General features: G+C 44.2%; 8 protein-coding genes, 1 long non-coding RNA gene, 2 other non-coding genes and 4 pseudogenes across 35 annotated transcripts in view; 7 read left to right on the top strand and 8 right to left on the bottom strand.

Annotated features, from left to right (window-relative positions):
* Positions 1–13,355, top strand: part of Gpsm2 (G-protein signaling modulator 2) — a 48,539-nt gene extending 35,184 nt beyond the window's left edge. For 4 of the 5 annotated variants that reach the window (XM_008761411.3, XM_008761409.3, XM_039102710.2 and 1 more), the window contains 4 exons: positions 434–613; positions 10,212–10,362; positions 11,140–11,357; positions 12,652–13,350. In XM_008761411.3, the coding sequence (XP_008759633.1) occupies positions 434–613; positions 10,212–10,362; positions 11,140–11,357; positions 12,652–12,876 (774 nt within the window). In that variant the 3' untranslated portion in view covers positions 12,877–13,350. Of the gene's footprint in view, positions 1–433; positions 614–10,211; positions 10,363–11,139; positions 11,358–12,651 lie in introns of all 5 variants that reach the window. The other variant, NM_001191962.1, reaches the window with a different exon arrangement.
* A 234-nt stretch (positions 13,356–13,589) lies between these two features.
* Positions 13,590–44,150, bottom strand: Clcc1 (chloride channel CLIC-like 1). 4 transcript variants are annotated; one of them, XM_063281217.1, is made up of 12 exons: positions 44,063–44,150; positions 34,068–34,207; positions 27,175–27,276; positions 25,448–25,555; positions 23,613–23,834; positions 23,051–23,191; positions 21,333–21,426; positions 19,384–19,481; positions 18,880–19,026; positions 17,133–17,474; positions 15,433–15,717; positions 13,590–13,906 (listed from the first exon to the last, which is right to left on the bottom strand). In XM_063281217.1, exons 2-11 carry the CDS (start codon positions 34,194–34,196, stop codon positions 15,475–15,477), a joined length of 1,626 nt encoding a protein of 541 aa, XP_063137287.1. In that variant the 5' UTR covers positions 34,197–34,207; positions 44,063–44,150; the 3' UTR covers positions 13,590–13,906; positions 15,433–15,474. The 4 variants fall into 4 exon arrangements, with proteins under 4 accessions (XP_063137287.1, XP_006233190.1, XP_017446086.1 ...); XM_006233128.5 differs by having other exon boundaries at positions 43,992–44,116; XM_017590597.3 differs by having other exon boundaries at positions 13,590–15,717; positions 17,336–17,474; positions 43,992–44,116.
* Positions 44,151–52,760: 8,610 nt separating this feature from the next.
* Positions 52,761–113,628, bottom strand: Wdr47 (WD repeat domain 47). Of its 11 annotated transcripts, none has more exons than XM_006233155.5 (15): positions 113,428–113,515; positions 100,526–100,692; positions 97,857–97,940; positions 88,045–88,150; positions 83,911–84,713; positions 78,729–78,858; positions 77,050–77,228; positions 72,582–72,839; positions 70,333–70,408; positions 67,185–67,342; positions 62,710–62,879; positions 61,793–61,963; positions 61,025–61,156; positions 56,512–56,730; positions 52,761–54,031 (listed from the first exon to the last, which is right to left on the bottom strand). In XM_006233155.5, the coding sequence occupies exons 2-15, from the start codon at positions 100,681–100,683 to the stop codon at positions 53,889–53,891; spliced, it is 2,787 nt and encodes a 928-aa protein (XP_006233217.1). In that variant the 5' UTR covers positions 100,684–100,692; positions 113,428–113,515; the 3' UTR covers positions 52,761–53,888. The 11 variants fall into 11 exon arrangements, with proteins under 11 accessions (XP_006233217.1, XP_063138001.1, XP_063137998.1 ...); XM_063281931.1 differs by having other exon boundaries at positions 78,729–78,855; XM_063281928.1 differs by lacking the exon at positions 113,428–113,515 and adding an exon at positions 112,974–113,258.
* Positions 79,543–80,817, top strand: LOC134485673 (glyceraldehyde-3-phosphate dehydrogenase-like; annotated as a pseudogene).
* Positions 113,629–124,610: 10,982 nt separating the features above from the next.
* On the bottom strand, positions 124,611–135,273 carry Taf13 (TATA-box binding protein associated factor 13). Of its 2 annotated transcripts, NM_001303616.1 has the most exons (4): positions 135,204–135,273; positions 133,983–134,061; positions 128,645–128,742; positions 124,611–125,726 (listed from the first exon to the last, which is right to left on the bottom strand). In NM_001303616.1, exons 1-4 carry the CDS (start codon positions 135,228–135,230, stop codon positions 125,556–125,558), a joined length of 375 nt encoding a protein of 124 aa, NP_001290545.1. In that variant the 5' UTR covers positions 135,231–135,273; the 3' UTR covers positions 124,611–125,555. The 2 variants fall into 2 exon arrangements, 1 of the variants encoding a protein (NP_001290545.1); NR_130639.1 differs by lacking the exon at positions 128,645–128,742.
* Positions 135,274–142,355: 7,082 nt separating this feature from the next.
* Tmem167b (transmembrane protein 167B) lies at positions 142,356–146,134 on the top strand. Its single transcript, NM_001135260.1, has 3 exons — positions 142,356–142,551; positions 144,556–144,687; positions 145,819–146,134. The coding sequence occupies exons 1-3, from the start codon at positions 142,542–142,544 to the stop codon at positions 145,899–145,901; spliced, it is 225 nt and encodes a 74-aa protein (NP_001128732.1). The 5' UTR covers positions 142,356–142,541; the 3' UTR covers positions 145,902–146,134.
* A 4,329-nt stretch (positions 146,135–150,463) lies between these two features.
* Positions 150,464–150,879, top strand: Scarna2 (small Cajal body-specific RNA 2). Its single transcript, XR_005501723.1, has one exon. It is a non-coding gene; the product is annotated as a small Cajal body-specific RNA 2 (non-coding RNA).
* Positions 157,199–174,476, bottom strand: Cfap276 (cilia and flagella associated protein 276). Of its 2 annotated transcripts, NM_001134578.2 has the most exons (6): positions 174,374–174,476; positions 170,965–171,355; positions 165,983–166,099; positions 165,080–165,195; positions 164,518–164,642; positions 162,569–164,113 (listed from the first exon to the last, which is right to left on the bottom strand). In NM_001134578.2, the coding sequence occupies exons 2-6, from the start codon at positions 171,043–171,045 to the stop codon at positions 164,043–164,045; spliced, it is 510 nt and encodes a 169-aa protein (NP_001128050.1). In that variant the 5' UTR covers positions 171,046–171,355; positions 174,374–174,476; the 3' UTR covers positions 162,569–164,042. The 2 variants fall into 2 exon arrangements, with proteins under 2 accessions (XP_008759630.1, NP_001128050.1); XM_008761408.4 differs by lacking the exon at positions 174,374–174,476 and having other exon boundaries at positions 157,199–164,113; positions 170,965–171,887.
* Cox6b1-ps1 (cytochrome c oxidase subunit VIb polypeptide 1, pseudogene 1) lies at positions 157,228–157,635 on the bottom strand (annotated as a pseudogene).
* Elapor1 (endosome-lysosome associated apoptosis and autophagy regulator 1) lies at positions 172,108–251,282 on the top strand. 3 transcript variants are annotated; one of them, NM_001427831.1, is made up of 22 exons: positions 172,108–172,329; positions 211,199–211,319; positions 214,646–214,838; positions 222,779–222,926; positions 223,409–223,489; positions 223,850–223,955; positions 224,095–224,244; positions 230,996–231,084; positions 233,428–233,605; positions 234,255–234,383; positions 234,917–235,007; positions 236,309–236,414; positions 236,651–236,788; positions 238,695–238,958; positions 240,679–240,852; positions 242,413–242,593; positions 243,640–243,736; positions 244,131–244,232; positions 245,976–246,102; positions 246,181–246,359; positions 247,215–247,380; positions 248,544–251,282. In NM_001427831.1, exons 1-22 carry the CDS (start codon positions 172,177–172,179, stop codon positions 248,610–248,612), a joined length of 3,042 nt encoding a protein of 1,013 aa, NP_001414760.1. In that variant the 5' UTR covers positions 172,108–172,176; the 3' UTR covers positions 248,613–251,282. The 3 variants fall into 3 exon arrangements, with proteins under 3 accessions (NP_001414760.1, NP_001414761.1, XP_056841255.1); NM_001427832.1 differs by having other exon boundaries at positions 248,513–251,282; XM_056985275.2 differs by lacking the exons at positions 172,108–172,329; positions 211,199–211,319; positions 214,646–214,838; ... (2 more) ...; positions 223,850–223,955; positions 224,095–224,244 and adding an exon at positions 226,372–226,598.
* Positions 205,031–205,156, bottom strand: LOC120101367 (U6atac minor spliceosomal RNA). Its single transcript, XR_005501717.1, has one exon. It is a non-coding gene; the product is annotated as a U6atac minor spliceosomal RNA (small nuclear RNA).
* On the top strand, positions 250,317–254,483 carry LOC134485803 (cytochrome b5 type B-like; annotated as a pseudogene).
* Positions 254,484–259,193: 4,710 nt separating this feature from the next.
* On the top strand, positions 259,194–274,932 carry Sars1 (seryl-tRNA synthetase 1). 2 transcript variants are annotated; one of them, XM_006233136.4, is made up of 12 exons: positions 259,194–259,433; positions 264,014–264,084; positions 265,575–265,655; positions 267,375–267,533; positions 268,433–268,576; positions 269,981–270,136; positions 272,038–272,259; positions 272,774–272,903; positions 273,185–273,342; positions 273,579–273,650; positions 274,150–274,279; positions 274,519–274,932. In XM_006233136.4, the coding sequence occupies exons 1-12, from the start codon at positions 259,298–259,300 to the stop codon at positions 274,668–274,670; spliced, it is 1,611 nt and encodes a 536-aa protein (XP_006233198.1). In that variant the 5' UTR covers positions 259,194–259,297; the 3' UTR covers positions 274,671–274,932. The 2 variants fall into 2 exon arrangements, with proteins under 2 accessions (XP_006233198.1, NP_001007607.1); NM_001007606.1 differs by lacking the exon at positions 273,579–273,650 and having other exon boundaries at positions 259,240–259,433.
* On the bottom strand, positions 261,384–261,513 carry LOC120101229 (small nucleolar RNA SNORA70; annotated as a pseudogene).
* Positions 268,244–283,824, bottom strand: LOC108350091 (uncharacterized). Of its 3 annotated transcripts, XR_005501215.2 has the most exons (5): positions 283,688–283,760; positions 283,288–283,378; positions 276,165–276,283; positions 269,418–269,563; positions 268,244–268,600 (listed from the first exon to the last, which is right to left on the bottom strand). It is a non-coding gene; the product is annotated as an uncharacterized LOC108350091 (long non-coding RNA). The 3 variants fall into 3 exon arrangements; XR_005501212.2 differs by lacking the exon at positions 283,288–283,378 and having other exon boundaries at positions 283,688–283,824; XR_005501214.2 differs by lacking the exons at positions 269,418–269,563; positions 283,288–283,378 and having other exon boundaries at positions 283,688–283,824.
* Positions 283,825–286,625: the final 2,801 nt, after the last annotated feature.

Here is a 286,625-nt window from a genome sequence, read left to right as displayed (position 1 = left end):
CCTGACCATTCAAAATATATAGTTTAAAGGATGTGGGTAAACGTTGTTTTTCTGTTTGTATCACATATGCCTATGATGCACAATGTTGAATATGTTGAATGGAATCATTAAGGTTGTGAGGCTAGCCAGGCATGGTGGTGCACGTCTTTAGTCCTGGCTGTAGGGAGGTAGAGGCAGGCAGATCTCTGAGATCGAGGTCAGCTCGGTCTACACATTGAACTCCAGGACAGCCAGGGCAGTTACACTGAGAAAGGAGCTGAGGCTGAAGGGTCGCAGGGCCAGATGAGTCCAGTCAGGCTGCCTAAACACCAAACACACGATAACGGCAGCAACACACAGCCTCTCCAGGGGTCGTGGCTGTCCCGTCCCAGTAGTCAGTGAGCACTGGGAAGGTGGCTTTTTTAATGTCTTGCTTTCCATTTTCAATCTATAGGTCCCGAATTGGAACAGTGAAATTCTCGCTAAACAGAAACCTTGCATTGCCAAATCGTCTGCAAAGCTCCTATTTGTCAACAGACTGAAGGGGAAAAAGTCCAAAAGCGGCAGCGCCTCCACTAAGGCTCTCCACCACGCCAGCAACCCCATCGACCACCGCGCTCCACATGCCCAGAAGGTAGGCTTCGGTCTGGAGCCTGTGAGGGCCAGGCATCGTACTTCAGTTCCTCGTATTCGCTCAGTTGTCGGTGAGCAAATAGCGTGTACTCGTCAAAGAATGTGTCTCTCTGATTCCCCTGCTCCTCAGCTAGGCCTCTTCTGTTCATAGAGAAGGTGTTCTTGTTCTGGACAGTAATTAGAACTGTGTTCAGTCACTGCAGAAGTACTATTTATTTTACTGTTGTTTCCTAGTAAGACTAACTCATGTTTGAAGCCAGAAAAAACTGACTTCAGATTCAAGGATTTATTTTTAATGACCAGGGCAATGCTCCAGCGCCGTTTCACCCTGTGAAAGCAGAAGCCAGGGGATCTTTTTTTTTATCGTCATGGATTTTTAAGCAGACACTATCTTGGAGGAAAAAAATATTGGTAGCATCAGCTTTTTTTTTTTTAATTACCTTTATTTTTTTTTTTTTCTTTTTTTCAGAGCTGGGGACCGAACCCAGGGCCTTGCGCTTGCTAGGCAAGCGCTCTACCACTGAGCTAAATCCCCAACCCACCTTTATTTTTTTATAGTCCAGTCATTATCCACCTCCTGGTCCACCTTCCCCCAGCTCCTCCCGTCTCCAAGAGGATGTCCCCCCACCCCACCAGGCTTCCCCGATCCTCAAGGGTTAGGTGGGTCTTCTCCCACTGAGGCCAGACCAGACAGTCCTCTGCTGTATATGTGTCAACGGCCTTGGTCCAGCTGGTGTGTGCTTGGCCTGGTGGGTGGCTTGGTGTCTGAGGGATCTCCGGGGTCCAGGTTAGTTGAGGCTGCTGGTCTTCTGATGGGGTTGCCCTCCTCCTCAGCTTCTTCCAGCCTTTCCCTTCTTCAACCACAGGGGTCCCCAGCTTCAGTTCAGTGGTTGGGTGTAAACATCTGCATCTGACTCTTTCCGCTGTTGGGCCTCTCAGAGGACAGCCATGGTAGCTTTTATTTCATCGTATTATTGAAACCTTCACACACACACACCCATTCCCACCCCTCAAGTCAGTTTGTGTGGCCTTGGCTGTCCTGGAACTCGCTCTAGACCAGGCTGGCCTCGGACTCAAAGCTTCACCTGCTTCTGCCTCCCCAGTGCTGGGATTAAAGGGGTGCACCACTACTGCCTGGCCATAACCACTTTTATATTAAGAAATTTATCTCAGGGTTTCTATTGCTGTGAATAGATGCCGTGACCCTGGCAACTCTTCAAAGGAAAACATTTAGTTGTGGCTGGCCTACAGGTCCATCATCATCATGGTGGGAGCATGGCCGCACGCAGGCAGACTTGGTGCTGGAGGAGGAGCTGAGAGATCTGCATCTGGATGGGTGGTCAGCAGGAAAACCGTGAGCCACTGGCCTGACTTGAGCACCTGAGACCTCACAGCCCACACAGTGACAGTCGTTCTCCAACAAGCCACGCCTCCTACTAGTGCCACTCTCTGTGGCCTGTGGGGGATATTTTTTATTCAGCTTATCACAAAAATACACCACCAGTTTATTTTTTTATTTTTTTATTTTTTACATTTTATTATTTTTTTTTTTATTAACTTGAGTATTTCTTATATACATTTCGAGTGTTATTCCCTTTCCCGGTATCCGGGCAAACATCCCCCTCCCCCCTCCCCTTCCTAATGGGTGTTCCCCTCCCAACCCTCCCCCCATTGCCGCCCTCCCCCCACCAGTCTAGTTCACTGGGGGTTCAGTCTTAGCAGGACCCAGGGCTTCCCCTTCCACTGGTGCTCTTACTAGGATATTCATTGCTACCTATGGGGTCAGAGTCCAGGGTCAGTCCATGTATAGTCTTTAGGTAGTGGCTTAGTCCCTGGAAGCTCTGGTTGCTTGGCATTGTTGTACACATGGGGTCTCGAGCCCCTTCAAGCTCTTCCAGTTCTTTCTCTGATTCCTTCAACGGGGGTCCTATTCTCAGTTCAGTGGTTTGCTGCTGGCATTCGCCTCTGTATTTGCTGTAACCTGGCTGTGTCTCTCAGGAGCGATCTACATCCGGCTCCTGTCGGTCTGCACTTCTTTGCTTCATCCATCTTGTCTAATTGGGTGGCTGTATATGTATGGGCCACATGTGGGGCAGGCTCTGAATGGGTGTTCCTTCAGTCTCTGTTTTAATCTTTGCCTCTCTCTTCCCTGCCAAGGGTATTCTTGTTCCCCTTTTAAAGAAGGAGTGAAGCATTCACATTTTGATCATCCGTCTTGAGTTTCATTTGTTCTAGGCATCTAGGGTAATTCAAGCATTTGGGCTAATAGCCACTTATCAATGAGTGCATACCATGTATGTCTTTCTGTGATTGGGTTAGCTCACTCAGGATGGTATTTTCCAGTTCCAACCATTTGCCTACGAATTTCATAAAGCCGTTGTTTTTGATAGCTGAGTAATATTCCATTGTGTAGATGTACCACATTTTCTGTATCCATTCCTCTGTTGAAGGGCATCTGGGTTCTTTCCAGCTTCTGGCTATTATAAATAAGGCTGCAATGAACATAGTGGAGCACGTGTCTTTTTTATATGTTGGGGCATCTTTTGGGTATATGCCCAAGAGAGGTATAACTGGATCCTCAGGCAGTTCAATGTCCAATTTTCTGAGGATCCTCCAGACTGATTTCCAGAATGGTTGTACCAGTATGCAATCCCACCAACAATGGAGGAGTGTTCCTCTTTCTCCACATCCTCGCCAGCATCTGTTGTCCCCTGAGTTTTTGATCTTAGCCATTCTCACTGGTGTGAGGTGAAATCTCAGGGTTGTTTTGATTTGCATTTCCCTTATGACTAAAGATGTTGAACATTTCTTTAGGTGTTTCTTAGCCATTCGGCATTCCTCAGCTGTGAATTCTTTGTTTAGCTCTGAACCCCATTTTTTAACAGGGTTATTTGTTTCCCTGCGGTCTAACTTCTTGAGTTCTTTGTATATTTTGGATATAAGGCCTCTAGCTGTTGTAGGATTGGTAAAGATCTTTTCCCAATCTGTTGGTTACCGTTTGTCCTAACCACAGTGTCCTTTGCCTTACAGAAGCTTTGCAGTTTTATGAGATCCCATTTGTCGATTCTTGATCTTAGAGCGTAAGCCATTGGTGTTTTCTTTAGGAAATTTTTTCCAGTGCCCATGTGTTCCAGATGCTTCCCTAGTTTTTCTTCTATTAGTTTGAGTGTGTCTGGTTTGATGTGGAGGTCCTTGATCCACTTGGACTTAAGCTTTGTACAGGGTGATAAGCATGGATCGATCTGCATTCTTCTACATGTTGCCCTCCAGTTGAACCAGCACCATTTGCTGAAAATGCTATCTTTTTTCCATTGGATGGTTTTGGCTCCTTTGTCAAAAATCAAGTGACCATAGGTGTGTGGGTTCATTTCTGGGTCTTCAATTCTATTCCATTGGTCTATCTGTCTGTCTCTGTACCAATACCATGCAGTTTTTATCACTATTGCTCTGTAATACTGCTTGAGTTCAGGGATAGTGATTCCCCCTGAAGTCCTTTTATTGTTGAGGATAGCTTTAGCTATCCTGGGTTTTTTGTTATTCCAGATGAATTTGCAAATTGTTCTGTCTAACTCTTTGAAGAATTGGATTGGTATTTTGATGGGGATTGCATTGAATCTGTAGATTGCTTTTGGTAAAATGGCCATTTTTACTATATTAATCCTGCCAATCCATGAGCATGGGAGATCTTTCCATCTTCTGAGGTCTTCTTCAATTTCCTTCTTCAGTGTCTTGAAGTTCTTATTGTACAGATCTTTTACTTGCTTGGTTAAAGTCACACCGAGGTACTTTATATTATTTGGGTCTATTATGAAGGGTGTCGTTTCCCTAATTTCTTTCTCGGCTTGTTTCTCTTTTGTATAGAGGAAGGCAACTGATTTATTTGAGTTTATTTTATACCCAGCCACTTTGCTGAAGTTGTTTATCAGCTTTAGTAGTTCTCTGGTGGAACTTTTGGGATCACTTAAATATACTATCATATCATCTGCAAATAGTGATATTTTGACTTCTTCTTTTCCGATCTGTATCCCCTTGACCTCCTTTTGTTGTCTGATTGCTCTGGCTAGAACTTCAAGAACTATATTGAATAAGTAGGGAGAGAGTGGGCAGCCTTGTCTAGTCCCTGATTTTAGTGGGATTGCTTCAAGTTTCTCTCCATTTAGTTTAATGTTAGCAACTGGTTTGCTGTATATGGCTTTTACTATGTTCAGGTATGGGCCTTGAATTCCTATTCTTTCCAGGACTTTTATCATGAAGGGGTGTTGAATTTTGTCAAATGCTTTCTCAGCGTCTAATGAAATGATCATGTGGTTTTGTTCTTTCAGTTTGTTTATATAATGGATCACGTTGATGGTTTTGCGTATATTAAACCATCCCTGCATGCCTGGGATGAAGATTACTTGATCATGTTGGATGATGGTTTTGATGTGCTCTTGGATTCGGTTTGCCAGAATTTTATTGAGTATTTTTGCGTCGACATTCATAAGGGAAATTGGTCTGAAGTTCTCTTTCTTTGTTGTGTCTTTGTGTGGTTTAGGTATAAGAGTAATTGTGGCTTCGTAGAAGGTATTGGGTAGTGATCCATCTGTTTCAATTTTGTGGAATAGTTTGGATAATATTGGTATGAGGTCTTCTATGAAGGTTTGATAGAATTCTGCACTAAACCCGTCTGGACCTGGGCTCTTTTTGGTTGGGAGACCTTTAATGACTGCTTCTATTTCCTTAGGAGTTATGGGGTTGTTTAAATGGTTTATTTGTTCCTGATTTAACTTCGGTACCTGGTATCTGTCTAGGAAATTGTCCATTTCCTGAAGATTTTCAAGTTTTGTTGAATATAGGTTTTTATAGTAAGATCTGATGATTTTTTGAATTTCCTCTGAATCTGTAGTTATGTCTCCCTTTTCATTTCTGATTTTGTTAATTTGGACGCACTCTCTGTGTCCTCTCGTTAGTCTGGCTAAGGGTTTATCTATCTTGTTGATTTTCTCAAAGAACCAACTTTTGGTTCTGTTGATTCTTTCTATGGTCCTTTTTGTTTCTACTTGGTTGATTTCCGCTCTGAGTTTGATTATTTCCTGCCTTCTACTCCTCCTGGGTGTATTTGCTTCTTTTTGCTCTAGAGCTTTTAGGTGTGCTGTCAAGCTGCTGACATATGCTCTTTCCTGTTTCTTTCTGCAGGCACTCAGCGCTATGAGTTTTCCTCTTAGCACAGCTTTCATTGTGTCCCATAAGTTTGGGTATGTTGTACCTTCATTTTCATTAAATTCTAAAAAGTTTTTAATTTCTTTCTTTATTTCTTCCTTGACCAGGTTATCATTGAGTAGAGCATTGTTCAATTTCCAAGTATATGTGGGCATTCTTCCTTGATTGTTATTGAAGACCAGTTTTAGGCCGTGGTGGTCCGATAGCACGCATGGGATTATTTCTATCTTTCTGTACCTGTTGAGGCCCGTTTTTTGACCAATTATATGGTCAATTTTGGAGAAAGTACCATGAGGAGCTGAGAAGAAGGTATATCCTTTTGCTTTAGGATAGAATGTTCTATAAATATCCGTTAAGTCCATTTGGCTCATGACTTCTCTTAGTCTGTCTACATCTCTGTTTAATTTCTCTTTCCATGATCTGTCCATTGATGAGAGTGGGGTGTTGAAATCTCCCACTATTATTGTGTGAGGTGCAATGTGTGTTTTGAGCTTTAGTAAGGTTTCTTTTACATATGTAGGTGCCCTTGTATTTGGGGCATAGATATTTAGGATTGAGAGTTCATCTTGGTTGATTTTTCCTTTGATGAATATGAAGTGTCCTTCCTTATCTTTTTTGATGACTTTTAGTTGAAAATTGATTTTATTTGATATTAGAATGGCTACTCCAGCTTGCTTCTTCTGACCATTTGCTTGGAAAATTGTTTTCCAGCCTTTCACTCTGAGGTAATGTCTGTCTTTGTCTTTGAGGTGTGTTTCCTGTAGGCAGCAGAATGCAGGGTCCTCATTGCGTATCCAGTTTGTTAATCTATGTCTTTTTATTGGGGAGTTGAGGCCATTGATGTTGAGAGATATTAAGGAATAGCGATTATTGCTTCCCGTTATATTCATATTTGGATATGAGGTTATGTTTGTGTGCTTTCATTCTCTTTGTTTTGTTGCCAAGATGATTAGTTTCTTGCTTCTTCTAGGGTATAGCTTGCCTCCTTATGTTGGGCTTTACCATTTATTATCCTTTGTAGTGCTGGATTTGTAGAAAGATATTGTGTAAATTTGGTTTTGTCATGGAATATCTTGGTTTCTCCATCTATGTTAATTGAGAGTTTTGCAGGATACAGTAACCTGGGCTGGCATTTGTGTTCTCTTAGGGTCTGTATGACATCAGTCCAGGATCTTCTGGCCTTCATAGTTTCTGGCGAGAAGTCTGGTGTGATTCTGATAGGTCTGCCTTTATATGTTACTTGACCTTTTTCCCTTACTGCTTTTAATATTCTTTCTTTATTTTGTGCGTTTGGTGTTTTGACTATTATGTGACGGGAGGTGTTTCTTTTCTGGTCCAATCTATTTGGAGTTCTGTAGGCTTCTTGTATGTCTATGGGTATCTCTTTTTTTTAGGTTAGGGAAGTTTTCTTCTATGATTTTGCTGAAGATATTTACTGGTCCTTTGAGCTGGGAGTCTTCACTCTCTTCTATACCTATTATCCTTAGGTTCGATCTTCTCATTGAGTCCTGGATTTCCTGTATGTTTTGGACCAGTAGCTTTTTCTGCTTTACATTATCTTTGACAGTTGAGTCAATGATTTCTATGGAATCTTCTGCTCCTGAGATTCTCTCTTCCATCTCTTGTATTCTGTTGGTGAAGCTTGTATCTACAGCTCCTTGTCTCTTCTTTTGGTTTTCTATATCCAGGGTTGTTTCCATGTGTTCTTTCTTGATTGCTTCTATTTCCATTTTTAATTCCTTCAACTGTTTGATTGTGTTTTCCTGGAATTCTTTCAGGGATTTTTGTGACTCCTCTCTATGGGCTTCTACTTGTTTATTTATGATTTCCTGATATTCTTTCAGGGATTTTTGTGTCTCCTCTCTATGGGCTTCTACTTGTTTATTTATGTTTTCCTGGAATTCTTTCAGGCATTTTTGCGATTCCTCTCTGTAGGCTTCTACTTGTTCTCTAAGGGAGTTCTTTATGTCTTTCTTGAAGTCCTCCAGCGTCATGATCAAATATGATTTTGAAACTAGATCTTGCTTTTCTGGTGTGTTTGGACATTCCATGTTTGTTTTGGTGGGAGAATTGGGCTCCGATGATGCCATGTAGTCTTGGTTTCTGTTGCTTGGGTTCCTGCGCTTGCCTCTCGCCATCAGATTATCTCTAGTGTTACTTTGTTCTGCTATTTCTGACAGTGGCTAGACTGTCCCTATAAGCCTGTGTGTCAGGAGTGCTGTAGACCTGTTTTCCTGTTTTCTTTCAGCCAGTTATGGGGACAGAGTGTTCTGCTTTCGGGCGTGTAGTTTTTCCTCTGTACAGGTCTTCAGCTGTTCCTGTGGGCCTGTGTCTTGAGTTCACCAGGCAGGTCACTTGCAGCAGACAAGTTGGTCTTACCTGTGGTCCCGAGGCTCAAGTTTGCTCCACGGGCTCTCTGCGGCGGCAGCAACCAGGAAGACCTGTGCCGCCCCTTCCGGGAGCTTCAGTGCACCAGGGTTCCAGATGGCCTTTGGTGTTTTCCTCTGGCGTCCGAGATGTATGTACAGAGAGCAGTCTCTTCTGGTTTCCCAGGCTTGTCTGCCTCTCTGAAGGTTTAGCTCTCCCTCCCACGGGATTTGGGTGCAGAGAACTGTTTATCCGGTCTCACCACCAGTTTATTGAATTTAACTTACTCAGAAATAAAAACACCATTGACTTTTTGATTAAAAAGACAAAACAGAAGGTCTTTGTTTTTTTGAAAGGCCTTCTTTGACTGAAAATGGTACTTGGTGAAGAATGTTCTTTTCCACTTACTTTGATCCTGTTTATCAGTACAGAGAAGAGCTAGGTAACCTTAAAGAGTTCTGTAATCATGATCAATATTTCACTAATGACCATATACCCCTTGACATGTCTTTTCAATGCTTTTTGGCTAATAAAACAGCTGGGTATAGATGGTCCGGGATGCAGAACTGGGGCTCAAAGCTGTCTACTCATGAAACCTCCTGTGGGTTTGTCATTTGGGGGCTGTTTTGAGACAAGGTCTTACTGCGGACCAGGCTGGAGCACAGGTAGGGTCATCATGGCATCGCACTGTGCTTTTGATGTTCAGAATTGTACATTACAGGCTTTTTGTACCAAAAACCAGGTCTTGGTGATACCGTGTTTGACTATAGCTTACACACTTCATTTCCAGCATCAGGTTCAGCTTAAATCTGCAGTCAGCTTCTCTCCCCCTGTCTCATTTGTGGGATGCCCTGCCCTGTCTCCACCTAGAAAGCTAGGTGTCACTAGATTGTCCTTCCTGTGTTAGCCACAGTTGATCGTTTTGTTCTTTAGATTTGAATTTCTCACATTCTCTCTACCAAGTCTTCATCTAATACCTAATCCCTCATCTAGACCTGTGCATTAGAGGCTTGAATTGACCTCCTCTTTTGTTTCTCTTTCTCGGATCCACTGGAGGGGCCAGCAGTGTTTAGAACTAGTTGTACGGCCACCAGAGTTCAAAAAGATCATCGGTATTTTGCCTGTAAAGACTGATGCTTTCTTTTTTGTTGTTTTTATTTTTGGTTTTGTTGGGTTTTTTGTTTGGTTTTTTGAAACAGTTTCTCTGTGTAGCCTTGGCTGTTCTGGAACTCACTCTGTTGACCATATTGGCCTCAAACTCAGAAATCCACCTGGCTCTAGCCCCCCAAGTACTGGGATATTAAATGCACACCACCATTAGGCTTTTTTTTTTTTAAAGATGTTTATTTCATGTATATGAATACACTGCAGCTGTCTTCAGACACACCAGAAGAGGGCATCGGATCCCTGTTACAGATGGTTGTGAGCCACCATGTGGTTGCTGGGATTTGAACTCAGGACCTCTGGAAGAGCAGTCTGTGCTCTTAACCGCTGAGCCATCTCTCCAGCCCCACCATTAGGCTTTTAAGATTTATTGATTTATTTATTATGTATATGGGCGTTATGCCTGCGTGTACATTTGCACACTAGAAGAGGTCATCGGATCACATGGGCTACAGTTAGACAGTTGTGAGCCACCATGTAGGTGCTGGGAATTGAACTCAGGACCTCTTGAGAAACAGCCACTGCTCTTAACTATTGAGCCATCTCTCCAGCCCTGCAATTCTCCATTTTTCACTCTAGAAGCTGAGGTATACTTACGAGCATCCCAGCCATGCCTCACATATATTTCTTTGGCCTAAAAAATACAGAAATTAACAGTTAAATAAATAAAAGTGGCTTTCATGGAGTCGACATGGGAGCATTTTATTACCAATATTGCCACTTAAATTCTTTCTTAAAATAAAAAGCCAATGTTTTAAATCCGTATCCTTTGCCTTTTATTACCTCGTGTGCTGATCACGTCGTGGAGGTCACTGATGTCCTAAGGACAAAGGGGAACAGCTCAGCTCACTAGGCTTCCTTTGTTGTAGAAAGTCGGCTCGGACGCGGTCGGAGATGAGGGATTCTTTGACTTACTGAGGCGACTTCAGAGCAGCAGGATGGAGGACCAGAGGTGCCACTTACAGGAGAACCGGACAGCGTCCGTGGCCGCTTCCTCTGCTACCCCCAAGATGGTGAAAGGTAAGCAGCCGTCCCTGCTCTCCTTCAACGTTGGTTCACCTCAGTATCTGAGGCATAGCCCAGTCTAGCTCATTAGGTAGCCAAAGCTGGCGTAGACCTCCTGATCCTCTTGCTTCCCCTCCCAGGTGCAGGGATAACAGACACCGCTGTGAGATTTCCCCAATTCTAATATTCTCTCTAGTGCTGTAGTGTCTTATAGTTCCCGTTATAGGAAATGCAGTGAAAGGCCCCATAAACCTAGCATGGCACAGAGACAGGGGTACTAAAGTGAATTCGAGACCAGCCTGGCCTGTCCGTGAAACCCTGACTGAAGGAGAGGCTGCTGCCAACTGGTAGAACTTTTGTCTAGCAAGCAGCAGGCCCTCATCCGCAGCCCCACACCCAAAGACATGGTCGCTGTCTGTATCCTATAATCAAATCATAAGACATTTCATATCTGAGACTTAAAGTCTAGAGCATCTTACTGTATTGTTACATCTCTACCGTAAGACGATTTCTACCACAGATTAAGGGCAGTCTTTTTACTTCACTAAGTGATTCCCATCCAGCATGGAAGGAAAAACAACCGTTTACTCACGTTCTGAAATCCAGCCCGATACCTCAGAGAGTACTAGACAAAGGCAAAGAGGTCTAAATAAATCTGAAGCACTCTGCTGGGGAGACCACAAAGCAGCAGTCCCCTGCAGGAGAGGGAAGCAAGGTGCAAATAGGTTATGTGCAAACAGGCGTCCTTTCGGCATCTTAGTAACACTTAGGCGCTACTCTTTCCTGTCCTAGCACCGTCGGCTTCTGTGGTATCCCCCAACACCGATGAGTTTTTAGATCTCCTTGCTAGCTCGCAGAGCCGCCGTCTGGATGACCAGAGGGCCAGCTTCAGTAATTTGCCAGGGCTCCGTCTGACAGAAGGCAACAATCAGTCCGTACTTGAGCGCCTGATGACAAATGACAAGAAAGAGCCTGATGAGGACTTCTTTGACATCCTTGTAAAGTGTCAGGTAAGTGCACATTCAGTCCATCCTGTAGACTAGCCCTGCGCTGCTGACAGGCGCTGGGCTTCAGGGAAGTGCTGAGACGCCACTCAAGGGGAGGGAAACACAGCTGAGAATGCAGGAGGCTGAAGCTTGGGTTCCCTGAGCATCTGGTCACTGCTGGGAAATGAAGTGTCAGGGTCCTTAGGCCTTGAAGAGGCCGGCTGGGACCCAGTGCTCCCAAACTCCTGGACATCCAGGTGCTGCTGGATCAAGAATTGGGCACAGAATTGGAAGCCTTTGGGCTGAGGGTGATGAGAGTCGGCCCAGTAAATGGGAGCTCTAGCTTATTTCATTGGTGAAAGTCCTGAGCTTAGCAGTGGTTGGCTGGGAGCAGAGAGGCCTTCTGCAGGAGACTTGGGCTGTGGCTTGGTAGTCAAAGGATTTCTCCATGCTCCCCACAGCAGATCTTGATGAAAGAGACGGTTTATCCATATATTTATTGACTGTTCATTGTAGAAAATGGGTCCACCTTCTCAAAGTGGATCAGAGATTAAATGCCTCTTTCAGGGAAGGGAAGCTTATTGGCTAAGCCCTCAGGTTCTCTAGGTACCTCATTAGCATGGAGAACTGTTTTGGTCTATGTGACATGACCACAGGTCACATCTCCTGTGTGAGAGGTGTGGCACGTGTCCTAGGCCAGCAATCTAGTAGGGAGGAGGGACACACTTACCATGTCTGGGTGCTGGGGACCAGTCAACCGTACCAAGATTCCTGGCATGGTCTACTGTCCCACAGGGCTCACTTGTGGATCAGGCATTATTTTCTTGTCTGTCATTCAGAACACCATTAAACGCCTTTGTTACAGGGAGTTTGGGGTATTGGGGTATCAGGATGCTCTTGATTTTGTAGGGCCGTGCATCTTGGTGGACAGAGGCAAGTGTGTAAGCAAGAGACAGATGAAAATAAAGGTTGAAGGGGTAGTGGGTGATCAGGATGGTAGTGACTTGGAGAACATCTGTTTTGTATAGTTAGAAAAACCCTTCTGGTTGCCATTTGAATCATTTGTCCAAACAGCTTCAAACGTAGGCAGTAGATTATAATTTGTTGGCCCCTGGCTTAGGCCATTCTAGAAACATGTTATATAAGTAAGATTCAGTGTCGGATTATTTGTGACCAATCGTGGTAGTGTAATATACTTAGGAAGCCCATTTTACATAATATTTACTGTATTTTCATTCTTTCAAGTTTCAGGTCTGACAGATGAGAGCTTGGCATTTTCCTTTCTGACCATTACGTTTCAATTTCTCTCCATCTCTAGGGGTCCAGGTTAGATGATCAGAGATGTGCTCCACCACCTGCTGCCACAAAGGGGCCGACTGTCCCCGACGAAGACTTTTTTAGCCTCATTTTACGCTCTCAAGCTAAAAGGATGGATGAACAAAGAGTTCTGCTACAGAGAGATCCAAACAGGGACAGTGAGTTTGGACTAAAGGAACTTTTGCAAAATAATGCTCTGTTGGAATTTAAGCATTCAGGGAAATAACTAGCAAACCACAAGATGGTGTGGTATTTCCTACTAAAGAAAAGGAGGTTCCCTCGGGACACTGCAGGGAAACTCATCTTACACAGCACCGTAGTAGTCACCAAGTTTTCCGGGTGTAAATGTTGAAGTACTAAGGGACTGAAAGGTGCTTCTTCAACCTACCCGACCTTGAGACTCTGCTTGGGTGACTTAAGATTCCTTGGCTAGGGTTTGTGTACTAGGAATTTAAACGAATCCTACACTAGAATTCAGTCCTTTCTTACTGAGGTCATTTTTTAAGGATCTAGTTAACAATGACTTTTTTATATACCCGCCCAAGAATATAGTGGATTGCATTGTTTACTGAAAATAATGTAAATTTCCTATGTAAAAAAGGTGAAAATAGTCATAAAATTCTAGCTTAAGAAAACTATATTCAATATATTTTTAGGCAAAGCCAGTGAAGGAGATGAGAAATAAACTACTTTTAGCATGCCTTGGCTTATGTCTCCTTTATTACCTAACACAGCTATAAAACCGCGGAAGACCTACTGTTAGGAAAACTACAGAAGCAGAAAACAGGTGAAAATTCACAGAAAGTATGCAAGGCGTAATTAATGTTAGACTGTCAGCCTTAGATAGTGAGTTTACAAGACAGTGATCTTCTGGCCTGCATTTGGTGCAGACACTTGGAAGAAAATTCATTAAGAAAAAGACTATGCACCAGGCCAAAATAATGTAAAAATAAGTGTTTATTTGGTGTTTACAGTGGTTAAGACCATGTAAGCATTCAACATTTATTCCATTTTAAAAAGTGCTTTTCACAACTACCCACCCTGTTCCTAACAGCCAGTTACAGTGGGCTTTAACCTCCAAGACAAACGCTCGCTCCTCTCGCTAGTCACTCGAGACAAGCTGCCTCTCGGTTCTGCAATACACTGGCCTTGGTAGTTTCACCTTGTTTTAATCAAGTCTCCCCTGAATTGCTGTCATCAAGAACAGCGTGTCACTTTGCTAGCTGTCAAAGCAGATTCCATCCCCAAATGGGCATCTGTAATGAAAAATACGAAGACGAGACTGTAAGTTTTTAAGGGTTCACTTCTGGATTAAAAGCAATCAGTGTGCCAACAGAACTTCCTGTCCTCTCAGGTGCATCTGTTAAAGAAGGCGTTTGTTTCCCTCACAATTGTACCGGAGCTCAAAGGACACTTCCCACCTTGGGAGTGCATTTACCAGTCAGGGTGAACGGGTCCAGCCCACTGAAATAACTGCCTTATACACAGATGATTAGAGTGAACGAACTGCTCATTCCCCTCATCCACTCATTACATGTCTGCAATACTGCTGTCTTAATGCAAAATCCTTTTGGTTTTTGGGGAAATTTTTACTTTCCTGATAAAATACGAAAGGCATTTTCTCTTCTCCTCTTCCTTCCTATGTTCAGGCCCTTTCTCCCCCCCCACCCTTCCCAATGGCCTCAATTTCCAATAAACCTACCTTTTATAGGATCTAATCTTTAAAATAAAAAAAAGGCATTTACAAAGTTATATGGAAATACAAAATTAGTTTTTCAGATACCAAGGTAGAGAAAAAAGGAGCATCATACGTTTGTATAAAGAAATCAAAAGCCAAGTGTTCAGAATGCCCTTGTTGAAGCAGCCTGCCTGATAATTTCAAGATTCAATTCTTGAGTGGTATCATTTTTGGAAAGCAGCTGAATAAAAGGTGCAATATAGATATGGTTGCAACAACAAAGGACACCTGCATGCACAGGAAGTGCTAACTGGGACTTGTAACAAAATATATAAATTGCTTTTTTTTAAGTATAAAATGGAGACTGCACTTTAAAAATCACAAACAAAATGTTGACTTAAGAAGTTAATATATCTTGTCCTCTATCTACAGCTCTCTGAAAACCAGAACTACATTTAGCCAGGACAATATAGTAAACTGAACGGCATCAAAGCAACTGCTAAGTTCTAAATATGAAAATGGATCTTTATACATCTGACTCTGCGTTAGAGAATAAAGCCACTCTCACAGTCACTGACGAAGTGGGAAACTCAAGTACTGAGAGAACCAGGTCGTCCTCAGGCTTGTCTTAGTGAGACCTAATGTAAAATGTATGACCAGGAGACAGGCCTGGTGACCAGAAAGTCACGCTGCTCTGCAGGTGGCCACCTAGAAACACAGATGATTGACACAGGTGATGTGTACTCTGTGACAGCCACAGCAGACACTCATTAGATACCCTGTTAGTAAACGAGGGCTCAGAGCCTCCATCAGCTAAGACTTGCTGTGGTCGCTGGGATCTTGTGGCATTGCTAGCTATCATGTGGCAATGTAACCATAGCAACATTTAACATTAGAAGCCTGTTAATATCACCTCAATTAGTAGTGTCTGTCTGTTACAGCACCAACCTAAAAATGTAAATTTTACAAAACCCTGTTCTAAAATACAAGATATGTCCTAACAGCTAAGAGATACTCTGATGGTCTGTAAAACCATTAATTTAAAGTTAGCAGTTTTGTAGTAAGTTTCAACGTATCTGTAAGGAAAGAAGAGTCAATACAGACTTCAAAGATGACTCTAGCCGTGGTCGGTCTGCCCCTTGGTCTTTAGCCACATGGGCTGCTGACAGGATCAGTCCCACGTGCTGCTGCTGCTGCAGCTTCTGTGCTGTGTGGGCGGCACTCAGAGTCTGTCTTCAGCTGGGCCTTCTCCACGATGGGTGAGCTTTCAGCAGTGCTGGGGACTTGGCCAGAGCCATCCTTGGCACACTGGCTGCATTCTGCCAGGGTGCTTTCTCTTGGGAGTTCACTAGTCTCTTTGAGGCTTGTATTCACAATGGATGGTTTATGCTTTAAAATATAGAATTATATTAACTATTTAGTAAAATGTAAAGTTTCATTGCCAATTCTTATCCAAATCTATTGTAGCTTGCTCCAAACATTTTAAAATCCTGGTTCTTGAGTTGCATAATTAAAGCACTAAGTGTCACAAAGTGAAGGAATGGTGACACTTGAGGTGTACAGATGGTCTGCTGACCCTGCTTGGGAAAGGTCAAGAGGTTTGGCTACCAATAGTGTGTCTCTTCCTGCCTGGTGAGAATAATTATTTCACAAATGCTTATTGACCCCATTTTAAGTTCTAGGTGCTAGGAATAAAGAAAGAGCAAAGCACACAGCCTATTCCCATAGGAACCTACATTTAGCTCTGGGAATGAATCAGACAGGATAGGAGTATTACATTTGAAGTACAGGCTACAGAGGAGAAAATGTGGAAGGTGATAGACAGACTGTGTTCAAACTGCAGTTTATGATGTGAGAAAAGGCGGAAGACTCTGTGTGTGTGTGTGTGTGTGTGTGTGTGTGTGTGTGTGTGTGTGTGTGTGTACACAGTGAACGACACAGACAGACACCCAGTCAAAGGCAGAACGAGCACACAAGACAGCAGATTATCAGTGAGTTGGTGGATGTGGGACATGGACATGGGGAAGCAGGGAGTCCCCCAGGGCCACTGTGGTAGGTAGATGGCTTTTGGAAGTGACACCAGGGAGGTTTGGAATGAGTGACGGGTAGTCAACAGCTATAAAAGCTGGAAGAACATTCTCGGGTTATCTGGATACATTAATATCCACAAAAGCATCCAGAGCCAGATTTCTGTCATTTCTACAGTCTTATGGACTTACAGCTTTCTCAGAGGTTTCTAGTGCAACTCAAACATTGCAAATAATTCCTTTTTAAGGCAGAAATGGAAATGCCCCTTTTAAAAAACAATAGTGGTGCTACGGAAATGTACAGTGTCCTAGCATGTGGAGAGACCCCAGGTTCAATCCCTAGAACTGCTAATAAATCAATAATGAAGAACAGGTGGGAGCCCCGTGCAGCCAACTGGCCTATTATGTTCTTCTAGCCTCTAGAATCTATAGGGCTTCCGACCCCTCGCCAACCCTCTCTTCCATCCAGGCTGGGCCACCAAACTCTACAGCTAATCCCCCTCACACTCTTAGGCCCTCAGTGAGGCCTCCCATCTTGTCAAAAGCAGAAGCTTCAGTCCCATGTTGGCTTCCTGTGAGTTTCCAAATACAGTAGAATGGTATTTGACATACAAAGTAAATCTCACTTTCTGAGCAAACTGGACTGGTGCCAATGAGAGGAGAAGATGACTAATCGTGTCACCAGTGACTTAACTGACAGTGTTCAGAACAAAAGCAATCAAAGCTCTGTAAAAAGCACTTGGCCCTAGAGTAAAAAATAGACAGTTGCCGACTTACGCTGGGAACCACTTCTGGATGTTCTTGTGCCTCTGTGTCAGGTAAATCAAATGCCCGGAGCACTTCAGGGCTCTTGTTGCCAGAGGGAAATCTCATGTTAACTTGTCTCTGTCTCAAAACATCTCTCTCACACGCATGCATTTTGTCATAAGGGCCTTGTTCAATGGAGCCAGCTGGGCCCCTGTAAGAGAAATCTGCATCACCTGCTCCACCATGGAATCTATAGTCAAGTTCCTTCTGTCGTCTTCTGTCATCTGGCTCAAGTGCTCGGGGAGGTTCTCTTTCAGGACCACGGAAGTGTCTCAGCATAGGAACTGACTGTCCAGCACCATAGCAGAAGCCCTGTGGAGAAGACGTAGACTGTGAGGACTCAGTAACTGACAGGTAATAAAGTAGGAACTATGTGATTCAGGCCTTATGTCTAATGGATTTACGTGTGTGTGTGTGTGTGTGTGTGTGTGTGTGTGTGTGTGTGTAAATATATGTGTATTAATTTCACTCTTTAATTAAAAACTTCAAAGTAGAGGTCAAAGTAGCCAATAAAATGTACTAAGCGATATTAAATATTTCAATCAGCTTGACATCCTTTGAATATGTAACAGTCATTAAAACCTAAAAATTTAAATTACAAAATTCTAGAAATTTAAATCTAAAACCCCAGTCAATGCTCACGTTTCTGTTCACACTCATGTATGATGATGAGAATTAAGAGCTGGGTCTCAGGGCTGGGAATTTAGCTCAGTGGTAGAGCACTTACCTAGGAAGCGCAAGGCCCTGGGTTCGGTCCCCAGCTCCGGAAAAAAAGAACCAAAAAAAAAAAGAAAAAAAAAAAAAAGAAAAAAAAGAAAGAGCTGGGTCTCATAATCAGTCACACCCAAGACAGAACTGAGAAGGGACAATTCAGTCAGTGCCCATAGCACTATTATCGCAAGCCCCAGGGCATCTCTCTTTTATTTAAAGGTTTATTTATATGAGTGCTGTGTCTTCAGACACACCAGAAGAGGGCATCGGATCCCATTACAGATGGCTGTGAGCCACCATGTGGTTGCTGGAGATGGAATTCAGGAGCTCTGGAAGAGCCGTCCCTCCAGTTCCTGGGAGTCTTGTGTTTGATTCTAACAGCGTGTGCTTTGGAGAGGTCATGGCTACAAACGACAAGATGCTGAACTGGGACATTACACCGGACAAAATGCATGCGTGTGAGAGACATGTTGTGAGACAGAGACACGTTGACACCAGATTTCACTCTGGCAACAGGAGCCCTGAAGTGCTCCAGGCATTTGATTTACCTGAGGTACAAACACAGAACCATGGGGGAACTAAGAACAATCTCTGTAGTAGGTATCTTCTCATGGACCTATAAGGATGACCCATGCCATGTACTATGAGCTCTTAATCGTCTAAGACGTATTATGAGCTCTAAACTGCTCCTCAGTATGCACGCCCACTCCTCACCCCGTTGTGTTCTGTTAAGCCCTATTCCTCCATGGAGGAAGCAGTCAACGACTCCCTGTGTGTTCACAGTAAATTTAAAGAGAAATTACTGCAAACCACTGCTACGACGCGTACAAACCAAGAACCACTGATTACAGGGATACATGAGATCCCAACTCATTACAAACCACCTCATACCTGGGAGCACAGTATTATTACTCCAATTTGGTTTACAGCAAAGAAGTCTAACAATTTGGGAGTTGCTTTCCTTTTTATAAATCTTACTCGTGTTCAGCAATGCTAATGTACTAACCAGGACAGCCAAGGCTAGAATCACAAGCACCGGGATCTGAAGTAACACCGGAATCTCCTTCATGAGTGCTTTAATGAATTCACCAGTTCCTTTTCCAATGTACTTTAATGGTTCCGTTACAAAGTTAGTGAATGTAACTGCCAGAGCCTAAAACCAAAGATCATAGCAATGTAACTTCAAGACTGAGACACTTATATGCAAAACCTCACTGTGCACTGAGGCTCGAATTACACTAATTAACATTTTTGTGTATGTGTATGTATGTTCTGAGAGCGAGTCTCTCATAGAGCTCAAACTAGAACCCAACCAGGCCTTGAACGCTATCCTCCCACCTCCCTCCCAAGTGCTAGGATCATAGCTACACCACCAGGCTCACCTAAATTTGAAAGCCAATGTTTTATGGAACTATTTTTTTTCTAGGACAAAGGTTTATTATTAGCTGTATTCTTTATAAAGGCAAAGAATTTGTGACATGCTGTAATTATTACAAAATATATTCTATACCTTTGTTGGCGGAACCAACCAAATAGGGTTGACGATTAAGAGCTCATAGTACTTTTGGCATGGGTCATCCTTATAGGTCCATGAAATTCTAAACCATTCTATATGGAGAAACAGAACGGTCAAGGAAAACATGGTTGCATTTCTTTCACAAGTAAGATTCTTTTGGCTTTGACTCTGTGCCCACCCACTAGTAAATTTTGAGTTGTTTTACATTTTAAATAGACTCTCTATAATGTTAATTATTTCATCTCAAGTCCAAAATCATATTTTCAAAATCCATTCAAATTTAGCAAATCTTAAGTACATAAGAAAATAAATGTCTGCTTTATAGATTTTCAAAGGGTAAATGATTAGTTTTTTATACACACAATTAAACATAGTAAAGCTGAGAAGTGGCAGTAAGACCAGTCCGTTAATATCCTGGCTCGACAACATAGTGCTGTAGCTGTGTAAAATGTTATAACAGGGAAGAGACCTATAAACCTTTAATTATCTCAGCAAAATTCACTTTAAAAAGTGAGTGCTAACACACTTTTTCATTAATTAATTTACTTACTTTATACCCCAATCGCAGCACCACCCCCCCTACTCTCCTTCCCTAACAAACTTTTAAAGTAGAATACTCTCTGACTTTTCCTAGAGCAGCTTCACGCATGCTTGGAATCTGGTCTGCACTAGAGGAAGCATGCTGCCTCCTAAAGCCAGGAGCCCAAGCTGAACTGGGCTAAACTCACAACTTAAAAAGGGGGACAGTGGGTTGGGGATTTAGCTCAGTGGTAGAGCGCTTGCCTAGGAAGCACAAGGCCCTGGGTTCGGTCCCCAGCTCTGGAAAAAAAAAAAGAAAAAAAAAAAAAAGAAAAAAAAAAGGGGGGGGACAGCAGATACGGAGATGGCTCAGCGGCTCAGCTACTTGTTGCTCTAGTAAAACACCCAGATTCAGTTGCCAGCACCCAGCCCAGGGCTCACAACCGTTAACTCCATTTTCAGGGAATCTGATGCCTTTCTCTGACCTCCTTGGGCACTAGGCACACATGTGGTGCACAAACATACATGCAAGCCAAACACTCAAACATGTTTTTTAAAAAAGATCTAAGAAGGGATTGAGGATTTAGCTCAGTGGTAGAGCGCTTGCCTAGCAACCGCAAGGCCCTGGGTTCGGTCCCCAGCTCCGAAAAAAGAAAAAAAAAAAAAAAAAGATCTAAGAAAAAAATTTTAAGTTAATTTTGGGACCCATTTGTAGAATCTATTCTGTCAGTTATTACAGACTGGTATTTATAAAGTGTCTTCGAATATTAAACTGTTCCAGTCTCGATTTTGACAGTTAGTGGTTAATATTAGAGGGAATTTTTACAAAATATGGAGGATTTAAAAAAAAAAACTTCTCACTTAGTTTTAAAAAAAGCTGTAAGAAAGCTGTAAAGTAATCCTTTATGTCACTCTAAGGAGATTAAAGGTAAAATATTACTTTATATACATTCACTTTTAGTAAGTTTCTGCTCAAGACCTAGATGCTGCGATGGGCTGGGTGATGAGAAGGAGCCTAGAGCCCTTCCGCCTAACACAGCAGACTGAAAACACCAAAGCATGCGCGCCACTGCTGTCTCCTGTGAGTCCAGTCGATACTTTTTAAGTTTAAGGAAGTAGGTTTTATCTGCAGTTGTTTTGTTTATTCTTTGGGGAGGGATCAAAACTAGGGTATTTGATAAGGTGTGCAAGCACTCTAACACTGAGCTACACCCCATCCCTTTTAACCTTCAAACAGGGTCTTGCTAACTTGGGGAGGCTTGGCCGGAGCCTGTGAGCCTCTGGAGTAGCTGAATTACAGCAGTTCCTCCCCCACCTACTGCGCGCGACCTGTACACATTCTCATATTAAAGGCTCAGTCATGGGCAGTTTCCTGTAGCATTTCATTTTGTTACTGGTCATTGTGTAGTTGGTTTTCACCTTACCCCAGAGGTTTTCAGTCCAATCCATCTTCTTAGCACACACATCGTTTAACGGCGCCATCTTGGCAACATTAGCCTGATGCTGAGCAAAAGCTACCTGGGTAAGCGCAAAGGAAGCACAAAAGAAACTGACAACGGGGGCGGGGGCTGGGAATGCAAATCCAACAAAACTTATTTTATCATTTTCTATATAATTTAGCCAAATAAGACTTTAATTTCTCTTCTGTAATTTTTTTCAAACAGGGTCTCACTGGCTGGCCTGAAACTTGCTATGTAGACCAGGATGTCCTCAAACCCAAACTCATGGAGACTCCCTGCCTCACAAGTGCTGGAATGAAAGACTTGTGCCACTATTATCATGTCTAATAATAGGTTTTGTTTGTTTTTCGAGACAGGATTTCTCTACATAACCTTGGCTGTCCCGGAACTTATTCTGTAGACTTAGGCTGGCCTCAAACCTAGAGATCCACCTGCCTCTGCCTCCTGAGTGCTGGTATTAATTAAGAAAAACAAATTTAAAGACTGTTTATTTTCAGCTCATGGAAACCCACTTTTTTCTTCTTTTTGAGACAAGGTCTTGGATAGCCCAGGTTTGCCTTCCTATGGTACCTAAAGATAACCTTGAACTCCTGGCCCTCCTGCTTCCCTCACCCAAGCACTTCGATTACAGATGTGTACTGTAACACCCAGCTACAAAAGCAGTCTTAATGCAATAAAAAGGGTTAAAAAACTTAACTACGATGCTTCATACCATCTTTGGCAACCTCTATGTGGGGAGGAGATTCCGGACCCAAGCCTTGTCGTCCACCACAGACAGGTGTATAGCTTTCATCAAACCACATTCCTAGAGGAACTCACTGAAGTCATTAACACTCCACCAAGCCAAGTTTTCTTCCACCAACAACCTATGTGCTTAATGTGTAAGTGATTTGTTTCCGGGTCACCGAAACCAGAGAGAGGGGAAATGAGGTGTAACACTGACATCACGAATCACTGACGATCCTGACTCACACTTGTCAGCAAGACTAAAGTTAAGTTTTCCCATCCCTGATTATACTATTCTGCTACAAACAGTAATCTTTTTACATTCCTACAAGCTTATGCTTATTTTGAAAGATAATTAAAATGTAAAAAAAAATCTGGAAAAAATAACCCTCAAAAATCAATGGGCTAGAGATCTGGTGACTTATGCCTTTAATCCGAGCACCTGGGAGGTAGGCAGAGCTCTCTTCCAGGCTAGCCTGGTCTACACAGGGAGACTGTCTCACAAAAAAATAAAAATAAATAAAAATTCAACAATAATTACCCATCAGTAATATGATTATTAACATTTTGAAAATGAGTTGATCTGTATCTTTGTTTTCTAATCTCTCTATGGTGACTATAGCTAACTTTTATAATCAAAAAGCCAAACTTACAGTTAACATTTTTAATCATGACTGTGGCATCGCCTCTAAATAGAGAATAAAAGCTCATTTTCCAAATCATGAGTTTCTAAAATGTGTCCATTTTGCTCTGTGCTCGGCAACAGCAAGCCGCAGTAGAGCAGAACTGTGTGTTGGCTAAGATCTCAGATCACCTGTGCTGACAGTCACTGACTTCCCCTGCTGAGGATCCAACTGCTGTCTTCAGCCAAATCTGCGCAGGACTGCTCTCAGAATAGACGGTAGTCTCCAGTTACTATGAATTTATATTTAATTAAGAAAAACCTTATTTAATACCTTATATAGATAAATCCAATTCCATCCTAAACTGACGAGAAAACTGATGATACAAACGCGTTTCAACTGCGTATGCCAGCGAACATATGTCCATAGCTCCGTAGCCACCAACGCCACAATGCAGAGCAGACACAAGAGTACCTTAGAAACAGAACTGGGAGTCAGAGTCATTGCTAAGTGATCTTCCCCACCAAATATCAGTCTAAAAACAAACGAACAAAAAGGTTAGACATGCCAGGAAGATGACAGACAGCTCAGGAAGTTAATGAACTTGTCATCAAGCCTAACGAGCTGAGTCCGTCCCGGGACCCACACAGGAGAGAAACCAAGTCCAGCAAGTTGTCCTCTGACATCTGCACATACACACACAGACTATGCACACAAAAGAAATGAATATAGCATTTGAACAGCCTTACAAAACTGGATTCAAACGAAATTAGTGTATATTTTCAGTGCTCGTTCATCCCCACATTAAAGACCTAAGTACAGGTTCTTATTTATGTTAATTAATTTTGGAAGTCCTTTTTCGAAGGAAACTTCCTCCCCCGTCATGTCGTCTTACCATAAACACATTGTATGGATCTACTCCAAAATAGTCTTCAAATTGCCACTTCCATGCTTCTGAGTCATGAGACTTAAAATTGGTTAAAATATCACTTAGTGCATCATCCAAGGCTCCTGGCTTCCATTCCTCTCCACTGAGGAACTTCTGTATCTCCAACAGTGTCTGTCTTGTAAGGAGGATCTCAGCATCATAACGCACATCCACTCTGTCTTCATCAGGCTGCATCAACGGAGAAAGAATTGTACTATTACATTATACAATGAAGCACTGAGTTTTGGGCCCAATATGGGCATTCCTAGCTCTCAGGAGGAGGATGTAAAGAACTCTAAGTTCAAGGTTAGCCTTGACCTTATCTCAAAAGATAAAAACACCTTGGAACTCGATATGACTCGGTGTAAACAGTTCTAGGTGCCCGCACCACAGAAGTATGTTCTTCTCCTCAAAGGTTAGCACGAAACCCAAATGAGTGTAAAGAGCATTGAAAACGCTGCAGACGCGTCACTGGGCACGGCTGGCCTCGCTGTGTGACGCACACAGGCTCTACAAAGCCACCGACGAGTGTTGTGCCACAGTTCCACGAGAAGCACAGGGCTGTGCATCCCTGTGCTTGTCAACTGATCAACAGATCCTTGTTTCTGTTGTTGACACCTAAGTCATAAATATGAGTGACTCATTACCACGGACACACTGCCAACCCTCCTATAATTTGTGCCTTTGTTTTGGCTTTTCCTGTAGGGCACACATAGACTTCTTGCCTGTAGGGACAGTAGGTGGCACTTCACATTTCAAATGATTGAACTTTAAACAATGAAATTATGCCCTACCTGGAAGTGTGGCGACCACGGCACTAAAGAGACGCAGTAAATGGCAGGAATAAAGACAATGGCTTCAGTGCCAGACTGAGACGGGCGGCAGCTGTGTTGCCTTGTTCCGCCTTACATGAGACCCACAGTATCAACACCTCAAACTTGCTCAGAATCTCTCCGGGACTTCTAAGGCTGGAACGCATGGCCAGACCAAACAAAAGTCTGCCTCCAACCCCACACCAATTCTGGTAACATAAACAATAGGGAAAAACCTTCTACACTCACAAATGTTTTATTACGTATGATGTCTTTAGAAGGTCATGTCTTGATTCCCTAAACTGAAATGGTAAATCTTAAGAAAATAGGGAATGAATGAATGACATATAAGAGCTAGGGTTAGTGCCCAGTGGTAACACTATTGCCTAGCATGTGTAAGGCCCTGGGTTTGCTCTGCATCACTACAAAATAAAAGGTACTCTCACCATTATAAGTAAGCCATGAGGGAGACACATAGTTCCACAAAGAAGAACCCACCACAAGAAGGAACAAGGAGGCAGACCACTAAAACACATTTTTCTTGTCCTCAAATGATGATTTTACATTCTATGGCTACGACAGTATGGGAACAGGACAATGATAGAAAGGTTAGGACACGATTATTTCCCATCACCTCAGTTCTATCAGTGGCCTGACAGTGGAGTTGACTGAGCAAATCCTTAGGAAAATCCAGAGTGCCCTGTACTGTTTCCCTCCACCAAGCAACACCGATGCCCGGTGCTCCTAACATCTGTATGAACAGCCTTTGGGAAAGCATAAAGCACTGTTAAAGCGCATGAGGTTCTATGATTTCACTCTTTTGGTGGGGGGCACAGGCTGGGCTGGAACTGCTGATCCTCCTGCCTCAGCATCCCAAGTACTAAGACAACAGGTGTGTTTCATCACACGCGGCAGACGACCTCTCACACTCTATGAGACATAATGAAAGCATCTACTACAGTGATAAGGATCGTGTCATCAAATACTCACAAGTCCAAGCTTGCCCGCTTCAATTAAAATCTTATTTAGATATCTCCTAAAAACAGGATTACTTTGACTTTCATAGTCTTTCATTTTCTTCTTTTCACAATCATCAACCTGTAATCATACAATAAAGTCAACAGTATCAAAGGCTACTGAGAAGCTCAAGTTCTAGATTAAGAAGTTGGTTGTTATTTTTTTGTTTGACAAGTGTGGTGGTTTGAATATGCCTGGCCTAGGGAGTGGCAGTACTGGGAGGTGTGGCCTTGGTGGAGTGGGTGTGACCTTGTTGAAGGAAGTGTGTCACTGTGGGGGTGGGCTTTCAGACACTTCCAGGGCTGCCTGGAAGACAGTCTTCTGGTTTCTTTTGGAACAAGATGTAGAACTCAGCTCATGCCTGCCTGGATGCTGCCATGCTTCCTGCCTTGATGATAATGGCCTGAACCTCTCAACCTAAGCCAGCCCTAATTAACTGTTGTCCTTGTAACAGTTGCCTTGGTCGTCGTGTCTGTTCACAGCAGTGGAACCCTGAGCCAACAAGGCTAGGATTTACTGGTAAATATGAGTAAAGAAAGCTTGACCAGGACACATGTGGACCTCACTGCCTCCCAAGATAGACACACACTTGTCCACCCTATCTGCTCAGTCTCTTATTGGCACTTATGAAAGTGTTACATTTCTTGCTTCTCTTTACCACTGTCACTGTGTTTTGAACCATCAGCACCTGCACCTGTTGGCCCACCCTACCCCCCCCAAACTCCCCCTACCACACACCCCCCAAACCCCCCCCCCAGTGTTTGCCCCCTGTTGAGCCTTGCTGATGCATGTGGAAGACTTTTGTTCCTAAGGTAGGAACATCCAGACCTTTCTGTTTGGCCTGGGCCGTAACACTGTTAAATCAGTTCCTGTTTTTTGTTCCTGTTTTTCTCTTGAGTGTATAAACCTGTTTTTTCACTATGCTTCTTGGAATTTTCCACCCAGTGGACTTGGGATATATATTCTGTGAACCTCAGTAAAGTATTGGGCATTATCGTAACACAATGTGTTTTTTTTTTTTTCTTAAATCTGGCAGGTCTAAGCCCGGCTCTCGGTACCATGGCGGTGTGGGCGCTGTCAAGCACTGCTGCACCTCAGTGACCACGGGATAACCTCCTTCCCCATTCCAGAGCCTTTCCATGGCACAACCATCACACATGGACCTCTGCATGCATGCGCATATTTATATCTGTACCCACCCTTTATTACAAAAATACTAAGTACTATTTGAAAAAACAAGATGCAACTAAAAATTATACCAATAGAATATATAATTGTATGGTACATAGAAACATTACAAATACAAAAAATTAGCAAAGACAAGTAAACAAGTAGCTATCTTAGGGTTTCCACTGGTGTGCTGACAAACCATGACCAGGAAAGAGATTTTTGGTTCCACATTGCTGTTCATCACTGAGGAAGTCTGGATAGAACTCACACAAGGCAGGAGCCTGGAGGCCATGGAGGGTGCGGCTCACTTGTTTGCTCAGCCCACTTTCTGATAGAACCAACCAGGGGTGGCACCATCTACAAAGTGCTGGGTCCTCTCCCGTCGCCTGCAGCCTGATCTGATGGAGACATTTCCTCAGTTGAGGTTCCCTCCTCTCAGATGACTTCAGCTTAGCTCAAGTTGACATAAAACTACATAATAACTTAACTAAATAATATCTAATTTGTGAATGAAAAAAAAAAAATTGAACCTTGTGCGTTAAAGAATCCAGTCTCTGCAAACAGTCTGACAACTCCTGGGCATCTGACAAGTCAGGGTTCACTTCCTTCTTCTCTGAGGTACCATATTTTGCCTAAATCAAAGCAGAGATTTTATTCTTTATGCTTTAGTTGTAAAAGCGAGTCCCAGTGAATAAAGACTACAAGTCTATCCTTTTATGACTTGGCTTCTTAAAACTTTTCACTTGCACTAAAGACCAAAGAGTAAGTCTTAGCGACACATTCTAAGAACCAGAACTAAACTGGCTTGCTCCTTGATGGGCTTCACAACCAAAGTCAAACCAGATACCAGACGGATGTGAGTGCTGGTCTAGCATCTTAAGCATGGAAGAAAAGGAGAAAAGTTCTTTGCATGACAGCCAATCATTTATGACTCTCTTAGCTCTGTATAAAACAGCAAAACTGCACTATTCCCATCATGACAGATAAAGTCTTATCAGTGCATTTTAAAAAAACAAATACCGCCCAGACCCGGTGAGAGAGAGACCAAACCGCCTGGTCAGGTGGGCACTCCTGAGGCTGCAGAGCGGAAGAGACCACCAACACTGCTCACCCCTGCCCACATCCCTGGCCCAAGAGGAAACTGTATAAGGCCTCTGGGCTCCCGTGGGGGAGGGCCCAGGAGCGGCAGGACCCCTGCCTGAGACACAGCCGGAACCTGAAAGAAACAGACCAGATAAACAGTTCTCTGCACCCAAATCCCGTGGGAGGGAGAGCTAAACCTTCAGAGAGGCAGACAAGCCTGGGAAACCAGAAGAGACTGCTCCCTGCACACACATCTCGGACGCCAGAGGAAAAAGCCAAAGACCATCTGGAACCCTGGTGCACTGAAGCTCCCGGAAGGGGTGGCACAGGTCTTCCTGGTTGCTGCCGCTGCAGAGAGCCCCTGGGCAGCACCCCACAAGCGAACCTGAGCCTCGGGACCACAGGTAAGACCAAATTTTCTGCTGCAAGAAAGCTGCCTGGTGAACTCAAGACACAGGCCCACAGGAACAGCTGAAGACCTGTAGAGAGGAAAAACTACACGCCCGAAAGCAGAACACTCTGTCCCCAGAACTGACTGAAAGAGAGGAAAACAGGTCTACAGCACTCCTGACACACAGGCTTATGGGACAGTCTAGCCACTGTCAGAAATAGCAGAACAAAGTAACACTAGAGATAATCTGATGGCGAGAGGCAAGCGCAGGAACCCAAGCAACAGAAACCAAGACTACATGCCATCATCGGAGCCCAATTCTCCCACCAAAACAAACATGGAATATCCAAACACACCAGAAAAGCAAGATCTAGTTTCAAAATCATATTTGATCATGATGCTGGAGGACTTCAAGAAAGACATGAACACACTTAGGGAAACACAGGAAAACATTAATAAACAAGTAGAAGCCTACAGAGAGGAATCGCAAAAATCCCTGAAAGAATTCCAGGAAAACACAATCAAACAGTTGAAGGAATTAAAAATGGAAATAGAAGCAATCAAGAAAGAACACATGGAAACAACCCTGGACATAGAAAACCAAAAGAAGAGACAAGGAGCTGTAGATACAAGCTTCACCAACAGAATACAAGAGATGGAAGAGAGAATCTCAGGAGCAGAAGATTCCATAGAAATCATTGACTCAACTGTCAAAGATAATGTAAAGCAGAAAAAGCTACTGGTCCAAAACATACAGGAAATCCAGGACTCAATGAGAAGATCAAACCTAAGGATAATAGGTATAGAAGAGAGTGAAGACTCCCAGCCCAAAGGACCAGTAAATATCTTCAGCAAAATCATAGAAGAAAACTTCCCTAACCTAAAAAAAGAAATACCCATAGACATACAAGAAGCCTACAGAACTCCAAATAGATTGGACCAGAAAAGAAACACCTCCCGTCACATAATTGTCACAAAACACCAAACGCACAAAATAAAGAAAGAATATTAAAAGCAGTAAGGGAAAAAGGTCAAGTAACATATAAAGGGAGACCTATCAGAATCACACCAGACTTCTCGCCAGAAACTATGAAGGCCAGAAGATCCTGGACTGATGTCATACAGACCCTAAGAGAACACAAATGCCAGCCCAGGTTACTGTATCCTGCAAAACTCTCAATTAACATTGATGGAGAGACCAAGATATTCCATGACAAAACCAAATTTACACAATATGTTTCTACAAATCCAGCACTACAAAGAATAATAAATGGTAAAGCCCAACATAAGGAGGCAAGCTATAGCCTAGAAGAAGCAAGAAACTAATCGTCTTGGCAACAAAACAAAGAGAATGAAAGCACACAAACATAACCTCACATCCAAATATGAATATAACGGGAAGCAATAATCACTATTCCTTAATATCTCTCAATATCAATGGCCTCAACTCCCCAATAAAAAGACATAGATTAACAAACTGGATACGCAACGAGGACCCTGCATTCTGCTGCCTACAGGAAACACACCTCACAGACAAAGACAGACACTACCTCAGAGTGAAAGGCTGGAAAACAATTTTCCAAGCAAATGGTCAGAAGAAGCAAGCTGGAGTAGCCATTCTAATATCAAATAAAATCAATTTTCAATTAAAAGTCATCAAAAAAGATAAGGAAGGACACTTCATATTCATCAAAGGAAAAATCAACCAAGATGAACTCTCAATCCTAAATATCTATGCCCCAAATACAAGGGCACCTACATACGTAAAAGAAACCTTACTAAAGCTCAAAACACACATTGCACCTCACACAATAATAGTGGGAGATTTCAACACCCCACTCTCATCAATGGACAGATCATGGGAACAGAAATTAAACAGAGATGTCGACAGACTAAGAGAAGTCATGAGCCAAATGGACTTAACGGATATTTATAGAACATTCTATCCTAAAGCAAAAGGATATACCTTCTTCTCAGCTCCTCATGGTACTTTCTCCAAAATTGACCATATAATTGGTCAAAAAACGGGCCTCAACAGGTACAGAAAGATAGAAATAATCCCATGCGTGCTATCGGACCACCACGGCCTAAAACTGGTCTTCAATAACAATAAGGGAAGAATGCCCACATATACGTGGAATTTGAACAATGCTCTACTCAATGATAACCTGGTCAAGGAAGAAATAAAGAAAGAAATTAAAAACTTTTTAGAATTTAATGAAAATGAAGATACAACATACTCAAACTTATGGGACACAATGAAAGCTGTGCTAAGAGGAAAACTCATAGCGCTGAGTGCCTGCAGAAAGAAACAGGAAAGAGCATATGTCAGCAGCTTGACAGCACACCTAAAAGCTCTAGAACAAAAAGAAGCAAATACACCCAGGAGGAGTAGAAGGCAGGAAATAATCAAACTCAGAGCTGAAATCAACCAAGTAGAAACAAAAAGGACCATAGAAAGAATCAACAGAACCAAAAGTTGGTTCTTTGAGAAAATCAACAAGATAGATAAACCCTTAGCCAGACTAACGAGAGGACACAGAGAGTGTGTCCAAATTAACAAAATCAGAAATGAAAAGGGAGACATAACTACAGATTCGGAGGAAATTCAAAAAATCATCAGATCTTACTATAAAAACCTATATTCAACAAAATTTGAAAATCTTCAGGAAATGGACAATTTCCTAGACAGATACCAGGTATCGAAGTTAAATCAGGAACAGATAAACCAGTTAAACAACCCCATAACTCCTAAGGAAATAGAAGCAGTCATTAAAGGTCTCCCAACCAAAAAGAGCCCAGGTCCAGACGGGTTTAGTGCAGAATTCTATCAAACCTTCATAGAAGACCTCATACCAATATTATCCAAACTATTCCACAAAATTGAAACAGATGGAGCCCTACCGAATTCCTTCTACGAAGCCACAATTACTCTTATACCTAAACCACACAAAGACACAACAAAGAAAGAGAACTTCAGACCAATTTCCCTTATGAATGTCGACGCAAAAATACTCAATAAAATTCTGGCAAACCGAATTCAAGAGCACATCAAAACAATCATCCACCATGATCAAGTAGGCTTCATCCCAGCCATGCAGGGATGGTTTAATATACGGAAAACCATCAACGTGATCCATTATATAAACAAACTGAAAGAACAGAACCACATGATCATTTCATTAGATGCTGAGAAAGCATTTGACAAAATTCAACACCCCTTCATGATAAAAGTCCTGGAAAGAATAGGAATTCAAGGCCCATACCTGAACATAGTAAAAGCCATATACAGCAAACCAGTTGCTAACATTAAACTAAATGGAGAGAAACTTGAAGCAATCCCACTAAAATCAGGGACTAGACAAGGCTGCCCACTCTCTCCCTACTTATTCAATATAGTTCTTGAAGTTCTAGCCAGAGCAATCAGACAACAAAAGGAGATCAAAGGGATACAGATCGGAAAAGAAGAGGTCAAAATATCACTATTTGCAGATGACATGATAGTATATTTAAGTGATCCCAAAAGTTCCACCAGAGAACTACTAAAGCTGATAAACAACTTCAGCAAAGTGGCTGGGTATAAAATTAACTCAAATAAATCAGTTGCCTTCCTCTATACAAAAGAGAAACAAGCCGAGAAAGAAATTAGGGAAACGACACCCTTCATAATAGACCCAAATAATATAAAGTACCTCGGTGTGACTTTAACCAAGCAAGTAAAAGATCTGTACAATAAGAACTTCAAGACACTGAGGAAAGAAATTGAAGAAGACCTCAGAAGATGGAAAGATCTCCCATGCTCATGGATTGGCAGGATTAATATAGTAAAAATGGCCATTTTACCAAAAGCGATCTACAGATTCAATGCAATCCCCATCAAAATACCAATGCAATTCTTCAAAGAGTTAGACAGAACAATTTGCAAATTCATCTGGAATAACAAAAAACCCAGGATAGCTAAAGCTATCCTCAACAATAAAAGGACTTCAGGGGGAATCACTACCCCTGAACTCAAGCAGTATTACAGAGCAATAGTGATAAAAACTGCATGGTATTGGTACAGAGACAGACAGATAGACCAATGGAATAGAATTGAAGACCCAGAAATGAACCCACACACCTATGGTCACTTGATTTTTGACAAAGGAGCCAAAACCATCAAATGGAAAAAAGATAGCATTTTCAGCAAATGGTGCTGGTTCAACTGGAGGGCAACATGTAGAAGAATGCAGATCGATCCATGCTTATCACCCTGTACAAAGCTTAAGTCCAAGTGGATCAAGGACCTCCACATCAAACCAGACACACTCAAACTAATAGAAGAAAAACTAGGGAAGCATCTGGAACACATGGGCACTGGAAAAAATTTCCTGAACAAAACACCAATGGCTTATGCTCTAAGATCAAGAATCGACAAATGGGATCTCATAAAACTGCAAAGCTTCTGTAAGGCAAAGGACACTGTGGTTAGGACAAAACGGCAACCAACAGATTGGGAAAAGATCTTTACCAATCCTACAACAGATAGAGGCCTTATATCCAAAATATACAAAGAACTCAAGACGTTAGACTGCAGGGAAACAAATAACCCTATTAAAAAATGGGGTTCAGAGCTAAACAAAGAATTCACAGCTGAGGAATGCCGAATGGCTGAGAAACACCTAAAGAAATGTTCAACATCTTTAGTCATAAGGGAAATGCAAATCAAAACAACCCTGAGATTTCACCTCACACCAGTGCGATTGGCTAAGATCAAAAACTCAGGTGACAGCAGATGCTGGCGAGGATGTGGAGAAAGAGGAACACTCCTCCATTGTTGGTGGGGTTGCAGACTGGTAAAACCATTCTGGAAATCAGTCTGGAGGTTCCTCAGAAAATTGGACATTGAACTGCCTGAGGATCCAGCTATACCTCTCTTGGGCATATACCCAAAAGATGCCTCAACATATAAAAGAGACACGTGCTCCACTATGTTCATCGCAGCCTTATTTATAATAGCCAGAAAATGGAAAGAACCCAGATGCCCCTCAACAGAGGAATGGATACAGAAAATGTGGTACATCTACACAATGGAATATTACTCAGCTATCAAAAACAACGAGTTTATGAAATTCGTAGGCAAATGGTTGGAACTGGAAAATATCATCCTGAGTGAGCTAACCCAATCACAGAAAGACATACATGGTATGCACTCATTGATAAGTGGCTATTAGCCCAAATGCTTGAATTACCCTAGATCCCTAGAACAAACGAAACTCAAGACGGATGATCAAAATGTGAATGCTTCACTCCTTCTTTAAATGAGGAAAAAGAATACCCTTGGCAGGGAAGGGAGAGGCAAAGATTAAAACAGAGACTGAAGGAACACCCATTCAGAGCCTGCCCCACATGTGGCCCATACATATACAGCCACCCAATTAGACAAGATGGATGAAGCAAAGAAGTGCAGACCGACAGGAGCCGGATGTAGATCGCTCCTGAGAGACACAGCCAGAATACAGCAAATACAGAGGCGAATGCCAGCAGCAAACCACTGAACTGAGAATAGGTCCCCTATTGAAGGAATCAGAGAAAGAACTGGAAGAGCTTGAAGGGGCTCGAGACCCCAAAAGTACAACAATGCCAAGCAACCAGAGCTTCCAGAGACTAAGCCACTACCTAAAGACTATACATGGACTGACCCTGGACTCTGACCCCATAGGTAGCAATGAATATCCTAGTAAGAGCACCAGTGGAAGGGGAAGCCCTGGGTCCTGCTAAGACTGAACCCCCAGTGAACTAGTCTATGGGGGGAGGGCGGCAATGGGGGGAGGGTTGGGAGGGGAACACCCATAAGGAAGGGGAGGGGGGAGGGGGATGTTTGCCCGGAAACCGGGAAAGGGAATAACACTCGAAATGTATATAAGAAATACTCAAGTTAATAAAAAAAAAAAAAAAAAAAAAAAATACCTGCGATTTTCTCATGGTTCCCGAAGCAGCGTCATAATTAAGCATATCTGTTGGGTCAATCCAGTCATCGTCATGAGCATAACCAGTGATCAGTAACAGACATCCACAAAGGAGCAGTGAACACAGCATCCTGAGCAAGGCTTAAAAACAAAAGGTATAAAATACTGGTTTTTTAGTAATTGTTCTTATTATTGTTGTAATCCTTCTAGAGTTAACACTTTCTGAATAAGGGCTGGAGAGATGGCTCAGAGGTTAAGAGCACCAGCTGCTCCTCCAGAGGTCCTAACTTCAAATCCCAGTAACCGCATAGGATCTGATGACCTCTTCTGGTCTGCAAGCATACATGCAGGCAGAATGCTGTATACATAAGTAAATCTTAAAAAAGAATAGACCTAAAATTCAAACAAAACAACCCAGTAAAATGGCTCCAGGTATAGCTCAATTAAAAGAGAACTTCACCAACAAGTACACAACTCTAGGTTCAATTCCAGGACCTCTACAAGCAGGCATTATTGTGCCCACCTGTAATCCTCACACTGGGAAAGCAGATAGAGAAGATCAGAAGTTTAAGGTCAGCCTTAGCTACATACTGGCTTTGAGGCTGCCCTAGGATACACAATACAATCTTTTTAAAAAATACAATAAAATGGTGTGGTGGTTTGAATAGGTTTGGACCCCATAGACTCATGTGTTTGAATTTGGCCCATGGAGAGTGGTACTATTAGGAGGCAAGGCCTTTCTGAAGGACGTGTATCACTGTGGGGTTGGGCTTTGAGGGTTCTATGTTCAAAGCTCTGTTCAGGGTGGAAAGAGTCCTCCTCCTGGCTGCCTTTAGATCAAGGTATAGAACTCTCAGCTCCTCCAGCATCATGTCTGCCTGGATGCTGCCATGCTTCCCACCATGATGATAACAGACTAATCCTCTAAAACTGTAAGCCAGCCCCAATTAAATGTTGTCCTTTATAAAAGCTGCTTGGTCACTGTGTCTCTTCACAGCGATGGAAACCTAGACAAATGGAACGCACATCTAAATGTGTGTGTGTGACTATATATATGTACACACACACACAAAGTTGTCTCATAAAATATAGGCATTTTTAATATGTCTGTCATTTGATTCCTATCTCTTCTATATTTAAAAGATATATAGTCACATAAAAACTTGTGTGTGAATGATGGGCACACAATTCAAACTATAGAAATAGCCCAAAAGTCCATCAACTACAAAATGGGTAAATAAAATATGACATAAGATACCATAACCATAGATTTAGCTGCTTTACTGGGTTCTTCACTGTTGGGCCCTACCTTGGTGTTTCCCTCCCCCCTGGCTGAGCCTTTTAGCCTGCTATAGCAAGAAATTGTTTACACCCTTGGCAGCTGCTCTTAGCCCCTAATTTGGGGCTGGGATTCTCCATGGCACTCTTCCTCCCCACTGAGCCTTCCTGCTTGTTGTTGTTAAGAAGTTGTTTATGTCCCTGATTGGGCCGCAACTTTCACCACACAGACTTTTCCTGTTTTCCTGGTTGGGGATTTTTCACCTGCCTTGTTGTTTTTCCACAGCTTTTGCCTCCAGTATATAAGGAGATCTCAGTAAAGCCTTGGTGGCACTCGCTGAAAACTGGTGATCCGTGTACGTGTTTTCTTTCAATCCCGCAGACCTACGCCCCATGTTCATACACTGGCGGCGCAGGCGCCGACACTTCACCCTTCTCCACCCTTACCCCCCCTTCCTCTTCCTCCACCGTCACCACCACCACCACCACCACCACCACCACCACCACCACCACCACCACCACCACCACCACCACCACCACCACCACCACCACCACCACGCCCAGCTAGGTAGGAGAGAAAGGTTAGAGCAGAAAGGAGAAAGGAGGTGTTAGACTACTTCCTGCTGAGTAGGGAGGGGCATTGAGTTCCCTGGGGCAATATTGATCTTCGTTGTCAGGATTTCGAATTTCTTCTTTTTATCTCTCATAACCACTGGACAAACCACAACAACAGAAGAGGGGGCAGCAGCCCCCTCATGTCTAAGGGCTCTGGCATTTATATACCCTCTCCAGAGTCACCACAGTTAAACTATCTGCAGCTGGCAAAATCACGTCCCTGCTAGAGCATAAGGCAAATCACAGTCGGCTGCTGTGGACAAGCTTAAGCAGCTCCATATCCCACACCTGGGATTAAAACAAAAAACATTCCCATAACATTTCTATACTTTCAAAGAAACCAACATTCTAACTACATATAGCCATACTCAAGAATATTTAGGCATAAAAGCAATTAAGTGCTGATACCATTCTACAACATAAATGAAACTTTTAAAAATGGTCTCCAAAAAACCAGTCTGAAAAGACATAATAATTGCACTCATATGAACGTCCAGATACACAAACATATAATGATGGAAAGTCAATTCATGTGGGCTTAAGGCTGAGTTTTGGTTTTATGTAGGAATTGTCCCTGAAGGGTTCGAGTAGTGAACAACACTTTAAACTGTGATAATGATTAGACACGTCTGTGAGTATATTAAAGTACAACAAACCATGCCTTGTTTTTCTCTTTGTTTTAAGGTATTGAGGTCTATGCTACCCAGACTAACCTCAAACTACTGGGCTCAAACTATCCTACCTCAGTCTCATTAGCTGACGCGGCAGGTGCTTCTGAACTTATCTTGGGGGTCTGATCTTGCCTTTCACCTTGCAGCATCTGTCTACCCTGGACTTGTAGCCAGTTCTGTCTCTGTTGCTATAGCACTGGGATTACAGATGTATGTCACAGCACCCAGCTCTTTACATAGGTTCTAGGCACCAAACTCAAGTCTTCAGGCTTGCCAGCAAGCACTTTTACCTGTCTCCCTAAGCCCTGAATTCCTTAAATTGTAATTTCAAAAGAATGGAGAACACTTATTCCTTCTCATGGAAAAGGTCCCATGCAAGCCTAGCAACTGGAGACCAACTCCAAGAATCCATGTAAAGATGAAGGAGAGATTCCAGGGGTCCTGAGTTCAATTCCCAGCAACCACATGGTGGCTCACAACCATCTGTAATGGGATCTGATGCCCTCTTCTGGTGTGTCTGAAGACAGCCACAGTGTACCTATATTTAATAAATAAATGTTTAAAAAAAAAAAAAAAGATGAAGGAGAGTACTATGGTGGGGCTTTCAGGAGTCCCACTTGCGGTTTAATGAAGATGTAGACACATCTGTATAGTATAAAGCTATTGGCCTGTTAGCCTGGGCAGTCTCTCAGCTAGCCTTCTAGCTAAGAGACTTCTCTGCCTTTGCTTCTCTCCAGGTGGCTCTCACTGCCCTACCTCCTACTCTGTTCCCCTTCATGTTTCTGTCCTGCCTGGCTTCTCTCTTCCTCCTGTCTACCTGGCCATTCTACCCCAGGCACTAGCTCTTTAATTCTACAAATACTCCTTATTCATTCAGTCTGAACCAATCAGCAGCAGAACAATGCATTGTCCATCTCTTTCCCTTATCTTTTGGCAGGGAAGGCTAAACGATCTTTACCATGGCTGCTTGCTTTTAACATGATAATTGGGCAGTGAGAAACAAGCATTTACATATAGAAGGCAGGTAATGGGCCACAGAAATGACAAAACCAAATATCCTGCCAACACCAGGCTCTGCCAGCACAGCAATTAGCAAAGGAAAATACAGGGGCATAACTACACAGCCATTTGAGATAATTGGGGAGGTGGCCCAATCCTGAACAAAGCTGTCTTCAGTGCCCACATGCACATCACAGACGCCCTTACAAAATAATAAAACAAAATGTTAAGTCAAAGAAATGGGACATATATATATATATGTATACACACACACACACACACACACACACACACACACATACAGTGCTGTGCCTTAGAGCACAAAACAATTTGCTAGAAAACATATTGTATATGTATATAGTGTATATATATTGTATATGTATATTGTATTGTATATGTATATATGTAAACTTATTGTATATGTTTGTACGGTATGTGTTGAGGTCAGAGGTCTTATCAGGCATCCTTTACCGCCTTCCCACTTCATTACTTGAAATGGGATCTCTCACTGAACCCAGAGCACATCAGTTCAGTCTCTAGCCAATGAGCTCCAGGAATCCTCTTGCCTCCAGCCCTCTGACCCAGTGTTTGAGTTATAGGCATGTGCCATCAAGCCTGGCTTTAAGTGGACTCTGGAAGATCTAAACTCACATCCTTCTGCTTGACCAACTGAACCACCTTCCCAGCTACTTCAATCAACCTACCTCACCAATTTAAAGAAATCATTTATGGGCCAGAGGGGCCCACATATTTGCCACCACACACATGTGGAGGTCCCAGGACAACCTACAGCAGTTGGCATCCTCCTTCATCATGTGGGCTCTGAGATCTGAAATCATCTTTCTTAAGCTTACCAGCAAGGACATTTACCAGCTGAGCCATCTTGCCAACCCTTCCCTAATTTTTGAAATTTTAAAAGATATGAAATTAATGCTAAACTAGATGTCTAAAGGAATGTCTCCCTGGGTAGGAACACTTGCTACTCTTCCAGAGGACCTGAGTCCAGGTCTCAACATACACACTGGTGGCTCAGAAGTGCAACTTCAGGGATCCAAACTTCTCTTTTAGATTCTGTAGGCACTCACATACACATGCACATACCCCACATAAACAGATACATGGAAAAAATAATAAAATATTTTAAAAGACTCAAATGAGGCGAGTGAACTCCAAATCATTCAGAGAACACCCTGCTTAAGCAGCTTACTGTCCAATTTAGTAACTATTAGCCACAGGAGGATATTGAGCACTTGAAATACAGCTAATGTAAAAAACTGAATATTTTAACTGCCACATGATCTTTTTTTTTTTAAGATTTATTTATTATATATAAGTACACTGTAGTTGTTTGTCTTCAGACACACCAGAAGAGGGTGTCAGATCTCATTACAGATGGTTGTGAGCCACCATGTGGTTGCTGGGATTTGAACTCAGGACCTCTGGAAGAGCAGGCAGTGCTCTTAACCACTGAGCCATCTCTCCAGCCCTCCCCCCACCTTTTTAAAAGATTTATTTATTTCGTGTATATGAGTATACTGTCACTGTCTTCAGACACACCAGAAGAGGGCCTCAGATCCCATTATAGATGGTTGTGAGCCACCATGTGGTTGCTGGGTATTGAACTCAGGACCTCTGGAAGAGCAGTCAGTGCTCTTAACCACTGAGCCATCTCTTAAAAGATTTATTTATTTCGTGTATATGAGTACACTGTCGCTATCTTCAGATACACCAGAAGAGGGCCTCAGATCCCATTACAGATGGTTGTGAGCCACCATGTGGTTGCTGGGAACTGAACTCAGGACCTCTGGAAGAGCAGTCAGTGCTCTTAACCTCTGAGCCATCCCTCCAGCCCCACTACCACATGATCTTACAACACTGAAAACAGAATATTTCCACCAGCACAAAGTCTACAGGATGGTAACCACAGATGAGCATGGTAAACAGCTTATATTTTGCTTGTGAAGGTAAGCCTTCCATGATACTTTATTATGATAGCGAAACACAGAACTGAGCCCCATACTTGTCTGTCTCTACCATCAGCAAAGGGTCTCTCAGTTGTGGCTAAATACTATTCATCCAGAGAGCTCTAAAACACCCACAGCTCTGGCCACTTTCCAGACCACTAAATCAGCCTCTCCAGAATTGAAGCAGATTCATAAAGCTCCGTGGGTGACTTCACTGTGCAGCCCAGGTAGAAAATCTCAGTGCCGTGTGAACACTTCTGTGGAAGGGAGTGTCTTACCGTCCCACTTACACATCCATATCCCCAGAGCGCAGCACTGGCCTTGTAGCTAGCAATCCAAGCTCACTAAGAGACAGGAAGCAAACGCAGGTGACTCAAGCCTTAGCAAGGACTCAAAGGATTTTAGTTCAGAAATGAAGGAGGCTTATCTGGTTATGACAGGCCTGGAAGAGTTCACAGAGGAGCAGCAAGCAAGGCTAGTGACAGCTGAAGTACGGGGAACCTGCTGCAGTAACTGTGAGCTGAGGATGAGTATGGTGGGAGAGAGAGGAAGAGCCTGGCAGTGGTGACCATTCCACTGTGAGAATTTAAAAATTCCACCTGGGCACGAGCGTGTTCAAGAATTAAGAGAAACTACATCATTAAAGTATCCACTATTGGGCCTGGCGTGGTGGTGCACACCTTTGATTCCAGCACTCAGAAGGCAGAGACAGGTGATCCCTGTATGAGACTAGTCTGGTCTACAGAGGGAATTCCAGGAGAGCCAGAGAGAAATTTAGATACAGACAAATCACAGTGAGGCAATGTGAACATACAGGCCATTTACAAATCAACCTGCAAGCTGCCTCCTCTCCATCAAAACGTTCTCTTCCGGGAAGCCAGGAAGGCCCACAAGCCTGACGAGTCCCCACTCTAAAGCTATGAAAGTGGTAAACAATTGCTGAGGGGAGAGACTCTTCAGAGACATAGCTTCCTCCAAATGCCTCACCCATGGTACAGTGAGCCTTTTCCTTCTACAGATAGATACGGTTGCCCCAGTCAGTCACCCATGCACCATAAATCCACTGTCCATTGAGTTAGACTTGGATAGAATTGGTTCTTTGGTCTGTCATTTACCTCTTTATCTGAAGTGAATAAAAATAGTCTTGTCAAGGGGTTGAAGAGATAGATGGCTTAGCGGTTAAGAGCAATGACTGCTCTTCCAAAGGTCTTGAGTTCAATTCCCAGCAACCGCAGGGTGGCTCAGAAGCATGAGATCTGACGCCCTATTCTGGCATGCAGTCATACATGCAGCCAGAGCACTCATACATACAAAACATACATAAATAAAAATTAAAAAGTACTGTCTTGCCAGGAGAATCATTCAACAAAAGCCTCAGAAGAAACCAACCAGGCCACACCTTCCTCTAGGTCTTCTTAGCCTATAGAGCTGTCAGAAGACTGATTTGTTATTTACACTGCCCAGTTTAAAATGCTTTGTTATGGCAGTCCTAGAAAAATAATACAGATTTCTTTAGACACAAAAAAACTACAAGTCTATAACCCATAGTCTCCTATATACAAACCCCTATGTGAAACACAATTACACAAAAGTGGCTAAAACAGTGACCAATCATGGGACTGGATCGAATATAGTAATATACTGACTAATTGATATTTTAACGTTTATGCTTGAAAATAGAAAATCTAAATACTGACATCATCTCGTACTCTGGAGACAGACGTAAAGATATGAGTTGGAGCTTTAGAAGAACTACATACAGAAGAAAGTGGAGGCCTAACTGCAACAAGCAAGAAACAAAAAAGAAAAAACAAAAACAACAAAGTGAACACACCAAGGAAGGGGCTAGCTCAGGGGCTAGCACCGGGGTTAGCCCCAGTCGCTCTTCCAAAGGACCCAGGTTCTATTCCCAGCACCCATGTGGCAGCTCAGAACCCATTATGACTCCAGTTCCAGGGGATCTGACTCCCTTTTCTGGCCTCTGTAGGCCCAGCATACACATGGTGCACAGACATACATGCAAGCACAATACCTATACATTTTTTTAAGGGAAAAAAGTTGTTAAGAAAAAAAAACACGGGCTGGAGACATGGCTCAGTGGTTAAGAGCACTGACTGCTCTTCCAGAGGACCTGAGTTCAATTCCCAGCAACCACATGGTGGCTCACAACCATCTGTAATGGTCTGCCCTCTTCTGGTGTATCTGAAGACAGCTAGTGTGTACTCAAATAAATAAAAATTTAAAAAAAAAAAAGAAAAAAAAAAACACACACAAAGGAGGGGCTTAGCTGAAAGAAAGAAATATTGATCATATTCAGTATTTCAAAGAAATTCAGTAAAGCCCTAGAAAAGGTCATTTGATGAGCTAATTCATTAACCACTTACTAAAAGAGTAATAGGACAAGGACCAATGGTAAAGAGTTAAGAAAAAAGTAGATAAGGGCATATAAACTGAGCTCAAAGATACAGAAAAGCTATCCTGTATCCCTTTCAGGGGCACAGCAACTTCTTCATTAATAGAACGAGTGAGAAGGAAGACAAATTTTCTCAGATAAAAAATGGGAGTTTGGGTAAAGGTAGTGGATATTTAGAAAACAAAAGCAGAGGGCATTACTTAAAGGTGACTGACAGCCTGCCAAGCATCACTCACAAAACAAAGTCACACCACTGGCAACCATGTTACTTTCTCCAATAATGACCACCAGGTGCAGAGTTAACCAAGACTATGGAATGATTAAACTGACAAACAAACAAAGGATAAGACCAAAAGAAAAGAAGAAAAAATATGGAAGACAGAGTCAGATTCCACAGAATGAGCTGGGAAATCAAAAGACAGGGGGAGGGGTATGGAAGAAAACAAAAACAAAATCAATTGGAAATTCAAGCCCTCCAAGTCCCATTGTCATTAAGACTAGAACTCTTTGAAAACAACAACAAAACTTAGAACTGACCCCACACTTCCTCTAAAGCTGCAATCTAGACTTGCTTTGAGTTTAACAAGTTTCTGAGCTAGGGCCAGCCTGTGCTACATAGACTAGCTCGAAAAAAACAAAAACATCACAAAAACTTCCTATGCTGCCTTATGGAAAAACCTGTGTTACTCTATGTCTTGTCAGTGGACACGTTAGTTTGTAACATTTTCTCATCGCCTCAACTACTACACATGTACTACAGCACCCGCAATACCAGTATATTAAAAAAACATACTTTCATACAATAATCGAGAACATTTTGTTACTGAAACACACTCTCCTTTAATCCTTACAAAGACTCTTGGAAAAGGTACAACTGTCTCAATCCCTTCAACAAGAAAAACTTGGGGGTTGGGGATTTAGCTCAGTGGTTCGGTCCTCAGCTCCGGGAAAAAAAAGAAAAACTTGCCCCTGGCCTCAGCTTGGAGAGGTTCCTTAGAGGTTAAGGTTCAAGAGGTTGGGGTGAGGAAACACTGCTGGGTCTATCACCACAGGTGGGAAAACCAGAAGAGGGGGTTCTCCCGGGGCGGCACGGGCATAGCTCTTAAGCACAGGCTGATGGAAATCCTTAAGAAAGTCACTGATTTCAATGAAACAGGCGGATAACCAGACAAGCAGGACTAACCGGGATAAGAGTTATTAACATACAAATTATTCTGTGTCATCTTAGAAGCCGAGAGTCGTTATTTAGCTCACGCGTGTTGGTGTTATTTCCTGGCGCTTGAGGTTTTTTTTTTTTTGTTTGTTTGTTTGGTTGGTTTGGTTTTTTTGTTTTGTTTTGTTCTGTTTGTGTGTGACAGGGTTTCTCTGTATATCTGTAGCTGACCTAGAACTCTGTAAACCAGCCTGGCCTCGAACTCAAAGATCCGCCTGTCTTTGCCTTTGGAGTGATGGGATTAAAGGCGTGCACCACCACCGCCCACCTGACAATATTCATTTCCAATGTGTGCCCAGACAACACTAAGAAGAGCACTTTTATAATCAGTGTCATGGAGGGAACCTGACGTGTTTGCACCCAAGCATAAACACACGGACTTACCTCATCTCCTAACTTTATATATTCAAATAGAATGTCGAGTTTCATACCACTACCATAACAAATCTAATGTGTGTGTGTGTGTGTGTGTGTGTGTGTGTGTGTGTGTGTGTGTGTGTGTGTATAAGTTTTTTGGCCGTCAGTATTTGTTGCAGAATATGTCTAGGTTTCAGAAACACAAGCAAGGATGCTCTTGCCCTAGGCTGGGCTGCTCAGTATTCGCAGGGAAACGAAAAGATGAGGCAAGGGAATGACTGGCGGCCGCTATCGGCTCGCATAGCACAGAACAGGAGATCGCCATAGGCACAGGCCCCGACGCCTCCCGCCCTACCGCGCTGCCGCCCTTACAGCCCCGCGGGCCGCCCCGCCACACCGAAGAGCGCCCACTCACGTCGAGGGTCCTGCCTGCTCTTCCAGAGCGACCGGGGCCAGCCCAGACGCAGAAGACGCCCAGCCGCCTACCTCAGACAACGTGCGCTCGCGCAGAAGTCCTGAGCCCACTCATCGACTCACTCGGACCGCAGCTGTGCGGCCTTCCCGCGTGCGTCGCTGATTGGCTGCACCGCGGGGGTGGGGCCAGGCCTCGCTCCTCTGCTCTGAAAGGCTTTTCAATTAATCAACCACCAGTTCAGTTCAGAGGAGCTTGACTGAAGGGCCCCACATATGTAAAACCCAAGTATGTTTATATATAGAGAGAGACACACAAATATATACATATAGACACATACATATATGTGTTTATATATATGATAAATATATAGTATATTTTCTTACTCTAAGCTTGTTTTTATATGTTCTACTGTATAGCGATTGCAATAAAACCAAATATACTTCGAGCATAACTTTCTAAGTGGAAGGAAGGTAATGATTAACTAGTACTATAATGAGGCAGGCAAATGGGAGTTTGCACCCTATAGAGCCTTTGGATGTAAAGTTTGTTTTGTGTTTATCTTTAACTTCTGGCTTTGTAGTATCAAGAAACTGTCCAAAAAGGAACTCCACCCCAGAAATGAATACAAATATTAACTGGTAATGAGATACTGTTGGTATTTAATTCTGTATTCTTGGGTACACATATGTTGTTTACAACTTTTTAAAATTTATTTTTAGTAGTTTTTAGATTTATTTATTTTATATGTATGAGTGCTTTGCCTCATGACGTATTATGTGTACCGCGTGTGAACCTAGTACCCACGGAAGCCAGAAGAGGGTGTCCTCCTAGGTAGGAAGTCACAGATAATTGTGAATCACCATGTGGGTACTGGACTAGAAGCCAGTCCTCTGCAAAAGCAACATGTGACCTAAACCACTGAGCCATCCCTAGCCCCAAAATTTATTTTTAATTCTGAATGCGTGTCTGCATATGAATGCAGTTGCCAACAGAGGCTAGAAATATCTCATCAGGTACCTTGGAGACATTGTTATAGGTGCTTGTGAGCCACAACTCAGGTGTTGGAAATCAAACTTGAGTTCTTTTAACAACTAGGCCACCTCTCCAGTCTCATTGCTACTGTTGCTGGCCCTCCAGATGTAGATGATAAGATCCTAGTGCTATAAAAACCATGTATGTGCTTAAGTTAAGCTGGAACTGGACTGGATGCCTAGGGAAGAAGTCACCAACAGTCTTGCCCCGCTGTGACCTTGTGTGTTACCCAGTTGCACTCCCAGGCAAGATGTACCCACTTTTGCAATAGTGGCAAACTGTTAAGTGGAAAGCCATCCTCTTTCCTTCTTGATTTGAGGCCCACTCCATAGGAGAGGATTCATGCCTGGACCAGAAGACCTGCTCAAGTCTGTGTCTGCGGAGATCATATGCCCTAGTGGAGAAGCTACTGTTGTTTTGCTGAGTAGATGTGTTGTGCATATCAAACAGCCTTCCAAATATTTATGTTTATACCCAAAAATTAGTACTGCTTTCAGCTTTGGGGGAAAAAATAAGCTTAATTTTGCAGTAGTAGTTAATACAGAGACTCATAACTGCTCAAAGTGCTGAGATTAAGTGGCTTGAGTGCTCAGCCCTAAATGGAACATCTAACTTGCTCCTTCCAAGACTCAAGGAACATCACTTGGTGGGGTGGGCGGTGGGGTGGGAGCAGTAATGGTAGAATCTGAAAGCCAGAAGAAGGGTAGAAAGGCAGGCGTGTTGTGGAATGTTGTCTACCTGGCATGACATGAACTCACCAGTAGCCAAGAACTGTTCCAAGACAGTACCTGTCTTGACCTTGTGAACGTCAGAGAGGGCTCATGAGACCCCACCCTTCCCTGAGGAGCTATGGGCAGTTAATGATTGCTTGAGGAGAGGAGGTATTTTTGTTTCAGTGGAATAGCAATGGATTAAGTTGCCCATCTATGCTTCTATAAATAACCCCTCACCTTTGCTCACATAAGCAACCCTAATTAAATGTAAATAGCTGTGCCCCTGCTCTTCTTTTTAATAGCATGCATTAGTTATAATTAATGATTCACTGTATTTTTGTAAGTGTTTATAGTGTATTTTGATCAAGCCCACTTACTAGAACCCTCTTTTGTCCCCTTCTCCCTCCTTTTCAATATTGACCCATTTTCCACATCAGTCCTTGTACTTTCATGTTTTATGTGTGTGACTTAATAGGTTTAATTGTGGATGCTCACACGTGATTGTGGATGAGGAGGGGAGATTATAAATTCAAGGTTAGCCTTGGATATAGGGATTTGGGGCCACCAAACTCCTTATCCATCTTTATCAGTTAGTTTTCCTGATCAAAACTTCTGACATAAGCATCTTAGGAGTGAAAGACCCCCAAAGTGGGGAGACCCTCACTCAAGTCTCGGGATAACTCGACCCCCCAAGAACTCACACAAAGACTGTCCTTGCTATAATCACATAAGGTTTATTGATAGGAACCAGTGCACTGGAGTATCCCACGCAGGGGCAGTGGAGTTCGACCCCGAGAGGCTGGGAGAAAGGGTATTTAAAGGGAGAAACCACAACCCGAGGAGGCAGAGATGGCGTCATTGGAAAGTGTGGAGAATACCAGTGAAAAATCACAAGGAGAAACTCTCTGTTTCTCAAGATTGTTTAACTTTATGGTCTGCTAGTTCTTGGAAGAAGCTGCTTCCTGCTTCTCAAGATTGTTCTCTAAGATGCTAATCTAACTTCATGGTCAGCTAGTGAAGAGTTAAATTTCAAAGAGTTAGTCACAAACAAAGTTCGGACATGCCTGAGGGAATTTGAGATAGGGCTCACTGGCTGGAACCGCCCCCTCCCCTTCCTTCACTCCCTGAGGATGGGTCTAGATAGCACGTACTCTTTGCTGATGTAATCCGGCGCCAAAAGTAACGGTGAGTCCTTTGAATTAGCCAATCCTGTGCAACCACACGAAATCCCCTGGCTTTCCCTATATAAACCCCTGCCTGAAGAGGCTCGTGGTCGGCCCTCTATCTCCTGCGTGAGAGGCGTGGCGTGTCGGCCTGAGACCTCGGTGTCGGCCTGAGATCTCGTTAATAAAGCTGCCTCTTGTTATCATATCATGAACAGCTTCTCAAGCTTCCTGGGGCATGCCGCCATCCCAAGACTGGAGCGAGAGTCCCAATTTGGGGTTCTTTCATTTGTTCATTCACTAGTTCCTGGGAGAAAGCTGTTGAACCGGCAGATGTTATTACTTACCCATTCTATAGCCCTAGGTGGGGTTTCCTGGAACATACAATTCTTGGGCCTAACCCGTTTCTTTCTTCTGCTCTAGGGGGGCAACTTTAAAACTTTTACCTTTCAGGAGAGAGGGACTTATTTGAGCTCACAGGTCAGGGGAGAGCCTAGCAAGACAGGAAAAGTAGAGTGATCAAGGAACACTAGTGCTCAACTTGCTTTCTCCTTTGTACTCAGTCCAGGACACCAGCCCGTGGAGTAGGGCTGCCTACAGTTAAGGTGGGTCTTCCTACCTCTGTTCATCTAATTTCAAGGTATGCCCAAGGACTGATTGTCAAGTAGACAGTATTAGCTGCTGTTGGGCCCTACCTTGGGGTGTTTCCCTTTCCCCTCGCTGAGCCTTTTAGCCTGCTATGGCAAGAAGTTGTTTACACCCTTGGCAGCTGCTCTTGGTCCCTGATTTGGGCCCTGGACTTTCCATGACACCCTTCCCCCTTGCTGAACCTTTCAGCTTGTTGTTGTTGTTAAGAAGTTATTTACACCCGTTTTGGGGCGGGACTTTCCACCACACAGATTTTTCCTGTTTCCCTGGTTGGGGATTTTCACCTGCTTTATTGTTTTTCCACGGCTTTTGCCTCTAGTATATAAGGAGATCTCAGTAAAGCCAGGATGGCATTCTTTTAATACGAATGACCCAGGTCTCATAGTCAAGTTGATTATCCTGTCCTTTGTCATCTTTGAAACATTAGGATAGGTAGTTGAGCCTGGCACATCAGGACTTGGAGACAGGACTCTGGCCCTAAACGCAAGCAGTACATATTTAAATGTTTTTGAAGATTTTTATGTGAATGAATGTTTTGCCTGCATGTACGTGCATCACATGTGTGCCTATTAGCTTCCCCTGGAACCGAATTTATGGAAGGTTGTTGTGGTTTGAAAGAAAATGGCCCCTGTAGGCCCTAGGCAATGGAGGCATTAGGAGGCATGACTTTGTTAGAGTGGGTGTGGCTGCTGGAGAAAGTGTGTCACCAGTGGATGGGCTTTGAGATCTCAGAAGCTCAAGCCAGGCCTAGTGACTCAGTCTTCCTTTCTGCTGCCTCCTATACATACAGAACTCTCAGCTTCTCTAACACCATGCCTGCCTGCATGCTACCACTGTCCCCACCATGACGATACTGGACTAAATCTCTGAACCTGTAAGCCAAGCCCAACTAAATGTTTTTCTTTTTAAGAGTTGATGTGGTCACAGTTTCTCTTCACAGTAATAAAGCCCTAAGACAGTTGTGAACCACCATTGAACCTAGTTATCTGAAAGAACAAGTGCTTTTAATCACAGAGCCATATCTCCACCTCCAGTAATATATATTTGAATGTGGGACTGATGAGTGGCATTTTGGTTTTTTTTTTTTTGTTTTTTCTTTTTTTCAGAGCTGAGGACCGAACCCAGGGCCTTGCGCTTGTTAGGCAAGCGCTCTACCACTGAGCTAAATCTCCAACCTGCATTTTTTTTTTTTTTTTTTTTTTGTATTCCTCTATTTTGTAACAGGGTCTTATTATGTAGCCCACACAGCTTCCAGCTCCTGATTGTCCTCCTCAGCCTCTCAGTTCTAGTAATGCAGGCAGGTGCCACCACAGCTGGCTCATTTTAACTTGGTAGGACTGCTTACATCTCTGTAGATCAGTGGTTCTCAACCTTAATTCTGTGACCTTTTAATAAGAGTTCATGTTGAGATGATCCCCTGACCACAAAATATTTCGTTGCTCCTTCATGACTGTAATTTAGCTGTTATGAATCATAATGTAAATACATGTCATAATGTCTAATACATAGAACATCTGATATGTGACTCCTGTGTTGAGAACCACTGCAGTAGAAAATAATTATGTAATCACAAGTGTGTCCAAAAAAAATATCCTGAATCCTCAACTGTTTCAGTCTTTTTTTTGGGGGGGGGGTGTTTCTTTTTTTGTTGCCCAGGCTGACCTCAAACCTCAAACTCTTGTACTGTCTTCCAAGTCCAGCAGAGAATCTTTTCGTGCTCTTCTTTGGAGAATGACTATTTAAATCCTTTACTTTTTGGTTAGTACTCAGTTTTGAATGTTGTTACATTTTAGTAACTCTCTCTCTCTCTCTCTCTGTGTGTGTGTGTGTGTGTGTGTGTGTGTGTGTGTGTGTGTGTTGGACAGGAGTGGCATAACCCAGGAGGGCCTGAGATTTACTATGTAGCCCGGGGTTGGCCTTAATCTCTTGGCAATTCTCCTACCTCAGCCTTCCAACTGCCATGCCCAGATAATTATATATTCTTTTTTTTTTTTTTTCCGGAGCTGGGGACCGAACCCAGGGCCTTGCGCTTGCTAGGCAAGCGCTCTACCACTGAGCTAAATCCCCAACCCCTAATTATATATTCTTATACTTTGGGTTGTAAGCCTAGCCTTTAATGGCAGAGCCATATCTCCAGCTGATAATTATATATTAATTAAAAGATTTGTGGTTTTTGCTCTCTTGCTCTTCCCCTCTTTCTCCTTTGTCCCTTCCCCTACCCCTTTCCTCCATGTACTCATGGCTGGCCTTTACTCCTCTCCTCTTCTACTCTTCTTCTCTCTCATCCCTTTCCCTTGTCTTGTCCTCTCATTAAGCCTTTCCATGCTGGGGAAAAAAAAAAAAGATTTGTGAATGCTTTCTCACATTTCATGGGCTTCCTTTCACTGTTAACTGTATCTTTTGGTTTATAACTTTTGATCAGAGCTAAATATCTTTGATTTAAAAAAGAAAAACAAAGAGAAGGGGGAAACTAATTAGACTATGAAATTTTTTTTTCTTTTTTTTTTCTTTTTTTCTTTTTTTTTTTTTTTCGGAGCTGGGGACCGAACCCAGGACCTTGCGCTTGCTAGGCAAGCGCTCTACCACTGTAGACTATGAAATTTAAATTAGACCTGGGGAGTCCAGCACCTCCTTTTATTCAAACGCCTTTGTCACATGCTGAGAGCAGCTGGAAGCACAGAAGCTTTGGTCTTGGCATTTCCTGTGTATAAAGTTCAGAATCTACTCAACTGGTGGGGGAAGAGTGTAGAGACACAGAAAATAAGGGTATGTATCTGAGTAGTTGCTAAAATAATTTCTGGTGCTGTAAGACAATGCAATACAAGAAATGAAATCGAAGCCAATGCGGCCCAGCAGGAAAGGTGCCTGGCCCTGAGCCTGACAACTTAAGCTTGATCCCTGGGATCGATACCTTTGACCTTCATTCACAAGCTACAGTGTATATACAGAAACACATTCACTTACCCTACATGTATGTAAAAAATTTAAAGGTGAACTTCATACCTCATCTGAAGGTCCTGAAAGCTTTCTGTCTCACAATTTAAGTAGGATTATTATTTTTATGAACTTGGGGGAGGTGTTGTAGGGAATGTTGAAAATCACACACATCAGAGACTCACACACATCAATAAGAACTTTACACAGAGCTACGCCCCTAAACCTTTATTTTTAATTGTTTGTTTATATATGAATTTTTTTTGAGGCAGGGTCTCAGGACCTCCAACATGCTATACAGGAATGTAACAGCATGCATATCTGCTGTCATCGAATTTAACAGGACTGTATTGGTAAAGTTCTGGTATTTTATTATGTATTAAGGTAACAACACATAGTGAATCACTTCAAAAAGCAGGAAGAAAAAATATACAAAGGAGTTGAAAAACCTCACAGTATCCTATAAATACAATTTTAATGGGAAAGGAGGCAGTGGGAGGGAAGGGGAAAGGGAAGGCAAATGAAGAGGAAGGCAGGAAGAACCCAGATGCTGCCCAGGGAAGCTCCTTGCCTCTTCCTAACTTTCATAATATCGCTTATGATAAATGAGTAATTTTGCCTTCAGAAAAGCAGCCCACAGGAACTGTGACATCTGCTCCTGAACTGTGGAGAGCTCAGAGCAGAACTAAGGGAGGTCTGCGGCTATGGAGGGGTCCCACTCAGACCTCCAACATCGGGGCCTGCTGAGGACAGCAAGGTGACCCAGGTGACTCCTGGTAGATAATGCATTCTTGCTAAGCAACACCTCTGGGCTGTGAGACCACAGCAGGGCAGAACACCACCCATCAGTGAGCAGAGAGGCTGCCTTTAGACTACAACTTCTGCTCAGGATTTCCCTCCACAGAAAAAACAGGAACAACAAACTGCACACCCAGCCAGGTGGACAGAGGCCTCACTGACATGCCTCACACCATCTACACACCATGCAGAGAAAGCCGAGGATTCTTTAAATGTTCTAATTTCCTGAAAGGAAAACAAAGTCACTTTCACTTGGTCAAAACTATTTGTTGTCCAAGGAAAAGGAAACTAAGTTTGATCTGGGAAGTAAGGCCAGCATCATTACCTTCTTAGCTTGATTTCACAAGAGTAAAATGAGATCACGTTGGCCTTTCTAAATGCCTTCCCCACCCTGGTTTTTTTTTTTTTTTTTAAAGATTTATTTATTTTATGCACATGTGTTCACTGTAGCTGTCTTCAGACACACCAGAAGAAGGTTTTGGATCTGGATCCCATTACAGATGGTTGTGAGCCACCATGTGGTTGCTGGGATTTGAACTCAGGACCTCTGGACAAGCAGTCAGTTCCCCCAACCACTGAGCCATCTCTCCAGCCCCCCCACCCTGGTTTTAAACTTAACAAAAATGACCGACCTTTCAAAATTCCTAAAATGAACAGGACAGTGATGACACCCACCTTTGGTCTCAGCACTTAGGAGGCAGAGGCAGGTGAATCTGAGTTTAAGGCCAGCCTGCTATACAGAGTGAGTTCCAGGACAGCCAGGACTACACAGGTAACCCTGTCTTGAATGAATGAATGAATGAATGAATGAATGAATGAATGAATCCATCCTAAAATGGGGCCTACATTTTTAATCCCAGCACTTGGGAGGCAAAAAGGATCTCTGAGCTCCAGACTAGCCAGGGCTAAGAGTGAGATCCTGCTCAAAACAAAACAAAAAGACCTAAAATGTGTGAAACTGCATATTAAACCAAACTAAGGAGACTTAATTTCAAGATGACACTGGTGTTGGTAGCATTCCCTCCTGGTGTGTGAGTGAAAATCTGTAGGTGTTAAACATTCCAAAGCTTCCGAACCTTGCTGGTGCACTGGTTAGAGTGTGGGCTTTAACAGGCACACTTTATTAGCCTGACCTGTTTATGAGTTTTATAATTCTGGGGATGGAATCCAGGGCTTCTGTGTGCTTAGACAAGTGCTGTACCATGCAGCTGGATTCCAGCCCCTGCTGAGCCAGGCTTAACCAAAAACCACACAAAAAAGTAGCATCCCTGCTTAGCTCGGGTAGTCTTGGGTAAAGGGAGGAAGGCAGGAACCGAAGGAGGGAAGAGAAGTGCTCTGTGTTGCCTGGGACTTCAACAAACAGTAAGAAACAGAGCTAGGGTCCACATCCAGGAAGTATTTCTTTCCTTATACCTACCCTCTCTAAGCGAACTGGAAACAGCACTCTGACTAGAATGCCACAGACTGTGAGAAAAGGACAGTTTTGGGTGTCAAGATGTCTTTATTGAAATAAAAAGCACAGTTACACTTCTACCCTCCCACTTGTGTACTATAGATTTAAAATGCTTGCTACATATAGTGCACAGACAGTCAATACCACTGCAGCTGAAATAAATAAAGTAGCCTATTTAATAACTTAAAGTAAAATACTGAACAATATGAAAATAAAGATACATAAAATGTTAGGATATATAGTACTGTACAAATAAAATCATTATTCCTCATTACACAAAACTGTGCAAGAAAAACCCAAATAAGCTTATGGAGTGCAAAGTTTCAGTTTTCCATTTTAAATTATCATGCAAACATAGCTTTTCAAGCCATGCTAGGGTCATGGCAAAGTCTTTAATTTTTAAGAGGAAAATGTTACCCGGTAAGTTAACCCTACCATGGAATATGGTTCCATGTAACTGCTGCCGCTCTGCTTCTACAGTTTGGAAGGGAGGTATCTTGTGCATTCAAAAAATTGAAGTCAACAAGTTCTCAAAGCAAAATAGTTATTACCTTTTAGCCTGAAACAAAATGATGTGACAAATTAGCAAGTGCACCCCTGGGTTAAGAGAAAGCAGTTCTCCTTTCACCTGGAGACTCTGTGGTGAGCCCTATGCAAAGATGATCATGTAAAATTGGAGACTTACCAAACCCTGACGACTAGAAGACACGTGATACAGTATGGATTGTGACAAGAGCAAAGTCATTCCTGAATACCTATGTCTCATCTGGGGGAAAATCTGGTTCTCTTATGTGTAACAATTACTTAAATTATAATTCCATTTCAGTGTGAGTATAAAACTGTTATCTGGGTTAACACCCAAGGAGTGCACTTAATAATAAACCACAAACCCATCCTGAACCATGACTTGGCGTGCACACCAACAACGTAAGAGCTCTTCTGCAGACTTTGGCAAGGAAACAACACAGCAGCATGAGCACACATGGAAGACTGAAAACCACCACCCAACACCTTCTGTTCATAGGACATGGTAATAAGGGGCTTCCTCGGGTTAAACTCTCTCCGGGGCAGTATACGTTCTTCAAGCCTGTAATCCTAACAGTTCAGTAGTCTCGAGTCTCTGTGCTTTCACTGCATAGACAATGCAGGATGGCCTCTAGCCACTGTAAGTCCAGAGGGTCACAGTTCTGTCTGCAGAGGACGAAAGGAAGGAAAGATCCTGGGTGTGCCATCTGCACTGAATCACCTTGTCCTTGTGCTCCCCCACCACCATGAGAGGAAGCTGCTTGGTGAGGTCTCCTAAATTGAGAAAGAAGAGATATTATAAGGAAAAACCAAGTGGATACTCAAATTATACAGACCTCCTGCTACTCTGAGTGTCAGGATTTGGTAAAATACCAAACATCTGCCACAGCTGCCACTCTCCTCACCTCCTTCTCCAATATGGCTCCACCGCAGGCGAATCAAGGCCCTTCCCTGATTTTCCTTCCTTTCCCAATTTAAACTTCGATGGGTTCCTGGAGTCAGCTCGAAGATTTCTTCTGCCCACCCCCAACATCCCCCCCCCCATATCTTAATTCCTCTGAAATTCTATCTCATATCTTGGGTGTTTCTATACCTACGATTCATACTCATATTATCTCCAAATTTAAAGTTCAAGTTAGTAACCAATAATTTTTGGGTTTTTTTTTTTTTTCCGGAGCTGGGGACCGAACCCAGGGCCTTGCGTTTCCTAGGCAAGCACTCTACCACTGAGCTAAATCCCCAACCCCTTGTTTTTTTTTCAAAACTGGGTCTCACTATGTATCTCTGGCTGTCCTGTAGACCAGGCTAACCTCAAACTCACTGAGATCCACTTGCCTCTGCCTCTCAAGTGCTCAGAGTAAAGGTGAACAACACCAGATCCAACCTTTAAATAATTATTTTATTCCTCACCTGATTCAGCCAAATTTTTATTTTCTGGCTGAAATTCGTCCTGCCTGACTCACCCACCTCACCTGGCTAGTGGCACAGCAGAACCTGGGGAGTGCCCTGTGCTTTGTTCTCTTCCTCCCTAGTCTAGCCTCAGGGAGGATTACCCTCACCCTACTGCCCAGACCCCACCCTCATCAGGCAGTGTCCTCTCTGCATTTCCATTCCTGTCCTAACAGTGCACACATAAGAACTAAAACTAGTTAATGTAATTTTATTACACTGCTTCTTGATTTAAAACCATTCAGAGAATTCATGTTGTAACTTTTTTTAAAAATAAGATTTACTAATTTTATTTATATGAGGACACTGTAGCTGTCTTCAGACACACCAGAAGAGGGCATCTGATCCCATTACAGATGGTTGTGAGCCACCATGTAGTTGCTGGGACTTGAACTCAGGACCTCTGGAGGAACAGTCAGTGCTCTTAACCACTGAGCCACCTCTCCAGCCCTTGAGTTTTCTATTAACCTAAAACTTTTTTTTAAAAACAGACCTCTTTTTTATGCCAATAAACTCTGCCTCAGACTTAGACTGTTGTATTTCTGAGAGACCAAATTTTGGGTTCAGATTCTATCTTATTTGACTTAAGTTTCAACTCAAGGCCGGTACCTAGCATTAGTTTCTAAGTTAACCCCCAACAAAACTCTAGCCCTGTTCCTAGGCTAACCCCAACAAGACCTACCTTTCAGGCTAATCTCTCCACTACAAACCTGCATCTAGCATGTCTCCAGATTATTTCCCCCCACAAATCTACACCTCTAGGTTACAAACCTGACCCGGCCTAACAACTACCTCTTAGGAAAAAAAATCAGAAGTTTCTGGTTTGGCTCCCAGCACCAGCCAATTATGCTAAACGCCACAGTAGCTCTCCAATTAGATGCTTGCCAGGTTAGGAACACTCACCCCTTGCTTGCTTGCTGCTTTCTATAAAACCTTGCCTCCACCAGAACCATCTTGCAGAGCTACGGTGAGGTAAGTCTGAGCTAGCCTGAATAAAGACCCTGGTGTGATTGCATCCAATTGGCTCCTGACTGGTCTTCCAGAGTTCACAAACACATCCTTGGTACTATATCTCTTTCCTGGGTTGAAGTTCCAACACTTCAACTTCCTGCAGTGTCATGTCATTCCAGGTCTGCCCTGCCTCAGCACTCTATATCAGTTATGCTCTTCACTGAGGGTCTTGGTAAAGCTTGTTCCTCCTCAGTCAGGTCTCTGTGCAAATGACATCCCTGCAGAGAACTACACTTACCATCCCATCTGAAACAGCCATCCCAACTACAGTCACTATTTCCTAGCAGCTAATTTATAATCACACTGGAATACCTAAAATGACATCAATTGTTAGTTTATTTTTCACTGGCCTCTAAAATGTAAGCTCCATTAAGACAGGAGTTAAGGGGTTGGGGATTTAGCTCAGTGGTAGAGCGCTTGCCTAGGTCCTCAGCTCCAAAAAAAAAAAAAAAAAGACAGGAGTTAATTCATCTGTTCCCAGTTACTATTTAAAAAACACTTAGCTAACGAATGTTTAAGGATAAAACTAGACATTGAAGGACTAACTATGCAAATTGTACAATATTATTTTAAGATGCTAAAGTATATATAAACCCATCACTTTTTAACACACAATAAGTTACTGTAGTAAATCAAATTAATAAAATGTATTTTATTAAATAAAATTTCACTCTATATACTTAAACAACTATAGAATTAAAACTTAAAAATGGTAGTCAATCATATCAGACTAGAAAACAAGACCCCACATAAAATAGGAAATTAAAGCAAAGGAGCCAGCCGGTCTCCATCACCTTGCAGGTCTGTCACCTTTATCTTCATGTCATAAGAGCCCGTCAGCAAATAGTGAGCTCCAGGAGAGAACCGAACAGAGCGAACGTCACTGGAGTGAGGGTGGTAACTCTGGACCATTCTGCCTCCTCTTATGTCATACAGCATGCAACTGGAGTCCTCCTGACCTGTAGCTAAGAGACGGCCACTGGGATCCACAGCCACAGATGCCACTGCACTGCCTATAGTGGGGAGATGAACACAGGAAATTAATACTTACGCCACAATGTAGCTATTCACGTTCACTGGACCACACACTAATGACTGACATAGGTCACTGATACTGTTATATTTCTCTTATAAGGAAAGATCAAAACTAACCACTGTCTTTTTCAAAAGGGGGGGGGGAGTGAGTTCTGGAAGAAATGAAACACTATTTCCTGTGCATTGAAGAACCGCCAGTATAACATTGTGAAACAGTGCTAGAAAAACCTCTTCTCCCTCAGTGCATTCACTACTAGGGCAAGTCATAAAAACTCCCCTATGCTCAGCTTAGAGTATCAAGCAGAGAGAACAAGAAAAATCACAAACGAGGTGTACTTTAAAGCAACAATATAGGAAACATCCTAAGGCAGCCCAAGATTACTAAGAACAGAAATTAAGCTCTGGATCTGAAGGATATGGCCCCAACTTTACCATGTATTCTCAATGGGAACAATCATATCCCCAAGCAAACAGAAAAGATCGCGGTTAAAAAGAACGCTAACAATACTTTGTGGACATGCCAAAACGCAACTGTAACTAAGAAAATTTTATTACTTAGCATTTAGTTTTTCTTGTTAAATAAAGATTTGACTTTTCTTCTTAAAGAAGATCAATCATGACTCCTCTTCCAGAGGTCCTGAGTTCAATTCTCAGCAACCACATGGTGGCTCATAACCATCTGTAACAGGATCTGGCAATGCCCTCTTCTGATGTGTGTGAAGAGAGCAACAGTGTACTCACATGAAGTAATAAATAAATCTTTAAAAAAAAAAAAGATCAATCATAAAAATGAGAGTGAAGAGTTGTGCTCAATACCCTAGAAGTTCAAGTAGTCTCTGGAAATTACACAGGAAAAAAGGGATATGAATTAAATCTTGAAAAATAGTATAAATAATGGTATCATGGACTCCCAGATGTAAACACATCTATGTAAACTAAGATGATCTTTTCTTGAAACTTTGGCAAGAAAAAAGAAAACATTATGGGCTGGAAGAGTTAGATAAGAAAACATTTAAAAGAAAACCATGTAAGAGCTGAGAGGCTTGAGTAGTAAAGGAAGACAGCATTGGAGCTGAGACAGGCCAGGCAGGCCGGGGCCAGACTGCGGAGTACTTTGTGCTGCAAGCCACAGGGTTGGAAATGGGGATGCATCTCTGCAAGTGTCTAAGCAAGACAACTGCATGATACAAGATTAATCTAAGCAAAATGCATGAATAATTCAAATAGATCATTATAAAAGGAAGACAAGGCAAATAATGAGGGAATCAGGGCTGAATAAAAAAATAAAGGATAAACAATATTACAAGATTGCTGCTTGACTAGGTCTTTAAAAAGTACAAATGAGTATTAGAAGTCAAATAAAACAACTCTCCCAGACTAGTGTCCAGTCTTTTAACAATTCACTTGAATGCCTGATCTCAGCTGCATAAGGAAAAAAATTAGCAGAATGAGCCATTGTAGTAAATAAATGATCAAAATCAGAAAAGTTGGTCCCAGCAAAGCACAGCAGGTAGAAGTACTTGCTATGAAGCCAAATGACCTGAGTTTGATTCCTGAAACCCACATGGTGGCAGGAGAGAACTGGCTCTCTAAACTTGTCCTCTGAGCTCCAGGAGAAGATCATAACACATTCAGCACCCACCCTCATACAAACACACACACACACACACACACACACACACACACACACACACACAAAGTAAATGTAATTAATTTACTACTATTTTTTATTAGAGAAGCTGAGGACTGAGGCTATGACTTAGTGGGAAAGTGAAAGACCTGAGTTCAGATCCCTGGTGCCCATGGGAATTTGAGGTCAGGCATGCACATCTGGAGCTGATGATAAAGGCAGGCTCCCTGGCAGGCCAGGCTGGCAGACATGGCAAACTCCAGAGTCAGTGAGAGAGCCTCAAACAAATCACAGTCATAAGGTGGCAAGAAATAGATGAAGTCTCCTGATCTAACTGACCTTTGGACTCCACATGCATACACAGTGCAAGTGCACCTGCACACACATGTGAACATACATATACTACATATATAAAATTGCACAAAACAAAGAGAAAATGAGAAGAGCTAACACATAGGAAAACTACAAAAAGTTGAGTTTAAACAAAAATTATTGTGCCAAGAGAAATTCACTTCATTTCTTAAAGCTGATTATTAATTCAGTTGTCCCTTGAGCCAGGCACTTACAGAGGGTGGTTCATCTACTCTGAAACATGAAACAGGTATGATCACTAAGTATGTATTATAAGAGGCAAACAATTAATAAGAATAAACATTACTTTAAACAGATAGTAACAGTTCTGTGATAGAACACAGTGATGAGTTCAGAATTAGGGCAGTCAAAGGCTTCTTACCACGGTGGTGAGGAAATGTTGAACTAAAACCTAGAGATAAGAAAAGCCGGGTAAAGAGGAGACAAGAGGAAGAGCACCTCGGATGACAGAAGCAAATAAATTCATGGAAAATCTTGGAATGTTACAAAAGGGGAAAATGTTTGAACTAAGACTAAGGGTGTGTAATGCCAGGTCAGGCTGGAACCTGCAATTACCCCTAGAGCTTCATGTTTTGAATACTTTTCCCCCAGTGTAGGAAGGGACTCAGGGGAGGCTATGACATATTTAGGAGGTGGGACCTGGCAAGCAGATGTTCACTAGCATCAGGTCACTAGCATCAGGTGTTGGAAGGTGAAGAGAAATAAGGAAGGCCTCTACATATTTAAAAAGGGAACAATCCACCAGAAGATATACACCAAAATTTCACACAAATACCAGTATTTTTTTTTAGATTTGGATTAAGTTTTGATGCAATAATAGTGGGTGACTTCAGTACCTTACTCATTTCATCATCCAAATGAGAACCCAAAAAGAATATTAGAGTTAAACTATCCCATACAGTAAATGGACTTAATAGATATCTACAGAATACTCCATTTAACCAAAACAGCCCCCTGACCCCACACTAGATAAGCATACTTTTACATAAAAAACATAGCTGGTCCATCGAAAGGAGCTGCACGTGAATGTTCTTCAGGAAGTAATGAGGTTTTTAAGAAGAAAGGGCTAGAGGCCAGGACCTGGCCTTCAGGTTAGAAAGCATTAGATAGCAGAGGTACAATGGACTAGAAACAGCAGAGCAGAGCTTTAAAGGAAAGCTGGAGCTTCAAGCCTGAAGCGTGAATTTCATTAACAGAGTCTGAAGAGGCTGCAGAGGTGGCTCAGTGGTTAAGAGCGCTTGATGCTCTTACAGAAAATGAGGGTTTGCTCCCCAGCACCCACAAGGTGGCTTCACAACCTTCTGTAACTGTAACGTCAGTTCCAGGGGATTGATTATCTCTACAGACAATGCATGCACATGTGCACAGACAAAAGGCAGGCAAAGCACCCATGTACATAAAATGAAAATAAATCTTTAAAAATAAGTTTAAAGATCTGGAGTCCTAGGCCAATAAGACGGTCCAAAAAAGTGCCAAACAGCACTTGCTGCCACGCTAATGACCTAGGGTCAATCCTCATGATACAGACTGTAAAGACAGAGGAACTCCAGAAGTTAGCTATTGGCCTTCAAGTGAACATATGTCTCACATAAATAAAGAAGGTCATTAAAAATGTTAAGTATCGGGGCTGGGGATTTAGCTCAGTGGTAGAGCGCTTACCTAGGAAGCGCAAGGCCCTGGGTTCGGTCCCCAGCTCCGAAAAAAAAAAAAAAATGTTAAGTATCTAGACCTGGGCAGGGGATGGCTCCAAAGTTAAGGAGATTGCATCCATGTTTGGACTTGGCTAATCCCCAGAGCCCACATGAGGAGAACGGACTCCCACAAGTTGTCTTCTGACTTCCACATATACAGTGTAGGGGTGTATACACTCATATATGTCACTTATAATAAACAAATGGATATACATTAAAATTGCCAATTTGGAACACAATAGTTAATCTAATATCAGTTTACAAATATGGTAACATATGAAAGAATTCTAAAAGAACTGAATCTAAGCAATAAAATTCAAAGTCGGTCTTCCCTCTAATGCCCATCCCACCATCATTTTCTTTTCTTTAAAGCCCTTTTCTCTTGTAGCCCAGGCTGACCAGGTTCAGCACTTGTAATTAAACTCAGGGCTTCCTATAAACTGGCCCAGCAGCCTATCAGCAAGCTACATTCCTAGTCTACTGCTTTTGAACATGAAGATGGGGGCAGGGAAGCAGACACTAGAGTCTTTATAAAGTTCCTGTCTCACAGAATTTCATTCGAATCCACGGAAAACTTACCAGTTCCGTGAAATGTTGTGCCAACCACACGAACACAGCTTGGTACACGAAGATCCCAGAATCTAACAGTCTTATCCTGGGAACCAGATGCAATCATCCATCCACTCCAGGTATAAAGTGCTAAAATATGCCCTAAAAAAGACCAGTAGTAACATGCAGTCAGTCATCGGTGTGGGAGAGGTCTTTCCACAGATGTGCAAAAGTAAGTTCTCATCGCTGGTTAACCAAATATGCCATATCACAGAGATTGCATATACTATAAAATAGATTTAGGAATTTTCTAAATTAATCAAAACCACTCTGAACAAATTTAGTCCTTCTTTGGTGACTCTACTAGAAGACTAAGTTCTTTCTGTATTTCAAGATACAGTAAGTGGTACAGACAAAGATTTGTCACTTAAAACAATGGCAACTCTTTCATGAAGAGACTACAAGCAGCGATTCTGTGAGGTTAGGGCTTGGACGAAGTGATCTAGAGTCATTTCTGACCTGTCATTTACCAGATTCACCCCTGTGCCTCCCTTTCTTCAAATACAAACAGGGATAAAACTTCCTACATCATATAATGGCTGTGAAGTTGGAGTAAAGGAGTCCTGTGGTGAATAAATGGGTCATAATGCCATTAATATTACTCTGATATCTAACACTCACAATGCAAGTTTTTTAAATAAAAATCTGCCTCAAAAAGATCCATTACGAAGAGACCTATGCCACTAATAAAACAGCACCCAGCACAAATTGAGAAAAGGAAGACTGATCATCACATACCAGTGTGTCCACTCAAAGCATGAAGACCCTGTCCTCTCTGACAGTCTGTTGTATAAATGTTGCAATCTCCTGCTCCAGCACTTATTAAAATAGCTCCACCACTTTCTGGGCCTTCCATAAAGGCCAGATCTCGAATTGTCCCATCATGCATGCTAAATTCCAGGTCTGGTCCTGAAACAGCAGTAAGAATTAAAAGCAAAAACAATGCTGCTCAACTCTGTGTGTGAAGAGGACGCTGAACTGCCTAAGCACTGCCAAGGAGAGCACACAGGGTTAGATCACAGCATTTTGACAAGTATGTAGGAAATACCATAATGAAGCCCACTGTCTTGTATGCTAACATACTTAATTTAAAAAATTGTAAAGTATGATTTATATTAAGGAATTGACATAATCAACTCACTTACTGAACATAAAACTTCAAGACATTAAAATACTGATTCAGTTATTACTGCCCTTAAAACAGAACTACAAAAAAATTCATTGCCTCCCTGTCTTTCATTTCAAACAAAAAAGGAAAGGTACACTATAGAAATATCCATTAATTCAATTATGGTAGTTAAATTTAAAAGACTCTCTCAGTCTCTCTCTCCCTCAATCTCTCTGTCTCTCTTACATGCGTGTATGTGTCTATGCATGCCTACTCACATGTTTATGCACACTATGCATGTGATCTATCAGTCAGCCCTATCCCTAGTCCTTAAAAATTATTTTTACCTTATGTTTTTCTAAAATTCACATACTACTTGACTACCTTAAGATTATTTTAAAAGAATGATGCCTCACTGGAACAGAGTAATCAGAACGAAAAATAAATTCTTTAAGACAATGTTCTCGGATTTCATTAGTGACAGCAGAAAGACAGGGCAAGCATACATGCACACTGGCATGTCAGCCACTGCTGTGCCGGGCCCTACCTGTTGCATTACAAGTCTCTGCATTGAAGGGCAGCACTTTCACATATTTGTCGTTTGATCCTGTTGCTAGTAACTGTCCACACGGGCTCCAAGCCACACAATAAATAGACCCTTTATGATGTTTGTTTCTTTTAAATCGTACCACTGGCTGCTTAGGACCGTCATGTGCACTGGAAAAGAAAAGTACATAAAAATATTTCAGTTTCCTGCTTTTGAAGATGAGTTAACATGAAATTACTGTAAAGGAAGGAGGAAAAAGAATATCCAGCAACAGGCTTTATTTGAGGAGAGGCTGGATTCCTTGGCTTCTTAAGATACATCCTACAAAGCCTACCTCTGAACTCAGTAATCTCTGGTCTCAGCCTCCAGAATGCAGATGTTAAATGTGGGCACCACATACCTAACTGACAGCAAATGATTAGATTTCCAAAAGCATAAAAGAAAATACTATAAATCAAACCAAATCAGTAAAACTATAACTATTATATGAATCTTCCATTTCAGATCACATAATAAATAGGACATATGGTTTATTTTTTAAATCTCCATTTATCTTATTTTCTGGGGGGCAGAAACTAGGAAAGTGAAATAAATATTTATTAACAATTACAAACAATGTGTCTGGGTTTAAGAAAAGGTGAGACGTGGATAAGAATTAAAAAGACAAGGCCTCTTTCAAGGATTTAACAGTCTAGCTGGTGATGTCATGAATGCTACATGTAAGTAGTTATGATGAAGTGTGAAGTTCTGAGCTCTAATAGACAGGAAGGTTTGTTTCCAAGAAGGTGAAAGTCAGAGAGAGCTGCAGGGAAACGTACATAGAGATATGAAAGTGCTTGCCATGGATCCCACGGTCAAGGCCAGCTTCAAACAAAACCCTGATCTAAAATTCTGCTGTCTCGTTTTAACGCATTTCTACTTAGTAATACAGAGCTGGAGAGATGGTTCAATGGTTAGAAGTATTTACTGCTCATGTGGAGGACCTGTGTTCAGCTCCCAGTACCCATATGACTGCTAAAAACTGTCTGTACTCCAGGATCTGACACCTTCTTCTGACCTCTGTGCATACTGCATCTTGTACTTAAAAACATGTAAGAACACTCATACACTTAAATATAAACAAATAAATCTACTTACTAATAAAAAGAGCAACAAGAAATTTAACACTGAATTAACAGGGTCTCATTATTCCTTTTCCTAGTTTTTCATTTTTATTATGTGTATATGTGTATGTCTGCATGTATGTATGGTTATGTGCATTGAGGTGACCTTGGAAGCAAGAACAGGATATTAGAATCCCTGGAACTGCATGCAGTTAACAGATGGTTGTGAATCACTTGATGTGAGTACCAGAAAATGAACACTGGTCTTCTGCAAGAGTGACAAGTGTTCTCAACTACTGAACTATCTCTACAGCCTATTAACTAACTCTTTAAATGCTTTAGCGGGACAAAAGTAAAAAAATATATACACATACATACATACATACATATATATACACACATACATACATATACACACATACATATATATACACACATACACACACATACATACATACATATATATACACATAATACATACATATATACACACATACATACATATATATACACATACATACACACATACATACATATACACACATACATACACATATATATATACACACACACACACATACATACACACATACATACATATATATAATGAAAACTCCATCAATTCTTTTTTTTTTTCTTTATTTTTTTTCGGAGCTGGGGACCAAACCCAGGGCCTTGCAAGCGCTCTACCACTGAGCTAAATCCCTAACCCCCAACTCCATCAATTCTAATCTATGGGTTATAATAAGCCTTAAAGTGCACTTTAAAAATTGGTATTGTTACACTAGTAAAAAGCCAGATAAGGGGAACATAGCCCTCGGGGGTAACCCACTATTGCTGTTTTGCTAAACTGTCACACTGTCAAACTGTCCTCTAAATATTTATGTTGATACTTACAGGTCTGTGCTAGTCTCAACTTTGGTGAAAGAAGCTTTTCTTTTTTGGCAGCAGCAACAGTTAATACAGAGATGCATAACTAATCAAATATGATTAAGACAGCTACATCAGCACAGCATGACAGAAAGGGAGGAGTGCTGTGAAATGCTGTCTGTTGTCTATACATGGCATGTCCACTGCACTCATGAACTCACAGCAGCTGTGTTACCTACACTAGACCTGCAAAGGCCAAGCCAGTCAAAAGTGCAGCAGTGGACCAGACAGGGGCTTGAGACAGCCCACGGCAAGGTGAGGACCTATTGTCAGTTGACTGCTGTTAGCGGGGGGGGGGGGGGGGGGGGGGGGGGGGGGGACGGGGGGGACGGGGACGACAGTCAGTTCTCTTAGGGATGGATACTAATAGGTTAACCGTGTACCAGTGGATGGCTTCATACTCATGTATATGGGAAACACCAACTAGATTCAGTGTATATTTAACTTTTTTAAAAAGTGTATAAAGTTGGGGGTGAGTGGGATGTATATTTGGGAGAGACCCAGGAGGAATTAAGGGGGGGGGAGGAGTGAATATGATCAAAATACATATATACATGTATGAAATTCCCAAACGAAGTAGTACATTAAAAAAGACAAAATAATATGCTGCATGGTTCTTGTAATAATTAAAACTTTTAAAGCTTTATATAGGTTATTTGCTTGGGTATCTTTCTTTTGGTATGAAAACGAATTTTTTTCTACATAGGCACATACTCTCAGACTTTTGTTTTATTTGAACCAACAGTATATAAGCTACCATTTGGCTAAAAAGCAACTGTTCTAACAGCCCCTATGTCTTCTAGAATATTAATACAAACAGTTTTATTTTTCTAACTACAAAAATTTACCAAATAGCTCATAATCTTTTTTATTTTTTGGTTTTTTTATTTGATTTTCTGTATATCAGTATTTTATCTGCATGTACACCTGCATGCCAGAAGAGGACATCAGACCTTAGTACAGATGGTTGTGACCACCATGTGGCTGCTAGGAATTGAACTCGGGACCTCTGGAAGAGTAGTCTGTGCTCTTAACTACTGAGCCATCTCTCCAGCTTAATTTTTGGTTTTTTGAGCATGGTTTCTCTGTGTAACATTGTCCTGAACTCCCTTTACAGACCAGGCCGGCCTCAAACACAGAATCCACCTATATCTGCCATCTCAGTACTGGAATTAAAGGTGTGCACCACCACATCCAGTACTCATAATCTTTGTTTGTTTGTTTGTTTTGTTTTTTGTTCTTGTTTTTTTGTTTTCCCCTCAGAGCTGAGGACCGAACCCAGGACCTTGCGCTTGCTAGGCAAGCGCTCTACCACTGAGCTAAGTCTCCAACCCACTCGTAATCTTTATAATGCTCTTTTTTTAACTTTTATTTCATGTGTATGAGTGTTCTGACTGTATGTATGTCTGTGTCTGGTGGAGCTCAGAAGGTTATAAGCTGCCACACGGGTACTGGGATTCATACCCTGGTCCTCTGGAAGAGAAATCTTTGCTCTAACTGCTGAGCCATCTCTCCAGTCCTATAATGCAGACATTTTAATAATAAACAACAAAAACACAAAAACAGTACCTTATCATGAAGTTCCTATCTAGATTCCTGTGAGTTATATCTAAAACAAAAAATATATTTTTTGCCGTGCTGGGGACTGAACCTAGTCTAGTGTCTTATGCATCATAGGCAAATGCTCTACCAGCACTGAACTATAAATAATGCACATATAAATAATTTCCATGACATGTTGAGGTTTGTTCTGTTGCTATGTACTGTAATGCAGTTTTCACATTTACCAGCTTTAAAACATATATCTTGTTTTCAAATCCTATAATTTGCTAGAACAAGATAGTAAAACCAAACAAGATTGTTAAGTTAACCAAATAAAATTATTAATTTTTATAGGTTTAAAATGCCCAATATCAGTTAAATTATAGTAATAATTTAACTGAAACTCTTCAGAAACTACAGGAGATGTGTTCATGGTATGGTGGCGTGTACCTGCAAAGGAGAAACTACAGGAGATGTGTTCACGGTACGGTGGCATGTACCTGCAAAGGAGAAAGAGGCAGAAGAGCCTAGGACCTAAGGCCAACCCCATCCTACAAGTGAAATGCTGCCTCGAAAGAAAATAATGTGTATTTTCTCAATTTGTAATGAGCCATAATCTAGTTTTTGTCTTGCATCATTTAGATGGACTTTAAGAACTCTGCAGATATAAATATGTCTTGGAAATAAGGAAGGCTTTCTGATATAAAATGCCATACTCAGAAATATTTTATGGGGAAATAGATAAATTAATAATGATGGATATTTTCCTAGGCACTGATTCATGAAGCTTCACAGGAAGAAAGGAAAAACTGAAACATTAGTAAATGGCAACTATGAAGAGCAGCCAACAGAGCTACCTGTCCAACAGTGCCGCAGAACAATGCAAACAGCTGCTCTCACCTTGTGTCCAATTTTTCTGGATAGGCACACACTCTCAGAGTTTTTGAATTTGAACCAACGGCATATAAACTACCACTTGGGTGAAACGCCACTGCTCTAACAGCCTGTGTGTCTTCTAGAGTATTAATACAAACAAACTGCTTCTTTGACTTGTCATCCTATGGAGAGAACAAATATAAAAGTCAATATATGGAAAAAACAAGCTAGAGTTACCTTTATCCCACTTTAAATTAATTTCTACCATAGTATAGCTGTTTGATCATTTCATAGTAGCTACTAATAATCTTTTAAGTGACAAGTCCAAATTAACCATAATGTTATTAATTTTTGCTAATCATTACTAAATCAAAGTCATATAAAAACAAAATATGAAAAAAAAACAAAAAATAAATTAAAAAAACAAACAAAAAAAAATATGGAGCCTGGAGAGATAGCTCAGTAGTTAAGAGTATTTTTGCTCTTGTAGAGGACTTAGGTTGAGTTCATCCACATAGAAGTTCAACATCATGCATATAATTCCAGCTCAGGGGGAACTGATGCTGTCTGACCTCCTCAGATACCAGACATATATGTGATTATATACATACAGAGCATGAAATACTACCTTGAAAGAAAAAAAAATGTGTGTGTGTGTGTGTGTGTGTGTCTTACTATTTTTGCTGTGCATCATTTAACTGGAACATTATAGATAAAATATATAAATGTGATAGAAATAAGATTTGGGGTCGGGGTGGGTGGCTGGAGAATGGTCCAGCAGTTAAGAACATTGGCTGCACTTCTAGAGGTTCAATTTCCAGCAACTACATGGTAGCTCACAGAAATAAGATTGTACTGAATGCAAAACACTCAATATACTAACAAATAAATCTTTTAAAAAATAAAAAAGGGGTCTAGAGAGATGGCGCAACAGTTAAGAGCACTGGCTGCTCTCCCAGAGGACCTCCATTCAATTCCAATCAGCCACACATTTATAAATCCAGTTTCCCTATTGGGCTCCGTCCTGGCACACACATGGTGCACATATATATATGCAAGCAAAACAAAACACCCATGCATATAAATAAACACTGAAATTAAAATAACTATAACATTAGAATGTATATTCCCATATTAAACTTTCTTTAACTTTCATATATATAGTTCTAACAAATACAACAGAACTTCATTTGTGTTCTAATAGGAAATTCATGGGCTGCTAGTTGAAACTGAGGTAAGAGAAGTAGTTCTAGATGAGAGCCGGCAACACAGTCAGACTGCTCTCTTGGGAAGAAAAGAAGAAATTTAAAAGGCTATTATTAATTTGATACACTTAAAGAGTTAAAATCAGACAGCCTATGGCAATTACTATTTCAGTATTTCACAGTGAAATTGTAGAATAGCCTTTTAAAATTATGAAAGTGATTTCAATAAAAATATTTGAAAATATTTGTTTACTTAAAGTGTCAGCCTCTGTCCACACATTCTCCCAGAGAAGTGAGTTGAAGTAATTCCTGCTTGACGTCCTTTAGAAGAACACTGCTACCTTGAGCAGGACTGCCTGGACTTGGAACAGGCACCTCCAGACAGCATGACTGACAGCCTTAACATAATCTTTTTCTTTGGTGAAGATTAATGTCAAGTACGCAAAAATGCAAACCATTTCAGCTCTGGACATAGCCTAAGAACTGGAGACTCACAATGACCAGTGAAGGGACTTTCCCTCTTACTACCCAAGCTTTTATGAATACCAACAACCAATGGATCCTCCTTAGGGAAGCAATGTATGTATGTATAATATATATATACACATTATATATACACATTATATATACACAATATATATTATGAAATATATGTTTAATATGTATTTTTCTTACCTAATTGAATTCTTATTCATATGAGTTCTAAATCCATGTATAGGAAAGAGACACATAAATGAACAGTATGGGGAAGATAAAAGGATGGATGGTTGATTAAACACCCTCTGAACACTAAGAGGGTTTTCTTAATAGCACAAGTAACATAAGTTGGTTTTATTTGTACTGCAATGTATTAATACTTTTTAAAAACTGTAGCCATGGGGTTGGGGATTTAGCTCAGTGGTAGAGCGCTTGCCTAGCGAGCGCAAGGCCCTGGGTTCGGTCCCCAGCTCCGGAAAAAAAAAAAAAAAAAGAAAAAAAAATATGTGATTCCAGAGCACACAACATATTGAGATGAAAAGCCCAGTAGAAATACCACTATAATCTCAACAAAGCCACCATAAAGTTCAGAAAGTAGCACAGTCTCAGCTTGAACATTCAAGGTCACCACTAGGTCATGAATATGAATATCTATAAATGTGTTTTCATTTAATTAATTATTGGGGGTGGGGCATATGCACATGGAAGTCAGAAAACAACATCTGGCAATCAGTTCTTTATTTCCACCACGTGGACTGAGTTCAGTTTATCAGGTTTGGTGTGAGCACTGGCACTGACTGACCCAGCTATCTGGATTGATCCCAAAATGTGTTTTCTTTTTTTTTTTTTTTTTTTTTTCGTGGTTCTTTTTTTTCGGAGCTGGGGACCGAACCCAGGGCCTTGCGCTTCCTAGGCAAGCGCTCTACCACTGAGCTAAATCCCCAACCCCCCAAAATGTGTTTTCAAAGACAAGTTATAAGGCCAAGTCCTACAAGTACACAGGTGTCAAAAGGAAACTATACATTTCTAAATTAGCCACACCTGAGAAGTACTTTATGGTAATGCAAGTAAATATCCCTTGATTCTTCTCACTGCATAAATTAACCCGTTTACTAGTGACAGAAAGATAAAAATGTTCTAACTAGTGAAAACATGAATATGCAAAGTCTTTAGTTACCATAATGTTTTTCACGGTTGCCAAAATTGTCTTCCTATAATCACTCTAACATGTAGTTCCGTGAAACCTATCCAACTATTTTGAGATCAACAATGACCATTTCTATAGTTTTCTTTGAAGAAAGAATTTTTGCAGCAGGGTGGTAGTGGCATGCACCTTTAACCCTAGTGTTGGGGGCAGAGGCAGGCTGATCTCTGTGGGTTTGAGGCCAGGTTCCATGTCAGCCAGAGCTACACAGTGAGAGAGACCCTGTCTCACAAAATATTTTTTTTCTTTGCAACACATACACACAGAAACTTCTCAAAAACATTACCTCTTCCCCTTTTGACCTTGATAGACTCCCTGATGAATCTCCAGGTGATGGCTTAACAACAGAATGTTCTGATGAGCTGTGGGAATAGATGTTCAAATAAAATTTACTCTGAAACTCCAAATAGAAACTAAGTTAACTTAGTCTTTCAATATTTTTTTTTTTTTGGTTCTTTTTTTCGGAGCTGGGGACCGAACCCAGGGCCTTGCGCTTCCTAGGTAAGCGCTCTACCACTGAGCTAAATCCCCAGCCCCTATTTTTTTTTCTCTTAGCAAATGATCTTCAATAACTTTATTCAAGGCTACTACAGTTAGGGGCTATGGGTTTGATGATACCAAGGAGAGTTGTAGAGAAGTGAGAAAGAGGGTCAAGTCTTTACATTGCCCAGGAAGGATGGAGAACCTTTCCTCTGTTTGCCCCACAGCCATGTCTATTAATCCTGCCCCAAGCACCAGCTTAGAAACTGTTCTTTAGGAAAATTATCTGGACTTGGAGAAAAGAACAACTGAAGCTGCCAGGTGTCCCTTCCTAGAAGAGTGCACCGGTTCACCCCTTGTTTGGTAAGGCCAAGGACAGACAAATTGCCAGCATGCGCATCTATTTTCTAATAACTTAAGAAAGCTCCACAGGACTCACAGGCAGCCAGAGGCTTCCAAATGCACAAAGAAGCAAAAGCTCTCCTCAGAGAAAGGAGACACCAAAGGAAATGAGGAAGGAGCAGCACTTCACAGAACAAAGTCCCAAATCTAAAACCATATACTCTGTATAGACAAGAGGATTTAATCTCAGGGAAAAAAAAAAAGGAGTGCTTTTTTAAAGTAAATTTTTAGAAAATGGGAACACTTAAACTAAAACATCACATCAGGAGAAAAAAAATTAATAGAAAATAGAGGTGAAGAAATCACTAACCATCTTTTCTAATTTCTTAAAACTTAAGTTTCTGGTTTCAGAATGTCCATGGAGGATTTGACAGAATGAAGTTACAGAACATCAGGACAGAAAATGACCTAAAAATTTTAGAGTGGAAAAAGCAACAGGCCTTACATAAAGGATCAAAAATCAAAATGGCCCTGGCTTTCTTCCTAAGAGCTCTGAAACTGGAATATCATGTTGCAGGGCTTTAAATACTGAGACATGGTTACCATCCCAAATCTATTCCAACACTATGAAATACAGCACCACAAGCAGATACACAGGGTCTGAGAAACCACTTCTGATACACATCCCTTTTCAAAGAACTACGTGAGAGCCTACAGACAGAGACCCAACACAGGAAAGGAAGATCCCAGGAAGATGAGAAAAGTCCCAGAATTTTCTAGGCTTGTTTTGTTGTTGTTTGTTTGTTTTTTAAAATGGCTTAAAGCCAGTAAATAAATGCAAGAATGATGCTGGAGTCCTGTGACATAGAAAAAAACAGCAGCAAATCATTGGTGCTTTTTAACATAGCATGACAGACAGCTTTGCTTTTTACATTTCTCTCTGTGTGTGCATGCATGGGTGTATGCAATGCTGTGCATGTGGGGGTCAGGGCATTAACTTGGTCTCAGATCACAGGCCCTCTGAATAAAGCATAACTTTAAAATTTAGCTCCTATCTCTACTCACAGACATTTGTGTAACAGCCTGGGATCCAGTATCCTAGTTTCAAAAGTAGAATACAACATTAATTACAATGCTAAGTCCTACAAGCACACAGGTGTCAAAAGGAAACTATACATTTCTAAATCAGCCACACCTGAGAAGTACTTTATGGTAATACAAGAAAATACCTCTTGACTCTTCTCACTGCATAAATTAACCCGTTTACTAATGACAGAAAGATAAAAATGTTCTAACTAGTGAAAAATATGAATATGCAAAGTCTTTAGCTGCTATAATGTATTTTACGGTTGCCAAAATTGTCTTCCTATAATCACTCTAACATGGTGTAAAAACACCCTCTTGTTCCCTAAAAGTCTGTGAAAATATCTGTTGCATGTCAGAGGCAGGGGGTAAAATCAAGATAAAGTCTAACACTAAAGATTCAGTAAGATGGTTTGTACAAATGCAACTGTCCTGGTGCTGATGAGGAAGCAAAAAAGACAACAGACAGGGAAGATGACTACAAAGAGATTAAAATAGACAAACGAAGGCAGGTCAGAGAGAAATTGGAAGAGGCCCTCAATTCCGTAAGGCTCCAAAGCGAAGTTGAGGTTTATGTTCCTATCACTGCATAAGAAGTTAATATTTCAGGTTTTATACTCAAGTACTTACTTCTGGCTTCCACAAGGTGATTCTTCAAGGAAAGGGATGTGATTTGTTGATCCAGGATTACGAGGAGTACTTGTGTGAATATTAGAAGTATCATGTGTTAACCTCTGACTGGAATCTTGGGGTGGTGAACTGAAACTAGTGACAGAGGAATTATTTGACCCACTGTTTTTGCTCCCGAGGCATTGTTGGTTGAGTACTGGCACCTCATTGCCAAGACTGTCCATTCCAATATTTAGTTCGCCAAGCTTTTGAATAGACCTATAGAAGCAAACAACACAAGTAGTTTTTTTTTTAAATGTAGTTTAAAACATTCATAATATATCCAAGGCTAAAAGCTTGAAAAGTCAAAGTTGGGAATATATATAATCAAGGGGAAATTTTTTTATAAAATATGCTCACCATCAACTGAAAACATAACCAAGATAATTCAAATTTTCCCATAGTACCACACTGTAAAGGAAATAGGCTTGGTGCTTGGTGCTTAGCATATGTAAATTCAAAGCTTGATGCTTTGAATTTAAAAAAATCATAATTTCCAAATATTGTCAATAATAATACCAAGGTACCAATTTTTCCTCTAACAAAATAAGCTGTCTTCATTTATCTCTAGGAACATCCTGTCAACATGCTGTCAAGACACGGATGATGATAAGAGTAGACACAAATGTCAAGTAGTACCCTAGTATTCAGATCTGTGTTCATTCACTCACCCTTTATCGTTTGCTAGACTCTGATGGAGCACCGGAGACGTAACATACTAAAAAATGGGCCTTCACTATTTCTCTCTAAGCAATCCTTCCATCTGCACAGCCTGACTCCTTGGAAGCTCAGGCTTATGGAAGGCACAAAGAAGATGGTACCAGGCTCTCTTAGATCTAGGACGCCTTCATGGTGTATATCTGCAATCCTGCAGGAGGTGTGCTAAGGTAGGAGGATAAGATCAGCCTAGCCTACACAGTGAGACCATCAAAAACTGCACAGGTCTACCACTGACCAAGGATCACCCTTCAGCCAAGAGTCAACATAAGAGAAGACTAACACAATAGGCATGATGACTGAAGTATGATAGTCTATTGCTTTCTCCTTTCCCTTTACTAACCATAGGCAGGCTAACAAATGCCGATAATTATCCCGTTACTTGCGAAGCTGAGGCTAACTGAAGTACACAGAGACTCCCTCAACTTAAAAATGAAAACAAAAATCAGGGGGAAAGTACAAACTTATTAAAAAGAATTTCCAAAATTATGTTTTTATGAATACTAATCCTCTGATATGCTCCCCCACCCAAAAAGACCTAAGTAAATTTGAATATTAAGTGTAAAGAGACTTCAAAATGCTCACATCAGTCTGATTGTCATTTTAGAGTCAGTCAGTCAATGCCTCCCTCTCTGTCTCTCTGTCTCTCTGTGCCTCTCTCTCCGTTCCCACCCCCCTCCCCGAGTCTCGGTCTCATTCTATAGCCCAGTCTTTTAAAGTAGGGTAGGATGAAGGTGGACAGAATAGACCTTTAAGTGACCAATCACTGATGCCAAGTATAATGCAAACAATCAAGAATATAAAATGTTGGGGTTGGGGATTTAGCTCAGTGGTAGAGCACTTGCCTAGCAAGCGCAAGGCCCTGGGTTCGGTCCCCAGCTCTGAAAAAAAGAATAAAAAAAAAGAAGAATATAAAATGTTGGTATAGCACTATTAAGAGAATAAGAAAAATTGATGTATAAGTCATTTGCACACAGGATAAGCACACACTATTATAGACCTTACTATCCTGTGGACTTAGAACTTAATCATTCTGGGTGGTAATGGCACATGCCTTTAGTCCCAACACTCAGGGGGCAGAGGCAGGTGGATCTCTGAGTTCAAGTTCAAGTTCACCCTGGTCTATAGAGTGAGTTCCAAAACAGCCAGGACTCTACAGAGAAACCCTGTCTTAAAAAAGAAAGCAAACCCAGAATTAATTAATTACTAACTAATAATTAGGCTATGTGCATGTGCTTAGCATGCTTGTAGAGGCAAAGGACAATACAGAGGAGTCGGCCTTCTACTTCTGCCATGTGGGTCCTGGGGACTGAAGTGAGGTGTCAGTTGGCAGCATGGCTTTCTCCCCCTGAGCCACCTCAATGGGCCAATATCCCAAGGATTTCTAAAGCATACATTGCCTTTGATGTAATTTTAAGCTCCTATTACCAAGGAAAACAACTGTTTAATAACAGATAACTCTAGCCAGGCCTGATGGTGCAAGCCTGGTGGTGATTCTAGCAGTTGATAGACAAAAACAGACTGCTGTGAATTTAATGTTAGTCTGGTATAGCAAGTTCTAGGCCAGCCAGGTTACAGGCCAGCTCTGTCTCAAAAAGTTAAAACCACAAAAAAACAAACACTTTAACAACAACAAAAAATGCTCCAAAATGAAACTAAATTATTTTCTTTCTATTTCTGATTATGTTTAAAGGACAAATACTCCTGAATAATATATTTCTAAAGGAGTACATTTCAACCACAACTGGAGACCACAGATCCTTTTGATACTCTGTCCTCTTACTCACTGCAGGGAGTCTTCTTTGGGAGGTCAAATAGCAAGCATAACTTCTAGGAGACATGGAGAAGGCATTCTAAACCAACAAGTTGCAATTCATTAGATTAGGATCATTCTGAGAGGCAGTAGCTTGAGCCAGGATAGGGAGAAAACACTCCCTGGGGCTGGAGAGGTAGCTCAACAGTTAAGAGCACTGACTGCTCTTCCAAGTTTAATTCCCAGCACCCACATAACAGCTCCCAACTATCTAAGCTTTAGCTCCAAGGGTTCCTATGACCTCTTCTAACCTTCTTGGGCACCAGGCATGTATGTAGTACACATATATACACATGAATGTGGCAAAGGATTCATACACATAAAAAAATAAATGTTTAAACTAATAATAGAAATAAATTAAAAAGACAAAGAAAAATTTCCCAATGTGAATATTCAGAGGCCTACACAGATTGTGAGATCATCATCACGAACATTCCCTGTGTAAAGATTTGATGACAGGTTCAATTTCAGACTCCAATAATGTATACAACACTTAGAAAGCCAAACACATTACTTCTAACATTAATGAGCATGAAGAACTGAGAGACATCATTGTAGCTGCCTAACCATAATTATGCTAACCAACAGCTAAAGCGGCCATGGCTGGTCTAATACATATTCATACATATTAGATATAAACCCACAATCTTCCAACAACCTCTGCTCATTTAATTACATATATTCTGGTTTCTGAATTTTGAGAAACACACACACACGCGCGCACACACACACACACACACACACACACACACACACACACACATATACACACATAAATATTTAACCAATAAAGACAATACAGTTAATGGTTTAAGAAGAAATGCTGAGAAGAAATCATTTTAATATCCTGAATCCAAATGGATCTACAGATGGTAACTTTTTTAAAAGATAGTCTCATTTTGTTGGCCAGTCTGTTCCAACCTTAAATCCTTGGCTCAAATGAATATTCTACCTTAGCCTCTCAAATAGCTAGACCCACAAATACTTGTGCCTGGCTGTATCTGAAGGTTTAATCACTGATAACTATAAATTACAGCTATGGCCTGTGCTCACAGCATGCAGGTACTGTTTTAAGCACATGAACTCATTTATGCTCAAGGCACCCAGGGAAAGTGGATGAGCAAACAGAAACTAAGTAGAGAACTGGAGATTAAGAACACTCTCTTGACTGTCCTTCCAGAAGGTCTGGGATCAATTCCCAGACCCTATATGTATCACACAACAGTCTTTAGCTCCAGTTCCAGGGGATCCGATGACTCCTAGTCCATATGATGACCAGTCATGCTCAGGTGCACAGACAGGCACAGAGACAAAACACTAGCACATAAAACGTTAGAATTTAAAAAAAAAAAAAAAAGAAAGAAAGAAAGAAAGAAACAAAGTAACTTCTCCTATATCCTTATCTACCTTGGGTAAAAATGGGACCCAGCTAGCCCACAAACTTCCAGCCCTTGAACTGAACCACCACACTGCAGCTATAGTTACTCAGGGAAGAAAAATCCTGAAAATTCCAAACTACATGAAAAGTAGCAGTTACTGCATGTTTTTAAAAGATTTACTTGGGGCTGGGGATTTAGCTCAGTGGTAGAGCGCTTACCTAGGAAGCGCAAGGCCCTGGGTTCGTCCCCAGCTCCGAAAAAAAGAACCAAAAAAAAAAAAAAAAAAAAAAAAAGATTTACTTCATGTGCATGAATGTTTTCCTGCATGTACATATGTGCAGCGCATGTTTACTTGGTGCTCATAGAGGCCAGAAGAGGATGTGGATGGTGGGAACTAAACCTGGAACTTCTCTAAGAAACATCATGTGGTATTAATTGTGAGCCACCTCTCCAGCCCTAGCCTTCACCGTGAGCACTGAACAGCTTTAAACAAATCTATTTACAGAGGCAGAAAACAAACCTATTAAGGAATTGCTCAGTAAGATTCTGCTGCTGATCAGGACCGTCCTCTTGGTTCACACCTCCTTCAAGTAACATCTGCTGGTATATCTGCCGCTGTTGCTCCTTCTGTTCGAGATGCTGCTGATAGCGCAATCTTTGCCTATAATATTCTTGAAATTGTTCAGTAGAATCTCGAAGCTTAAAAATATTAGAAAAACAATACATATTGTTGAACAGACCATTACTGAATTATGTTTTTTCGACATCATCTATGAATGCTGAATAAAATTGCAATTAAAACAATTTAAAAAATCACATTACTCTACGAAAAAATAACATAGCATCAGTGTCTTTTTTTTTTTTTTAAAGATTTATTTATTTCATTTACATGTATACACCGTAGCTGTCTTCAGACATTCCAGAAGAGGGCATCAGATCCCATTACAGATGGTTGTGAGCCACCATGTAGTTGCTGGGATTTGAACTCAGGTCCTCTAGAAGAGCAGTCAGTGCTCTTAACCACTGAGCCATCTCTCCAGCCCTGCATCAGTGTCTTAATCGTCACTAATTACTGGCCCTTTTGCTTTATAACAGACTGAAATGACTGGTGACTGCCTGTTCCTGACTAGCCCGAAGTAAACAACATGCAATAATAATCAGCACACCAAGAGGGAAAATGCACGTAGATAACGATAAATTTGGCACTACTTAAATTACATACCTTTTTAAAGACTGTATTACTAATCAGTAAAACTATTAACCGTATCAAACATATTTAATACTGAGCATATGATAGTTTTCTATAGATAGAAGCATATTTGCCTAAAAGCTGAGCTCAAAATATGCTTTTATGATGCTTTCATCATCCGTCTCAGTTTTTCCCATTCATCCAAACTGTTTAGAGGCTGGAAAGATGGGCAAGAGGATAAAGGTGCCTCCCAGGTAAGCCTAACAGCCTGAGCTTGATTCTGGAGAGAACTATCTCCCTCAAACTCTCCTCTCGCCTACGCACATGCACTGTGGCATGTGCACTTGCATACATCACACACACACACACACACACACACACACACACACACACACACACACCCCAATATTTTTTAAAAGGAAAAACCACATTTAACACCTCTTCAGGGTTGGGGATTTAGCTCAGTGGTAGAGCGCTTGCCTAGGAAGCACAAGGCCCTGGGTTCGGTCCCCAGCTCCGAAAAAAAGAAAAAGGAAAAAAAAAAAAAAACAAAAAAAAACACCTCTTCAAGTGGAATAGCACATAAAATTTATAATTTGTCATAATACAATTACCTGTCAGACACATAAAATGGAACCTTAGGTTCAGATGAAAATACTGTAAATAATAAAAAATTTCTTGTTTATTAAGTACAGTAAGTAAAATATACAGTATATGCCTTTAAATGAAAATTAGCCACATTTGATGCAAATTCAATTACTTATGTCATGCAATGCCAATATATGGCATTGTGGGTTTCTTTTTTATAAATTCCTCTACTTCAAAGTTATAAAATACTCGAATACAACTAAACATTCTATAAATTCTTTGGGGATAAGCCAGAAAATGAGTCAATAAGAATATCTAAAATCTTTGTACTACTCCCAGACATTAAAAATCTTTTAAAACTTTATCTATTAATTTTTACAAAGAGTATAACTTTGAAACATATGGCATTCAATAAATATTACCTCGTTTTTTTCTTGTTGTTTAGCTGGAACTGGGTTCTGTGCTCCATTTGCAGGCTCTTTCTCTAACCCCGAACCCTGGCACATGGGTTCAATGCTCACAGGCTGCTGGGTCTCAACAGGGGTATCACTTCTTCCAAAAGAGTAGAAAAAAACAGATGGGAGTGAAAAAAATAAATTTAGAAGAATTTTTACTGCATTAAAAAAGAATATTAAAGATTAAGTGTTTATCAATTATTAAAAAAATAGATGTCTTTATTATTTTCTTTAACTACTGAAAAAAGTTTCAAAGTATAGAGCATGCTCAGAGAAGAGGTGTTTGCTTTGTCACGGGGTCTTGCTCCTGAGCTCAAGAGAGCCTTAGCCCTGCTCAACTGCAGCTGTGTGTACTGCAGTGCCCAGGTAGAGCACACATTTACTCAGGATGCAGGGTCTCTAATTTAATATCAGTAGTCTGTACTTTCAGGAAATTAACTTCCATTCTTTGTGGCCCAGAATCATCTACAAACTGAATAGGCTGGAAAATTTAATACCCATGGTCTCTCTCTCTCTCTCTTTTTTTTTTTTTTTTTTTTGGTTCTTTTTTTCAGAGCTGGGGACCGAACCCAGGGCCTTGCGCTTCCTAGGCAAGCGCTCTACCACTGAGCTAAATCCCCAACCCCTTACCCATGGTCTCTTTATGCAATATGAATTGTGATTTTGGTATTCAAATATTTATTTTTCCCTCTCATATGTTTCTACAGAGTCTTAAGACTTTTTAAATTTTATCAAGAGTCTTTACTTGGCTTATTTATACTGAAGATAAAAGTAAAACATATCCGCTCTCCGCTCCTCTGTTCCAGAGACAACGCATCTTCTCTTACAGGGCTAGCCTCATCTGGCGGATAAGATGGTGAAGACCAGTGTGAATGGAATTGGCCATATTGGGTGCCTGGTTACCAGGGCTGCCACTTCATCTGGCAAAGTATCTGTTGCTATCAACGATCCCTTCACTGACCTCAACTACATGGTCTACATGCTCCAGTATCTCTATCCATGGCAAATTCAACGGCTCAGTCAAGGCTGAGAATGGGAAGCTTGTCATCAATGGTAAGTCCATCTGCATCTTCCAGGAGTGAGATCCTGCTAACATCAAATGGAGTGGTGCTGGTGCTGAGTATGTCATGGAGTCTACTGGCATCTTCACCACCATGGAGAAGGCCCGGGCCCACTTGAAGGGTGGGGCCAAAAGGATCATCATCTCTGTCCCTTTGGCCAATGCCCCCATGTTTGTGGTGGGTGTGAACCACAAGAAATATGACAACCCACTCAAGATTGTCAGCAATGCATCCTGCACTACCAACTGCTTAGCCCCTCTGGCCAAGGTCATCATGACAACTTGGGCATCATGGAAGGGCTCATAACCACAGTCCATGCCATCACTCCCACTCAGAAGACTGTAGATGGCCTTCTGAAAAGCTGTGGTATGACAGCCATGGGGCAGTCCAGAACATCATCCCTGCATCTACTGGTGCTGCCAAGGCTGTGGGCAAGGTCATCCCAGAGCTGAACAGGAAGCTCACTGGCATGGCCTTCTGGTGTATCCACTGTGGATCTGACATGCCACCTAGAGAAACCTGACATTAAGACGGTAGTGAAGCAGGTATCCGAGGGCCCACTAAAGGGTATCCTGGGCTACATGGAGGACCAGGTTGTCTCCTGCGACTTCAACAGCAACTCCCACTCTTCCACCTTTGATGCTGGGCTGGCACTGCTCTCAATGACAACTTTGTCAAGCTCATTTCCTGGTACGACAATGAGTACGACTACAGCAACAGGGTGGTGGACCTCATGGCCTACATGGCCTCCAAGAAGTAAGAAATCTTCTCCAAGGAGAAAGTTTGCCGCACCCCTCCTCCAAAAGTAAAACATATCTTTCTACTTTTTTAAATTACTCAAGATTATTTTTTATTTATTTTAATTTTTTTGAGACAGTGTTTCTCTATATAGCTCTGGCTGTCCTGAAACTTACTATGTAGACTAGGCTGGCCTTGAATTCAGAGATCCACCTGCCTCTGCCTCCCAAGTGCTGGGATTAAAGATGTATACAATCATGCCTGGCCTAACTTCCAACATTTTTAATAAATGATCTTTTTAATGGCATAATCAGTGGGGGATTTTGTCAAATTGTTCCTAATATACTTTTAAAATACTAATAATTTATGCTTTTCATAAATCTCAAGAGTGTTAACAGTGACCCAGGTGTGGTGATGTGCACCTCTAATCCCAGCACTTAAGGGGCAGGCAGAGGCAGGCTAGTCTCTGTGAGTTTAAGGGCAGCCTGCTCCACACAGTGAGCTCCAGGCCAGCCAAGACTACATACCTTGTCTCAAAAAATTTGTTTAAATTAAAATAATAATAATAAACTGTTATCTGATGATGAATACCAGACATTTACACAGATTTACCTATTTCTACAAAACACCAACTACAGAAGTTAAATGACATTTCACTTTAAAGAATCTAGCTTTTTAGTACTCGCCTCTCCTGGCAGAGTATATAAGGATACAGGGATCAGAGAGGCAAGTTAGACAGTCATTGTCCCAACAGCACCCTTTACTTAGGAGCTTGTCCTTTTGACTACCTAAGTGTGTGTGTGTGTGTGTGTGTGTGTGTGTGTGTGTGTGTGTGTGTGTGTAAGAATGTTCATTATCAGACTGTTGTGAGTTACTAAGAACTATGATAACCTTGTCCACAAAGAACCATATACAGAAGCAGAGACTTTCTGATAGGACTCTAAAAGCACAGAAAATAATTCCAAGAACTGGAAGAATGAAAGTAAAAGACTTCTGCAGAGCATACGCCTGGGAAAAGCTCTGTCAGCCATACATCAAACAATACGTAGCCTGGACAAAGAAATACAGAAATTGAACACCAAAGAGAAAAACCCACAAAAATCAATAAATGAGCTAATGACTGAACTGAACAGATGATTCTCAAAACAAGAAATACAAATAGCCAATAAATATTATACAAAATGTTCAACATCCTTAGTTATCAGGAAAATAAAAATTAAAACTGCTTTGAAATTTCACCTCACAGCCAGTTAGAATGGTTATCAACAGGAGAACATACGATAGATAGGTAGAGCTGGCATGGGTGTGGAGAAAGAAGAACCCATACTCAGGGGGAATCTGAACTTGTGTGGCCTCTATGGCAATCAACCCAGTCAGACTACTCTCCTGAGTACGTACCAAAGGCTGCAAGTCAACACATCGCAGAGATCCTTGCACAGCCATGTTTCTAAACAGCGGTGCAATTCACAGCAGTGAGAAAATGGAACAAACCTGGATGACCACCAATAAACAGAAAAAAAAATGTAGGACACACACAGCGGGATGCTTTATGGACATCTTATTTATTCTTGTATATTGTAAAATATGCTTTTCACCATTTGCACTTTACTTCTAATAGTGTAAAAATAAATGTCTGTGATCAGTCTCACCCCCATCACCTTTCTGCTCCCTTTCCCTCTCTTGAAGACTTCCTTCTACTCCCACATCTTTCTTTCTTTCTGTACAGCTAGTCACAGCTGCGGTGAGCTGGTGGTTGGGAAGCCCATGCCACTTCCAGAAAACAGTGTTTCGAGGCACTCCTCTCTATCTTCTGGCACTCAACAACTTCCACACCTTTGGTGATGTTTCCTGGGCTTTGAAGCAGGTACAGATGTTCCTTTAAGGACTAAGCTCTTGACAAACATTTATTCTCAGTACTTTGACCATTTGTGGGTCTCTACATTAACTTTCAACCTCTGCTAAAAGAAAAGTTTCTGACCCAGGCTAAGAACAGCATTGTTCTGTCAGTATAAATACAAATATTTAGAAGGCACTTTGACTAGATGTCCTGTACTGGCTGGTTTTGTGTGTCAACTTGACACAAGCTGGAGTTATCACAGAAAAAGGAGCCTCAGTTGTGGAAATGTCTTCATGAGATCCGCCTGTAAGGCATTTTCTCAATTAGTGATTAAGGATGGAGGGCCCAGCCCATTGTGGGTGGTACTGTCCCTGGGCTGGTGGTCTGGGTTCTATAAGAAAGCAAGCTGAGCAAGTGAGGGGAACCAAGGCAGTAAGACCCATCCCTCCATGGCCTCTGCATCATCTCCTGTTCCTGACCTGCTTGAGTTCCAATCCTGACTTCCTTTGGTGATGAGACAGCAGCATGAAGTGTAAGCTGAATAAACCCTTTCCTCCTCAACTTGCTTCTTGGTCATGATGTTTGTGCAGGAATAGAAACCCTTACTAAGACGTGTCCATTTAGCAAAACACCTGCAATATGTTCTCCACTGGGGCCTATAATCATCCCAGCCACAGGCTCAGTACCAGGCATGCATTCCCTCCAATGGAGAGGGACTTAGAATCCAGTCTGAAAGCAGTTGGTTGTCACCAAAATAGTCTTGCCATTAGTGTACTAGTGGGCACATCCTGACTGGCAGGTCAGAGTACACAATGGGATTATAATAAGCCATTAAGAAAAATGAAATCATGACATCCACAAGAAAATTGACACACCTAGAAATGCTTGTGTTAAATGAAATAAACCAGACTTGCTGGGCAGTGGTGGTGCCTTTAATCCCAGCACTGGGAAGGCAAAGGCAGGCTGGTCTTTATGAGTTCAAGGTCAGCCTGGTCTACAGAGTATGCTCCAGAACATCCAAGACTATACAGAGGAACCCTGTCTTGAAAAAAATAAACAAACAAAAGCAACAAAAACAGAAATAAGCCAAATTCAGACTACATTTTCTCTATGGAAGACCTATATTTAGAATTATATTTATGTATATGGTGTATATATAGGTCATCACACTAGAAAGGGGATTATGACAGGGAAGAAAGATATCTTAAGGAAGGGGAGAAAAAGGAAAATGGAACACATGTGCATGAAAACATTTGAGGGAAGGAGGAGATACGGTCACAAGCAGGCAGGAGCATGGGGGAGCACAGTGAAGGAGATAAATCGGAACACAGTAATAACAACACATGTATAAAAATGTGTGCCATTATGAAACCCATTACTTGATAAGCTAACTTTAAAAACAAACTTAAAATTCTCGAAACTACAATGTACTGAACACCAAGAGCATCTGCATGCACACACTACAGATTACCTGGAACTGACAATGTCCTAATTTTTAGGAGTAAATGCTTACCGCTCAGGAGATTCTTCATAGATACTATGACACTCTGTATTCTCAAGCAGAAGACTTCTGCTGAGGTTCTGTACCCCTGGGTAATGGAAGTTAGCAAAGGAGTGTGACATTGGAGAAGTTTTGTTCCCAAGATCTGAGATCCTCTTATCATGACTGGTTAATCCACATGTGAGGCCATCCAAAGCAGGATTGAGAGAGCGAGTCATATAGGCATCAGCTGACTGAGGTCTTCTCATTGGAGATGAAGGGTAGGGAGACAGTTTGCTGATAAGAGGAGTCAGCAGATCAGCATATGCAGCCTTAGTAGGCTTCAGGAGCTTGTCAACATGAATATTAAGCATTTTCTGTTCAAATGCACAAGAAAAGACAGAGGAAGGGAGATTCTGAAGCCAAGACAATAAACTTAGATCTAAATCATCACAACCGTTGCCACATAAGAGGTCGATGCCGAGAAGGACTTCACTTTCTGTAATTTCTTCACCAGTTGCTTTACTCTGACAAAATTCTACGCAGCATTCATAAAGTAGGCCCTTCATTACGAGCTGGAATAAGCGGTTGTTACTTGCTTTAAAACCAGCCTCGCTTAGCTTCCTGTCAGCAGGGATGAACTCTGCGACCATGACACAGACCTCTTCAAAGCAGTGGACCCGGGCAGTGCTGGGATTCCAGTCCTTAAATTCAGCATGGTTGGTCAGACGAGGCAGGGTGAGGAGCAGGCAGAGCTTGCTGTAATCGTCTTTAGAAGGGCAGTACTCCTCGAGAGCGTGTAGACACTGGACAGCTTCCTGCATGGTAAATTCCAACTGAAAAACAAAGGATAGCTAGAAAGCAGTGCAAGGCAAATGCTCACCTTAAGATGGAATATGAAAGCTGAGAGTATAAAAGGTAAGATATTGGTGCCAGAGAACACACATATAACCTGTACAGTGTGTAGTAATTTTTAACTGGTGATGTTTTCACAACTCAAAAATGAAAAAATTGGTTAATTACCAAATTAAAATTTTACCTCCAGAAAAATAGCATTCTAATTCAATTCACACTTAAAATTCTTTGAAAATGTTTGTTCTTTAATTTACTTTCACTTTGTCAGTGTGGTTAGATACAGGGTCTATATGTAGCTCAAGCTGGTCTTGAACTCAAGCTCCTCCTGTCTCTGTCTCCTCAGTCTTATGAATACTGGAATTAGAGTGGACAGTCTCCATGCACAGCTCAAGGAAAGTGAAAACCGAAGGATGGCAATAGTTTGTTTTAAAAATGTGATTATTTGGTTTAGCACAAATGCAAAGGAGCCATTTTCTTAGTCTCAACTTGTCTTAGAATAAATTCTAAGGGAAATAGGGATAAAGTGCAAAATTCACAACAGGGAACATTTATACTACAAAACAGCAGAAAGCAGGGAGAAGCTTAGATGACTGACAACAATGTGTATACTAAATATTATCAGATAGCCAGAGGGCATGTCTGACCTGTGGCCTATGAGTAGTATGTGCCCCAGGTTAGCTATGAATATGGCTCAACCCCAAAATGTAAACTCACTTAAACATTAAGGTGGCTTTCCCCCTGCTCAGTTGTGTGGTTCTTGAGTGTAAGCACTGTACATGATATTATCACCTTCCAGTGTCGGAAGTCTGGACACAGCTGATGGAATTTAAGCACATGGGCCTATCTTACATGTGGGAGTAACAGGGATACAGACTGAATCGGTTAATGACAAACTCAAAATAACAAGTTGAGTTTTTAAAACTTGTTCCATTGTTTTTTCTACCTGTGACATCATCTGGTAAAAATTTCTTCATCATGAAAAAAATGCCATTATATTATTGGTTGGGTTTTGCTATGCTCTGAATTCCCCATAATTCATCTGTTGTGGGTGGGGTTCAGTGGATAAAAACATTTGCTGCACAGACATAAGGACTAGAACTGGGCCAGTAAGATGGTTCAGTGGGTAAGGTACGCACTGCCAAACCTGACAATACAGAGTCTAATCCCCAGGATCCACATGGTGGAAAGGAGAGAACTGTCCTTTAATTCCTACACTTGTGAATGGTAACAAGTGAGTGTGTGTGTGTGTGTGTGTGTGTGTGTGTGTGTGTGTGTGTGTGTGTAATTCTTGGGGGGTTAAAAATCTATTTTAGAATAGCTTTAAAAATCTCAACTCTGCTTCAAAAATTTCAATTCAAAGTTTATGTTTGAGTTGCTTACTTGAGTTTCATTTTAAAACTTTTGATTAATTCTGGTTTGAGATTAAAACAAAATTTCCAATGATTTCTAAAATGGTCCTAATCATACTTCTGCCATTTTGAATTATGTATGTATGCAATGTATTGTCATCATTAACACTTTTAAAATCAAAATATTGACCAAGGGCTGGAAAGACAGTTGAGAGGAAAGAGTTGCCTGCCAACTCTGAGGACCTTGGTTTGATCCTGGGACCTTGATGGCAGAAGGAGAGAACCAACTCCTGGAAGCTTTCTGCCAACCTCCACATACTTTCACTATGAAGTGTGTGATATACCCCCGTGAAATAAATAAATGATAAAATTTTAAAAGATGATCCAAAACTGAGTTTAAATTTGCTATATCCTTAATATAAAGTATTTAGCCAATATTTCCTCCATTATATAACATTGAGCAAGCATCAGGAGGCAGAGGCAGGAAGGTATTACAGAAGTTCAGTATCATCATGTTAGAAGCCAGCTAAAAGCCAACCCAAGCTACATGGGAGCCTGTTTCCCCACAGCAGCCCCTTTCTTCCTTTTAGGTACAGGAGTGTTTTGCCTGCACACATATATGTGACCGTATGTGTACCCAGTACCCTGGGACGCCAGAAGATGGTGTTGAATTACCTGGAACCCGAATTACAGATGGTCATGAGCCATCATGTAGATGTTAGGAACCAAACTCAGAAACCTTTTCTTTAAATGAGAAGAGAGTGACATGAGAGATGGTTCAGTAGGTAAAGTACTTGCTGTGCAATAGAATAAATTGGGTTCGAATCCCTAGAACCTACTGAAGCCCTAGAACACACTAAAGGTTTGCAAAATGTTCATAATTCCAGGGCTGGTACAGAAAGATGGGAAGTGGGCACAGGAGAATCTAAGGAAGCTCACAGATCAGCTAGTGTGGCATATACAGAAGCAAACAACAGAGAAACTTTGTCTCAACAAGCTAGAAAGTGAGAAAAGACACCCAAGATTGTCCTCTGATCTCTATACACATACCATAGCATGTATGCATGCATATATATTCTCTCTCTCTCTCTCTCTCTCTCTCTCTCTCTCATACACACACATATACAAATCATACATAGATACAATTTTTTAAATTTCAATAAATATATAGACGCCAAGGCTAGAGAGAGTTCAACTGATAAGAACATTTGTTCAGCTTGTAAGATGATCAAGATTCTAGCACCCATGTAAAAACCAAGCACAGTTCACACATGCCTATAACCCCAGTGTGAAGTAGGTGGATATAGGATCACTGAGGCTTGTTGGCTGCCAGCCTTGCTTAAAAACAAACAAACAAACTGTGGCTCAAAGGAAGAAGGCAGATAGTAACTGAGGAAGACATCCTATAAGGACACTCTGGACTCCATATACACGTGTACACACACACACACACACACACACACACACACATTGGGGTGTATACCTCACATATATACATATACAAATAAATGAATATACATAAATATTAAGTAAATATACACTTCCACCTCATTAACATGTAAATTTGCTTTAATCTTTAATAATGGTATGGTAAAACAATATGCATAACATTTTAAAATAAAATTCCTTAGATTTGTGATCACTAAATTCTGTATTTTAATACCAATAAATCCAGGGTCATATAAATTTTTCTAGGCTAAAAAGAATCAAAAGAGGAAAAAGTCTAACAGGCCATGGTCTAACTTACCTTAAAGGAGAATATACATATATACCTTTGGGGTATTCATATAGCTCTTTGGTTTAATCAGAGAGTTAAGTTTAGAAGGATTATAGATTACAAGTACTAAGTCTGCAAAACTACAGATCTTGCCTCATCATAGCTCACAAAAATCTTAGGAAACCTGTAACAACAATCTTCTGATTTAATAAATAAAAGAGCTGAAAACAAGACTAGGGCGCAAACCTTCAGGAATAAAAACCTTACATGCTGGGGCTCATCTTCTGCAGACATTGCATTGTTAACACACAAAGCTTCTAGAAACTTCTGCTTCAGGATTATATAACGAAACCTGTGAAAGAAGAAACATCAAAATGATTAAAAAGTTGAATGATACCAGGCATGGAAGCATACATCTGTAAATCTAGACTCAGGAGGTTAGATAAGGACAACCATGAGCTAACCTGAACTACATGGCAAGAATGAAAACAAAGCCAAAGCCTAGAGAAGGAACCAAAGCTTCTGAAGCACAGGTTTGCTCCACACAGGCTAAACCAGAACTCTGCACATGCCAGGCACATTCTGTCACTGGGCTAAAGCACCACTCCAGCCATTTTGATCAAATTGCAGCAGCAAAACCAGTCCTCAGATAAAGGTGCTTGCTATCACACCTGAAGATCCAACACCCTCTTCTGGCCTCATATGCACATATGCCCACATAGACACACATGCATGAGCATAATTGAAAATAAAAATAAATTTTTAGGAAAAAGTTTCCATCACCCTAGTTTGATACCGCTAAAATAGACAGAAAATGAGTGAAGAAACAAGACAAAAACAAAAACAAAGGGAAAAGAAAAAGAAAACAAGGGAATCACGGTAAGAGATGCATTAAAATGTACTATATAAATTCAAGTGCCCAAACTTATGGCTATTCCCAAAATGGTTATGATAAAAAGGAAATACCAAGGGACACTAAGAAAACAACAGAAAAAAAGGATAAAAAAAAAAAACCAGTTAATTACTTGCTTAAATGATCAACACTTTTAGGAAAGACGGCTCCACAGTTGAGAATGCTTACTGCTCTAGCAGAAGGCCCAAGTTCAGTTCCCAGTAACCACATAGAGCAGCTCACAGCCACCTCTAACTCCAGTTCCAGGGATTCCACACCTCCAGTGTCTTCAGACACACACACACACACACACACACACACACACACACACACACACACACATATGAAGTCAACACTTTCACAAGACAATGACAGAATGCACAAGCTGGAAATACAGCTCAGTTGTACAGTAATTGCCCAGCATGTATGTGCAGGCTACTCGTTTCTGTCCCTAGCATTTGGGCTGGAAGAATCTTCAGGGGCAGAAAATATATAAAAAATAAGTACTTTTTAAAAGTGAATTAAAATTAGGGAAAAAAGATAATCATTAAAATCTGAACCTGAAATCACCAGAACTCAAACTTAGAAACAATACACAAGCTATAAGCAACTATTTAAGTTCAAAAACTCAGAGAAAAATACCACAGGAAAGGAACAGATAAGAATATCTCTGAAAGGCCAGGCAGTAGTGTCCCACACCTTTATTTCTAGCACTCGAAAGGCAGAAGCCGACAGATCTCTGAGTTCAAGGTCAGCCTGGTCTACAGAGTGAGTTTCAGAACAGCCAGGACTACACAGAGAAACCTTATCTTGGAAGCAGGACACAAAGACACAAACACACACACACACACACACACACACACACACACACACACACACCAACCAAAAAAAGGGTATCTCAGAGAAAAATTATACAAGACAAAAGCTTCTGAGTTAGGCTGATACAAAACTCCTTATTAAGCACAGGAAACCTCCAACTCACGATCTTCCTACCTCAGCCTTTTAAGTACCAGGATTACCAGTATATACCACCATGCCTAATAAAAAATTTGAAATTGAAATGTTTGCTATCTTAGAACATAAGTCATTTGTGTTCTGTTCAGGAAAATTTCCCCTGCGTCTGTGTTTGAGGTGAAAGCGGGGAACACTTTCACTTCTATTAGTTTGATGTGGAGGTCCTTGATCCACTTGGACTTAAGCTTTGTACAGGGCAATAAGAATGGATTGATTTGCATTCTTCTACATGCTGACCTCCAGTTGAACCATCATCATTTGTTGAAAATGTCTTTTTTTCCACTGGATGGTTTTTGTTCCTTTGTCAAAGATCAAGTACTGATAAGTGTGTGGGTTCATTTCTGGGTCTTCAATTCTGTGCCATTGATCTACGGCCTCTCTTTGTACCAATACCATACAGTTTTTATCAGGATTGCTCTGTAATACAGCTTGAGGTTAAGGATGGTGATTCCCCCAGAAGTTCTTTTACTGTTGAGAATTGTTTTCACTATCCTGGGCTTTTTGTTAGTCCAAATGAATTTGCAAATTGCTCTTTCTAACTCTGAGAAGAATTGAGTAGAAATTTTGATAGGGATTGCATTGAGGGGATATAGCTCAGTGGTAGAGCACTTGCCTGGCAAGCCAAGGCCCTGGGTTCGGTCCTCAGCTCCGGAAAAAAAAAAAAAAAGACAAAAATAAAAAGGGATTGCATTGAATCTGTAGATTGCTTTCAGCAAGATGGTCTTTTTTACTATATTAATCCTGTCAATCCCTGGGCATGGAAGATCTTTCCATCTTTTGAGATGTCCTTTGATTTATTTCTTCAGAGACTTGAAGTTCTTGTCATACAGATCTTTCACTTGCTTGGTTAGAGTCGCACCAAGGTATTTTATATTATTTGTGACTATTGTGAAGGGTGTCATTTCCCTAATTTCTTTCACCGTGTTTATCCTTTGAGTAAAGGAGGGCTACTGATTTATTTGAGTTAATATTATATCCCGGCAGCAGCTCTCTGCTCCCAAACCCCGTGGGAGAGAGACCTCACCGCCTGATCAGGTGGGCACTCCTGAGGCTGCAGAGCGGAGGAGACCACCAACACTGCCCACCCCTGCCCACATCCCTGGCCCAAGAGGCAACTGTATAAGGCCTCTGGGTTCCCGTAGGGGAGGGCCCAGGAGCGGCAGGATCCCTGCGCCTGAGACACCGCCGGAACCTGAAGGAAACAGACCAGATAAACAGTTCTCTGCACCCAAATCCCGTGGGAGGGAGAGCTAAACCCTCAGAGAGGCAGACACGCCTGGGAAACCAGAAGAGACTGCACTCTGTGCACATCCAGACGCCAGAGGAAAACACCAAACATCATCTGGAACCCTGGTGCACGGAGGCTCCCGGAAAGAGCGGCGCAGATCTTCCCGGTTGCTGCCGCCGCGGAGAGGACTTAGGCAGTACCCCACGAGCAAACTTGAGCCTTGGAACCACAGGTAGGACCAACTTTTCCCCTGCAAGAAACCTGCCTGGTGAACTCAAGACACAGGCCCACAGGAACAGCTGAAGACCTGTAGAGAGGAAAAACTACATGCCCGAAAGCAGAACACTCTGTCCCCATAACTGACTGAAAGAGAGGAAAACAGGTCTACAGCACTCCTGACACACAGGCTTATAGGTCAGTCTAGCCACTGTCAGAAATAGCAGAACAAAGAAACACTAGAGATAATTTGATGGCAAGAGGCAAGCACAGGAACCCAAGTAACAGAAACCAAGACTACATGGCATCATCGGAGCCCAATTCTCCCACCAAAACCAACATGGAATATCCAAACACACCAGAAAAGCAAGATCTAGTTTCAAAATCATATTTGATCATGATGCTGGAGGACTTCAAGAAAGACGTGAAGAACTCCCTTAGGGAAACACAGGAAAACATTAATAAACAAGTAGAAGCCTACAGAGAGGAATTGCAAAAATCCCTGAAAGAATCGCAAAAATCCCTGAAAGAATTCCAGGAAAACACAATCAAACAGTAGAAGGAATTAAAAATGGAAATAGAAGCAATCAAGAAAGAACACATGGAAACAACCCTGGACATAGAAAATCAAAAGAAAAGACAAGGAGCTGTAGATACAAGCTTCACCAACAGAATACAAGAGATGGAAGAGAGAATCTCGGGAGCAGAAGATTCCATAGAAATCATTGACTCAACTGTCAAAGATAATGTAAAGCAGAAAAAGCTACTGGTCCAAAACATACAGGAAATCCAGGACTCAATGAGAAGATCAAACCTAAGGATAATAGGTATAGAAGAGAGTGAAGACTCCCAGCTCAAAGGACCAGTAAATATCTTCAACAAAATCATAGAAGAAAACTTCCCTAACCTAAAAAAAGAGATACCCATAGGCATACAAGAAGCCTACAGAACTCCAAATAGATTGGACCAGAAAAGAAACACCTCCCGTCACATAATAGTCAAAACACCAAACGCACAAAATAAAGAAAGAATATTAAAAGCAGTAAGGGAAAAAGGTCAAGTAACATATAAAGGCAGACCTATCAGAATCACACCAGACTTTTCGCCAGAAACTATGAAGGCCAGAAGATCCTGGACAGATGTCATACAGACCCTAAGAGAACACAAATGCCAGCCCAGGTTACTGTATCCTGCAAAACTCTCAATTAACATAGATGGAGAAACCAAGATATTCCATGACAAAACCAAATTTACACAATATCTTTCTACAAATCCAGCACTACAAAGGATAATAAAGGGTAAAGCCCAACATAAGGAGGCAAGCTATACCCTAGAAGAAGCAAGAAACTAATCATCTTGGCAACAAAACAAAGAGAAGAAAAGCACACAAACATAACCTCACATCCAAATATGAATATAACAGGAAGCAATAATCACTATTCCTTAATATCTCTCAACATCAATGGCCTCAACTCCCCAATAAAAAGACATAGATTAACAAACTGGATACGCAATGAGGACCCTGCATTCTGCTGCCTACAGGAAACACACCTCAGAGACAAAGACAGACACTACCTCAGAGTGAAAGGCTGGAAAACAACTTTCCAAGCAAATGGTCAGAAGAAGCAAGCTGGAGTAGTCATTCTAATATCAAATAAAATCAATTTTCAATTAAAAGTCATCAAAAAAGATAAGGAAGGACACTTCATATTCATCAAAGGAAAAATCCACCAAGATGAACTCTCAATCCTCATCTTCGGTTGGTTTATATACAAGTGTGCAATTTCTAGGCTTGAAAGTAAAATGATGCTATCTGGTGCTGGATAGAGGAGCCTTATTTCTTATTATGGCAGCTTGCTATTTTTGTAACATGGTGATTTGGTTGAACACAATAAAGTACAGTAGTAACTGATCTCCCCTTCTTCCTGGATGAGTGAGGAGAGGATTAAATGTTGATGTCAGCATCCTTGAGCATATTCAGATGAGCTTCTGCTTCTGTTGAAAAGGATGCTGTGTTTGATTGTGGTCCGAAGCTTTGAAGCACTACTTGGCATCTCCTTCCTTGGAGGTCTCACTGTTTAAACATAACAGATTTGATAGCTTGTTGGTAAGGTGAGGTCCAGCTTGTCTCCACTAGGTCATCGTCATGTGAATCCGGTGGTTATACAGTTTTGTTCTAGGGATATTTCATTTTTTTAATAACGGTTTTAGCTGACATTCATGGAGAGAATGAATCCTTAGAACTGTGCCACTAGTGAAAGGAAATCCTGTCTAGAGTATGTTTCTTTACAAAGCTGTGTCACACCATCCTTTGGGCCCTCTGCTGGAAAAGTAGAATCAAGTCTCAAATAATGCCTTTTAAATTGTATCCTCTAGTATTATAGATGTAGGACAGTACTGTATCATACCTCTGTGGATGTAAAATAGCTTGTACCTGCTTTATGATACGTAGTAGTGACCGCGCTTTATCAGAACTGTTTTTAATGATGTTGCACAGAATGTTTTCTTTCCAGATGATGATTGAGAAGCTAATTTAAAAAAAAAAAATGGTGCCAGATACCACAAGAGTAACAAACTGTGCTGTTTTCTCGGGTTTTGTTTTTTTACTTTTTTTTTTTTTTTAATGGAGTGTGCTGGATGTCTCTACAGTTTTGTTCAGATGACTGCAGAACCTGGAAAAGCTGTTGCTGCTGTTGATGCATAACACACTGCTATTATTGGTCTTGTTATATAAATATAAATATATATATACAGATATATAATTTGAATTTTTTGAAACTTTAGCTGTGCTGTCAACTTTGGAAAAAAGTATCCCCGTTTACTGTGTTGAGTTGGCACTGTACAGAAATTAACAGCCACATTGGTCTAGAAATGTTGAACTTAAGTTTTTTCCATTTGTACAGGGGTAACACACTGTATTAAATATGTAAGGTCTTATCTACGTGGGTTTGATTACAAAAACTAATAAAGTATTCTCTAAATTTAAAAAAATATATTATATCCCAACACTTTGCTAAAGTTGTATATCAGGCTTAGTAGTTCTCTGGTGGAATTTTTGGGGTCACTTAAGTATACTATCATATCATCTGCAAATAGTAATATTTTTTTACTTCTTCCTTTCCAATTTTTATCCCTTTGGCCTCATTTTGTTGTCTGATTGCTCTGGCTAGGACTTCTAGTACTATATTGAATAGTACTTCTAGTACTATATTGAATTAGTAGCCTTGTCTGTCCCTAATTTTAGTGGGATTGCTTCAAGTTTCTCTCCATTTAGTTTGATGTTGGCTACTGGTTTGCTGTATATTGCTTTTACTATGTTTAGGTATGGGCCTTGAATTCCTAATATTTCCAAGACTTTTATCATAAAGGGGTGCTGAATTTTGTCAAATGCTTTCTCAGCATGTAATGAGATGATCATATAGTTCTCTTTGGGTTTGTTTATACAGTGGATTTCCATATATTGAACCATTCCTGCATCCCTGGGATGAAGCCTATTTGATTATAATGGATGATCATTTTGGCGTGTTTTTGGATTTGGCTTGTGAGAATTTTATTGAGTATTTTTGCATCAATATTCATAAGGGAAACTGGTCTGAAGTTCTCATTGTTGGGTCATTGTGCGGTTTAGGTATAAGTGCAATTGTGGCTTCACAGAATGAATTGGGTATGTTTCTTCTGTTTCTATTTTGTGAAATAGTTTGAAGAGTATTGGTATTCGGTCTTCTTTGAAAGTCTGATAGAATTCTGCAATAAACTCATCTGATCCTGGGCTGTTTTTGGTTGGGAGACTTTTAATGACTGCTTCTATTTCTTTAGGGGTTATGGGATTGTTTAGATAGTTTATCTGATCCTGATTTAACTTTGGTACCTGGTATCTGTCTAGAAAATTGTGCGTTTCATCCAGATTTTCCAGTTTTGTTGAGTATAGGCTTCAACAGCAGAGGATGGTGAGGATGTGGGGAAAGAGGAACACTCCTCCATTGTTGGTGGGATTGCAAGCTGATACAACCACTGTGGAAATCAGTCTGGCGGTTCCTCAGAAAATTAGACATTGTATTACCTGAGGACCCAACTATACCACTCCTGGGTATCAATCCAAAGGATGTTCCAACATATAACAACGACATATGCTCCACTATGTTCATAGCAGCCTTATTTATAATAGCCAGAAGCTGGAAACAACCCAGATGCCTTCAACAGAAAAATGGATACAGAAAATGGGGTACATTTATATAATGTAGTACTACTCAGCTAACAAAACCAATGACTTCATGACATTCTTAGGCAAATGGGTGGAAATAGAAAATATCATCCTGAGCTCTAAGGTAACCTAATCACAAAAGAACACACATGATATGCATTGATAAGTGGATACTAGCCCAAAAGCTTGGAATACCCAAGACACAATTTATAGACCATATGAAGCTCAAGAAAAAGTAAGACCAAAGTGTGGATGCTTCAATCCTTCTTAGAAGGGAGAACAAAATACTCATGGGAAGAAATCAGAGACAAAGTGTGGAGCAGAGACTGAAGGAAAGGCCATCCAGAGACTGTCACACCTGGGGATCCAGCCCATATACATACAGTCACCAAACCCAGTCACTATTGAGGATAACAAGAGGTGCATGCTGACAGGAGCCTGATATAGCTGTCTCCTGAAAGGCTCTGCCAGAGCCTAACAAATACAGAAGTGGATACTGGCAGCCAAACACTGGACTGAGACATTGGTGTCCAATGGAGGAATTAGAGAAAGGACTGAAGGAGCTGAAGGGATTTGCAACCCCACAGGAAGAGCAACAATATCAATCAACCAGACACCCAAGTGCTCCCAGGGACTAAACCACCAACCAAAGAGTACACATGGAGCAACCCATTGCTCCAGTCACATATGTAGCAGAGGATGGCATTGCTGGGCATCACTGGGAGGAAAGGCCCTTGGTCCCGTGAAGGCTCAATGCCCCAGTGTGGGGGAATGCCAGGGAGGGGAAGTGGGAGGGGGTGGGTGGGTGGGTAGGTAAGTACCCTCAGAGAAGCAGGGGGAGGGGGGATGGGATAGGGGGTTTCTGGAGGGGAAACCAGGAAAGGGGATAACATTTGAAATGTAAATAATGAAAAGATCCAATAAACATAATAAATAAAAAATAATAAATAAAAAATAAAGTGAATAAATAAAGTATGCTATCTGAAATTTAAAATTCCATGCTTATCATTATAGTAGAAAAGTCAGTGAAGAGTAAAAAAAAAAAATCCAACAAAGAAGAAATGTGCTTTTAAAAAGATTAAGGTGTGGTAGCAAATGCTGTAACCCCAGTATTTGGAATATGGAAGCCAGAAGATTACAAGTCCAGTCCATTCTGAGCTGTAGAGCAAAACACTGTCTCTGAACAAGTTTTTTTCAGGTTGGGAGTATTAGGCTGGGTAGCTCTGTTGATGCAGTGTGTGCTCAGCATGTACAAAGTCCTGGGTTCAAACCCCAACACTTTATTAACTGTGTCTGGTGAGACACACCTATATAAATCCAAATATCTAATAGGTGGAGGTGGGAGGATAAAGGTCATGCCCTAGTATCAAGTTTTGAGGCCAATCTGAGACTAATGAGACCCTGTCTCAAGAGAAAAGAAAGAAGAGGGGAGGAGGGTCTTGATGATATAGTTTACTCAAGAGCATTTGTTAAGCATGCACCAGACCCTATGTTCAACCCCTAGAACTACAAACAAAAAAACTAAACAAAAAAAGTCCTCGGTGCTGTGGACATAATTCAACTTTATATTTTATCTCAGAAGGAAAATACAAAGTGTGATATATTTTTGAAGAAGTATGGCCAAAGATTTACCAAATTAGAAGAATAAACATATAGCTACCCCCCAAATCCTAAGCAGGAAATATACAACAAACAAATAAATGAGGAAAATAAAAATCACTAAGCATATCATAATTGTAGTGGTTTAAACACACTCGAGACAAATAGACTCATGTTTGAATGGCCCACAGGGAGTGACACTAATAGGAGGTATGTCCTTGTCAGCATAGGTATGGCCTTGTTGGAGGAAATGTGTCACTGTAGGGGTGAGTTTTAAGGTCCTATGCTTAAGTTCCACCTAGGGCAGAAGAGCCAGTCTGCCCTGGCTTCCTTAAAATGAAGATGAAGATGTAGAATTCTCAGCAACTTAGCACCATGGCTGCCTGCATGCTGCCATGGACTGAACAATAATGGACTGAACCTCAGAACCAGTAAGCCAGTTACAATTAAATGTTGCCCTTTTAAGAGTTGTCTTGGTCATGGTGTCTCTTCACAGAAATGAAAACCAAGACAATACTCAAACTGCCAAAAACCAATGATAAAGCATAAAACCTAAAGGCAGTCAGTGGAGGGAAGGACATTGGTTACACTAAGAGAATCAGGACACAAATTAAAATTGACTGCTCATTGAACAATGAAGGCCAAGAGTCAGCAGAAAGAGGTCTCTGAAGTATGCACTTCATGAACTGCTTCATATGCAGAAGTCTGCATACAGACTACTGAGTAGATCTACATATGGAACTTGCAATGACTTCAAGAACCGTTACTGTGTAGAGTGCTCTAATACAGCAGGACCCAGTGTGTGCTGGTTCATAGAAAGGCTGCATCTTAAATACATTTATTGTTCTGTTTTATTGCTAGGTTTCTGTCAATGACAAGACAACTAAAACTTTCAAATAAAATCCTACCTTTTTTTGTCAAATTTTTCCATACATTCTAGAGGCTGAATGAACTGAAGAACTTCATCCCATTGACCATCCAGAATAAGCTGCCTAAATAAAGAAAAAACCCCAGAATGCTCATCAATTCAGGATACTCTAATAGATGACAGAAGACAGGACAAGATAGACATTAAAAGCAAATAATGAGATTAGTCTCTGACTCTTCCAACATTAGTAGTACTCTTTTAGGATAACATTTTTTCAACTTTGAATGTATGAAAACAGTAAATATGGATGGGCAGAAAGACCAACATAACATTTCCAATATTTTATTTAAAGAATAATAACCAAGGGGTTGGGGATTTAGCTCAGTGGTAGGGTGCTTGCCTAGGAAGCACAAGGCCCTGGGTTCGGTCCCCAGCTCTGGGAAAAAAAAAAAAAAAAAAAAAAAAGAGTAATAACCAATCACAATATATGTCATAGGAGTTTTATAGAGAGATGTTTTAATCGTTAAAATGGAGGAAGGACACAATTTCAAAGGTTAGATCTTAAATGAATACATTAGCTTAATAATTCTTTCCGGGCTGGAGAGATGGCTCAGCGGTTAAGAGCATCCGACTGCTCTTCCAGAGGTCATGAGTTCAATTCCCAGCAACCACATGGTGGCTCACAACCATCTGTAAAGAGATCTGATGCCCTCTTCTGGTGTATCTGAAGACAGCTACAGTGTACTTATATATAATAAATGAATAAATTAAAAAAATTAAAAAAAAATAATTCTTTCCATTTCACCTCACAACCAGTAAAATTTCATCACAAACCACCAGACTCCTAGAAAGTACTCAAGGATCAGTACTAAATTCTAGAAGAATCAGCACTTGAAAGATAAGGGCAAGCCAGGCATGGTAGTACACACCTTTAATGACAGTACTCAGAGGAGGCAGAGGCAGGTGAATCTCTGAGTTCAAGGTCAGACTGTTCTACAGAGTGGATTACTGGACAGCCGACTCTACACAGAGAAACCCTGTCTCCAAAACAAAAAGAGGGGGTGGGGGGAGAGAGTGAGAGGAAAGGAAGGAGGAAAGGAAAGGAGAAAGGAAGAAGGAAGAAGAAAAGGAGAGGAGAGGAGAGGAGAGGAGAGGAGAGGAGAGGAGAGGAGAGGAGAGGAGAGGAGAGGAGAGGAGAGGAGAGGAAAGGAAAGGAAAGACAAAGGCAAAAGAACACTACTTCTGTACTGGTTCCTGAGGCTAATGGACCACAATGGGATTCAGAGAGTGTAACAAGTTTAATAAGCTACAGATAATTTAATAAACCTCTGTGTTCTCCTTTCAGCTTCATGTTTATGAATTAGTAACAGTTCATTTTTTTAAATACATACTCCATCTCAAGGATATGTGGAATCATTAAAATAGAATATATTTCTTTGTGAGAGACTGGTGTTTTCTTTTCTATCAAAGTCAGCCTGGGATATATTCAGTTTCCACTGTGGAAAATCTGGCAATCTCCCTTGCCTTGCAAATCCCTTCTAAAAATTGTGCCCTAGGAAAATAATTCAAGATACAAAAAGTCTCATGAATAAAGGCTGCTCAGCAGAGTGTTTAAGAAAACTAGAAACAGGGGTTGGGGATTTAGCTCAGTGGTAGAGCGCTTGCCTAGCAAGCACAAGGCCCCAGGTTCGGTCCCCAGCTCCGGGAAAAAAAAAAAAAAGAAAGAAAAAAGGAAAAAAAGAAAATTAGAAACAATGATTTAAAAATGGGGGAACCAGGGTTGGGAATTTGGCTCAGTGGTAGAGCACTTGCCTAGCAAGCACAAGGCCCTGGGTTCGGTCCCCAGCTCCGAAAAAAAGGAAAAGAAAAAAAAAAATGGGGGAACCATTAAAAGACTAAATTGAAAAGTTTTAAGATATATATTTGTAACCACAGAGAATTCCTGTGAAACAAAATTACTTTTTATTTTTTTGGACAGTATATATGTTGTTCTGGCTGGCCTAGAATTCTGCCTGCCTCTATGGCTCAAATGCTGAGATTAAAAGCATATACTACAATGTCTGGAAACATTTTGCTATTTTAAAAAGTATGCAAAAAAGGGGTTGGAGAGATGGTTCAGTGGCTAAAAGCACTAGCTGCTCTTCCAAAGAACCTGGATTCAACCCCTAGCACCCACATAGTAGCTCACAATCATCTCTAACTCCAGTTCTAGGGAATCTGAAATCCTCTTCTGGCTTTCATAGGTACCAGGCATGCACATGGTACACAAAATACACATACATAAAAAATTTTTAAAAATTATATATATGTTAAATATATAAATACAACAATCACAATTGTTTCTAGGTAGTGGTGAATTTTCTTTATTTTTAATAATGAATATATTTTACAATAAATGCTTTATTTTATGGAATTCATTTCTATATGCTCCTTGTGTATATTTTAGAAATGTTTTCTTTATCTTCCCAGTGCCTTGGATTTCTTCTGTACTTTCTAAATTGATAGCACATTAAGACTGTGACTCTGAAGACCTCGCATGTTACCACTAAAAACATTATATATTACTGTGCATTATTGTAAATATTGCAAATATTCCATATGAGAAAAACAATACTTATAGTACTTCATGAGATATTATGCATATTACCCTACTAATACTCTTCTTTAGAAGAGCTACTTGTAAGCCTCATAGTAATGATGTTAACATACCTCAGGAAAAGCATATCATCTGAAAATAGACCATTTATGACTCCGCTTTCCTTCTCAAGCGCCAGCATACTAATGTGAAGCTTCTTTGAATTCAAGAAGTCCAAAATCAGCTTAATGATCTCAACTTCTTTTACATTCACGGTTTCTTCAGCAGTCATATTGCTAGCCTAAATAAACAGTAACAACAACAAACTTAATCCTATTGCTTTATGTGGAAATTTAATTGCCTGGAAATGAGAATGTTGCTTGGGAATGTTTAGTACATTGTTTCTCAGAGAAATTAACTATCAAAACTGAGTCATTCTTTAATATGCTCATGTTTTTTAAAGTACTAATCTGTGAGAAATACACACTGGAGTAATGACATTAAGTTTTGAGGTCTGAAGTGCCTCAGAATAATCTAGCAAGTGACAGTATCAGGCAGGTCTAACACCCAGACACAGTGCCACAATGCTGTCACCTATAACATCCATCTGAAGAACACTTCCCCTTCCCCTCTGGAGTTACCAAAAACAAAAAAAAAATCATAATTCTAAGTAAGTTTACAATTTTGTTCTAGGCTGAATTCATATCTATCCTAGAAAACATGTAACCTGTTATAGATCAAAAGTTGGTCATCTGTGAATCATTTTGGAGTTAAATAAGGTTCAACTGAAATCCAGAAGTAGATAATATCAGTGTCATGGTGGTAATATCAATTATTTTTCAACACTTTAAAATTCCTTCTATTGAGATTGAATTGGAATAAAATACTATTGTTCTGCCAAAGGAACATAGCAACAAAATAACTCCTAACAACCTTCTGTTGTACCTGTAGATCAGTATCCCACTCAGCCAACAGAGAAGCTTCCTCTTGCAGTAGATAGGAACTAATACAGAAACCCACAGAGCTGGACAAGGTGCAAAGAGTGAGAGAGTTTAGAACACTCAGTCATAGATGATGACTTCATCAACCTTCCCCTCTCCTCAGGACTCAGTGAACTATGTAGAAAAGGAAGCAGAAGAGCTAGAGGGGATGGAAGACACCAAAGAAACAAGTGCTTTCCAGCCATAATAGAACAGTACTGATGTGCATATGAATGCACAGGCAGTATGCATAGGGCCTGTACAGGTCCAAGAGTTCCTATTCCTAACCAAAAAGCTATCACAACCACTGGCAAAAGAAAAATGTTTTGTCCAACAGTCTTACTGGGTATATAAAACACACTTAAGGGCAGGTCCCACGCCCAGCAGTAGGTGCCAACGCAAAACAAACTCAGTATGTTTGTGCCCTTTTGTTTTGTTTTGTTTTTTCTGGTCTCGTATTGCTTTGTTTGGGCACTTTTTAAAAAATCTTACTGATCTTTTGTTTGTGTATTATGGTTTCCAATTTTGTGTTTTTATGGATTTTGTTTGGGTATCTGTTTTTGTACTTTTTCTTTCACTGTTTTTTATAGGTTTTTGGTTTTGTTTTTGTTTTTTGCCTCTTTGTTTTCTCAAAAGAGAAAGAAGGTATGGAATTGTATGGATGGGGAGGTGGGGAGGACTTGGGAGGAGTTGGTAGAGGAGAAACCATGACCAGAATATTGCACAAAAAAATAGTTTTCAATAGAAAAAAGTTAAATAAAATTCCTCCTAACACTTACCTATATATCTGTAATGATACAACTAAATATAGATGCTATGAAAGTAAAAATATTTATAGCTAGGAGGACTAAAAAAATTATTAGAACAGTGCTCTCATTTTGTCAAGTCATATGTAATTGTATTTTTCAAATGTTAATAGTCATAGGAAACACTCAGGCCACCGACAGATCACAAGAACAGAGATGAAGGTTGTTCTCTTTGCTGCACTTACTGTGAAAATGAAGTCCTGTTGTAGGATATTTGGTCACATGGTGAACCCTGAAACTGTGTTAGTTACTGGAAAAACCTGTTTTTAGGTGAGGTGTGAGAATTGGTCTCTGGTTGAAATCTGAAATTTCTTGGGTGAAAAATACATCCTCAGGGTTTGGATGAGTTCAGATGCTGCTAGTTCCGTTTCTCAAGCCCCAATGGGTGAGTTAATCCTTGAAGGAAATGATATTGAACTTGTTTCAAATCCCATAGCTTCATTTGACAAGGCAGAACAGTTAAGAACAAAGACAGCAGGAATGGCATCTGTGTCTGAAAAGTAACCCTGCAGCATGTGAGAGGAAGACTGCAGCTACCCAGCCAGATTATAAGGATGATGTGGGATATGTGGAACGATATTAGAAGGAAACAAAATCCTTCTAATAAAGAAAAACAAACTCATAGGAGGACTGACAATGTGGCCAGCACTAAAGACACTTGCTATCAAGCCTGTGTTCAAGGTCCAGGACCCACATAGAGCAAGCAGAAAATAGACTCCTGGCAAGCTGTCCTCTAACTTGCACACTCCATGACATACAAAGACTCACACATACACAAAATAAATAAATATATGTAAAAAATTCTTCAGACCAATGCAAAGATTACCATGCCAATGGACTGGTTGTAACGAAATGTTACCTGATGATTAACTTTCTCACTGGTCTTTCTAACCAAGCTCACAGAAACATAAGCACAGTTTGTAGATAACCAGTTTTGTTCCTTTCAATCTGCTTTGTCAATTTATTTCTTCATAAAAAGGAATACAAATGTACAGTCAACTAGAATATTCTCATCAGCAAATAACATATTGTCTCTTATGCAAAGAAGTTAGCATGGATAAGGAACAGAGTTTGTTAAGAAAATTATTCAGTTAAGAAACAATTTTTTTAGAAATATGCTCTCACTACACCCCCCCACGCCCCACCCTGCTATGGACCAGATTGGCCTCTATTCACTTGCCTCTTCTTCCTATACCAGGCTAATTTATTTATGTGTAGGGGTGTTCTGCCTTGCTTGTATGTCTGTACACCACATATGCAGTACCTGAGGACTCCAGAAGACAACATGAGATTCCTTGGACTAGAGTTACACAGATGGTTGTGATGCTGGGAATCAAACCCAGGTCTTCTGGGAGAATAGCCTGTTGGGATAACCTACCTCCATACATACTATATCAACTGGCTTGAAGGTATGTCCCTGTATTTTCAATTGTTTATTGCTGGGCCTACAGAGTCAGGTACTAGCAGGATATATGGTGTTGTCATTTCTACAGCACACAAGACCTGCTTTATTGCTTCCTCACCTGCCCAAGAGGATTCGCTGAGATTGTCACGTTAAAAAGCAAGCTGCCATGAGGAAGCACATTGCCCTCAATCTGGCCAAAAGGAAACACTGCGATATGAATGGGGTGTAGTCAGGCTGCTGATTGGCTCAAAATGAGTAAGCTGTCCCCCACTTATGCTGATAGCATTTTTGTATGAGAATAAGAGTGTGACGTTTGATAAATAAAGAGCAGGCTGCTGGAGCTGGGGTAGAGGGAGGGAAGCAGAACAGGAGCAAATGGGTAGCTGAGGGTAGCCCCAGCAAACAAGCTAATAGCCTTATATTATACAGATATCTATCTTTATCACTGAACCCCAAATGGGACCCCTGAAGCCCTCACAATAGTATCCAGTGTTCTTAACTGCTGAACCATCTCTCCAGCCCCTCAACTCAAATTTTACTTATTGATAGAAGAGTAAAATACTTGGGACAGGTGGGATGATTCAGCAGGTTAAGATGCCTGCTGCTGAGCCTGAAGACCTGAGTCTGATTCCCAGGACCTACACGATCAGAGGAGAGAACCAACTCCTGCAAGTTGTCCTCTGACCTGAGTTGGGGTAGGTGTGCACAGGCGTACAAATACACAAAAGATTTATTTTATTCATACGAGTACACTGTAGCTGTGTTCAGACACACCAGAAGAAGGCATTTGATCCCATTACAGATGGTTGTGAGCCACCATGTGGTAACTGGGAGTTGAACTCAGGACCTCTGGAAGAGCAGTCAGTGCTCTTAACCGCTGAGTCATCTCTCCAACCCAAGAGAAATCCTGTCTTGAAAAAACAAACAAACAAACAAACAAATAAATAACAAAAATATTGGCTGCAGCTGGGTGTGGTAGGCAGACAGAGCTACATATTGAGTTCTACAGAATGAGTTCCAAGAGAGCTAGAGCAACCCTATCTTGAAAAAGCAAATAAATAAATAAATAAATACCAAAAATACTGGCTGCAGCTGGGTGTGGTAGGCAGACAGAGCTACATATTGAGTTCTAGGACAGCCAAAGCCCCATAGAAAAACCCTATTAAAAACAACAATGGGGCTGGAGAGATGGCTCAATTGTTAAGAGCACTGACTACTCTTCCAAAGGTCCTGTGTTCAATTCCCGGTGGCTCACAACCATCTGTAATGGGATCTGATGCCCTCTTCTGGTGTGTCTAAGGACAGCGACAGTGTACTCATATACAAAATAATATTAAAAACAACAACAACAAACCAAAAACAAAACCACTTTCAGGAGATGTGGGGTTCAATTAACAGCACCCACATGGCAGCTCACACCCTTCTCTAACTCCAGTCCCAAGAGATCTGATGCCATCTTAAAGTCTTTTGGGGCATTACATATAGGCAAAAAATACATAAACAAAAAATATAAATAAAGCAAAAAGTTTAAATATGAAATTGGTTTTAGAGCTGGGTATGGTGGCACATACATTTAACCCCAGTAGTCAGGAGGCAGAGGCAAGAAAATCTCTGTAAATTTGAGGCCAGCCTGGTCTACAGAGTGAGATGTAGCACAGTCAGGGCTACACTGAGAAACCCTGTCCTGAAAAACCAAAACCAACCAAACAAAAAAACCCCTTAGTTTTAGTACTCAAAGATTAAAGGTCAATGTTAACAACAGATTAAAAATGATACATAGAAAAAGAAAAGATGGGGTTGGGGATTTAGCTCAGTGGTAGAGCGCTTGCCTAGCAAGCGCAAGGCCCTGGGTTTGGTCCCCAGCTCCGGAAAAAAAAAAAAAAAAAGATGAAAAAGAAAAGATATCACTAGCAACAAGTGGTGACACAGTACAAGAGGCCAAAGCAGGCCTACTAAGAATGTGAGGTCAGCCTGAGCTATCTAGTATGTCCAGGGCAAACGTGGGCTACACACCAAGACAGAGTCTCAAAAAAAAAAAAAAAAAAAAAAAATCAGTGTTAGCTTTCTAACCAAATATAGAGATGACTTCAATGTTTCTTTGTAATGATGTTGCTTTCTTAAAATACAGAATTTAGAAAGAAGGAAAACACGGGAGACTAAGAATGGTTCAGAAGTTAAGGCTGAGGAAATAAAGTCTAAAACTTCATGATCGTGAAAAAGTGCTTACAGTCCCTTTCTATGATTTATTTATGATTTACTTATTTATCTATGATTTATTTTTGTGATTTATTTCAATTCATACCTTAGTAACAAGATGCATATATTCTGTTGGGTACTATAAAGTCTGAGATAATCAGAAATTTTGAATTTATAAAGATCAAAAGTTAAATAAAAGAAAACAGATTTTCTTTAGGTCATTTACAAACAAAACTGTCCTCCTAACTACGAAGCTCCACTGTGCCTGCTAATAAACTGTTTATAAACATGTGTCCTTTCTTAATGTTGATAACCATCTTTTGATCAGATTGTTTTAACTTACTTTTCAGAACTATGAGTGATTTTTGTCCCATGGAAACAGACTGTGGAGGAGGTTAACATAAAGTGCTTGACTAAATGCAAGAAGTCCTGTACTGCATAAACCAGCTGTGGTGTCCTGCACCTACAATCTAGCCCCCAGGAGGAAGGGGACAGAAGATCAAAGGTTCAAGTCATCCTTGCCTACAGAGCAAGTTCAAGGCCAGTGGAGGCTACTGAAAACATGAAAAAGGGCACAGAGAATTGGTTTGGTACCTAAAGGCACTTGCCACCAAACCTGAAAACCTAAGTTTATTCCCTGGGATCCACATGTTAATAGAGTGCCTACTCCCACAGCTTATGCTCTGACCTCCAGGTGTATGCAACGGTATAAACATACAAATAAACATGCACATGCACATGCGCACACATGCACGCACACACACACAGAGAGGGAGGGAGAGAGAGAGAGAGAGAGAGAGAGAGAGAATATAAACCTTTTAAAGATAAAATGGAGGGGCTGGGGATTTAGCTCAGTGGTAGAGCGCTTACCTAGGAAGCGCAAGGCCCTGGGTTCGGTCCCCAGCTCCGAAAAAAAGAACCAAAAAAAAAAAAAAAAAAGATAAAATGGAATATAGTATACACTTCTAAATTACAACAGTGGAATAAAACGCTGGAGGAGTAAGACAAGAATATGAATTAGAGTCAACTCAAAACATAGTGAGACACTATGTCAAAATAAGCAAAAGAAAACAAATTATGTCTAAAGCCTGGTGCCCTTTAGCTATAGAATAAAGTAAGATTAAGTCATCTTGTACATATACCTAAAATATCTGTAGAAAAAGATAGAAGGAATTGGTAATAATGGTTGTATCCCAAAGACCTTGATAAATAATAAGAATGATTACATGACTTTTTATTATGTACCCTGTTAAATCTTTTGAATTCTATACCATGTACAAATATTACACATCCAAAAAATTTAAATGTGGGGCTAGTTAAGAAAGCTTGTTGCTTTTCCAGAAAAACCCAAGTTCAATTCCTAGCCCCCATATCAAATGGTTCTCCCATATCAAATGTAACTCAAGCAGTAGAGTATCCAACTCCCTCTCTGCTTCTGCAGCCACCTGCATACATGTGGCATACACACATGAAATTAATAAAAAAAAATTCTACTTAAAGTTCAGTGTTACACAATATAGTAATCCTACTACAGAGAGGTTGAAGCTGGTGGATGGCAAGCTCAAGGCTACATAACGTTGCAAGCTGACCTGATCTACACAGCATGAGCCTAGGTCAAAAAACATAAGCAGTTATGTCCGCTATGGTAGTGCACACTTTAAAAATATTAGCATCTGGAGATAGAGGCAGGCAGAGCTCTGTGAGTTTGAGGCCAGTCTACATAGAATTCTAGGCCAATCAAGGATGTATATTGAGATCTTGTCTCATAGACATACATGCGTGCACACACACACACACGCGCGCACACACCCAGAGAGAGAATGTGTGTGTGTAAGACAGAGCCAGGTATGGTGACATACATCTGTAATCCCAGTACTTGGAAGCACTAATTCTAAGTCAGTCTAATCTATATAGTGAGTGCCAATATGGCCAGGCACCTGCACACATGTGCACATATTCCCCCACATACATATAACTAAAAATAAACCCTAAAATAACAAATTAGTATATATAATGAAGTAATATTACTTCAGAGTGATTTGTACTTTCTCACAACCCAAAACAACTTCTCATACTTGCACCAATCTATGGATATAGCAATATGTAATTAGGAATAATTTTAATATTGCTATGATCATTTGGCAGAATAACAGTAGCAGGTTTTCCCCTAGAACCCATGACTTATCTAGTCATTACCAGGTATGGATTCCATCTTATAGACCAGGCCTTAAATCCACCCAAAACTGTAGGCGACTCTCATGACATCTGTGCCACTATCGCACAGTGGACTATCTTGTAGCATACATTGTTATAGCTCAGAGATCCATAGCTGTGTGAGATTCATCATTAATTTTCTTCTCTGGCATTGCTTATAATACCTTCCAGCAGTATCAACACTATGAACACTAGCAAATAATGATGGCGCCTCCAGCTGAGGACCAGCAAGGTTTCTCCTGACGTGTAAATGTGGTGTAACTAGCAATAGGCTCTTACTGTCAGGTTGTGAAGAGTAACACTGCATTGGCAATAGCTTGTAATGGGGGTGGGGGAAGGGTCCCCACTGGTCAACAAATCAAAAAGATGTAATCATTCTGGGTGCTACAGGTTTTGTGGTGGCATACAATGTATAGTTGAGCTATGGTAATGCTACTTAAACTCCTTTTATATGTTTACACTTTAGGAAGCATCCACTATAGTAGGTTTCCAGATAGCTTTGCAAGAAGCTGTTAAAGTTAGTTGTCCCTCCTTATAGTGCCTCCTCTACCCTGTCCTCCCATTCCCCAACCCCAATTAATCCTCCTGTCCTCACTTCCTCTTTATCCCTTTATAATATTATATCCCTTCTTTCCCTCAAAGTGCCCTGCTCACTTAATAGCTACCTAGCCTCTGTATGTAAATGAAACACATATCGCTAAAGCTTAAAAGCTAACATCCATACATGAGAAAAAAACATGCAATTCTTGTCTTTCTGGGTCTGGATTGCCTCACTCAGGATGACTGTGGTGTGCACATGTAATTCCACATACTTGAGAGGCTGGGGCACCTCAGGAGTTCTGGGAAAACAGAAAGATTCCATTTCAAAGGAGGAGAATATCATCATCATCATCATCACCACCACCACCACCACCAGCACCAGCACCAGCAGCACATACATTCACACATGAATAAAAATAAAATAAACCCTTGAAATGTTTAAATAAAATTAAGCTAAAATGTATAAAAATAACAATTTTTAGAATTAGATCACAAAAGTTCTGTTCTATTACTGAGCTAAAAACTAGAGCAGAATCCCCAAAACAAGATTAACTGCTGTGCTTTCAATATATAATATTGGGAGTTATTCTTGGATCTTACGAACACTGTTAATGAAGGAGTACAAACCAGTCTTCACATCTCCTTCCATCTGGATGATATTCCTATGAATACACATGAGTATCTATCTTAATTAAAGCACCTAGACTAGAACACAGTATTTCTGGTATAGTTGGTCAGTAACTATATACAGTTAAACTAAGACTTTCATAATTTGTGATCTTTTTGTACACCTAAAATTTCATCACTGAGCCTATTTTCCCTCCTCCCCTCCCCACCTCCTCTTTTTCTCTTTTCTTTCTTTGAACTTACTGTGTAGACCATGGTACTTCCAAACTCAAAACAATCCTGATGCCTCAGTCTCCGAAGTGCTGGATTATAGGCTGCCCACCATGACAACTGCTCAGGTCAGCTTCAAACTTGCTGTGTAGCAAAATCTGGTTTTGAACTAATGATCCTCCTGACTCCATCCCCAAGGGCTGGGATTACAGGTATGTGTCACTATACCCTGCTCCCAAATTTTTTCTTTAAGTTAGTAAACAAAACTTACCTAATTCTATCCCTAAGTTTTCAAAGTAATGTTTGAAAAAAATTATTAAAACCAGAAGTTGAAGAGATGGCTCATGAGTTAAAAACATGTACTGCTCTTACAGAGGGACTGAGCTCAGCTGCCAGCACCAACTTCACAGCTCATAAAATCACTTGTAATTCCAGCTCCAGGGCATCTGACACCTCTGGCCTCCTTGGGTACCAGCACTAACATGCACACTTCCCTAGATACATATATCTCAAAGATACAGACAGACAGACAGACAGACAGACACACACACACACACACACACACACACACACGGACACGGACACGGACACACGGACACACACACATACAGAAGTAGGAAGAAAGTATTAGATCTACTGGATTAGATTCACAGATAAGTCACCATATGAGTGCTGGGACTTGAACCCAGGTCCTCTAGAAGAGCAGCCAGTGCTCTTAGCCAAGGAGCCATCTCTCCTGCCCCAGATTTTAGCCTTTGATTCAACAAGAGAAAAGTGAAAAAAATACTAACATTTATTTACATTGTGTCCTGGCTGGATACTTCCATACATCATCTATATAATTCTCATGCCTGTGATCATCGTTTTATAAGTGACCACACATGCTCAGAAGTGTGAAATCTGCCTCTAGAGAAAACACATTCACATCCCAGAATGAATCAGTCTATCTAAACCTGTGGTTCTCAACCTCCCTTAATACAGTTCCTCATTTGTCGTGACCCCCAATCATAAAATTATTTTCATTGCTACTTCATAATTGCAATTTTTCTATTGTTATGAATCATAATGTAAATATTTGATATGCAGGATATCTGACATTCAACCCCTGTGAAAGGGTAGTTCAACATGCCCCAAAAGAGGTGGAAGCTCACAGACTGAGAACCACTGAGGTAAACTAAAATTCTGCACCATTCCTATTACAATACTCTAACTTTTTACAGGGCTTAACACAAGAGGGAATAAGCCTGGACAGTGGTGGCACACACCTTTAGTCCCAAAACTCTTTGGGAGGCAGAGGCAGGGGGATCTTAGTAAATTCGAGGCCAGGCTATTCTATGGAGAGTTCTGGGGCATACAAACAAACAAACAAGGGGGGTGGGGTGGGAGTTAGAATTTAAGTAATTGTGAACCTTTTTAAAATTGGAATTGCAAAAATGAAATTTGCCTTTTTTCCTATGCTATGTGGGGATTTTCCATTCATTAACTAAGAATGCCTAAGACAAAGCTTCTTAAACATTGCATTTAAGGACAAAAGAAACTAAACACAGCTTAGAATTCACTTAGCTTCGGTCAATTCCAACAGGAAGTCTATTTTGAAAGCTCTAAATGTTATCTTAGAAATTAATGTTAATATTGCCTTCTCTTTGTGTCATCTTTGATTTGTATGAATATTTCCAATTCTTCAAGTGAAATTAAGGACTACTTTATGTTTCATTTACACACCTATAGACCTCGTTCTTAGATTCAGAAGCTTATTCATCCTTTATTTCCGTTGTTCCAAGGATCAAGCCCAGGGTCTTGTGGATGCTAGACAGTACTTAGCCACTGAACTACAGACCCAACCTGAGTTGGTGTCAATACCTCAATTTGAAAAACTTAGGTGAGAGGGGGTAAAGTTATGTTTGCGTTAGTCAAGAACCTGTGACCCGCAGTGAAGATTATCTAGTGCCAAATATAACTCAGGTCAGGTTATTAGCAGGAGCCTTATTTGCAAGAAAGAATCACAAACAACCCACATACAAAAACAAAACCCTCTTTCCCCACATCACATCACCACAATTTAAACAAACAAACAAATTCTCTACTGAGAAAGAGGATATACCTCAATTATTCCCATAAACCCTTTAAGGCTACTGTAATAAATAAGGTCTTGAATCTAGAAATGTTAAAAAGATTACACAGGAAATGATAATAATCCCTGTCAGTGTTCCCCTCTGGTAAAAGGTAGTCAACAGATTCCTTAATATTTTCCAAAGCACTTGCAAATGAATTGATTCATTCAACAACACAGTCCAGACTAAAACAACACCAGGCATTATCCCTATTTTACAGAATAAGAAAACAAGGTCAATGACAGGATAAATATCTCTTCCAAGACTGGAATTACAGTAGCAAACAAAGAGAAGCTTACAACCAGGCAATCTGATTTTCAGGGAACTGACCTACCAAGGAAAACTGGACATTTTTCTTATTTTGACATCTTTCTTATTTCTTATTGTTTTTCAAACTCTGCATATACTAAACAAATCATATGGTATCCATTCAATAACAAACTACTTCACAAACAAAAATAAAAGTGCACAATTATGTAACTGGAAACATTGGTTAGCACTCTTGGCTCTCTTATGATACATTCCTACTACTGATTTGCATAAAGGACAAAAACTAGAAAGGTGGCAAGGTGGGAAGGAAGTTAAATGTCACACATACAATTGATAATGGCACCCCCCAAGTCAAGGAGTTTATGTTCTAGTTGTTTACCTTACATATACTGTTATGGATTATTTACTTGTCTTTCCCATTTAGGTGTTACTTTGCTGCTAGAAGCAATGTACCTTCTCCCCAAATCTTAATGCACAATGATTCGTTACATCTTCCACCTAAATAAGACCTCCAGAATGTGCCACATAAAGAAAAATCGACTGCAAGGCATTTCTCCTTTCTAGTAAAATGCTAACATAACATAGGCCAATCCTTGAGACCAAAAAAAAAAAAAAAAAAAAAAAAAAAAGAAAGAAAGAAAAAAGAAAGAAAGAAAAGAAAAGAAATGGTATTCTCTGTGAAAAAGATTTACAGTCCTTTTAAACCTGTGTTAATTCCTGTGCCATTAACTTTTTATAGCATTCTATGAACTCTACAACAAAGGGGGGAAACTAAGTGTCAGGATTTCAACCGATGAATCTGGGTGGAACAAAGACTTCTCCTTTCATTATGCAGTGAGAACCAAGTTGCCAAAAAAAAAAAAGCTCCCCTCAGACATCAGACACCATTCACAGTTACTAGCTGCATGCCTGGATGTGCAGGGGGTAAAATCATCAGGTCAAATACTGACCCTGTCTTCTTGGTTCCTACCTCTTTGCCAAAGGTGTCGACCCAGGGCTAGAGCCCTAATCTTTTTCTCCCCAATACAGCTAAGGAACTTAACCCTCTGAGTTCCATAACCCTGTCTTACGCAGGCATCCTCCTGAACAACTCACGTTCGAAATTCAGTCGATGACCCTGTCCCCACTCTCCCAGACCCCCACAGGACTGCTCCTAATAGCCACTGGCGTCTGGAAGGGATCCCCCACCCCGACCCCCCCCCCCCAAACCCGCCACTCCCTACCCATTCGCCGGCCAAGGCGAGCTAGGAAAGGGACCAGAGCGCAGCCCTCAGTCTAGCCTCAGTCCAGCAGAGGGGCGAGGCAGATGCAGCTCAGTCAGCCTACTCGCGCCCCTCAGCAGCGGCGAGGTGGGTACTCCATACGACCGAGAGGAGCATCGCTCAGCCGCCCGAATCAGGCTGGCAAGGAGGAGAAGGTGTGGTCCAGGAGCGGCGGCGGCCTGGATAGACAGTCTGGTGAGTCCCAGGTCCTGTCCCTGATACACCCGGGCCTCGCCTGCATCCCGTCTTCTCGCAGTCACCACCGAAGCCTACCCAAGACACTCCTCTCGGCCGCGAACGCCGCCCAAGGGGCCGTGGGGTCTGCGTCTCATCAGGCTAGTGACAGGTGGCGACGGGTGACCATGGCAACCCACGGTGCACCGCGGCCCGCCCCCGCCTCCAGGAATCCACTCACCTGAGGGCTCCGGGCGGAGCCGGCAGAAGCGGCGGAGGAAAACGCGGCGGAGAGGCCGGCGGCCAGGGCCCCAAGGCAGCCAATTCCAGGCTAAGGCGCGAGCGCGAGGGCGGCGGTCTGGGCTCAGCAGCCCGCACGTCAATCCATCAGCTCGTCAGCCGGTCCTTCTCGCGTCCGCCCCTATCCCGCCTCCGACCGCTCCGCTCCACAGACTGCGGTTGTCAAGCGCCGCTGGAACGGAGCTCCAGCCGCCAGCTGCAGCCAATCACTGCTCGTCCCTGGGGCCGCCTCAGGACCCCTCCTCGCGAGGCGGCTAGGCAGGTGCCTGAGCAGAAGAGTCTGCTGGGCCAGCCCAGGATAGGGCGGGGCATAGAGGCGTGGCCTAACACGAGGGGCAGAATTTAAGACTGGCGCCGCCTAGAAGCTCCTGGCCCTTAGCTCTCTTAGGGTTTAGGAGATTCCTGTAAGGAATAGGCTCAGAATCTTCGGGTGACGCTATGTATGTCCCAAAATAGCGTGGACAGGTGTGGTAGTTTGAATGAGAATTGCCCCCCTAGTCATGCATTTGAATGCTTGTCTCAGTTACTGGACTGTTAGGGAAGGATTATGATAGTGGTTCTCAAGAATGGGTCCAAACCCCTCCCGGGGGTAACATATCAGATAATTACAATTCATAGCAGTAGCCAACTGTTATAAAATAGCAACGAAAATAATTTTATGGTTAGGACAGGGGTTGGGGTGGTCACCAAAAGATGAGGAACTATATTAAAGGGTCACAGCATTAGGAAAGTTAAGAACCACTGGATTAGGTGTGAACTAGTTGGAAGAGATGTCACTGTGGGTGGTCTTGGAGGTTTCAAAAGCCAGACCTTTACTAGTCAGTCTTATGTCCGGTGCTTGTGGATCACATGTAAGCTATTAGCTACTGTTCCAGCATCGTGCCTCCCAGTCTGCTGGCACATTCCCTGCCAAGACAGTCATGAACTAACCCTCTGGAACCCTGAGCTGAAAATTAAATGCTGTCTTTTATAAGTTGCCTTGGTCATGGTGTTTTGTCACAGAAATAAAAAAGTAACTAAGACAATCAGTCTTACTGTAGAAGTTTTCTGTGCACTGGGTTTGACTCTTAATTCTATGTCCAATAATTTACTAATAAAGGTTAAATAAATCTCCCTGCCTTGCCCTTTTCCATACTCCATCTCCCTCCATGAGAACTATCCCCTTCCAGTTTCTTTTTTTTTCTTTTTCTTTTTTTTTCTTTTTCTTTTTTTTTTTTTTTTTCTTTTCTTTTTTTCGGAGCCGGGGACCGAACCCAGGGCCTTGTGCTTGCTAGGCAAGCGCTCTACCACTGAGCTAAATCCCCAACCCCCCACTTCCAGTTTCTTAATGTGTAAAACTAATCCCATCTTGAAGCACTTAACAAGGTTGCTAGTTTGAACTGCCCTTTTATTTACAGTAGTAACCTCCCTCCGACAATATTTGTGTAGCAGTATTCTCCCAGATACATGATGCTCAAGGAGACAAACTTCCAGGAATTGTAACAATACAGAAGCTATAGAAGACGACTAACCTTAGCATAACACATTTTGTCCAGCCAGTTCTCCAGCACTCAGGAGGCAGAGGCAATCCTCTGAGAGATTTGGCCAGACTGGTTTACATAGTGAGTTCCAGTCAGCAAAGACTGGGACCTCAAAAACAACAACAACAGCAGCAATCCAGTTCAAAATAAACAGCCAGGTGAATCACAGCACTGTTGCATGCATATATCCAATAAATAAATCCAATATTTTTTAAAGGCCAGGTATGTTCCTGCAGGATAGAGAGTATTGCAGATTGGAGGCCAGTCTGAGCCCAGCTACATAGTGAAGCTGTCTCAAAACAAGATGGGACCTAAGAGATGGGTCTGTAGTCAGTGCCTGACATACAATCATGAAGAACGGGGTTGGGATCATCAGTAGTTATGCAAGACTGGTGATCACCTGTAATCCCAGAACTTCAGAGGCAGAGATGGATCATGGGAGTGAGGGACAGTAGCTGACTAATTGTCAAGCTCTGTCAAGGAGAGATGTTGCCTCAAAAAATAGGATGAAGAAAGAGTGATCAGAGTCAAACAATGTCAACCTCTGGCTTCCCCCACACACATACCACACACATATACACATACACAAAGAAAAAGGAGAAAGAAGAGGAGGAGGAAGAGGAGAAGGAAGAGGAGAAGGAGGAAGAGGAGGAAGGGGAGGAGGTGGAGGAGGAGGAGGAGGGGGAGGGGGGAGGAGGGGGAGGAGGAGAAGGAGGAAGAAGAGGAAGGGGAGGAGGAGGAGGAGGGGGAGGGGGAGGAGGAGGAGGAGAAGGAGGAGGAGGAGGAAGGGGAGGAGGGGGAGGAGGAGGAAGGGGAGGAGGGGGAAGAGGAGGAGGAGAAGGAGGAGGAGGAGGAAGGGGAGGAGGGGGAGGAGGAGGAAGGGGAGGAGGGGGAGGAGGAGGAGGAGAGGAAGAGGAGGAGGGGGAGGAGGAGGAGGAGAGGAAGAGGAGGAGGGGGAGGAGGAGGAGGGGGAGGGGGAGGAGGAGGAGGAGGAGGAGGAAGGGGAGGAGGAGGAGGAAGAGGAAAACCCAAAAAGATAAGTCATAGTTTAAAGGAAAAGTTGGAGAGAGAACATTTTTACTTTTGGGGAGAAATTAAAATATCTGAACTTTGAAACTTCAATTGCCCAGTTCACCTAAATCCTAGAAGAAAATCATATAAGAAGTATCTTAGTGACTATCCTATTATTGAGAAGAGACAAACGGATGAAGGGAAATATTATAAGAAATGGCATTTAATTGGGGCTGGCTTACAGTTCCAGAGGTTCAGTCCATTATCAACATGACAAGAAGCAAAGCAGCAGGCGGGCAGACACTAGAGGAGCAGCTGAGAACAGACGTCCTGATGCTTGGGAAGAGAGCCCCTGGGCCTGGTGTGGGCTTTTAAAAATCTCAAACCCCACTCCCAGTGACACACTTCCTCCAACAAGGCAGCACCTCCTAACCCTTTGAATTCTTTCTAACAGTGCCGTGCCCTGGTTAAGCATTCAAATATTTGAGCTTAGGGGGCCATTTTCATTCAAACCATCACAAGCAGCTTGGCAGGAATGAAGGAATTGTGAAGAGAAATGTGTGCCCCTCCTTTCAGTTGCTGACTATTCACAATGGTCCCTAGGAAATTGGGATTTCACTGAGAATCTCATGCTGGAAAAGGAAAAAGCCTGGTGTGGGCTAGAGGAAGACTTTGTCTCCAGGAAAGAGATTTCGAAAGGTTGACAACTGTTTACACTGCCTGGTGGCAGAGGCAGAAACCCAGGCCAGGAGGGCTTAGCCATGCGTGCTCTGGCCCTCTGCTTGAACCGAAACTGTGAAGATAGACTTGGAGGGTCACTGCTCTCCTCTGTTCTTCTTCCTAATGTTGCCACATTGAATGGATCTTTCTCTTCCTTTTGCTATTACTTCAGTTGGGATATTGAAGGGCAGGTAATTAGTGTCGCCAGGACCTAGGCTGTGTTCCTAACAACTCTGGTAACATTTATTATGATTCTTCTCAGCGTTTGGTTTCAGACACTGGAAGGACTGACTGAGGTGCATATCTACCAAAGCAGACTTGGCCTCCTTTTTCTCCCAAGCATCCCTCATTCCCTATGTGTCATACCCTGCCCCCAACCCTGCACTTGCCAGCCCAGGGACTGCCCTTCCCCCAGAGGCTCTTACCTATGCAATCCAGACATTTCTCGGTCTCTTTCGTTCTCTCCCTCTCCCTTCCTCACCCTCTCTGCACATGCCCTCACTCTCTCTTTTCCTCCTTCCCTTTCTCCCTCCTCAAGGCAATAAACCCGCCTTATATATTTTAATCTTTCATTTTAATTAAAATCTTTAATATTAATTCCTTCCACAAGCAGGGCTCCTCTCCCTCACCAGTTTGAAGTGGTCAGACATGTTCAAGGACAGCCCTGAACCCATTCCTGAAGCCTATTAGCTCAATAGACCAACCCATCCTCAAGGCAGAGGAAAGGTACTTGCCCCGAACCACTGTAAATACATATTTTCCTGAAACTGTGGGTGTATGAACACCCCTATCTTTCTAAGCTGGCCAACTCAAAGTTAGGGGAAGGGAACCTATCCCAGGCCACCAAAAGCATTTAAAACTCCCAGTACTCCCCTGGAAAAACAGACTTCAGTTCCTGACATCCCCCTCTGCTCTGTGTGGAGCTGCACTTGCAGCCTCTGTGTCACTTGTAATAGTTTGTTGCCTGCCATGTCTGAGTTTTTTTTTCCTGCCTTTAATTTCTTTAGTTGCCTGAGAAAAACAAACACAATCAAGACCCCGCAGACAAGAACTTCTCTCTTTTTTTTTTTTTTTTTTTTGGTTCTTTTTTTCGGAGCTGGGGACCGAACCCAGGGCCTTGCGCTTCCTAGGCAAGCACTCTACCACTGAGCTAAATCCCCAACCCAGAACATCTAACTCTTAAAACCTTATTTCCCTACCCAAATTCCTTGTATCAACCCCAAACTTTAACTTAAAAAAAATATATGAGCCTTTCAGGCAATGGTGGGGTACACCTTTAATCCCAGCACTGAGAAGGGAGAAGCAAGCGGAATTTGAGGCCAGTTTGATCTACAAAGAGAGTTCCCGGACACTCAGAGATACATACAGAGACCCTGTCTTAAAGGAAAAAACAGAAAGAAAATGAACCTTATTCTGATGAGGTAGGGAGGATTTGGGGTGTATGGTTTATGTCCTCCACACCCTGTGACAGCGTTTCAGCATACTGTTAGAAGCAAATACACACTATTTATACTTCTGGGAAAGAGGAAGGACCAGACTGGAATCAGACAGCTAGTATACCTTACCACTTGTATGTTGATAATGCAGTGACTATTTGTATATTTGCTTCCTAATGTAACATCAGGTCTTACCCAACCTTACTTAGTATGTTAGGCTGCGGTATCACCTTTCAATACTCAGCCACAGGGCTAAGATTAGATCTTCTTGCCTTTCACTCTCCTAGCTGCACAGCAGTGAACTGTTCAGAAAAGACAAAGCTTTCTTACATGAACCGTCCTTAGATCCTGAGGTGTTGCCTCAGTCATTCACTAAACATCTACTGAATGCCTACCGTGATTCAGGAACTAGGTCAGGCATCATTTGAAAGCGCAGGTTCTAACACGACAAAATGACTCATGGCGCCTTATGACTTAAATACCTACAGGCTAGGGTGGATACCGTTGAATGAGATTCTCAAATCTCATTTCTAAAAAGGTGAATAGAAGTTTTTGGTTTCCCCCAGATGTCACAAAAGGAATCCAAGCAAAAAGCTAAACAAGGACATTTTAATCCAAGGTGTCAGAGAGAGAGTACAATGGAAATAAGGGGACATGTTTTAAAAGAGCCACTCTTATGAAAACTTAAGCACACTAAGGAGTTTTGTGCTTCAGGATCAGCAGCATCCTTGGGAGAACAAATACTATTAGTATGGCTTCTCCTTCAACAGATTCAAGGATTAAATCCAGGGTCAGGTGTATTAGCATTCTGTCTAAGCTCCACCCCCGCAGTTACCAGGCAACAGCCAGGTATGCTCCGCCCTACAGTTACCTGGCAACAGCCAGGTATCCCTGACACTATGAAAGGGGCTGCTTGTCTCTTTCTTGCTCTCTTACTCCTGCTTCCTCTTGCTTTCTCTTGCCCCTTTGTCCCTTCTCTCCCCATTCCTCTCCCGCCTTCTCTCCACATGCTCATGGCCAGCCTCTACTCTATTCCTCTACACCTCTACTTCTCTCTACTCTCTCTACTCTCTCTCTCTCTCTCTCTCTCTCTCTCTCTCTCTCTCTCTCTCTCTCTTTCTGCCCTACTACCTTCTTAACTCCCCTCCCCATTCCCCAAATAAACTCTATTTTATACTATACCGTCGTGTGGCTGGTCTCTCAGGGGGAAAAAGATGTCTCAGCCTGGGCCCACTGAGGCACCCCCTTTCCTCAGACCTTCATAGAACATATCCCTGTCTCTTTATCTTTGTATAAGCACATAAAGGTGTGGTAGCCCACATCTGTATTCCCAATTAGTAGGAGGTACAAAGATTAGAAATCCAAGGCCAGCCTCTTATACATAGGAAGTTCCCGGACAGCCTGGGCTCCATGAGACCCTGTCATAACTCTTTCACTCTCATTCCAAACTCCCCCAAACAACCAACCAAAACCAAATGTCCACGGATCTAACCAGGGCTCCTTGACAAAAGCTTAAATTATACATGCATGATTAAATCTAGTTTAAAAAATACATCATTGTTTCAAATGAAGACATTTATATTTATATTAAGTAAATATATGAGCATTAATAAAAATAATTTTATAAAAAAATCATCAATATTCTAGGGTCAGTAAGATGGCTATGAAGTTTAAGGTACTTGCCACCAAACTTGATGGCCTAAGTTTGAACCCAGGGACCCACTTGGTAGAAAGAAAGACCTAACTCCACAAGTTGTCTTCTGTGGGAAGACACATAAGCGATACGGCATGTGCATGCACCTAGGCAAACACACACACACAATAAACAAGTGCAATAAAAAAAATAAGCAATGGGGGTTGGGGATTTAACTCAGTGGCAGAGCACTTGCCTAGCAAGCGCAAGGCCCTGGGTTCGGTCCCCAGCTCCGAAAAAAAAGAAAAAAAGAAAAAAAGAAAAAAAAAGCAATGAGCTTGAAGACATTTAGAACTTTCTATAAAAATCTGAGTAGATACCATATGCTCCTATGTTGTATTTGCTGCTTTTTTTTTTTAAATCAGTGTGACCAAATACCTAACAAAAGCAACTGAGGAAGAGTAATACGTTCCTTGTTTGGTGGGAAAGAATGACCTCTAAACTCAATATTTAAATAAATTAGATGTTCAAAGTCTCATTAAAGTGAGAAGCAGACCTGCATGGACGACTCTTGCTAATGAAGGTAAAACATCAAGCGAAGTGTCCAATGTCAGCCACAAGACAAATCACCTGAGGGCATTTCCCAGGCACTCCACCCCTCTGCTCTGTTCAGACCTGGTGAGCTACTTCCCATGTTTGCATTAGCGTTTTTTTAGGTTATGATGCTCTGGATACATATTCCCATAATTTCCCTCATTGATTTACCCTCAGAATACTGTTTCTGTTTCAGTGTGTGCCTGCCTAGAAGCAAGAAGACAAGTTTTACTTACCTTTGAAAGCAGGCATTCACTCCCTTACATCAGTCTTCTTTTTTTTTTTTAAGATTTATTTATTTATTATATATAAGTACACACTGTCGCTGTCTTCAGACACACCAGAAGAGGCCATCAGATCACATTACAGATGGTTGTGAGCCCCCATGTGGTTGCTGGGATTTGAACTCAGGACCTCTGGAAGAGCAGTCAGTGCTCTTAACCACTGAGCCATCTCTCCAGCCCCTACATCAGTCTTCTGAGCATGGTTTCTACAGCTGCTCCCTTTGTGAGGTGGGTGTGTTCTGCGTTTGCTGATGAGGTTGACTTAATATTTCTCTCAGAAGACAAGTTGGCAAAGAATTGGTTATTTGTTGACGCTGCGGCTCATTATGCTTTCCTGTGACACAGTATGTGCCTTCGCTACGGTTTCATTGCTGTGAACGGACACCATGGTCACGGTAACTCTTAAAGGACATTTCATTGGGGTTGGCTCACAGGTTCAGAGGTTCAGTCCATGATCATCAAGGAGGGAAGCATGGCAGCGTCCAGGCAGACATGGTGCAGGAGGAGCTGAGGGTTCTACATCTTATCGAAAGGCAGCCAGGAGAGACAGTCTCACAGGCAGTTCCTAATAGTGCCTCTCCCTGGACCAAGCATACTGAAACTATAGTAAAGTGTTTATGCAAAACAGAGGAACTGAGGAGGGAACTCTGTGCCCTCTAATCATCATTGTTCAAAATTTTTTTCTGTGAAAATGGAAACCTGTTAGATCAGCTCTGTCCAACGCTACACTAGCTACCACCATGGAGTTGAGAACCTGGAATACGTCCAGCGCAATTGAGAAACAAGTTTTCAGTTTATTTATTTTAAATGAAGTTGCCACATGGAGCTGACAGTTACTTTAAATAAATGTTGGAAGGTAGCTATAGTGCCTTAGTATTAGAACTCAAAATTAATAAACTCTGCTTGTAATCCCTAGATGAGGGAGACGACAAGAGCTAGAGGAGGATCCTTGAGTTCATTCATGGACTGGATGATGGACTATATAGTGAGACTCGGGGGCGGGGCAGTCATGAATCAAATCCCTGTTCCCCTGCTATCCAATCTCCCCTTCTTTTTGCTTTCTAGGCTTACTCTATGCCTTTTCCCTTGGGGGCATGTGTGTGTGTGTGTGTGTGTCTGTGTATGTGTCTCTGTGTGTGTCTATGTGTTTGTGTGTGTGTGTGTTTGTGTGTGTGTGTGTGTGGTGTGTGTGTGTGTGTGTGTGTGTGTGTGTGTGTGTGTGTGTGTGTGTGTGTGTTAAGGATCTCACATTATCCCAGGCTGGCCACTAACAGTACTTCTGGTCTTCCTGCTTCCATATCTTGAGAACCAGATTATAGGTTTGCACTATACTAGGTTTATGAGGTGCTGAGGACCAAATCCAGGGCTTTGTGCATGATTGGTAAGCACTCTACCAACTTAGTGACATCTTCACCACAGAGGTGCGGCAGGGAAGACAATAGTAACTTTCATTTGGAATTTTCCGTTCGGTTACTGCTATTGCTGTGAGGAGACACCATGACCAAAGCAACTTTTAAGAGAAGAACATGTAATGACAAGCCTGCTTACAGTTTCAGAGGGTAAGTATGTGACCACCATGGTGAGGAGTATGGCAGCAGGCAGGTAGACATGGTGCTAGAACAGTAGCTGAGAACTTATATAAGATCTGAACAGCGGAGATAGAGACAGAGGGAGAGATGGAGAGGGGAAGGAGAGAGGGAGGAGTGGGCCTGGGGCTTTTGAACTATCAAGGCCAACCCCATTGACACACCCCCTCCAACCAAGCCACACCTCCTAATCCTTCTCTAAAGAATTCCACTGAGGACTAAACACTAGCTATTGGAGCCATTCTCATTCAAACCACAACTAAGAAGTACAACATTCTCAAGTGGTGAAGGATGGAGCCCTAGGGACTGGAGAGGGCTAAGCGGTTAAGAGCATTGACTGCTCTTCTAAAGGTCCTGAGTTCAAATCCCAGCAACCACATGGTGGCTCACAACCATCTGTAATGGGATCCGATGCCCTCTTCTGGTGTGTCTGAAGACAGCTACAGAGTACTTATATATAATAAATAAATAAATCTTTAAAAAAAAAAAGATACAAGATGGAGATAGTCTTGATTCTTCTTAAGTACCTGGCTAAGTCCAGTCAAGCCTGACGTTAGCTCCATTTCTTCTTTCCAATGTTTCAACTAAGCAAGCCAGTAAGATCCTTTTCTTCTTATACTAGCTTTACATTCTATCACTTGGCACCTTAAAATGTGTTGAGATTAAAGACAAAACAAAAAGCACACAGTAGTGACAGTGGTACATGAGCGTATTCCCAGCACGTGGCAGGCGGGAGCTCCAGGATGAAGTTTAGCTACAGGATGAGGTGGTTCAAGGCCAGCCCACACTGTAAGAGACCATCTCAAAACAACTCCTTCCCCCAACAAACAACAACAAAAATCCAACCAGGGCCAGATTAGTTCAGCAGCTTAGAATGCATACTGCTTAAAGATGACCAAGACTTGGTTCCCACCACCTTCATCAGGTAGCTCACACCTGTGAAACATCTGAAATCCTCTAACCAGCTCCTTGCGCACATGTACTCTTGTGCACATACTTACAGATACACAAATATACATGTATGTGTGTGTGTGTGTGTGTGTGTGTGTGTTATAAAACACTAAAATTATCATTAATTTATGGGCCCTAAATTATGGGCCCAGGTCATTAGCAGAATATTAAGACACTTAAAATGACTGAGATACTGAATCAACTCAGTGTGCGTACACTCTTCTGCATAAAGTGGGTAAAAATTGAGTAGCACTCAGTACAAATTCTTTAGTACACTTTTCAGAACAGGCCCTGATTAGCAAAAACAGTGACAGATAGTTACTGGCACACGCCTTTATTCACAGTACTGGAGAGGCAAAAGCAGGTAGATCTCTATGAGTTTAAGATCAGCCTGGTCGGGTTGGGGATTTAGCTCAGTGGTAGAGCGCTTGCCTAGCAAGCGCAAGGCCCTGGGTTCGGTCCCCAGCTCTGAAAAAAGGAAAAGGGGAAAAAAAAAAAAGATCAGCCTGGTTTACATAGTGATTCTAGGACAAATAGGGCTTTGTAGAGACCCAGTCTTACCCCACCCCACCCCCCTAATAGTGACAGATATAATGCCACTGCCATGTTGTTTTAAATATTTTATTCAGTGTGCCATCTTGTCAGCACTCAACTGCCATCTTTTATTTTAACATAGACTGAGGTAGCTTTTCAATTGCTTTTTGAACATTTTAGTTTACGTACACGAGGATTCTACTTGTGGGCGTGCTTGTGCACCACTTGCTTGCCTGGTACTCGAGAAGGCTAGGACACTGGATCCCCTGGAACTGGAGTTAGATGGTTGTGAGACACCATGTCAAGTGCTGAGAATTGAACCTGAGTTCCTCTAGAAAAAGCAGCCAATGTTCTTTTTTTTTTTTTTTTCTTTTTTCTTTTTTTTCGGAGCTGGGGACCGAACCCAGGGCCTTGCGCTTGTTAGGCAAGCTCTCTACCGCTGAGCTAAATCCCCAAACCCGCAGCCAATGTTCTTAACCTCTGAGCTATCTGAGCTCTCTCTCTCCAGTCCCTTCAACTGTTTTTTTTTTTTTTAATAAAATGATCAGTTCAGTTATGCATTAAATCTCATCATCAGCTGGGCTATAATATAAAAATAACATAGAAAAACGGGAGAAGAGAGCTAGGACTATCCTACAGTAAAGGATGCAGAATCCTGAGGAAGAGGTAAATCAGAAAATCAGCAGTGTGCAATGGTGCAGGCCTTTAATCCCAGCACTTAGGAGACAGAGGCAGATGGATCTCTGTGAGTTTGAGGCCAGCCTGGTCTATAAAACAAGTTCCAGGACAGCCAGGGCTACACAGAGAAACCCTATCTTGTAAGAACCATACACAAACAAACATAAACTCAAGTACTGGTGTGTTTAATTCCTCATTCTTTATTCCTTGGATCAGTAGATTAAACAGGTAGTATTTCCCCAAGCATTGAGTTAGAGACGTTAAGGAATACCAGCAGGTTTCAGAGACACAGTCAGTAACCTCTTTGAATGCAATTTTAATCCTCATTATAAGCTAAGCAGAATAATTTAATGCAGTAAGTGAACTACACACAAAGTCTGCATATCTTGAACTATAAAAATGGCTTGCACACCCACATACAGGTTTAATCAACCATACATTCTCACAATGAAAGTATTTATGTGTATATCAGTGGAACACAACCCAGAATACCTGTCCTGGCCTCTGCTTCACAAGCTGTGCCATTCCTACGGCTGAAGGCATTTGTTTTTGGAAGCATTACAGTCATCAAGGAAGACGACGAGATTACTAATGCTTAGCAAATACTAGTTTCTCTTTAAAAAAGTGTTCTTTAGAAAAGAATATTAAAACAAATGATCGATTAAGACATTCTGACAAGAATTTAGTTTTCTAAAAAAAAAAAAAAAACCACACAAACCAGTTCATTATCTTTAATAGCTTCTCCCACTACTGTCGTCTAAAAACTTGAGATTCATAAAGCACAAGCCCTACCATTCATAAAATCAAGAGGACATTTAGATTGCATTTTATGCAGCGATGTACACAGCTTGGAATGCACATGTCTACCTGAAGAATAAGTACTACTTCCCCCTTTCGGGTGGAACTGCATGGTTTGCAATACTTTAAGTTAGGAGTTATTCAAGGCCAGTAAGCAACTCAAATATGGTCAGATAAAGACAGGCAACAAAAGGCTCACGTTACAAATCTAAAATCAAAGGCCTCTGTCATTGCATGCCTAGCTATCACGATATTACTGCAGACAACAAATACAATGTATGGTTTCCACAGAAAATATCAAAATCCCGGGCATCACAAACGGTGTCAAGATCCATAGTTGGCTTCGTCGAAAGCTTTTCTAGCCCGTTTCAACTCTTCATTCATAGTTAGTAAGTCTTTAACTCTAGCGAACTTCCTCGGATCCTTTCGAATTAGGAAGACAATATCTTCAACTTGCACTCGACCTTGTCTTCCAATTGACATTGCCTTATGAGTCTATGACAAGGAAACACATCAATTTTTAAGGGCCAAATATTTTTGTGTTTTAATTTTCTATTAATCACGCTAGTGTTACATTTGTGAACCAGCTGTCTGATCATCTCCTTACTTAGGAATTTATTTATTTCATGCATGTGAGTACACTGTAACTGTCTTCAGACACCAGAAGAGGGCATCAGATCTCGTTACAGATGGTTGTGAGCCACCATGTGGTTGCTGGGAATTGAACTCAGGACCTCTGGAAGAGCAGACAGTGCTCTTAACCGCTGAGCCATCTCTCTAGCCCTCCTTACCGCCTTTCTATTGCATAATCGACAGTATTTTCTTTCTGCATTACAGGACTTCTTTTTTCATTACGGACAATAAAACTACCAAAATGAGCTAGACAGAGTGATACACACTTTTAATTCCAGCACTTGGGAGGCAGAGACAGACAGATCTCTGTGAGTTCAAGACAAGCCTTGGTCTATAAAGCAAGTTCCAAGCTAACCAGGGACATATAGCGAGACCCTGCCTTAAAAATAGATGGATGGACAGATAGGCAGATGGATGGTCAGACAGACTGGCAGACTAAAACAACAACAAAACCTAGCAAATTGGGGTTGGGGATTTAGCTCAGTGGTAGAGCGCTTGCCTAGGAAGCGCAAGGCCCTGGGTTCGGTTCCCAGCTCCGAAAAAAAAGAAAAAGGAAAAAAAAAAAAAAACCTAGCAACTTTTGAAGATACTTCTGTTTTATTTTATGATATAGGTGAAGTTTTTGTCTTGTTAAATGTGTTCTGGGTTGGCTAATGAGTAGGTAATAGAGATTAGGAAAATAACAATTAGGCTTTAGTAGGCTGGAAGGAAAGAAGGGAGGTTTTGGGAGGCTAAATAATAAAACTGATCCTAAGACTAATGCTTAAATCTTTTATATAAAAAATCTATACTTGGAGACACAATTATAACATTATTTTTGTTGCTGTTTTGTTTTTGAGACATGTTTTTGAGTCTCACTATATAACTAGAACTTACTATGTAGATTGGCCTAGCCTTGAACTCAAGCCAACTTATCTCTGATTCCTGACTGGTTTTTTTTTTTTTTTTTTTTTGGTTCTTTTTTTCGGAGCTGGGGACCGAACCCAGGGCCTTGCGCTTCCTAGGCAAGCGCTCTACCACTGAGCTAAATCCCCAACCCCTCCTGACTGTTTTTTATAGAGACAGGATCCAGAAACTAGGCTGGTCTCAAATGAGGCAATCTTCCTGCCTCTGCTACAACTTCTAGAACTAAAAGCATGCACCACTATGCTCAGCTTTGTTTCTGTTTGTTGAGAAAGGGTCTTACTACCTAGCCTACCTAGCCTGGTCTTAAAACTGGGGTCCACCTACCACAGCCTCCTGAATGCCGAGCACACCGAAATGACATCTTCTCCTGCCTGGCTGCTTTGTTTGTTTTTATCTGTTTGTTTGTTTGAGAGATGTCTTTATTTCATTTTATTTGTTTGTTTGAAATCCTAGTCTTGTTATGTAGCTCTGGATGGCCTAGAACCTGCTACATCCTGTAGTAGATCCTCCTGACTCTCTCTGGAATTCTGGGATTACAGGTAGGAGCCACTATGGCAGGCTCTGTCATTTAATATGCTGCTGGGGACTGAGCCCAGGGCCTCGCACACGCATATTAGCATAATCTGGCACTACTATGGCTAATGTTTTCCCTGAGCTGAGGTAAACTGGATTAAATACTCGCCACATGTGCAGGCCCTTGTACACACACCGAACAGCCTCAGCCCTGGCTGAGTAATCCTTTCACTTATTCTGTAGTAAGGAGATGGTCCAATGTAAAGGGTGAACACTCATAAGAACTAAAACCAACCAAACTCAGTGACCTCACCCCTGCTAATCCATCCAAACAAAGGAAAAGAAGAAAACCATAAAAATGGTCATTCAAGATGTTAGACCAGGGGCTGGAGAGATGGTGCAGATGTTAAGAGCACTGGCTGCTCAGGGTTGGGGATTTAGCTCAGTGGTAGAGCGCTTGCCTAGGAAGCGCAAGGCCCTGGGTTCGGTCCCCAGCTCCGAAAAAAAGAACCAAAAAAAAAAAAAAAAAGCACTGGCTGCTCTTCCAGAGGACCCAGGTTCAGTTCCCAGCATCCACAAGGTAGCTCACAACTGTCTTTAACTCCAGTTCCAAAGTATCTGACATCCTCACACAACATACATGTAGATAAAACCAATGCACATGAAATAGAATTTTTTAAAAATCCCAAAGGTATTCCATGAGCTGTACATACCTTTTTTTTTTTTTTTTTTTTTTTTTGGTTCTTTTTTTCGGAGCTGGGGACCGAACCCAGGGCCTTGCGCTTCCTAAGCAAGCACTCTACCACTGAGCTAAATCCCCAACCCCCTGTACATACCTTTAAATAAATACTGGAAGGGAAAGAACTTAGGCTGGGTGAGATTATGGGCAATACTTTTAATTTTATTCAAAGATACTATGTTTTTACAAATAAAACTCAGGGGCTGTAGAAACATCTTAGTGCTTAAGAACAATGGTATCTTCCAGAAAACTGGAGTTCAGTGCCCAGCACCCACATGGCAGCTCACAACTGTCTGTATCTCCAATTTCAGGGAATCCAACACCCTCTTCTGGCCTCCAAGAGCACCAGACACACATAACATACAGGGACATACTTGTAGGCAAAACACCTGTACACACCAAGTGAAATATAAAACAAACAAAGCTCAGAAGTTCTGAGATACATTTACGTACTATCCATAGTAAGGGCAAATAGAAGCCAGGAACTTGCACAAAGCAGGCACTCAAACAGATAGTTTATTTCAAAAATTCTAGCATTATCTAAAGCTTAACATTTTAAACCTTCAATTAACAGTTACAAAAATCAACACAACAAAAAAGTGATAGTTACAAAGTATCTTACCATTTCAGTGATGAACTCTATGACAAGGTCTTCGAGAATATCCACTGACTCCGTATAAGGATTCTGGTCATCCCCAAACCCATACATCATACAGCGCACTGTGAGAGAGCAAGAGTGTTGCGTGACCCAGAGATGGACCAGTGTCACCAGTACACTTTGCATACCAAGTAGGATTAAACCAAATTATAAACAATGGTTTAAACACAGTTATGGCTGGGCGTGGTACAGCTTGGTTTTTAATCCCAGCAGTCAGGAATCAGAGACAGGTGGACCTAGTTTGGTCCAGGCTGGTCTATGCAGTAAGACAAACGAAATATTACAGTTGTGTCTGCAAGTATGGATTTTGGTATAAAAGATCAAAGTTGTCTTAGGACTGCTCTTACTATTTAGCCTCCATAAATTTCTCTTCCTTCCAAACTACTAAAGACTAACCTTATTATATGCACACACACACACACACACACACACACACACACACACACACACACACCTTTCAAGACTGAGTTTCTCTGTGTAACAGCCTTGGCTGTCTGTCCTGGAACTCACTTTGAAGATCAGGCCGGCCTTGAACTCACAGAAAAGCACCTGCCTCTGCCTTCTGAGTGCTGGGATTAAAGGCATGGACCACCACTGCCCAGCTAAATTTTTTTTTAAAAGAGAAAGTTGAAGGGATAGCAAGATGGCTCAGTGGCTAAAGATGCTTGCTGTGCAATCCTGATGACCTAATTCAAGCCCTGGAGCCCATATAAAGGTGGAAGGAAAGAATCAACTTCACGAAGTTGTCCTCTGCTCTCCCATGTCATGGCATGTGCACACCCACACACAGACCAATAGCTTTTTAAAAGACAGGGTCTCACTATGTAGCCCTGGCTGTGCTGGAACTCATAAGTAGACCATGCTAGCCTAGAACTCACAGAGATCTACCTGCCTCTGCTTCCCTAGTGCTGGGTTTAAGACAAGCAGCACCATGACCAACTCTAATTGTTTTTAAAGGAACTCAGGATATACTTGTAGAAAAAGAAATAAGTACATTAGCAATTCCTTTTACATTGTTTTTATTTTTATGACTATTATCATTATCTAATTAACTACTTGGGAGGGGAGGGACTTGAGACAGTGTCTGTCGGTGTAACCCACACTGACCTCAAATTCAGAATCCTCCTGCCTCAGCCTCCTGAGTATTAGGATTATATAGGTATATATCACTATATTCAGCCTTAGAATAATTCCTCTTTAGAGCAAGAACTGGCAGAGCAGAATGAATGTGGTGACTTGGAAGCCAGCTTACAGTAGTTATCCCGTGAGTTCACAATGCCAAGAGACTCTGGGTCCCAACACAGAAGGAAGAAAGCTGCTATAGGAGCCAATATTATATATATATATTTGAATTCTATTTTTTTTTCTTTTTTTCGGAGCTGGGGACCGAACCCAGGGCCTTGCGCTTGCTAGGCAAGCGCTCTACCACTGAGCTAAATCCCCAACCCCTGAATTCTATTTTTAAAACTTGTCTTTTTAAGAGACAATTTTAGACTTACAGATGAGTAATAAAAAAAGAGAGAGAGAGAGAGAGAGCTCCCATATGCCCAGTATCTAGCTTTCCCTTACATTTATATAACAAATATTCATCAGAACTAAGAAAGTAACACTAGTCCCTTATTCAGACTGTACTGATTTTTCTACTTAGGTCCATTTTCGGTTCAGGTTCCTTGTTTGTACCCCAACCCCGACCAGAGCTTCCCATGTGCTAGGCAAATGCTCTTATCACTGAGCTACAGTCCCCAGGCCTCTTTCTCAGACTCCCGTTAGACGTCACTCTCCTACCTGTTACACCTCTGAAGTTTGCTCCATCTAACCTGTGGCAACTTCTTTAGCTCGTCCCTGTCTTTCGAGACCTCAACAAGAATCCTAGTCAGATATGGCAGACTGTTCTATCTGCTGCTTTCTTGTGATTATCCTGGGGTTAGAATGCTTTTACATGCTATTGAAGAATACCAAGGTCAACATGCTCTCACACCAAGGGTACATGCCAATGTATCATTGACGATGCTAACTCTGATCTTCGCTAAAGTGATGTATGCTATAATTTCCAACTATGAGCCGTTTTTCCCTTAAGTATTTGAAGAAGATACCCATCACAAATATTTTTTTTTTTTTGGTTCTTTTTTTTTTTTTTCGGAGCTGGGGACCGAACCCAGGGCCTTGCACTTCCTAGGTAAGCGCTCTACCACTGAGCTAAATCCCCAGCCCCCATCACAAATATTTTGATGGGCATAATTTACCTATCTCATTGGGAGTAGAAAATTTGTTATATCAGATGCACATATTTGGCCAAAGGGTTGATAAAGGCATAGACAAATGACAGTAGGTGCTTTGAAACTCTGTTAGGGTAAGAAAAAGACGTCTGTAGAGTTGGAGATGTGGCTCAGTCAGGAGGGTCCTACCTAGCATTCGCAGAGCCCTGGGTTTGATTTCTAGCACTGAATAAAACTGGTCATGGTGGCACACCCCTGTAATCTCAGCACTTTGGAAGTAAAGGCAGGAGGATCAGAAGTTCGAGTCCTTTGCAGTTACAAGGCAGCCTAGGCTATAAGAAACCCTGTCTCAAAAGCAAACAAATAAGCAAGGGCAACCAAAACAGATGTGCGAATGTGGAGCGGGGGAAGCCCAGGAGGCGGCAACTCTCCTCAAAGAAGAACGGGCAACTAAGGAGCTGAGAAAGGGTGCAGTAGTCTTCCCAAAGTTAAGCACACCAACTGTTTGTCCAAACCAATGGTAAGCCCTTGGAAAGAAACAAAGCAAGTTGTACTGACATATTTAGGATTAGGAAGGAGGGAAGGAGGGAGGGAGGGAGAGAGAGAGAGAGAATATGTATGTATATACGTACATATGTATGTATGTATGTGTATGTATGTGTGTGTATGTATGTATGTATGTATGTATGTATACAACAAAAATAAAGAGCCCATGAATTTGAAAGAGCTAGGAAGAGTATATGGGAGGGTTTAGAGGGATGAAAGGGAAGGGGAAAAATGATATAATAATTAAAAAACAACAAAAAAGCTCAGGGAGGTAGCTCAGCACATCAAGTCACCTGGTGCCAAACCTGAAGACCCAGTTCCATCTCTAGGACCCATGTGGTAGAAGGAGGGAATCGTGGAGGCAAGAGGAACACCAGTTTAAGGTCAACCTGGACCACATAGCAAGACCCTGTCTGAAAAAAACAGCAAAAAGGAGGAGACACAAAGACTCTATTAAGTCAGTGAGAGAAGCCTAGGAGGATCCCAAACTTCTGTCATCACAAAAGTGGAGCGGTTGAAACTGAACTAAAGGTTTGGACAGGCAGCAGCGTGGGCACCATTTCTAGAGCGCTTTGATGTCACGGTCCTTTTCATATGTCCACATGACTGGAAGTAAAACCACATACAAATCACGTAACTAGCATCAGTGAGATGGAATGGAAATGGTCAGACTTTAAGGAAACCTGAAGGTATTGGCAATGGTTTTTCCATTGTGGTTGTGAGTCAGTGTCTCCTACAGCCCAAGCTGACTTCAAACTCAATGAGGACGACCCTGAACTCCAAACCTCCTGTCCCTATCTATCCCAAGAGCTGGGATCAAAAACAATGTAGACAGTTAAAGGCTGCCTTGCAGTTTTCTAGAATTTTTCGATCCCACTGCATCCAGGCATTTATAAATCTATGCTGCTACACTTCTCAATGCTCAGACAAGGTCCCTGGGCACGGGGATGGAGAGGGCATTCTCAGGAATTAGTATTGGCATGACAAGAGGAAACAGCTCACCCTGCTGCTCTAAGGATTTAACTTGTCTGCCTAAGGAGTATGATGGAAGGTTAACGACACTGTTAGTACCCCAGACTTCACTTTCTTGCCCTGATCAGTGCCTTAGTCCAAAGCCTCAACTTACATCGTTTGAAAGGTGGACACAAGAGGAATATAACATCATAGTCATCCCCAGCTACGTAATAAATACAAGACCAATCTAGGGTACATGAGACCCTGCTAAACACAGAAAGGGAAAAACAACAACAAAAACAAAGCAAACAAAAAAACAGAAAGGGGGAGGGGCAGCGGTGCAATGAATGTAGCTCAGTTAGTAGCTGAGTGCTAGCCTAACACACACAACTAGGGTCAATCCTTAGCTAAACAAACTGGGAATCATGACATATGGGCCTATGTGTAGCACGAGGGATACAGACAGGAGAAGTTCAAGGTCATACTCATCTACATACCAAGGTTGAAACCATACTGGGATATAAAAACCCTGCCTCAGCTGGGTGGCTGTGGTTCACAGTGTCAATCCCAGCACTTAGGAGGCAGAGGCAGAGGTGGAGGCATATGTATCTCTCTGTGAGTTCAAAACTAGCCTGATCTGCAGAATGAGCTCTAAGACAGCCAGAGCTACACAGAAAAACCCTGTCTCAAAAACCTCAAAGAGGGCTGGAGAGATGGCTGAGTGGTTAAGAGCACTGACTGCTCTTCCAGGAATCCTGAGTTCAATTTCCAGCAACCACATGGCAGCTCACAACCATCTGTAATGAGATCTGGTGCCCTCTTCTGGTGTGTCTGAAGACAGTTACAGTGTAATTATAATCAATCAATCAATCTTAAAAAAAAACTAAAAGAGGGGTTGGGGATTTAGCTCAGTGGTAGAGCGCTTGCCTACCAAGCGCAAGGCCCTGGGTTCGGTCCCCAGCTCCGAAAAAAAAAAAAAGAAAAGGAAAAAAAAAAAACTAAAAGAAATAAAATAAAAAAAACCCACCTCAAAGTGTATGTGTGGGTGGGGGGGAATCACATTCATTATTTTACGTCACAAAGAGAGAATTAGTATACATGATAAAGAGACTTATACCAACCACAGGAGGCACACCGGCAATCCCAATACTTGAGAGGCTAAGGCAGGAGGACTACCGCCACCCAAAGCTAGCTTGGGCTAAACAGTGAGCACCAATATAGCCAAGCCTATGCAGAGCCTATCTTTAAAAAAAAAGAAAGCAAAAACAAGGGGAGCTAGAAAGATGGCTCAGCAGTTAAGAGCACTAACTGCTCTTCCAGAGGTCCTGAGTTCAATTCCCAGCAACCACATGGTGGCTCACAGCCATCTGTAATGGAATTGATGCCCTCTTCTGGTACTCATATACATAAAATAATTTTTTTTTAAAAAAAAAGCAAAAACAAACAGGAATAAAAACAACCTTACAGGCAAGTCTGAGAACACTGTCCCTCTAAGCAAACATATGCAGAGCAATGTACCTACTCTCCAAGGACATGTTTAAAAGCTCTCACCACCTGTAATAAAAGCATTGGAAAGTACAACTTACGTTCTTTAGAGAAAAGTCTCTTTCTCTTCCCCTGGCCACCTTCTGCTCCTCCTCCAATTTCTTCATTTTCCTCCTCAAACTAGAAATTTAAAAATACAGAAATGTCAAATGATGGCAGTGCACGTGATATTCTCCAGAGTCTCCTCCTGCTCTCTCTTTTGAGTGCTATGAATTGAACCTAGGAGCTCACGATTCTAAACAGTTAATTGACCACTGAGCTACACTCCAGTGCCCTTTTCATCTTTTTTTGAAAGACATTTATTATTTATATGTATTGTGTGTGCCTACATTGACTATGCCTGCAAATGCCCGTAGAGGCCAAAAAAGGGGTCTAACTGCTGTAGGTAGCCAGATGCACTAAAGCAAAATCTCTAGACTTTTTTTTTTTTTTTTTTTTTGAGACAAGGTATGTGCCCGTCTGCCTGGAACTCAGAGATCCTTTTCTGAGTGCTGGGATTCAAAGTGTGCACCACCATGCCCAGTGACCCTTTTGCATTTTCAAAAGTGGTAAGCTAAGGCAAACAGCACAAAGTCATAGAAACTTAGCATCAGAGGGCTCTTATGTCCTATTCCACTTCTCAAGTCGTGCAAGAAGTCTTTTATTACGGCTCCTAACTAACAACCCTACCCGGGGTGTGTGTGTGTGTGAAGTTCAAATGGACGTCAGGTTCTGGGTTTGGTTTTAGCCCATTTAGTTGTCATACTGCTAAGCAATGCTACTACTGTAAAAGACCTGATAGTTTAAAATCTACTCTCTGCTGCCATCAGAAGCAACATTTACTAAGCACCTGTCAATACAGGGCTAAAAACTTTCCTTAACTGGGCTTGACCCTATCTCACGACAAGAAAACCGATGCCTTAAGTTAAATAACTCCAAAGGAGAATCTGGATCTCAAACTTCCTGACTTTAGTTCATCTTTTCTCCACTATTTTCACTAGTTTTGTTAGCAGATGGGCTGCTGGTTCCGCAGTATTTGCTTTGATCTCCTATGACTCTCTAGACTCTCAGTGTCAGGAAGATCCAGATCAAAAGGAGATCCTGTCTACTTTTCCTTCCCTTCCTGCCCCACGCACTGACTAAGGTAAACCGAAGGAAGAGGAAAACACCGCGGAGACCCCGAACTCTCGGCGGGATTCCCTAAGGCTCAGGAGGGTCAGACTCTGCCTCCGCTAGTGAGCCAGAGGGAGTGAGGAAACAGGCTGTGACGGGCGCTCACTCACGGTGGGATCTTCCTCCTCATCTGCCATGCTAGCAGCCCGCCAGCCTTCTGAGCCCGCCCAAGGGCGGCTCGCAAGATTTATAAGATATGTGCGTCACTTCCGGCCTGGCCGGAGTTGCGCAGATGGGTGTGCACTCTCATTCTCCTAACCCCGGCCTTGAGATTGGCTGAAAATCAGTGACGCGTACTTAGGCGTGGAATCCTGAAGAAGGGATTAAAAATTACAAAGATGCCAGGCGTGGTGTACTATACCGAAAAAATTCCGTGCACTTGGCCGAGGCAAGAGAGCTTAGAGTTCGAGACCACTCAAGCTTCATGAGCCCATATCTCAGAAATCATAAATGATAAATTTGTGCATACTAATGGAGACTCCCAAATGCCTGTAATTCCAGCTCCAGGGGAATATGATGAATTTTTGCCTCTGGGGCTGATGCATTCAAGTACACAAGCCCACATAGATATACTTTTTAAAAATATATATATAATCTTTATGTATATGAGTGTTTTGCAGACACGCATGTGTACCATGTGTTCGCAGCGCCAAAGAGGCCAGAAGAGAGCAACTAATTCCCTGAAACTAGAGTTAGATGATTGTGAACCGCTATGTAGGGGCTGGGAATCAAACTCAAGTCTTTGGAAAAGCAGCCAATGCTCTTAGCTGCAGAGCAATCTTTCCTGCCTCCGTAATTTTGTGTGTGTGTGTGTGTGTGTGTGTGTGTGTGTGTGTGTGTGTGTGTGTGTACATTGGGTTTTATGAGGGGGGTGGGTTTGGGTTTGGTTTTTTAATTACAAAAGATGTGCGGGAGAGATGGTACAGTCAGTGAAAGCTCTCACGGAATAAGACTAATATTCAGGTTTAATCCCTGGGCCTATATAAAAAGTGAAAGGTAAGAAGACAGATTCCACAAGGCTGTCCTCTGGCTTCCATACACAGTAATAAGTAAAACATTTTAAAATTATCAAAGAGCTAAGTGTGATGGCACACGTCTTTAATCCCTGCCTGGGGAGGCAGAGGCTGGAAAATCTCTGAGTTCAAGGTCAGCAACAAACAAAACAGCAGAGACATTAAATGCATTAGAAAGCTGGCAGCACAGAAAAGGTAGAAATAGGGCATAAAGGAAAAAATAAAAAGCAAAGGACTATGGACAATGCTAGCAGGGCTATAAACTATGAAGTGTGGATAAATTCAACCCTCTTAACTCAAACTCCAAAACAGAAACCGGGAATAACAAAGCAATGTAATGAGTAGATCAGACACAGAGCAGAGGGAACAGCCTGGGGTTCTTCTACAATTTCAGAGTGGACTCCAGAGTCCAGTTTAGGGTTGGAGGAAAGATATCAAATGACAGAAAAGTATCTCATAGCCAGCCATTCCTGAGGGTGGACAGGGCTCAGAGGGCAAGGACCTAGAGAGATTAGTCTCAGGTATTACCATTGTTTAAGCCAAAACAAGGGACCTTTACAAAATGGAGTGGCCTTTGCTGACAATCATTTGCTATTCTGTCGTTTGTCAGTTTTCTCTGATTGAAATATTCCACACAAGAGGGAGAGAAAGGCCCGTGTCTTACATATCTGGGAGAACAGAAACACAGATGAGTTTTGAGGTCCTGGCCCCAGCAACTGAAAACAGAGTGGTTAAAAACTCAGGGAGTCACAGCTAGTCTAGCTCCCTGCCAGCCGCACACAGAGCGGCCGGCACGCAGGTTTCATGAATTACCATCTGGGTTGCAGTGGGCTTTTCTGTGATGCAGCTGCTTCTGAGTCATCTCCATCCCTCATCTGAAACCCCTTATCCATACTCCTGCTAGTAATTCCAATACAAGTCAATCAGGTTACCAGGTTAGACATTGGTCCAATCGTTTCTTGGGTTTGTTCTTGGCTCCCTTTCTGATCTAATAGATATATGTGCCTCTCATGGTTCGTGCTTCTGTGTGAGTGCATACATGCCTCTCTCTCTCTCTCTCTCTCTCTCTCTCTCTCTCTCTGTGTGTGTGTGTGTGTGTGTGTGTGTGTGTGTGTGTGTGTGTGTGCACGCGCGCCAATTTTGACATTCCAGTTTTTTGTGACCACGCTCGGCTATTCATGTAACAAATTTTCAAGTTCTTAACATTTACTTGTTTGTTCGTTTGCTGTTTGTTGTGTGCATCTGTATATATGTGCCATGGTGCTTATGTAAATGCCAATGGACAATTTGCAGGAATTGGTTCCCTCCTACCACCATGTGGATTCCAGGGATTGAACTCAGGCTGTCAACTTTGGCAGCAAGCACCTTTACCCACTGAGCCATCTCCCAGACCCTGCAACAAATAATTGTCAAGCAGTCACAAAATACATCCAGCATCAATAAAATGATACAGAATGCAAGTGGACACTACAGCGTAACTTGGATACACTTGATAGCTTATACTTTCCAAGTGTCTGTTGCAGTAGAGGACCCCACATCGGAGGAAGCCTTGTTGGAGCAGGCAGGAAGTCAGCTAAGGCCTGAGGCATGCGCGGAGTGAGCTAGCGAAGAAAGAAGTGCAGGGTGCTCCAGACTGGTCTTGAACTCTCCCTCTCCAGCCTTTGATCAGAGCTCCTTTCCCACTGGAATGTTTTTCCCATTGAGATGCTGCCTGCTTTTCAGGCCCAGTGAATGGTCTGTTCTTCCATAAAGCCTCCTTTGAAGGCGTGTCTCCTTCATCCTCCCACAGCATTTTGTTTTCATTTTTAACAACTCTCGGTTTCTGCCTCATTTTCTGCTTGCTGCTATATGTGACTTACCTGTTTCCCTTAAACCTTAAACTTACTCAGAGCAGTCGGTTTCTCATCCGTCTCTTGATTCCCTAAGGTTAGCTCATTCCTTAGACATCTGGAAACAAATGTGTGTAGCATCTATGAATGCCTGTTTGACGTGGCTTTTCAAGTAGTTTTCATTCAAATGAAGCTATTGTTGCAAGCCGTGCCTTTAGGACTGAACTTACTCTTCAGTTAAACCAGAATGCTCTGGTCATGGTCCCCAAGACTGATTGGCATTCACCACAATGACCGCAATGATTCTAACAAACAGGCTACTGTTCTGGACTGACAGGCATTTGGCAAGAACTGGCAGCTCTCCAGTGTCAGCTGAAATGAACTGACGAAGTATGAATTGGGATGCCCCAGTTCAGCCAGGCTCTATTTATTCCTTGATTTTGTGCTCTAAGAACCAGTGACCCGGGGTTAGCCTGACAAGAAACATGTCTGTCGGGGATGGATGGCACTGAGGCTATCCGGGTGATCCAGGCAAGACAAAAGCATAATGCTTGGGAGAAAATCATCAAAGATGGAGATGGTGAAGAGCATGGAAATTTGAGGCAATGCAGTAACAACCAGAAGGGAGCTTTGAAGTTCCACAGACCTACCTGGACCCCAGCTACCTACAGGCTCTCATCCACATACTTACTTCCAGACTCTCACTTAATGTTCTTACTTAAAAAAAAGTCTGCAGATATTTTAAAGAGTCACAAATAATGTCACATATATAACGACTATATACTCTTATTGTTTATTCACCTGTCTTACCCGGTATGTTTTGTTCTCTTGAGAGCAGAGACTGATTTTTGTTTCTGCAAAACCTACCAAGTGCTCAGCAATGTTCACTTTGTTGCTTTGAGACAAAGTTTCCTCCACTCACTCTGTGGACCATGCTGACCTTAGATTTGCAGAGATCCACCTGCCTCTGCCTTCCAAGTGCTGGAGTCAAGGCATGCACCACCATTCCTGCTTGGTAAACACTTTTTAAGCAAATGAACATCAACAGTGGTAGCTAGTCTTGATGGAGTAATGCCAGGTGTCTGTCAACTATTGTTGTAAGTAGTAGTTCAGTTAATCAAATAACCCCAGAAAGGATCCACCATTTTAATGCAATATTTATAGAGGAGAAAACAATATATATGAACACATTCATATAGGAAAAATCAATATCTATGTATAAACTGACAATATGACTGCTTCCAGGTATGGAGAGGTTATATTGTAGATATGAGAGAGAGAACAGCCAGAGGCATCTGGAAAAGTCCAGAGCAGAGAGAGAAAGTAGTAGACTGAACATGGTGAGCAGATTGAACAGGGCCATGGCTAGGGGTGTGGGAGAAAGTGGAGAAAGCATCTTGAGATAGTAGGAACCTAAGGGGAGAAGAGTGAAAAATGCTGCTTCTCAAGGATGAGTAGCTGTCAAGAGGGAAGCCCAGGAGCTAGAGGAAGTGTAGAGTAGGAGAGGAGGTGGGAAGAGCTAGGATACCAGAATGGACTTTGAAATATATATACTTTAACACTGAAGGAGCCTGGAGGTCTTCATGTGCTGTGACTGCTGAATGACTCCCATTGATAGACAGTAGCTGGCTTTGCAATGAGGAATGCTGGCTTTTACCAAGCTGCTAGAAATCCTTCTAGAGTCTAGATTGAGCTCATTCTACATATTTGGGTTGCCTTTTGGAGTTTGGGGAATTTGGGCCTGACATACACATATACCTATTTTGTTGAGTCAGGATCTATACAGTCCTGGTTGGCCTAGAATTTGCTGTGTAGACCAAACTGGTACTGAATTCACCAAGATTGCATTATCTGTCTCCCAAGTGCTGGGATTACAGACATGAGCCACCATGTCCAGTTGGTAAGGGTAGAAACTAGTTAGGTATTTTTAGGGTAAGGACCTGTGTATGCCATTATTTTATGGCTGTGAAGAGACATGGCCATAGCAAGTCTTATAAAGGAAAAGCATGCAATCGAGGTTTCCTTACAGTTTCTGAGTCTTGGTTTATCCTCATCATGTTGGAAAGCATGGTGGCAGGAAGCATGATGGCAGACAGGCATAGTGCTAGTAAAGTAACTAAAAGTTATGCCCTGGGGTTGGGGATTTAGCTCAGTGGTAGAGCGCTTGCCTAGGAAGCACAAGGCCCTGGGTTCGGTCCCCAGCGCCGAAAAAAAAAAAGTTATGCCCTGATCCATAGGCTGAGAGGTTGGGGGCAGTTTTTAAACCTCAAAGCCCACCCCCAGTGACATCCAACAAGACCACACCTCCTAATCCTTCTCAAATAGTGCCACTCCTTGATGACTAATCATTCAAATATATGAGCCTATGAGGAGTATCTTATTCAAACCACAACAGTCACTTAGAGCAAGTAATTTATTCCCAAGGACCTGTTGGCAGTTCCATCCCTGTCTGAGACCACGTCAGAAGGGAGATGGAGTTTCCATATTATGGCTCTTCTCTTAAATAAATCTCCTGTTTTGTAAACTATACCTGAAGGAAACCAGGAGGAAATACCTTAATACTTCCTGGGTGGGCCAACTGGAGTGACCCCTCCCCAACACCTCAGTTACTAACACCTTAATTTACCAAGAGAAGCAAATGCTATCAACCACTAAGCCATCTCTACAATCCTGTCTTGGTTTGTGGAATGTCTTGTGTGTACAATCCAAATGATTGTATTAATTAGTTTTTTCTATATATTCTTTGGTTTTTGATGCTATAGTTTCATAATTTGAGCTTGTTTTCTCAAGAACTCTTTCCCGCACCAAACATTGTTATAACTATTGTTGCTGCTAGTGGTTTCCTCCTCCTGACTCCGTCCATTCCAAACCTGACAGTTTTGTTCTAGGTAACCAGGCAGTTCTCGGCCAGCAGATGGCACTGTAGCAGGAATGGACAGAATTCTTAGGGTTTTGACAACCACTCTCAGGACTGAGTGCAGCCCTGTTACCCAGCCTCTAGGGAAGCAGACCCAACTGTCTCTAAAGGTCCTGGCTTACAAAGCAGAACCTAAAGCTTTGTCTCCTGCGCCCCACCCCATCATTAGACTATCACCATACAGTAAAAACACTTCAGAAAAGCCATGGTAGGGCAGATTCCTGAAAAGATGAGGCCGGCATGACTTAAACTCAGGAAATAAAGGAAACTATCCTGTTAGTTTAAGGAAAAGAAAAGGGAAGTCGTCTGAATGCTTCTGACAACCGAAAGCCTTACTATCTGAAATATGTGGCTTTTATAATAAACTTTCTTATTTCGTCTACAAAAGCCAAATGTAGCTTGGCTAGATTTCTGCCAGGAGAAGCCACCTAATGAGGGCTGTCCCAGGAGCCTGGGTAACTACTGTGGTATCCCCCCTCCACCCTGGGTTTCAGATATTACAGGGCATAGTACTACTGCAGAACACAGAAGCAAAACAACAAAACGAAACAAACCGTGTCTCCAAGAAAACAGTTCAAAACACTGACAGTGGTGACGTTTTCAGCTTGGTGTGGTAAGATAAAGTACTGCCCTGCTGTAGTATTCACATGTGCGCCCCTTATATGCAATTCCTTCACATTGCAGCCTGCTTTCCAAGGGTTTTCTCTTGGAACTGTACCTGATTTCATTACCAGTTGTCTCCTAAATAAGTTGGAGGAAACGGAATGGTTCTGTTTCTTAATCATGAATCATTTGAACCTTAAAGTTCTGTTCTCAAGAAGATAAAGAGAAGAACGACATGTTCTGGCATACTGCGTCACAGAGAAAAAGAAAGCAGTTACTCTCCCACCATTGTAAGCGGGTGGCTCACACACACACACACACACACACACACACACACACACACACACGAAAGCAATAGCCGCAGAGCAAACCCTACATACTGACTTTTTTTTTTTTTTTGGTTCTTTTTTTCGGAGCTGGGGACCGAACCCAGGGCCTTGCGCTTCCTAGGTAAGCGCTCTACCACTAAGCTAAATCCCCAGCCCCCTCACTTTTTTTTTTTTTTTTGGTTCTTTTTTTCGGAGCTGGGGACCGAACCCAGGGCCTTGCGCTTCCTAGGTAAGCGCTCTACCACTGAGCTAAATCCCCAGCCCCCTGACTTTTTTTTTTTTTTTTTTGGTTCTTTTTTTCGGAGCTGGGGACCGAACCCAGGGCCTTGCGCTTCCTAGGCAAGCGCTCTACCACTGAGCTAAATCCCCAACCCCCTGACTTTTTTTTAAACACACTCTCTCAGTCCAGTCCCTCTAGTTACACAGTTACACACGGCAAGTAGGCAGACATCCGGTTGCCATGACCACAAAGGAAGCCTCGCCCACCACGCGCTCGTCACGTACGTAGGGACGCAGACGTTACGCAGGCAGGGTGGGGGCCTTGGCTCAACGATCAGCTACTTTGGTCTGAGTGCGGCGTTTCTCTCTCTCTCTCTCTCTCTCTCTCTCTCTCTCTCGGCCCTCGCGCTTGCGTACTACGGCTCGTTCTTGTCACCACGGCCCGGATCGGGAAGTGTCAAGTGGGAACCAGGTTCCCCCGCCTTTGCAGCCTCTACAGCTGAACCCGGACCCCTCACCCGGGCCGGGCACTACCGCCATGACGAACGGTGAGTGCTGGGGGCCCAAGCGGAGGTTGACGGTAGACGACCAGGACCAATCGTGGCGGGCGGGGCTAGACTGACGTGGCCGTTTCCCCCCGCCCCCTCCCAGCCCGGCCCCCCTGGACCTTGGGGAGCCCCTAACTCCTGTCTGGGACGCTCCTTGCAGTTTCTCTTTTCTCAAGCCCATAAGGGTACCCTAGTATCCACGCCTGACTCTTTGGTTATCACCCTTTACTCTCTTCTTTCCTAGAAGTTGGTTCTGGGGAGGTCGGTCCCTGTAGAATTATGCTGTTAGTCCCCAGGGAGGAGAAGCTATTATCTGGTTCCCTAAGATCTCATACTTTCTGACAATAAGCTGGTTGAGAGGACCTGGAAATGGTATCAAATTCCACAGTTTGCGGAGGAGGTGAATGTAGACATCCTCAAAGTTTTGTTTGTTTTGTTTCTTAATTTAAATAACAAAAAAACCTTCACTTACTTGACTATAAAGTCCTAGCTGGGTGGCTCCACCTCGAGCTTCTGGCTAATATTGCAAAAGGTGGATTTAGAAGCCGCCTTTTATTAATGATGGAGCACTTATAATTTTTCCAGGTTGCCTCAAATAATTTTATAGTCATGATTTTCAGGTTCTAGAAGATAAATTAAGACCTTTATAGCCAATCTTACAGGAAAGGAAGTAAGAAAGCCTTTTTAGACACTATGATTGGAGAGGCTCAGGAAATTTTTTCTCATAGACTTTCATCGACTTAACACTGAAGACTGAAATGTCATTTCCTTGTGAATTTTGGCATTGTCTACAAGAACTTATCGGAGCAAAATAATAACACATAAAACTGTCTGTGAGTTGACTGATATACTGGAACTAGCTATGAAATAGTTTCACTGGAACAAGACAGAATGGCCCAGAACTGGCAGGAACTGGCAAAGACCCTGGTTGTATATAATATCCATTTGAAGCTTTCTGGGTAGTCAGTCTTACCATACTACACAAAGTTAAAGAAGGAACATCACCCAAAGAAAGACATGGTGTAAATTAAACTAGGAAATAAAATATTCTGGCACCATGATTACTGAATAAATTCTGCCTTTATGTAATTCATTTTGCTTACCTGTATAACACATGTCAGAAGCAGAACTAAGAGCTTTCTGTGTCATCTAAGCATCAACTACAGTTTTGTTCTGTTTCTGAGAGTGTACTTTGCAGGATGTTATGTGGCAAGCCTCTAAGCCCAGCTTAGAGTAGGAGGAGGCAGACAGACCAGCCCTGTCTAGGCAGCAGGACCCTGTCTGGAAACAAAAACAGGACATGGTCTCCCTTTGTAATTGGCTGTCCTTTGCTAAGCCAGTGTCAAAGGAGTGCATCGTTATGCCTTATGCTCGTCAGTTTTTCCTGTCTTTCGCTTTATGCAAATCTTTTGTTCAGGCAGGACTATGATTTGTAAACTGTACTGTACTTGAAATATCAACTGGGTAGAGCAAAAGTGTGGCTATATGAGGTCTAACTCTTGGGTTTTCCACTAAGCTTTATGGTCCGCCTTAACATACGCTTTACCGGCAGATGCAACTCTGGAAACCTTGGCTAAAGACTGAGCTTTCCTGCATCAGATGAGTGATTTACATCAAGAACATATGTAAATCTTATGCACAGATAGTACTAGCATCAGTCACTCCAAGAGCTCCACACAAATACACTCGTGTTTTCCAGTCTGAAGTGGGGGCAGGGGAGTGAAGTGGTTAAGGGGCTGTTTATAAGCAAGTTGGGGAAACAGTGCCAAAATGGTTGAATCCTTCCTGTTCAGTGTTGGCACTGCCGTTTGAGGTGATGTCAGCACCAAACTGGGCAGGGTCACCTTTCCCAGGCTAAACCAGCGTCAACGCTCTCTCTCTCTCTTCTTTTTTTTTTTTTTTTTCGGAGCTGGGGACCGAACCCAGGGCCTTGCGCTTCCTAGGCAAGCGCTCTACCACTGAGCTAAATCCCCAACCCCTCTCTCTCTCTCCTTTATGCGACAGTGTACTCCTTGGATGGGATTCTGGTGTTTGGTCTGCTCTTTGTTTGCACCTGTGCCTACTTCAAGAAAGTACCTCGTCTCAAAACCTGGCTGCTTTCAGAGAAGAAGGGAGTTTGGGGTGTATTTTACAAAGGTAAGGTCTCTCTGGATACAGAGAGAGAACGTAGCTATTTCTGAGCAGTGTGGTTCTATAAAATACAAGGCGTAGTGCCGGGGTTCTATTTGGACTCATCTTTACTATGTGAGTGTATGTGATGTGTTGTGGGTGTGTGGTTGTAGGTGTGTACACCTGGCTAGCTGGCCCATGTGAGTCTAGAACTCGTCATGCCCACTTATCCTAGAAGTACTGGGAGTACAGATTTGTATCACTCTAGCCATAGTTTTCATGGCTTCTCGGATTTTGACTTAGGTCCTCACAATTGTGTGGTAAGTGCTTTGCCTAGAGTCTGCTAATAAGATAGTCAAAGTTGAGGTAAGAGGTAAAATTTAAATTAGCTATTCCTTAAGGCATACTTGTTTATTTTACTTTCTAGGTAATTTTGATGTTCTAGGATTAAAGACTACATACAATGCCAGGTGTGACACATGTTTGTAGTTCCAGCTACTTGGGAAGCCAAGAAGTGAGCTTGTTCTTGGCCAATGTTGTAATATTTGGTCCCATGAGATGAGGGAGAGATATTTTACAGGTTAATATCATTTTAGGCTGGCCTGAAATTCCTCTTAGCAGGAAGAATAATTTCTCACTTTTGTTTTTAACAGAACACACTGGAAACAACTTTTAGCTTAATTAATTCATATATATTTTAGCTTTTTTTATTTTGGGCACCTTCATCAGGAATCCTATAGAAATATTTCTTTTAATTGTGTAAAATAAGGACAGGCATGGTGACACATCTCTCTAATCCTATTGAACAGTGAGCCTTTGTCTCAAAAAGGTTTAGGGAGGACAGGCATTGCAGCACACACCTTTAATCCCAGCACTGGGGAGGCAGAGGCAGATAGGCAGACCTCTGAGTTCAGGGACATTCTTGTTCTAGCTACAAATTAGAGGCCAGCCAGGGCTACACAGTGTGATTCTATCTCAGAAAGTAAAAGGGGGCCAGGGCTAAGCCATTTCATGTAGAGCCTAGAACATAAGGGTATCATTTAAGAACATTTCCAGACTCTCGGAACCGTTGGTTCTCGTTAGAGATTCAAAACATGGTTTGAAAGCAAGGCTTTTGTGAAGAACCTGGCGTGACCTCACTTTCCATTTGTCCCCTAGCTGCTGTGATTGGAACCCGGCTGCATGCTGCTGTTGCAATTGCCTGCATCGTAATGGCCTTTTACGTCCTGTTTATCAAATGAATTCCAAACCATCCAGCTCATCAGCTGCCAACCCAGGGGATAAAGATGAAGAACTTGTCGGAAACCTGGACCCAGCATAGGAGAGTTGAGCTAAAATCGTCAGTGTCCCCAAGATGACACTGAAGCGTCTGCCTGCCACATGTGGGGAAAACTCATGGTCACAAACATTTTTGTTTCAGGGGATTCCAGAAAGCCAACCTTTTTTGATCTCTGCATTAATCAGCTCCCAGCAGCAAGTCTGTATATCCAGATAAATTACATCGCCCCCATCGATATGATTATGTATCTCCTGCTTAGAACCCAGGCTGGGCGGTAGCTCAATGGTAGAGCATTTGGTTAGTATTGACACGATCTTGGGTTCACTCCAGCATTGATAAAACTAGCTAGAGCTGGCCATCGGCTTTGCTCTCTAGCCCATCATCAGAATCTCTGAAAACTGCGGCTCACGGGGGAATGATACAGGCTTTGTTCAGACTTCCCAGATTAAAGAGAGGCACTCTACATAGCCTTGGCTGTCCTAGAACTCAATGTAGAGCAGGCTAGCCTCAAATTCACAGAGAGCCGCCTGCCTCTGCCTCCTGAATTAAAGGCATGTGCCAGGAAATACTTTTTAAGGCTTCATTTTTTTCATTGGCTACTTTTGATCTGATGAATTGGTGAGAAGAGTGGGGCTGGATGAGAACTAGGAGTTATGAGAGGCAAAAAAAATTGTTTGGCTTTGGAAATGTGTTCTTTCTGTGCATCTGGGGGCTTAAGAGGGGGTGGTTCTCACTGCAGAGAGAACAGACTGCCACATTCTGGCAGCTTGAAGGTTCCCCAGAGAACCTGAGTGCTTGTGAAATCTAGGGTTATCAGTAAGAAGCAGCGAGTGGGCCAAGGCAGCTTACCAGTGTCCCCAGAGAAGATTCAGTCAACCGACTGATGTAGAGAAAATGAACCAACTCTCGCTATTTCCTAAAGCTTTTTAAACACTTTCTAAATTACCTAGTGCTAAATACTGTTACTCAGTTTTAAATATGAATGCTGGGGGAGGGGACTATTGAAAAAAATCATTGATTAATATATTTGAAGTTCGGGTAGAAGAGAAGTAAATTAGTATATCAATTCATATACTAGTAAGTTCATCTAGTATAAGAATTTATTGCCATAAAAATGTATGTAGATGGGGGTTTTGTCATAAGAGATCCAAGCTTGTTCTTCAGTCTGGGTTACAGCGATTTTAGTTGTCTCTGCCAACTCTTATGTTCATGCTGCAGTATTTCCCTCTCTGTCAGACCATGAGAAACTGGAATAAGAAAAGTCACTGACACTAGCATTTGGTCAGCCAGGAGAATTCATTAATAAAATGAGTGTGTTTCTGAGGAAAGAAAAATGAAGCTTTGCCCCTGAGTGCTGAGGGCTTTTCCATGGGGTGTAAGAGCTGTGAGCAGGTGATGTCAGATGACTCAACGTTTGAAGGGAAGATTTCTCCATTCCCCCCTATGCCTGCACAAGAATCAGCTGGTAAATGTGAAGTCTGCAATAGTGGAACAAAAAAGTAGGTCTAACATACACACGAGCACACACATGTTCAATCGTGTGTCATAAAGCTTAGCAGGACAAGTACAGGGGCTCACTCCCAGGAGAAGTGTAATTCTCTGCTGTCCGTATACTGCACCAGAACAAAGGCTGCTTGGAAGCACAGGTCCTGGTGTAGACGAGTGCTGTGAGGGTTTGCAGCAGGCTAGAAAGTCACCAAGTACTCGCTACCGCATGTGTGAGCCTCTCTAGGAATTGGTCCACAGGCAAATTGCAATTATTGCTGTTTTCTGGTCATTCCTAAGGATCCTTCCTCAGGAGAGAGAAAAATTTAATGGGGCTAGAGAGATCTTCTGGGTGGGAGTTTGGGACCTGTTGACCAACTGGGTGTCCCTTGGGAAGTAGGCACAACACTAGTTACTTTGTATTTGATGGCTTGTTCTCAAACAGGGCTGGCTTCTCCACTGTGCTCTAGAACCAGCTTCACTCCCTAAACAGCTTTCCTTCTGCGGCTTCCGTCATAGGTCCTCTGGGCCTAAATGTTCTGCATTGTTATATTTTGAGATGTTTTCTTATCAGAATGTATCAAAAAGTACAGGAAGAAGCAAATGGCCGACTTCATTTTTGACCTTATGTAATCAGGTAAATAGAAACCTGGTGTACTTATTTAGCCTGCGTTTCACTTTTGGCAAAGAAGAAAATGATAAAGTTGTAGAGGTCCTTCAGGGGTGGTATGAGGGTAGCACTATTACTCAGATTCAAGCTGGATCCACCCTGTGCCAGGGCTGGAGGAAATCAGCTCCTTTTTTATAGTGGAATCAGCTGCTTTTTTATTCACCATTGTTGGCACAATCCTTGAAAATAAACTTTTCTCCTTGTGGTTTTTGCCTGCTTTGTCGTGTGTGTTTATTGAACTGTTCAGTGCTCTCGGGTTCTACCCATGCCATAGCGTGTTGGCTCACTGGAGTAAATACTGCCATTCTGGTGAGCTTTGGTACACTTAGCCAACAGGCCCATTGCTACTATTAAAGGACTAGTGTCTTAGCAGCCATGGTGGCACCCGCCTTTAATCCCAGCACTTGGATCTTTGTGAGTTTGAGGCCAACCTGGTCTACAAACAGCTCCAGGATAGCCAGTGCTGTTACACAGAGAAACCCTGTCTCAAACACAAAACAGAAAAAATTGTGTCATTTGTCATTATTGGTGAAGTTCTTCATTCTGAGGTTATTAGGTTAACCACCCAAGCCCTTAGAAAATATCTGAGCCAGTGGAATTCAGGAGCATATATTGGGTACTTTCTTCAGTATTTGTTTATTGAACAGCCAATTAGGACTGGTATAAGTACAAATGACAGCTTCAGAAATCATTTTCTACTAATGGTTAGTTTTTTGTTTTTTGTTGTTTTTGTTTTTTTTTTTTTTTTCCTTTTTGGAGCTGAGGACCGAACCCAGGGCCACTGAGCTAAATCCCCAACCCCTAGTTTGTTTTTGTTTTTGTTTTTTTTTAACTTTGCCACTCCTTGCCCCTTACAGAAAAAGGACAGGAGGGGATGGAGTATTAATGCACTTTCCATATGGTGAGAGGCACATCTACTGTCTTAGTTTGGGCTCCTATTCCTGCACAAACACCATGACCAAGAAGCAAGCTGGGGAGGAAAGGGCTGATTCAGCTAACACTTCCACATGCTGTTTCATCACCAAAGGAAGTCAGGCCTGGAACTCAAGCAGGTCAGGAACCTAGAGCAGAGGCCATGGAGGGATGTTTCTTACTGGCTTGCTTCCCCTGGCTTGCTCAGCTTGCTCTCTTATAGAACCCAGACCACCAAACCAGGGACAGCACCACCCACAATGGGCTGGGCCCTACCCTCCTTGGCCACTAGTTGAGAAAATGCCTTACAGCTGGGTCTCATGGAGGCATTTCCTCAAGTGAGGCTCCTTTGTGATAATTCCAACTTGTGTCAAGTTGGCACAAAACCAGCCAGTACATCTACCTAATTGTTACTTCACTCATGGAATTTGAAAATTAGATTTTTTTTTTTAAATTGGGTCTGACTACATGGCCCTGGCTGACCTGGAATTTATAGTATGCACACTAGACTAGCCTTGAACTCAAGACGTCCAACCTGCCTCTGCTTCTCAAGTGCTGGGATTAAAGGCATGCACCATCGAGCCTGGAGAAACATCCGATATATTTTAACGGAATGAGTGTAAATGAAGGCTCAGCGGTCTGACTCTCAGCACCAAGTTCTGGACAAACAGGAGGCTCTGTAAGCGAGGCTAGGGATATGCAGTCCCCATTTTACAGATGCCCTGTGCCTGAGTACTCAGAAATCCTTTGATTAAATGGTATTTAGTGCGCTACAAAGTGGTTAGTGGGTAAAAGGCGCCTGTTACCCAAGCCACCAGACTCTTTGATTCCATGACTCATATGGTGGAAGAAAACCGACTTTTAAAGTTTGACCTTCACGTCTGCACCATGACACATTGCTCAGACTCTGTCAATAAATACATACACATGATAAATTATATTGTCAAGGAGAAGGCACGTCCCTAAGTGTTCCTATGATGCTCTTGTTAATAATAACCTAGGATTAATAAGTCCATGAATAAGTCAGCACGTATATGTCTGAGAATGGGTCATTTCATAGCTACAAATTGGATATCTTTTAATTTAGAGCAAAGAAAAGGTCAAATCAAGGAAAAACTAAGTGAGAATATAAACATTTACATTTTATATAAAACTGATACATAATAAGGAAGGTGGGTTTTCTGCCTGATTGTAATCGCAGTACCCGGAGCCTGATGCAGAAGGATCTTGAGTCGGTTACCAGGTTGGGCAACTTAGAATTTCAAACAAAACACAACAAAACCTAAGTCCATCTGTGGAAATCAAGCTTTCTGTCCTGGGACCTCCCAGCCACAGGGTGGCAGAAGAGAACACTCTGGCTAAACAAGGTGTACGGAAACCGCCTGACTACTCTGTGGTTCCTCCCAGAATCCTTTGAGACAAGACCGAGTGTTTAAAAGAGGGTGCAACTGCCCTTTCCTCGCGAGTGGGAGCGCGGCTGGGGTGGTGGGTAGTTTTGGGTTGTGTTGTGTGCTGCGTGTGGTGCATGTGGGCCGAGTGCGAGTACGGATGTGCGAGTGTGTGCGCGCGGGTCTGCAGCATGGAAGGCGAGTGTGTGTCCTCCCCACGCCCCTCCCCTCGCCTACACCTTGATCTTATTTGATCGGGTCGTGACCCCCGCCCCGCCGGGCCGCCCCGAAATGAAAAGCAGCCCTCCTGCGAAGCCCCCTGGGTGGGGCGCTGTGCAGTGAGGCCCTCTGGGCGGTGGCGACGCCGCGGTTCCCGAGGTTCCCGGATCGGTCCTGCGGGCCCGGCGCTCAGAAGTGATGAATTGATCAGATAGACGAGGCCGGGTCCGTCCCAGCCGCTGATTACCGAGGCGATTCTGATCTGAGCCCGGCCCCAGGACCCCGCCGGCGAGCCCTGGTTCAGGTCTGTAGCCTCGTGTGCTGCAGAGGCGCGCCGCCGCTTGTAGATGGAGGCTTTGTCCCCGCTGCAGTTTTTCTTCTCACCGTGTGTGTGTGTCCGCGAGTGCCCCTTTTAGTCTGGGCTATTAATAGTTTCACCTAGGCCTTGTACAGACTCTATAGTATATCCTGTATAGTGTATCCATTAGAGAGCATACATTTACAAACTACCAGATGCATGGACTTGCCCTATACGCAGTAAATTAGAATGGGCTGTGTACGATTTAAGGCTTCAAGGATGGATGTGTTGTTTTGGATGGGTTGTGGACCGCATTGATTTGTATTTTGCGGCGTGTGTGGTGCATGTGGACCTAGTGCAAGAACGGATGTTGGAGTCTGGGGCCTAGAAGGCGAGTGTGTGTGGTCCCCCCTACTCCCGACGCCCCTCTCCCTGCCTACACCTTGATCTTACTTGATCGGTCTTAGGCTGGGGAACTTGGTTAGTAGTTGAGGATGACCTTGAATTCCAGAATGCCTGCCTCTACCTTCCAGGCTCCCATTACAGCCACTTTATTAACACATTGAGTTAAAAAAAAAAAAAAAGGTGTGTGTGTCCTGTTTGTAAGATTATAGGTGATTGTGTGAAGTTGGTGTCAAGTTTTTCCACCACCAGCCCCCCCCCCACACACACATAATTTTCTGAGGCAGAACCTCTCCTCTCTTTGAAGCTTCTGCTCTTCTAACTAGCTGATTGCATAGACATAGACACACACATACACACACACACACCCCAGAATTACAAGTGTGCCCACTGGCCTTTATGTGGTTTTGGAAACTCAAGAGTCCATTCCTCATCCTTCTGGCGCTTTATGCACTGCGCTACCCTCCTAGCCCTAATAGATTTTTTGTTTTGTTTTGTTTTTTTCTTAAGACAGGGTTTCTCTGTGTAGTCTTGGCTGTCCTGGAACTCACTATGTAGACCAGGCTGGCCTTGAACTCAGAGTGATCCAGCTGCCTCTGCCTACCAAGTGCTGGGGTGACAGACATGTTGCATCCTTCTAGCATCCTAAAATAATTTTAATTGGCACACAAAGTACTTAATTAGAGGTTTTCAGTACATTTGCACATTATGTAATGTCTACATTAGGGTAAGGGTACCTGTCTCAAATAGCATGTGGGTGTGTGTATTTTCCACAAAGGGGGACCTTTCCCCCATGCCCCATCACTATTCTCCCGGCCTCTGGTAATTTACTGTATGCCGACAACCTGTAGGAGAGCAACTGGTTTAGAGCCCACATGAGTAAGATTATGTTTTTCTGTGCTTGACTTATTTAATGATCCCCAGTTCCGGATATGCTGCACAACAGGATCCCATTCGTTTTTGATGGGTGCATAACCTTCTATTGTGCTGGCTAGTTTGATGTTAACTTTACAGAGGCTAGAGTCATCTGAAAGAAAGGGTACCCATCTGAGAAAATGGCCTTCATAAGATTGACTTACGGGATAGACTGTAAGGTATTTTCTTAATTAGTGACTGTTGAGGAGGGTCCAACCCAATGTGGGTGGTGCCCCTCTGGGCTGGTGGTCTGTAAAGCAGGCTGAGCAAGTTATTAAGCAGTGTCCCTCCATGGTTTCTGCATCAGCTCCTGCCTCCAAGAACCTGCCCTATTTGATTTCCTGTCCTGGCTTCTTCCAGTGAAGTGTGGAAATGTCAGCCAAATCTTTTTCTTCCCAAGTCGCTTCGATCTTGGTTTTTCATCAAACCAATGGAAATCCTAAGACAATTGTGTACATACACCATATTTTCTTCATGACTGAGCTGTTTTTCCCACTTCCTTGTGTGTGCACACAGCTCGTGGGCATGTGAAGGTCAGGGTAGCCTGTGTTAGTCATTTCTCTCCACCATGTGGGCTCCAGGGATTAAACTCCGGTGGCAGCTGGGTAATTCACCAGAGTCGACTGCCTAGACGTGGGTTTAAGCCAATAGAAAGTCTTTACTAGCTGGCTAATGCTCTAGATGTTCTGGATCCCAGTGTAATCTGAGCCTTCTCAGGCTTGTTTTCATTTTTGGTGGGTGGTGCTGTCTTGTTTTACAGCCTGAACTGCTCTTCCATTATTACAATTGACAGGCATGGCAACAAGTGCTTTTACCTATTCAACCTTCTCAGCCCATGGATGATGCTTTGATGCTTCTTTTTTTAATCCATTCATCGATGGATGTTTAAATTCTTAGCTGTTGTAATTCCGTCTTTTTTCTTTTGACTTGTTTAATGTGTATTGATACACTGTAGACCTCTTCAGACACACCAAAGAGGGCATTGGATTCCATTACAAATGTTTGTGAGCCACCATGTGGTTGCTGGGATTTGAACTCAGGACCTCTGGAAGAGCAGTCAGTGCTCTTAACCGCTGAGCCATCTCTCCAGCCCCTGTAATTCATTTATTAGTGCTGCAGTAAACATGGAGAGGTTGATATCTCTTCAAAATAACTGATTTTATTTTCACTGATACATAACAAGTTATAGACTTACTGGATGGATCCTGTGGTTTGGTTTGGTTATGAGACAAGGTCTCTAGGCTGTAGGGTTGATGTAATCCTGTTGAATAGCTAGGACTTCAAGCAAGCCACCAATCCTGGCTGATAGGGTTTTTTCCCCTTTTTGAAATAGGTCTCACTCTTAGAACCTTGGCTGGCCTGGAACTCACTATGTTGGAAGGTGTATGCCACCAAAGCTCCGATTATAAGTGCGAGGTTTCACCACTCCTAGTGTTTATTCGGTGCTGGAAAGCAAGCCCAGGGTTTTATTCGTCCTGGACAAGCACTCAGCCAACTGAGTTACATCCCCAGACCTCCTCCTGGTACTTGGATCTTCAATTGCCTTAGTCCCATCCTAACTGAAGTGGGGTGATACCCGATGGTGGTTTTGGTTTGCACTTCTTGATTAGTGATACCAATCTTTCAGATACTCGCCGGTCAATTGTATGTGGTTCTATATTGCCTATGATAAACACTACGACCAAGAGCGATTTGGGGAGGATAGGATTGATCTTAAGTCACAGTAATGTCTGAGGGAAGTCAAGAAAAGCTCAAGCAGAACCCTGAAGGTAGGAACTGAAGCAGAGACCATGAAGGAATGCTGCTTACGAGCTAATTCTCCAGGTGCTCACTGAGTCACCTTTCATACCCAGAGGTGGCACTGCCCACAATAGGCTGTACCTTCCCATATCACTAATGGAGAAAACTACTGGCCTACTGGCCAGACATGCGTCTTTCATCCTAACACTGACGAGACATGGGCCTTTCCTGCCAGCACTTGGAAAGCACAGGTAGATGGATCTCTGTGCATTCAAGGCCAGCATGGTCTACACTGCAAGCTCCAGAACAGCTAGAGCTACTGAAAGAGCATACCCCTAAACGGGGAGCTGCGTCTTTCACTCCAATCGAGGGGTGGGGTGCCCCCAGGAATCACGAGTAGCCAGCCTTGATGTAACAGCAGGAGGTAGCTTTTATTAACGAGATCCCTATTAGCGGGATCCCGGGTCGATATGTATCCCACACAGGAGACAGAGGAATCGACCCCGAGCTTCCAAACTCGGGGGTTTATATAGGGGCATTCGCGCGGTTACACATGATTGGTCAGTTCAAATGGTGCACAGTTTCTTTCGGCGCGAAATTACATCAGCAAGGAGTACGTGCTCTCTAGCAGCTCGGCAGGCAGGTAGGGTGGCTCATCTCACTCAGGGGGGTGAAGGAAGGGGAGGGGGTGGCTACAGATGGTCAATGTCCTTGGGGCTGATAGCTGGTTTGGCAAGTCCTATCTCTGGCTCTCCCTTAAGCACGTCCGGCCCTGCACATCCAGACTCTGACAATGAGTAACCTTTTTAAAACTCTAGTTCTAGATTCCCTTCTTCTTTGTTAATAGTTCTAATCTTAGAACTACATAGAGAACTCAGTTTCATCTAGCATAACAGCTTGGTATTGTTGTCTTAACATGAGGATTCTAATCTGGACACTATCCAAGCCTATACACCAAGGTCAGGACTAGCTTTTAGAACTTCTAAATTTATACAGACTGTGATCCCTGAGGCACAGTCCCAAGAAGTATTAAGAGTACTAACATATGTAATGTTACATCATTTGTAATGGAAATCAAGCCTATCCCACACCTATCCTGATAGAACCCAGGACAAACATGACTGAATTTCCCTCTAGGTCCCAGCTCTCAGCCCTAACAGCTAGTACACGGCTGGTGAGGGCTGAGAATTGACAGCTGTCAAGGTGGTCAGCAGCACCAGGTATGGTCCTTTCCAGCGAGGCTCGAGTGTCTGGGCTCAGTGTAGCTGCAGTCTCCTGGAACTGATGACTGATGAGATGTCTCAGGGGTCTCCGAAGCATAAGCTGCTGTCAGCTGTGAGCAGATTTCTTTCTGTATCACCTGTAGGTCTTTTAACCTGGCACACATGACGTGTTGGTTCAGTAACATCATCTAATACAGTCAGGGGAGCTGAGGCCCCATATAAGATCTCAAAGGGGGTAAGGCTGAATCTGGAAGGGGTATTTCTTGCTCTGAAGAGAGCAAGAGGGAAGGAGTGTCACCCAGTCTGCGCCAGTCTCCATGGTCAATTTAATTTGGTCAGGGTCTCTTTTAAAATTTTATTTATTTATTCTACCTGTCCTGAACTTTGAGGTCTGTAGATACAATGTAATTTCCAATCGACCTCTAAATACTTGGCCACACCCTGGCTTACCTTGGCAATGAAAATAGGGCTGTTGTCTGACCGGATTACCTTGGGCACTCCAGACTGAGGGAAGATTTCTTCCAGTATCTTCTTGATGACTATCGAGGCCGTCTCTTGCAGTTGTTGGCTTCACCAGGGCATCCAAGAGATGGTAAAGGCATCTTCAGTGCTGATGTGCTGGGGGGTAGAAGTTTAGCCATCCCAGATGACGTCGTGTTGTCCACCATGGCAGCACCCACTTGTCTCTGACCTTCATTCATGAAGAGAACTGTTCCCATCTGTGGACAAGGTCCTCGGCTTTCAGCAGGGGTCAATCAGCCAGTCGCAGAGGTCTTTCCTCCACCCATGGGCTTCTGCCAATTCCGGATTGGGCAGCAAGGTGACCAGATTGTCCCCAACCGGTGGAGAATCTAGTCTATGGCAGCTGACCAGTGGTCCCATCTTTTGGGACACTCTATTTAAAGGCAAAACATCAGCCACTCTATCACAGTTTAAGTCCTGGATTGGGTGATAATTGTTAGTGCCCGACTAGCAGGAGTGATATGTTCCAAGCAGAACAGCGCTAAGCCATTCATCTCCCAGCATCAGGTACTGGTGCACTGAGACAGGTCTTAAGCTCCACATACACAGTCTGTAGATATGCATACACATGGCCTCACCCAGCCATTTAAGCCCACGCAAGCCAATTTGGAGAGCAATTTTCTCATGAGCAAGGGATAGGGGCAGTCAGGGATGACCATGAATTAGCGGGTGGGTTACCCGGCCCACACCAAGGTCCACTGTTCTTCGGGCAGTCCATAAGTATTGTTTGTTGCCTGTAGCCCCTTGCACTCAAGGTCTTTGGATATTGGCCCACTGGGGGCATAGGAGCATAGAGCATTGCGTCCCTGTCCAGCACTCTAGGACCAAGAAGCTCTCCAGTGGTCCCTCTTGTTCTTTCTTGGGCAGTCCCTGACCCAGTGTCCTTTTTCTTTGCATTAGGCACACTGATCTTTAGCCAGGAATTCTCTTCTGTTGCCAGGTACTATCTTCCTAGGTTACCTAACTACTGTGGCCAGTATATGTTCCTCTCTCATTTTTTATCTCTCTTTAGCTCTCTAACTTCCTCTTCTTTTTGTCTCTTTTCTTTCCTAGCTTCTTGCTCTTTTTATCTCTTTCTTTTTCAACCTTACTTTCTCTGTAACTTATACTAACTCTCAGCAACTTAGCTTAACCCTTTAAATTTCTGTAACATTCTCTTTATATCCTTTCCTTATCTTAGCCAGATTGGTGGGGCACTTTCTAGCCCCTCAGAGACCCACCCTTGGAGCCTGGCGGCAGACCTGGAGCACTCCCTACCTTCAGGCGTCTGAAGAGAGCAGGCAGAAGTGAGGGCCTTCCATCTGTGTCTGGAACATTTTTTCTGGCCTCTAGTAGGATTCCGTCTTTCCTCGGTGGTAAAGAAGACCTGTAACAGTTACTAACAAGCATCTCAAATGGGATGGTGAGAAAACAAGAGAATCTTGAGAATAGAGGTCTACTGAAGAGGGCAAACAGCATTTAGTCACACAGCTAAACCAGAAGGCCTTTCTTTTTCTTTCTTTTTTTTTTTTTTTTGAAACCTTTCCAGTGAGTTTTTATTAGTAGTTGCATCATGATTCAGGGTCCCAGGGTAGGGACCATCATATACTGAGGTCCCCCTTTTCTATCGGGGAGAAGGTCAAAGAGCAGAGGAGAGGTGGGCGGAGCCAGGTCAGATCTTCCCAGGAAATGTGCCTTCTGCTATGCGGTCATCCCAGGCTGAGACCCATGAGACGGGGCAGAGGGACTTGTACACACGCCGGTACCACTCACACACGGAGACGTCACCGCCCTTTGCCGTCATTGCCTTCTCACAGCGGTGGAAGTCCAGGTAGTTCTGCCAGCAGTTCTTAGTCTGGTTCTGGTTTGGGAAGCGGCTGTCAAAGGGGGCGGTTTTGTAGTTCTTGATTTTAGTCTTGATGTCTTCGGCCATCCTGACTCCTAAAGACTGTCCCGGAGCAGCGTTACTTCAATGTGACCCTTTGCAAAGACGCCAATGTCAGACGGGAAGCCAGAAGGCCTTTCTTGGAACAAAAAGGCCATTGTACAAATAAGCACAAGCTTAGATTTTCCCTCAAGGAGTATCTCTCTTCAGTGTCAGCTTAGTGGCTTTGCCTCTCAAGAGAACCAGCCTCCAAATGACACTAGGCTTCTAGTAACAACTAATAACAAAAGGATGGAGAGATGGTTAGAACCTGGGTGCTAGATGCCAGGTGGCTGACAAAAGAATCGTAACCAGTTCACCTGGGGCTATCAGGACCTCAGTAGTAGCCCTTTACCAAACTGTCTCACTGGGTTTAAAGGCCCATGGAAAAGAAAACATTAATCCTGACCTTGGCCACCGCCTGATAAGGCAGGCTCCCTTAAAGAACTTCTCTAAATGAGCGCTCTCCTACTGTGAGCAAATGTCAGAAATTCCTTTCTTGTTCTTGTTTTCCTTATAGTCCTCTCCCACCTAGCTCTCAGCCTTTTCAGATGGTTCCTCCTGTAGCATTTCTAATGTAGCCTGTCCCTTTAAGGTTCTTTGCTCCCAAGCAAAATTTAAATATTTCCCAGCTCATCACAGCTGGCTGCGAGTACAAGCACAGATAAAACACTATGCTTTAAAAATTAACTTTGGCTATCAACCAACACACTGCCACTAGAGCGGGGTCCACAAAATTAAGTTCCTTACTCACTAAACATTAAGGGGACCAAGTAAAACTCTTCGACGAACAAAGCAAACAGTTTCATGATTTCAAACACAGTCGTAGGTCCAAGATTCAAACACAGTCGTCAGTCCAAATTCAAATACGAAACAAAAGTCAAAAAGACACTGGACAATACCACAGAAAACAATCCAGGCAAACAAGACCAAGACATCCTATCCAGAAAACCACAATCAGGTACACAGAGTGGGATTCCACATCCACTCTCTCAACACAGATACAGAGTGGGATTCCACATCCACTCTCTTCCCCTTGACTGGCCACAGCCGAGCTCTCCCGACTGTTCTCCGCCCGTAGAACGTCTTCCAGGGGCTGCAGCTTGCGGGCCCGGGGCGTCCCCCCTTCCGCAGCCAGGGGGTCGATACACATCCACTCTCCTAGCACAGGGCAGGAATACACATCTACCCTCTTAGCACAGGGCAGGAATACACATCTGCCCTCTTAGCACAGGGCAGGAATACACATCTGCCCTCTTAGCACTGACCAGTACTAAGGCACACATATATACACACACGGCGGAACCAAAACAGAGACAGACACAGACTGACAATTGTGGCGCCGCTCACACAGAAACACTCAGACAAACATCCAACTCACCTCCAAGGGGCATTCGGGGTTCCGGGGGGGTCACGCTCTGATCTCGGTGGGACCTCCAAATGAAAGAGCGTACCCCTAAACGGGGAGCTGCGTCTCTCACTCCAATCGAGGGGTGGGGTGCCCCCAGGAATCACGAGTAGCCGGCCTTGATGTAACAGCAGGAGGTAGCTTTTATTAACGAGATCCCTATTAGCGGGATCCCGGGTCGATATGTATCCCACACAGGAGACAGAGGAATCGACCCCGAGCTTCCAAACTCGGGGGTTTATATAGGGACATTCGTGAGGTTACACATGATTGGTCAATTCAAATGGTGCACAGTTTCTTTCGGCGCGAAATTACATCAGCAAGGAGTACGTGCTCTCTAGCAGCTCGGCAGGCAGGTAGGGTGGCTCATCTCACTCAGGGGGGTGAAGGAAGGGGAGGGGGTGGCTACAGATGGTCAATGTCCTTGGGGCTGATAGCTGGTTTGGCAAGTCCTATCTCTGGCTCTCCCTCAGGCACGTCCAGCCCTGCACATCCAGACTCTGACAATGAGTAACCTTTTTAAAACTCTAGTTCTACATTACATGATAAAGAGACCCTGTCTCAAAAAAAAAAAAAATCCTACATGAAATACCTATAGGCCAATCTGACAGGCATTTTCTGAGGTTCCCACTTAACGATGGTTCTAGTTTGTGTCAAGTTCCAAAACAACCCAGCACAGGGTTTTATTTAATCTCTAGGCAGGGTTTTGTTCTGTAGCTCTGGCCTGGAACTCACTGGCCTGCCTGCCACTATATCCTGAGTGCCAGTGCTAAAGCTGTGTACCACCTCAGTGGCTCCAATATGCTTCCTTAGCAGCCATGTTGAAGATGAATTGGTTGGAGAAGTGGAGGCATTATTTCTAGGCTTCTTCTGCCTAGAAATAGATAACTTCTGCCCATGGGTCTAAGTACCTATTTTTGTCAATATACAGTTTCTATACTACGTTTATGATATATTAAGAGAGGTAAGCTCAAGATTTGGCTATGATGTGAGTTCATGAATGCAGATGCATGTATGGGTGTATGTATGTGGGCTATGTGTGTATGGGGGACAGAGGCACTGTCCACTCTCCCTCCTCCTCTTCTCTTTTTCGTCATCTTTTGGTTTTCTTTGGTTTTTGAGCCAGGGTTTCTCTGTGAAACTCTGACTGTCCTGGTACTCTGTAGACCCAGGCTGTCCTCAGACTCAGAGATCACCTGCTTCTGCTCCCCAGTGCTGGGATAAAAAGCATGCACCTCCACACTTATTTGTTTGAAATTTATTTTTATGTGTATGAGTGTTTTGCCTGCACATATGTCTGTGTGCCACGTGTATGGGATGTCTACCAAGTCCAGGAGAGGGTATCAGCTACCCTGGAACTGGAGTTAAAACTGTTAGCTACCATGTGAGTGCTGGGAATCAAAGCCCGGTTCTCCCTGGGAGAGCAGTCACTGCTCTTAACCACTGAACCATCTTCCCAGGGCCCCTGCTCAGCATTTTGAACGTGAGTTCTGGGATTGAAGTCAGCTCCTTGGTTTTGCAAAGCAGCTTGCTACTGGGACCTCTCCTCAGCCTTATTTGAAGGTTTTGTTTTGTTTTTTGTCGTTCCATGTGATCATAGCACTGTCTTTCCTAGGTCTCTGAAGACTGCCATTAGTGTTTTGATAAGGATTGCATAGACTCCGTACAATGCTTTGGACACTTTAACAGGACTGATTCTTCCAGTGCATGAACACAATGTCTGTATGTGTGCCTGTCCTTTGCAGTGTCTCCGTGTTTACAGTTTTCTCAATAGAGCGCATTCACATCGTGGTTCACATTTATCACAAATGGGGTTGCTTTCTTGATTTCTTGTTCACGCAATTTCCTATCGGTAAACAGAACTGCCACTCCCCCAGTTTACACTTCCACTGCACTGTTCATCATTGAAAGAAGTCAGGACTGGAGCTCAAGCAGGGCAGGATCCTGGAGTCAAGAGCTGATGCAGAGGCCGTGGAGGGATGCTTCTTACTGCCTTGCTCTCGTGGCTTGCTCAGCCTGCTTTCTTCTAGAACCAATAGTCCAGGGATAGAGCCACGTAGGATACCCATCACGGGCAGAGCCCTCATCCATCAATCATTAAGAAAAACTGTCTTTTATGGAGGCATTTTCTCAGTTGAAGTTTCTACCTTTCAGATTACTCTAGCTTGTATGAAGCCAACATAAAACCAGCCAGGACATCTTCCATTTTTATCCTGAGGGGATGCTGGATTTTTAGAAAAAAATTATTTTATTTATATGGGTACACTGTAGCTGTCTTCAGACACATCAGATCTCATTACAGATGGTTGTGAGCCACCATGTGGTTGCTGGGACTTCAATCAAGACCTCTGGGAAGAGCAGTCTCAGCCGCTGAGCCACCTCTCCAGACCGGGGATGTTGGATTTTATCAAATGCCTTTTCCCATCTGGTGAGATGATTAAGTGGGTTTTACCTTTCAGTCTATTGGTTTTTACATATTGAACTATCGTCCTTGGTATGAACCTCATTTGATCACAGAAAATAATCCTTTTGATGAGCCATTGGGCTTGGTTAGTACCTTGCTGAGTTTTACATCTATGTTTGTCTCAATTACTGTCCCACTGCTGTGAAGAGAGACCATGACCAAGGCAACTTTTTAAAGAAAACATTGAATCGAAATATCGCTTGAAGTTTCAGAGGGTGTCAATGACCATCACGGCAAGGAGCATGGCAGCACCAGGCATGGTGCTGGAGCATAGCTGAGAGCTACATCAGACTCACCAGTTAGAAGCAGAGAAAGAGATGAGACTGGGCCTGGTGTGGGCTTTGGAAACCTCAAAGCCACCCCCAGGGACACGCCTCCTTCAACAAGGCCACACCTCCTAATCCTTTCAGAACAGTTCCTCAACTGGGAAACATGCAAATATGAGCCTAGCCAAAAGAGATGGTGCCCACCTTTAACCCCAGCCTGGAAGAGATGGTGCCCACCTTTAACCCCAGCCTGTCTTTATTCAAGCCACCATAGCATTCATTACAAATATAGGCCTTTCCTTTTCCTTATTTAAAAAAAAAGTTCTTAATTGTGTGTGTGTGTGTGTGTGTGTGTGTGTGTGTGTGAGAGAGAGAGAGAGAGAGAGAGAGATATGTATTTAAGTGTGCATAAGTGTCTCAATGTGAAAGTATGTGTGTATATGTGTGAGAGCATTGTAGGTGTGTATGTATAAGTATGAGTTTTCTGAGTGTGTACAAGTGTCTTTATCTGGTTCTGATATCAGGCTAATGCTGCCCTGAGAAATGAAATTGTAAGAATCACTTCTTGTTCACATTTTCAGAATAATGTTAAGATTTTATTTAGACAGTGCATCATATACGATATCTCAGACTGGCCTCGAACTCACTGATATTCCTGCCTCAGCCTCCCAAGTGTGGAAACTTCATATTGCCACATGGCAGCGGATACTATCTGAGGAGACTGGAAAGTTTCAATATAAAGGGACACCTCAGTTCCTGGAAGAACCCCCTTTGTATTTGAATTATACACGAAGCAATGCTGTCAGACTTAATTAGCAATGGGACTTTATAGTCCAATACTTTTTGTTTAAATATTTTGAAACAATGTTTATGTAACTCAGACTGGTTTTGGATGAGCAAATCCTCTGTCTCTACCTGTTGAGTGCTGGGATTAAAGCTATATACCATCTCCATACCTTATAGTGCGATCTCCAAAAGGACATTGGATCATTTTTTGCCCAATCGTTTTTTGACACAGGTTCTTATCAGTGCCTCTTAATTTTTAAGTGTTTTTATTTTTGTGCATATTTGTGCAGATTCACATGCCTCTGTGTGTGCACCAGTGGAGGCCAGAGGTTGAAGTTGGGTGTCCTCATCTATCTCTGTCTGATTTATCATATTGTTTATTTGTTTGTTTATTTATTTGTTTGCTTGAGACTGGGTCTCTCACAGAACCTGGAACTCAGTTAATTCAGCCAGACTGGCCAGAGAACCCCTAGGATCATCCTTTGTCCCCTCATCCCTGCCTCATAACCCCAGAATTACAGATGTGCTGGGATATAAACCTCAAGTCCTCATGCTTGCACAGCAAACACTATCCACTGAGCCATCCACCAACCCCATAACTTATAAGATTAGGAACCATGTTACTGCATCAAATTTTAGGGACCTTGAAATCCAAACACCGAGTTTTTGAATGACGTTTATGAGAATCAGGTCTACATGCCACAGGCAAAATTAACACAGAGAAGACAGTTGAGTTCCAGGAAGTGGCAGAGTCAGAGACTGAACGACGGCAAGGAGTAGGGCCAGGGAAACGAACCCTCAAAGAGAAAGAAGCAGATGACTAAACCCAAGAGGCCGATAATGTGACATTAGCTGTGGAGTGTGGAGTATCATAGTGATAACTTGCTTGTTAAGAAAACAGGCTATTCTGTAGTAAGGGCACCAGTGGAAGGGGAAGACCTTGGTCCTGCCAAGGCTGAACCCCCAGTGAACGTGATTGTTGGGGGGAGGGTGGTAATGGGGGGAGGATGGAGAGGGAAAGCCCATATAGAAGGGGAGGGGGAGGGATTAGGGGGATGTTGGCCTGGAAACCGGGAAGGGGAATAACAATCGAAATGTAAATAAGAAATACTCAAGTTAATAAAGATGAAAAAAGAAAGAAAGAAAGAAAGAAAGAAAGAAAGAAAGAAAGAAAGAAAATAGGCTATTCTGTTTCCTGTGTCCCTGACTCTTAGTGCCCAGTGCACCGATGTGGCTCTGTGTAGTTGTGACTTTAGTTATACACTAAACTTGTACACTAAATACTTGTGTCCAAACCAGTACGGTTCTGTCCTAAACCCTTACGTCTGGCAAAAAGACTTTCCAAGGCACAAATTTACCCAACAGGACTAGTCTCTAGAATTGGGGAATTTTCAAAAATGTCCTAGGCAGCAGACACATCGGGCTTCATCTTGAACAAACCTATTTAATGAAGATGGGTGACTGCATGTTCCACCATGGCAAAATTAGCCCAGTTGTCACCACTAGGTGGAAAAGAAGCCACCATCATTTTTTCGGGAGTAACCTCCATTAGTAGCCGCAGTGTGAGGGGACACTGTGAAGAAAAGAGAATGGGGTGAGCTGGAATTTCAGACCCTTTGCCCCAGCCCCCTTTTAATCCTGTAATCAATGCACTTATCAATACTATGAGAAAATTCTTGTAAAAGTAGAAAACTGAGATATGATGGACCAATGGAAATGAACCAAGGTCTTCACTCTCACATTCATGTCCAGTGCCTTCCTAGAATTAATCTAAAGATAGAATCCTCCAGTTCTACTATCAACAGATCATCTAGTATTAGTCTGGTAGGTGACAACTTAATCGATAATTCCCACCCTCTATAGTCTCTGATCTTTCCTATTGACCAGTAACCACGAGCCTCTGATCCCCGCCATCCTCTAGCCAGCCCCTCCCACCCATCACCCCCACCATGAGCCCACCCATCATCTAATCCTCACCTATGGATCCCTGAATGCTATGGATGGATTCTTTCTTAGGGTTGATCCAGTGCCGGATGGTAGTCCGGGAAGTGATGGGGGCTGAAGGAGAGTGGAAACATTCTCCAGGAAACTGGAGTTTGGTTCTAGACAATGGTGGAAAGAGAGCAGAGGAGAGAGAGCCAATCAGAAAGGAGCTGGTGAGAGGAAAGCATGATTTCATAAGACCTCAGGGCCCCCTTCGCTCTTCTAGAATGATCAAAGCAGTGTTTGTTTAGCTACACGAACTTACCTTCATGGAGGTGAACTATGGAGATAGGACTTCTGCTCATGTTTTAAAAATGAAATACAGAAATGAGGGCTGAGGGATGTAGCTCGGCGGTAGGGCACTTGCCTAGCATGCAGGAGACCCTAGGTTCAGGCCCTAGCACAGTTAAAACAAAGACGAACAACAAACTATGTTGCAGATAAAAACGAAACAAAAAACCCCTCAAAATAAACAACTGTGGGCTTGTTCACAGCACCTGCGTTGCAATTGATGCTTACATCCTTAGGGTGGAGGAGCTTTGTTTCCATTACTCACCCCTGCATATCCTCAATGGTCTCTTGGTGTAACAGTATTTCAGTTTTGTTCTTGAATGCCCCAGTGTGGTGGTCATACAAGGCAGCTAAGCGGAAATCCAGATCATCCTTTGGTATCTGTAGAGGAATCAGTCCTCCCACAGTTAACCTGGCTGCTCTATGCCTGACTCTTCAGATTGTACCCAGCTATTGTATTCAGATCAGAGGGAGCGCTTAACCCCACACTGCAAATGATCAGACTTCTGGTCAATAGAAAGTGTCTTTTTTCGGTTACGGCTATGTTACTGGTGACATGGAAAATTGTCTTCGATTTGGGTTTAATCAGCCCTACCTCATTTACAGTTATATTCAGCCTTTGAGGGTTTTTTTTCGTTGGCTTGTTTTTGTTTTTTGAGACAGGGTGTCTCTGTGTAGCCCTGGCTGTGCTGGAGCTTGCTCTGGAGACCAGGCTGGCTTCTAATTCAGAGAGAGATCTGCTTGCCTCTGCCTCCCAAGCGCTGGGATTCAAAGTGTGCACCACCACAGCCTGGAGCAGCCTTTGATTTGATACAGTGTGTGATCTGGACCAAGCCTTGTGACTTAATAGGTTGGTTTTGGATGGTAATATCTTGAATTGGGAACAAAGGGAAAGATACTGAGGCACTCTGGACTATCTTTAGAAAAGGATATGAATGCCAGGTGTGCTGGCATATGCCTGTAATCCCAGTATTTAGGAGGCTAAAACAAGAGGGATCGAGAGTTCCAGGCCAGTCTGGGCTAAATACTAAGTTTGAGCTCAGCTTTGGCTATGTAACAAAGCTCTATTTTAAAAACAGATAAACAAACAAACCAAAAAGAAAATAAATTTATTAAGGCCTAAGTAGATGCAAAAAGAAGTAGTATTTCATATTACAATGCTAAGTACCTTCGGATCATAAAAGTAGGCGTCTCGCCTTATGGATGTGGCTGTAGAAGCCGAGCTGAGCCGATTCCAGGTATCCTGCTGCTGCACAAGGTGGGTTGGGTTCTTAAAAGTCGATTTCTGCAAGAGAAACCACATGCAGGACCCAGTTACCAGACACCATGCTGATGCAGTGTGGGCCACGGTCATTCCTGTGGTGCATCCCATTGCATGGAGAGGCACAGCAGCAGAGGCAGCTCCCTGAGCCTTCTGAGTGAGAAATCATAGAAAAGGGCCAGGGAAACAAGAAACCAGTGGGTTGGGATCCTGGAAATAAGAGGAGGGGCTCAGGGAACTGGGCGTAACAACAACCTGGTCATGATTAGAAGTTCCAAGTTTGGAGTTCTAATTAACGGAAAAGTGGTTGTGCATGGCTCGCTGGAGGACTGGAACCAATGACATAAGTTGTCCACATGCAGTAGTAGTTGGGGCCTGCAGGAAAAGAACTTGACCAAAAGGCTCCATGAGGACAGAATTTTCACTGGGGCAGGGAGGGTTCCATGAGAGGCAATGGGGAACAAAGAATGTGTGCTGTTTAGGTGACAAAAAGATTACACAAGGGAGAATAACTCACGGAGGAAAGGGACATCAGAAAAGAGGTCACTGGACACTCGGTTCTATAAACGCCACAGGCGTAAGTGAGAAAAACTGTTGATTTTTCTTGTATACAAAAATGAATATTTTCACCACTGCAGGTGTCCTCAAGTACAGTGACCCAACACATGTATTTAAAAACTGGGGCCTGGGGGCTGGGGATTTAGCTCAGTGGTAGAGCGCTTACCTAGGAAGCGCAAGGCCCTGGGTTCGGTCCCCAGCTCTGAAAAAAAGAACCAAAAAAAAAAAAAAAAAAAAAAAAAAAACCAAAAACCAAAAAAAAAAAAAAAAAAAACCAAAAAAAAAAAAAAAAAAAAACAAACCGGGGCCTGATCAAACCAATGACCGAATTCTAGTGAGCCTACTGTCTAGCCTCCTCTCTCTCTCCATGTAGCAAACTGCTGGGTGATTTAACTCAGATAAATCTGGGTTTGCTTTGCTGTGTCTCCGAGTGGCTCTGCCACATTCCTTAAAAGCTATACGCGGCTCAACATCTTCTCTATTGGCACAAGGAGATTGCCTTTCACTAAGTGGTGGTGGTGGTGGTGGTGGTGGTGGTGGTGCACAACTTTGGGAGTCAGAGGCGGAGTCGGAAGCAGAGGCAGGCAGATCTCTGAATTAGAAGCCACCCTGGTCTACATAGCAAGTTCCAGGACAACCAGGGCTACATAGAGAAACCCTGTCTTCAAAACCAAAACCAAACAGCAACAAAATCAAGGGCTGAATATAAGCATAAATGAGAGGAGGCAGAGGTAGGAGGATCTCTGTGAGCTTGAGGATAGCCTGGTCTACAGATGAGTTCTAGGTCTGCCACAGCTACACAGAGAAACACTGTCCAAAACAAACAAAAAGAAACAGAAAAAGCCAAGTATCAACACTGATGCCAGTCTGAGACCCTCTCTCCTTTGATCACAGGGAGAAGTCCCTTCACTCAGGAGGAAGCTTCTCTATACCCAGCCCTTCCCTGTCCTTTCCATCAGTGCCATTCCCTGCCCCTCATCTGGTTCTACCTTCTCTACCATCTGTTAATGGAGGCGGATCTGCCACTCTGTCACCTTCTCCAAGGGTCAACAATTACAAACTCCCCTTCTTCACCATTCCTGTCTCCAACCCTTTGTGGTCTAGCCTCTCTTCCAGTGCCCACTGAAACTGGCTATTGACCTATGGTCTCTGTGGCCACTAGGAAGATCCTTCCAGTTCTGATCTTTCTTGGTTCCTGAGACTTCAGGCACGGAAACTCCGAAACCCCACCAATCCTTCTCCATCCTATGAGGCCAAGCGGTTTAACTCTGGTCTCTGGCTGTTACACCTTCCTTCTCTGCTCAGTCTTCTCAAGAGAGCGTCTTTCTGTTTGTTTTATTTTTAAACTGTTTTCATTTAATGTGCATTGGTGCACGTACGTCTGTGTGAGGATGTCAGAGCCTGGAGTTACAGACACTTATGAGCTACCAGGTGGGTACTGGCAGTTGAACCCAGGTCCTCAGAAGAGCAGTCAATGCTCTTAACCGCTAAGCCATCTCTCCAGTCCCTCATGTCTTATTTTCAGCTTCATGGGATAGGCTGCTTTTCTACTACAATTTTAAACAGCACATAAGCTGTGTAACTCCCAGGCACACATCTTCAACCCTAGCTTCTCAGGCCTGCATACCACACAATCATTTAAAGATTTCACAGGCACCACAAAGCATCTACATAATTGATGTCAACATCTTTCTCTTCAAACCCACTTCCTTGGGATGCTTCATCTCAGTGAGGGTGTGTTGAACCCTCAGAAACCCGGGAGTCTGTCCTGTATTTATCCATTTTCTTTAGACCATATGGAATCAGCCATCAAATCCCACTGCCTGGTCTGCCGCGTCCTCCTCAGACTCGAGTTTTATCACCTGTCTTCGGTGTCAGTTGCTCTTCCAGGACTTCTGCGCCTGCTTCTGACTACTGCACTCGGCTCCCAGCTGATCTGAGGGGCTTCTGTCTCATGCCCAGCCTGATCAGCTCACTGCTTCATGTGATTTCTTTCTTCTTCTTTTTCAAGCCATAAGAGCCTGTACTTATTGGTCACTAATTCCGTGATAGGTTTCTCCGAACATTAAAAAAAATGTAATCTTTTATTATCACCCACACTAGCTAGACGAAGCAGGCTTCATCGTGATATTACGAGCAGCACAAAACTCCAACCATATTTGTCTCCCATTATCCTCTCTCGCTTCTTTTCCAAACAGTCCCCTTTCTGTGTCACGTTTGGTCCCTGCTTGCTTCATTGTCCAGCTCACGCTAGGCAAGTTCAACCACTTGGCCACTCCAGTCTCACATGCTTAATTTTAGAGTAGATTTTACACATGCCACTCTGCCTTTCTGAATCTGCCTCGACTTCCTTATGTATGCACCCAACTTCTGGAAAACATACCTGTTCTTTATGACTAAACGATACTTGGCTGTGCATGTCTCGAACACTTAGCCATTCATATGGACAGGTACCTACGCTATTTTTATTTTATTTTTTTAAATTGGGGACTGTGATTATCAGAGCCATAGTAAACATGCGTTGGCATCCTTCTGCTAACTCAATTCCTCTGGGTGTCCAGGACTCACAGCAAGCTATTTTTTTTTTCCTTTTTTTCGGAGCTGGGGACCGAACCCAGGGCCTTGCGCTTGCTAGGCAAGCACTCTACCACTGAGCTAAATCCCCAACCCCAACACAGCAAGCTATCTTGAGACTCTAATTTCACTTTCACTGCAGCCTCACATGGCATCCACAGTTGTCAAGGATATAATAAAAGTACACTTCCAGCAGCAGTGACTTAGCTTCAACAATCTTTTGGACAGAGCATACAATACTCGTAAGACCAGTCCCATAAATGTTAACAGCATCCTCTCTTGACCAAGTTTACCCACATAGGCCACCAGTTTTGGTGTTGGGGACAGTGTCTCATATCATCTAGGTTCGTCTTGAATTCGAGATGTAGCGATGTAGCCGAGGTGGTAGGCCCTCCATTTTGCTTATACGTATACATTTAACACACATTTACTGAAAGGCATGTCACAGCGGTGTGTGATTCCCAACAGCTCTGGGATGGTGCCTAGCCCACTAACACAATGCTCACAGCACTCAGCCATCAAGGTCTGGTCTCTAGCATCCATCAGTCCTTGTCACTATTTCACACTGACATTTGGCTTTTCTGGAGTTACAGGCCACTCTGTCTCTCCTTCCAACGCATCTGTAACTACTGCTCCCCCCCCCCCAATAGCTGGTTTTTCTTTCTTTCTTCACTACACACACACACACACACACACACACACACACACACACACACACACACCCTTTGCATGTGTCTCAGTTAATTCATCAAATGTCACTCACTTTCTTTGAGAAACTCCTCCTTCCTGGTCCTATTCTCAGGCGGAATGCATGTGCCACTGAGGGAAGTACATTTTGGTTTTGGTTATGTCTGTGGGTTTGTTTGTTTGTTTGTAAACAGGTTCTTATAGCTCAAGCAGGCTTAGAGTTCCTGATCCTCCCCTTCACCCACCAAATCCTGGGGTCAGTTGTATTACCCACTAAGTGACTTATGACGCAGTTGCTGGCCCATCTTCCTTACTAAGCTAACCAGATAGTAACTATATCTAAGTTTAGGCTCAGTGTTTCGTAGGGCGTCTGGCATAGAAGCCACAAATACTGAAGAAAAGCAAGTTCTTTGGTGTTGTTATCAAGCTCACATTACCATTTTTTTCTTTTTTCTATTTTTCGGAGCTGGGGACCGAACCCAGGGCCTTGCGTTTGCTAGGCAAGCGCTCTACCACTGAGCTAAATCCCCAGCCCTCACATTACCATTTAATTCACTTTAATGTGCCTCTCTTCAAATATCCCAAAGAATTAGACTAGGAAAAAGATGGTTTGTATTTCTAACCACTGAACATAATTAAGTTAAACACACACATATACAAATCTGTTCTTGCATCAACCAGAGGTATCGCGAAGACTTGTTTGAAGTATGACCTTCTGTCTTTCAGAGATTCTCTTCTATTCTACATCTCATCTGTCTTTAGAGTACAGATGCCAAAAGAAGAGAAAACAGTAGCTTGGCGCAACCCAGACTATTATATTATATTACATTATATTATATATTTCCCATTATTTATATTCCCCGTCACTGCTTTGACAGACCTTGTTCTTCTACATTAGAGTTCAGTTCCCTCTGCTCAAAACCACTTCCAAAAGGTTATCAGACGCAAATAGCTGGCCTAGGAGACAGGCAAAAAAGATTTCTTGGGTACCTGGTGATCTCACCAGAGTTAGGTGACCAAGAATCTGCTGGAGACCCCACTGGGAATTTGCTGAGGAAACCTCAATGTACCTTAGAGGCCAGCAGATTTCCCAAATGTGTGTCTTTGTCGCCTACGGCAGGGTTCGGGTAAGATTCCTGAGAGTGAGGCATGCTTAAAGGCCCAGGGGTGCACGCTTACTCCCTGGAGACCAGTGCGCCACAGGGCGACCCGGCTTGAAGAGGATCCCAGGTCTCAATTGTTTGGAACGCCCAGTTTTTAGTTGCTAGGCAACTGCCCCTCCAGTTATGACAGATGTATTCCCTTGGAGAGATGCGCCACCTGGCGGTTCAATAAGAAGACAGAAGTCTCCAAGAATGGGAGGAGACTGCTGTGAATGCAGAGGGAAGGCGACCTGGATACGCAATCTGGAGCCTCAGTTGGAAAACGCTGGCTTCCCACGGCGTGGGATTTCTGCAAAAGCTAACGAAAGAAGTACTAAAAGATGACCCAAAGGTTTCCTTCTCGCCTTCACTTAAAAGAAAGCTTCCCCATTTTCAAATCAATGAGAGTAAGAGAATGTCAAAAAAAAAAAAAATCAAAGATCTCACGTGTCCTAGTTGGAAAATTGTCGATTAGGTCACCCTCGCTGTTTAACTATGCAGACGTCAGGGTTGCTCACCGAGACGGCTGTAAAAACGTGAATGGACTTGGCGGGGTGGAAGGATGGAACTAAATTTTGCAGTTACTGCTGGGGCCACTCTAGGAGACGATCCCTGGAAGATGACGAAGACCTCTGTCTTCCCCCAATCGTTTTATAAGCCATGTTTACAAAATAAGAGAAGCTTAGAAATAGCCTCCCGGCCCGGAAGAGTAATAGGTGCGAAATGAGCCGCTGCAGATGTTTTGAAGGTTCTTCTACTGCGTGCTTTACGTAACGTAAGCCTATTCGGTTACTTGCAAACCCTGGCGCGTGCACTCCCATGCCGCGCGCCAGCGGTGGCGGCTGCCATGGAGACCGGCAGGTGAGCGGCACAGGCGCGCGTGGTCCTTGCCCCACCCGCGCTGAGCGAAGAGGATGCGGTTGTCAAGGCGACATGGATAGGAGGAGGAGAGGACCGAGGGAGGAGGGATGGGCGGCCTTGGCGTAGCCGCAGGGAGGTGACTGAAGCGAGTCCAGCCCCTTGCATCCTCCTCTGTGTACCTCCCTCCTCTTTTTCTTTTTTTTTTTTTTCCTCCTTCTGCCAGCATAAGCAGCTACCGCAGCACCTGAGCCGCTACTGCCGCTGGCTCAGGACAGCGCTATGGCTGAGCCTGGTCACAACCCCCAACCTTCTGCCAGAGAAGGCGGAAGAACTGAAAGGCGCACATCCCGGCTTCTGTGGCTGTTGCTTTGGGCTGGGACCACCTTCCAGGTGACCCTGGGAACCGGACCCGAGCTTCACGCCTGCAAAGAGGTACTGTCCACTCCACCCCCTTGACCTGATCTCACTTTGGTCACCAAAAAAAGAAAAAAAAAAAAAAGAGCTTAGATCCAGAATACAGACCTTGTAGATCCAGTCACAGTTTCAGGGACCACAGAGTTCAATTTTTTTTCTAGGAATAAGTAGGGGTTGGGGGGAGGGAAGCAGGCTGGCATCGTCATGGGTGAGGCCAGCCCATTGGAGGACTCCTAAAATAGACTACCCTCACAAGCTTTCAGCAGCTCTGGCTCCAGGAGTAAGGTCCGAAAGAGTGACAGTTCTCAGAAAGAGAAAGAAGACAGGAGTTGCTTTCCAGATGGGTTACCTAAAAAGTGGTTGAAAACACTGAGAAGCTAAACAGAAAGAGGAAAGGAGGGGACTGGGATAAAAGTAAAGTTAGGGACCAGTAGTAGACTGGGGTCAGAAGCCCTGGAGTCTGAGGATGGGAAGCTCGGGATATCGACCTTAGGATCCTAATAAGTGCCCTCTGTGGTAACATCAGTAGCCCACAGCTGCTGGCTGTGACCCTGTTGGAACGCTTTGCCTGTCCTCTTGCACACTTCATTTAGTGTTTAGCATATGACACACCTTTTCTTGATTTTGAATTCTTTAACATATTTCTCCCACTCTCTCCTTTGAACTTCTCTTAACATATGCCATAAGTCTTTTTCAAGGTGTCTCTAAAATGTTATCAACATAATTCGCGCAGTAGGTAGTGAATGCCTTCTAACAACAACAACAAAATGCTTTTGGAAAATTGTTTTTTGGGGGCCTATGACAAGACCTTAGGAATAGCAAAATTAGTTTCTGTATTAGTGAAATAACAATGTTTGGTTTGTGCTCTAAGTGACTTAAAAAACATATGGTAGAAGCTACGTTGAAATATTTACAAAAAACTCTATTGGGGAAGGCAGAATAAAATTTATCTATGCAGAATGTGAGAGATTTGAAAATACGTCAGAAGTCTAGCGCTGTAGGAGGGATGCTAAATATCAAGCCCAGCCAAGGTTTTGAGGGGTTAAATTAGTCCCTGTAAATCACCAATGTTAATTGACAATGCCAGTGCAGTCCCATAAATACAAGTGTTATTATGTAGGGTCCTAACCACTAGCCTGACTATAACATAGCAAATCCCAAAAGAAGCAAGTGGGATTTTTATATAAATAATGTTTGCCTAAAAGATTCATTAATATTTGAGTGGCCCATGGGTACCAGACTTGGTGGTGCATGCCTTTAATCCTAGCACTTGGGAGGCAGAGGCAGGTGGATCACTGTGAGTTCGAGGCCCGCCTAAACTACCAATCGAGTTCTAGGACATAGCATGTTCCACAAAGGAAGAAAAAAAATGGCTCTGGCTCAGAGGTTAAGAGAACTTGCTGCCTTTGTAGAGAACCTGAATCCAGTTCTCAGATCCCATATGGCTGCTCACAGCCATCTGTAATTCCAGTGTCAGGGGATTTGACACTCAGTCTTGGCCTCTGAGGGCACTGCCTGCATGTGGTACACATACATGCATGCAGGCAAGCATTCATATACATAAGATAAAAAAATATTTTTTTTTTAAAATGAAGTCACCCCATGACTGGGACCTAGCTACGGGGACTATTTTAACCTCTTGCCACCTTAACGTTTGACAGTTGGCGTTCCTCCTAAAGTGCTAGACTTTTGTTTTCAAATCTCTCACCTTTTGCATAGTTGATAAGTGCTGGCCTAGCATGTGTGAGGCCCCGGGTTTGATTCTCCAATACCGAATAAACCAGATGTCGAGACACATGTCTGTAATCTCTGGCACTTGGGAGGTAGGGACAGCAGGGACAGAAATCCAAGATCATTCACAGGTCCGTAGTGAGAGGCAGGCTCCACAGTCATCTCTGACCTTCACGTGCATGCTGTGGGATGTGTTTACCCATATTCATACCCATGTCAAGAACACACTCACAGGAGAACAAAACAGCGATCCCTTGAAAATGGCCCGAGTCAGAGGGCCTTTGAGAACGTTTACTAGTCCCAATGATACCCCGGCTGTGTACACTTTTACCAAGCCACTTCATGATGGAGTTTAAAGATAACCAAGAACAGGATGGCTTCCCAGTAATGTTGGTTCACTGGCCTTGGTGGCCTGTGGTCTAATTGCCTTGCTTAAGAGTTAAACACTGCCATTTCCTTTGTAGAAGATAAGAATTCTACCATACAACTGCCACTGATCATTAGGTCTTTGTCCACTGTGACAGATGAGACCTTGAAGGCCTTGGACACTTACACCATCTTGGTTGAGAGGAAGGGAAGAATATTAACGTAAGAGTTTTACATTGTGCGAATATTTTGTCTTTAGACCTGTTTAAACAACCCATATTTGCTTAGGAGTAAGTGAGCCAGAGGCAGTGGGAAGGGAACACTCCACTCTTTGGGGAGCTGTGAAATGGGTGTCCTGCTAACACCAACCCCAGGGATGACTGTCTTGAAGATGGTAGATAAAAATGGACCTCAAATACAAAATACTTCACCCCTACTTCTTGGTTCAGCTTCTTTAACTAGACCCCCCACCTCTTGCCATGTTGAAATAGCTTTGGAGGCATGCTCTTGGCCTGGGGCACCAGCAAGCTCTGTTTACACTCTCCTTGAGCAAACAACTTCTGAACACCCTTGACTCCAAAATAATCAGGAAGAGAATGAGTCCATTGTTGCAAGTTCTTCACTGAGCACTGTGAACGGATCCAACGAGTTTGGGGGTTTCTAACCCCAAAAGGTGAAAATCTAGTTCGAGGGAGACTGTGTCTTCCCAGTCTCTTCTCTTTTTTCTTATGGATTTCTGAGGAGCCTATAGGGTATTAATGCCGGGGCCTCTTATCAATCCAAGGCTGACCCAAGCGAAAGCATTGCTATCATGGACTATTTATTTATAAAAGCTGAGAGCTCCAACCGGAGCAAGGCAGGAAGAAGGGTGACTTGGCCACAGGTTTTATTGCGGTGGCAGTGCACAGGGAGAGGAGACAGCTGGACGTGTGCCAGGGCCTGGCACTCCTGTCTCAGTTTTACAATAATCAGGGTCACCACTGGATCTAAACATCCTGGACGATGTTTGTCCACATGAATCACTCCTTTAGCGCTGTGCTGGCCCAGGCTAAGTGCCGGCTGCGACCCAAACATTTCTTTAAACATAGTGCAACGAGAAAACTGCCTCTGACATGCTCTGCCTGGTCCTGAGGCTGTTGTTCTAATAGCCCCCAGAGGGACTTCCCAATCCATACTGAAAAGCCCAGGGGGGCCTAGGAAGCGGAATAAGATTTGTTGAGTGAGTGATGACTCTGCCATTTAGTAAGGAATCAAGATTATTAACTTCTGACAGCCTCAGATTCCTATCCTATAAAATGGAGGGAGTCATGTCTATCTGGAAGGGCTGTTGTGAGGATTGAATTAAATTAGATAGCACAGTCAAGTACCTAGTACATACTCCCATTGTATGGTGTTTAAGAAACACTGGTGGGCAAACTAATCATACACACACATAAGAACATATAAACTTTGACCTAAGGTTAATGTGTGTGGTCAGCGGGGCTGCAGTGGTGAGGCAGGCGAGAGAAAAAAGAAAAGAAAGAAAAGAAAGAAAGAGAGAGAGACAGAGAGAGAGAGAGAGAGAGAGAGAGAGAGAGAGAGAGAGAGAGAGAAAGTAACCAGAACCGGGCTACTTGACCTGCCTGGGTAGTAATGATTGTGCAGACAGGGAAGCAGGATGCTTTCTAGATAGAGGGAGGAGTCTGAGGAAAGTTCAACAGATGGAAAAAACAATCCGGGAATTGCAAGTAGACCAGTTGGCTGAAACTTGAAGTGGTGTAAAGCTAGTAGGAGACAAAGTCAGAATGTCAGAATCCATGAAGGATTTCTGGTCTGGAGGGAAGCCTGCTCAGGGAGTATTCCCATAGATATGGTGAAGGGTTGGGGTTATATCTCAGTTGCTAGAACATTTGCCTAGTATTCAAGAAGCCCTTTGTTTGAACCCCAGCATTTATAAACCAGGCATAGTGAGTCATACACTCCTGTAATCAATTTTAAAAATTGTATTTTGGGGAGTCTCTATGTGGGTATGTGTATGTGAATGTAAATTCCCATAGACGTTAGGGGCGTCAGATGCCCCTGGAGCTGGAGGTTTAGGGCGTTATTGTGAGCTGAATTTGGGGGCTCTGCCTCTGCCAGAGCTGTATGTGCCCTTAACCAATGAGCCATCTCTCCAATGCCATTACCTCCTGTCATTCTTAACGCGCTGGAGGTGAAAAGGAAGGAATTCAAGGTAACCTTGGGCTACACAGAAAGTTCAAGACCAACCTGGGTTATAGGAGACCTTGTTTAGAAAATAGGAGAGGGAGAGGGGGGAGAGGGGAAAGAAGAGGAGAGGGAAGAGAGGGGGGAGGGAGAGGGGGAGGGGGAAGGAGATGGAGAGAGAGAATATGAGAGAATGATTCTTACACTGAGGCTGGATGTTTAAAGCATCTGTCGCTACTAACAGAGGAGGATATTCACTATCAGAAGGGACTAAGGAGCAAGATCTTGGGATCCAAACATTTAAGAAGCAACTTTGTCTACTGAAAACACACTAGAATAATGATTATCAGACTTAAGACATTTAAAAAATGGTACATATCATAGGCACATAAATTGGAATACACTGACAAGAAGGAGAGAAGATTTTTGGTTTTTTTTTTCTTTTCTATTTTTCAGAGCTGGGGACAGAACCCAGGGCCTTGCGCTTGCTAGGCAAGCGCTCTACCACTGAGCTAAATCCTCAGCCCCGAGAAGGTTTTTTTAAAGCATGTGGAATCCCATCACTTGAAATTCCATACTTGTGTGTACACCTGCGAGGGAGGAAGGTATACAACCTCCCAGTGGCCCAGAATGTGAGGAGTTGGTTAAACTGGGTTCAACTTTCTAGCACTTCCACTCAGTAGCCAGGAGGTTGTTTGATCTCCTCAGTCACTTCTCTTTGATACGGGGATGTTGGGAGCCTGGGATACAGTTTGGTATAAGATGCTTGTCTGGCCTGTGTGAGCCCATGAGCCTGATCTCTAGCACTGAAAGAAAAAGAAAAGGAAGGTACTAATAACCCTCCCTTCATACAACAATTTAGGTGAGTTAATCCGTGGGCAGAACTTAGACCATATCTTGGCATAGTAAGTGTCCAATAACTGTTAGTGGTTACAACTGTGTTTTAGAGAAAGTCAATCTGACCCTGGCTTATGATAATGAAAAGTCGTTAAGTGCTGAGGTTGGGGCAGTGGCTCAGCAGTTAAGAGCATTGGCTGCCCTTCCAGAGGACTAGGGTTCAATCCCTACACAACCGTCTGTAACTCCAGTTGATGGAAACCCAGAGCTGGCTTCCCAGGCACCAGGAGCACACTTGGTTCACAGACATACATGCAGGCAATATTCCCATACACATAAGAATAAATTAAAAAGAAGTCATTATGGATAAGGGTGATGGAGGTGGGTTGAACTGAAAGCTGAGTGTAATGTCACTCACCTGCAGTCCTGGAAAGCAGAAGTGTGTGTGTGGAGCAGGGGAGGATGGGGGAATTGGGGTGTATGGGGGAATTGGGGTGTATGGGTTATTACACAAGGTTTAAGATCCTTGCCTCAAAACTGAACCAACCAACCAACCAACCAACCAAATAAATAAATAAAAAACCAACAACAAATGTGGGTAACCCTGTCATGTGGGACAGAAAGGCCGCCTCAAGTTAACACAGGGGCCTGGGCCACCCTGGGAGTTTTAGGGCACCTTGACCACATACAGAGTTAAACCCTGTCTGAAAGCAAAGCAAACACATGTAATAAACAAGGAGAGGGAAACAGATGCAGAAGGCATTCTGGGGAAAAGGTGCTTGAACTTGGCAAAGAGTCTGGCGCTGTGGTATTCTACTCTGCGGCCACCAGCCGTAGGAGGCAGTTAGTTAGAGGTGTCAAGGACCCTGAGGAACTAGAGCATTGATTTTGTTTCATCTTAATTAAGTGAAGTTAAAGTAGATACTCAGTGTCTGAAAACCTTTTCAACTCAACTTAAGATCACTTGGGTAAATGAGTACATTCCCCTTGCTGCAATTTTTATAAAGTCAGAATGGAGATCAAGCACTTTTGAATGAGTATTTGGTGCCAAAATGAGCCGTACCTTAACACCTGTCAATTTTGAAGACTGAATATAAGAAGAACACTGCAATAGTTTATAATGACTATAAGTTGATAAGGCCTACATAGTATCTAAATGCAACCTACCATTAAAATTAATTTAACCCTTTTTGTTCTCTACATTTTTGAGACAAATTGAAAAGCCCGAAGGAGGCTCACGTTTCTCTGGGACATTGCTGGCCTGCAGGTAGCAGATTTGGCCCCGTTCTCCTTTTCAGCCACAGAGCCTTGGCAAGACCGACACGTCTCACCTTCACCTTCTCGTCTGTAAGATGCGAGTAACTGGGTTCTTGCCTTTTTCACAGTTGATTGGAGGATTGAGTGAGTTCCAGGACATCCAGGGTTACACAGAGAAGCCCTGTCTCAGGAAAAAGGAGGAGGAGGAATTTAAAAATTCATAAATAAGTGTCTGGAATAAAATTCAGAAACAAATAATCATGGTGGCTTAAGTCTTCAGTCCCAGCACTGGGAAGGCTGAGGCAGGAAGCTTGTTTTTCTAGAAGTTCGAGACCAGCCTGGCTACCCCGTCAGACCTTGTTAAAGAAAGAAAAAGACAAAAGAAGAAAGGGAGGAAATAGAAAGAAAAGAGAGAGAAGAAAAGGAAAAGATAGGGTTGGGGATACAAGTCAACAGTAGAGCACTGACCTAGAATAAATTTGATTTCCAAAAAAAAGAGACTTCTCTCTCTCTCTTTTTTCTGAAAAAAGATTTATTTATTTTATATATGTGGGTACACTGTTGTTGGTGGTGTCTTCAGACACACCAGAAGAGGGCATCAGATCCCACTACAGATGGTTGTGAGCCACCATGTGGTTGCTGGGAATTGAACTCGGGACCTGTGGAAGAGCAATTGGTCCTCTTAACCGCAGAGCCATCTCTCTAGCCCATCTCTCTAGTCTCTTGATTGTCCATCTCCTTCCAGCTGCTGTGTATGTAACTCTCTATATAGCTAGCTGTTCCTCCTGATAATCTTGTCTAAACTCTTGAAAATCTTGTCTGACCCCTCCAGACCCCTCTAGCTTCTCTAGGCCCCTCTCCTTTATCGACCACGTTCCACATTGGTTTTCACCCCCAGCATTTTCAGGAAAACTGCACTTGTCCAATCCCTTGGTAACCTTTCTGCCCCCAGCAGGCTTCATCTACCAGCACTTCACAGAGCTCTGATGGCTCTCACTGCCTACCTATGCTTTCTGACTCCAGCCCCACTCGAGACTTGGCTTTGTTTCTGCCTCCCTGGTGGCTCCTTCTCTTCTCTACCTGATTTCCAGCCTCCTTGTCTCCTTGAGCTGTGAATCTGTCAGTTCCCAGAAGTCAGTCATCAAACGTCCCTCTATTCCTCCGTCTCTCTCCCCAGCCCTTGAGTTTTACTCCCTAGACGACTTCAAACAGCAACAAGGCAAGGTGAAAGGCCGCATATGTATCGATGGGTCTTGGATTCATACTTCTAGTCTGGACCTTGCCCCTGAACGCTACACCTGTATATCCGGCTGCATCTGGATATGCATTTAATTGGCAGTTCAGGTTCAGAATGTCCAGACCTGGTCCTCAGCATCACTTTGATGTTGATTTTTTTTTTTTTTTTGAAATCCTGTGCCTCAAAGAAACTTTCTCCTCTCAGCTGCCAACAGCCCTTTCCTTCCCAACACTCAGGCTGCAAGTCCTGACTCCCCTCTTTCTCCCTCCTCTATCAGAATTCATCAGAAAAATTTTACCAGCCCTTCCTTCAAAATATACTGAGTGCGATGGCTTTTTGTCCTTGTCCAAGACTCCGTCTCCAGGCCTCCTACTGAGCTGCCTTCCTTCCACAATAATGTCTTGTTTCACGCAGCCTGAATAAATGTGCCAAACATAAGCTTGATTTCTGTCCTCTTTTCCTCAGCCTTCGAGCGTTTTCTTCTCAAGAGCAGGAAAGATGGCTCAGCAGTTAAGAGCACTGGCTGCTCTTCCAGAGGACTGGGGTTCAATCCCTGGCACCCACATGGCAGTTGACAATGATCTTTAATTCCAGTTCTAGGAGCTCTGACATCCTCCTGTGGCCCCTGAAGGCACTAGGCAAATAATACTTTTCATGTGGTGTGCAGACATAAGTTCAAAACATCCATATGCATAAAATAAAAATAAATCTTTTCGTAAAATGTTTTCCTTGTTAGAAAATGCTCAGACAATGAGATGACCGGGTCTTTTAAAAAAAACCTCTCTCGGGGGTTGGGGATTTAGCTCACTGGTAGAGCACTTGCCTAGTAAGCGCAAGGCCCTGGGTTCGGTCCCCAGCTCCGAAAAAAAAGAATAAAAAATAAAAATAAAAATAAAAAAACTCTCTCTACTCATTCTTCAGAGGCTTGAAGTGAATTTGGCAGCGTTCATCGAACACTTCCAGCTCCTGTCATTACCACTTCTTCGACATTTAGTCTGACTGCATCCATTTCAACTTTATCTTTTCTTTTCTAAGTTGTTTTAATAACGTTAAATCACCCAGATTCTTTTTTCTCTCTTCTCAGGGACGTTTTACTACTGCTGAGGTCTGGGCTATACAGTTCTTTATAACTCTGTCCCTACTGACATGAGCTGCCATCAAAGACTCATATAGTTGTTTACAGATTTGGCTGGCATCAATTTTTCCTGCAAAGGAAGCTGTTGGAACCATAGTGTTTAATTCATGTACTATCCTGTCATCAATTGTCCTCATCACCTTGAGTAATTTCCGGAACTCGGCGAACTCTTCACAGTTCACACCGCCACTGAGTGCCGCCATATTGGACCATGTTTTGCTATTTTAACTAATGCTTCTCTGTGCCTTCCTGCATCTGTCTCCTGCTAAGAAGGCACATATTTCTCAGTGCCGCAAGCCTACAGGAGCCTGGTGCTGGGCCCTGGAACATGCAGATTCATCGTTAGGAGGTGCCAAACTGTTTTCTCAAGGGCAGGAACTGATCATGATTTCCCTTTCAATTATTTTAGAGAGTAAGGGATTAAGATTCACATGTTGATTTCTAATTCCCAAAGAACATAATCCCCACATTTAGGAGGAAGAGGCAGGAAGATCTACCAGCTTAAGATTAACTTGGGCTACAACGTTGAGTTCATGGCCATTCTGAGCAATATAGCAATATTATCTCTCAAAAAAGGCTGGGGATGTAGCCCAGTAGGTAGAGCACACAAGACCCTGGGTCCAGTTCTAGCACTGAAGGGACAGTAGATGGGTATGGAACTTAATACTGTCCTTGACACTGGAGAGACTCCCAGAGACAGGATATTAACTAGAACTTTAGAGTCCTAAGGAATAGGGATAATGTTTGCAAATATGGATCAATAATGAAGGGTATTCTTGCTGTTTGGAGACCCCAACAAAATCCCCGTCCATAGCCCTGCCCCCATACTGTGGATGTTGAATGCAGGGCCTTAGGCATGTTGTATCTGAAGTGTGTCTCTGGCTGGACTCTTACATTTTCAACTCAAATGTAGCTTTTGCTTAGATAATTCTTCAATTGAAAAACAAGGAGGAGGAGGAAGAGGAGGAAGAGGAGGCGGAAGAGGAAGAGGAAGAGGATCTACGTCAGCTTTTGCTGACAAGCCTCCTTTAAGACTTAGTGGTTTAAAGGAGTAACTATTGTTCGGCTCAGAATGCTATAGTTTCTCCGGGTCGATTGTTGAGGTCTAGGCAGGATGGCTAATCGCTGCTAGGCTCCCATACAGGACTGTGGTCAGTGGGTGGTTGCAAGCTTACGCATCTAGGATGCCTTGTCAGGCGTCTGGCAGTCGGCAGGCTGTTAGTGGGACACCTGTGTTCCTTCCCTTGATTCTTATTTTCCCGTAGGCGAGCTCAGACCCACTTCTGCTATGGTCTCAGAGTTCCAGGCGGTGAGAAAGCACACCCAAACATACACACACAAGCAAAATAAATGTAAAAGTAGTATTTTGTTGTTGTTTTTTAAAGACCAAAAGCAATTTAGGAGAAAAGGATTTGCTTTAACCTAGAAGTTATATACAGCTCACCATTAAGGAAAGCCAAGGCAGGAACTTGGAGGAACAGAAACCATGAAGGAATACTCCCCACTTTCTATGGCCCATTCAGCTTGCTTGCTTTTTCTTTCTTTCTTTCTTTCTTTCTTTCTTTCTTTCTTTCTTTCTTTCTTTCTTTCTCTCTCTCTCTCTCTCTCTCTCTCTTTCTTTCTATTTATTTATTAGAAACATTTTAATTTCATTTTGTGAGTACATTGTTGCTGTCTTCAGACACACCGGAAGAGATCCCATTACAGATGGTTGTGAGCCACTGTTTATTGTTTTATGCATGTGAGTACACTGTTGCTCTCTTCAAAGACACCAGATGTGACAGATGGTTGTGAGCCACCACGTGGTTGCTGGGAATTGAACTCAGGACCTCTGGAAGCACAGCCGATGCCCTGAACTGCTGAGCCATCTCTCCAGCCTCAGCTTGCTTTCTTTTTTTTTTTTTTTTTTTTTTTTTTTTTTTCTTTTTTTCAGAGCTGGGGACCGAACCCAGGGCCTTGTGCTCGCTAGGCAAGCGCTCTACCGCTCTACCGCTGAGCTAAATCCCCAACCCCTCAGCTTGCCTTCTTATGTAACTCGAGACTGGCTGCTCAGGGGTGGCACCATCCGCAGTAGGCTGAGAATTCCCACATCAATCATCAATCAGGAAACGCACCACAGATATGTCTGTAGGCCAATCCTGCGGAGGCATTTTCTCAGCTGAGGTCCCCCGGTGACTCTACAGTGTGTGGCAAGTTGACAGAAACTAACCAGCATGGTAACCCAGGTTGGTTTTGAACCTGCAATTCTCCTTCTAATTTCAGCCATAAAGTTCCTATACCGAAATGAACATGTGCATGCATATTTTAGATGTTTGCTCCATCACCATTCAGGTAACTTTGCCCCTGCACTCCCCTCCTCTCCTGTTTCCTCTCCTCCTCCCCTTCTTTTTGTGAGGCCAGGGTTCACTGAATGGCCTAGGTTCACTGGACAGCCAGGTTCACTAGATAGACAAGCCTAGAACTGCTTCTCCTCTCCCACAGCTTCCGAGTGCTGGGATTACAGGTGTGTACCACCACACCCAATGGGACATTTGAATGTTTGAGACGGGGTTACTCTGTGTAGCCCTGGTTGTCCTAGAACTCACTCTGTAGACCAGGCTGGCCTTGAATGTATGAAGATCCGCCTGCCTCTGCCTGAGTAGTGGGATTAAAGGCGTGCACCACCACCAACCGGCTTATTTCTTCAGCCCTTAAATTATGTTCTTAGTCAAAATGGAAATCCTTGAGTCAAAGGATGAATTGTATAGCTTATATTTCTCATTTTCCCTCAATTTCTCTTTTGGAGAAATTGTATCAGTTTTATTTACCATTAACCTTGTATAGCCTCATCCTTTATCGAGTTGAAGTTTGTTAATGAAAAATGTGAGATTTTAATCAAAGCTAGGGGTGTGGGGTTTTGCCTCTATTTTTTCACGATAAAAAGTGATTCACACCCATGTATGTGTCTGGAGCCCACGGGGATCAGAATACTTGCGAGCCATTTTGTGGTGCTGGGACTGAACCCAAGTCCTCAGGAAGAATAAGTGCTCTTAAACGCTGAGCTGTCACTGTCTCTTCGGTTCTATTTTTTCTATGTGTGTGTGCGCATGTGTACATGTCTGTCTGTGTGTCTCTATGTGTGGGTGTGCGTTTAACATGGACCATGTGGAGGTCAGAAGATGGCTTGTGGAAGTCTTTTTCTTCCACCATGTGAGTCCCAGGGAATTCAACTCAGGGGGGAGGTGTGGGGGCAAATGCCTTCACCTCTGGGCCATCTCAGACCCAGTGCCTTCACCTCTGGGCCATCTCAGACCCAGGCATACGTCTTAATTATCCATCTTTTCTGGCTAGAATGCAAACTCTATATGGGCTAATATCTTCATATACTTTATTTGTTTCTATACTTCTAAAACTTATCATGTTGGAAGTACATCACTTTCTTTTCCTGAATTAAGCCCCATTTTGTAGATGATGAAATTAAGGTACAAAGAGCTCTTAGCCTGTCAGAACTTCCGAAGCAAGTGAAAGGGTAGGATCTCAGGCAGCTGGGTTCTTAGCCACCATGCGGTCTGCCTGTCCTTGCCCCAAATCCAAACAGTCCAAATGGTCTAAGCAGCAAAGAGACCACTTTCAGCTTCCCATTGTGTCTACAAGTCCCCAAGGACAAACATCTGTCAGCACCTCCACATGACATTCTCTGTTTGTTTGTTTGTTAAGACAGAATTTCTCTGTATATCCCTGGCTGTCTGGGAACTCATTATATAGACCAGGGTGGCCTCAAACTCACAGAGATCCTTCTGCCTCTGCCTCCCAAGTGCTGGGATCAAAGGCATGTGCCACCACCATTCAGACACTATTTTTGAAATACTTTGTTCCCTAAGAAAAATATATGTCTTTTAGAAAACTCTATGAAAATTGCATCAGCATCTCTGTCTTATTTATATTTGGTTTTCATTATGGTAGATCTCATTACTGTATGTGTATGATGTGTGTTTGGTCGTCAGAGGACAGCTCTGTGGAGCTGACTTTTGCCTTCCACCTTGACATAGGCTCTGGGGGTTGAACTCAGGTCATTAGGGCTTGCTTGACAGTTAACCTGCTGAGCCGTCTCCCCAGGCCTGAGCATAATATATTGAAATTAGCTTCTCAGTGATCGATTCCAGTCATGTGTAACGATGCTTCAGGGAATATCCTCTTACAGGTCGGTGAGGATTTGAGTCTATCTCTAGAATAAATTCTTTAAAAATAAGACTGCTGTGTCAAAGGGTGTGCTTAACATTTCTATAGGAGTCTAGTGTCTAGTCAGCAGCACTGACTTAAAGACATCATTAGCCTTCTCCGTGACAGGCTCAGGGGAGACAGGCTCTGAGAACAGCCAGCAGAGCTCGTTGACCTCAGGGAATTACTGAGACATGAAGGGCAAGGCTCGAAGGCCTGTCAGCTTTATCAGGCTACCAGTTGTCTAAATCAAGGAAATTAAGCAGTGGCTAATTTAAAAAAAAAAAAAGTATATGTCGAGCGCCTAGGTTTTGCTTAGTCTGTACCATTGTCTAGTTCTTTCTTAAGCTACTGCTGTAGATTGTACCAGGTTAAAGAACAGAACAGATCATTAGAGTCAGGGCTTGACAGCTGCTGGAGACAAGTACATCTTCATACCCACTTAAGTCTGAAGCTTAATGTACGGTTATCATCCATTCTTTACCTTCCGCTTGTCACAGATCATTAAATGCATTTTTAAAGATGTAGATAGCGATGTATCCTGAAAAGGAAACAGGTTAAGGCTCATGGCTTTCTACTCCTTTTAGAGTGTATGCATGCTGCTGCACGTGTGTACATGCGTGATGTCAGATGACAGCGTGGGAAGGTTGGCTCTTTCTGCCACATGGGTCTCAGGGACCGCACCCGGGTCTGCCGTGATTGTCCGGCAAGTGTCTTTGCACGCCGAGTCAGCCTGCATCAGCGCAAATTAAAGGTTTTCTAAGCCTGCATCTTTCTACTGATATGAAGTAAAAAGCAAAAAAAACAAAAAAACAAACAAACAAACAAAAAACAGACAATTGCTTAATGCTTTCTTAGGGAGATGGTGAGGGAGATAAAGGGTGTGGACCCAGGTGTGAACAGCAAAGGTAAGACCAGCCTGAGTGTGTGACACAGATGTGAGCAGCAAAGGCAGGACTGGCTGGAGTGTACAGACAGGAGTTACTAGGAGTGCCTCACCATGAAATGAATAACCCTATGATCTAAGATTAAAAGAAAGCCATCAATACACCCCAACTTACTATTATTATTTCGTATATGTGCTTAAATTTGAATGCATGCCGCAGTGAACATGCAAAGGTCAGAGGGCAACCCTTGAGAAGTTGGCTCTTTCCTTCCACCATGTGGATCCTCAGGCTCGGCAGCTGATGTCTTTGCCGATTGAGCCATCTCTCCGCCCTAATTGCTCTTATTAACATCTTAATTTTTTAATGTGCAAAACCTAAGTCTTAAGGAGATTAACTGGTTTGCTTGTTCTAGGGAGCGTCATCCACATGGTGCCTTTAGAACGTTGAGGATGTTGAGGGGGCATGGACGTGGGGTCCTTTCTGTTCTCACCTTCTTGAAAAACAGGTTCAGCCAAGATACACAGTTTAAGTTTATTTAGCAAAAACAACAGAAGCAACAAGGCAATGATAGTAGGCACCCTAAAGTGATTGTAGTGGGTGCCCAAAATGGGGAGCAGCTTGGTCGGTTCTGTGTTGTGATTTTTAAAGATAAGACAGGTAGCACATTCCTGAGGTAGGAGGAGGCCTCTTCTGTCCCAAGGCACGGCAGGCTAGATCTTTCTCTTAAGTATTTTCTCTTATACTTGCCACAAAAAGGAGGGGTACCCAAGCCACAGTGCAAATGCTGTTATCATGAGTCAGGTCCTTTAAGGAGTCAGACTCCTCATTAGTGTGCATGTGTGGGTGATGCCCTGGTGTGTTGTTGATAAAGTGGGAACAACCCAACTGCAGCTTCAAGGTTTTAATCGCTTACTGGCTCTCGGATTGTCAGCAGCCTCCAGACACAGCTGCCGTTTTCTCTGGTGACCTCACATCTAAATCCCAGCCTTCCGCATGTCTCTAGGGCAGACTCCTGTTTCTGGAATAAACAGGAGCTTCTTAGAAATCGTCCTTACAATTCAGTCTGGGCCAGGCAGACTGCATGCTTTTAATCACATTCGGAGGCAGAGGCAGGTGGATCTCAATGAGTTTGAGGCCAGCTTGGTTTACGCAGTGAGTCCCAGGCCAGCCAAGACTGCACAGTGCAACCCTGTCTCCAACCAATCAACTAGCCAGGCAGCCACCCAAACGACCAACAACAAAACCAATTTAGTCTGTTGCAAGTAGGCATGAGGATATATGGAAGTGCCTGTGTGCGTTCCCTGGGAGAGGCTTCGTGGGAGCCGCTGCCGCCTTCCAAGACTCCAGCACCGCTTTGTGGTTTTCCCTGGAGGCCTGTCCTTCCTCTAATCCATCGACTCGATGGTGTAGACTCAGCTGTAAGCTCTTTTGCTTCGCCTCTCTATCATCCTGAACCTGTCCTTCTAACCCTAACTCATTTTAACTCACACACTTGTTTTCATTGTAACAGAGTCTGGACTTAGGGGAGCTCTTAGGGGAGATCCAGTCATAAGGGATGTGCAATTCCTAAGACTGTTTGCCTCTGATCCTGAGCAATGAAGTGTTTGATGCCGTGTGTGTGTGTGTGTGTGTGTGTGTGTGTACACGTATGTGTGTATGTACGTATATGTATGTGTATGTATGTATGTATGTATGTGTATGTATGTATGTTTGTGTGTATATATGTGTGTGTATGTGTACATGTACACGAGAGTCTATGGGTGGTACACCAGTGTTTGTCTATGAGAAGGTCAGAGGAAGACATCTGAACCTTCCTCCAAGTCTTTGTCTGACTTATTGCCTCAAAGCTCTGTTTCTGTGAGGACGAGTAGCTGGTGAACAAACTTCCAGGGTCTGCCTGTCTCTGACCCCTAACTGCTGGATTACAGCCGGCTTTCTACATGTGTTCTATAGATTCAAATCCAGGTCTTCATGCTTGCACAGCAAGTGTTCTGAGCCACTGAGCCATCTTTCCAGTCCCATACATTTCTAAATATTTCGAACCAAAATGTGTTAAGCACCTCCCTTTCTATATTTCACATTTAGAACTCAGAATTTTTCTCCTAATTTGAGACAAGAAGCCCAGATAGATCCAAGGAGGGGTCATACCCTACTCCACAAATTTTCTTCTGTTGTTCGAAACCAAAGGGCGCTTTCTCAAAACTCTATCTTCCAACTTACATCATAGGACAACTGGTCAGGTTTCAGTTTTGCTTTGTTTTTGAGACAGTGTCTCGAACTGGCTTTTGTGGCTTCAGAGGACGTTAGATTTATAATTTTCCTGCTTCCACTTCCCAAGTGGGATTACAGAAAATCTAATTTATGGTCTCAGGCACAATAGGCAAACACTCCCCCTCCCCTCCTTTCCCCTTTGGCTCTTTTGAGACAGGGCCTCACTTTGTAGTTCTTGCTGTTGTAGAGCATGCTGTGTAGACCAGGACAGCCCCATACCGGCATGATCCGGTGTGATCCGGCGTGATCCTCCTCCTCTGCCTCCCAGGTGCTAGTGTTATAGGTGTGAGCCACGGCGACAGACTGCCAGGTTCTTAAAATCTTGGTCGGACTGAGAACCTGAACTCTGATCATTAGTGGAGGTTCACTGATGGCTTGCTCTGTGAAAAGAAATCAGTGTTATATGTGTGTATGTAATATGTACATACATGTGTGCATATGTATGTGGTTAACCTCTTTAATCACTGCACTATCAGAAAGTGCAGATTTTTCCTAATACATGACTGTGAATTGTTAACACACAAGGAAGGTTGTTAGACACTTGGGAAAGCATCTTCAATTTGGTCCGCATAGGAAGTTCCAGGCCAAACAGGGCTACCTAAAGGCACCTTGTCTTAAATAAACAACAAAGTGCACATTCTTCAACTGGAGTTCCTTAAAAATGCCCTACCAGTACCTGTCGCTGCTGATCCAGGAGAGATGACTACATGGTCCTTTGGGTTCCACATATCCGGTGTGGAGGAGGAGATAGCCTTTTCCTCTGAGAGGTTCCACCTTTGCCAGCCCAGCAGCAGAGCTGCCCCCTAACACTCCCTTTGCTTAAAGTTCTAATTTCCTCCACAATATACAGGCTCTGGGTTTTATTTATTTATTTCTTTGACTTCTTTGGACTATCGAGAAATCTCAGTCCCTGGTTCCAGAGAACAGACATGTCAGAGCAGTTAACATTTGAAAATATCAGTAACAAGTTCTCTCTGGAAATTGTGGGTTGTTACTGTTTATTCTATAAGATATTTACCTTTTCTCTGATGTTTAAAAACTTTTAAAAGATTACATATTTTGTGTATGTGTGGGAGTGGTGCAGGTAGGCCATGGTATGAGTGTGGAGGTCTGAAGACAACTTGCAGGTGTCTGTTCCTTCCACCATAAGGGCCTTAAGGATCGAACTCAAATTATCAGGCTAGACAGCAAGCACCTTCACCCACTTAGCCATCTCACTGGCCCCTTAGATTTAATAACTTTAATATCCAAAGTTTTAAAATAATTTATTTATCAAGTTATCTCCTTCGTTTGTTTGTTTGAGACTGGTTCTCACTATGTAACCCTGGCTGGCTTAGAACTCACTGTGTAGACCAGGCTGGCTTTGAACACACAGAAATCTATCTGCCTCTGCCTCTGGAGCACTGGTATTAAAGTCATGCTTCACCACACTGGTCTCTAAGTTACTTACTGAACACGATGGACTAAAAACAGAAAGATAAGGCAGGAACTTCACACCTACAAGTATAAGGCTGTTAAAGGAACAGGCAGTTGCAGGAAGTTACAAAGAGAAATGAAGGTATGACAGAAAGGGGTCAGATGGGAAACAGCAACAGACAGAGCAGCCTCTGGGGCCCAGCATCAGATCCTAGCCCCACAGACTTCCAGACTCAGGCATCCAGGGGTTAGAGGCATGGCTCAGTGGGTAAGGTGCTTGCTGCTCTTGCATTAAGATCCCTAGCACATAGTGGGGAAGCCCAGAATGGCTACTCTTGGAGAGATGGACTCACAGTGGACCTGGCTTGGGTTCCTAGACTACATGGCAGCCTACAGCCATCTATAACTCTAGTCCCTGGGGATGTCATCTTCTGGCCTCTGCAGGCACCAGGCACACCCACACTGTATATACATACATTCAGGCAAAATACTCATCCACATAAAAATAAAAATAAAAATAAATACTTTCTTAAAAAAGAAGTCTGACATGATCATACACACCTGTGAGCTCAGAACTGTTGAAGCAGGGACAGGAGGATCACTGGGATGTGCTGATTATCAGCCTATCTCTAGGTTTAGTGTTGCAAAGAAATAAAGGGGAGAGGGATAGGGAAGACCCAGTCTCTCCCTCATGCACACACGTGCTCACACATACACGCATGCATGCATACACACACATGCATGCATACACACACATGCATGCATACACACATGCATGCACACACATGCATGCATGCATAGGCACACACATGCATGCACACGCACACACGTATGTACACACAGTAAAATTTTGATAAGTTCTGAAGCTGTAGCAGAGCACCTCAGGTGCAGAGAAAGCAGAGCGTATCAGTGTTCTAACAATGGAATTACTAATCTCACAGAACCAGCTATCACTGACGCAGAAACTTCTTTGTTCCGGCCAGAATTCCAAAGTACAATTCTCTTCTTGACAGAGCTTTGGAAGTTGTAGAAATGGAGCGTTTCTTTTAAACCACTGTAATTTCTTTTGTCTCAAACTTAAGTAGAAGGGACTATGGTACTTAATTACTATCTATTAACCATTCCGAAAGCTGGCTGCGATTAGAGCAGCAGGGAAACCTAGGCGGCTTGTTTATGGGTGGTCATAAAATACAGGAGTACCGTGACTGTTCTGCTCTCTCCAGTGACTGCTAAGCAAGCATTTCTCCAAACCTTCCTGAAAATGAGGGGTGTCTGGCGTGCTGCCTTAGTTTCTTCCACCAGATTTCATTCTTGGGCCTACGCCACTTGTGCTCCCTCCAAGTATGAGGTGCTCGTGTGCACTCAGCCCTGGGTGATGCGCTGCCCGGAAGGGTTTGGGGTGGGAATGGGTGGGCTGCCAGGTGGTGGGAGGGGGACACAGAAGCAGCAGGGCTGTGCTCTCACCAGGTTTAGCACAGGGTAAAGGAACACTTCGCCTGGTAGCAAACCGTAACTTTGGAGGAGGGCGGGAGTGAGCTGAGGATCTCATGTCGGGTTCCTGTTTGAGTGATGGTGGCTGTCCATACTTGTAATCCCAGCACACAGAAGGCAGAGGCAGGAATAGACCAGGCAAGCTTAAGAGCAGCTAGGTCTAAATACAGGCTACCAGCCAGGGTAACACAGAGCTATCCTGTCTCGAACAAACGAAAAAAGTCATAAAGAAAGAAAAAGAGACAGAGAGAGATACATGGCTCCATCAGCAAGCCAGAGGGTATGAATTAATTCCAGAACTGATGGAGAGGAAAAGACAGAGGATTCCTGGGGTTTACTGAGCAGGCAAGCTAACACAAATCAGCAGGCTCCAGGTCATCGACAACTCTGTTTCAGAAAAATCAGGTGGACAGTGTTAGGAAATATAATGTAGTGAGGGGGTACCGGGCAGGCCCATGCCAAGATGTCCCCCTGGGTAATTATGCCATGCAACAGATCTGGTATAAAGGAGGTTTATTTGGGGGAAGGGAAGGGATGGAGAGTGAGGGCCTGGAGAAGGAGTAGAGCCATGAGGGCAGAGAAAAGGGGACAGAGAAGGACAGAATGGGGGAGAGAGAGACTGGCTGGGAACACGTGGAAACAGAGAGAGAACTGGGGTGGTGAGCCTGTACCTGGCTGTGGCAGGTAATGGCAGCAGATGATGACATAAGCCTTGCTAGGTCACTGGGAGGAGGCAATCTAACAGATAGTTATTGAAGATGGCACCCAACATTCATCTATGGCCTCCGTATACACACACACACACACACACACACACACACACACACACACACACACTCCATTCTTTGTGCTTTTCTATAAAACTGCTTCCACCTCTCCTGTGCACGGAGGATAATACTATAGTTTGCCAAGAAGACTGAGGGTGGAGCAGGGGCAGGGCCCCCTCCTGTGGCTTTAGCCTCAGATGCTTTCAGGTTTTTGCCCCGAAAACTTTCTACCCTTCTCCATAAGAGGCCAGTGTGCAGGCCTGGCTCTAGGTCTTGAACCAGTCTTTTCCAGAGTTTTAAAGATTCTGGCTTCTCTCCATTGCATGCAGTCTGGATGCTACTCTCTCTCACCGCCAAAACTCCCAAGAAGAAAAGTGGTATCTTTCAAAACTTAGGCTGTGGGTCAGGCCTGGTGGTGCATGCCTGTAATGTCAGCTCTCATGAGGCTGGGGAAGGTTAGGAGTTCAAGGTTACCCTTGGCTGCTTTGCTAGTACAAGTCCATCCTTTACTACATGAGAGCCTATCTTTAGAACAAAATGAGAGAAAGACAAAGAGGAAAACAGCAACCATAGAATGAAACCATATTGTTCCTGGGTTAGGGGTACAGCTCAGCGATAGAGGCCTTCCTGGCAAACAATGTTCTCCTGGTTCCTAAAAGAAAAAAAAAAGACCTAGTCAAGGCTTCCAGAGCCCAGCCCTCTGTTTAACACAAAGCAAACATCTGCCCAGTGAACAGCTGGCACGTATGCCCATCCTGTTGGCTTATTGATAAGACAGGATGCCTGCTCGGCCTGCCCAGCATCTGCTGCTCTCATCATAGCTGATCTGTGTAGAGCTCGGTCAGTCCTTCCTCCACCGCCACAGCCTGAAGGCCTGTGCCAGCTTGAATAACACCGTTGCTGCCTTTAAATTTTTTTCTTAATTTTATGTGTATGGCCATAGTATGTCTGCTTGTCCATCTGTGCTTGACAGGTGTGCCCCTGTGAGAACAGGGATTCAGATCCCCTGGAACAGGAGTTACAGAGGGCCACTGTATAGGGTCCTGGGAACTGAACCTGGATCCTCCCGTCTCGCCAGCCCCATACTCTGGCTGTCTTATCCTAAGCAAAAGTTGTGGCTGAATGGGGCCTTCTCCTCAGGGCTGCCTCCCAGGAGGTCTCACCATTTATGGAAGAAACCTAGAGGAAGTTCTGATTCAAGGAGCTCCCTCTAAGCTCTTTTGTCTCCCTCCTTTTCATTTCAAAAATAGTGCTGTGTTGGGGCTGAGGGTGTACCTCAGAGGCAGAAACGATGAGTTTACAAGTTGCTGGATCCATCCCCAGCTCTGGAAAGAAAGAAACAAACATAGTGGAGGGTCAAGCCTGGACCACCATGAAAAAGACAGCCACAACAGTGGGAGCTGGAGGTGTGATGTAATCGATTAGGTGAAGCGCTTGCCACAGAGCCCTGGGCTCAGGCCCAGCTGTGTGTCTTGGTTCGGGCCTGTGATGCCAGCACTTGGGAGACAGAGGCAGGAAGATTAGGTCAAGGTCGTCTCTAGCTATGTGATGAGTGTTGCTTAGAGTACTTGAAATGGGGTGTGTGTGTGTGTGTGTGTGTGTGTGTGTGTGTGTGTGTAAATTTTTAAAAACATACTCAGTAGAGTCGGAGAAGGAGTGGAAGTTCCTGGAAATCCTGCAATTGCATAGGACACTCAAAAGAAAAACGGGACAGTGTCAGTTTAACTCCACGGCCACTGTCAACTCCAGGCAGGCAACATTCATTCTCTTGCCTCTGTCTAAATGCTAGGATTACAGCCATATGCTTGGCCCTGATTTGATCTTTTCAATTTTCATTTTTTTTTCCATCTAAGATGCCATTGCTACACCTCACAGCACAGAGCTGAGAACCTTGCATCTCTCTGTCTAGATAGAAAACTTGATTTATGGGCACTGTAATGAGGTCACTCATCTCCTCCAAATATTTCTGTGAATCATAGTGTATCCAGAGTGTACCCCAGTGTGACCTGATCTAGAGACAAGGTCTTTGCAGATGAAGTTCAAGTGAAATCCTTAGGGTGGGACCTAATTTGACTGACGTTCTTTTTTTTTTTTTTCTTTTTTTTCTTTTTTTTCTTTTTTTTCTTTTTTTCGGAGCTGGGGACCGAACCCAGGGCCTTGCGCTTGCTAGGCAAGCGCTCTACCACTGAGCTAAATCCCCAACCCTTGACTGTTCTTAAGAAGGGCTGGGGCACTTTGGGTTTAGAGGTACACACAGTTAAAGTGGTGTGTGAGGACAGTGTTGCGAGGTATGGTAGCACCTGTCCGTAATCCCAGTGTTCAGGAAGCTGAGTCAGAGGGATTATCAGTTCTAGGCCAGCCTGGTTTTACAGGTAGACACTGACTAAAAAAAGCCAAAACACAGTGTCATGCTGTAACAGACCCAGGAACACCCCAGAGTGCTGGCGGTCACCACAGGCTGGGACAGGGATGTAGGAGATATTCTCCCTGTCGGCTTCAGGCATCTCTCCTAGCCCCCTGCACTGAGAGACAGCAAAAGCTTGTGGTTTCAGTCCACCCAGATTGGGGTGCTGTCACAACAGCTTTGGCAGACTCCCATGGGTATGCTGAGGTGTACCACGTCAGCATCCACAGGGCACACTGAGCAGGGGTCAACGTGTGTGTGGGGTGTGTGTGTGTGTGTGTGTGTGTGTGTGGAGTGTGTGTGTGTGTGATTGTGTGTGTGTGATTGTGTGTGTGTGTATGTGGTGTATGTGTGATTATGTGTGTGTGGTGTGTGTGTGTGTGATGTGTGTGATGTGTGTGTGTGTGATTGTGTGTGTGGTGTGTGTGTGATGTGTGTGTGTGATGTGTGTGTGTATGTGGTGTGTGTGTGTGATTATGTGTGTGTGTGGTGTGTGTGTGTGTGTGTGTGTGTGTGTGTACGCATACATGCTTACTTGTGCATGCATAGAGGGAAGAAGACAAACTCAGGTGCTGTTTCTTCCCTCAGGCAGTACCTATGGGCTTTTTTGTTTGTTTAGTTGTTGTTATTGTTGTTGAAACATTGTTTCTTACCGGCCTGGAACTTGGCCTGGAACTTGCCCAATTGGTTAGGTTGACCGGCTAAGCAACCTCTGGGTTTGTCTTCCCAAATGTCTTTGTCTTCCCAGGTCCGGGAAACTAAGCACAGTCTGCCACACTCAGCGTTTTTTGAGGTGAATCTAACTCAGGTCTTCATGCTCACAAGGCAAATACTTTACCAACTGAGCTCTCTCTCCCACCCAGCTTCTGTTTTTCATTACATAGAACTCCCTATTGTTTGAAATGGATTAGTTAATTAATTCTTTTTTGTGGTGCTGAGGATCTAACTCAGGGCTTTCCATGTGCTAAGCAAGTGTCCTGTTTCTCAACTACACCCCCAGCCAGCCCTGTTAGAACCGTTGTTCTCAACCTTCCTAATGCTGCAACCCTTTAATATAGTTTCTCATGTTGTGGTGACGCTCGAAGTCAAAATTATTTTTGTCCCTACTTCATAACTGTAATTTTGCTACTCTCTAAATTGCAATATAAATATCTAGTATTCGGGATAGCCGGGATGTAACCCTGTAGGTGGTCTTGACCCACAGTTGAGAACCACTGACTTGGAGCAGTGTTACACCAAGAACATCTGCATTGAGTCAGTGGATTAAAGGCCTCATCCTGTTCCCAAATCACATGAAATGTTTCAAAATAACTGTGGAGCATCTGCTGCAGGCCAAGCACAGACGTTCAAAGGTTGTCAATCAGAAACCAGAATCAAGGCAATAGCGTCACTAAGCCCACCCCTGTCTAAGCCGGTTCCTGGCCTAAGAAGCAGCAACCCAATGTGGCAATCGTCAATCCCTGATGGCCTGTTGTTCTTCTCAAGGAACCTGGACCAGCATCCGGAAGGATTGTGAAAGGGGTCCAGGGTAGGCTGGTGGGATGTGAGGGTGGCAGAATATTTTGAATATTCATAGGAAGATATGAGATAGGGTTTTATATATCTCAGACTGGGCTCAAACTCACTACGTAGCCAAGGATGACTTTGATTGGACCCTGTGATCCTCCTGCCTCCACCACCCAAGCGCCAAGGTCGCAGGTGTGCACCGCCATGTCTGTTTTATGTGATGCTGGGGATTGAACACAAATTAGTTCCTCGGAGTAGCATCAAGTGACAACAGAATATTAATTACCCCAAGTTGATCTGTCCAGCCGTAAACAAACGGAGCAGGAACACGAGTGCATACAACAGAGGGAAGGAGCCACTCTGAGAAGGCCGCACCCTACAACTCCATCTCTGTGACCAGAAAAGGCAAAGTTGTGAAGACGGAGAAGACCTGGTGGTTGGGAGGAAGGGGTGGACAGAGCCAAGGCAGCAACACTGTGTATGATGTGGCATCATATATATGATTCTACACAGTAGACACAGCGTCACACACACATTCATCCAAAGCCACAGAACACATACATAATCCACGTGACCCCCAGGGCAGCAGTGGATCTGAGCAGTAAAGATGCATTCATTGCTTCATCCGCTGTGGTGGGCGAGGTTGGTAGTGTCCTAGGGAACACCCGAAATGTCTGTTTTCCTTTCACGTTTGAGAGCTTACAGTTGCTGTTTGCTTGTCTATGCTTGTTCTTACTGTTGTTCTCTTTGCAGATTTGTTGTTTGTTTATTAGACGAGGTCTCACCTCACAGTCCTGGCTGGTCTGGAACTCACAGAGATCCTACTGCCTCTGCCTCTCTGAGCCCTAGGGATTAAAGGTGTCTTATATAGCCCAGCCTATCCTCAAACCCAAACTGTGTGGTATAGGATAACCTTGAACTTGTGATATTTCTGTCTTCTGCCATGACACCTGGTGGTTGAACCCTTTTTGCCTAGAGTCCGTGTTTGTTCCAGGCAAACAGTCCACCAAACCACTATAGTTCTCGGCCCTGAGAACCTATAATTGATTTTAAAAATAAAATAATTTTTTAAAAAAGTTTGAGGAAACATGAAAGCACACACGGGTGTCCTTGGGGATCTAGGGAAGCTAGTATGGGGAATAGTCTTCTGTTGTGGGGTTGTTGCAACTGGGAATTATTTGCTACAACCGTAGTGGAATTAAAGCCCTGTTGACTTGTATCTGTAGACAAGTGTTCTCCATGTTACCGTTCTCGATCTGAGACAGGTGACATCCAGACAGGCCACGTCCTTGGACAGGTTTGTGAGGGCCAGGCCCTCCTTGGCCCAGTGTTCACGGGTCTGGTTACAAGTTCAGGCAAAAACAATCAAATGGAACACGTTGTGCTCATTAAAAAGCAAGAGAAACCATCTTTGAAGTTCAGTCTCAGAGAGCCCCACCCCCTGGGCAGACGTGTGCCCTCCTCTTACCTGTCAGAAAACGATGAGGTTTCCTAAAGTGGCATTTCGTTCCTTGGTGACAAAGCCTTTTCAATCCCAGGGATATTTACGGCTGGCACTGAAAAGCCCTTTGCACCTGACCACCTGGCCGCAGTGACTGGGTGTCAGCAGCCAGCCTTTGTCTGTGAGAGATTAGCTTTGGGGGGCTGCTGGGGTGAAAAACGGAGGGAGGAGACAGATGTTATTTCATATGTATGAGAAGACTCAGGTGAGAGAAGAGGTGAGTCGGGGCTGGAAGATCCAGTGAGGCAGAGAAGGCTGTCACTGCAGGTCATCACTGACAGGCAGCAAAGTCAAGGGCTCCTTCTCTTGCTCTTGCTCCCTGGCAGGGTCACCAGAAGTCCGAGTGCTCCATAGGGTCCCCCATCCTAGTCCTAGGAAGACACAGATTTTTTTCTTTTATTCTTTTCTTCCTTCCTTTTTTTCCCCCTTCTGTACAGAAGGTTGAACATAAGCCTCACACACACTGGGTGGGCAAGTGTTCTACCCTCTGTGAGCTTCGTCCCCCTTTCACCTACTTTTAAAATTTTAGCTTCCAAGAACCTTCCTGAACAGACTCTCAATCATCCTCAGAGATGGTTGTTGCCAGGTTTTGAGGTGTGGAGTGGACTGTTTCATCCTCTTAGCAGAGTGTGTGACGTACCCAATTTATAGACTCGGGAGATGGATCCACAGCCCTGCAGGGTGGCGTGGTAGGACAAGAGCAGGATCCACACCTCTAGGTTCTAATCCCATCACCTTGCACAGCTCCAGAGCTCTGCCATTCAGTCGTTCAATAAATCCTTACGGCCAGCTGCTGTGTCTGTCGATATTCTAGGCATTTGTGCTACACCTGGGGACAAAATAAATGGTCATGTCCAATAGAGCTCGAAGCTGATCTAGTATGGGGCTGAGACACTGGACGACTAGGTTATAAAGTGTGTTTGAAGGCAGTAAACTCTACGAGAGGGGTGGGGAATCACTCTGGATTTGAGGGAACAATAGTTCAGTGAGACCCAGGGGAGGGAACTGTCACTGTCAATAGGAAAGTGTCTCAGTACTTCTGTCTTAGTCAGGGTTTTACTGCTGTGAACAGACACCATGACCAAAGCAACTCTTTTAAGGACAACATTTAATTGGGGCTGGCTTAGAGGTTTGGCTGTTCAGTCCATTAGCATCAAGGAGGGAGCATGGCAGCATCCAGGCAGGCATGGTGCAGGAGAAGCTGAGTGTTCTACATCTTCATCTGAAGGCTGCTAGTGGAAGACTGGCTTTCAGGCAGCTAGGAAGAAGGTCTAAAAGCCCACGCCCACAGTGTCACACCTACTCCAATATGACCACACCTCTAATAGTGCCACTCCCTGGGCCGAGCATATTCAAACCATCGGAAAGTCAGGCAGCCCGACTAAATCAACAAGACTTCGGGAGAGCTGTGAGGACTAGTGATGCACAGAAGCCAGCCAAGTGCCCAGCACATAGCTCATTGGTTAGCGCCTTATTATCTTCTTTATGTGACTGCTCAGGAAAGACAGACCGTGCTACTACAGACAGATGGAACAGTGTCAGCCTGGCCCAGGGCATGGAGGAGCCAAATACCTGCTCTGTGTGGTGTGTCTCTGGCGTGACTGGGAGGGATCTCTTTTGGGTTTGGGTCAAAGGAGAAGCCAGAAACCCCGAGCAGAAAAGAACAATGCTAAGAATAAGTAATCTAAGGCCAAGATTCTCCCAGATTCCTTAACCTGGGATCCCAGTAATCCTGGTACCACGTTGCTAGGCAACCTCACACAGTAGAGGACAGCTGGCTGGGACCAGCTAGCTTGAGACCTATTGCTTAGTAGCTCCTGGGTCTGGTGCTCACTGTGAAGGGAGGAAGTCTTATATATTAGCAGAGGAAACAACTGGTCACTCAGGCACTCAGAGGAAAGCCCTGAGGCCTCCTTAACCCTGTGAGTCTCCTTTGGTGCCCAACATTCACGTAAAGACCCTGGTACTCTGGGATGAGATGGAGCTCCGTTGGCAGTAACATGCTTGCCTAGCATGCTTGAAGCTGGCTTTGCTCTCCACACCACATAAAACCAAGCATGGGGCTCAGCATTTGCTTCCAAGCCTGACAAACTGAATTCAATCCCAGAAAGCTACAGGCTGGAAGGAGAGAACTGACTTTCTCAAGCGGTCCTCTGACCTCCGCATGGACATCATGGCAGGTATACACTCCCATCCCCATGCCACACACACATACACACATATGCACAAACAGATATAAAATCTAATTTTAAAACGGGCATGATGGTACATGCCTGTAATCCTACCACTGACAGGACAGGAGGGCCAGAATGGTGTCCATAGTCAGCCTTGTCTCAAAAAGACCCTGGCAGCTTAACTGTTCTGAAGTGCAAATCCTTCAGTGCAAACAGAATTTCACCTACGAAGAAGTATAAACATGTAATCCCATTAAAAAGACAGCTTTCTACTTCTCTTTGACGGGGCAAATCCTTGGTCTCCTGGTTAAAGTATTATAGCCTTGGTTTAGTAAAATATTAAAGGACTTCAAACTTCTGATCCGTCATTACACAGTTACATGTTTTTCTGTGTAGAGAGGAGGTGGCAATAAAGTTGACAGAAAGTATGAGACTGCAGGAAAACACACATGGCGGAATTCTGACTCCTGTCATACACAGAAGTGATCTATAAGCCACAGGGTAAGAACCATATCTTGTGGGAAATTTATCATCTAACAAATGGGATAAATAACTTATTTTTAGATTCATTTGTTTGTGTGTGTAAATACTTTACCTGCATGTATTTCTTTTTCTTTCTTTTTTTTTTTTTTGGTTCTTTTTTTCGGAGCTAGGGACCGAACCCAGGGCCTTGCGCTTCCTAGGTAAGCGCTCTACCACTGAGCTAAATCCCCGGCCCCACCTGCATGTATTTCTACGTACTAAGCTTGTGACTGTTACCCTCTGTGGACTAAAGGGCATCGGCTCCCCTGGAAGTGGAGTTATAGGTGGGCGTGAGCCATCATTTATGTGGGTTTTTGGAATCCAACTCAGGTCCTCTAACCGGTGCTCTAACCTCTGAGCCATCGCCCCAGCATCAGTAAGTAACTTAATACTTAGAGCACTAAGCCCTGAAAAAGGGAAGATGATGGAGAGATCCAAACACACTGTCCAGGAAGTTTCGATGAACAGACTGATAGAGTACTGATGTATAGGTGGTCCTAAACCGGTGGGGATGGGGAAGCAGGTGGCTGCCCTCCCTCCCCCACTTCCAGTCTGGCAAGCTACAGAATGGGCAAAGATCCTCCCACCACCGCCTTCACAACAAACAAGGGAGTTCAGGTTGCCTCGCTCCAGAGCCTCAACCCAACCACACACCACAACTCAAGCTGGGTCAATCCCGGTGCAAAAAGAATAAAGGTCATCCAGGAAAGCATCCGGCTGGCACTGTGCTTGAAGACTCAGGAGGAGGAGGACTGACGTTTCAAATGGTGACATTTCTCTGACTTTTTCCAAGTTTCTGAGCAGAGTGAGTTTATTCCTACTTCTCGGTAAACAGTAAGTCCTCCTGACAGAGAGTGGAAGGACTGAGAGGAAACAGAAGGCTGCCATTACCTGGTGTTAATCCACGGGATCCAAGAAGCAACTACTACACACTGGCCAGTGTCCCCAGCTCTTGACACTTGAAACATCTAACTATTATGTCCAAAGGAACTTCTTTTCAGGGACTCTGTGAGGAGAAGGGAATGACCTGGGTGTCAGAGGGACAGGAAGTGTCCTTCCTCAGAACCCAAGGCTATAGTCACAATTGGTTCCAGCAATAACTCAGGTTTGCTTAAGAACCTGTTCTGAAGAACCCTGAGGCCAGCCAAGACAAACCCTGGCGCTGTATGTCTGCTTCCTGGTGCGACTGGGACCACACAACCTTGGCTTTGGGATTCAAAGACTCAGAAGGGGAGACTCCTGCCTGGTTCCAGATTCTCCCCCAGGATAGGGGAGACTCTCACCAGCAACCTCTCGGTAGCTGTTAATGTTTAATTCAATAACATCACCCACTAAAATGATGTGGTTTGGACTTATGCATCACGTATGTGTATGTATGTATGTATGTATGTATGTATGTATGTTGTACATTTAATAGTGAAGGAGTAGTAGGATGTGTATAAAATAGTCTCCAGTGGGGAGAGTGAGTGGCTGAAGCAACCGTGGCAGAAACAGGAAAGGATTAGGACGGCAGTGGGCGCACAGGGCCCAGTGTACTACTTTGACTTCTGGAAATAGATATTTAAAAGCTTGACGTGGCGGCATATGTTCATACTTCCACCTCGAGGAACCAGGAGGTAGGTTGATGCCCACCTAGGCCACATAGCAAGACCTCGTCTCAGAAATAATTGTAAAGACATGAACTTGGATCTCACCATAATGAAGTTTTCACATCTTCGCTATGTCACAAGTCTAAGGCTAGCCTGGGCTACATAGACACTGTCTCACAAACAAACAAACAAAACAACAAACAAAAACACGTTTTAAAGGGATGTCTGTCCCTCCTGGAAGTTTCCCTTGCACAGCAGTTATACAGAAGCTCATCACCTTGAACCTGATCGTTCCAATCCGGGGACTCTGTCCAAAGGCAACAGGAGACTCAGGCGCCATCACGGGAGTGCAGACTGAAACAAGGGAACTCTGGATGAGAATCACTGTCCAGCAACGTTAGAATGGTACAGAATCGTTAAAGATGGGGAAACACTCTCAGCTGCCTGGGGGCAACCGAAACAGTCTGAACACGTGCATCCTGCAAGGTCTTCACTTGTACTTGTTTGCGTCCTAGGGACAAAGCCAGGGCCCTGTGCATGCCCAGCACCCACTCCACTGAGCCGCACCCAGAAGACTGGAAATGTAGCTCGCTGGTGGAGCACATGCAAGGACCGTAGAGTCCAGTCCCCATCACCGCCTCACCCCACACAGCATTTGCACATACAGAAAAATAATCCGGAAAGACAGACAGACAACAAAACAGCAAAGCTACTTCTCCCAGGCCACCTTTCACCCAGCATGCAATGCACATTTCGGGGAGCTTGTTACATTGAAAAATGACCCGCTTCTGGGTCTCAGACAGGGTCCTTGCTGTGGTCAACTGAAAGCCAGCTTTGGTTTAAAGATTTATAAATACAGGAGTGAGGTAAAATTGGGAATGGGATGAATTATTTTTTCTTAGTGGACTATAGCAAATCTATATTTTCTTTTTAAAAATTATTACATAATGTGTATGTATATATATATGTATGTATGTGTATATGTATGTATGTATCTACCTACCTGTACAGCATGTGTATATATGTGCATTTGCACATGTCTATGCATTGGTGTGACCAAAGACTGACACTGGCGTCTTCCTTGATTTATTTCCACCTCATTTTTTGAGTCAGATCTCTCAGGGGACCTGGAGCTCACCTACTCAGCTAGACAAGGCAGCCAGTGAGCCCAGGGATCCTTGGATTCCATCCCCCAGTTCTGTGATTAGATGTCTGGCTTTTTAAACAATCTACAACATTTTTATTGATTCTCTAAGAATTTCATGCATGTGCCTGGATTTTAAGTGGGTTCCTGGTCTCACATTGGACGCAGCTCCCATGCCTGTCCTGCAAACACTTCCCTGATTAAGTCGTTACACCCGGCCCCCTGCCGGCCTTTTGACTCTGCTGCCAGCCCAGGCCATCTGTAAACAGCACCCTTGGCAGCCCTGCTGGAGGATTGCCCTGTCAGGAAGGAGGATAGGATGGGATGCCCCACTGTCAACAGGCCATCTAGTCTTGTCCCTTAGGCATTTCTGCCGGCCATCTGTTCTGTTTCTAACAGCAACGCTAAGTGTCTTTGGAGGCCTGCTTGCCACAGCTTTCAAACCTCTCTGAGTCAAAAAAGAAGCAGTGCCGTTCAGTGGTTAACGTCACCTTGGCGTTAGAGAGGTGTTCCTGTCTTTGGCAGAGTCCTTAGGCATCAAGAGCTTCTGCCTAGGAAATGGTGGAGGGAGTGGGGGAGGGGTGAGAGGTAGGGAGGAGGGTGGAGGTGGGGAGTAGGGGTGGGGGTGGAGATAGTAGTGGGGCATACAAGAGCACGGAATAGCAGTTACATTCCTTTGTATGTATTTTATGACCGGTCTCCTCTCCACCTCATTCTCATCAGCACACTGTACAGCTATCCTCTCTGTGAAAACTGGAACTCTTTCAGATCCCGGGCGGGCTTCAGACTCATACTGCTGAGAGCGTCTCCCTAGAATGCCAAAGATCTGGCGGCCCATGGCACCGAAATTGCCAGAGTTTAAATGTTTTAATTGTAAAGGAATGGAATGCTCGAAAACAAAACATTTTTAGCAGTTAATTTTCCTCCTCCTCCTCTTCTTTTTCACAGTTGCAACAAAAATGCTTTGAGAAATGTCTTAATAATAATCTGGTACACCTCAGGGAGTCACCGCTACAGGGGCATAGCCAGTAATCGCACACGATGTGCAGCTGCCTTCCACTGCTCCCGCTTGGTGTCCTTTTGAGTTCGGTCAGTAGACTGGTAACTGAAAATACATTTTTCCCTAAAATAATTGGAGCTGTTTCTTGCATTTAGACTGCCAGGTAATCGGATTTCCACCGGAAGGCCTATGTGATAGACTAACCTGAGGCTGGGCATGTTCTCTGGCCTATGGCATAACCCATTTAAAATGTAAAGTTTTTAAAATACACCTCGGACTAGTCTTGAATTTGCAATCTTTCCCCCTCTACTTCCCAAGTGTTGGTATTACAGGATTGTGTTACCTCACCAGTCATTATGTCCCCTGTCCCCCACTGAGAGTACAGGGCTGGTGAGAGGATTCAGCAGGTAAGGTGCCTTCAACCAAACCTGAGGACCTGAATTCAATCCCTGCGACCCACACGGGAGTGGGAGAGGACTGACTCCCGAAGATTGTCCTCTGGCCTCTACGCGCGTGCACACAGTGGCACACAAATAAGTTACCATAATTTTTTAAATGTAGTTTTTTCCAGTTTTACACACAGCAAAATCTACCGTCTTAGCCATTTTTATTTATGTGTGTGTTTTACGGGCACGTGTGTCTATGCACCACCTTTAGGCCTGATGCCTGGAGAGGCAGAACAGGGCGTCTGATTCTTTAGAACCGGAGTTACAGGCAGCGTGTGGATGTGCCAGTGCAAGCTGCACGTGGGTGCAGGGTCAAACCCAGATCCTATGGAAGAGCAGCCAGTGATCAGGGTCAGATCATTTCTTCAGCCACCAAAATAGCCGTTAATGGTAAACATTAATTTGTTTATTCATTTGACCTCACCATTGCTGTTCCCCTACACCACCCCCCACAGTTCCTTTGCTCATCCCCCCTTCTCCTCTGAGAGGGTGAAAGCTTCCCCAGCACATCAAGTCTCTGCAGGGATAGGTGCATCTTCTCCCTCTGAGGCCAGACAAGGCAGCCTAGCTAGGGGAACAGGATCCACAGACAGGCAACAGCTTTAGAGACAGCCCCTGCTTTGGTTGTTGAGGGACCCACATGACCACCGAGCTGCACAAAAACAGTGGTTAGGTGCCACAAACCATGGTGGCAGTGCCTTAACCGTGTGCATGTTGTTAGGCTCAAGGGTCTCCACCATCCTTGACAAGGGGAGTGCTAACCTTCCCTCCTTCATACACCACCAAATCAGCCGTTTATAAGTGCTCTGCTCACTAGCTTTAAGGACACACACACTGCTGCATTGTCATCAGCACGCCACAGATCTGTCTCATGGAACTGTCTCCATGAACACAACCACTCTTCTCTATCTCATCCCTCGACAGATGCAGCTCTGCTGTCTCTCTGATCCCAACTACTCAGGGCACAGCTAGACGTGAACTCATTCAGCATTCTTCCCTTTCTGACTGGGTTCTTCCCCTTAGTATAACTGTTTTACCTCTGTGGACTCCAGTGGGCAGGGCTGTGGCCAGGTAGAACTGGGAAGAAGGACTGCTTCTCCACAGCAGTTCCACTTCTCTGTCCTGTCCCTGACTCAGTAACAACCCACTTCAGGCTCTTACTCAGTGACCAGATGTCCTCACTCCCTTCATCTTGTCTCTCACCTGTTCTACAAAAGTATCAGATGGTGTGGTGTGGGCTACATGCAGTCCCATGGTAGGCGAGCCACCTCATTCAGCAGTCCCATCAAGGCTGTCCACCTGGTGCCAAACCTTCCTAAAGGGGCCACAGTTTCCAGAGAAGGGGGCTGTAGTGACACTAGGCAGGCTGCAGCAGTATATGTCCACTGCCGAGGTGGTTTCTATAAAGTTACAGCATGTGCCCAGCCTTCCTAGTCCACACAGCTATGCCCCTTTTTTGAGAGATCTGTGAAACACTTTCCTTGTCAAGTCCCCAGCATCTTGAGAGCCAGTGTTGAGGCCCAGACACACGTAAGTGTGATAGAAGCATGTACTGGCTGCTCATAAACACGGACAACCTTACACATAGACTCCAATTCTAATGGCTGGGTCTCTGTGGCTATAGGGAGCAAATGACTTCCACCTCTTGGAATTCTTCTGTAAAACTGTTAAGGGGTTGAGAACATCACTTAGGTGGAACACTTGTCTAGCAAGCTCCAGCTCCCGGGGCTCATTCCCCAGCACCACACCGATTGATTGATTCATTAAAATAATAGTTTCTGCCTTGTCAGAAAATATTTTAAAAATTTAAATTATTTCATGTGTATGAGTGTTTTGCCTGCATGTTTGAATAGGCACCACATGTGTTTGGTGTCAATGGAGAGCAAAAGAAGACATTCAGTCTGGAACCAAAGTTCACATGTTGTAGTAAGCTCCAATGTGAGGGTTGAGAATCAAACCCAGATCCTCTGGAAGAGTAGCCAGAATCCTAGAGCAGAAACTTTTTTTTTTCCTTTTGGAGCTGGGGACTGAACCCAGGGCCTTGCACTTGCTAGGCAAGCACTCCACCACTGAGCTAAATCCCCCAACCCCGAGCAGAAACTCTTACCAACTGAGAGGCATCTCTGTCCCAAGAAGGGTAGATTCCCATTCAAATCCCATCCTGACCTGCTGATATTTTTCCGTCTGTGCCTGGAATTTCCGTTTGACACCTGAACAACAATGACAGAAACATTGTGTGAATGAATTCTAAACCTGGAAGATCGCTGCCATCAGCAGATAGTGCAGTGCCAGGCAAAGAGAACTGTAACCTAAAGGCTTTCTTCTCTTTTTCCTTGAGTGCCCAAGAGTGTTACTTGGCTGCGTGGTGTGGGATGGACAGAGCACGGATTAATTAAAAGCTTAGAAAAGAAATCATTTCCAAACCCTTTTGTGATTTCCTAGGAACAAGGAATAATCAGTCTTTTTGTGCTGGATTCTGGAGATGTGTGTCATACATATGCATGGAGGGAGGAAGACATTGTGTGCTGAATAGAATTGTGTATGTGTGTGTATGTGTGTGTGTGTGTGTGTGTGTGTGTGTGTGTGTCCTCTGTTAATCTATGGCATGTGCTGGTTGTACACTTTCAAAAGTAGATGGTTGAGTCATTGAAATATTGTTTGTTTGATGATGAATTGCACCAAGCTGATGGAGTTAAGAAAAACCTAGGATATGGGGCTGGAGAGATGGCTCAGTGGTTAAGAGCACTTGTTGCACTTATGGGGGACCTGGATTTGATTCCCTGGACCCGCATGATCTGCAGTTTCAGACACATAACGTTAAAGAAGACTCTGAAATGAAAAGAAATGCCCAGGGCATTAGTGGGGCACACCTTTGGGTAGTACATCTGTGAAGATGTTTCAGGATTGACTGAGGCGGTGCCCACACTGAATGGGACTGGGGTCCTTGAGTGAATAAGAAGGGGGAGGAAAAAGCCAGATGAGGGATGGCGTTCCCTTTTCTGTGCTTTCTGGCCCACTGACAGGGGAGCAAGCAGTCTCACGTTCCTACTGCCATGTCTTCAGAACACAACCCCAAATCTCTCCTTCCTCCCTTAGGTTGCCTTCTGTCAGCCATTTGACCAGAGCGATGAGAAAAGTCACTAATATCCTTGGGGAACTCATGTTCTCACAGGACACTGAGCAGCACTGGGCGAATCTGTCAGTTTTCAGACAGCTGCCACAGAGCTAGCAACCCTGCGTGTGCTGTGACCCTCCCCGAGTGGCACAGAGAAAATTAACACACATTAGGAGGGAAACTTTCTAAGGCTCAGAGCAACCATTCTCCCAGAAAAATCTCTTAGCCTCAGAGCACCTGGAGACACCAAATGAAAGCCAATGAAAAAGGATAGATTTGGCCTGTGTACCATCATGGGCCAAACGCAATTAGAGTGAATTAAAATTATCTGCTTGAGTAGATTAGCAATTTTCACACCAATTCTCAGGCCTCAGAAGAGAACTGAGCTTGGCTGCTGACAGGCCACCGATACTGTCATATTTAATTTTTAGACTTGGCTGTGAAATTGGGCTCAATGTGAGTCTGTGTTTTGTCAGACCTACTAAAGTGGGAAAGGACACCTGCTGGGACAGCCTGAGTTGGGCTCAGTGACTTACAGGTTGTGTAATGGACAAGCAAGCCATTTCACCCCATGGACAGCCAACTCCACAAGGAAGAAAACAACCAGTGCTCTGTGTGCCTAGGAAGCTCACAGGAGATGGCGTTTGGGAACTGTGAAAGTACCATAGGGATAGCCAGGGCAATCGGGTTCGCAGACAGAATAATTTCTGCCTCATTACCAAATCTCTGTTGAATATGCATACTGTGGATTTTACTTAACCCTCATTCTTGCAGCAAGACCCCTTTGAAAATGTCATTTTTAGAAATGAAATCAAGATATGCTTAGTCGGCCTTCTTACCTCCCAGTGACGGGCTTGTTATCTGATACAAGGAAAGACTGAAGCCACGAAGAAAAGGAGGCCTTGAGAGGTGGTAGCTCAGGCCAAAACCAATTCTGATCCTGATGGTCTTTCTTTCCTTATTGAAGCCGATATGTAAGATATTTAAATCCAAAGTGGCAGATTCTGGTAAAATTTAGGCTTCAGAAGACAGGTACGGTGGTGCACATCTGTTAAGTCCCAGCTTCTGACAGAGGCAAGAAGGTCGAAGAATTTAAGGCTATCTTTGCTACACAGAGACCCAAGGCCAGGCTGGATCATTCAGTGAAAGCATCTGCTGCCCAATCTGACATCCCGAGTTCAATCCCTGGGACCGCATGCCGGATGGCTTTATGTCAACCTGACACAAGCTAGAGTCATCAGAGAGGAAGGAGCTCTCAGTTGAGGACAAGTCTCTACAAGACCAGGCTGCAGCAAACCTGTAGGGTATTTTCATAACTAGTGATTGATATGGGAGGGCTCTACCCATTGTGGGTTCCTTAAAAAGCTCGTTGTGCAAGCTGGTAAGCCTCATCCTCCATGGCCTCTGCATGAGCTCCTGCCTCCAGATTCCTGCCCTGTTTTGAGTTCCTGTCCTCACTTCTTTCACTGATGAACAGTGCTGTGGAAGCCAAGTAAACCCTCTCCTCCCCAAGCTGCTTCGGTCACGGTGTCTCATCACAGCAATGGTAACCCTAACTAAGGCAGACTCACATGTGGAAAGTTTTTCAAGTCTTCTAACCTCCGCATGTACAGCGTAGTACATGCACCCACACAGAAACACACACAAATCCATGTAGTTCTTAAAAGCAGCTCAGGACTGGAGAATGGTTCAGCAGTTAAGATCACCAGCTGCTCTTCTAGAGGATCTGGGTTCAATTCCCAGGTTCACAATTGTCTATCTGTAACTCCAGTTCCAGAGGACCTAATGCCTTCTCCTGGACCCTTGGGGTATGAGGAATACACGTGGTACATAAAGGAACATACAAGCAGAACTCCCATATACACGAAAATAAAATAAAATACTCATATACACAAAAATAAAATAAAATAAATACACAATCAGTTCACAATTCAACCTGGGCTGTGAGACCCTGTCACAAACAAACAAACAAACAAACAAACAAACATAAAGGCCTCGATTCTCCCAACTTCTTCCGTTCTTCGTTGTTTTCCTGAAGGCGATGTGTCAAGTTCAGGTTACTGCCCAAGCTAAACTCACTGGTCCAGCTCGAACTTGTACATGCTGGGCTGACAATGTGTACTCAGCAAATGTTTACTGGGGAGGGAAAGGAAGATGTAACCTATGATTATTCCTTCTTTTTACTAAGTTTCTGGAATCCCGGATTTGGAAACACCGTGCTTGAATTCATATTTCAGCAAATCTGAGATCCCTCTACTTCTGAGACAGGCCATTTTATAAAGGTAGCACATAAGAAAGAGTTCTAGTCAGTTAAAATAAGACTCCATGCCTTTTTTCCCCTACCATCTCTACACTTTGATTTTATAGATGTTAAGTGGAAAAGTTACATATCCTAAGATAGATAAGACTGCTTTTCTAAAAAACAAATAAACAAAAAAACGAGAAAAAAAAGTAAAGCTTTTCTTCCTCCTGATAGGACAGATTAGTGGACTTCAGCCTGTCTCGACTCAGCCTCATCTCCTTGCATTCATGCTATAGAATCACTCTTTTGTGTGGATGGAAGGGGGGGACATACTGCTTCACTTACAGATACAGCAACACAAATATAATTGTAACTTGGACCATGAAATACTTGAAGAGCAAAAGCAATCAGTTCTGAGGTTTCTCAGGAGGCTCTAAGGTACTGAAGGCTCCGTCTTCGCTCGCCGTCTTAGCTGTGTGAGTCGTGCTTAGGCTTTGTGCTTTTTCTTGCTTTACTTCTCTTGATTTGGCGGCTGTGCTTTGTTACCCTGTTGTTCTAGTTCAGGTAGAGCAGCTGGAAGGCGAGCGCCCCTTGCACAGGGAAGTTAAGAGTGGACAGGTGCGTGTGCTGGCAGCGCCTCACCTGCTGAGTAAAATGACATTTATGTGACACACTGGGACCTTCAAAGTCTTTTTGAGCAGAGGGAGAGCTAAAATAAAGCTTGTGTGACTATTGTAATTGGTTCTGGGGGGCGGGGCTCTCAGTTTAGAATGTCCTCATTCTTTGTTTTTAATTCTTCTCTCATGTAATACATCCTGACCATAGCTTCCTCTCCCTCCACTCCTTCCAGTTCATCCCCACCTACCCGAGATCTACTCTTCCCCACTTCCCCACTTCAAACCCCTGTCTCATCCCAGAAAAGAGCAGGCCTTCTAGGGGACTGTCCTTTGTCCATAAATTCTATTTGGACTAAAAGAACTCCTCTTACTTCTAGCTTTTTGTTTTTTTGACTATCTTATGTAGCCAGAGCTCACCTTGAACTTGATATACAGCCAAGGATGACTTTGAGAACTGTGAGCATTGTATGCCATGTAAGCACCCTGCAGCCGAGTTACAGGGCCAGCCTCAGATTGTTTAGTTACCCCATTCCTACCATCCACCATCCTTTGGGACATTAGATATACACAACAGCAAAGAGGATCACACACACACACACACACACACACACACACACACACACACACACACATGTTCTAAGTGACTAGATTATAGGTAGGTGTGGGGGAAATGATCCAAATTATTGTAGTTATCCTAGGGGCCATGTTATCACGGGGTACCATGATGCTTTGCTCTTTGCAAGGGTCCATTACTGTAATAAAGGGTGTCAGTAGCCCTCACACTGGGCAGAAAACTGTTGATGTTTGATCTCTGATGATGGACCGTTTGCCTGCTGTTCTTTCCCTTGCAGTCAGAGTACCATTTTGAATACACAGCGTGTGACAGCACAGGTTCCAGGTGGAGGGTCGCCGTGCCACACAGCCCGGGCTTGTGCACCAGCCTCCCAGACCCCGTCAAGGGCACCGAGTGCTGTAAGCAGCCTTCCTGTTCCTGGGTCTCCCTGATACTTAGCTCTGACCTCTGACCTAAGCCTCCTGTCATCCAAGCCAGGCTCTTCCTGACAGCACAGACATCAGATTTTTCCCCTAGTTAGTTCCACTCCCAACCCTTCTGACATGTGGTGCAGCTGCGGAAATTTTATTTGTCTTTAAGCCTAGCACTTGGGAGGCAGATGCAGATGGATCTCTGTGAGTTACAGGCCAGCCTGGCCTACATAGTGAGCTCTAGAACGACTAGGATTACATAGAAAGACACTGTCTCAAACACATACACACACACACACACACACACACACACACACACACGGTGGGGGGAGAGAAGAAGAAGGAGGAGGAGGAGGAGGAGGAGGAAGAGGATGAGGAAGAGGAGGAGGGAAGAAAAAGGAGGAGGAAGGAAAGAAAGATTATTCAAATTGAGTATCTAAATTTGCTTCTTTTAAAATATAGCTCCAATGAATATAATATAAATAATTCTGAATGCCTGACAACACACACACACACACACACACACACACATACACACACACACACAGACACAGATGCACTCATGCACACACCCCCTTCATTTGTCTTTTCTGCCTGTTTCTGTATTTCTCTCTGACATGAACCTACCAGCTCCAGCAGTCATCAGGCAATATTCCAGTTCGCTTTTGTTCTTGGAAGGAAAACCAAATTAAAAAGGAGTTTGTGCAGACTCAGGCTTTAAACTGCACTGGCCATCAAGTCAGGAAGCCAGGTCCTTCCCACTGTCGGGAAAGGGAGACCGTGTGACCATGTGACCGGAAAGCCAGTGAGTGTAGCTCCAAGCCCACCTCTCTGACCCTGTCCTTATGGCTTTACCATCTCCAGTGCCCTGTTCCTGTAGGATGCAAAGGGAATAGCAATAAACAGTAGGGACTAGTTAGACTCCAGGGATTATTTAAGGAGTCACAGAGGAGATTAAGCACATGCAAATTCCAGCACCAGTTTACCCCACTGTTTGAGCATTGAAGAATGGATATGACTGAGATCAGAAACAGTTGATATTAGTGAGTCCCTAGCATATGTAAGTACCTACTATGTGTGCACATGATGTACTTCTGCTGGGCGAGTCCTGCCTACAAGCACTAAGGGCTTAAAAGAGAGAACAGATTGCAGTCCATCTCTTCTGCAAACCTTTATGTGGCTCCTTGTGATGGCAGTGCCCGCTCTTTGTGATGGCAGTGCCCGCTCTGAGCCAGTCACTTTCTGGGGGAGCCCAGGGCCCCAAGGGTACCAGGTAGATAACGTGTTAGTACAATGTGAGAGAGTGTGAACTGAGGATGTGTATGACAAGGAGTAGCTAGGAGGACCAAAGCAGATGCTTAGACATGGAAAAGTGGAGACACAGGGGGCTGGGCTCACATGAAGTCGGCACAGAGAAGGCATCAGGGTTGAGAAATGTGTGACAGGAAGCCAGGCTGGAAAGTTAGGGTCCAGGAAAATTGCAGAAGGCAGGATGCCAGGCCAGAAGCTCAATATCATAACCCAAAAGCTGTGCCAGGCTGTTTGATGTCTCTGCATAGTTCCAGTCTGACTATGCACTACCGAAACAAAACAAGCACTTATTTAAAAAGAGACAGACACCCAGAGAGACAGACAGACAGAGGGGAGGGGGCTGGAGAGATGGCTTAGCAGTTAAGGGAACTGGCTGCTCTTTCAAGGATCCTGAGTTCAATTCCCAGCAATCACGTGGTGGATAACAATCTATAATGAAATCTGATGCCCTCTTCTGGTCTATAGGCATAACTGCAGGCAGAATGTTGTGTACATAATAAACATCTTATTTTAAGAGAGAGACACTAATAGTTATAGAAAGATACCTAAGGCTATAGAATGAACTAAACCAGGAAATCAGGCAGTCAGGAAAGCATCACAATGACTTAGCAGAGGCTGAGAAACTCAGCTCCATTGGTAATAATAGAATCGAAAAAGAAGACACAGAGGCCATAGGATAAGGGGAATGAAGGCTGAAGGACCTTACATGGTCCAGAAGGCCCAGGGTCTTCCTGGCTGGAGTGCTTTAAGAATAGCTGAATCAGGGGCTGGGGATTTAGCTCAGTGGTAGAGCGCTTACCTAGGAAGCGCAAGGCCCTAGGTTCGGTCCCCAGCTCCGAAAAAAAAGAACCAAAAAAAAAAAAAAAAGAATAGCTGAATCACCTTCAAGGAAACTGATCATCAGAGATATACCCCAAAGTCCCAGTAAAGCAGAGCCTGCCTGACCCGAAGTCTTTGCTTCTCTGTCTCTGTCTCTGTCTCTGTCTCTGTCTCTCTCTGTCTGTCTCTCTCTCCCTCTCTCTCCCTCTCTCTCCCTCTCTCTCCCTCTCTCTCCCTCTCTCTCCCTCTCTCTCCCTCTCTCTCCCTCTCTCCCTTCCCACCCCCCCCATGTCTCTCCCTCTATCTGTCTGTTTTTCTTTCTTTTAACAGGTCTAGGATTACAGGAGAGTCACCACTTTGCCTGACTTTAAATCCTTTCTTTATTAAAAAAAAATTAGGGGCTGGGGATTTAGCTCAGTGGTAGAGCGCTTACCTAGGAAGCGCAAGGCCCTGGGTTCGGTCCCCAGCTCCGAACAAAAGAACCAAAAATAAATAAATAAATAAATAAATAAATAAAATAAAATAAAATGGCAGATCTTACATGCATTTAGATTAAAAAAAAATTAGCTTTATTAAGACACAACTACTTTTACTAAGCTGTTTTGTTTTATTTTTTAAATCGAGATAGTATCTCTGGGTGGCTTTGGCTGGCCTAGATCTCGCTGTATAGGCAAGGTTGATCTTGAACTTACAACAATCCTTCCTATGCTTTCAAAGATACTACTTCTTACACACAATGAATTCACCCCTCGTTGGGCAGCCTTCAGGGCTGTTATAATCTTCACAGCAATGCTTTTTTGTTCGTTCGTTTGTTTGTTTCGCTGTTCTAGAACTCAAGAGATTCACCTGCTGTTGCCTCCCCAAGTGCTGGGATTAAGGTGTGTGCCACCACAGCCCAGCTGTTCACAGCAACTCTTAACCACTCAAGTTTGGGGCCTTAAGAGTCTGAAAAGAAAGTTCTTAGTGGCAGTCTCTCCGCAGGAAACCACAAATCTGCCCGATGTCTCTCTGACTATTCCGCACAGATATCATCACACAGACGTTCCTTAGCCCTGAGCTTTAGTGGTCCGGACCCCAAGTTCCTGACCCCAAGGTCTCAGCTTTAGATTGTCCTCAGCCCCATCCCTGCTCCAGAGACCACGGTGATCTCAGCACCCGTCCCTTGTCCCTGCTCTGCCTTTCAGCTTTCTCTTGCAATGCCGGGGAATTTCTGGACATGAAGGACCAGTCCTGCAAGCCGTGTGCGGAGGGCCGCTACTCCCTCGGCACTGGCATCCGATTTGACGAGTGGGATGAGCTGCCTCACGGCTTTGCCAGCCTCTCGGCCAACTTGGAAGTCGATGACAGCATCTCAGAGTCCACCGAGAACTGCACTTCGTGAGTTTGGGAAACAGAACACAAGTCTCCTGCGGAAGGGGCCGAGGTGCACTCTGGGTAGTGTTCTGTGATGCTCCTGAGGCTGGAGGGAGGAGGACGGCACACCCTCTGCAGGCCGGGGTGGGAGTAAGGTCTACTAGATGTGACCGCTACTTTGAGCCATTCTGACCTAAGCTTACCATTGACTGAGGGACATCTGTGAGAAGGAAACATAAAAGCAATAAAGGCAGGTTAATGAAGGGCGACAAGCATCTAAAGGCTCAGCAAGCTTTTGTTTTTGTTTTTGTTTTTAAAGACAAAAACCACAATTGTATTTTCTCTGTGGAATCTTGAGTGACCATATAAACTTCATCAACCTGATTAAAACTCAGCGTCTAAAGTATTAATTGCACCACTGTCCTTGGTGCCAAACTTCTAAAACCAGTTTTCCCTGACATGTTGTCGTGGGTTTGGAAAGGATGGAGTAGGGTAAGAGCTTTGACTTGGGAATGAGGTCCTCTAAATCCCTTGAGACCCCATGTCTCAGTTACTTTCTCTTGGAGTGAAGGGATGAGCCATGGCAACTTATAAAGAAAGCATTTCATTGGGGGCTTGCTTACAGTTTCAGAGGGTGACTCCAGGTAGCAGGGAAGCAGACAAGGTTGGCCCTGGAGACCAGGCTGGCCTCAAGCTCAAAGATCTATGTGCCTCTGCCTCTGCGCCTGTGCCTGTGCCTGTGCCTCTGCCTCTGCCTCTGTGCCTCTGCCTCTGCCTCTGTGCCTCTGCCTCTGTGCCTCTGCCTCTGCCTCTGTGCCTCTGCCTCTGTGCCTGTGCCTGTGGCTCTGCCTCTGTGCCTCTGCCTCTGCCTCTGCCTCTGCCTCTGTGCCTCTGCCTCTGTGCCTGTGCCTGTGCCTCTGCCTCTGCCTGTGCCTCTGCCTCTGTGCCTCTGCCTCTGTGCCTCTGCCTCTGCCTCTGCCTCTGCCTCTGCCTCTGTGCCTCTGCCTCTGCCTCTGTGCCTGTGCCTCTGCCTCTGCCTCTGCCTCTGCGCCTCTGCCTCTGCCTCTGTGCCTCTGCCTCTGCCTCTGTGCCTCTGCCTCTGCCTCTGCCTCTGCCTCTGCCTCTGCCTCTGCCTCTGTGCCTCTGCCTCTGCCTCTGTGCCTGTGCCTGTGCCTGTGCCTCTGCCTCTGCCTCTGTGCCTCTGCCTCTGCCTCTGCCTCTGTGCCTCTGCCTGTGCCTCTGCCTGTGCCTCTGCCTCTGCCTCTGTGCCTCTGCCTCTGCCTCTGCCTCTGTGCCTCTGCCTCTGCCTCTGTGCCTGTGCCTGTGCCTCTGCCTCTGCCTCTGTGCCTGTGCCTCTGTGCCTGTGCCTGTGCCTCTGCCTCTGCGCCTCTGCCTCTGCCTCTGCCTCTGTGCCTCTGCCTCTGCCTCTGTGCCTCTGCCTCTGCCTCTGCCTCTGTGCCTGTGCCTCTGTGCCTGTGCCTGTGCCTCTGCCTCTGCGCCTCTGCCTCTGCCTCTGCCTCTGCCTCTGTGCCTCTGCCTCTGCCTCTGTGCCTCTGCCTCTGCCTCTGCCTCTGCCTCTGCCTCTGTGCCTCTGCCTCTGCCTCTGCCTCTGCCTCTGCCTCTGCCTCTGCCTCTGCCTCTGCCTCTGCCTCTGTGCCTCTGCCTCTGCCTCTGCCTCTGCCTCTGCCTCTGCCTCTGCCTCTGCCTCTGTGCCTCTGCCTGTGCCTCTGCCTCTGCCTCTGTGCCTCTGCCTCTGCCTCTGTGCCTCTGCCTCTGTGCCTGTGCCTCTGCCTCTGTGCCTCTGCCTCTGCCTCTGTGCCTGTGCCTGTGCCTCTGCCTGTGCCTGTGCCTCTGCCTCTGTGCCTGTGCCTCTGCCTCTGCCTCTGTGCCTCTGCCTCTGCCTCTGCCTCTGCCTCTGTTCCTGTGCCTCTGCCTCTGCCTCTGCCTCTGTGCCTGTGCCTCTGTGCCTGTGCCTCTGCCTCTGTGCCTGTGCCTCTGTGCCTCTGCCTCTGCCTCTGCCTCTGCCTCTGTGCCTCTGCCTGTGCCTCTGCCTCTGCCTCTGTGCCTCTGCCTCTGCCTCTGTGCCTCTGCCTCTGCCTCTGCCTCTGTGCCTGTGCCTCTGCCTCTGCCTCTGTGCCTCTGCCTCTGACTCTGCCTCTGTGCCTCTGTGCCTCTGTGCCTCTGCCTCTGCCTCTGCCTCTGCCTCTGTGCCTGTGCCTCTGTGCCTGTGCCTCTGCCTCTGTGCCTGTGCCTCTGTGCCTCTGCCTCTGCCTCTGCCTCTGCCTCTGTGCCTCTGCCTGTGCCTCTGCCTCTGCCTCTGTGCCTCTGCCTCTGCCTCTGTGCCTCTGCCTCTGCCTCTGCCTCTGTGCCTGTGCCTCTGCCTCTGCCTCTGTGCCTCTGCCTCTGACTCTGCCTCTGTGCCTCTGTGCCTCTGCCTCTGCCTCTGCCTCTGTGCCTGTGCCTGTGCCTGTGCCTCTGCCTCTGCCTCTGTGCCTGTGCCTCTGCCTCTGTGCCTGTGCCTCTGCCTCTGTGCCTGTGCCTCTGTGCCTCTGCCTGTGCCTCTGTGCCTCTGCCTCTGCCTCTGTGCCTCTGCCTGTGCCTCTGCCTCTGCCTCTGTGCCTCTGCCTCTGCCTCTGTGCCTCTGCCTCTGCCTCTGTGCCTCTGCCTCTGCCTGTGCCTCTGCCTCTGCCTCTGTGCCTCTGCCTCTGACTCTGCCTCTGTGCCTCTGTGCCTCTGCCTCTGCCTCTGCCTCTGCCTCTGTGCCTGTGCCTCTGCCTCTGTGCCTGTGCCTCTGCCTCTGTGCCTGTGCCTCTGCCTCTGTGCCTGTGCCTCTGCCTCTGCCTCTGCCTCTGCCTCTGCCTCTGTGCCTCTGCCTGTGCCTCTGCCTCTGCCTCTGTGCCTCTGCCTCTGCCTCTGTGCCTCTGCCTCTGCCTCTGCCTCTGTGCCTCTGCCTCTGCCTCTGCCTCTGCCTCTGTGCCTCTGCCTCTGCCTCTGCCTCTGTGCCTCTGTGCCTCTGTGCCTCTGCCTCTGCCTCTGCCTCTGCCTCTGTGCCTGTGCCTGTGCCTGTGCCTCTGCCTCTGCCTCTGCCTCTGCCTCTGTGCCTCTGCCTGTGCCTCTGCCTCTGCCTCTGTGCCTCTGCCTCTGCCTCTGTGCCTCTGCTTGTGCCTCTGCCTCTGTGCCTGTGCCTCTGTGCCTGTGCCTCTGCCTCTGTGCCTGTGCCTCTGCCTCTGTGCCTGTGCCTCTGCCTCTGCCTCTGTGCCTCTGCCTCTGCCTGTGCCTCTGCCTCTGCCTCTGCCTCTGTGCCTGTGCCTGTGCCTGTGCCTGTGCCTGTGCCTGTGCCTGTGCCTGTGCCTCTGCCTCTGCCTCTGCCTCTGCCTCTGCCTCTGCCTCTGCCTCTGCCTCTGCCTCTGCCTCTGCCTCTTGAATTAAAAAGGCCACCACCACTCTGGCAAGAATTTTTAAAAAGAAAGTAGACCCGCTTAGGGTGTGTAACTTAGTGGTAATACACATGCCTTGCATGTTCAAGACCTTGGGTCCAATCCCAGATCCCCAACACTGGTCAATGAGTGGAGGAGAAGAATCTAGAGCGATGCCTCTGGCCCTAGAAATCAATCAAACATGTTGTGATTGTGGAATGTGAAGTGTCTTTACCAGGGACAACTAGCAAACACCAGCATGCAAATGTGACCCACTTATGACATCCTTTCCATTATTCATAAAACTTCCAGAGTTATTTATAGCTGATACTGTAGAATACATAAGCATTAAATGTCTCTTTTAACAAGGGAATCAATGCTGTTAGGTGGGATGGGTCATTTTGGAAGGATTTGGTTTATGTTATGTTTCTATTTTGGTAATAATTCTGACTGTTGCTGGGGCAGGGGTGGCACACACCTTTAACCCCAGCCCTTGGGAGGCAGAGGGAATCTGATCTCTGTGAGTTCCAGGCTAGTCTGGTCTACAGATGGAGTTCTAGGACAGCCAGAGCTACACAGAAAAACCCTGTCTTGGAAAACAAACAAATAAAAAATATTGACTGTTAAGCTTGTAAGACTATGTAGTTGGGGCAGACATAGGGGGAACCCTAACTGGCCATTGTTAAACAGTTGAGGGTCTTGGGATAGTCTCAGACAAAACAGAAACACCAGAACTGTCTCAATTTGTTCTTTTCCGGAATCGCCCTGAAGTCCTTGGGTACCAAAGCTGGAAACTGTGGGGAACACATTATTATGTAAGACAAGGTTGATTTTTGTCCTCCCAAAAGCTACAGGCTAGCCAGGAAGAATTAAAGTATGGCTAGAAGAAGATACCAGATTGCAAGAAAACTTCAGAGATCACAAGTAATCGAGGAAATCAAACTAAAGCCCATCTATCCAGTAAATGCCCTATTACATCATATAGCAATACTCCACCACATCATAGGGCAACCATAAAGTCTGTTAATTTCAAATGTGCAGAGGATGTGGAGCAATGGATACCCTCTTAATTTGCCAGCTGGGATACATTGGTACACATTTTGGGGAACACGGTATCAGTACTGGGTAATGCTGGGAGTTTCCATACCCTATGAGCCAGCAACTGCTCCCAAGCACTCTGCTCAGATGTATGTACGGACACAGGAACAAGACATTCACATCAGAATGTGAACAATTATAAAACCCTGGAAACCTGCTACATATCCGATAGTTGTAAACAAATAAACTAGAACCACACAAAGAATATTAGACAGCAGGAAAGATGGAAAGAAGGGCTAGGAGTGGGTGAGTCATATAGAATAGACCTGGGTTCCATCACCTCTGTGTGTGTGTGTGTGTGTGTGTGTACACGTGTGTGTATGTGTGTATACTCACACACAGAAAAAGATCTATATGCATGAGTTTGGATAAATCTCACACCGTTGTATAGAAATCACCATCTCAACTAAGTACATTTTAGAAAATTAAGAATGATACCATTTACATGGCCTTTCAAAATATGCAAAATACCATAGAGATACTTACAGAAAACTTCATGAGAAGTTAAACACCAGAGTCAAGAATTCACCCCGACTTTGGTAGTTGGGGCAAGAAATGCTGGAAGAATGGGAGGGGCTAGCGAAGGTGCAGGTGGCCTCTGCTGCAGTTGACTTCTCTGTTTTACTTTTAATAATATTTATTTAATCGTTGATAATTTTATATACATAATGTATCTTGAACATGTTTGTCTCCCATGTCCATTTCACTCCCTTTGGAATCTCTCTTCTTCCCAACATGTGAGACAAGTGTGTGTGTGTGTGTGTGTGTGTGTGTGTCTGTCTGTCTGTCTGTCTGTCTGTCTGTCTGTCTGCCTGCCTGCCTGCCTGCCTGCCTGTCTGTCTGTCTGTCTGTCTATAAGAATCAGTTTAATTAGAGTTGTTTGCATGCTCAGAGGTGATTTACCAGAGGCTACACCTATAGAACTCCCTCCCAGAGATCCTTAGTTCGGGATAGGCCCCACTCTCCTCCATGCTGGAATCTGGAATGTTGATTGTCTTGATCTTGAACAGGCAACCACAGCTACTATGAGTTCTTTAATACAACACTCATGCCATGTGCAGTGGACAGCATTTCACAGCCAGCATTCTTCCCACCCTCAGGTTCTTATTTTTTTCTCAGCCCTCTTCCACAATGTTCCCTGTGTCTCAGTAGTTCCCTGTGTCACATGGCTGCTCCATTCAGAGAGCTGAACATTCAACAGTCACTTATTCTTAGCCCTTTGACTGGCTAGGAGTCTCTGCACTGACTTTTGCCCATTGCAAAATGGGCTTCTCTGACCAAGGTTGACAGCAATCTATGGATGTAGAATAAATATTTAGAAGGCAGTTTGACTTATCCCGTTATCAAAACAACAGTAGGTGGTTCCCACCTAGGACCTATGCTATCTCCAGCCATGGGCTTTTGACCAGATTTACAATGGCAGACACGAATTACCTCCTGTGGAACAGGCCTCACATCTAATTGGAAGTTGTTTGGCTCCCCATATAACCTTTCATGCTGTTATTGCACCAATTGGCCCCCTTGCCTGGCAGCTCAGTACTGTGGCATTCTGAGTATATTGCTGGGTGATACTACTGATGACTTTTCTCCCCCAACAACCAGCGTAGCACCTCCTGGCACTATGAAAGCTTTACTGTGTTGGATTTCTCAAGCTATGTGATGGACGGACATATGCTCATTTTACCTGTGCATAATTCTTAAGTGGTTGAGAACATTCGAATTTTAATATTATGAATAGAATTATGGAAATAAAAAATATCTCAGGGCATTCTTGCAGAGATAAAGTCAAGGAAGGCTTTTATTTGTTTGGACAAGGTGCCACTATATATCCCTGGATGACCTGGAATTTACTGTGTAGACCAGGATGGCCTCAAGTTTGCACAGCTTCACCTGCCTTTGCCTCTAAGTATGGGATTAAAGGTGTCTGTGATCGTGCTTGACACAAGGCTGACTTCTTAACACTAAGTGGCATTTTGTTTATTTGTTTGTTTATTTATTATTAGACAGGAATAAGAGAAGGAGGAAGAAGTTTGTTTGGGGAAGGTGGCAAGGCCAGGGGCAGAGAAAGCCTGACATAGGAATTGAGAGAACTCCTACAGGTTTGCCTGATAAAGTGTAGGCCAGGAATGTGGGCCCTGTCCCAAGAGCAATGGGAAGTCATCACAGGGTTTAGAGCACTGAAGTGGTTTGGTCGTGTTTTCCTTCTGGATGTTTCTAACCATGGTGTGGAGAAGGATCGGAGGATGCAGGGCCAGACACAAAATGAGTTTGAAGGCTGTTCAAGGGACCATGTTGGTAGAGAGCGAGGAGGAGCCATTGGGCCAGGTGGATAGAGTGAGTTTGAACAGACCAGACTGAACGTCTCTGGCTCTCCTGAGATGCTCTCCCTTTCTGATAAAATGTAGCATTATAAAGTAGATGTTTCTGGAAAACCAAGTGGGATTAGATTGGATGAACTTCTGGGTGCACAAGGATATGTTTGCTTTATGGGCTTGAGAACTTTTGAACTTGAATCCAAGTCTTGTCAATTAAAGGCTTCCTGATATTGGCCAAGGTATACTCCAAGCCTCAGTTTTCTCATCTGTTAAATGGCCCTCCCTCTTACTGATGAGCATCAAGCATGAAGGTGAAGCATGCAGCTCAATAGCTGGTTGATGTATAGCTTCCCATGCCTGAGTTTACCTGACATCCACCTCCACCCAGTTGGGTGAAGCATGGAGCCACACCCAACTGTCTTCCTTTTGTTGGCTATGTTAGTCCCTACTCTAACCTGAGCATGCTCAGGTCTTTCTTAGTTACTATTTTATTTCTGTGAAGCAACACCATGACCAAGGCAACCCCCTCCCCGGCCCCCAGACAAGGTTTTTCTGTGTAGCCTTGTCTGTCCTAGAATTAGATCTGTAGACCATGCTCGTCTCAAACTCACAGTGAACCGCCTGCCTCTACCTCTGCTCTACCACTGCCAGAACTCTGAGATTAAAAGTGTATACCACCGTCATGCAGCCAAGGCAACTTTTAAAAGAAGGCATTTAATTGGGGGCTTTGTCAGGGCTTCACCATCATGGTGGAAAGCAGACAGGTACAACACTGGAGCAGTCACTGAGAGCTTTACATCCTGATCTTAAGCCTTGATAGAGGTGGTGTGGGGAGACTGGCCTGGTGTGAGCTTTTGGAACCTCAAAGCCCACCCCAAGTGACACACCTCCTCCAACAAAGCCATGCCTCCTAATCCTTTCCAAATAGTTTCACTAAATGGAGACTAAACTTTCAAATATGTGAGCTTCTAGGGGTCTTGTTCATTCAAACCACAAGGAACACGTTTCAGCTTTTGACTCCAAAGCCTGGAGTTCCCCCAAAACTCCTAATGGGAGGACATGGAACCTAACGCACGTCACGAAGCTTCATGGGGTTGTTTGGCCGCCACAGTGCTTGGTCCCTGCTCTTTCACAGGTCCAAGTGGGTTCCGAGGGGAGACTACATCGCCTCCAACACGGATGAATGCACAGCCACACTGATGTATGCCGTCAACCTAAAGCAGTCCGGCACAGTTAACTTTGAGTACTACTACCCGGACTCCAGCATCATCTTTGAGTTTTTCGTAAGCTCCTGGGTGGGAGGGAGAGAAGAAAGGGCTTGGGGAGAGGTCAAGATTCCCCAAGGCTCAGATCCATTTTGTAGGAATCAGTCACAAGTGTAGTCATGTTTGGGATCCTTTTTTTGTTTGTTTGTTTGTTTTCCCTCTAGGGAAAACTGTGAGCAAAATGAGCTGAGGCTTGGGGATCTGAGGAGAAAAGACACCAGGCAAAGGACACTGATGGGGAGGGCAGAGCCTGTGAAATTCCTAGGTGTTTCATCCTGTTCAGACTTGTTATGACACGCAGGGGACTGAGTTGCAAATTCTTTCCCTGAGGTCAATGCTCAGCCATTATTGTATGTAGCTTACTTGTTCTCAGTTGGCTCTGGAAGGAATTGGCTGCCCCTCTCCTGTGAGGACAGTGTTGTAGAGCATCACACAGTATGGAGTAAGGCCCTCGTTTCTTCAGGAAGCTGAACCTCTCCTCCAAACCCCTTCTGCCTCAGGTCCAGAATGACCAGTGCCAGCCCAATGCTGATGACTCCAGATGGATGAAAACTACAGAGAAAGGATGGGAATTCCACAGTGTGAGTACCACCCCAGCGATCTGTCCCCGGGATCCTAGAGGAGGACTCTAGTGCCCATGAGGGGGCAGTCTGTGACGTGTGATGCAGTGGTTGACAGGTTATGCTATACAGTGGCTGGTTTGCCCCTATGACTTCATCCCAGGAGCCAGAGCTTTCCAGCTTTGAGGCTGTGTTTTCTGGAAAACCATAGAAGAATGAGCAAATGCCAGTCTCCCTTACTGCCAGTGCCTTCTGGTCCTATTCTCATCTCACTGTAAGAGATGCTTCCAGTACATGATGAAGGATCAGGGAAGAGTGGGGGCGGGTTAGCAATGCCCATCTTTGTGATGAATTAACACCTACCTTATGCCCTTTTTTAAGGTTGAGCTAAACAGAGGCAATAATGTCCTCTATTGGAGAACCACGGCGTTCTCAGTGTGGTCCAAAGTGTCCAAACCCGTGCTTGTTAGAAACATCGCCATAACAGGTACAGAAAAAGAGCTTGGATCTGGGGTCTGCTGCTGACTTCCTGGACTCTTGGCTTCTAGGGGAGGATGGGAATTGGTCCCCAGGGCCTTGGTATCCGGACCCAGCCTTTGATTTTCTATGCCATTCTTTCTTCCTAGGGGTAGCTTATACCTCTGAGTGTTTCCCCTGCAAGCCTGGCACCTATGCCGCCAAGCAGGGCTCCCCTTTCTGCAAGCTTTGTCCAGCCAACTCTTACTCAAACAAAGGAGAAACTTCATGTCATCCGTGTGATGCTGACAAATACTCAGGTGATGTTTTCGAGGGTAGGATGTCGGGGGAGGGCGGAGGGGGCGGTGCCAGTGAACACACAAAGGAAGCCAGGAGGCCCATCCTATTGGCTGATGATGATAATTCTTTGTTGTTGGCTTGGTCCTTACTGGCTTTACCCTCGGTGTGTATGTGGTCGAGGCTCAGAGACTGGCTTTTGGTTTGGTTTGTTTATTTGTTTGTTTTTTGAGACAGGGTCACCCTGTATAGCCCTGGCTGCCTGGCACTCACTTTGTAGATCAGGCTAGCCTCAAACACTTTGCATCTGCCTCCTGAACACAGGAATTAAAGCTATGTGCCCAGCTTGACTTTGAATTTCTGCTCCCTCTGTCTTTACCTCCTAAGTGCTGAGATTATAGGCAAGAGCCATCATGCCTAAGAGTTTAAAAGCAAAACAAACAAACAAATAAAAAAAGCTTAATCACCATACTTAATCTATAAGAACCAAGAGGCTGTATTGACAAACACTAACTTTTCAAATTTTATTTTTTGATAACAAAAAGTAATTACATATGTATTGAGGAACCAGCCTACCTCCATTTTGGGCTTGAAAACCATCTTGTAATAGAGACGAACTAGGCCCATTCCTGTTTATGATGAAATCTCTATTTCTCAAAGACAGGGCTGTGCCCCACCTGTAGCCTTAACTACAGTGGTTCTGCACTGCGGGTTCCAGGAATGCAATCTGCCTTTGTTTCGGGAGGATGTTCTCACCACCTTGCAACCCTACCGTTATTTCAAAAAGTTATTCTGACCACCTTGTTATGTTCCGCTCTTGGAACCCCATCTCACCTATTTCCCTGCCAAATCCCCGACTTGGAAACCCCCTACTCATGAGCTATAAAAACCCTTATCTGGCCCATGTCCAATGCTGACCTCTTGAACCCTACCTTGGTGGGGAGGGGTCAGCCCATGAACACATATTTTTTTTTAGTTTGTTTTGGCTATGATGATTTGGGACAGTGGTTTTTTTTCCTTAAATCTTTGTTAACAGTATGTATGAGATACAGTGTGATATTTCAATACAAACCTACCTTATAGAATGGCCCTACCACACTATGAGCATAACCATAAAGCGAGTCTCAGTGCTCTAAAACATACTGGAGAGAGGCCTCCACAAACATTCTGATTTGAAAAACAGGACTGGAGAGATGGCTCAGTGGCTTGAAGTGTGCGCTACTGCTGTAAATGACCTGAGTTGGATTTCCCAGAACCCATGGCTCCCATGTGTGGCGGTTCACAACTGCCAGCACACAGCTGCCTGTGACACCAGCTCTAGGGAACCTGACTCCCTGCTCTTCTGGTCGCTGTGGGCATTGCACTCACACGCACAAACCCAACCACAAACATATTTTTTTTATTTATTTTTTAAGAAAAGGAAAAAACCAAGACCTGGTCATTTAAGAATATGTCAGAACACTTGTGTAAGAGAGGTAATGTCACCAAAGAGTGCTGCTCAGACAGCCCAGTGATGGGTGCCAGAGTAGGCTATGAAACAAGCAGGAAATAGGAGAGTTCTGCTCTGCCCTTTCCCTAGGAAACTCATCAGACTCTTTCTTCCCCTTCTTATACAGAAGCATGTGCAACCCCAGTACAAAGCCCATGTGTATAGTCGCACACCCCTCTGTAGACTTTCCCATGTGTCACGCAGGTGTTAAGATGTGTGGTCGCTAACCCAGGAGCAGCCATTGACCTGTGGCTTGCTTATGTCTCCATTCCTAATACAAAAGCCCTATTTTTCTACCCTGATCTTATTCCCCTTCCCTGCCCCATCTCTATCAATGGTGGCCTTTGTTAGTCTATCTTTGGCTCCATTCCTAACTCTGCAGTTGGGCAAGGGTTTGAATGACAAGGTAGTTGTAGGAAAACCGTGTCAGTCAATGCTGTATAAACTGGTTTCTATCCAAGAGTGGTCATGAAATTGTTAATCAAGGAGCTGAACTCATAGAACTGTTCTTCAGTCACCAATTTCTCAATCTGCCCCTTTGACCCCACCTCATCAACTTAGATTACAAAGAAGAGTCACACTTATTGCAGATATAACTCTTTCAAGGGGAGAGGCTGGGGGAAATGCAGCGTCCAATAAGAACCCAGCATGGAGTGCATGTGAAGGCAGCGACTGGTTCTCACACACATACACCTTGAGTGCCTGCAAGGACTGGCCATGGTGCTACAGCCAGAGTTGGTGCCTGTCCTCCAGATTGAACCAAAAAGAAGGAATCTGCCTATGTAGGAACTTACCATGGTGCAACAGAGATCAGTGGAGGCAGAAAAAGAAATGCGGTTGACCTTCCTGGGGAAGTGGGCAATCCTTCATTGGCTGAGATCTTTCCAGGTGAAGCTGCAGTTTCACGGGGACACGATATCTGGGGTGGGAATGATATAAAGCAAACTAGAAGGCTCGTGGGGTGGGGCAGGTTAGTACGATGGCTCACCCTCTGTGCTAGTTAAATACTAGCAGTCCGCTTCCTAAGAGAAGTGCATGTGATTCAGGATCTGGGACTCCAAAACACCCTCGCCAGGTTCAGATCTCATCGTCACCCCTCATTAGACACCTGGGGCACGTGGTTTGCTCGTGCTGCAGTTTCTATACGCAGTCTCAGTGGAGGCCTGAGAAGCAGCTGCCTCCATGTCTTTACCTCTAAAATATTAGAGGTAATGATCACGTCCACCTCACGCTGTCACCGTGGGGATTGGCTAATACAGGAAGGATCCAGAAATGGGCCTGGTATTTTGTAATTGCTTTTTTTGTTCTTTTCGTTTTGTTTTGTTTTTTTGAGACAGGGTTTCTCTGGGTAGCCTCTGGGTAGTTCTGGAACTCACTCTGTAGACTAAGCTGGCCTCAGACTCACAGAGATCCACCTGCCACTGTCCCCTGAGTGCTGTGTAATCGCTGTCTTAAAAAAGTGTTTCTCGTAGTGTTGAGGACAGATCCCAGAGCTCTTGCACATGTTAGGCAAGCTCTCCTCTGCTGAGCTTCAGCTCCAGCCTAAGCACTAATTGTTGTTACACTTATTTATTTTATTGTGTGTAGTGGGGGGGAGGGTTCGTGCATGAACATGTATGCATGAGAACAACTTGCAGGAAGGAGTCCAGTTGTCAGGCTTGGTGGCAAGGACCTTTACCCACTGAGCCATCCTGCTTCCCTTACCCCTTCAGCATTAGTTTTATTAATTAATTTTTTTATGAAGGCCTGTCCAGATACCTCTCTTAGAATATGAAGATACTCTAGGTATAGTTTATAATAATAATAGGTCACTTGTATAGAAGTTTACACTTAATACAACATTATCTCATTTATGACTCAAAGCATGGTGTGGGCGTGAGCTCTCCATTTACAAATGAAAGGTAAGCTCAGAGAGGTCCTAAGGCCTGCCCAGCACCTGAGCTGCTGTGAGCTGTGCTATTATTATGAGTATTATTGGGGTCTTATGCCTGCTGACGAAATGCTCTCCTTTGATGAAATGGGTGTCAGAGAGAACACTGGACTGGAAGTGGGGGGAAGATATTGGCAGGAGAAGGGAGGTACAGAAAAAGGACCCAGAGTCCTGAGACAAACGCCTCCTTACATTTTTTTCCCCAGGAGAAATCCTCCTCAACCCACACTCAGTCCCTGCCCTCCCAAACATCCAGGTGACTTTTTCACACTTGACCAATGCCCAACTTAAACCTCTTGGTTTTAAACCTGTGCTAGGAAAGGAGGTCTGTCTCAACATTCCAGTTAATCATTTATTAAAGCCATTTTCACAGTGGTCTGTGTGTAAACAGCTGGGCCATTTCTGCTAATGCTTAGACCTAGGGTGTCAGGTTAAGCAAATGTTTAACTAGCAGAACAAAGGTCTTTGTGCCAAATACATTTTTTTAACCCTTGTGCTCTGCCAGACCTGATACCCAAGGCCCTGGGAACTGGCACGTGTTCAGCACCTCCCCTCCTAAATCTCTCCTGGACAAGTCAGTCACCAACAGGAGTTTCTAGTTCCCCTCTGAGGAATTGGGCCTCCTGCTTGTTTACCCAATAAAGAAGCTGAGACTGAGGAAATACCAGCTGTTTCCAACACTTCCTTCTTGCCCAGTCTAACAAGACAGGGACAGAAGAGTTGGGGAGATATTCAGTCTCGGAACTCCCAGTGCAGGCCAACAAAGCATCCTTAGAAGAGTCTCTGATAGAGGAAGTCATCTGGGAAAGGGAAGGACCTGTTGAGAAATAAATGCCTCACGAGAAGAGAGGGCAAGTTTCCCGGGACAGTTCTCAAATAAAAAGAGTGTGCTAGCTGGCAGGCAATAATAGTGACTGGCATTTCTTTCTTCTTCTTTTAAATGTATTGTTTATTTCTGTGTGTGTGTGTGTACTTGTGGATGTATCTGCACATGTAGGTTCCCAAGGAGGCCAGAAGAGAGTATCGGATCCCTCTGCCCAGTGTGGGTGCAGCTGAACTCTAGTCTCTGAAAGAACAACAAGTGCTCTTAACTGTTAAGCTATCTCTTCAGCCCCTGGATCTTCCATTTTGAGAGTCTGTGAGTGAGATGGGCCAGGCATTTGCTGACTCTGGCAATGGAGACTATCACTCCTGCTCCTTGGATGAGAGAACAGAGAGAGGTTAAATAACTTGCCTAGTATGACACAGCTACTAGATGATGAATCAGGACCCAACCCTACACTGCCTAACTCGAAATCTCACTCGATGACACCACACTGTATAGCAAGTAATAAATGGAGGAAGAGATTGCCTCCCCCTTACAGATGCTTCTCTGCAGAGGGCACAGTGTTCATATTAGAAGTAGCAGATGTAGCAGGAAGGGGCATTGCAGTGGGGAATCCCATAGAGCAGTGCGTTTTTATTCTGTGTGTGTGTGTGTGTGTGTGTGTGTGCGCGAGCCTGTCTGTGTATATGTGTTTGTATATGTGTGGGCACATGTGCATATGCAGGTGCATGCACATATGTGCACCTACATGTAGAGGCCCAAGGTTTGACCCTGGGAATATCCCCCATTGCTTTCCACCTTGTTCACTGACACGGTGTCTCAGTTGAAGCAAGGCTCACCGGCTCAGTTAGTCTGGCCAGCCAGCTTGCTCCAGGGATCCCTGCTATCTGCCTTCTGAGAGCTGAAATTACAGGTGGGCCCTCACATCTACCCGGCAATTAACACAAGTTGGGATCAGATTTCCAGTTCTGATGCATGTTTGGCAAACCCTTGAACCACAGAACCACCTGCCCATCCCAGGTGGTTTTTATTCTGGAGGAAAAAGATCCCACGGGAGTGTTTACATTTTAAATTTGCATTAATTATATATATTTTTCTTGGTAAAGAAAACTGCTTTGTTTCTTCCTTTAGAAACCCTTTCCAATACATTTTGGTCATACTTTTTTCCCTCTCCAACCTCTTTTTCTTAATTTTTCCAAAAAGGATTTATTTTGGCTTTTGAGACATTTGTAGCCCTGGTTACACTGGTAGACCAGGCTAGCCTGGTTGAACTCACGGAGATTGGTCTACATTTGCCTCCCGAGTGCTGGGATGAAAGTTGTGCACCACCGTTTATATGCGTACTCCTGGTGACACACACTTGCTTTCTTAGCACCCAAGGCACTAAGATTGGGAGTTCCAGGTTGGCATAGGCTTTGCTGTGGGTTACAGTTGTCTCTAACATCTGACAAAAGAAAAATGTGACATCCATTGCCTTAAGGAGGATTCATTGGTTCTTCTGCTAAGATCCACGGTCCTGAAGCAACATTGTATCATTATACCGGGAACACAGAAAGCCTGACAAAATGGCTAAGGATGTGGGGTTCAGTGGTAAAACATGCCTGGAGCCCAGGTTCAGTCCCCACTATTCCCAGTGTAGGAAAAAACTAACCGGGTGAAAGTCAGCTCTAGGATGGGAGGCGAGGCAAGCCAGAGGCACCTTCATCTTGAATTCATGGCAGTTCCAACCTTATCTGTGTGAGGTGGTCTCATGGAAAGGGGGAAGTAACAGTGGTCTTCTTCGTGTTTGTTATAGGCAAGAGAACACTCAGACAAGGTCTAAGGCTAGGGCTTGGAGAGATGACTCCAAGGTTAAGAATGCTGGCTTCCCTTCCAGGGGATCCAGGTTTGATTCCCAGATCCCACACAGTGACTCACTGCCGTCTCTAACTCCAGTCCAAGGGGAATCTGACACCCTCCTCTGGCCTCCTTGGGAACCAGCCACACATGTGGAACATACATGCAAGCAGGAAAAACAGCATTATACATATAAATAAAATTAGGTTTAAGAAAAGCATTCCTTGGTGGTGCACACCTTTATTCCCAGCACTCAGGAGGCAGAGGCGGGTGGATCTCTGCATTTGAGGCCATCCTGGTCTACAGAGGGAGTTCCAGGACAGCCAGGGCTACGCAGAGAAACTCTGCCTGAAAAAGCAAAGCAACCACAAAACCAAAATCAACAAACAACAAACAAACTTAAGAAAAAAGAATAAAAGACCATGGTGGCTGACACCTTGAATCTTAGCCCTCCAAGAGGATGAAGCAGGAGAATCGCTTCAAGTTTGAGGCCAGTCTCAACCGCATGGTGAGTCTCAGGTCAGCCTGTCTCAAAAGACCAGAAGGCAAATAGATGAAAACAAAAAGCAAACACCTCCTGGAAGGTTGTGTGGTGACACACCTATGGGTGTGGGAGTTAACAGTCACTGGTCAGTGGCTAAGAGCCACTTGAAATGTAACTTGAAATGTTTTTTTCTCACTTTGGTCATTTAGAGAAAGGATCTTCCACCTGCAAAGTGCGCCCGGCCTGCACAGACAAGGATTACTTCTACACTCACACAGCCTGCGACGCTCAGGGAGAGGTGGGTAGCAGGCTCAGGGCACCCGTTCCCTGCTCCTTACACTTGACCACTGTTCAGGCTCCTGTGGCCAGTAAACTCACTAGAGAAACCCCCAAAGACCAGCATGGTGAGCCCAGGCTAGATGGGAACCAAGAACATGGCCTCATTCATGTTCCGAGCAGGCACCCTTTGCCCGTGTGTTTCACCCAGCATTGACACGTTCTCATTTTTTCAAACCCACTCTATTTACTTTAGCTTGATTTCTCCCGTTTGCTTAGTCCCAGGCCCCACCTGCCCACCCGTCCACACCTGCTGCTTTTCATAGTTGATTCTCAGTCTCGAGTGCTAGCTGCTTCTGGTGAGAACAGAGGAGATCTTTTCCTACCCCCAAGTCTCTGGAAAATGGCCTAAGTCCGTGTTTCTCAATATGTGGGTCTTGACCCCTTCGGTGTCAAATAACCCTTTCGCAGGTGTCAACTGTAGTCGATCCAATTTAAACTTATCCCTGAATTGCTTACAAATAAATGAGACTAGACTAGGGTTATCTTATTTGGCTTTGCCGATTACTGGAGGGACGAGGGGTGTAACCGAACAGCTAATCTACTTTTCTAACTGCTGGCCTGGCTGCCTCCCCACCGGTGTTACCCAAATACTGGCTGTTTCTCCTGGCCATGTGCTCATGGTCCACCTCCCCTCCTGGCACCTTCTCCTCTCTTCCTCATTCTACCCCTCTCACACGCTCAACCACGTAGCTCAAAAACCCACCTACCTCTAATCCCTCTAGTAATTGTCTGTAGCCATTTTTATTTAACCAACAGTTTTTAAATTAAGGAGCAAGGTTTTCACAACAAAAGCTGGCCCTGACCTTTTTGGGTACAGAATTTAGCATTACAGTGCATAGCAACAGGCCAAATCCCAACAGAAAACATTGGGAAACATAGATATTTACATTACAATTTATAACAGTAGCAAAATTACAGTATGGACCTGAATTACTATACAAATTACTATTATGAAGTAGCAATGAAAATTATTTTATGGTTGGGGGTCACCACAGCTTGAGGAACTGTACTGGAGGGCTGCACATTAGGTACGGTGAGAACCACCACCGGCCTGACTGGTTTTAGTCCCAGCTGTTTCTTTCCAGCTCCCACCCACACTAAACCTTCAGCCTCAGGACAAAGCCTTTCCTTTGTACTTTCTCTGTCTCTGAGCTGATGAGCCATGTTTGTGTGAACTGCTGTGTCAGCCAGGGATCAGAGGAAAAACCCAGGATGCATCCACCGGTCCCTCAGAGCTCACAAGGGCAGGAGGGAGGCTGAAGAGGAGAAGGGCCAGTTATAAGGCAGTGGAGGTGATGGATGTATAAGGCCTGGGAGAACCCCAAAGAACAGAACAGGCCTGAGGAGCCAGAGAAAGCCTTTCTGAAACGACTATTCAACAAATAAAAGACAGTCAACAAATACTGAGGGGCCGTAGGGAGGTTTTTGTTTTGATTTTTTTTTTTTTTGAAACAGAGTCTTATTATGTAGACGATGCTGGCCTAGATTTACAGAGATCTATTTGCCTCTGCCTCCTGAGCGCTGAGATGTGCACCACCATGATCAGCTAATAAGTTATTTTGGTTTTTTGGTTTTTCTGGAAAGAGTCCACAAATGTCTGAAGACACCTGGTCATTCATTTTCTCTACCATTGGATACACCCTTCTGCCTCTGATCAACTAAGTACAAACTGAATTCTCTACTTTTTCTGTAATTCTCACCCTGGTCCAAATCGCTGGTATCCTCCAGCATTCTTGGTAGGGTCTAAAACAGTGGTTTTTAATCTTCCTAATGCTGCGGCCCTTTAATACAGTTCCTTGGGTTGTAGTTTCGCCAACCACAAAATTGTTCATTGCTATTTCATAACTGTAATTTCGATACTGTTAAGAATTGTAATATAGGGGGGCTGGGGATTTAGCTCAGTGGTAGAGCGATTACCTAGGAAGCGCAAAGCCCTGGGTTCGGTCCCCAGCTCCGAAAAAAAGAACCAAAAAAAAAAAAAAGAATTGTAATATAGGGGTTGGGGATTTAGCTCAGTGGTAGAGCGCTTGCCTAGCAAGCGCAAGGCCCTGGGTTCGGTCCTCAGCTCCGGAAAAAAAAGAAAGAAAAAAAAGAATTGTAATATAAATATCTGATATGCAAGATGTCTGATATGTTACCCTCAAAGGGGTCTCAACCCACGGGCCCTGGGTTCAGTCCTCAGCTCCGGAAAGAAAAAGAAAAGAGAACCAGTGTTTGAAAAACAAAGGCTAAATCTTGCGTAATCCATTTTCTTCTTTTCTATTTATGTTTGTTTGTATTTAATCTATTTATTTCTTTTTAGACACAGCTCATGTACAAATGGGCCATGCCAAAAATCTGTGGCGAGGACCTGGAGGGAGCCGTAAAGCTTCCCGCCTCCGGCGTGAAGACCCGCTGCCCTCCCTGTAACCCAGGCTTCTTCAAGACCAACAACAGCACCTGTGAACCGTGCCCATACGGCTCGTACTCCAATGGTTCCGGTAACAGCCCGGGCGCTCTGCTTCTGACCTCCTCTCCATCCTACTGGTGGCTGTCGGGTGGGCCACGTGAATACCCAGAGTTGCTAGCCGGATGGACTCTGCCCATCCACTGAAGGCAGTGAAGGGCAGGCCGGTTCTGAGGACCAGGGTCAGGAGTCTGTAGGTCAGGGTCAGATTTAACAACTGCCTGCCGCCTTCCTCATTCCGTCTGCAAACATGACCTGGGCCTCGAGAGTCTCAGTTCTCAAGACAGAGATGTCCAGTGTGGATGCTAAGTAGAAAGTTGAGGGGCTAAGATGTCTAGAACAGAATCAGAACCTGTAAGTTATGCTGCACAAAGGAGGCAGGGGCTGTTGGGGAGGGAACTGTGTACCTGCTAATCCGAATGCAGTTATGTAGGAACCACATGAAGTACATGAGTAAGAGTAAAAGGGACATCGAAATGGATGTTGTTAAGTAAGGACAGTTGACGTAGTGGCCAGTGTGTCTAATTGGAATGTGTTAAATGTTTTGAGTCCCTCTGGTGTATATTTGTACCATAGCACTATGTCATCCACTGTCTGGTGGCCACTTGTCTGTCTAGCGGCAGTTTCAGACAGTGGCTGTAGATTTGTTCCTGGGTAATGGATCTTGGGCTTCCTTCCCCTAGGTTGTACCCACTGCCCAGCAGGAACTGAGCCTGCCGTGGGATTTGAGTATAAATGGTGGAACACATTGCCCTCCAACATGGAAACTACTGTTCTCAGTGGGATCAACTTTGAATACAAGGGCTTGACAGGTGACTGACTGCCTCTCCCCACTTATTGTCACCCCTTACACTATCCCTGCACTCCCACGGGGAGTGACCTATCCCCTTGAAAACTCCACTCCTTACAGCAAGCCAATGCTCAGTTTCAGAGACAGCACGGACAGGCCAGTCTCGGTGGTTCATGCCTGCAATTCCAGCACTCAGGAGGCTGAGGCAGGAGCATCACTGTAAATATGAGGCAATAGTGAGATCCGGGCTAGCCTCAGGGTGAAATCCTTGTCAAAACAACAAAAATATTAAAAATAAAACAAAAGGTGCCAAGGCAGAAGGATTGCCACAAGATCTGGCCAGCCTGGGCTACAAAGTGAGAAAAAGGGAGTGAAGATGAAGGAGGTAAAGAGGGAGGGAGGAAAGTAGCTAGGAAGAAAGGACATAAGTAAGGTAGTTGTGGGATAAGCATCAGGTCTGGATACCTTAAAGGACAGGGCTATTATCTCTAGAGAGTCACCCAATATATATTTGCCAATATCTGGGGGCATTAATCCTTTCCTCTCCTTCTCCAGGCTGGGAGGTGGCTGGTGACCACATTTATACGGCTGTTGGAGCCTCAGACAATGACTTCATGATTCTCACTCTGGTTGTGCCAGGATTTAGGTGAGGAGAACCCAAGCCAAATCCCACTCAAGAATGTGGTAGAGGAGAGGGCTCCAGGATGGAATCAATCCAGAAGAGAGGAACACACACAATGGCCATGTTAACCGGACACTAGCACGTTTTCTTAGTTGTCACCAGTGGTCATTACTTTTTTTAAATTCACTTTTATTTTGTATGTGTATGCGTGTTTGCTCGCATGTATGTATGTGCCCCCCATGAGAGACCAGAAGAGGTCACTGCATTCCCTAGAGCTGGAGTTACAGGTAACCGCAAGCTACCACATAGGTGCTAGGAATCAAATCCTAGTACACTGCAAGACCAGCCAGTGTCCCCAGACTCTGAGCCGTCTCTCTAGAGCCCTGGCCCCCACCCCACACACACCCCCCATGCTGGCTTAATTTGAATGTCAACTTGATGAGATTTGAAATCACCTAGGAGACATATCTCTAGGTGTGTCAGGAAGGGCATTTCCAGAGAGGATTGACTAAGGAGGGAAGATCTATCCTGGATCTTGAGCCACCTCATGCTCCAGCTGCTGTACTTCTCCCAGCATGCGGACTGTATCCCTTCAGACCATGAGCCAAATAAACCCTTCTCTCTTAAGTTGCTTTTCATCAGGCACTTTGTCACAGCACTGAGAAAAATAACTAACTATACTGCCCATGCCGTATTGGCTCGCCCAGCTTCTCACTGACAGGTCAATTGAGTCCTTCCTCCTCACAATAGCCGACAGAGTCTCTAAAAAGAGACTTCAAAACAGGGTCACAGTGCCCTTTACAGTTCGTTTTTTATGCATTTATTTATTAGACTTATTTCTTTTACTTTTTGTGTTTGAATGTTTTACATGGGTATGTTTCCACACCTTGTGTGTTCCTATTGGATCCCCTGGGACTGGGGCTATATACGGCTGTGAGCCACCATGTAGGTTCTGGGAATTGAACCTGGGTCCTTGGCAAGAGCAACAACAGCTCTAAACCACTGAGCCATTTCCCCAGCTCATATAAAGTTCATTTTTACTTTAAATTCATTTTACAGCAAGAAAATTGAGCAGGATTGTTCCTATTAGAAAGCACGTTCACACATGGTATATTGTTGGACATCAATATTATAATGAGGGATAAAGAAGAAATTTATCACCTCCATTCCATAGCTGACAGAGCCAGGTCAAGGTCATATAGCTTGGGTGGCATAATTGGACTTAGTCCCACTTCTTTCCAATAAACACCTTATCCAGGTCTCCCAAGCCCTCAGCCAACCCTTTCTGCTGTCCTCTGAGATGACTTTTGATGTTTCGCTCACAGACCTCCCCAGTCAGTGATGGCAGACACAGAGAACAAAGAGGTGGCCAGGATCACATTTGTCTTCGAGACCATCTGCTCTGTGAACTGTGAGCTGTACTTCATGGTGGTATGTTTCTTCTCCTAGCCAGATGGGGGATTCCATGGGAGGGTTGGCCCAGCATGTCCCAGCAGTGAGGCCATATATTGGACACCCATCACGGTAATTCCACAGAGCAAGATCCCAGAGTGACTTCCAGGGACTCTGTAGTACTTAACACAGGTCTGACTAGGGCATTAGCCCACAGCATAATGTTTGCCTCACGTAACAATCATGCCTTCCTCACTTGCCTCTCCTGGCCTCAGGGCATGAATTCCAGGACCAATACTCCAGTGGAGACGTGGAAAGGCACCAAAGGCAAACAGTCCTATACCTACACCATCGAGGAAAATGCTACTGTGAGCTTCACATGGGCCTTCCAGAGGACCACCCTTCACGAAACAGTGAGTCCCTCCCCATCCCGGATGCAGACTGTGAGCACAGGAGTCCTGCCGTGAGCTTACACGTGGCCCTCGGAGAGCTTCTAGCCTTTTCTAAACAACTTCCAGGGAAGATAACATTGAATACCTTCAACCATCTGTCCCCGTCCCCTGCAGCCTCTACCACAGGTGAAGCCAGACTTGTGGCTATCTTTAAGAATAATCACTTTGGGGTTTGGGGATTTAGCTCAGCAGTAGAGCCCTTGCCTAGCGAGCGTAAGGCCCTGGGTTCCGTCCCCAGCTCTGGAAAAAAAAAAAGAAAAAAAAAAAAAAAAGAATAATCACTTTGTCTTTCTTTTGTTTTTGAGACAGGGTCTTGGTATGTGACCCAGGCTGACCTCGAACGCAATCCTCCTGCCTTAGCCTTCCCAGAGCTAGATTAAAAACTTGACTTTATTTACCTAACTCAAAAATACAGATGTATTGCAGAAAACACAATCAACCTGGGCTATAGAGTAGACCCTGTCTCAAAACAAACAAACAAACAAACAAACAAACAAACGAACAAACCACCCATAGTCTTACCCAGAGATAACCCAGTACTGTCTGGGAGAGAGTAAATTCTTACCCAGAGATAACCCAGTACTGTCTGGGAGAGAGTGCATTTTTTGTTTCTTTCTGTGTCTCCCTGTCCCTGTCTCTCTCTGCGTCCCACACGTGTAATAAGTGCACTCTCACTTCTAATCCCTGCTCCTCAGTCTGGTGTTTTTTTTTTTTTAAAGATTTATTTTATTTATATGAATACACTGTAGCTGTCTTCAGACACACGGGAAGAAGGATGGTTGTGAGCCACCATGTGGTTGCTGGGAATTGAACTCAGGACCTATGGAAGAGCAGTCAGTGCTCTTAACCTCTGAGCCACCTCTCCAGCCCTCAGTCTGGTGTTTTAACCTGGTTGCCTTCCACCTTGAGATCCCCCTGCCTCTGCCTCCTGAGTTTTGGGATTGTAGGGTATTAAGACCACACCCAGTCCTAGTTTTGATTTCTTTTTAAGTATGTGGATTTTTTTTCTTTGGCAAAGATCCCCCTCCCCCATATATTAGAATCTCCTATAAATTCCCCATGGTGCATAACATTTTTCCATAACTTAAAATGGGTTAGGCTTGTTAGTTACACAAAATACACCTTAAAAGCCACTGTTTTTTGTTTTTTGTTTTTTTTTTTTCCAGAGCTGGGGACCGAACCCAGGGCCTTGTGCTTGCTAGGCAAGCTCTCTACCACTGAGCTAAATCCCCAACCCCGCCACTGTTCTTTTTTAAGTTAAATTGTTTGTTTGTTTGTTTGTTTGTTTATCTTTTGTTTTTTGGGATAGGGTTTCTCTGTGTAGCCTTGGCTGTCCTAAACTCATTATGTAGACCAGGCTTACTTCATACTCACAGAGATCCACCTGCCTCTGCCTCCCGAGTGCTGGGATTAAAGGTGCATGACACCACCGCCCAGCTCACAATTTATTTTTAGTGTCGTTCACCTTTAATTATCATACAAAGAGCCACCACTAAATAAAGTGGGAAAGATGTTGTTAGTGGTTCAGTCAGTGCCAGCTGTTGTGATGGAACCCAAGGACCTGGGTTTGACCTCTGGCATCCATGTAAAAACCAGGACATGAGACAGTTCGTTCAGTTAGAGACCCTGTTTCAAAAAATGAGATAGTGATAAAAAGAATGTCTGATGTCCACATCTGGCTTCTACATGCATGCTTATATATGTGCCTGTACATTCAAATACACATATATATACATACACACGTGTGCACGCACAAGTGAAAATAAACTACGTTTTTATAAGACACAATGACACAGTACTCTGTTCTTCCTATGGCTGCTGCTGCTTCAGGCCTCTCCTTTCTCGGCTTTTGTTTCCTTAACTCCAGGGCAGAAAGTATACTAATGATGTCGCCAAGATCTACTCGATCAATGTCACCAACGTCATGGGGGGTGTGGCCTCCTACTGCCGTCCCTGTGCCCTAGAAGCCTCTGATTTGGGCTCCTCCTGCACCTCTTGTCCTGCTGGCCATTATATCAACCGGGATTCTGGGACCTGCCACCTCTGTCCCTCTAACACCATCCTGAAAGCTCACCAGCCTTATGGTGCACAGGCCTGTGTGCCCTGTGGTCCAGGGACCAAGAACAACAAGGTGCTACCAGTCTGCCCGGCTTGCACGGGTGCTGGGTTCTTACTGGGATTCTCTAAGGCTGATACCCGCATGCCCCCCCCCCGGAGACCCCCACCCCACTCCCACGCTCAGGTTGCTGTGAAGGGCACTAACCTGGATGTGACTGTGGGCGGTGAGCTCTTAGCAGGAGGTCTTGTCTTTCCTCTGTAGCAGGCAAGTCACATCTTCAGTTGGTGAAGATTAGTGCCCCTGTGGTCCAGAGGTTTGGCATCTACACAAAGACCTGAAGGGAAGAAATAGTGGGGTCTGTGGCCCAAATTTAGGTCATTAGCACAGTAATCTGATCTGCTCCCTCTGTTTAGGAAGGTGAGTCAACCTTTGCTGGTACTTACAGTTAATCGGCATAGCTGCCCTCCAACCAGGGGGCTTCTCAGCTCGATGGATATATAAAGTACATATGAAGAAAGGGTCTTAGATAGTCATCAGCATTTAGAATTAATTTGTTTTCTGCCAGTCACACCAGGGAGACATCTATCAGACTTTAGCCATTGACTTACACTTACTGCTTACGTACTTATGAGACCAGGTCCCATGTAGGCCAGACTAACTTCAAACACGATACAGTCTTGCTCTATTTATCTGCAAAGTGTGTTCATTCATTGTACAGACCCTTCAAAATTTCTTAGGGCAGTGGTTTTCAACCATTAAGAGGGGGCTGCATATCAGATATTTATATCACAATTTATAATAGTAGCAAACTTACAGTTATGAGGTAGCAACGAAGATAATTTTATGGTTTGGAGTCTTAGAGGGTCACAGCATTAGGAAGGTTGAGGACCACTGTTTTAGGGGGTACCTGGGACACTCTCCATAGTCTTCTTCCCCTGGAGCTCCCTCTGCTGCTGGTGGAGAGAATGACAACATGTCAGACTGCCTCTGACTGAGGTCCCTACCATACAAGGAATAGGAAGGGAAGCTCCTTCCACAGCTCAGTTTCCTACAGAGAACTCCAGCAAAAGGAAGCGTTTCAGTGTTTGAAATGGCCGTGTGTGTGCTGAACGTCGGGGGAAGAATGGAAGTCTCTTTCTTGCCACTCTGGAGCACTTATTTAAGTTAAGGCCCTGCTGTCTTGTGCTTGAAAGACAAGCTTGGTCACAGAGCACATGCCCAGCCTGCACAAGGCTCTAGGTTTGATCCCTAGCACCACTGAAAACAAGGTCAGACAGAGGCTCTCCAGTGAATACTGGCATCTGGGAACAGTGGAGTACGTGTGCCACAGTAAATCATAGGTCTATTCAAAGACTTTGAGACATGAATGAAAAGTGTGTCAGACATATTGGAACAGGGATCGTTGGCCACCACGACTAACAAGAAAGTGGCATCAGTCCAAGGCTGAGTGGACAGTGGCTGGGCAGATGTCCTTGTAAAAGTCTTTTGTGTATGTATAGGGGCGTCCTTGTAAGAGCCTGCACACTGGTGCTTCTGTCAGTCTTTCATGATAGCCACCACAGGCAATTATATAGGAACCCACTTCAGATGTGTTCATCTTACATATGCCAATAAGCAAGAGCAAGGTAGACCCGATAGGGGTCTGCTTCCCTTCTTTTAGTGTCCACCTCAGTCTTTCCTTCCTCTTCTTTAATTTCACTCCGGCTGGAACAGGTTGTGGGGAGGTCTGTTGTACTCCACTGCAGCTCTCAAGGCCTGAGATTCGCCACTGACTGGACCCTTTCCCCCTCAGGTCCACTCTCTCTGCTACAATGACTGCACCTTCTCCCGGAACACTCCCAGCAGGACTTTCAACTACAACTTCTCAGCTCTGGCAGGCACTGTCTCTCTGGCAGGCGCACCCAGCTTCACTTCAAAGGGGTTGAAGTATTTTCATCATTTCACGCTGAGTCTCTGTGGAAACCAGGTAAGCTGTGTGAGCAAGCAGTCTGAGTACTGGAAAGTGGACTGGAGACCAGATGTGAGCACAGGAAGAAGAAACAAAACAAAACATGAAAACCAAAACATCCAGGGACTAAGCCACTACCCAAACACTATACATGGACTGACCCTGGACTCCAACTGCATAGGTAGCAATGAATAGCCTAGTAAGAGCACCAGTGGAAGGGGAAGCCCTGGGTCCTGCTAAGACTGAACCCCAGTGAACGGGATTGTTGGGGGGAGGGCGGTAATGGGAGGAGGATAGGGAGGGGAACACCCATAAAGAAGGGGAGGAGGCTAGGGGAATGTTTGCCTGGAAACCAGGAAAGGTAATAACAATTGAAATATAAATAAGAAATACTCAATTTAATAAAGATGGAGAAAAGAAAAAAAAAAGAAAGCCCAAAACAAAACAAAGAAAGAAAAACACAAACAAAAAAAAACAAACAACACCACAGAATCTTTGAGGCCATTGAGGAAAGAGAGAATTAAAGAGGTTTAAACAATTGTAGGCAGCTTCTCAAAGGGAGCTGGGAGAGGTAATGTGGGGAATCTAGGATATGTGTCCTTCTAATCCTGCTTCAGCCTCCCAAGTGCAAGGTATACACTCATCTCCATGGCTGGTCACGGCAAGGCTAGTAAAGACCAGAGGTGCCAGGCATGGTGGCACAGAAACAATCCCAGCCCTCAGAAGGTTGAGGCAGGAGGATCTGGAATTTGAGGCCAGGCTGTGCAAAGCAAATATGTCAAAAAAAAAAAAAAAAAAAAAAGCCTGGAGAAGCTAGTTTCCTTCTCTCACACACAGTTTGCTTTGTTTTATTCTGTTCTTTCATAAAACAGAAGGGAGAGGCTGAGAGTACGGCTGAGAAGCCAGAACAGTGTAGCAGTCATAAGGCCCCGGGTTCACTCTCCCAGAACCTCCCCTCCCTCCAAAGGTTAATCCAGACAATCCCACGTTTGGGGGTGGGGGGCGATGAAGCAGGATAACGTTAGTTCCAAGTCCCTCTGGGCTATTTAGCAAAATCCCATCAAAACAAAACCAAAGGCAGGGGACTTGACTGCTCCTCAGACATCCTGTCTCAAGTCGTCCGGCCTGTTTGAACCCCTTGGAGTCTGTCCAGACAGTGCTTCCAAGACAGACACTGAACCACAGCACCAAGGGAGACAAGAAGGGGCATAAGTCAGCCCAAATGTTCCAGTAAATGTCACTGGCCTCAGGGCTCAGTTGCATAGCTCTTGAGGATGCACCTAGATGCAGAGGGACCCCCCCCCACCCCTGACCAATTGGTTGGAACTCCAAAGCAGTGGTTACCAGCACAGTGGAGGTGACCACAGGGAAGTACAAGGCCAGTGTCTAGAAACTGGGACAAATCTTTACCTTCTCCCCCACCCCCGTCCCCTCCTCCTCTTCAATCTTCTTGTGAGAATCATTCTACTGCAGCATAGGATAGGGACGCTTACCTTTTAGATGCATGGTAAAAAGTTCCCTATCCCCTCTTGGGACTCTTCTGTGGTCATTGGCTTTCTTCCATATGTGCCTTACCAGGGAAAAAAGATGTCTGTATGCACAGACAATGTCACTGACCTCCGGATCCCTGAGGGCGAGGCCGGTTTCTCTAAGTCCGTCACAGCCTATGTCTGCCAGGTGGTCATCATCCCCTCTGAGGTGATGGGCTACAAGGCTGGGGTATCCTCACAGCCAGTCAGCCTTGCTGACAGACTTGTTGGTGAGTAATCCAGTTACCCAGCTTGCTTGAGCATGTGTGTGTGTGTGTGTGTGTGTGTGTGTGTGTGTGTGTGTGTCTTTTTGTATATATGCGTATGTCTCTCTGTGTGTCTATGTTTATGAATGTGTCTCTGTGTATCTGTGTGTATATGTGTGTATGTATCTATCTGTGTTTGCATTTATGTCGTTGTGTGTTTCTGTGTATTTGTGTTTGTGTAGGTCTCTGTGTGTCTGTGTATGTCTTTTTTTTTTAATTATTTCTTTATTTTATCTTTATGATTACACTGTAGCTGTCTTCAGACACACCAGAAGAGGGCATCGGATCCCATTACAGATGGCTGTGAGCCACCATGTGGTTGCTGGGAATTGAACTCAGGACTTTTGGAAGAGCAGTCAGTGCTCTTAACCACTGAGCCATCTCTACAGCCTTTTTTTTTTTTTAAAGATTTATTTATTTATTATATAACTACACTGTAGCTGTCTTCAGACACACCAGAAGAGGGAATCGGATCCTATTACAGATGGCTGTGAGCCAGCATGTGGTTGCTGGGAATTGAACTCAGGACCTCTGGAAGAGCAGTCAGTGCTCTTAACCACTGAGCCATCTCTCCAGCCCCTGTGTATGTCTTTATGTGTCTCTGTGTCTATGTATCTCTTTTTCTCTGTTTGTTTCTGCCTCTGTCTCTGTCCCTCTGTCTCTGTCTCTCTGCCTGTCTCTGTCTCTGTCTCTGTCTCTGTCTCTCTCTGTCTCTCTCTGTCTCTGTCTCTCTCTCTCTCTCTCTCTCTCTCTCTCTCTCTCTCTCTCTCTCTCTGTATTAATGAGTAAGGGACTGGTGGCTAGAAGGCCTCATGTGAGGGGCCCAACCTCCTGATCTTTTTTAATTCCATTCCATGTGCCCCTGACATCTCTGATAAACCCAGGGTTCACTTTTGCATGAGCCACTCAGTGATATGATGAAGTAAAGGTTGGTTGTTGACAGACCTTGAAGGATTGAGGTGGTCACCAGTTCTATGAGCAAGAACTAATCGGGAGCTCTGGTTTGACAGGAGTGTCAATAGACATGGCTTTGGAAGGAATCGTCTCCCCAGCTGAACTTTTTCACCCAGAGACCCCAGGGATCCCGGACGTAGTCTTCTTTTTCAGGTGAGGATGAAAGACCAGGCTCGGACTCTCCTACTACCTCCTACTTGTCAAGCCTGCTCAGGCTTGATGGAGGTCTAAGGCTGCCCAGTCATCGGAGTTAAAGCTTGCTGTCGCTTGGTATGAGCCTTTTGCGTATTCCTGGGGCCATTGTGTGCTCAGGTCAAGGAGAAAGATGGAGGAGCTGCCACGGACTTCCCTTCCCTTAAGGAGGTCCCAGTATGTGCCAGCCTTTTCTTTCTCAGTCCAGAGCCTTGCCCCCTGGATTAGATTTCCCTGGTCTCCACTCTCTCCACATAAGGAGAACTTGAATCCCTACTTGCCCAAATCACCCCGTGTTGGCTCCCCAGTGACAGCAGAGTGGGCCCTTCCCTCATGGTGTTGGCTTTCACTACAGATCCAATGATGTGACTCAGTCCTGCAGCTCTGGAAGATCAACCACCATTCGTCTCAGATGCAACCCCATGAAACCTACACCTGGTACCCTTCGGCTACCCAGGTGACCTCTGTGGAGGGAGGCTGCACTGGCCACAGCCTGCTCTTGCCAGGACTCCCTCCATCCCAAGACACAGATACTATTTTTAAAAAGAAAAAAATCATTTTAGATCCATTCATGGGCTCTTGGGGGCACATGGCCCCTAGATCTTAACTTGAAGTAAAAAACTAAGCAGGGTGTGGTGGGGCATGGCTTTAATCCCAGCATTTGGTGGGCAGAGAAGAAGGATCTCTGAGGTGGAGGCCAGCTTAGTCTGCATATCAGGTTTAGGCCACTAGGATGACATAGCGACCTCTTGTCTCAAAAGTGGGGAGGGACAGGATATTTGCTCTGTCACTAATGAGGAAGTAGAACAAAAGTCTCCTGACCGTGGTAAATAATCACGCACAGCAAAGCAAAGCACAGGAGTGCTCGCCTGTAACCCTGTACTCAGAAGATACAGACTGAAGTTTTGCATATTCCCGGGGCCATTATATACTGGGCAGGGAGAAATATGAAGGACCTGTCAGAGAGTTCCCTTCCCTGAAGGAGGTCCCAGCATGTGTTTGCTTTGCTTCTTTTGTTTTTTAAGTTAGACTAGAACATTGCTACCTTGACTAGCTTTCCCTGGTCCTCACCTCTCCATGTAAAGACCAGAGTTTGTGCCCCAGTTGAGGTTGATCTCAGCTACATAATGAATTCAATGTCAGCCTGGACTAAAGGAGACACTATCTTAAAAAACAAAACAGAACAGAACACACACGCATGCACATGCACACGCACACGTGCGCGCACACACACCTGCATTGGAATGCACACAGACAGACAGACAGACAGACAGACACACACGCACATGCACACGCACACGTGCGCGCACACACACCTGCATTGGAATGCACACAGACAGACAGACAGACAGACAGACAGACAGACACACACACACACACACACACACACACACACACACAGAGTTATATATATAGCAAAAGCCAGGGCTGAGGAAATAGCTTAGTACTGAAAGTGTTCAGTGCACAAGCATGAAGACTTGAGTTTGCTCCTTAGCACCTAAGTCCCATGCCAAGCATGGTGTCACACGTGGAATCCCAGTGTTGGACAGCTGGAGACAGTGGATCTGTGGAGCTCACTGGACAAGCCAACCCAGCCTAATCAGCATGTCCCAGGTCCTCCCAAAACAAAGTGGACATCTCCTGAGGAGCAGGACCCAAGCTCAGGCATAGCACATAGCTACACCTGAACACCATCTCAACTACAACCCCACAACCAGGCAGCCGTATAAAAATAGCCATTGTCAGATGTGGCACGTCCGTGAGAGAACAGGAGCCTCCTAGGGGTTCTGGAACCCAGACATCTTAGATAGAGCTCTCCTTTGACATCAGCAGAAACAGGCAGACATATGGGAGACTAAACTGTCAGATGGCCATGGTGACTCATCCATACATTACCAGCACTTGGGAGGCCAGGACATGGCATTACTGAGTGTAAGGCCTGTCTAGGTTACAGAATGAGACTTTGTCTCAGAAAAAAAAGGGAGGAGTTTAGGAAGGAAGAAGGAAGGAAGGAAAGAAGGGAAGGAAGATGGAAGGAAGAAAGGAAGGAAGGGAGGAAGGGAGGGAGGGGGGAAGGAAGGGAGGAAGGGGTGAGGGAACACCTGAGTTAAGGGCAGGTTGAGGGAGGTAGAAGATGAATCAGACAAGAAGTGTCACAGGCATCCGATGTGACAACTTGGTCTCCTTTCTACTTTGCTAGCATGTGCTCTGATGGGACCTGTGATGGCTGTAACTTCCACTTCCTGTGGGAGAGTGTGGCTGCTTGTCCACTCTGCTCGGCCTCTGACTACCACACTTTTGTCAGCAGCTGTGTGGCTGGGATCCAGGTAGGTTGTTCTCTGCCCAGGAACACCCAGGAGACGAGGGGTTCTGAGTTCTGAGATCCTTGTTTTTCTCCCCAACAGAAGACTACTTACATGTGGCGAGAACCAAAGTTGTGTTCTGGGGGCATTTCCCTGCCTGAGCAGAGAGTCACCATCTGCAAAACGATCGATTTCTGGTTAAAAGTGGGCATCTCGGCTGGCACCTGCACTGCCATCCTGCTCACTGTCCTGACCTGCTACTTTTGGAAGAAGAATCAAAAGTACATGGTGGGGTGTTGGAGTCTGAGGGAGGTCGGAGTTGGATCCTTAAGCCAGGGTATTACTGAGAATTTTCTTTAGAGTTGACCCTGTCTGTGGTTGACCAGAGACTTGAAAAGATACTCATCCATTGTGGGTCTCGGTTATCTTCGTTCTTGAGCAGAAATGGCTATCTAAAAATGTCTATAAGATTCTCTAAAGAAAAACCAAACCAGGTGAGGTAGTGCATGTCTTTAGTACCAGTTACTAGCAGAGACAGCTAGATTTCTGTGAGTTCAAGGACAGCTTGGTCTATATAATGAGACACCATCTCAAAATCAAAAAACCAAACAATAACAAACAAAAAACAAAAAGAAAAGAATCATTGAACTGAGGTTGTAGATCAGTGGTAAAGTACTTGCCCAGCGTGGATTCAAAGTCCACCAAAAAAGAATGTTCTAAATTTGTGGTTTTTATTAACAATGAAAAAGCAGGGTGTAGAGTTCATGCCCGAATCCCAACACTTTGGAGGTAGAGGCAGGAAAACTCAGAGTTCAGGATCATCCTCCAGCTACATATCAGTTCTGGGGCAGCCTGGGCTATATGAAACCCTGTCTCATAAAACCCAAAACCAACCAAAACAAGGCATGACTTTATAATTCCAATATTTCTGTTAACCTTTGACATCACAGAAAGAAACAAGCAGCCTTGAAGAAAAAAGATCACTAAACTGGGAAGCCAGATCCCGTCTATCGCCTGATCTTCATGCCACTTCACAGGGTTTTGCCCTTACTGTGACGCGAGGCATCTGTTAGAGGCCCAGCCTTTCCCCGCTCAACCCCACATTCTCATCTCTCGCCTCCTCCCTTGTTTCACAGATTAGAATACAAATACTCCAAGCTGGTAATGAATGCTACTCTTAAAGACTGCGACCTGCCAGCAGCAGACAGCTGTGCCATCATGGAAGGGGAGGATGTGGAAGACGACCTCATCTTTACCAGCAAGAAGTCCCTCTTCGGGAAGATCAAATCCTTTACCTCCAAGGTAGGGAGGGACTAGACGTGAACTAAAAAATCAGCTTGGGGTGAGGCATGGACACTGGAACACTGAGGGGCGCTGCTTCATACAAGACTTCTACTCTGATTCCCACTCCCAGCACTCTTCTGGCCTCTCCTAAAAATATCACCTTCTTCCCTCTGTAGTTCATGTCAATACTCTCTTCCCTGGAGCCCAGCCTGCTCTTGACCTTGGCTCCTTCCTCCCAGTGCGTATTCTGGTGGGTGGATTCTTAGGGTTTTTAAACTTTGAGATGGAGTATTGAACCATTGTGTGTAATAGTTACACACACACACACACACACACACAGAGAGAGAGAGAGAGAGAGAGAGAGAGAGAGAGAGAGAGAGAGAGAGAAAGAGACTTTTGAGTGAAGAGGAGGCGATCTCTAAGTTTGGTTTCTGATGGAAGAGAAGCCAGGGCCTCTGAGCCTTTAACCAGTGGAGGGTGCTATCCCCGAGGTGTGTGGGCCCCGCCCCGTCCTGAGAGGCTGAGTCATAGCCAACAAAAACTGCAGCTGCTATGTAATTCTGAACTGGACGGGCTGGCTCTGTGTGCGTGTGTGGATGAGTGTGAAGCTCATAAATGCAATGTAGACACCACTGTCTCTGGGTGTAGGGCCAGCAGAGGGCATCCGACAGTTACTCCAGAGCCGAGCATACACCTGGCTACTGCACAAGGGCGTCTTTCAAACAGGTGTGAATGAGGAGGGCACAAGAGGCTAGGAGAGGGCAGGAAGCCTGCTGAAGAAGGGGTTGGCAGTCTGTGGCAGTCTGTTCAATGCCTGGCTCTTATTTCCTTTGTGCTGACTTGTCAGGGTGACTCCCTTGGCCAACGTAGGCCTTGAGGGTTGTTTTTTTTTTTTTTCTTTTTTGTCCTACCAGTGAGAGATAGTTAACCCTGGGAACCTCTTAGGGTCTGTCTGGGAATTTTAGAACTGGGCAAAGATACACACCAGGAATCATAAGTCTCTCATTCTCTGACTGAGTCTGTAGAGAGCAGGAAGGGACAGAGCATAACTCGTTCCTATGCTCCCACCAAAAACAGGAAATTCAGAGGGTTCCTCTGTCACCCATTTTCCATTTCTCTTCTTTGTCCCCCTTAATTTGCCCCCGTGCAGCAGCCAGTTCCTGTCACCATCTCTCTTTCAGAGGACTCCTGATGGATTTGACTCGGTGCCACTGAAGACATCTTCAGGAGGCCCAGACATGGACCTGTGAGAGGTGTTCATCCTGCCTCGCCTGCCTCCTCACCTGGGCATATTACCCTGCAGGCCTGTGGCAATTTAGGTGCCAGCATCCTGCGCTCCCCACTGCTGGGAATCTCTTCATTGTGGCCTTATCAGAAGTTTGGATTTCAGACCCTTCTTTTTTATAGAGTACCCAAACTTTCTTCTCTGCTTGCCTCAAACCTACCAAATATACCCACACTTCGTGTATTGTTTCCTTGCTTACATCTTGTTTTCTAAGATAGCCTACCCACGGGGCCAGACCCTCATCTGCCCAGAATTCTTAGAGTCTTTGAGTGAAAGCAATTATTTTTTAAGTGTGAAATTGACTTCTGGCCTTCTGTTTGAGGACAGGAGCAGCTGGGAGGTTTTCTGGTCCAATACAGGCTTTCAACTCTTGATGTCTTTAGAAGGGAGGCCGTGGCCTGAGTGAGGGGCAGTCTTCCTGGCAACCTCCATTTATTTCTCCTGGGTAATGAGTTTGAGTAGGGAGCAGTGGCCAATCTGAGGGCAAGGTGGGTGAAGCCTGTGTAAGAAGAGACTGGAAAAACACAAAGAAAGGCAAACAAGAAAGGGGGGTTCATTCTGTTTTATAACCAGGTACCTAATTTCCTTCTCTTTAAATGATAAATATTCTCACTAAAGGCAAAGGAAGTTATTTATAAAGAACTTGCCTAAAGTCCTAATAGAGCTATTCGCCATGATTGTTTTAGTCAAATCTCTCTTCCATCTCTTTATAACATTAGAAAGAACCAGGTAAGTCTAGCTATAATCCTCCACTGGCTTTGCTGGAAGGGAGTAAACACTTGCCAGTGAGGAACACTCCCATCTGTGAGTGCCTCAGTTCTAGAGTCCTAGAGCATTATGGGATGGAGCATCTTATTTAGAAAGAACTCAGGGGGCTAGGGATTTAATGGGGTAATATTAGGATCCAGCCCACTGTGGCATGGACCAGCTATGGTCATGATATCGGTTTCTGACTTTATCTTACTTGCTACATCACAAAATTATAAACTTCTAGATTGACCAGAAGGAGACGAATGTCAGGCAGATACAAACTAATCTTCAGGGAAGAAAAGTAGAGATGTCTCACAAGGCCTGCACCCAGCTGGGGCATTTGTTACCCCTAAGCCTCTGCCCTGGCTCTGGCCTATTCTCATTTCATTTGTGCACTAAACATCTAAAAGACTCCTGGCCCTCATTTCTGATAACACTCCTCTGAAAGGTAGATTAGGTACGAACTCACAAGTAGAGTGGGATTCCTCTTCCCATTTCTCTTTTACTCCAGATCCAATTGGTGAAAAACCCAGAATAGAAACACAAGAGAACAATTTCCAGTTAACGTTTTTTCCCCTACTACTGGGAATGGAACCTCTTTCATTCCATGCCAGAATGGCCATCTCTTGGTCAATCCTGAGTTACCCAGGGTCTTCACCTGTGCCCTTTCCCCAGGGACAGGTGGTTGGTATAGGACAGAGAGGCATTTCTGAGTGGTTTGTCAGCCACGAAATGACTTGCCCATCTGGTGATGGTATATCTAAGAGTCAGAAAGAAGTGAAGCTATGCCATGACTTTTGACCATGAAAGGCATCAGTAATAGCTAGCCAAACCTAGAAGCTCTTCTTTGGGCTTCCAAGCTGTCCCTCATTTTGTGGCTCTCAGAACCTTGACTATACTGGAATATTCTTGCGTAGATATGCACACCCAGGCCATGAGCTCGCAGCCAGTCTCCTTCAGCTTCCTGGGTGCCTGCTTCCCGTGGAGTAACTGCTTTCTGTGAAGAAGACCACAGGAGATACTTAGACTGTTCTGGAGCTATGGGGAAATGTTCATCTCTTTGGACTTCTTCAGTCTGACATCGTGGAATTGAGTGCCCCTCCTCTCTAGCATCCTCAAACAGCACTGATTCAATGAAAGAACCTTTTTGGATCTCTACCCTACTCTTTACTGGGATGTTTCCAAAAGGGAAGAGGGTCACCTGTTGCTTCTTTAGCATCTCAACAACTTCAGATAATTTCAGGAGCTCTACTGACAGATAATTCACATACTGCACAAGTCACCCTTTCAGAGCATACAGTTCTGTGACTTTGGGTATATACATTTTAGTTTTCTGTGCTGAAGATGAAACCTGGTTTTCTCACATGCTAAGCAAAGTGTTCTACCACTGAGCTACATCATTGACCATGAATATATAGTTCAGAACACACACACTAGGTCTGCCAGGGAGAACAGCTTCAGTCTTTGAGCCAGGACTATTGTAGCTTACACAAACTTCAGGGCCAGAGAGTTGGCTCAGGAGATCATGTTTAATCTCCATATGGATGTATAGAGTCCTAGAATACATAATTCCACCCTGTAGTTAGCTGTCACCTGTTTTTGGCTGGGAATACATATGAAGATTATGGTATATCCAAGGCCCAGGGGATTTCTTATGCCATCAAACCTTTTTTTTTTGTTGGTCCAACTATATTAAAGATAAAACTGACTATATTTATACAACAGAAGCTTTGTAAAAGATTTTTCAGCTTTGTGGAAATCACATTTATGTCTCATCAAGACGGGTTGGATTCCCTTTTTATTCTGTATTTCAAGCATTTAGTTTGTTAGGGATGGGTGTTGCATGTCTTTTTTTCCCCCCCGAAATAAAAACCATATCTTTTGAGCTGTCTTTCTTGAATTATGGGGTGGGCGACTGGATGGGAAATGGTGTCTTTGAAGCCTAAGAAAAGAAGAACAGAGAAAGGAGCATAGATTTCAGAACAAGAACTAGAAAGTTCTTGGCACTTATTGGGGAATTAATGCCTAATGCCTCAGTTTCTGTAATAATAAAGCATTGAGTGATACAAGATTGGGAGAAGGACAGAAGATGTGACAAGCAAAAGATAGCTTGTTAGAGCCCTTCCCCAGGTAGGTTTCTCTCAAGAGGCATTAGCTAGCCGCACAGCATTTCCATAAAATACAAGTGAATTTAACTTCTTCTGGTAGGAAGTAGATTATTGAGGAGTAGATGTGGAGAAAGTTCTAGAGGATATTAAGGGCCTACAATTTCCCAGGGCAGCTGGATTCTTCTGATTCTGTACTTTTATTGTAGTTGAGTACACTTAGCATTCCAGGAGAGTTGAACCTGCCAAATGAGTTTAGTATGTCTTCAGGTTTTGAATGTAACAGGGCACTAATGTTCTACATCAATCTTTGGGGAAACTATTTGAGTCCAAGTTTTTCCTCCAGCCCCTCCAAGTTCTCTGTCATGAGAGCCTTTTATTATCCTCTTCCTCCTCCTCAATCTTCTTTTTGTTTGATTTGATAGTTTAGCCTAGGCTGGCTAGAACTCACTATGTAACCCAGGCTGGTCTCCAACTCACAGCAATCCTGCTTCAGCCTCCCAGGTACTGAGACTATAGGCAAGAGTAACCTTGTCTAACTGTGGGTTTTGGTTTTGTGCATGCATATTGATCTGTCATAGTGCTGTTATTGTGTGTATTAAGTTTTTATTTTTATGTGTATAGATATTTAGTCTGCATGTATGTTTGTGCATCATGTGTCTGAAACCTGAGGTGGCCAGGAGGAGGTGTCAGGTCACCTTGGACTGGAGTTGGCGGTTTCAAGCCAACATGTAGGTGCTGGGAATCAAACCCAAGTCCCCTGGAAGAGCAGTCAATGCTCTAAACTGCAAAGCTATCTCTCCAGCCCTGCTGTTCTTTTTTGTTACAAAATAAAAAGTACATTCATTCAGCAACAATGATACATTTTAGAACTATTGCATACAATGAAAAGGAGCAAGTTTCTCAGTTGTTTTCAAATTCCTTGCAGATTACTCTTTGAGATTCGGGAACACTAAATCATTATTTAGTAGTGTCACAAAAATGACAGCCTGCCTTTCTGAGATAAGATCTCATATGGTCTAGGTTGGGCCTGAAGTGTATGAAGCCAAGAATGACATTAACTCCTGACCCCTCTGCAGTCATTTCTAGAATGTGAGTTTAGGCAAATTCCCTGACAGGCAGGCAGGGAGAGGGGCCAGGACTAGATGATAAACATACTGAACTTCCAAGATGGCTGGCTCCTTCACCACCTTGGCCTGACACCAAAACCTAGAGATGAAAAACAAAGGCCTAAGGGGCTCTTACCTGTGGACCAGTTTGACAAGTTCCAGGCCTGACTAAGGTGTGTTGCTCTTAACTGATGAACTGTTTTCTTGTCTTTGTTCAAACTGACCAACGCTAAACTGGGAGAGGAAGACCCTCTCAAAGACCCTTAACCACACCCAACTCACCCTCTCCCCCTTCCAGTATCTACCTCCACTACAGACAAACCAAACTTGGAATCAGATAGGGTAGGATAAAATTATGCAGATAAATTTAAAGATTTCCCGGTCACTGACAAAGAAGAGAGTCCAAGGAAGAAGATAACTTAATGTCTTTATCTAAACTTTTGTTGTTTTGAGGCAGGATTTCTCCGAGTAACCCTGGCTGTCCCGGAACTCATTCTGTAGACCAGGCTGGCCTTGAACTTACAGAAATCCACTTGCTTCTGCCTTCTTAGTGCTGACCACTGCATGACTTTGTCTGAACCTTTAAAAAGACATTTAAGGGCTGAGGCTACAGTTTAGTTGATTGAGTGGTTGCCTGGCATACGGAGCAGCCGTGGGAATGGTGAGGGCTGCGACCCCTCCGTCACCTACTACGGGCTGGAGGAGGTGGCAAATGGAAACTCCGAGGAAGAGATGTGGATGGTGACCCACAGGCAAGTCTACTGGTATCACCTGCTTCCTCAGTAAGCATCCTGGTGGGGAACAGGTTCTGCTGGAACAAGCTGGTGCTGGTGCAACCAAATGCTTTGAAGATGTCGGCCACTCCCGATGCCAGGGAGATGCTAAAGCAGTACTACAGCGGTGATATCCATCGGAGTGACTTTAAACCTAAAGGTGGTAACAGGGATCCTTCAAAAAGCAGAAATGCCAAAGTTGCTGGGAGTATTGGATTGTCCTCATCGTGGGCATTATTATGAGTTTCCTGTGTCGTCACTTCTCGACTGACAGCATATCCTCCAGAGGAGACCATGTTGAAGTGTGGGAGCACGTGCTCTGAGAGAGAGAAGTGGAGACTTATTTTGGAGGCTGCAGCGGTGCTCCCTCCCTCCTGCCAGTTTTTTTTTCTTTCCCCTTGGATGGTTGACCAGATATCTATCCTTCTTCAGTGTAGGACCAGAGTCTTTCATCAGCCAGAGCCTGACACCCAAAGCACCTGCTCACGCTGTTTCCTTCAAAGGGTTTCTTCTCACTGGTTCCCACTCATTCCCTTTATTTCAAGAGTTTATGCCAATGATTTAGAGTTCCTATGTTGTAGTGACACAGCCTTTGGGGGGACAATACATGATTTCTGATATTTTGAATTCACAGTAGACATAGTTAAGGGAACAACAGTCTAGTTTTGAATTTTTTCCCAGTTTTCTTTTAAACAAATTTATTTTAAAAACAAACAAAACAGACAAAAACCCTCAACCAGTGGAATGTGATGGTTCATAGCAGCAATCCCAGCATTCAGCATATATACATATATATATATATATATATATATATATATATGTATGTATAAAATCACAACCCCACATGAAGTGCAACTTCTTACATGGTGCAGTGTGACACAGGTATTGACTTGTCACCCCAATTGTACCAGAGGGAGAGGCTGACACAGTGTCTGCTCCCCCCACCCCCCAGGTCCAGCAGCTTTCCTTGATCCTTGAGAAGTCTAAATTCCTTTCTAGCCACCTGAGGAGAGCAGCATCACTCTGTCTCTCTGATAGAAGGGAATGGGAAACCCAGAATTGGAATGACTGGAAATAGTGCAATAAAAACCAACATGGAGCTGGCGGAGTGGTGCTTGCTTTGAATCCCAGCACTCGGGAAGCAGAGGCAGGTGGATCTCTATAAGTTTGAAGCTACACCGGTCTACATAGTTCCAGAATGATCAGGACTACATAGAGATATGTAGCTTATGGGCTGGAGAGATGGTCTAGATGGCTTAAAGGGCCATGATTTGTAGGGTAGTATCTCTGTCAAGTGCCTCATGGACATGTGTAACTCCAGCTTCAAGGGATCTAGTACCCCATCCTGGCCATGGTGAAGCAAGCACACATACATACACACCTTAAAACAAAAAACCCAAATGTCTTGGGAAACCAGAAAGGTGTCTAACCAGTCTGGGAGGCAGGACAGGCAGTGCTGGAGAGGGCTTCCCGGGAGAAGGAAAAGTTAGATCAAAGAGAGAGAGAATTCCAGGTAAAGGGAGCCTGTGCAAAGAAGGCCCCAAGGCAAGGAGGGAGAGCATGCTGTGTGGTAAGGAGAGAGGAAGGGGCATTTCCAGACTTAAACACCTCCCAGAAGCTAGTAGGCAGCAGGCAGAGGGAATGCTGCCGCCATGTTTGGACAATCTCCTCAGGGCTGCAGGTGTTCTAATAGGAAGCAGACATTATTGTGCCTGCCTGTCAAACACTGGGAAATCCAGGAAAGAAAGAGGAATACAAAGCCAAGAGAAGCTGAAGAAAGGCCTCAGAGAAACCTGGTTGAGGGTTCTTAAGCCCTTGTGTCCTCAGAGGAGGCACCCAAAAGCTAGCTATTGTGATAATAAGGACTAATAGAAGTGACTAAACACCATCACTCGGGGACTTTCTTATTTTTGAGACACTCTTGCTATGTCGCCTAGCTTACACACTCGCTATGTAGACCAGGCTCTCTCTAATTTACAATTCCCTTTTTAGGTTTCTTAAGTACTAGCATTACCGGAGGGCATTATGGGAGGGTGTGCTACCACATTTATTTCTAGTCACAATTACTCACTGTAGCCACAGTGGTAGTTTTCTGCTGACTAGGACTTTTTTTCAGCCATACACATCTAGTTAAGTAAAAGACAATAGACTTTTCCCTTTAAATTACATTAGCATGGTGCAGTGATGTACAGTTGTAGTCTCATCGACTTGGAAGTCAGAATTCCTCAGTCCTGTTAGCCCTTAATGTGAGCCAGGGCAGACAGGGACAAACTCCCATAACAAAGCACCTTCAGCATGCTCCCTCCCTTCACTCCCAGAAAACGCTGTGTTTTCGGTTATTGTAGTTTTACTTATTTCTGCTCACCATTTTAACTTTAAAAAAGTATGTGCATTAGTGTTTTGCCTGTGTGTTTTTCTGTGTGACAGTGAGAAAGTCCCTGGAACTGGAATTACAGACAGTTGTGAGCTGCCATTTGGACGCTGGGACTTGAACCTATGTCTTCTGAAAGAGCAGCCAGTGCTCTGAATTGCTGAGCCATCTCTCTAGCCCACCATTTTAACTTCTGAACACCCATTCTGTGACCTTCTGCTAAACACCCCCAGCAACGGATGCATCATTTTTCCTTCTCGAACTATGACCTCATACTAAGCACACTCAGGAGAGTACTCCCTGAAAAAGTGGCTCTCAGTCTTCCTAACACTGTGAGCCTTTAATACAGTTCCTCATGTTGTGGTGACCTCCAACCATACAGTTATTTTGTTGCCATTTCATAACTATTTTTGCTACTGTTATGAATTGGTCATTAATTATCTGATATGTAAGATTTCTGATATGAGACCCCCCCCATAAGGGTGGTGACCCATTGGCTGCCTTGAATTGACTGTGGGAGAAGTGTGGGTCATGATGCATATCTACAATCTTCACACTTGGGGGATGGAGGCCAGAGGATCAGAAGTTTAAGGTCATCTCCAGCTGTACAATGAGTTTGAGACTCTATCCTCAAAACACACACACACACACACACACACACACACACACACACACACAGTTTGAATGGGGAGCACTGGCCTCTGACCTCATTCTATACAGTTGTCTCTGGCTCTGTCACTTTAAATTTTTTTCCCCTCCTGAGTTTCTTCTGAAGTTGCCTGGGTTCCAGGCATTACAGAAATGGTTGATAAACATCTTTATGACAAGTGATCAAAACTACTTCTGAGTAGCTGCAGAAAGCTACAGAAGAGACCCCCACCCCCACTGGGGGAGGGCGATTATCCTCAATGATAAGCCTGCCCCATAAATCAGGTCTCATGGTATCATCAGAACCAGACTGTTCCAGGCCAGTAAGAACAGCCATTGCAACCTCAGCCATCGCAACCTCTCTAGGGCCCCTGGTAGAACCAGATTGAGATAATGACCAGTAAGCTGTGGTCTTACCCAGGACTACCTGTTCTGTGTCTGTATACAGACCCCAAGACCCTCCTTTCTCTCCCTTTCTTGTCCTATCCCTCTCTTTTCTAGTGCTGGAATGTAAACCAGGCTGTGAGTATGTGAGGTAAAGGCTCTATAGATGAGCTAAGTCCTGTTAGTCTTGGAGACAGACTTGAGGGTCACTGAACCCATTTCTCCATTCTTCCCAAAATGATCGTGTTGATGGGAACCTCCATCTTCTGTCCTTGGTGACTACCGTCGCTTTAGTGTACTGACTGGGTGTCTAGTCTCTTGAGACTCTTGAAGCCTTGGTTCAGCAACATGAGCATACTTGGGAACAGGCCTGATCCTAAAGTGATTTTCTATCTCAGTATGGACAGGCTCCTTGCGCAGCTCTACCTCCAGGCTGCCTCCAGGACACGAAGACACTGCTTTTGGCAGTAACTGTTGATGCTCTCCTTACTCATTGCCCCACTGTTGTTGCTCCAAGGTGGCGAATCTTCCTGTCTTTTAATTGTGGTTTTTGTCTCGCACTTACCAAGATGTGAACTCACTGCATTTGGTCACAGGGTCACAGTCTTTGGGTGGCTTCATAACACAGTGAGACTTGAGAACGTACAGAAAGGAGGGAGGGGACAAGGGAGGGAGGAGAGAAGGAAGGACTGAAGGGAGGAGAGAAGGAAAAGAGATAGCTAGTTTCCTTCAGCACTAAAACTCCTGACCTTAAACTGACAAATGAACTGTTATTCTATTTCTTGTTGTACTTCCCAGGTGGCACGAGTATTTTGATCGTATTACGTTTTTATTTATTTATGTTATGCTTGTTGGGAGGGGGTGTGTGCAACATGGGGGTCAGTTCTTTCCTTCAATTTCTGATCTCAGGGATCGAATTCAAGACTTTAAGGTTCCAGTCAAGCACCCTTATCTGCTGAGCCATCTCACCAGCCAGTCTAAGCACAAGAATTTTTAAAGAGACATATTTACTTATTTTTTATTTTTATTAAAAGACTATTTAGAATTACTTAGAAAGCCTTATTTTTTTTTCTTTTCTTTTTTCCGGAGCTGGGGACCAAACCCAGGGCCTTGCACTTGCTAGGCAAGTGCTCTACCACTGAGTTAAATCCCAAACCCCAGAAAGCCTTATTTTTTTTTAAATCCCCAACCCCGAAAGCCTTATTTTTTAAATTAATTAACTTTGGTTTTTCAAGACAGGCTTTCTCTGTGTAATCTTGGCTGTCCTGGAACTTGCTCTGTAGACCAGGATGGCCTCAAACTTAGAGATCTGCTTGTTTCTACCTCCCCAGTGCTGGGATTAAATTAGTAAGCCACCACTGCCTGGTAATTAATTTATTTTTATTTCATATGAATTGGTATTTTTTATCTGCATGTCTGTTTGAAGGTGCTAGATCCTCTGGAACTTGAGTTACGCACAGTTGTTAGCTACTATGTGGGTGCTGGGAATTGAACCTGGGCCCTCTGAAAGAGAAGCCAGAGCTCTTAACTACTGAACCAGTTCTCCAGCCCAAAGAGAGGTATTTAAAAATTAATGATAAAACTAACAGTAAAAAATACCTAGAGGAAGTTTGTTTTGCTTTTGGAAGGCCAGAATTTCAAAGTAATCTCTGGAATTACACTATAAAGGACAGGTCTAGAGGCACTCCCTACACCCGCCCCACAAAAGCACCTACCATTGTTTTTTTTTTTTTTTTTTTTTTTCTTTTCTTTTTTTTCGGAGCTGGGGACCGAACCCATCTACCACTGACCTAAATCCCCAGCCCCTGCCATTGTTTTAATACCTTAGATTATACAGATTTTGCCCTCACAGGGGTTCAGTGAATCCAACATTTTGATGACAGTCTTCATATGTTTTCTGCCAAGACTGCAGCTCTCTATCCTTAACATTTATTATAATTTATTGGCGTTGATTTGCATTTTCCAGCATTCTGGCTGTTAGATATTCGGGAAAGTGCACTTTTTAGGAATAGGAAAAGACCAAGAAGGGCAGAGCATGTTTGTGGATTCCGTGTCAGTTAATGTTTTCTACTATATGAGGGTGGTAGGTTTTTGGTTTGGTTGTATGTGTTTTGTTTTTGAGACAGATTCTCACTATACAGTTCTGTCTGGCCTGGAACTCGGTATGTAGACCAGGCTGGCCTTGACTTTACAGGTCAGCTTCGGTCCACACCCAGATACTCCCTTCAACAAGAGGAACCTGAGGCATTCACGGTGTCAGGGTGGTGATCAGAAGGCCTTACAGAAAGGGGATCAGAAGAGAAACTCCAGGCAGAAGGCTACGCCCTTTTTACTTTACACCACTCCCTCCGGACCCCGCCTAATACTGCGGCTTCCGGCGGGCTATTCACCTCCCGTGCCGCCCCGCGCCTGCGCAGTGAGACCAGGTCAGCGCGCAGGCGCAGTGCGTCGTCCACTCGCCGCTTACTGCGGTACAGTCCACTCATAGTGTTAACTCGTGAGGCAGAAGGATGGTGCTGGACCTGGACTTGTTTCGGGTGGATAAAGGAGGGGACCCAGCCCTCATTCGAGAGACGCAGGAGAAGCGCTTCAAAGATCCGGGGCTGGTGGACCAGCTGGTGAAGGCAGACAGCGAGTGGCGACGATGTAAGTGCCGGGAGCTCGCGGTATCCCTTGAATCCCTCATCGCTTCAGAGGTCACAACTTACAGCCTTTGTCAGATACTCCCGGGACTGGCTGGCTGTAACGCCACCTGTCTGTAGAACAAGCTGGGAACCGGACTTGTCCCCTCTCCCTGCAGCTCCGGCGGCCTGGGTTCCTCCCCGCGCGTGCTCCGTGCTGACGGCCGCCGGTGCCTTAGGAAGGAGCAGCACGCACGCGCAGGGCGAGCTGTCAGGCCCTTGCATAGCTATGAGCAAGCCAGAGCAGGAATTTCTTTTTCATGCATTTTGGTCGTTCCCAGTGTTTTACTCATCCATAGCAAACCCAGCGTAGTCCTCCCTGTTTTGATGGGAATCAAAGACTGCTTTCTCAGATTGAGGGACATCTTCATCGCCGTAGGATTACTCCACCCAATTCGAACCATTCGGGGACTTTGGAGGCTACTCTTGGCTAAATACAGTGATCTCAAAGCTTGGGATGGCCATTTCTCTAACCCTGTGGGCATACCTTTAAGAATCAGGCTCTTCTGTGCTAGATCAGATAGGAGGGAGGGGTGCTGTAAGGCAAGAAAAAGCTTGTAATTACTGAGGATGGTTGTGATTTGTGGTAGCTTTCTGGAAAAAGACGTTGGCAGAGTAAAAGTGACCCAGCATCATTCATGAAATTAAAACAAGCCCTGGAATCCTCTGCCTCCAAGTGTGCCTCTAGAGTGATCACCTGGCAGACCGGATGTTGTCAATGGCACGCGACTCGTTTTGTCTGATGCAATAGGTCCGCAACCAGCTGAGAGCTTGGTTTATAAGAGCACTTTAAAGGCAATCGCGCGATCCGAGAGTGTCTCCCCCACCCCCCAAGACAGGGTTTCCTTCTCCCTGTAGCCCTAGCTATCCCGGAACTTGCTCTGTAGACCAGGCTGGCCTTGAACTCAGAGATCCACTTGCTCCTGCCTTTAGAGTGCTTAGATCAAGGGTGGCACCATGCCCATCTGTGTGTTATATGGTTTTATCTTTTGGGGACATTGATTTTACTGTTAAAAAGCTTCTTGGGTATCAAGAAATATTTGCTTACCTGACAGTTGTGTACTCGTTCTGTATTTTTTAGGTAATCTACACTTGAATCCAAAGTTTTGAATTGGCCTAAACCGATATCACCCTCCACCCCCCCATCCCTGTCCACGTCTGTTTAACATAGGCTAAATCCATTTTGATCTTAATGTGGTTTGTTGGAGCTGGGTACAGGAGCATAGTCTAAAACGGTGTCCTCCTTTAATTTTTAAAGATCATGCACAGACATAAACATATATGCAAATACACACCATGTTCCAGTCCTCAGCAGCACACCTCATCCTTGGTAAGAGTGTGACAAACGTTTGTCCCAGGTATGAAGATCTGTGTCTAAGGTACTTCTAAAAATTATCATCATTTTTGTTGCTGGGCTGAGTGTTAAGTCCCAAATCTTCAATAGGCCAGGCTAGTACTGTGCCACTGAACTCTGTCCAGAGCCCTCTTTTCACTTTTTACTAAGGGGAGAAAAAACAGCATTTTGTTTTTGAATTGGATATGAGATTCATTAATGGACACAGTTATTGGAGGGGATCAGCACAGAGGAAGCTGTCACTAGTGCCAGGCTGTCATCATAAGGGACCAGTTACTGGGGATAAGCTGCTTCTCAGCCACCAGGCCTTCAGATTCATCTGCAGTAAACCTGGTGAGGCCTTACTTTAAGATGTTGATCTTCGGGCAAGCAGGAAACTTGAACTTGACCCATGTGGGGTTTCCATCACATGTCTCTTATTCTGCATGATGGTGCAGTTGTACACGATGGTCTGGCCAGTGTGAACCTGTCCTCTGTGCCCCAAGGCATAACACTGCACTCTGCATACTTATCTAGAAACTGTACTGGGACATCATGAGACCAGAGACATGAAACTCCGTCAGATAACTCTATTTCTCTTAGAGCAGTCCAACAAATCACACCGTGTACACTCCAAAGGAGGATGCTGTTTGCAGCCATTGCACACCGGGACCCAGGATGAAAGATATCCCGTTGGCTTAATTGGCTGCAAATATTGTAAAAATATTTACTTATCTTATGTGTATGTGCCTAAATGTATTGTGTATGGATATTCCACATACATGCAGGAGCTTGAGGGTGTTGGGTCTCCTTAGAACTTGGGTTGCAGGTGGCCGTGACTTTCCTGTGGGTGCTGGAACCAAACTGGGGCAGTTCAAGACAATGAGCTCTCTCTAACTGTTGAGCTGTCCCTCCAACTCTGTAGATACTTTTAACAAGGTCTCCCTAAGGAACCAAAGTAGCCTTGAACCCACTCTGTAGCCCAGGCAGACCTTGAGCTTGTGATCTATCTGCCTCAGTCCCCCAAATAGCCAAGATCACAGGAGTCCCTGGCTGGTCATGGTGGACCCTGACATCTCGTCTTATGCTTCTTTCACATCTTGAACTTCAGATTAGAGGATAAGTATGAGGTTCTTCCCCCATCGCTATCGTATTGGTAGTGGCAAGAACTTGCAACCAGTATCAAGGAGGAGCTGAGACTATACTCCCCAGTAGGGGCCATGAGCTTCCAAGCTAGTATGAACAACTGTCCTCATTTGTTGTTATGGAGACTTGATGGTGCCCATAGGACTCCCTGGAGAATACAGTGGTCTGTAATGACCACAACTATAACTCCTTATGTTGAACAGCAGTTTCTTCTTAATTCACAGTGGTGGAACAAGGCCACATTTGGGGGCATTTGTCTTTGCTGGCCTCCAGACTTCTAATTTCAGTGTATCTGAAACACACAGCCAACCAGAAGGATTCTGTCCTCTGGAATGTACTGTGTATCCTCATCAGAGAATGAAATTTCTTCAATTGAAGACAGGCCCTGGCCCTGATCTTTGTTTTCCCAACAATTGGAAGAGCTTTCAAACAGCTCTCCTTTTTGTTCTAGTCCCTCTTAGATTTCTGCAATGCAGATCTCACCCTTGGGTTCGCAGGCCTAAGTCTTACAGTCTTGTCTCAGAGAGAAAGGCTTGGGTGTGAGTCACAGATACAATTCTGACTCCAAAAAATGTAGAGGGGACTGGAGCTAACGAGGCCAGAAGCACCTGTAGTGAGCCTCGGAGAGGTCCCACCTCCGTCTTTTACCTTCTGCACAGGCAATATAGAGCTGAGTAGAGCTTGTCTGGACAATCAGAAACAGGCCATCTTTGCCAGTGTGCTGGACATGCCACTTTTATTGTTTGTCATTCTCTGTCACTATGAGGCAGTCAACTGTCCCAGGCAGCAAGAGTGAATGTGGTGCTTTTCTTCACCCTAGGTTCCAGGATATAGTCAGGGGCAGGATGGAAAGTGTAAGGCCACTTCACCCTCCTGTATCACAGTGTACAAAGCAGTTACACCTAGATTTTTCTAAACACCTTGGTTTCCCCAAAGTCTTCTTTAAGCCTATTAAATTCAAAATTTGTGTGTTTCATGATTAACCATGTTAAGATCCACATTAAGGGGCTGGAGAGATGGCTCAGCGGTTAAGAGTACTGACTGAGGTCCTGAGTTCAATTCCCAGTAACCACATGGTGGCTCACAACCATCTGCAATGGGATTTAATGCCTTCTTCTGGTGTGTCTGAAGACAGGGACAGTGTACTTATTGCATAAAAGAATAAATAAATTTAAAAAAAAATCCACATTAATCCATCCTCAAATTTACTGAAGTAGTTTACATCCCATCTTTCTTCTTTACAGGTCTTCGGAATCTAATGTGTGTTTTACACAGTCTCATTTAGGCCTTAGTATATTTCAAATGTTCAGTGGTCGTCACATATAGCTAAAGACTACACAGTGGACCACAGAGCCTTAAAGCGTAATGTACCTCTAAGTTCTTCTTTGGCTTCCCATCTTCGTCTTCCACTCAACCGCAGATGGCCTCCATTCTGCTCTAGCCTGTCACAGTCCAGTCCTCCGACTGCTTTTCACTTCTGTTACTAACAGCTAACTGAGAATACCCAAAGAAATGAAAGATTCTAGCGTGCAGGTGCATGCCTTTAATCTCAGCACTCCGGATGCAGAGGCAGTCAGGTCTCTTGCATTCAAGGCCAGCCTGGTCTACAGAGTGAGTTCCAAGACAGCCAGGGCTACACAGAGAAACCCTGTCCGGGGGACGGAGACCAACAAACAGAAACAAAGATGGAAGGAGTCAATACGGTGGCAACCGCCTGTAATCCCAGCACGTGGGAGGCAGAGGCAGGAGGATGTCAGCAAGTTCTGGGCCAGCCAAAGCTATGTAGCAGGACTCTGTCTAAAAAAAGAAAGAAGGCTGCTCACCTCAGCTGCTCACCTTGAGGCAGTTAGGAAGCAAAGAAGAGGAAAGATAAATGTGTCCCCTTCCCTTGGTACATGGCGCTAGTGATCTGTGACCTCCCATTGGGTTCCAGCTCTTAGAGGGTCACCATCTTCAAAATTCTGCCGAACTGAAGACCAAGCCTTATTTAATACATAGCCCAAAGTGTTTGCTGGAGGAACCGTGGTCAGGGGTTCATTGTTGACATATGGCTTTTTCAATTTTAGGCAGATTTCGGGCAGACAACTTGAACAAGCTGAAGAATTTATGCAGCAAAACTATTGGGGAGAAAATGAAGGTAAGAGAGCAGGCCTGAGAGCTTGAGCAGAGCTCTTCCACCTTGTCTTGGCTAGTAGAAGCGAAGCTCTCCTGTGTCTAATATGACTAGTGATACTGAATTTCCTACCAGGGAGGAATTATTTTATTTATTTATTTGGTCAGTTGGTTTGGTTTTCAAAGGTAGGAACTCTCTCTGCAGCCCAGGCTGTCCTGGATATCAGGCTGGCCTTGAACTCAGAGACCTGCCTACCTTTGCCTCCAAGGTGCTGAGATTAAGGGCGTGCACCACCATTGCCCTGTTGAGAAATATTTAAAAAAGAATGGGAGGGAGGGAGGGCACCTAGAGGCACTACTGGTGACCCTGTGGTGGCTTTATCTTTTGTTTCCAACAAGCCATCCCTTCTGCTGCTTATCTGGACCCAACCTATACATCAGGAAGGCATCTTCCCACCAGGCTGCGGAGAGCTTTGTCTTAGTTTAGTCCTGCTTTGGAAAGAACACATACATGCTATCTGTATCTTGTTGGGCACTCTGCCAGTGAGCCTATTTCTTTAAAATATGTGAATAAGTGTATGTAGGAGTCCATGGAGACTGGAATGTGTTTCATTTATAGACTTAAACGGGCATGAAGGGTACAACATGAAGTCCGACCTGGAATTTTGGCACATTATTCTTCATACTATCTTGCATCCTTTGACAGTATTTTGTTATACTTTCGGCTATGAAAATGGATATCAATAACAGTTTTATTCCTATGGACTCATGCTGATTAATCATTTACAGATCAGAGAGCCTTAGTCACGAATACTTTTGTAGTCATATGCTCCCCTACTAGGTATTGTTTAGATCCTCTTCACAGACAGTGCCCACTAAGTGTTTGACTGTGTATCGGGATCAGAAGGGATCTGACAGACTAACAAGTAATGAGCACAGAAATCGGGGTGAGGGAGTGAATCCTCCTGCACTTTATCATGTTGCTTTGATTTATTTGTTCCTTTCCTTACTCTGATTGATCTACTTTTAACCCTTAGCCTATTGCTGGGGTTGTTCTTAGAGTGTTAACAAGACTGTCCTCCATAACTAGCTTTGACCACCACACTGAGTTTTGTTTTGTGTTTTCTTTGGAGGCATGGTCTTGCTATATATATATCCCTGGTTGCCCTGGAACTGGCTCTATAGACCAGGCTAGTCTTAGTATCTCACAATAATCCTCCTCCCTCGGTCTCCCAGATGTCTTGTGGTTTCTTTGATAGTTCTGTGTTCTTACTTTCATGGTATTAATGCTCTCACCCGACAGATTTATTCACTTGTCCAGGATCAGAAGGGAAGCAGTGATAAATAAGGACTTGAAACTTTGATTTCTGACTTTTGGTTAACTAATGTTTCTGCATGTTGCAACTTACTACATATAATTCAGTGTGGTTAGTTTATATGATGTGTGAACTTGGCATGTACTTAATAAAGTAATTTTTATCTAAATTAAATTGTCTTTTTTTTTTCTCCCTGCAGAAAAAAGAGCCAGTGGGAGAGGACGAGTCCATCCCAGAGGATGTGCTGAATTTTGACGACCTCACTGCAGACACGTTAGCTGTAGGTTTCTCTCCCTTTTCTAAGATGACTGTTCCTGTGGTAACCTCTTTCCCGGACAGGAAGAGCTGGGGCTGTATCCATGCCGCAGTATGCAAGCCTCAGAGCTGGCTGGACTATTCCTTCCGCTTTCCTTACCCTTTGTCCCTGAGAGTCTTCTGTAGTCACAGGAGAGAGATGGAGTGGGACAGTGGAAGGGAGAAAAGGAAAGGCACAGAACTAGTTGGTTTATGTTAGCTCCATTGTATGCTTTCACAAGGGCAGGGGATTTCTCAGTTTACTCTAGTTAAGCAGCAGTTTCAGCGTGGTGATTTTCTGTGTTTGTCTCCAAACAGTTCCTTGAAATCCTTAGCACACTGCCAAGAGTATAAAGCAGAAATGCAAAGTTGCTCTGCGTGGCAGGACTGGGGCTCATTCCTCTAGCTGGGAAGGGTTCCCCTGAGAAATTAGAGCACAGTTTGAAACATCTACAGTAAGGAAAATAAGATAAACTTAAGACAGGGTCTCTTGGTCCTCATAAAGTTATTATCTTCCTGGAGAAATTTGAATGGGAACACATAATAGAGTGCTAAACTGGTTTAATCTAGAAAATAAGTTAAGGGAAAACACAGTTTCAAACTCCTAACAAGTAATGTGTATATGTATATGTATATGAAAGGAAGGAAGGTCAGTCTACACATCTCTGCCCCCAAAAGAAAAGGAAAATGCTCAAGGATTAAAAGACAAGACTGTCTGCCCTGTTGAATAAACCTTTGTTCTTAAATGCATTCGTTTTTAGTGTTGGATTTCAGCCCCCAGACAAGGGGCTGAGGTGCATATTGAACATACCAAAGGGGACCAGGCCTTCATGTTCTCCCAAAATCCCTCAGTCCCTGCCTGTTAAACAGGTCATGCCTGGCATACCCCCTAAACTTTCCAGCCTAGGGGCTGGGTTTTTCTCCCCCTGAAGTTCCTCCCTATATAATCGAGACACTTTGTCCTCCCTCTTACTCTCTTTGCGTTTTCTCTGCACACGCTTTCTGTCTTTCTCTTCACCCTCCTCTCTTTGGAGACTTCCCTCACCTTGGTTCCTTAGGACCAGTGAACCTGCTGGAGAGCAGCTTCCTAATAAACCTGCCTTTCCGTACTTTAATTCAGCTTGAATTGGCTCATTTCACCAGCATATTTGCATTTAGTATTTACGGTTATTTTGAGATAGGGTCTCATAGAGCCCAGGCTGGTTTCAGACCCTGTAATTCAGATTCTTGATTCCTCCACCCACTGAATGCTGGGATTACCGGTGTGTGCCATTGCTTCTGGAGACAGTATCATTGCATAGTCCAGGTTGACCTGGATTTATAATCCTCCTAGTTGCAACAATTAGCAGGTGCAGGGTACTATTCCTCTACTTTTGTTTGGTTTTTGTTTTTGCTTTTTGTTTTTTCAACACAGGGTCTCCCTGTACAGCCCTGGCTGGCCTGGAGCTCACTTTGTAGACAAAGCTGGCCTCAAACACAGAAATCCACCTGCCTGTGCCTCGGGTGCTGGGATTAAAGGTGTGCACCACTGCATTCGGCTTCCTTGTCCACTTGTTAAATGTTCATGGGTAGAGGGCTTGTCTAGCATATTCTAGGCCCCAACTATGATCCCTCATTCACCACTCCTACAGTAAAAAATAGAAAATGTCGCTGAGAACGAGACGGTGATACTTTATGGGTGCTCACCCTCAGGGTTGTTCTGCAGGCCCTGAAAGTCTCACAAATTAAGAAAGTCCGACTCCTCGTTGATGAAGCCATCCAGAAGTGTGATGGGGAGCGGGTAAAGCTGGAAGCAGAGCGATTTGAGAACCTCCGAGAGATTGGGAACCTTCTACACCCCTCTGTGCCCATTAGTAACGATGAGGTAGGTGGGGCTGGGCCATGCAGGGGCTCCCCTCCCTGGCTGCCAGGCGGTGTGGGAGGAAAGACGTAAGGTTGGCGCTCTGTCAGAAAAACTTGCCTTTGTGTGTTCCCCCTGCGCACCAATTGAGCATTGCAGGAGTCAGATCCCTGCCTGATTGGGAAGTGGCTGAGACAGCAGGTAGGAGGGGACTCCGGCCCAGAAACCTCTTCTAAATGGGGCTGCTGTCCTCCCTGGCCTGTTGCCCCTGGTAGCAGTAAGTCCTGTGGGAGGGATCTGTTAAATCAACCTAACCCCTCACCCACACCCCACTGGGGAGCTGCAGGTTGAAGGGAAATCTGCATGATAAAAGTCTCCTGCTGAGCGGGAGCTTCCCCGGCACAAAGCTGCTCTGAGCCCAGCCTTTGTTCCCAGACACCCCAGCCGTGGCAGGGCCCATCTGTGCCTCTTTCATTCATTCCCTTGTGAACACTGAACTCACTGCCGGCTGGGGTACAGCTGGGGTTCGTGGAAGCCTTGGAGCCTGAGCAGACTGAGGTCAGGGCCTGGAGCCCACCCTCATGTGGCTCAGAGACCAATGAGAACCCACAAAGAAAAAGTCCTGCATTCTCCTCCGTACCCCAGGTGATGCCAATTGTCTGAGGCGGGTTCCTGTGTGGGGGTTTTTGGAAAGCCATTTTAAAGGGTAAAGAGAGTACGCTATAGGGCCTGAGCAAATCGAAGTTCCAGGTTTACTGAGTAGCACTGCTTCTGTGACTTTGTAACTTACTCATCTGTCGAGTAGCAAATTCCCTTCCTGGTTGGTTGTACATGAGACCGGAAGCTGGTGCTTGGTTTGATGAATGCAGGATAAGGCTCTGCTGCTGTCTGCTATGTGTCCCTGCTCCATTTTGTTTCCTCAGGATGCAGACAACAAAGTAGAGCGTATTTGGGGTGATTGTACAGTCAGAAAGAAGTATTCCCATGTGGACCTGGTGGTGATGGTGGATGGCTTTGAAGGCGAAAAGGGAGCCGTGGTGGCTGGTAGTCGGGGGTACTTCCTGAAGGTAAGAGTCAGGAACCAGAAGGAACTAAAAATAAATAAACAAAAGCTGAAAGGCATAATCATACTTGAAGAGGCTCACAGATCCTCTACTTGAACCCTATGGCTGCTTATGAGTGTCAGCAATTAGACACAATTCTCTTTCTGAGGCAAGAGAGTGCTTACCCAGATTCCACAGAACAAAAGCCACTCAGTGATCCTTCATAATGAATATGTTTTGCTGACTGAATCAGAACAGTCTCTGCCTTTGAGGAGCTCAGTGTAATTGGACAGTCAGACAAGTAACAAAGACTTGGAACCCAGTGTGATAAGCCTGCGGTCTGAGTCGACCCAGCATGCTTTGAGCCTTGGTAGGTGTATGCAGCTGGCACAGATTAACTGGGGCACTGGGCATGTGAATTCAGGAATCCTTCCAAAAGGAAATGGCAGAGTAATCTTGGAAATGTTGCACACTTAAACATTTACAAATGAGTCTGGTGTTTTAAGAATTAACACAGAAAACACCCATCCATGTACCCTGACTGAATACTCTCTTTACTTTGGTCTGTTTGTGTGGGGATGGGGTGGAGGTGAGAGGACTTTGAGACAAGGTCGCACTAAATACCCAGGCTGGCTTCAGCTTCACCATGACTGAGCTACCTCAGTGTCCCAGTGCTAAGTTGAGTGTGGCCCACCACCACCAGCCACTTGAATCGCTTAAACATGGCGTCCCGGCGAGGTGCTCTTGGCCTTGGATGTTAAGAATCTCCTGGGTACTTCTGTTTTGGCCTGGTTATCTGTGGTTGTGTGAGTGGAATTGAGCTGGGGAGGTACTTACCACGACAATTCCAAATAACAGTACATACCAATCACCATAGCCGTAAGGAGGCAAAACTGGCGATGCAGGAAGCTTAGGCACGGCACAGAGCCCATAAATTGCTCTTCTGGGCAGTTGCCACAGTAAAGTTTCCGCCACCATACCGAGATGCCAGCCCAGCATCAAGAGACATTTCTGTTAGTGAGACGAGCAAATGTTCTTTCTTGGAGCCAAATAACACCCCAAAATGAGTTGTGTGTAAACACCCTAAAGCCAGACATTTACAGGGTCAAGACTTGAACATAATCAGATTGATCATCCTCCTCATACCTGGTATCGAGTTGTTTAAAAAAAAAAAAAAAAAAAAACCTGCCAGTCTATCTCTTAGATTGAGTTCAATTAATACTGTAAATGTTTCCATACGTGAGTTTTTAATGGACCAACTAAGTAAGATACCACTTTAAAGCGAGTATCTTGGGCTGTTGTTGCAGGCTGGTTCGTCGACCTGCCTGTGCCACTGGGTAGCCCTGGACTTGCCTATTTGTGCAGTAAAGTGATAGATGCCTGGGTTGGTGACAAGACTCAATCTCACTTGCTGTGTCTGGTCCTTAGGGGGTCCTGGTGTTCCTGGAGCAGGCACTTATCCAGTATGCACTGCGCACCTTGGGAAGCCGAGGCTACACTCCAATCTACACCCCCTTCTTCATGAGGAAAGAGGTCATGCAGGAAGTGGCCCAGCTCAGCCAGTTTGATGAAGAACTCTATAAGGTAATGTGGTAGACTGACTTTTTAAGTTGGAGGGCTCAATGGTGACATGATACCTTCTCCACACAGCTTTGCGCCATGGTAGAATGCTTTCAGTTCTCCGGTATAACCAAGGAAGCAAGTTTGTTAAACTTTCCTTGTTGTTGTTGTTGTTGTTGTTGTTGTTGTTGTTGTTGTTGTTGTTGTTGATGATGATGATGGTGATGATGATGGTGGTGATGATGATGATGATGATGAGGAGGAGGAGGAGGAGGAGGAGGAGGAGGAGGAGGAGGAGGAGTACATCAGGCTGACCGTGAACTGTTATAGGCGAGGCTGGCCTTGTGTTCCTGAACCTCCTACCTCCGTCTCCAGAGTAGTGGAGTTGCTGGTGTATACCACCATGTCTAGCACAACAGAAATGTCTTGTCTTACCATTCCGGGGCGGGGTCCAGTGTCCAGGATTAACTTGATGCTTTCTTCTGATGCTTCTGTCCTTGGCTTACACATAGCCAGCCACCTGCTCACTGTGTTCTTGGGTGATTTTCTGTGTGTATCTTATCACAAATGTTTGTTTGTTTGGGGGTTTTGTTGTCTCTCTGTTTGCTGTGCAGTGCTGTTAAGGCAGGGAATTGAACCCTGGGCTTCTCCAAGCAAGTGCCCTACCACTGAGTTATAGTCTCGCTCCTTGTTCTTATTTTGAAACAGAGTCTCAGTAAGTTGACAGCCTAGCCTTGAATTCATTTAACCCAGGCATGTCTTGAATTTAAATTCTCTTTCCTCGGCCTCCTGAGTAGCAAGAATTAACAGGTCTACACCAAGAGGTGGAGCTTTTTTTTTAAACAGTGAGGGTATTGGAGTTGCACTGTGCACTGGTTACAAACGTGCTTGACAGTCTGGCAGCCTACAACGGCCTGGCTGGCCTCACCCATTTGTGGTTTTCTCCCTCTGTCCCCAGAGTACTGGGATTAAGATGTATGCTGCCAAACCTACCTGTTGGCAGAGTTGTCCGGGTGGATTTTGGTGTTACACTTTTTGCAGTTATTTGGTGTGAAGGACAGTGGGTAATTTTCTCCGACCATGTGGGCCCTGAGGATGGTACTCAAGGTTATCAGGCTGGGGAGCAGGTGCCTTTCCCTGCTGAGTCGTCTCACTAGCCCAGCAGGTTTTTAATGTTAGTTAATTTCAATACTAAAAGCCACACGTGGTTGGCACCAACCACATTAGTGTAGAACAGAACCCCTAGAAACCTTTAACATTTAAATTGAACACTCTGTCTCTTCTAAGGAGCTTAGAAGAGAAACCCTTTTCCTGGCTACTTAGACAAAAGGAAATGAGAAACATGGACTGATCACCCAGTCCTCTCCAGAGACGTCCACTTTACTGCAGACTGGAAATGCCCAGCCTGATACCTTCTGCTTGAACCTGGGACAGCCAGAGGGTTCAAGATGGCTTTCAGAATGCTTTCCTGATCAGCTGACTCTGACATTAAACACAGCTTCGGTCTGCCTGGCACTCTGAGTTGGTTTCTGTTCGTTGGCAGAAGGACTTACAAATACTTACTGGGTGCATCAGATGTTGTGCACCTGACCGTTTGATATCAGTGTGTTTGGCATTGTTCAGAAAGGTTTTAGGCTCCTCATTTGCACTTGTTTGTTTTCAATGAATATTGGATTTTTGTTTGTTTGCTTGCTTGTTTTTGTGTGTTTGTGTCAGGGTGTTTTGGTCAATGCTCTACATAGATAGCCCAGGCTGACCTCAAATTCAAGGTCCTCAGGGTTGAGATTCCTGAGTGCTGAGATTTTGCTTTTAAACTCTTTGTAGACAGACCTGCTGCCCCCCTGTTCTAACATACGTCCCCGACATCATTGAATCTTTCCTGTGGCTTGGCACACAGTCTTCCCTCCCGTGGATTCCTCCTACAGGTGATTGGCAAGGGCAGCGAAAAGAGCGATGACAGCTCCTATGACGAGAAGTACTTGATTGCCACCTCAGAACAGCCCATCGCAGCTCTGCACCGGGACGAGTGGCTGCGGCCAGAGGATCTGCCCATCAAGTACGCCGGCTTCTCCACCTGCTTTCGGCAGGAAGTGGGTTCGCATGGCCGTGATACCCGTGGTATCTTTCGAGTCCATCAGTTTGAGAAGGTGAGTAGATGAGAGAGTCGGTTTTCTGTACTTCCTATCCAGATCTTTCCAGGAGGGGTGTGATCCGGTGTGATCCGCCTTCCCAGAGCCCCACCTGATACAACTTCCCATTCCTTGTGGATATCTTGGTGGAGAAGAGCCTAGAGAGCACATGCAGTGCTGTGTGCACAGACTAGAGCAAGGCTTCCTAGACCTCCTGTGCCACTTCCACCACTTACTAACTGTGTGACCTCTGTAAGGTGAGCAAGTGATGGTGGCAGCTGCCTCCTGGGGCTGACCGAACACCAGGCTGGTTAAGTCAGTGTGTGTTGAGCACTTAGTGCAGAAGATGGTGACGCTCTGGAGACTCCATTGTCCTGCCTGTTGCAGTCTAGTTGAGCACTGATCTCCTCCGGGACCCAGCCTGGCCTGTCCCCCAGGGCTGTGAGACAAGCTCACTGCCAGAGCGTCTCCACTGGAGTCCTTTGTTTTATTCCCCCTCACTGCTGTCCTGTCTCCTTGCTCCTCTCTGCAGATTGAACAGTTCGTGTACTCATCACCTCATGACAACAAGTCATGGGAGATGTTTGATGAGATGATCACCACCGCAGAAGAATTCTATCAGTCTTTGGGAATCCCTTACCACATTGTGAATATTGTCTCAGGTATGGATCCCCTCATCTCTTCCTTCTCATCTCATCCTTTTCTGCCTCTCACAGATCACTTTCACCAGCTGAGGCACCACACAGAAAGATAGCTCTCAGTTCAAGTCATCATCCACTTTCATTAAAATATCACACCTTTTTCCCTTGGAGCATTTGATGATGAGATCTGAGTGTGATTTCCCTTCTGGGGATTCGATGTGATATGAAGGATTCTTCAGGCTCGCTGTAGAGGCCTCCTGAAACCCCATCCTCCCTTCCTGAATCTAGGGGTTTCTTTACAGGCTCTTTGAATCATGCTGCCAGCAAGAAGCTTGACCTGGAGGCCTGGTTCCCGGGCTCCGGTGCCTTCCGTGAGTTGGTTTCCTGTTCTAACTGCACGGATTACCAGGCTCGTCGGCTCCGAATCCGATACGGGCAGACCAAGAAGATGATGGACAAGGTAGTTAGTCCCCCAGGGAAGTGGGCAGCAGGACCTTCTGCACAGGGCGTGTTTTGTCTGTTTCTAATTCCTGGGAGTGTATGTTTCCAGCATCGTGAGAAAATCAGCTCAGTCCAGACCCAAAAGACACCAGAAATAACTTCTGCTGAGTCAGGACTGGGTTCTTTTAGGCAGAAACCTATTCTATACTGTAATTCAAGCTTTTCTCTCTTTGGCTTTGTTTTCCTTAACTCCAGAGGAAGAATAACCTCCGTTTCTCTACACAGAACAAGTTGGAGGCAGTGTCTTCCCTCTTTTCGCCCAAGAAGGTCAGGTTGTAAGCTCCTCTCTTAAACCCAGTCTCCAGAGCTGGGCGTGGTAGCGCATGCCCTTAATCTCAGCACCCAGGAAGCGTAGGCAGGCTCTGTGTGTTCGAGGCCAGCCTGATCAATGTAGTGTGCTCCAGGACAGCCAGAACTACACACCGAGACTTTGTCTCAAAAAACAAATGACCCAGTCTTCAGACCCTCATCTGTCCCGAGTTGGGTTTGGCATGGGTTAAAAGGAGGGCCACACTGGTGGTTTCTTCCTTCCCCCACATCCTCTGAAGATCCTGTAACCTCCTTCTTGTCACACATGCAAACATGAGGACTCTTTCTAGGGTCACCTCAGAGTCAGTAAAAAAAAAAAAAGAAAAGCCCAACATTGGAAATGGGTTAAAGTCATCCTTTGGATTGGGGAGCTGTGGCTGAGTGGATGGTTCCAGTTCATTGGGAGGAGCAGCTGAGGGATGCCTTTAACTTTCCCTGTGGAATCTGCTCTTCCCAGGTGGAGTTTGTCCATATGCTTAATGCCACAATGTGTGCCACCACCCGGACCATCTGCGCCATCCTGGAGAACTACCAGACAGAGAAGGGCATCGTCGTGCCAGAGAAGTTGAGGGAGTTCATGCCCCCAGGTACAGGCCTCCATTTCATACCTTCTGAGGGGGCCCTTTGAAATCTGCACCCCATTTTCCTACAGTCTGCATAACTCCCCATGGTGCTGGGAACGTAGTGTGGGTGTCATATGCAGATCCTAAGTTTAGATTGGGTACCCCTGCGTTGAAAGAATATTGTCTAAATTCTCCCCTGAGGTCTGTGGGCTTTGACAAAGGTAACAGGTTGCTTAGCCACTTATCGGGCTCTCCCCTCCCAGGACTCCAAGAACTGATCCCATTTGTGAAGCCAGCACCTATTGACCAGGAGCCATCTAAGAAGCAGAAGAAGCAACATGAAGGCAGCAAAAAGAAAGCAAAAGAGGTCACCCTGGAGAACCAGCTGCAGAACATGGAGGTCACTGAGGCCTGAACACTGCCTCCTCCCAGTTTGCCAGACTTACTTGCTGCCTGCTGGGATCCCAGGTCTGCCCTGGAACAGAGAGGCCGAGTACCACTCCTCACCCTGTCCCATCTGACTGCACAGCATCTGGGTCCATCTGCCGGGTACTGCGCGGGTGTTCCCATCATCTCGAATGGGCCCAGGGTCTCCTCACTGATGACTGGTGAAGCCACGCAATAAAGCATCTCTGGGGAGGGCACAAGACTTCCCCAGTCTCCTCCCCAGGCTTGAACCTTGTCTCTGCTGGTTCTCCCTGGGCCTGAACTGCTCTCCCAAATAAGGCTCCTTTGAGAATACTACAGAGCCCTTCAGCCAAGCTGTTAGTGAAGAGAAGGTGTATTTTAGAAAACCTGGAATTGTGACACAGGTTTTCAGGACAAGGATCAGGATTCTCTGTGAATGTATTCCTGCCCGAAGGCAGTGAAGCTTAGAGACCAGTGTGATAGAAAAGCCTGCTAGCATGGACATCCCCTAGGAAGGGAGAAAAAGACTGGTTGTGGCAGCTTACACTCATCCACAAGAGCCCTGGGTTCAAAAGCATGAGCTGTGGTTATGAACAGCAGCTTCTGTCTTTATAGCTGTTCCCATGTGGGGAGACTGGCCACATAGCAGTTACTTGCTTAGTGTCAGAGGCAGGGCAGAAGGATACTGGGTGGATCTGTCCTCAGGAACTCCCACTGTGTCCTAATAGCTGGGCACCTGCAGCCCGGGAAGGTGGGAGTCAAGCTCTCCTCACCCACTCCCTTTCATCTATGATCTGTATCCTCAACTCTAATGACACCTTAGGTCAGTCTGGGCCTTGCCTCCCAGCAGGTTAAAGTGCTTCCTCTAGATGCTGCCTTTTATCTTCCCATAGTCCCAGAAGGCAGGGTGGGGACATGACTACACCTGTCCCAGAGTGGGAGAAGCCGTAGTCTGGCTCAGAGTGACTTTGGGAGGTCAGGAGCTGAGCATGGCCTGGCTTGGTATAGGACTTTAGTTCCCGACTCAACTGCTGTGGCCCAGTGCCAAACAAGGAAAGGCCATGTGCTCAGTTTTCACTAGGGTGTTAGTTAACCTTGCTCTTGGTCAGCCTACCAAAACTGGGTGCTTACAAGGGTGAACACCGTGGCTCTTGCCTGCTGTGACGGCTGGGGGCCCCCCGGCAGGTTCTGTGGCCCTTTGTCTCAGCCGTGGAAACAGCCTGGACAGAGGACAGAGCCAGGCCGCTCCCATTTGTCATTCAGGCCCAGAAATCCACGTTCCCATAACCTTAGCATTCAGTTTGGAGAAAAGCAGCCTGCACCGTGATCGGAGGCTAGGCTGTCCCGCTTACAAGTCTGTTAGGAATGTCTGGGTGGTCCTGCGTTGTCTGGGGCCTGACCAAGGTTTCCACAGCAGCTTTCCCCACCCCTGTCCTCTAATGCCTGTAGCCTTCGGGCACAGGGTTCTGCCTTCCCACATCAGCTCTCCCTACTCTCATACCTTGTCAGTTTTCTGGAGCAGCCTGCTCCTGGACTCTAGACACCCTGAGCCTTCAGTCATTTCTCCTCATGCCAGTCTTCCCCAGAGTGGGCCAGTCTTTCAGAATGTATGCCTCCTTCCTGAAACCAGAGGAGAGTGAAAAATGGCTGTCTTCCCCATACTTCATATGGAAGATATGTTGACAGGTGGACATTCAGTCTGACCCTGTTGCTAAGCTCCGGGGAGCAGAAGTTACAGGGAAAACAGCATAGTCCCATGCTCTCGGGACTCAGTCTGCTGCAGTGGGTCTCTGTATCCCAAAATAGTTACGTTATACTTTGTAGTTAGCAAAATTACAGTTATGAGGTAACAGTATACACTTTATGGTTGGGGGCCGCCAAAGCACGTGGAACTGTATTAAAGGGTTGCAGCATTAGGAAGGTTGAGAACCAGTGATCTACTGGGAAGGTGTGGCTTACACTCCTGAACGAACAAACTATACTCCTTTCTTTGGAGCAGTGGCTCTGACTGACGCAAGCCTTGTTTAGAGGATGGGTTGACCCGCCTGGAAGTACTTTGGAATGAGCCCAGATAACCTTGACTCCACCCTAGTAGTTACCTCTGCAGCCCACAGCCAATGCCCTCATCCCTGGCACCTTGACTGCCCCATCTCCAACCTCAGCTACCCGGGTTACCTCAGCATACAACCCCCAGAGGCCCTGTGGAGTGAGTCAGAACCTTGAGTCCCTTAAAAGCACTTGGTTCCCACACCCAGGAATTCGGAGCCAAAATGCAGGTCTAGATGCATGAAGTAATCTGCTGGGACCTGATGCTTGCACTGGCCACCGACCATAAACTAGAGGCATGCGTTCCGCTTTCCTACCGATGATTCTGAAAGGTCAGGCAAGTGTGGCAGGCCCAGCATTTCCTGGGGACCATCCCAAGCTCAGCCAGCTGAACAGAGCAGCCGGAGTGCATCAACCAGACACACCCCTAGGCTGAAACCTCACTCCAGGCAGCAGACTCCCTGCAGTCTGTCCTGCTTTAACTTTCCTGAAGCTTTTCCGGTTTATCTTGGTCTATCAAATACCTCCCCCCAACTCCCATACCTCCTACTGGGGGCCTAGAGCAGCCCTGGCTGTGCTCCCAGGATAAGTCTGACAGGCTGAGCTGGGATGGGCCCCAAAGAAATGAGTTACAAGTCAGAGCCTGTGCCAGGGTGAGGGGCCTGCTACCAATCTCCCAGCATGGGGTTCCTCAACAACCCCTCCCAGATAGGCACAAAAGGGGTGCACCCTTGCAGCCCCCACCTACACCAGGGCCTGATTGAGCTTAAGGCTCCGCCTCTGATATTGCCCTTTTAAGAGCCCTCCCAATGGGGGCGGGGTACTGCAAGCAGAGTCTTGCCGAAACCCAGCAATGTATAGCTCCCCCACCAAGGTGCCTAGAAAGACCTAGATCCGGTTCTCAAGGCTCTGGTTAGAGGCTAGGGCTCTTGTGGTCAAGAGACCTCTGTTCTGAAAAGACGGATCCTCTAGCTGCTCTAACTGGCTGGTCTGGGAAAAGCTGCGTTTTGGAGTCTCATATCTAGTAAGATCCCCCACCCCACACCCCAGAAGCCTGCCGTCAGAAAGAGTCTGGGAATTACATTTGTTGAGGTGTAAATTGCTGATAAGAAGGTATGCCCCTTAAGGGACACTTGGTTTTTAAATCCTAAAACTGAAGAACTAAGGTCCTAGTTGAAAATAGCATACACCTTCCATCTTGTGTCTGAGAAAACAGTTTTCTTTTTACTCTTCCAAACCAGCCCTATCCTTGTGTCTAGAGTCCACCGTATCCTGGGTCTTATTCTTAAACTGCTGTTCTTACCTCTCGTCTATCCCTTTGCCTTCCCTTAATATCCTGCCACACTGCCCCACCTTCAGACTGCACTCTAGCTGCTTCCTTTTTTTTTTTTTTTCCCTCAAAGATTCATTCTTAGGCTACACTTGTAATTCAAGTGCCTCATCAGTATCCCCAGCCCTCTGGTGTCTACCCACTTAAGAGGGAATTCGGAAAGCTCCGCTCCGGATAGGAAAAGCTGGAATTGCAAAGGAAAGGTCTGAGTTGAGGCTGAGGAGGCACCTTGGAAAAAAAACATGGCACCTGATTCCAGAAGCATCTGGTTTCCCTTGTCTTTCCCTTCAATACTGCTCCCAAACATGCAGAATGAGCCTTTCTCCCAGATGGCAAGCCCCAAGTGAGTTCTGATCCCCACGACACGTCCACATACACCCCTACTGTAGACACCAGAGTCAGCCTTGACAGCTTCCTGTGTTGTACCCCAGGCTACTCTGCTGCACAGTCCTACTGAGTTTTCACCATGAGATCTGCTTCCCATTGCCCTGCTGGTCTACAAACCACAGTCCTGCAGGGACAGCCCTCTTAGGGTCTCAGAATAGCTTGCGATGGATCAGCCATGGTTCTCCTTCAGTAAGGACTGGTAACAGACTCAGCTAGTAAAGGCACTTAGCACCAAGCATGGTGAGCAGAGTTTGATCTCCAGGACTCACATGTAGAAGGAGGATCAACTCCTACAGGTCGTCCTCTGACCTCTGAAAGCACAGATGTGAACACAGTAAATAAACGTAGGGGGGTGTGTGTCCCTTTCTCCCTCACAAAAATATTAGTGAACATATCCTGGTGACAGCAGCTGTCTCAGCCTAACCTTTCCAGGTCTCATTTATCTGTGTCATCTGCCTGTGCACTCCTCTGTCCTCTTTGACAACCCTAACAACCAAGTTATTGGAGGCATTGCTTTAGGGACATCTGTGCAAGCCTCAGGCCCAAGCTCCGTCTTATCCTTTCTATGCATGTATGACTGAAGCTGTGCACATATGACAAATCACATATGATCTTAGCTGCATCTGGGATGATTTATAGAATGTTAACTTTTTAAGTCATCCCTAACAAGCATTCCTGGCACTGTGGACGGAGCCTGCTAGAGTGAAGACATCCACACCATCTTTAATTGAGCCCAGTTGAAAGTTGGGGGCATTGGTCCTGCTACCTCCAGGTACAGCTGGCACAGAGAATGCAGTTTGTGGCTGAAGTGACACCCAACTGCCCAGCAGATAGTTCAAAGCATGAAGAGACACCTAACATCGGTGCCATCTACCTATTGATTGATTCATTTACTCGTCAGACTGATACTTATCGAGTGTCTACTCTGGCTGCACACAGGGTATGACCTATTTGGGACACGTTCTTCCTGGTCCTCAGGATAACAGCTGTTAAGCAAGTAAACTGACAGGTACATGCCCTATGCAATTGCAGAGAGTCACACATGAAGAGGAGGCATTGAAGACTTCTCTCTGTTCAGCAGCTGGGAGGAGACCCAGGGATCCAGAACACAGTGAGGAATGGGGAGAGGCTAGGCCACTTCACACGGAGCTTTATGGGCTAAAAATTTGGGGGTTTGTCCAGTGTGCAACAGGGTTGGGTTCTCAGCAGGAACTCAGCATACTCAGACCAGTTTGAAATGTTACCCTCTGTGAAGAACATCATGAAGGGTCCTTAAATCAGATAAATCCTTCTGGGGTGTAGTGGCACTTGGGATGCAGAGGTAGGCAGAGCTCTGTGAGTTCAAGTCCTGCTTGGTCTACATAGTGAGTTCTAGAACATCCAAGGCTATGTAGATCTCTCTCTCTCTCTCTCTCTCTCTCTCTCTCACACACACACACACACACACACACACACACACACACACAGAGTCAGATAAATCTGGATTGTAGCACCTAAACAAGAAAACCAGCCTAGACCCCTCAGACTATGTCATTAAAAAGAAAAAGAAAATGGTGTGTTGGGGAGAGAAAGGGACATGACACTTGAGATGGCAAGATGACTCAGAGGGTAAAAATCAAACCTGGCAACCTAAGTCTGAGCTCCGGATCCCATGGGAGATCCTCTGAAAGTTGACCTCTAACCTCCACAGGCATATTGTGGCAAGCATGCACCCACACTCACAGAATACATTTTTTTTTTCTCTGAGCTGAGGACCGAACCCAGGGCCTTGCGCTTGCTAGGCTAAATCCCCAACCCCAAGAATACATTTTTACATACCACACATGCACTGATAATAAGTTAAAAAGCAGCATATGGTATGCACAAAAATCTGCTTTGAAAGCAGAAACTTCAAGAGATAGAGTTTGTCTTGGATTGGATAGGAGATCGTTCTAGGGATTCTCATTCATGTTCCTGGCTGTGGCCTTGGCAGAGCCCCTGTAGGTGATGGGGGGGGTGGGGGGCTACATCTCTGGTACTGCCTGCTGAGGGGCTTAGAGTACAGGTCCACCAAAAGGGGTGTGAAAGAAAGCAGTGTTGAGGGGCTGGGGATTTAGCTCAGTGGTAGAGCGCTTACCTAGGAAGCGCAAGGCCCTGGGTTCGGTCCCCAGCTCCGAAAAAAAGAACCAAAAAAAAAAAAAAAAAAAAAAAAGCAGTGGTGACCAGGTATTGTACCTGGGGGAGAGTGTTTATTGTAGCATGATTTTTTTTTTCCTTTTTCTTTTTTTCGAAGCTGGGGACCGAACCCAGGGCCTTGTGCTTGCTAGGCAAGCGCTCTACCACTGAGCTAAATCCCCAACCCCGATTTTTTTATTTTTAACTTTTTTTTTTTTTTTTTTTTGAGACACGTGCAGCCAGAGATCATCTTGAATTTCTCATCTTCCAGGATGGTCTTGAACTGCTTTCTGTTCTCCCAAGTGCTGGGACTCAGATTTGTACCAGGGAGCCCAGTGCATGCAGTGCTGTGGATTGAACCAGGGCTTCAGGTCGAGCTTCAGACGAGCATTCCAACAGCGGAGTTCCACTTCCAGCCTTTAAGGCGCATGCTTGTTTACTTTTGTCTGCTTTAGAGACAGGGTCTCTCTGTGTAGCTCTGGCTAACCTGGAACTGGCTCTACAGGCCACGCTGCCCTTGAACGCAGAGTACTGGCATAAAGGCCCAGGCAGCACACACTTCTCATCTTCGGGCTTTTACACTCTTCCCACCCTCTCTTCTGCAATGTTCCCTGAGCCTTGGGTGACGGCAGGAGGATAGAGATGTCCCATTTACGGCAGAGCACTTGTTACCGATTCTTAGCAGTTTGGCCAGTTGTGATCCTCTGGGTTGATTAACTCTAAAGAAACTTCTCTAGTCAAAATTGACAACAGTACTAACGCATTCATATAAACAGAAATATTTAGAAGGCAGCTTGACAGTATGAGCATTCCGTGAAACAACAGTAATAGGTTCCCCCTATCCCCTATGTCCCTCACGGCCATGGGCTTTTGACCAGGTTTCCAGTACCTGTATGAATTCCCTTGTGTGAAATCCAATCCTCAAGTCCAGTCAGAAATTATTTGATTACTAATAACTTTCATGCCACTATTGTACCCGTGGGTTCATATTGCCTGGCTGGTTTGTACTGAAGCATTCAGGATTGTTGCTGTAGAAGGCCACTAATTACCTTTCTCCCCCGGTGACCTGCACAGCACCTCCTGGCACTGTGAAAACTAGCCAACAGGGAAGCCACTGTCGGGGCAGCTCTAGGTAGACTCCCCTATGTCCTACAGTCAATGTGTGCCGTGTCTTCAGCGCGTGTTCGTTTCTCTTTGTGTCTTATTTTGAGACAGATCTCACTTATAGCCTTGGCTGGCCTGGAACAAACTATGTAGACCAGGCTGGCCTCATTGAGATCTGCCTGCTTCTGTCTCTCTGGTGCTAAAGTCTGCACCAACAGCAATAGAGTCTTTCCGAGTGCTTCTGATGAATAATCGAGAGCACTGACAAGAACGTGTTGTTGGGGAGCTCTGTGTCCTGTCTAGCCAATCCACAGGTGAAGGTACACCACACCTGGCTATGTGGCTTTGATTTAACATGGCTTCTAGGAGAAGCATTGTCCGTCCACGCAGGGTGATGTGCTCAAGTTCCCCCCTAATACACACATACACATTCTTCTAATTAACTTTCAAAGTAAGGGGTTGGGGATTTGGCTCAGTGGTAGAGCGCTTACCTAGGAAGCGCAAGGTCCTGGGTTCGGTCCCCAGCCCCGGAAAAACAAAAAACAAACAAACAAACAAAAACTTTCAAAGTAGTAGGTTTCCATAAGGATTTTTCATAAATTCCTTGGTTTTGGTTAACCTGTGTCACCCTCCCTTTCCTCTCTTTTGTCCCTTGCCCCATCCTCACTTAATATTTTTTTTTTTTAGACTTATTTATTACATATAAGGACACGGTAGCTGTCTCCAGACACACCAGAGGAGGGCATCAGATCTCATTACAGATGGTTGTGAGCTACCATGTGGTTGCTGGGACTTGAACTCAGGACCTCCAGAAGAGCTCCGAACCACTGAGTCATCTCTCCAGCCCATAATTTTTGTTTTTTAAATTGAGTCTGTCCTGACAATCCCGAGGCTGTCCTGGATCTCAATGAATAGGTCAGGCTGGTCCTGAACTCACAGAGGCACAGAGAAGGCCTCTGCCTTCTGAGTGCTGGGATTAAAGGTGTGCACCATGCCCAGGCCACAGCATTAAACCTCAAGCAGAGCAGAGAGAATGAGAACTCAAATGACTCTGAAAGTCTTAAAGCCCACCTCCAGTAACAAACTCCCAAAAACAAAGCTGGACTTCCCAAACCTACCAGACATTGCTATCAAGGGGACCGATTGTTCAAATGCCAGACAGGGAACCGCATTCAAACCACGGTGTGTGTGTGTGTGTGTGTGTGTGTGTGTGTGTGTGTGTGTGCGCGCGTGCGCGCGCGCGCACTCAGATTTTTGTTCCACAATTCCAGCTTTTCAAGTTACTGATTAGATCTGCCAGTTTCCACCTCCTCAGTGTTGGGATTATAAAATAAACAGATGGACACTTGGTTGTTTTTTATGTGGGTCCTGGGGATGGAACTCAGGTCTTCATGCTTGCCTTTGCAAGCATTTTTATCTACTTACCTCCTTGTCTCGGTTGCTCCAGATACCATTCTGCCTAAACCACACCAGATCCATCTTATATCATTATGGACTTGCTACAGGCCAAGAGACTCGTTTCCAATACAGTAATAACTCCCCAGCACTACAACCCCGCCCCCTGAATCAGGGTTTAGTTATACTGGGACTCTTATTCTCCTACCTCAACGTTCTGTCCGAGCCTACTACCCAAAGCTGCTGAGATTGCAGGCGTACAGTGCATTCCCTTTTAAGTCTGTAAGACTTCAGTGGACCTGGGTAGGAGCAGGTGGGAGGGAACCCCAAAGTTCCTTATAGTCGAAAGGCTCCATGAATCGGGAAGCCCCTCTGGGGGGTCTCAACACTGGGCCAACCCCTTTTGAGTCTCCCAGTGATGAATATAAGACTTGAAAATTTCCCTCCTGTTTTGGGGGAGGTAGAAAGAGCTGAGGGGGGTGAGAGAGGAGGCAGCTGTCTGTCCCCCTAAGGGGAGGAGATTAACTACTATTGTCCCCCTAAGGGGAGGAGATTAACTACTATTTGCCAAATATGTGTGGAGGATGAAAGGAGGGTGGGTTCCTTACCTCCCCAGCCTGTCTACCTTGAGCGGAAAGGCCACTTGCTTGGGGGAAGATCTCCGGGCCTGAACTTTCCCCAGCAGCCCTGCCCCCTCCTATCCCCAACCCCCAGCTGGGTTTCAGAACCTTGGCCACATTCTAGAGTCACAGATGCTCTTTCTTCTGCCCAGCAAGCCCGTTTTGTTCCACAGGGAGCCAATGAGGGAAGAGCTACAGTTTCTCCATGCGTTGGCTGGGGCCTTCATCAAAAACAAGACTCATTACCCAACCACAACTCAAAGGATAATTAACAAGCAGTATAATTTCCAATCATTCCCTGTACCACATGCCTATGAAATGAGAAGTGAAAATGCCCACACAATCCCCGGAAACCATAGTCTGAGGAAACCAGGAGAGGCCTGTGGAGACCACTTATACCACCCCACTATCTAGATGACTTACTTTGTCCAGAGGAAGGCAGTTCATCTTGGGTCAGACCGTAGGTTACTCCAGGAAACAGGAGTCCTCCACCAACCCTGCCCACCCACCACTACCAGGAAAATAATCCAACATAATTCTACCCTGCTTCTCTTAGATTCCCCAGCAGAGAGAAAAGAGCTGGTTTGTCACCTCTGGCATAACTCTGAGGTCACATGGGGGCTCTCTGATCTAGAGCAAATGTGGGGAGTCCTTTACTGTAGCTCGCTGAAAGGGACACTGTGTGACTAGAGGGTAACGATGGGGGAGAGTAACTGATCCCTGTGCTCTTTAAAATAGGTTCCTAAGGATCTCCAGGTTCCACAGGGCAGCCCAGGGGTTCCATTGTCTCAGACAGCTCTTCATCTGCTTATAGCTGAAGCCTTGGGGCAGACAACTGGCCCAGCAGGTAAAGTGTTTTCTGTGTAAGCCTGACAGTCCCTGAAGACCCTGCAGCGGAAGGAGGACAATTCACCAAAACTGCATCGACTAGGGCTTTAATCCCTGGGAGGCAGAGGAAGGCTGAGCTATGTGAATTTAAGGCCTGTCTGGTCTTAGAGCAAGTACCAGGCCAGTCAAGGCTACACAGGAAGACTATGCCAAAAAGGAAAGGAAGGAAGGAAGGAAGGAAGGAAGAAAGGAAACAAAATTAAATTAAAAGACATCTCATACACACGTAATAAGACAAGGAATTAGTAAAAAAAAATGGAAAAACATTATAGGTAAATGTAATAAAAGAAATTAATTAACTAATTTTGAGGCAGGGTCTCACTATGTAGCCTTAGATGGTCTTAAACTCACAGAAATCACTTGCTTCTTCCTCCCAAATGAGTGTTGTGATTACAGGTGTAGCCTACCATGCCCAGCTTGCCTTTTTTTTTATATGTAGGGTATTTTGCCTGCATGTATGTTTATGTTCTGTGTTTATGCAGGCCAGAAGAGGGCATTGGGTCCCCCTGGGGTTAAGGTGACAGCTGGTAATCAGCTGCCTTGTGGGTGCTCTTAACCACTGAGCCATCTCTCCAGCCCCTAAAAATTCTCCTAAATAATTCATCCGCCCAGGACTAGAGAATTCATCTAGAACTTTGTACAGTTAGGCAAGCACTGAGCTATATCCCGTGTAGCCTCAATCTGTAGCTAAGAGTGACCCTGAATTCCTGATCCCCTTGTTTTTCCTTCCCAAGTGTTCCACTAGACCTGGAGAGAGAGAGGGGGGGGGGGAGAGAGAGAGAGAGAGAGAGAGAGAGAGAGAGAGAGAGAGAGAGCATGAGAGCACTGCGTGCGTACGCCTGCACCTATGAAGTATAGAGGTTGATATTTGGTATTTTTGAGACAGAATCTGATTCTGAGTCACCAGGTAGGACAGACTGGCTGGCCAGCAAGCCCTTAGAATCCTCCAGTCTCTGCTTCCCTAACACTGATGTAAAAGATGTTTGCTACAGTGTCCAGCCTTTTAATTATTTTTTATTTTTGAGATTATAGTATAATTATATCATCTCTTTCTTCTCTTTCCTGCCTCCAAACCTTCCCATATACCCCTCCTTTTCCTCTTTCAAATCCATGACCTCTTTTTTCATTAATTGCTGTTCTATGCACATATGTCTGTCCATATCCATTTCTAAATTACAGCCTGTTGCATCTGTACAGTGTTGCTTGTATGCAGTTTTCAGGACTGACCACTGGTACAGAAGTACAGATCGCTGTGCTCTTCCCTGGGAAATTCTATCCTCCCACTCAGAGAGGGCTGAAGTCTCCTGGTCTTTCTCTGGTCTGTCTATTGTCAGGGTCCTTATTCAGCTCATGTTAGGCCATCACGTTGGTGAGGCTGTGCCCAGCTTTTTTTTTTTTTTTTTTTTTTTTTTTAAGATTTATTTATTTATTAGACCGCAAGCCTGACTATCAGTTAGTGGAGCCACAAAGTCCTAAGACCTAGGGAGCTTGGATCCTTTGGAACCAACTCATCTTGACCCTAGGAATCTGGCAGTGATAGTGTACTTGCTGCTCTGGACACTCTAATTCACTGACCTGCTATGTGGTACCCAAGAGGTATCCAAAAACAGGGGTCCTTTTGTCTAAGACATCCAAGTGAGAGCACAACTTCTGGTTTCTGGGGGAGACTTTGTAGTGTCAGAGTAACGTCGTCTTTACTTCTGACCCGGGAACCGTAGAATGAAACAGCAACAAGGGCTCTCGGGGATTGACTGGAAAATTGCCTGTGTGTGTCTATATCCATCCATCCCTATTCCCCTTCTGCAGACATTCAGAATGTTTTGAAAGAGCACGAGCCATAGAACTCCACAAGAGTATCAATTCCCTGTGTGGTTTCCGATTGTTCGTTCCTCTTTAAGCTGTAGTAGGGACTGGCAAGGAGCAAGTCTGATGTGTTGGGAAGAAAAATGCTACGAGAGGCGGGAATCTTACTTAGATCAACCATGCAGAAGAGGGCGCTGGGTGGGGCCCACCTCCTTCTGCGCGTTGGGCGTCGCCG

The sequence above is a fragment of the Rattus norvegicus genome, chromosome 2 (assembly GCF_036323735.1).
Source record: "Rattus norvegicus strain BN/NHsdMcwi chromosome 2, GRCr8, whole genome shotgun sequence".
In the NCBI taxonomy this organism is placed as follows: Eukaryota; Metazoa; Chordata; class Mammalia; order Rodentia; family Muridae; genus Rattus; species Rattus norvegicus.
This window is presented reverse-complemented; position numbering and strand designations above follow the sequence as displayed.

What these genes read in the sequence shown, in the direction of transcription:
- Clcc1 (XM_063281217.1), bottom strand. Translation starts at nt 34,196, where the DNA reads ATGCTGTGTTCACTGCTCCTTTGTGGATGTCTGTTACTGATCACTGGT. An exon ending in ATTGGATTTATCTATATAAG is followed by an intron (nt 21,427 to 23,050) that starts GTATTAAATAAG and finishes GCGCTTACCCAG; the next exon opens with GTAGCTTTTGCTCAGCATCA. An exon ending in GGTTGGTTCCGCCAACAAAG is followed by an intron (nt 19,027 to 19,383) that starts GTATAGAATATA and finishes CTTTGGTTTTAG; the next exon opens with GCTCTGGCAGTTACATTCAC.
- Wdr47 (XM_063281924.1), bottom strand. Translation starts at nt 108,854, where the DNA reads ATGGAATCTTTCTGTTTTCCCAGAACTCCTGAGGTGCCCCAGCCTCTC. An exon ending in TAAGGTTTTTATTCCTGAAG is followed by an intron (nt 84,714 to 88,044) that starts GTTTGCGCCCTA and finishes TTTGTTTTTCAG; the next exon opens with TTGGAATTTACCATGCAGGA. An exon ending in TATGAAGAATCTCCTGAGCG is followed by an intron (nt 78,856 to 83,910) that starts GTAAGCATTTAC and finishes TTTTGGAAGAAG; the next exon opens with TGATACCCCTGTTGAGACCC.
- Taf13 (NM_001303616.1), bottom strand. Translation starts at nt 135,230, where the DNA reads ATGGCAGATGAGGAGGAAGATCCCACC. An exon ending in ATGAGGAGGAAGATCCCACC is followed by an intron (nt 134,062 to 135,203) that starts GTGAGTGAGCGC and finishes TTAAATTTCTAG; the next exon opens with TTTGAGGAGGAAAATGAAGA. An exon ending in TAGAGTTCATCACTGAAATG is followed by an intron (nt 125,727 to 128,644) that starts GTAAGATACTTT and finishes TCCTTGTCATAG; the next exon opens with ACTCATAAGGCAATGTCAAT.
- Tmem167b (NM_001135260.1), top strand. An exon ending in TTGGGGTGTATTTTACAAAG is followed by an intron (nt 144,688 to 145,818) that starts GTAAGGTCTCTC and finishes TTTGTCCCCTAG; the next exon opens with CTGCTGTGATTGGAACCCGG.
- Cfap276 (NM_001134578.2), bottom strand. Translation starts at nt 171,045, where the DNA reads ATGCCTCACTCTCAGGAATCTTACCCGAACCCTGCCGTAGGCGACAAA. An exon ending in GAAATCTGCTGGCCTCTAAG is followed by an intron (nt 166,100 to 170,964) that starts GTACATTGAGGT and finishes TTTCTCTTGCAG; the next exon opens with AAATCGACTTTTAAGAACCC. An exon ending in TAGCATTCAGGGATCCATAG is followed by an intron (nt 164,114 to 164,517) that starts GTGAGGATTAGA and finishes TTTTCTTCACAG; the next exon opens with TGTCCCCTCACACTGCGGCT.
- Elapor1 (NM_001427831.1), top strand. Translation starts at nt 172,177, where the DNA reads ATGGCTGAGCCTGGTCACAACCCCCAACCTTCTGCCAGAGAAGGCGGA. An exon ending in TCCACCGAGAACTGCACTTC is followed by an intron (nt 214,839 to 222,778) that starts GTGAGTTTGGGA and finishes GCTCTTTCACAG; the next exon opens with GTCCAAGTGGGTTCCGAGGG. An exon ending in TAGAAACATCGCCATAACAG is followed by an intron (nt 223,956 to 224,094) that starts GTACAGAAAAAG and finishes CTTTCTTCCTAG; the next exon opens with GGGTAGCTTATACCTCTGAG.
- Sars1 (XM_006233136.4), top strand. Translation starts at nt 259,298, where the DNA reads ATGGTGCTGGACCTGGACTTGTTTCGGGTGGATAAAGGAGGGGACCCA. An exon ending in AGACAGCGAGTGGCGACGAT is followed by an intron (nt 259,434 to 264,013) that starts GTAAGTGCCGGG and finishes TTTCAATTTTAG; the next exon opens with GCAGATTTCGGGCAGACAAC. An exon ending in TTGATGAAGAACTCTATAAG is followed by an intron (nt 270,137 to 272,037) that starts GTAATGTGGTAG and finishes TTCCTCCTACAG; the next exon opens with GTGATTGGCAAGGGCAGCGA.